Raw genomic sequence first — 288,358 nt, forward strand, 5'->3', positions numbered from 1 at the left:
ACCAGTCTTTGGACTGAAAACCGCAGCAACAACAACAGTAGAAATGCTAAACATGCGCTTCTTAGAGAAACGAAGAACGGTCTCTGGATAATGTTGCATCTACACCATTATCTCTACTCTGAGAAGGTCATGGCAAAGGGTATTCTCCATTGTACCAGATATTAACACTTTTTCAATTCCATTCACTTACGTGCACCCTGTAACTAGTCTAATCATGTCTTCGCGATTCCCACTGGGTTGATACGTAGGGGTTTGTGGTATATACCTATATTCGTCGCTTAAAGTTGGCTCTAAGAACATTCTAAGCAGACTTTCGCGGATAGTCAAAGTTATTACCAATATTCTCGTATCAAAAACATACACAGTTAATAAACATTGCATTACATAACATTTCATCAATCTTCTCCACTTGTGAAAGTCCATCGTTCTCACTGATGATATAAAAACAGCAAACGAACCACCACAGCTGCGTTATCAATGAAATTTATTTCGAAAGTCTAGTTTTGGCTCAACACTTACATCATCTTCAGGTCCACTATAAACCATAAGAGTACTTTCATCCCCTTGCCCATTTGTCATAGCACCCATATAAATTAGTCATCGTGGACAGCATACATGAGGAGTGTATACTCTGCAACTTGTTGCCACAACTAACATACGCTTCTAATCTATGTTATCTACGACAACTAGTATTATATGGATTCTACGATACATGGGCCAACGAATGAAAATCTCTTGTGGTTTATAGTGGACCACAAGCTGGTGTAAGGGTTGCGCTAGAACTAGTCATTTTTAATTAATTTTATTCACAATATCGCTGTGGTGGTTCGTTTTCTTTACTTCATCTTCTCCACAGTCGCACTTGACATTGTCTTCTCTACCCTGGCCCCATCTTGCCACATTAACACTGGATATGCTCAGTCCATTCAGGACTTCCACGTCAGCTATCCCTTCTCATAATCTAGTGGTAGGATTTCGGATACTCCTTTCCAACCAGAGGGAAGGGAGTCCTTAGCTTTTCACAACTGTAACTTGGCATTTTCATCTGTGGTTGTAACTACGTCTGATGTTTTGAGAAAGCTCTTCCTGAATTTCAGTATTTGCACGTAAATTTCATGTCTTTGTACAGTATAAGGTACCTCCTGCTCCATTTTCTTCCTTTCCTTGTTCGCAGCTGTTTCTCTTCGAACGTTAGATCAAGCTGTTCCTGCCAGTTGGTAAAGTCACACAGTTGGAATGGATTTTAAGCACCGTGTTACCAGTCTTCACGTATCGTCGAGGACTACATCCAGCTCTACTCTGTAGCAGAGTAACACAGCGCCATTGCAGAAGTTCCAGTTGTTTTAGCTTTTCTACCCACTGTGAACTAGCCAGTTTTCTGAGCAGATTGTTCTGGTGAAAACTTTGCAATGCTCTTTGTATGTAAGAGATCCGTCGAGTGTCATTCCTAGATATTTCAGAATATCACATTGTTTCCAGAATGAGATTTTCACTCTGCAGCGGAGTGTGCGCTGATATGAAACTTCCTGGCAGATTAAAACTGTGTGCCCGACTGAGACTCGAACTCGGGACCTTTGCCTTTCGCGGACAAGTGCTCTAAAGCTGCGAGGACCGGGCGTGAGTCGTGCTTCGGTAGCTCAGTTGGTAGAGCACTTGCCCGCGAAAGGCAAAGGTCCCGAGTTCGAGTCTCGGTCGGGCACACAGTTTTAATCTGCCAGGAAATTTCATATCAGCGCACACTCCGCTGCAGAGTGAAAATCTCATTCTGGAAACATCCCCCAGGCTGTGGCTAAGCCATGTCTCCGCAGTATCCTTTCTTTCAGGAGTGCTAGTTCTGCAAGGTTCGCAGGAGAGCTTCTGTAAAGTTTGGAAGGTAGGAGACGAGATACTGGCAGAAGTAAAGCTGTGAGGACCGGGCGTGAGTCGTGCTTCGGTAGCTCAGATGGTAGAGCACTTGCCCGCGAAAGGCAAAGGTCCCGAGTTCGAGTCTCGGTCGGGCACACAGTTTTAATCTGCCAGGAAGTTTCATATCACATTGTTCTTGTTCAACCCCCGACCAGGCAACCTTTAATTTACAGGATAGTGAGATATTGTACCACTATGACAAGAAAATGACGGAAACATGCCTCCCTCTGGCGACGAAGGCAGTGCTGTTTCACCGTGACAATACACAAGCGAATTCATCTGGCGGTAAAGCACAACTGTGTGAATGGCTTTATGATTTGCTGTCGCACTTTCGTAGTAACCTGACTCAAACAATTTCTTCTTTTCTGAAATGCAAAGAAATGGCAAACAGGTACAAAGTTCTGCTGAAATGAAAAGCTCGCCGTCGTGACAAAGGTGTATTTTATGAAATGTTGGCAAGTCCAATTTTTCAGAAGTAAAAGTAACTAAATTACGTGATTGGAAGTGGCAAGCGGCCACGATGCATACTATAGCAGTCAGAGAAAAAATAAGAAATACGTGGAATAAAAGGTTCACTATGCAGTCGATACGAAAGATGATAACTAGACACACTCACCCGCCAGGAGCCGCCCCAGTTTTGCAGGAACCTGCAGCAGAGAATCAGACACTGTGTGTTCTGGAGCTCCTTCAATCTGTAACTCAGAGATTCTGTGTCATTCAGTACTCAAAAACAGTTTACAATTATTAGATAAAATATAGGACTTCGTACCGTCAATGAATACCATGATACAGACGCCACAACAAAATGGCAAACTAGAAAGAACAGGGATTTGGAGCCGACTTAACAAGACAGCAAACGTGTAAGTTGACGAACCGAGCATCTATGCACAACGTCATTTTATTCATTGGATACAACTTAAGAAAATTTATTTTCAACTACATGGTATTCACTGGAGTGTTGTTAGAATGGGACTGGGACAAATCAGTGTTATGACCTCAACTACTATAGTAGATTCAGTATCGATGACAGTCGTTTATTTGGTGTGATATGTCTATCAACTGTCACTTTCGATTATTTTACGTGATAATACAGTAATACTTTTTTCTTCCAGACAGTGTGTTCTATGTGCACTAAAATCGTATCACACACACCGGTAGATTTGAAATTCCCCGAGAACTACAAATCGGATGAAAAATAGTTATAATTCCAGTTTGTTTGTCACTGAGGGGGTCATCCAATGATACCCCTCTCGACCCCCTACCCCACTCCACCTCAACCCTTGCGTGGGTGGCAAGGGGCAACTTTTAAATGTTCAATGGGAAAACCAGTTTTTTTATTGCAGATGACGATTTTACTGTAAAATCTACATATGTTTTCTCTGAAACATTTTCTTAGTTTCGCCAAAGATGGCACTGCAATCGGAGGAATAGAAATGGGTACGCAATCGTAATTTAGGACATGCTACTCAATGGCCGTTAAATATCCACTGGCACATGGGACCCTACCTCCACACTGCGAGGGTAGGAAAGGCCAGTATTTCTTAACTTCTGACTAAACCCCATCCACAACGTTGTTTTCCTCCGACACATCGAACAGTGGACTGCTCGACGCGCCACCATGGCCGTGTAGCGAACTACGACGCATCATAACAAGCAGTGCACCGCGCTCAGAGCTCACGTATTTTTCAGACGTAGTACAGATAGTGGCACTAACCATTGCAACACTTGAGCAGTGTTCATTGCCTGCACAGCTATCTATCATTTGGACAGACGTGCCAATGGACGATGAATGTTGCAACCACAGAAGGAAAAATTGAAATGATCCTGATCGATGAAGAATGTAGGAGTAATGCTGAGGCTGCTGTTGCCTTGTACACCGAGCGTTTTTCAGAGAAAGATCGTTCTCGTTGATTCATTTACAGTGCTGTGAATGACTTTAATGTCTGATGGCAGCGTACAGACCAGCAAAAGAAAACGAAGCAAACTTGTTACAGGAGAAGCTAATGAAATAGCTGTACTAATGGCAGTGCACCACAACCAACAGATTAAGTGCCCAGCGATTACACCGCAATTCCTATATATCCATACGTAGTATTGTGACAATACTGTATCGTCATAAGTACATTCGATATCACGTGTCACTCCACCTAGAACTTCATGGCGTGGATTTCCATAACTGGGTAGTGTTTTTTGAGTTGGCATGTCAACAAATACAAACGTCCCCAACGTTCTTCCCCGAGGTACTATTTTCCGATGAGTCTACATTCACAAATCATGGTAGCGTTAACCAGCGAAACATACTTTGCTGAAGTTTACATAAGCTCCACTGGTTACAGCAAGTTAACCATCAACGTCCTTGGTCGGTTAACGTATGATGAGGCACCATTGGGAACAAACTCATTGTTCCATATTTTATCGACGGCACGTTGGATGGACGCAAATATCGAACGTTTTTGGAGCAGGAACTGCTGGTATTACTACAGGACATTGCCCAGGAAGTTCAACAACGTCTGTGGTTTCACCAGGATGGTTGCACAGCGCATTACACAATTGAAGCACCGGAGGTGTATGACCGTGTTTATGCTCGTCGATGGATCGGCAGAGGTGGCCCTATTAAATGTCCCGCAAAGTCACCGGATTTGATGTCGCCGGATTTCTTTCTGAGGGGACATTTAAAAGATAACTTCAAAGTGCCAAAAGGCCGTGAGGACATGGCTGACCGCATGAGAATCACTTGTGCCGACATTCCCGCAGATATGCTTCTGTCCTGTGTATGCTGTGTATGGTAATTTGAAAAGCAGATCACTAAGTTTATTGAAGCTCACGGTACGACGTTTGAATACTTACTCTAATTTATAAAGTGGAGTAGTGTTTGTCTCGAGCCACAGCCACGCTGACGCGTTGAGTAGCCCTTGTTCGATACGTCAGAGGAATACAATGTTGCGAATGGGATTTCCAATTAGAAGTTATGAAATACTGGCCTGTTCTACCCTAGCAGCATGGAGGTCGGAACCCACGTTGGACAGTCATGGGCCACTGAGTAGCATATCATAAAATCGATTATGTACCCATTTCTATTCCTAAGATTACAGCGCCGTCTCTGGCGAAACGAAGAAAATGCTTCAGAGAAAACGTATGTGGATTTTGCAGTAGAATCGTCATCGATCCCACTGAAGATTTAAAAGTTACCCCCACCACCCATGCACGGGGAGGGGTGGGTGGTTGTGGTCGAGTGTGCTATCCTTGGATGGCCCCTCCGAGAAAAACAAATTGGGGCTGTAACTTTTTTTTTTTTGAGTCGATGTATAGTTTTCGAGATACTGCATCTCCTCAGTTAAAATGAACACCCTATATACAGGGTGGTCCACTTGAACGTTTCAGCACAAATATCACTTGAGCAATGTATACGGAAAAACGACTTTGGCAGGGCCTCACGAAAATAAACACTGTGAGACATTCTAAAGTATAAGCAAATATTATTTTCAACACAAACTTACGTTTTTTGAATGGACACTCCATGTTATTTCTTATTCAATAGAAAATAACATAAAGAATGGCGTTGGTTGCAAACATTGCGTTAACTATAGGCTGAGAAATTACAAAGTGAAGTTGATGCTCAAAATAAGCGAAATACGACGCTGTTGCACATCCCGAGATGAATTCATGAAACCCATGTTGCTCGTAACTGTGATGTAATTGATGTACTTCGATGCAACAGACGCTATACTTATTGCCATTTACACTCTCATTTAGTGACTGGAAAGAATACAGGTGTCCAGTCACACAACTATGGGCAACTATCATTTACTCCCTGGTTAAATCACCAGTCAACCATTATATATATATATATATATATATATATATATATATATATATATGGTGTTACAAAAGGGTACGGCCAAACTTTCAGGAATCATTCCTCACACACAAATAAAGGAAGGGTGTTATATGGACATGTGTCCGGAAACGCTTAATTTCCATGTTAGAGCTCATTTTAGTTTCGTCAGTATGTACTCCAACGTGATCAAACTGTAAATTTCACAATCAACATGTGTGGGCTGACAAGAATCCGCACGCAATTGTGCAATGACGTCATTAACACAGATTTTCTGTGAACGTTTGCGCAGGAATTGTTGTTGATGTCTTGATTGGGCCCCATGTTCTTCCACCTGCGCTCAATGGAGCACGTTATAATGATTTCATATGGGATACTCTACCTGTGCTGCTAGAACATGTGCCTTTACAAGTACGACACAACATGTGGTTCATGCATGATGGAGCTCCTGCACATTTCAGTCGAAGTGTTCGTACGCTTCTCAACAATAGATTCGGTGACCGATGGATTGGTAGAGGCTGACCAATTCCATGGCCTCCACGATCTCCTTACCTCAACCCTCTTGACTTTCATTTATGGGGGCATTTGAAAGCTCTTGTCTACGCAACCCCGGTACCAAATGTAGAGACTCTTCGTGCTCGTATTGTGGACGGCTGTGATACAATACGTCATTCTCCAGGGCTGCATCAGCGCATGACGGATTCCATGCGACGGAGGGTGGATGCATGTATCCTCGCTAACGGAGGACATTTTGAACATTTCCTGTAACAAAGTGTTTGAAGTCACGCTGGTACGTTCTGTTGCTGTGTGTTTCCATTCCATGATTAATGCGATTTGAAGAGAAGTATTAAAATGAGCTCTAACATGGAAAGTAAGCGTATCCGGACACGTGTTCACATAACATATTTTCTTTCTTTGTGTGGGAGGAATGTTTCCTGAAAGTTTGGCCATACCTTTTTGTAACACCCTGTATACAGGGTGAGTCACCTAACATTACCGCTGGATATATTTCGTAAACCACATCAAATACTGACGAATCGATTCCACAGAGCGAACGTGAGGAGAGGGGCTAGTGTAATTGGTTAATACAAACCATACAAAAATGCACGGAAGTATGTTTTTTAACACAACCCCGTTAGTTTTGTTAGCACATCTGAACATATAAGCAAATACGTAATCAGTGCCATTTGTTGCATTGTAAAATGTTAATTACATCCGGAGATATTGTAATCTAAAGTTGACGCTTGAGTACCATCCCTCCGCTGTTCGATCGTGTGTATCGGAGAGCACCGAATTACGTAGGGATCCAAAGGGAACGGTGATGGACCTTAGGTACAGAAGAGACTGGAACAGCACATTACGTCCACATGCTAACATCTTATTATTGGTCTTTTTCACTGACGCATATGTACATTACCATAAGGGGTGAGGTACACGTTCGACGGGCGTTTCATAGGACGTGGAGGACGCATAAATTGGCCAGCTCGTTCTCCTGATCTTACACCTCTGGACTTCTTTCTGTGGGGTACGTTAAAGGAGATTGTGTACCGTGATGTGCCTACAACCCCAGAGGATATGAAACAACGTATTGTGGCAGCCTGCGGCGACATTACACCAGATGTACTGCGGCGTGTACGACATTCATTACGTCAGAGATTGCAATTGTGTGCAGCAAATGATGGCCACCACATTGAACATCTATTGGCCTGACATGTCGGGACACACTCTATTCCACTCCGTAATTGAAAACGGAAACCACGTGTGTACGTGTACCTCACCCCTCATGGAAATGTACATGTGCGTCAGTGAAAAAGACCAGTAAAAAGGTGTTAGCATGTGGACGTAATGTGCTGTTCCAATCTCTTCTGTATCTAAGGTCCATCAACGTTCCCTTTGGATCCCTACGTAATTCGGTGCTCTCCGATACACACAGCGGAGGAGTGGTACTCAAGCGTCAACTTTAGGTTACAATATCTCCGGATGTAATTAACATTTTACAATGCAACAAATGGCACTGATTACGTATTTGTTTATATGTTCAGATCTGCTAACAAAACTAACGGGGTTCCATTTAAAAAACGTAGGTTTGTGTTAAAAAACATACTTCCGTGCATTTTTGTATGGTTTGTATTAACCAATTACACTAGCCCCTCTCCTCACGTTCGCTCTGTCAGTATTTGTTGTGGTTTACGAAATATATCCAGCGGTAACGTTAGGTGACTCACCCAGTATACCGGGTGATCAAAAAGTCAGTATAAATTTGAAAACTGAATAAATCACGGATAGTGTAGATGTAGAGGTACAAATTGACACACATGGTTGGAATGACATGGCGTTTTATTAGAACAAAAAAATACAAACGTTCAAAAAATATCCAACAGATGGTGCTTCATCTGATCAGAATAGCAATAATTAGCATAACAAAGTAAGACAAAGCAAATATGATGTTCTTTACAGAAATGCTCAATATGTCCACCATCATTCCTCATCAACAGCTGTAGTCGAAGAATAATGTTGTGAACAGCACTGTAAAGCATGTCCGGAGTTATGGTGAGGCATTGGCGTCGGATGTTGTCTTTCAGCATCCCTAGAGATGTCGGTCGATCACGATACACTTGCGACTTCAGGTAACCACAAAGCCGATAATCGCACGGACTGAGGTCTGGGGACCTGGGTGGCCAAGCATGACAAAAGTGGCGGCTGGGCACACGATCATCACCAAACGACACGCGCAAGAGATCTTTCACGCGTCTAGCAATATGGGATGTTTTTTTTTTTGTTCTAATAAAACCCCATGCCATTCCAAGCATGTGTGTCAATTTTTACCTCTCTATTTACATTATTCCATGGTTTATTAAGTTTTCAAATTTATACTGAGTTTTGATCACCTGATATATATATATATATATATATATATATATATATATATATATATATATATATATATATATATTTGTATGTGTGTGTGTGTTTGTGCCTTTGGGATCTTGTCCCAAACACCTGGATCGGTTTCAACCAAATCTAGCACAGAAACAGCAGGCCTCACTAGTGTCAGCAATGTAGGGTGTATAACCTCCAAGGTCCAATAGGAGCAGAAATACGGGCAATGACATGTTTTTCCAGTTACTATCATTTAGGCTCCCCTTCATGACTCGCATGTTGTGCAGGAACAGTATAGAACTGATGAATCAACCTGCTTTGCTGGGCAGCCTACGTGTCAGGGGCAAGAAACCGTTTACAGGCCCCTTACATGTGGGCTTCCCTGCATGAAAGGTGTATTGTGTTGGAGTAGTATTGGCGTTCTTTATCGCTGTGATTTGTGTGGCAGTCTGTACATCAGGGGCAACTAAATGATTTTCATATCCCTGATGTGTAGCCTGCCCTGTATGACAGGTGTACTGTGGGAGTAGTGTCGGACTGCTTTATTCAACAGTATTGCACGGGTATTGTTAGCTCTCTTGTTTTCTGCTTTCTGAATAAGTCTACGTAGCTGTGGCGTGCAATACTGCGGGAATTTCCGTATATTATGCTACGGAAGGGATCAGGGCACTTTTGTTAAACTGCAAGAAAATTGACTACAGTTAATTTTTACGGTACAGACTTTTGCTGTAAGGTCACGGACTAAGAATATCTGAGGAATTGTGTGCATGAGAAAAAGTAGTGCTCAGTATTAAATTCTAGTACAAGCAGAATAACTGATAATAGGATCCGTGGACTATATGAAGGGACGGTAAATTGAATATAAGGATGGGACTGGACACTTAGCTTTGTGAAATTAAAAGCATAAGCAGTTTGAATTACTGTATCAAATTATAGTAATAGACCACAGTCCTTGCTATAATATCTTTGAGTGAGGAACTATAAAAATCACGGACATTTTAGCTGCCGTAATTGCTGAGAGTAATTGTAGAATCAACCCTACTTTTCCATCTATACAAAACGTGATCATTCACGGCCATTTAATTATTATTGTACGTTTTTAATGAAAAATTAAAATGATTTCCCTAACATCCTGTATATTGGTGAATAATAACTAACATTCAAAGATGTTACGAACTATATTGTCTTCGGTAACGCAGCAACAAATGAAGGGTGATTGACTGATCCAAAAGTTTACATTAATTATTACGAAAACCCGAAATTTAGTCGCCATTATAGTGAAGATGCTTGTGGCTGCTCCATCTGATGTATAGATCTAACTAAAAGCCGAGCATATACAGTAGATAATACCATTATATCTTCCATCAGAGAAGTCGACGACAGCTGGTCGACAGAGGGCGGCTAGAATGTACAGAGAGAGAGGGAAGGAGGAGGAGATGGACAATGAGAGGGGAGGAAACAGACAGAGGGAGGGCGAGAGAGAGGGGACATGAGGAGATGGAGAGCGAGAGAGAGGAGAAGGTGGACAGAGAAAAGGGGAGGAGGTGATGGAGGAAGAAAGGGGGAGAAGAGGGGAGGAAGAAATGAAGAGATGGAGGAGGAGATGAACTGAGAGATGGGGAAGAGGTAATGGACAGAGAGGGAGAAGGAGGAGATGGAGAAAGAGAAAGGGAGGAGGAGATGGACAAGACAGGGGGAGAAGGTTATTAGGACATATATCTGATTTGCATACATATTAGAAATATGGGTATACTGTTTTCATTCTCTTCAATTTCAACAGACTGAGCCACAATAATGCAAGGCTGTGAACGGCTAGTCAGAAACAAAATGTGTTCACACAGAAACATCATGTTGTAATGTAACACACGAGGGTTCCACAAGAATGGCATGCAGCTTAATAGGATACTTAAGGACCACTTAGAAGATTTGTTAACTGAGGAAATACATCGGTTTACAATGACACATGGAAAAATTCCTGTAGTAATTGTCGGACATACACTTTTAAGTTATGTTGAACTGCGGAAATAATTTATTTTCTTTTGGTTCATAACGTTTTCAACAAAATATATAAAGACTAGCCCCTTGATATAACGTTTATATCCATTTATACATGCACAGCATCATTTTACAGCCTTTTTTTCTTAATGACTAATGTATCCAGTTTTTGTTAGACCAGTTTGTTTGAATGGAATTGTGATGGACTTTATTACTTAATACCGATATGAGTAATTTACTGTAAGATTTTGAATAGAGTGACACATTCTAGAATGAATAGCAGCTCTGAAAAATAAGTTTCTAAGTGAATTAACTCTGCATTCGGAAAAGGTATTTCAACTGACAACACTTCCTATCATTCGACAAAACACATCATGAAATATTTAAATGAGGTAATATAGCCAATTGGAATATTACATAATCTGTCTATGGCTGGTGGCACACATTACTGCAAAAGCGCAAGAGTTTCATATGCTATATGAAAATAAATTACCATTTAATCACATAATCATTACTAAATATTTCTGAAATGTATTCGAAAATAATTACAACATGAATGATAGCTTGTACATTTTAAAAGTGTGCATTTTATGTGCATGGTGTTTATAATTAATGTTCCAGTTTCAAAACGCTGTAGAAAGAGAACTACTGCTCAGAATGATGTAAGGTTTGAACAGCATATTAGTAACGCAGGAGGGAACGCCACGGAACAAAAAATATAAGTACTATAGTTTGAGTTGACAATTCTACCATCTGTATTGTTCAATGCGCATGACTGCACAAGTTTGGCAGTCAACAGTTGCAGCACTGTTAGTTAAGCAAGCCAACCTGCTACGACAAGGTCATACCACATCTATTGGGAAAAATCGGTTTTTAATTGTCCTCAGGGCAAAAACCGCATAAAAATCAAAATGACATCGGTTTTTTATTGCGCTGGGGACAAAGACAACATAATAAACAAGACGACATCGGTTTTTTATTGTCTTGCAGCCGAAAACCTCATAGAAAGCAAAATGCCGTCAGTCTCTAATCGTTGTGAGACTGCCGCAAGACATGTTCAATATGCTGTCCACCGTTTCCTGCCACAAGCTGAAATCGTGAAGCAGTATGTTCCACAGCGGATTGGTGTCTTGGGGGTCACGTTCAGAATGCGTTGCACAGTTTGTGCCTTCGATTCAACTATGATCGTAATTGGAACACTGAACACATCTTTCAGATTACCTCACAGTTAGAAGTCATACGGAATAAGATCATGTGAACTGGATGGTAGGGCTTTTGGGGGAATGACGGCTGATGATTCTAGCATTTCCGAAATGCCTCCGCAGAAGCCGCTTCACTGGCTGTGAATCTGTGAGGAGGAGCGTTATCATGCATACAAATAATCCTACTCACACATCCATGCCGTTGCAACTTTGGAATGACGTTGATGTGCGAAAGACTCTCATTGTGTTTACCAGTCGTGGTACAGGCGATAGGACCCGCAGGACTCACCTCCTCGAAAAAATTCGGCTCTACGATAAATTATGCCGTCAGCTCACACCACAGGGTCATCTTCGTAGAATGAAGTGGTACTATATGATGTGCGAGCAGATTGTCCATTGCTCGTATTTTGCAATTCTGCATGCTGACATGTTCTTGTAGATGGAAATAAGTTTCGTCTGTCCACAGAAGGTTTTTAGCCATTCATTTTCTACTTCTGTACTAGTAAGAAATTGCAGAAGCTACGTTTGACTTGCTGGCAGATCAGCAGGAAGCAACTCCTGGACATGGGTGATTTGCTGTGGATGGCAATGCGGGATGTTTCTTAGGATTTTATACACTGTTCACACAAGTATGTCCAACCTTTGGGAAATTCTCCATGCAGTGCATGTTTGTACATTACCGCTCGACTCTCCTGTAACACTGTGGTCACATCTTCGACAGATGTCAGATCAGATGCTCTCCTCCCTCTGCCACATTGCACTTCAAAAGAACCTGTCTTTTCTACTTGTATAACAGCTTTCCCCAGACCATTAACAGGCATCGGACCAATGCCTTTTTTCATATTCTTGAATGTCCAGAACTTCCGCAGGGCTAATGGCGCATAGTCACCGTTCTTGTAAAAGAGCTATACCAGCGGCGCGACCCTTCATGGTGACGATCATGTCAGGCGTCTTAGATGCAAACAGGAACAGTCATGTGCCACGCTTTGGTCGTATGTATATTCCTAAGAATAAAATGCCAACTACTGGTCAAATTTTCGTAAATTTTTTTTTTTTTTTTTTGTTCCATGACGTTTCCCCCATGCGTCAATAATATACTGTTCAAATGTGACGTCATTCTGAGCAATGGCTCTATTTATACAGCGTTTCGAAACTGGAACTTAAGTTACAGACACCTTGTCCTGTCATAGGATTTCAAATCTCTACTCCAGAAATGGACAATGAACCGAAATTACATTTGGCATGTAAGCCCACTAGACAAAAAATTAGTCACCCTCGGGAGACATCATGCTAACATCACATCTAGCCTTGAGAATAGCTTCGGGTTGGCGAGAAAGAGAATCTACAAGTTTCTTCAGGTATGCCATACACAGCTGAAGCCACTCATCGATGAATAAATCCTGCAGAGGTGCGAAACTGCATTGGTGTTAATTGCTACATTACATCTGCTGTTCCACACAGTCCCATTCCAAGACTGGCCAACAACCATCCTTCAGTGGTAACACCAGTTCCCATCAGATTTGTGAAGTTAAGCACTGTCGAGGTTAGCTGGCACTTGTATGGGTGACTGTCTGGGTCTGCCAAGAGCTGTTGGCAAGTAGGATGCTTCAGGGCTTATGAGCCCAATTAAGTAGCTACTTGACTGAGAAGTAGCGGCTCCGGTCACAAATGGGAGAACGAGGTGCAGACCACACGACCCTCCAAATCCGCATCCAGATATATCTATTAGCCGAGGATTACATGGTGGTTGGTCAGTATCATTGGGCCTTCCGAGGCCTGTTTGGATGGTGTTTAGTTAAGTTTATGATTAAGATCGGGTGATCTAGTGGGCTAGTCGAGGTACGATGTGGTGCCTCAGTGTTCATCGAACCAGGGATGTATATTTAAATTTTCTCGTTTGAGAGCAGAACAGCCTAGATCGTATAAAATATTTCTTTATTTAAGACAACCGGTTTCGTCAAACTTTGCTGTTATCTTCAGGTCCTAAAGATATTTTTGTTGTAATATGTGTTCATTTTAAGTTGAACCTCACGCCATGTTTTGCCCACTTGACAATATCGTGTGAGGTTCAATGTAAAATGAACACATTTACGATACAAAGATTTTTAAGACCTGAAGATGATAGCAAAGTCTATCGAAACCGGTTGTCTTAAATAAAGAAATATTTTGTGCAATCTAGGCTGTTGAATGTTTTTTTTAGTAAGGGAGGTATGTGTGCAGCCCTGTGACTGAGGCTGTTGTCATAGTCGAGGAGAGGAGCCTTCCATCATTTGAAAACAGGCGAGACTGCGACTGGTCGGAGCGCACTGCACGCTTCCAGTAAGCTATTGTTGAGTTTCTGTGTACATCTAAGAGAAAAAAATGGTTCAGATGGCTCTGAGCACTATGGGACTTAACATCTGAGGTCATCAGTCCCCTAGAACTTAGAACTACTTAAACCTACCTAACCTAAAGACATCACACACATCCATGCCCGAGGCAGGATTCGCACTTACGACCGTAGCGGTCGCGCGGTTCCAGACTGAAGCACCTAGAACCGCTCGGCCACGCCGGCCGGCGGTACATCTAAGACGCACAGCTTTAAGAGTCAATATGGGCAATGACCTTTCTCGAGATACCCGACTCAAAACGTCCATTGTACGTTAGTCCTTTCGCGATGGTCGACTGGATACTGGTTGAGATGCCTTGTAATAACTAATAGCAGCAATACCTGTCAGTTTTGAAACCGATTACCATTGACGAGGCCTGACACTCGTCTCCAGTCCGTGTTGGCTAGTCACTTTTTACGAACACTACTATTATGTATTGTTATTCAACTACAGTGGTACACATTCCTCGTAGACACGTTGGACAGTCCCTATTGATACATCAACAAATCAGGAAATTTCATTCACAGTGTCATAATGGCCACTTGCAAAGATGGTTGCATCTTTCTGCCACGTCACCACACGGATCGGTTTTACTTCTCTAATTCTACAGAATCGACTGGCACATACAGACCATTTCTTTGCTATGGCTCATTTCAGAGGCAGAGGACCACATGACGTCCTGGTACCAGTTCTATACCGTCTACAGCGCTCCAAAGCGAAGAGTGGTCTCTCTCAAGACGATGACTAATTTTTTACCGGTGTGTTGACAGGCCCTATACTGAAATGCATTTTAATAGACTGGTTTTATGGCCACCCTGTATGGTTAATAAGTAGAGTGAATTTAGTAGTTGCTATTAAACACGAAAACGTTTTTCTCTGTCTCATACATGCGTGTATATATGCCGGTGGAGTACTTACAGTTCGGACCACAGGCGCAGATGAGGTCCTTGTCCAGACGACAGATGGTGGAGTCATGAGTCTGGTAGTCGCTTGCACAGCGATGGCCCATGCACCATAGGCGTACCATCACTCGCAAAGTTCCTGAGAAAACAGACAGAGTACATCATTGGGTCATCTCTTGTGTTTATTGCTACCACTGATGAAGACACTAGGTGGTTATAATGAAGCTGCAGCTACTCACAGAGGTCCAGTGCGGGCTGCAATTATTGTACAGCATCGCAATATGGCAGATGTTCTAATGTGGTAATGTGGGACCGATTTAAGCTGAAAAAAAAATTGGTTCTAATTTTGGCCAGTTTGTGCAAATCTGGCGGTGTGAACGCAAGGAAGACGTTTAAAAATGTTTCCATATGTAACGGATTATGAAAGTGACTTGGGCAGAATGGGTCAAACAAGTGAGAAAGGCATCAAGTTGATTTTATTATTAACTGCCGTTTACACATTTTGTTCAATATGAGCATCAGAGAAATCGGCAGTATGCTGAACAGCGCAGGATTCACACCTAGTGGCGAAAGATGGAACTACTTTTTTCAGTGTAAATCGGTTCAGCATTAATGCATTAGCATATCTGACAAGTTTCTCTGCTTCACGGTAATTACAGCCCACACTGGATCTTTGTGAGTAGCTGCACTTTAATTGTAACCCCACGGTATTTGAGACTATTCCTAATACATCAGACAACAAGGTATAAGGGACAGTCAAATGAAAAGAGACAGATGGAAAAAACTAAGTAAACTGGAATGAGATTTTCAATCTGCAGCGAAGTGTGCACTGATATGAAACTTCCTGGCAGATTACAACTGTGTGCCGGGTGCCGGACCGAGACTCGAACTCGGGACCTTTGCCTTTCGCGGGCAAGTGCTCTACCAACTGAGCTACCCAAGCACGACTCACGCCCACTCCTCACGGCTTTACTTCTGCCAGTACCTCGTCTCCTACCTTCCAAACTTTACAGAAGCTCTCCTGCGAACCTTGCAGAACTAGCACTCCTGAAAGAAAGGATATTGCGGAGACATGGCTTAGCCACAGCGTTGGGGATGTTTCCAGAATGAGATTTTCACTCTGCAGCGGCGTGTGCGCTGATATGAAACATCCTGGCAGATTAAAACGGTGTGCCGGACCGAGACTCGAACTCGGGACGTGAGTCGTGCTTGGGTAGCTCAGTTGGTAGAACACTTGCCCGCGAAAGGCAAAGGTCCCGAGTTCGAGTCTCGGTCTTGCACACAGTTTTAATCTGCTAGGAAGTTCCACTAAGTAAACTGTTAATTATTTCAAAAGTAATCGTCGTAACTGTTCATACATTTATGAGACGAGACAGGTAATGCCTTTATGGAAAAATGTGGGCAGACGCACATGTTGTCAAGGTTGTTTAGACTATACAGAAGAAGTTGCTCTTGGGAGCCCCTACAAATCCTACATAGAGTCCCGATCTCTCTCCACTCGATCTCCATAGTTTCGCAGCCTCAAAGAAAGACGTTAGTGGCCATTAGTTGCTTCAGACGAAGATGTGCTTGCCTGGGTACAATCATGGTTCTGTAAACATTTTTCCATGAATGCATTGGCCGTCTTGTCTCACAGTGTCATAAATGTATTAACAGTTACGGTGATTGCTTTTGAAATAATAAACAGTTTGCATTCTTTCCATCTGTCTCGCTTTCATTTGACTGACCTATACGACCAAAATTTTCGTGGACTTAAGTAAAAAGAAATACTTTCCTGAAATTTATACTATCAATGGTAGTCCAATGCACTGACTGCACAGTCCAGTACATTTTGTAGACATCGTGACAGGTTTTTATTCCGTAAAGTTGAGTTTCCACATGTGCTAAAAGCTTACACATGCACACGAGAGTGTCTGCAAACATTTTGCTGAGTGGTTATCTGATCTTTCCGTTGCTTATTGGTAGAAAAACTTCATGATTATAAATGATCTCTAAATAATTAATTTACTTTGTTAACTGGTTTTTGAGTTAAAGGCCCTCAGCAAATTTTAAGCAACGGTCAACGTCAAAGAGGGGTACAAATCAGATGAATAACATTGAAAAATATGTTTCACGTTGAGAAAGTACGTGACTTCTTTTTCAAAGTTGTTCACTAGTAATATACCATCTTTGCCAACGATAGTCAGTTAAAGTCAGCTGATGACCTTGTAAGTCGAAAATAGATTAACCGAAATAAATTAATACCGTAGAGCATCGATAATTATGTGCCTTTTGTAATATATTTATCAAAGACAGGCAGGATTCACAACTGCCATTTTTATACACACATCAAAAAACGTTTTGCACAACCCACTTCCGAGAATTCCTGAAGACAAACGTTGATATCACAGACACTGTACCTTTGACTGTTCAGAGATGTCACTAAAGCCGCCCAAAGATGTAAACAACCATGCATGAGCAGACGGAGGGGGTCCGACAGCCGATCACTTCCAGTCCTTCCACCAGCAAGGAGGTACACAGCTCGTGTTGCCTGTAGTTCAACCATGCTAGACGGTCAATACCGCGGTTCGATCGCGTCTGCATTGTTACTTTGTGCCAGGAAGGGCTCTCAACAAGGGAAGTGTCCAGGCGTCTCGGAGTGAACCAAAGCGATGTTAGTCCGGCATGGAGGAGATACACAGAGGCAGGAACTGTCTACTGCAGTGGCTGACCGCTACCTACGGATTACTGCTCGGAGGAACCCTGACAGCAACGCCACCATGTTGAATAATGGTTTTCGTGCAACCACAGGACGTCGTGTTACGACTCAAACTGTACGCAATAGTCTGCATGATGTGCAACGTCACTCCCGACGTCCATGGCGAGGTCCTTCTTTGCAACCACGACACCATACAGCGCGGTACAGATGGGCCCAACAACATGCCGAATGGACCGCTCAGGATTGGCAACATGTTCTCTTCACCGTTGACTGTCGCATATGCCTTCAACTAGACAATCGTTGGAGACATGCTTGGAAGCAACCCGGTCAGGCTGAACGCCTTCGACACACTGCCCAGCGAGTGCAGCAAAGTGGACGGTCTATGCTGTTTTGGGGCGGAATTATATGGTGGTCATGGAAGGAACCGTAACGGCTGTACAATGCATGAATGCCATCCTCCGACTGATAGTGCAACCACATCGGCAGCATATTGGCGAGGCATGCGTCTCCATGGACGACAATTCGCGCCCCCTCGTGCACATCTTGTGAATGACTTCGTACAGGATAACGAAATCACTCGACTAGAGTAGCCAGCATGTTCTCCAGACATGAACCATATCGAGCATGTCAAGGTACATTGAAAAGGGCTGGTTATGGATGACGTGACCCACCAACCACTCTGAGGGATCTACGCTGAATCGCCATTGAGGAGTGGGAAAATATGGACCAACTGTGCCTTGATGTGGATGGTATGCCACGACGAATACAGGCATGCATCAATGCAAGAGGACGTGCAACTTGTTATTAGAGGTACCGGTGTGTACAGCAATTTGGACCATCACGTCTGAAGGCCTCGCTGAATGGTGGTATGACGTGTGGTTTTCATGAGCAATAAAAATGACGGAAATGATGTTTATGTTGGTCTCTATTCCAATTTTCTGTACAGGTTCCCGAACTCTCGGAACTGAGGTGATGCATAACTTTTTTAATGTGTGTATAACAAAATCGTGAACGAAGAACTTTATTAGACAGGAAGAACATTAAAGTCATTGTGCCTCAAACGCTTCATAGTTATCCGCTCAACAATTTTTATTCACAATTCTTTTCTCTCTCTTTCAGCACAGATAACAGTATTTTCATCTTTTTGACTAACAGATTTGTAAAGGGTTTTTTTCTTTTTTAAATTACCGCTACCAGTCACAACTTTGTCAACTATTGCATTACTTATTTGTTCAAATGTGTGTGAAATCTTATGGGACTTAACTGCTAAGATCATCAGTCCCTAAGCTTACACACTACTTAACCTAAATTATCCTAAGGACAAACACACACACCCTTGCCCGAGGGAGGACTCGAACCTCCGCCGGGATCAGCCTCACAGTCCATGACTGGAGCGCCTGAGACTGCTCGGCTAATCCTGCGCCGCATTACTTATTTATTTAGCAACATATTTCGAGGGTTAAACCTCATCTTCAGGCTAAATGTCATTACAAAATCAACTTCACAATAAGGTCATACTGATATTACATAGTCTTTTCGTAAATGCTGTGGTCATCTTTGTTCTTCTGGCGTGGCAAAAGTGGACCACAGCGTTTACAAAAAGACTATGTAATACCAGTGTGACCTTATTGTAAAGTTGTTTTTGAAATGCCATTTAGCTGAAGATGAGGTTTAACCCTCAAAATATGTCGCTAAATAAATAAGTAATACAATAGTTGACAAAGTTTGTGACTGGTAGCGGTAATTTAAAAAAACCTTTACATATTTCTTGAGACAGTCACGGTCGAAAAATGGTCAAAATGGCTAATAGATTTGTGTCTGTAGAAGAAAGCACCTGCAGTCTTGGATGGCCTTCTTCTTCAAAAACTTATAAAGTCATTTTGTGACGTAAAATTGAACATAGTCTTACAAGGAGAGGTTCCTTGGGGTGGGATTGCTTTTTGAAACTGTGTACACAATTGCGCAGGTTAAGATCCCAGGTATCACACCCTGCAACCATTTACCCTGGTAGGCCTTCGTTTGCAGATAATCAACGAAAAAAATGTAATTTTGCGTGATGCTCTAGAGCTTTAAAAACGATATCAGTAAGGAGGCTGGTAATGTAGTATAGTGGTTAAGGTGCATTCCCCCGTTCCAGAATGTTGTGGGCTCGAATCTTTGCAGATGCTTATTTTTTAGTTTCTAGCCCTTATCGAAATGATTTTGATTCTTACTTTTATTCAGTTAACTGGTTTAAATGCAGTTTTTTAATCCTAATCCTTAGACACGTTATTTCAGTCGTCATTTTAACTTTGTGATTTGCTGTAGTTTTTTTCTTCCTTTCACTCTTGTTTCATCCAGAAATTTGTTCGTGTGATTTTGATTTTTATTACATATTTTCTCTGGTTTAATTCCTCTCGTTTTATCAGCTTATATTTTGGCCATGTTATTGTGTTCATTATTTTTATTCCTCATTTTGTTTGAATTTCTCTTTACTGATAATACCTTCTTTTATTTAAATCTTCTCCTGCGTTGTTTTGTCAGTAGTGCAACAAGAATTTATGTTTTAAATGTTTGTTTGACAATTTCCATCCAAAAAAATGTGCATAACGAAAATTCATTTTTGACAGTACTGCACAACCAGTAGATGTTGATTAGTTTGTCTTTTGTTTTTAACCAGAAGAGTGGAATTTTCAAAACTTCAGATATTATGATAGACAAATAAAAAGAATTAAATTCATGTGCACATAGGTTCTAAACGGAAAAGAATGAAAGGAAGTCTTAAAAAATTACATTTACACCAGTTAATTAAAGAGAAATAACAATAAAATTATTCTGATAAAGATTAAAATATAAAAAGCTTCGAAGCAATGGAGTAGTTTCGAATCCATGACCGTCTGCATGTGTTGTATACACCTTAACCGTTATGCTAGACCACTAGTTTCTTTCCTGCTACTAATTTTGAAGCTCTAGTGCATCATCTGAAAGTACAATTCTTTTTTCATCAATTACTTGCAAACAAGGACCCATTAGGGTGAATGATTCCATGGTGGGATACCTGTGTCCCTCACCTACATCACCATATAGATGGTTTCAAAAAATCGATACCACTCCTGGAGTTCTCTCCTCGGTAGCAAGCTTTCAGAGGTTTTCTCTCCTATGGATATAGTGTAATGTACTGTTATAATAAATTTGTTTAGAAGTGAAAGGGGCTGTCTTTTGGGAATCAGAAACAGATGTTGGGCAGATATATTGCAGCCACGTTACTTTGGGTTGAGTGTCGAAGTTGCCCCTTTCTGAAGCTCGAGAAGCACTGTATGAAGAAGTGACATACAAAATATTGGGGACTCTATCTATGCAGCACGCTGCAAAAGAGTGACATCCACCACGGCTAGAAAACAGCACCAGAACCGTAAAGAAATGGTTGAACAGCCACAATATTCCCCACTGCACATGGTAAAGTTAAATCTACGGCTTAGTAGCAACACAGACACTCAGTTCTAAACATGGCTTAGAGTTCTGCAAGGTGTTTGCCCAAATTTCAGGAGGGGCAAGTGCTCCCTCTTCCACCCTCTCCTCACACGCCCACAACCCCGTGCAGACGTCTATGCATGCATTTCCCTCAGACGATATGTTAGTTTTTCCATATTCCAAAGCCAAAATCTTTACTAATATAGGTTCGAACATGATGTCAGCTGAAGTTTTGTGATATGAATTCTGTGCTAGCTTCTAGCTAGCTCTTAGATTAGATTAGAAACATTCAGAAGCTTGATAGAAGAGGAAACATACCCACAAATGTTGGATACCAAGCGGATTTCTCGTAGAAATCACTTACAGCTATTGAATACTTGAAGAAAATAATCATGTACAGATGAGTAATTTACAAATTGATTTTGAATGTTGTAAGAGGCTTTGCACATGTATGAAGATGTTTGTTCAATTCAATCAAACCTTAAATCTCGAAGGGATGGTATAGTTATCACCTGTCTCATCATTTCATCTCAACATTGAGTTCATTCTCTGCAAGTCTTTACAAAGCTTTTGAAAAGACCGGTAGACACTGATAATTAAAGCTACATTAATACCTATCAGTGATAAAATGAAACTGTTGAAGACTATAACAAGATCAACTTCACAATTATGTACATTTTTCCACTTTATAAAGTACACTGATGGAAAAAAGAACACCAAGAAGGAATTGTGAGAGATAAACGAAAGTTATTATCAGTGTTTCTACACGTGAAAATTGACGTTTACTCAAATTTCTCGCCAGTCGCATAAGAGTGGCGTTAGGAATGAAACCATCATGATGCAAGTCAGGTTTTGCTTTAAACACACACTGTGACGTTTGTGAGGCTTAGTTACCTTTCATATTGGACGTAGTGGGTTGATGTTAGTCAACAATGCCTATACGATGACGAAAAGGTTATTATCAACAGCTCACCAAGTCTGAACATGGTCGTGTAATATGGCCACGAGAAGCAAGATGTTCCTTCTGCGATATTGCAGAAACACTTTGCAGGAATGTAGCCACAGTACATGATCTATGGCAGTGGTGGTCGTGGCAAGGTACGGTTGCAAGAAGACCGAGCTCTAGACCGCTATGAGGCACTATTTTCCAACAGGATAACGCTCACCCACATAACGCTATTGTATCCAACATGCTCTACAAAGTGTCAACATGTTGTCTTGGCCTGCTCGATCAGCGCATCTGTCTCCAGTCGAGCATGTCTGGTACATCACTGGGCGACAACTCCATCATCATGCACGATCAGCATTAATCGTGCCTGTGCTGACTGATCAAGTGCAACAGACCTGGCATTGCATCCCATAGACTGACATACATCACCTGTATGGCACGATACATGCACATTTCCATGCTTTCGTACAACATTCTGGCAGTTACGCTGGTTATTAATGCACTAGTGTTTCACATTTGCAATGGCTTATCTCACACTTAAGATTAACCAGTGACCTTACAATGTTAAACATTTAAATATGTTACCTAGACAAATGTTTTTCTGAAATTTCATTGCTCTACATTTTTTTTATTTCTTGGTGTTCGGATTTCTTCCGCCAGTGTATACAGGATGATCCATTGATAGTGACCGGGCCAAATATCTCACGAAATAAGCGTCAAACGAAAAAACTACAAAGAACGAAACTCGTCTAGCTTGAAGGGGGAAACCAGATGGCGCTATGGTTAGCCGCTAGATGGCGCTGCCATAGGTCAAACGGATATCAAATGCGTTTTTTTAAAATAGGAACCCCCATTTTTTGTTATATATTTGTGTAGTACGTAAATAAATATGAATGTTTTAGTTGGACCAATTTTTTCGCTTTGTGATAGATGGCACTGTAATAGTCACAAACATATGGCTCACAATTTTAGACGAACAGTTGGTAACAACACATATAATTAAGGCGAAATTGGCCAATGATCCATTCACTATTACGGGAATCGGTGGAACGCCGCGAGTCGTGAGGATACTGGGCAGGGGCACTGCGTCAGTAGTGTGCGGACAAGTTTAGAATTTGGGTATGACTGAAGGTGTGCTGAGGTAGTCCGTGCAATTCCAATGATCACTATGTCCGGATGGCTCAGTAGTCACAGAAGTGCCTAAAAAGCAGGAGGCCTGGGTTCTAATCCGATTCTGACACAAATTTTCAACTTTCCATGTTGATGTAAATCAATGCCCACTACAAGCTAAATGTCGTAATTCCTTTCTTTCTGGTTTGATAAAAAGACAAGCTGTGATTCGTATGATCTCTACTCTTGGAACCCATGTTGATTTTTATAGAGGCAAACTTTTCGGTCTCCAAAAACGCTAAAATTCTACTTCAGATTGATGTCAACAATTCAATGTCCATTCACGTTAAGTTGACCGCCTGTCGAAATCCTGAATAACCAACTTTTGCAGTGCAGAACACTGCAAGATGTACAGGAAGAGAGTCGATGACTTCCCGGAAGACAGCGACAGGTCCGTGGAACCATGCCGACTCCAGTGCTGCAGGCAGCTGAGCTAAGATTCTCGGATGAGGATCAATGGCGTGAAAGTCCAGTCGAGGTGCTCCCACAAATTCTCGGCTGATGTGAGATTCAATCTAGGGAGATTGGTCACCAGAGGAGTACCATAAACCCATCCTAGTACTCTTCTGCTGGAAGCTCTGTGACTCGTTACTTTGTCCTGATGGTAGATGCCATTGTGCCGAGGAAACACAAATTGCATATAGGGTGAACATGTTCCCCAAAGATAGATGCATACTTCCATTGATCCATTGTGCCCTCTGCAATGATGAGATCACCCCCAGAGAATACCACGAAAACATTCTCCTGACAATAACCCTCCCTCCTCTGGTCTGGACTCTTTGCTTTCAGACGTTTCACGCCCTACACGCAAACAGCCATCTGCCCGATGAGTCATAAAACGTGATTCACCTGAAAAGCCATGGCAAATTCCAGACTTCATAGCTGACGAACAGCATTAGCATGGGTGCATCAACTAGGCGCCTGCTGCAGAAGCCCATAAGCCTCATAAGCAGCAATGTTTGCTGGACGGTCGTTGAGAAGACACTTCTGGTAGTCCCTTGATTCATCTGGGCAGTTAGCTGCTCAAAATTTGCATGACTATTCGCCGCTAAATGTATCCGCAGCCACCATTTACCGTTCACCCCTGTTATCTGTGGCCCATGGTGCACCACAGTTGCCACAGTATTGGTAATGTATTGCGCCACTTTTCCGTGCAAAATGTACCGGATTATCAAAAAGTCAGTATAAATTTGACAACTTAATAAACCATGGAATAATGTAGATAGAGAGGTAAAAATTGACACACATGCTTGGAATGACATGGGGTATTATTAGAACAAAAACAAAAACAAAAAAAAAAGTATTGCTAGACGCGTGAAAGATCTCTTGCGCGCGTCGTTGGTGATGATCGTGTGCTCAGCCACCACTTTCGTCATGCTTGGCCTCCCAGGTCCCCAGACCTCAGTCCGTGCGATTATTGGCTTTGGGGTTACCTGAAGTCGCAAGTGTATCGTGATCGGCCGACATCTCTAGGGATGCGAAAAGACAACATCCGACGCCAATGCCTCACCATAACTCCGGACATGCTTTACAGTGCTGTTCACAACATTATTCCTCGACTACAGTTATTTTTGAGGAATGATGGTGGACATATTGAGCATTTCCTGTAAAGAACATCATATTTGCTTTGTCTTACTTTGTTATGCTAATTATTGCTATTCTGATCAGATGAAGCGCCATCTGTCGGACATTTTTTGAACTTTTGTATTTTTTTGCTTCTAATAAAACCCAATGTCATTCCAAGCATGTGTGTCAATTTCTACCTCTCTATCTACATTATTCCGTGATATATTCAGTTTTCTAATTTATACTGACTTTTTGATCACCCGATACTTTAAACGAACAGTTTACAAACTTAGCCGGTTCTGAAATGCGTCCACACTTGGCCTGAAAACCAATGATCATGCCCTTTTGAACGTCAGACAAATCGCTCCGTTTCCGCGTTACAACAACGACTGCACTGTTCTCCGCGTCCCCGCGATACGCTTTGTATACACTCCATTGCTACTGCTGCACCTGTCATCTGCGGGCCCCTTATTTCGCATCGACGTCGAATATAGGCGGTGATCACATCAATTTGAGTGGACCGTGTACAAGCCTATAGTTGTGTACATCTGTCCGACGACCGTTCTCGAAAACTGGAATAACCTGTGACTTTTTCCCCAGTCGTTAAGTATCCTTCATTGCTCCAACGACCTACGATAAATTGCTGCTAAAAGGGGAGCAGGTTCCTTCTCCTTAGAATGTCACAGGGTTCCGGTCTGATCCAGATAATTTTCCACTGATGAGAGTTTTAAATTTCTATTTAATGATCACTTAAGTACATGGCGTCTCGCCGTTCGTAGAATTATTGAACGCAAGGACAGTATTACAATCTTTCACGGTGAAAGAATCTCGGGAGATGGAACTTAGTCTTTCGGCATTTTCTCCGTCATCTTCTGTTTCGATACCAGAAGCCTCACTGAGTTACATCGATTCGCTTCCTGACTCCCCCTGAGATCGAAACTTCGTAGGATCTTTTGCCAGATTAGTTGGCAAACTTTCGAATTCATGAACCCATATCCCATTGTTCTCCTTGAGCTAATTTTGACTTCGTTCAGTATGCGTTTGTCAATTAGACATGGATTTAGCTCATACCTGGGATGAAGCTCTCTTTGCTTTCGCTGCTTTGCTGCATAATGCACCTTTACATGTCTTGCTTCTTTGGGCTATCAGATTTTGCGTTATCTCCGTATTCTCCTGAAACGGCATCCACTGATTTCCGTTTCTTTCCTCAGATGAAGACAACATTGCGTGGCAAGCATTTCCAAAATGACAAAAGAGGTGATTTTTCGATGCAGAACGTTTTTTAAACATCCAAAGTCCAAATTTCTAGAGCCAAGGTCTCCGTCAAGTCAGCCATCGTTGGAAAGAGAATGTCCCACGGAAGGATGAATATGGAGGAAAAGACGAACACCATACCAAGTTTCCCCATCGCAGCCTGCTTTTTTTGAGAGCTAATTAAAATTTAATGACTAGCCCTCGTACAATGTAACTGGACGAGGACTGTATTGTACGTCATGAGCATCGCCTCGTGAGGTGGTGGTAGTGGGGGTATTTTTCTCTCACAATGCTTTTTGGAAACCAGTTTCAATTTTTTAAGCCTTAGTTGACAAAAAATGACACCATTGAACGAATATATCCAAGCTCAGCTAATTAGACAAACTAAACGCTCTTGTGCAGCTAGAATTAATGCCATGCAGCATTTACCAAGATGTCAGTAACTCAAATCCACTTAGATTATTCACTAAAAAGACTAATGTCCAAGTTTTAATCAAATGAGCTGGTACAACTACGAACGATGAAAGAGAGAGTTAGAATCTGTTTGGTTTGTTTGTAGGGGAATGGGGGCAGTAGGCTGTTAACAATCGAACGCCACGTGGCACTTAAAGTCCATGTGTGGTATAATAATATCGTTACAGTCAGTACTTGTGTCAGGAGAAATGCTATGAGGAGATATCAAGGCAGTTCATTAATACTGTCTTTTTCTAAATAGTAAAGGAATGATGGTAAGTAAACATTTATTACAAAATGTATTCCAACTTACTCAATTTTACCACTAAAATGTAGTAGAACACCTGGCACATAGAATTTATCAACAGTTTTTTAAAACTCATCGAAGTATAGCATATGTCCCATTACGTCCTATACATGTTATTTGCTAACGCTGAAGCATTAGCAAGACTTATGCTTGTATGTCTAGCTTCAAGCTGCGAAGCAGAATACACTTTTACTGCTCTACAGCGACTGAAGAACTACCTGCATTCAATAATAACACTGCAGAGACTTGGTTACATTGCAGTTTGCAGTGTGCACAATTTGCTGTTGGATCTAATAGACTTAAGAAATGTTGCTAGAATATTTATATCCAATTTTGACAACAAGAGAAATCTATTTCGATCAATATAGGATGAACCCTTTAAGATTATTTTATCATATGCTCGTGCTACCGTGTTTAATTACCGTTTCTGACTTTTTAACTACTTGCATTCTTATTCCTAGCTTTCATAGTTTTCTGTTTGTGTTTTTAAATGTATCTGTAATGTATGGAAAATAAACTAAGTAAAGTGCAGTATGTAATTAGTTATTTATTTATATTTCCAATAAAAATGAAGCAGAATTTAGTTTGGAAAACTTTTCTGTTTGATATAGTTTCCATTGCTGTTTATGTCGCAATACGTAATAATCACATATACACTGTTGAAAAATTTAAATGTTAATATTATATAGATTTTTTATCAGTAATCGAAAATATATTTTAATCCAGGCTTAAAGTGGCACGCTTTAGGAGTTTTAAATGTCACTGAAAAATACGATCTGAGGCATCCAGAATGCTCCAAAAAATGGTTTTAGATCCTAATTTTTCAACTTTTTGCTAGGGGATCTATCGTTTAGAGCCTCTTGTGATCTATACCTGATGTACTAGGTCGTACCCACCAATAATTTTGCTAGTGGCGCCCATGTTGTATGTGAAAGTTTCGTGCAGAATTTTTGCAGTAATAACACCGTCAACTTTTGTGACAATAGCCTTATGTTTTTCAGAGTCCTTTCCGGTTTTTTAGTTTCTTCTGCAATTTATGGAAACTAGTGATTCATAATAGTCACATGCTGAAGTGAACAGTAATCATTATTTTGGTAGAACTTACCTAAAGACTGTCCGTCAGGGCTCTCAAGAGGGAAGACACCACAGAGGAATGTCGGGTGAGGGGACGCCCCCCGTGTGGCGGATGCCTGCACAGCGTCGACCATCTGCTGGGGCAGTGGCAGGTTGCACGAGGCTACCTCTCTGTCGTGGCGAAGAACCGACGCCACCAGAGGAAAACATCGCACGGCGTGCTCCATCTGCTTTGGGTTTCCTTCGAATATTAAGTATTTCCCTATAAACCAAAAAAGACAGTGATGTTTATTGTTCTGGATAGTGTCTCGCCATATACTCAGCCAGCATACAAATCAACATAACTATTTCCTACCTCACACAGATCCATTTGTTGCATTATTCTAATACATATTCCAGGTGTAAACACAATGACCTATCTGGAAGAAAAGGCAGCCCCATAGCAAAAAATAAGCATAGCTTGTGAGGATATCAACAATGTGAAACCCAACTAATACCTAGAATCATGTGCAGGGTCTTTAAAAACATGTGTCAGAAATTTTATGGATTTATTCTAGACATTAAAACATTACAAAATGGTCATGTGACATTTGTCCAAAATCCTTCATTAGAAACGTATGGAATGATTTATTATTCATGAGACAAAAATGATGCATTTGATAAACACATTAACATGTATCAAATGATTTATTATTCATGACACAAAAATAATACATTACCAAAAACAGTTTACATTTACAAAAATTACTCGAAGTGACCACCTCCAGCTTTTATGCATCCCTTGTGCCTGCATTTCATACACTTTTGTATGTTGTGGAAAACTCCTGGTGTGTTCCATACTTCGCGCACTCCATTTTGGATACACTCATTCAGAACATCGACACTGACTACGGGAATTGAATACACCAACTATTTTTAGTGTCCCAAAAGGAAAAAAATCCATTGATTCAAGTCTGACGACAGGACAGGCCATGCAATGGGTTCCCCTCGAACAATCCACCTTTTCAGAAAATGGTTCGAAATAACGGTGAACTATGCATGTAAAGTGAAGCAAGGAGTATCATCGTACACAAACCACATTCGTTGGAAGACGTCTAGAGGTATATCGTCAAGTAAATTAAGCAAATCTTTTCTGATAAACTGTAGATACCTTTGTCCAGTAGCATGTTGCGTACGTAAGTAGCGGCCAATGAAATGATCACGAATGATTCCCCCCATCACTTCGGGGCTGAAACTATGTTGATGTTTGTTTCGTTGCACTTGGTGATGATTACCATACACTGCGAGGTGAGTGATATGATAATTAAAGACACCAGTAATGAAAAGCCAGGCGTATCAATGAATAAGCTACACGCTAATAACTGCAGAAACATAGTGCACTGTCCTAACATCCGTTGAAAGAAAGTTATTCTTGGCCTAAAGTCTACTTTATTTAATCCTTACACCCAATGAAGGTGGTACGTTCACACAAAATTTTCATGCAGAACGTTCTATATCGCCATGAGATTAACATATTCCCTTCCAGAAACTCTCCTTGCGTTCATTTGACGGAGTTTCATGCACAGTACACAGAACCCATTCTTTGAGCTCAGGATTTCGTACATCGTGTGGTCTCCTATCATCCGTAACTTTCCTTTCAAATGAGCCTGTCTCTCACTAGCGTTAGTAGAGTCATACAAACCTTCTTGCCTGCCAAAGTAGTGTTCAGCGTAAGGCAGAAGTGCTGCGTTCACATTCCCATCTACTAGGCAGTGCATGTAGTGTGTATCGGCCATTTTAGATACTGAATACATCGTTGTGATGTAGTTGTGATGTAAGTTACGCTATAACACAATAAGCGACAATCAGAAAACAAAGTTAATTCTATAAACAAGTACAAACAAGAAGGTGAGTAAATCTGCACATTTGAGATAGAGTACACGACCAGGAGGCATTACAGGTAATTAGTTTATCTCTCTGCTGAAGGATTTTGGGACCCATGTTCATAGGAACTTTTTATAGCATTTTGACGTCAATAACAAATCCCTAAAATTTCAGACAAGTGTTTCTATACACCCTGTGTGGCAGTGGTTGAGTGAATTCGGAAGCACAGACCCCTGAAGAGCATTTGAGTTTCTACTTCATCGACAATTTCTAAAAATTGTCCCTAGACAATATCTGCCAAGTTGACTTACTGACAAAGATAACACAGTATATTATCTTGAATACTGAATCATCCACAGATACAGTAGTAACTTCAGGGAACTGTAATAGGGCGACTGCTGTATATGATGGAAAGAAAAAGGATAGGGTTTAATGTCTCGATGCAACAGAATCATCAAAGTCAGACTGCAACCTTGTGTAATACTACTATCCTGAATGAAATCAGCCATGTGTAGTTCAGGTAACCACCGCCATTCATTTCCCTTAAGCGATTTAGGGGAGCCACATAAACATCAGCTGCTGGATGCTGTTCAGTTATAGGTACCACAAGAAGGGTCACTTCACAAGCGCTGTTAGGGGGCCTGCACATATTCAATATTTACTGGCGACATTAGTTTGCAGTATCTTCAATATACTGAAGCAATCCTCGCAACATCAATAACATTGTCAACTATCTGAGAAACCCGGCATTGTCCAGGTATTTATCTATAGTTGTATCCAAGACATCATACGCATGGAATTGATTTTTCAATTATAAAGCTTCTTTGTATACAATGTTTCAAGTAGTTTGATTGGGGACATGAAGCTTGTTTGCTTCACTATCATGGGAGAGGGTCACATATACCCTGCCATGCGAAAAGGAATGGACAGTAAGATACACAGCGTCCAGCCTTGTATTTTGTTATTGGTTACTGTATAACATAAGCTCACCGGGAATTGTAAATGTTTAAAGCGAAATGGTAAATTGTTAGGAGTAAGCTGGATTGCAGACGTAAAAACTTACTCGCCTGCACCACTTCTCTTCAAAATGTCCTCTTCTATGATGTTACATTGGAGAGACGTAACTTTAAATCTCTGATGAGTGAAGGATTCTGAAGAGCGAGGTAACGCATGATACGGTCAATGAGAGTTACGCCGTGCCTCACTTTCGGAAGGTGTTTCCAAAGAATGAGTTAAAGCCGATGTTCTCCAGCTGGAGCAAGTCTCACCTCACGATCTTCATTGGACTCTTGAGACGGCATAATCCTCAATCTTTTAACCATTCTGGTGTATTCAGAACGACTCGACCACTTACTAGGCACTTTTATTACTAAATAAAACGAAATACAAATGTAATGAGGACTTACCCAAATCACAAAGCAAACTTAATAAATTCGTTTTTCCTAGAAAAGAATATAAATTAAACTTATCGAAAGAAGCAATGTTTTTAAGTGTTTGGTACACAAAACAAAATCAGTAAATCCGTTTATCCAGCTTAAGTAAATTTTCTGTTAGATTGTACTTAGCGAAAATACATCTATCACTGAGCTAAAAAAATCTAACAGTGCCATGTGTTGTTGGTTCTTTGGTGTACTACGAAACTAACAGCGCCATCTATTGGTTCTTTTGCACTATGCTGTGATGATTGAATATCCGAACTGTTATCTGGAGCAGAGAACTTTAGATAAAACTTTAAGTAACGATTCTTTTTTCCTGTGTTCTGATTTTTATGAAATAAACCCTGTACATTGCCCCTAGGAACTCCTCATGAAAATTCGTCTAATGGGTTTGGAGGTTAGCATGGTTAAACAGATGGACATGGCTGTTTTCCTGTTTCGCTATTATAGTGTAGAAATGTGAGCTGACAACGCAATTTTACTTGGTTAACGTGTAGAACACACAAAGTATGCGCCACAAATATTTTAGCTTTGGCTAATAAACAACAGCAGGTGAGACAAATATTTCAGCTACAGTTGGTAAACAGTACAACATAAAGAAAAAAAGAAAATAATCCCAAGAATACATGTCGTATGTTAATTTACTGACTAAAATCTTAACCATGAAACAAAAGATGTCATAACCTATTTTCGTATGAGTTCTGCATCTTTCACAAATTATTGTAGTGATCCGGCCTATTCACAACAGGTATGCATCAGGATGAATGAGAGCAATATTGCAGTAGAGGGCTAATTTATGTTGGGGTGCACAGTGAAACAGTGGTAACATTAACAAGTGTTTATTTCCAGCAGCAGTGTACAGCACAACTTTCGTCCTCATGGTCGCCCAGACACATCCCAGTGCAGCCAGTTGAGGACTGTGCTGATGACCCAATCGCGCTCATGACAAGTGTTGCCCTGGGTCGTGGATGGTTATTTCCACGGTGGGGTGTGGCCTGTCAGCCAATGAAGTAGTGGGTGTGCCCACCTGGGCCTCCAGTTTTGGCAGGCTATGTGCCCTCCTGCTTATTCGTAGTCCCCATGTCATGTGCTTGGGTGCTATAGCCAATGTTACATGTTCGATGCTGAGCAGCATGGCCCTTGTCGCCCACCAGGGCCTGACCAGCATGGTGGCTGATGATGTCTAGCGGTTAGGAGGCAGTGAGGGCAATGCCTCCCCCAGCTGCACTGTAGGCAGCTTGCAGTCTGACAGACGAAGTGCTCAAAGGGCAGAGGCTGGTCCCACACCAGACCCTCACATTGGTGAGGTTTCCATACGTCCAGCAGCTGGTACACCACAGGTGTGGCCTCAGGCCAGAACTTCACAAGGTCCATCTTTGTGACGTCAGCAACTCAGGCCAACCTTGTGGCACACAAAGTCATCCAACGATCTCACAAGATTTTATATGCAAAATGCGTGCTAATGTAATGCTCAGAAATACTCATATTACCCTTACATATTTCACGTAGCCATCTATTTATTTCAGTGTGAGTTTTAAGCTTATTAGCATGTGGAATACAAGTCACTGATATAGTGTGTCTGAGATAGTATGCCATTCCAAGAAGATTTCCATACTGAAGTGTATGTTATTATATATATGTGACGTAAGTAAAAGTTGAAATCATCTGCATTTAAAGTTCTGAATTTACAGTAGCGAGGTAGCAGTAAAATAAACCTTGAACGAACATCATAGTAGTTGCTTGCAAGAGCTGTTTGTCTTTGGGTGCAGATCCAGTTACAAAACGGAAACAGAAAGAACAACAATATTTTCCTTCCCATGAGATGTATGGCTTAGACACATTCCAACAGACTTTTCCAAAGTGAAACAACCAGGTGTTTGCATAAAACATTTCGATGAGTCGTATGTAATTCGAGTGGACAAAAATATGGTCAAAGGAGAATTAAAAGTTTTTCCAAGAGTAATCCCTAAACTAACAGATAATGCTGTGCTCACAATATTTCCAAACACACCATCGCACTGTTCGAAATCTGTGGCTAAAGTCAAATGCCCTGCAGCTATAGAAAGAGACAAAATGCAAAAACCTATTTGGGAAAGTACTGAAATGCATAAGCGCTATCTTCGGCATGATTCATTGGAAAGTCAGGGTGTCATAACTTAACTTGTAGAAAACGGAAACATCAACAGCAATATATGGTCTGTAATGAAGGAAGTTGATAAAATGCCTATTTATCTCGTAGTACTTGCCAGTGGAGTTCCTTATGTCACTTCCTTCATAACAACAAATTCTCATTTGAGCTGCAGTGTAAATATAAACGCTGGCACCAATAAACTTGTTGTCAAGGCCTTTTCAGATTATCCAAGGATACTTAACCCTGTAAACACTTTAGAAACTGTTGTGTTACAAATGGAGAAAAAGGAAATAGTTCCAAATATAAAAAATAATTCAGAACGTGCAATCCAGTGTCTGCAAAGAACATCCAGTTACGAAGAAAATAAATATTTAAAATTTTGTGTAGAACAACTTAACCTGTCACAAATGCCAAAAAACAACAGGCATTATGGAAACAAAACCATGATACTTGCTTGCTGTTTATATGTTCATTCAGTTTCGGCTTATAATGCTCCCCACAGAAATTTGATGCTATTTTTCTTCCACGCCTACATACCCTTCAGAAGCTTTTTTGCAATTATCAGCTAGTCAATTCGCCATTAGAAAGACGTCAGTACCTGAAAAACAGTTAATTATATAAAGATACATGAACTGTTAGTCTCTGTTAATGTATGAGATTTATGTTCAACCTCAGATTTCCGTTAAGTGTGGTGAAATGAATGGAAGCAGTGTTTCTGATGCTGAGACATGTGACAAGACAGCTCAAGTACTTACGGTTTCCTCTCTTTTGTCCAAATATGTTTATGTTGTAGCTATAGTACCAGTTGCCAATATGACAGGAGAACAGTTAAAGTCTTTAACAGCAAACGTATTGACCACAGTAGAAAGTACAGTCTTGAAAGTTGTCAGCCTTTTGGCAGATAATAATAATGTGAACAGAGACGCTTATGAATTCTTCAGTAAAAAAAAAAAATCTTGCAACCTAGCATTATATATCGCTGGATACTTCTAGGAAGCTGTTTTACATGTTTGACACTATGCACATACTGAAATCCATCAGAATTAACTGGAAACAAAAAGAAATGTGAACAAGACACTGCATTTCCCGGATATGACTAACCATTCTGTCATGTTGTCAGCACAGTATGGCATATGGAACTTTTACATGAGAAAGAAAAACCTCATTGGTCAGATATGGCCACATACTTTCAACCAATGGTTCATATCCTTCATCTACACAAAAGCAAAATGTTAAAATAGCGCTGAGGCTATTCAATGATAATAATGTAGCAGCACTGAAACATACAATGAAAGAGCTCCCTAACATTTCTCAAGAGATAAATGAGACTGCTATCTTCCTTCAAATCATCATAAACTGGCGGAAAATTTGTAATGTTAGAAGTAAATTTGGAGTCCAAAGGTTCAATGATCCATACAGAGGAGCTATAAGAATCATCTCTATAAATCAGTTGAAGTTTTTAAATGCTATGCTTCACTGGCTTAAAATTTGGAGATAGTCTGTCTCATCAAATGTTGCTTTAACTGCACAAACATTTTAATCTTTAATTTTGATTACAGAATCCTTCCTGGAAGAAATTCTCTACTTACTTGACAATTATCAGATGGATTATATTCTGCTAGCCAAATTTCAGTCTGATAATTTAAAGAGTCAGTTTGGATTCTATTGGCATCTGAATGGTGCCAATTATTACATCAGCTTTGTTCAGGTTTTAGAAAATGAGAGGAAACTTAGATTTAAGAATAATGTACTGTTTGCTGCCAAAAATGGAAATGTACATCTGAAAATCTTAATTCCTGCTCATAAATGTAAACATGAGAATGTTGATTTACATATGTTTTCAGATCTGATGAATTTAAGCTTTACACTATTTTATTTTATTTATATTTTTATTTTATTTGATATGCATATTCCATGGATCTGTACATGCGAGTAATTCATTTGGATGTGGAACATGTCAATACAATTATATAAATACAATTAATACTACAGAATAATAATAACATATCCAATAATATAAATAGTAGTAAGTATCAATTTTTCTTATTTACTAATTAACATTTATCTAGTATTGTAATTCAGTGTCTAACATTAACATACTGTAGTATTGTATCTTTCATCTAATAACAGGATATATCTTTTCCTTCAAGAAGTGTCTTAAAAGTGTATATGGGAACTTTTAATTATTTCTGGAAAGGAATTCATATAAGGAGTACTGTGGATGGTCAAGCAGATATTTCTTTAATGTACATCTGAACAGCATTTCATTTTCTCATGTACAATTTACACAATTAGGCAGTCCATTAAAAGTCTTAATAGCAACATACTTTACTCCTTTCTGTACAAGTGACAAATTTTTTAATTCAAAATGGAGATCATCTTTACCTCCAGTCAGTATGAAACAAATTGTTCATACAACAATTATAACAAATAATTGTTGTATGAACAATTTGTTTCATACTGACTATAGTTTTTATTGACAAAACTCATCAGAGAGTATATCTACTGATTTGTTGTTGTCAGTATTCCTAACTATGAGAGGAATTTTCTACATGAGTTTCATAGATAAACCCCTCACATAATTCTGACCGCTCTCTTCTGAGCTGTTAGGATTTTTTTGAGACTGGTGAATTACCCCCAGACGATTATGCCATAACTCACTGACGAGTGAAAGAACCCAAAATAAGCTGATTTTAAAATGGTGATGTCCTCAAGATGAGCGATGATTCTTAAAGCAAAAGTTGCTGATGACAGCCTTTTTAGAGTCAGGGACACATGGTGTTCCCAGTTCAGCCTACTGTCAATACGAACCCTCAGGAATTTAGTGGAGTGCACCTGTTTTAGTACCTGGATGTCATGTGCAATGATAAAGTTTTTTGGATTTTTATTTTTTGTATGGAACTGAATAAAATTAGTTTTTTTTAATATTAATTGTAAACCAAGCTGTAAATTCTCTATGTCATTAACATCAGTTTCTAGATCAGTAGCGAATGTATATCTAACACATTTGTGATCATCAGCAAACATTATGAATTTTCATTTTTTACCAATGGACAGGGGTACATCATTAAAATATATTAAAAATAGCAAGGGCCCAAGGCAGATCCCTGGGGAACCCCGTGCTGTATTTTGCCCCATTCAGAAGCCACTGCATTAACACTATGCCGTCTAGTGACACCACAGTCGTGTTGTGCGGGAAATAACGATCAACAGCCGGTGACACCACAGTGGTGTCGTGTGCATAGTATCGCTCAGTGGCCGGCAACACCACAGTGGTGTCTTGTGCATAGTATTGCACAGTGGCCGGCGACAGCACCTTAGTATCTTTTGCCTTCTGTTGGTGTTTTGTTTAGATAACAATAATATGTCCAAGAGGAATTTTGCAAACACTACAGTTGCCACCTGAATCAGATGAATCAGACTAAGAAGCCAGTGCATAGTGGTCAGACTTTGATTTACTGAGGACCAATAATAAATTTGAAGGATCACTGGGTCCAAACATATTTCCCAAAGACACACAGAGTGTCGAGGATATCATAGAATTATATATTGGGAACGATCTATTTGAATATATTAGCAACGAAACCAACAAGTACTACAGTCAAAATTGCAATAGAAGGAAACTGGATAAAAAAATGCCAAATTTGTCACGTAATGGGACCCGAACTTAGAAAATGGTTTGGGCTAGCTATCTTTACAGGAATTGTAAAAAAAAAAAGCAAGGATCGATGATTTTTGGTCAACGAATTCGATGATAGACACACCAACATTTCGCAAAACGATGTCCCATAACCGATTCAGACAAATATTATCACTTTTATATTTTTCTGACAATAACAGTAAACCGAATAATGCCGACCGGATTTTCAAACTGCTATTCGTAATTGATTATTTCTCCAAAACGTTTAAAGAAACTTTTCATCTAAATCCAAACATCTCAATAGATGAAGGAATGATACCATGGCATGGACAGCTAAAATTTAAAGTCTACAATCCAATAAAAATTACGAAATATGGCATACTCATTTGGATGCTGCGTGATTCGAGTACAGGATACGTTTCCTCTTACAAGATATAGTCCGGCCCTGGACAGGCTTTAGCAGAATCAGTGATGGAACTATTGACACCTTCTTATGGAAAGTGGCATCACCTCTACGTGGATAATTATTATAGCAGTGTAGAACTTGCAGAGAAGTTATTGTAAAAGAACATTTGAGTTTGTGGAACAATACTGCGAAATAGAGGATTCTGGAAAAATTAAAGGGCGCAAAAGTCAATGTGTTAGAAGTGTGTCATCAACAGAAAGGTGAAGTACTCACACAGGTATGGAGAGCTTCAGAAACTAAAACGATACAAATGATCTCTACAATACATAATGTCACTTTGACTGAACCGAGTGAGGTGGCGCAGTGGTTAGCACACTGGACTCGCATTCGGGAGGACGACGGTTCAATCCCGTCTCCGGCCATCCTGATTTAGGTTTTCCGTGATTTCCCTTAATCGCTTCAGGCAAATGCCGGTATGGTTCCTTTGAAAGGGCATGGCCGATTTCCTTCCCAATCCTTCCCTAACCCGAGCTTGCGCTCCGTCTCTAATGACCTCGTTGTCGACGGGACGTTAAACACTAACAACCAACCAACGAACACTTTGACTGACACTTAAAGAGAATGTAGAAAAACCAGTTACACTATAAAAATGCCTGAAAGTGTATTAGACTACAACAAATACATAAAAGGAGTGGATCGGGCAGACCAATATTTGTGTTATTAGCCTATATACAGAAAAACTTTATGACGCTCAAGAAAGGTTTGCATGTACCTCTTTAATTGCACATTATTTAATGTATTCCATACACGTCAATATTTCAATACAGAACATAAGAGTCTCCGATTTCATGATTTTCTGTTGAAAGTGTCTGGTTCATGGATAAAATACCATGTACCTGCTTCTGAGCAAAGCTTGGAGATTGCCACTACATCACATACTTCTCATCCTGATCTGGTTGACAGACATTCCAGTCTCATATAGCAACACCAACTAATACTTATTTCTGAAACGAATAACCGAAAATGAAGGAACTACCGTGTATGTTCCAAAAACAAAAAAGGAGAACAACAAACTTAATGTGCAAGTCTTGCGGAGTTGCGTTACATCTTGGCGACTGTTTTGCTGCATATCATATCAAAGAGAAGTACTAAGTACCAAAGACAATGCAAATAAACAAATATATGAAACAAACAAATTTTGTATTTATTTACGTATGTACATCTTCGAAATTTCATGAAAATAGGGGAACAGGATTGCGAACTTATGAGAACTAACGATGAGATTAGTAAAACTTAACAATGTGTAATGTGCTGATAATGTCAAGAATGGCCAGCGACAAGCCAAGTAATCCGAATCAGTGCTGTCGGCACCAGGCGAATAAATTTGCACAAGATGTGCAGATGGCAAAATGTTAAGAGATCCATTGTTGCAGCCATGTAGGACCACCTTTTGTTTCCTCTCTTTGAGATATGATTTTAACCAATTACCTATAGGCTCTTAGATTCCATAATGATACACCTTCACCAAGAGTGTCTTGTGCTTTTACACAATCAAAAGCTTGGAAAGGTCACAGAAGGCACCAACTGGTGACTTCTTACTGTTAATAGACTCCAAGGTATCATTTGTGAGTGAGTATATGGCTCGCTTTGTCAGAACCCCTTTTAGCAAACCAATCTTTCTGTTGTTAATAATATCGTTATCTAAGTGGGGCACAATCCTGTTTTACAATGCTTTTTGAAGAAGCTCTGAAAATGTTGATAACACAAAGACAGGACGATAATTCACTACATCTGTAGCATCGCCTGACTTGTGAAGAGGTCTCACAATGACAAAGAGTTGTATTGCAAATGTGAGCAAATACTACATGTACTTCATTACTGCAGGCTTTTAACAGTTTGTTAGAGATGTTATCTATACCTCAAGATCTTTTATTTTTTAGTGAGTGAACTATTTTTTTGATTTGATTAACGGTTATGGGTGATACATTTATATCATTAGAAATTTCAGGGAGGTTCAGTTTCAGATTATCTGCAGCTTCACTTAGGCACCATTGCAACCTATTCGAGAAGTGACAGTTAAAAAATGGTTGTTAAATGTGTCTACTATCTGTTTAGAATCAACTATTTTTGAAACATTGATTTTTAGGACAGCAGTTCTTACATTGTCAGATGGTCATTTTCCTGTTTCCCTCTTTATTATATTCCAAATCGTTCTGATTTTATTATTTAAACAGCTAATTTCAGAAGTTATGCACATACTCTTTGATTTAGTAATTACTTTTGTTAAAAATTTACAGTATGACCTATAATAGTTAAACTGGAAAGGATCACTAGATTTTCTGGATATTGTATACAGTTTTTTGTTCTCTGGCTAATATTTTTATGCCCTTGTTGAGCCATGGTTTTTTGCCTGTTGCCTGACTTGTAGTCTGTAGATCTTTTTTGGGAAGACACTTTCAAATTATATGACTTAACCTTTGATACTTCAGATGTTTTAACTTACATTAGAGGTTATGAAAACTTTACAGAAGTGTACATGTGATACATGCATTGCATGGATGCAATTAGATGAAGACAATGAAATGTACTCTTCTTATGATTTTGTAAAAGGGCTGAACAGTCTTTACTGTACGCTGGTATGGCACATGGTGTCTTTATTACTGGAGAAGTACCTGCAGCAGTTCTTAGCACGTGGAAATCACCTGACAGTTGCACACGATCTTAGTTTCAGAAGACTAATTAACTCTGCAGTCATTGATGCTAATTGTAAATGTTTGCTGTATAACACTCTGTCATGTACATTAGAATATATATCTGTTATGTACAGACAAAATTCTCCTAAATAATTTTGAGAAAATGTGCAATGACAAAAACACAGATATTAAAGGCAAATCAAGAAAAGTGAAGAAATTTAAGTATGTATCCTGACAGGCATATATAAAATTGTTTACTTTATGCTTGTACCTAATTGCCATACTGTGTTTTGAGAATAAATTGATACTGTATGCATATCCAATCCACAAAGTGTCTACTTTAAGTTACACTCCTGGAAATTGAAATAAGAATACCGTGAATTCATTGTCCCAGGAAGGGGAAACTTTATTGACACATTCCTGGGGTCAGATACATCACATGATCACACTGACAGAACCACAGGCACATAGACACAGGCAACAGAGCATGCACAATGTCGGCACTAGTACAGTGTATATCCACCTTTCGCAGCAATGCAGGCTGCTATTCTCCCACGGAGACGATCGTAGAGATGCTGGATGTAGTCCTGTGGAACGGCTTGCCATGCCATTTCCACCTGTCGCCTCAGTTGGACCAGCGTTCGTGCTGGACGTGCAGACCGCGTGAGACGACGCTTCATCCAATCCCAAACATGCTCAATGGGGGACAGATCCGGAGATCTTGCTGGCCAGGGTAGTTGACATACACCTTCTAGAGCACGTTGGGTGGCACGGGATACATGCGGACGTGCATTGTCCTGTTGGAACAGCAAGTTCCCTTGCCGGTCTAGGAATGGTAGAACGATGGGTTCGATGACGGTTTGGATGTACCGTGCACTATTCAGTGTCCCCTCGACGATCACCAGTGGTGTATGGCCAGTGTAGGAGATCGCTCCCCACACCATGATGCCGGGTGGTGGCCCTGTGTGCCTCGGTCGTATGCAGTCCTGATTGTGGCGCTCACCTGCACGGCGCCAAACACTCATACGACCATCATTTGCACCAAGGCAGAAGCGACTCTCATCGCTGAAGACGACACGTCTCCATTCGTCCCTCCATTCACGCCTGTCGCGACACCACTGGAGGCGGGCTGCACGATGTTGGGCCGTGAGCGGAAGACGGCCTAACGGTGTGCGGGACCGTAGCCCAGCTTCATGGAGACGGTTGCGAATGGTCCTCGCCGATACCCCAGGAGCAACAGTGTCCCTAATTTGCTGGGAAGTGGCGGTGCGGTCCCCTACGGCACTGCGTAGGATCCTACGGTCTTGGCGTGCATCCGTGCATCGCTGCGGTCCGGTCCCAGGTCGACGGGCACGTGCACCTTTCGCCGACCACTGGCGACAACATCGATGTACTGTGGAGACCTCACGCCCCACGTGTTGAGCAATTCGGCGGTACGTCCACCCGGCCTCCCGCATGCCCACTATACGCCCTCGCTCAAAGTCCGTCAACTGCACATACGGTTCACGTCCACGCTGTTGCGGCATGCTACCAGTGTTAAAGACTGCGATGGAGCTCCGTATGCCACGGCAAACTGGCTGACACTGACGGCGGCGGTGCACAAATTCTGCGCAGCTAGCCCCATTCGACGGCCAACACCGCGGTTCCTGGTGTGTCCGCTGTGCCGTGCGTGTGATCATTGCTTGTACAGCCCTCTTGCAGTGTCCGGAGCAAGTATGGTGGGTCTGACACACCGGTGTCAATGTGTTCTTTTTTCCATTTCCAGGAGTGTATGTGTTTTTAGAGTGCTTTTCTTACTCCCCCCCCCCCCTTCTTCATACAAGGAATGCTAAACACTGTATACTGTCCAATATTGAAGAATACATTCAGTGTGAGTTGAGCATTATGCTATATTGTCTAAAACACTCAGATAATTAGTTTAGTGTTGTATAGTTAAAAATTGTAGTGTCCTCATCGCCACTGTAGAATCCTTGCTGCCACTGTAGTGTCCTCTACCATAGGAAGAAAGGGAGGTGATGTTATTATGGTTAGCTGGTATCCTCTTTCTGCAACACAAATGCACACATGGGTTAACACAATTCTTCATTTACATGAACAGATAGCTGATGCTTAACTTCAATGGAGTCCACGTGTTGTGGTACAAGCTGATCTGTAATAGTTCTCTTGCAGACAACATCGGTACTCTTGCTATTACACTATTGTGGTCGCTATGTACTGTCTTAGCCTGTGATGTTAACTGACAGACGCCAAACTGGAGTGTGATTTAGTGCATCAGTGACTGCGTTAGTGATTGAGGCCCTCCAGTCAGCGACGGTGGTCTAAATACTTGCTGTCGAGAGGGCATTGGCAGCGTGTTGCTTATCAGTCTGTATCTGGCCTCTCTCATGACAGTGCACTTTATCGAGTGCCTACTATTGATCTTCACACTACATCTTGGCCAACCTGTGTGCTGGCGACAGCTTACACCAGCACAAAAATAAATCTCTTTCCTTAGAGGCATCACTTCTGTAGGCCACTGGGTTATATTAGTTAGCACATGCAACATGTTTTGGCTCTCTGTTCATTATTTACTAAAGGATTTTGTTAGATGCAGAAGATTAATAGTAACCATACTGACAATTTTTCCCTCTGTGCAACACTATCTATATTCCTATGGGTTACGTATCAGCAGGTTGCTTCTTAATCAAGGTGAGTGTGTATAGGTGATATGATCCTGAAGTGAATTATAATTTGTAACTTTATTATATTGTGTTTTGCAAAACTGTAGCTAATAGTCTACTATGTTATGCAAAAAGGGTTACAGTACTGTCAGAGGTTCACACAGCCAGTAACAGGATAGGTGTAAACCACAGAAGATATTTTATACCCAGGTCTGAATTTCGAAAAACTACTGAATTATGCAGATGTCTGGTTGCTTATATCTGTTCCTTAGTGATAAGAAAGATGAAGATTCACATAACAAATTATGTATAATTCTTGTTAATGAGATGTAAATAACAACTGTGACACTTTAAGAGGCTGAGCTGTTAAGTTACAAAAAACTCCTCTTCTATCAGAGCATTGATCATTCATTCCACTTGGTAGTTATTGTTGATCACGGATTATTTTGTGGTCTGTTTTGTCATTAATGTGTTGACCCAACAGTTCGGCCTTTCCTGGTCCCGTAAAGGCCAGCAGATGACATACGCGCCGCAGTATGTGTTTCTCGTCGGCGTCGCAGCTACTACACCATGTCCACAGGACTCACGCCGTTATCGGTGCTGTGTTCTCGCTTCCTTGAATGTAGTTCGTGGCCTATGGCGTATTCCGGTACGAAGTTGTACCTTTTGTAATATTGTAGGTTGTTCACAGTATTATCCGAGTGAAAGACGTCATACTGTGCTGTTGGTAAGTGCAGTAACGTTAGGTGTAGAACTGAGGACGTTCTTTACCATGTGTTTCCGCAAGACTTAGAACTCCAACGTGAATGGTTGTCTTGTTGTAAACAAGAGGGGAAAATCAATATAAATTTGCAAGGACATATTCTGAAAATTTTCGTCTACAAGATTACAAACTGGACATGTAAAACAAATTGTTGGGGTTACCAACAAGAAAGTTTCTGAAATCAGATGTAATTCCTTTCCAGGAAATACCAAACTGTCATGGAAATAAACCTCCCACTGTATATTCTGACAACACCAAAGACAACATGTCACAAAGAGGATGTTGTAGCAACATCAGAGCAGTACAGAAGAGGCTTTCAAAACATTGGGTGTTCTATCCCCCAAGAATACAAAACTGGGCAAATCAATTTATTCAAAAATTGCTTCTGATCCGATTGTTATAAGCAAAGAACAAGAAATTAAGAACCTGAAGAAAGAACTGGTTATTGTGAAGAGCTGAAATGCTTTACTCGAGCGAAAAATTGCATCTATGAAGAAGGTTAAGAAACTGGATGTACCTCTCAAAACATATATTTCTGCTAGTAAGAATACAGGAGGAGTAAGTAAGGAGATTAAAGCTATAATGTCTCAGTGTCTGGTCCAAGGAAAAATTCGGTGTCTAGTGAAGAGAAAGAAGTGTAAAGTGAAATTCCGAGGACACTGAAAATATCCTTGCTTTGAGAGGTTTGTCTTCAAAAGGATATGCTTATCTAAGAAGAAAGAACTATCCTTTGCCATGTTGATCGACGCTCCAAACAAGGACAAAACAGTTTAAGTGTCAACCAGTCACTTTAAAGGAACTGCTAATTTTAAATAAGGCTAGCTCATCAGTGTTTACACAATTTGAGGTCATGGCTTTTCTAAGGTTTGATGAAATGAACATTGACAATCGTGTCTGCTACGATTCATCTAACGATACCGTACATGGATCATAAAAGAATGTCCAAATAGCAATTGTTTTCAGTTTTTAGAATGGAAGCGGTCGATATATTACGAAACTGAAGTTTCAATGACAACCAAATTATTGCCAACAATCACTGCAGAACTTGAAGTGGTTGACATTTGTGTTGTAGCTATTACATGTGATATGAGAACGAAAAATTCAAAAGTGTCGAAACAACTTGGTATAGGCATCCACAACTAAGACATACTTTCGAACCTTGTCGATAATACAAGGAAAATTTATTTTTTACGATGTACCACATTTGCTAACATTATTAAGAAATCACTTTGTTGACGATGGAATCACCCTGCCTGTCGGTACTATATTTACGAAAACTGTCATAGAGAATCTTTTGCAGTATCAGAAAAGTGATCCTTTGATCACCAATTACGTGTGGGAAGATTACATGCATATGAGTGGACGTTAGAATGACTGCACAGCTATTTTGACGATGTACTGCCCAAGCTCTGAGATATGTCCAACATAAAGAACGCGAAAGAAGCTTCATCAATTTCATAAACGATATTTTCGATGTGTTGAACTCGAGGTTTACCCTTAGAGCACCTCTTAGAAGTGGTTATAGTTCAACCACAAAAGTCAAGGAAATTCCATGAACAGGTTTTTGGAAATTTCCTCAGATATGCAAGTAGCTAAAAGAAACAGCGTCCTCCCTTTTTAAATAGGAAATGGATTGAAAAATATTTTCTAGAATTCGTAGTCTTGTTGCAGCTTATAATTATCTCATTCCTTCGATGTTATAAGCTGTGAGTATGAATGCTAAATTTCTAAACCAATTTTTTATTCTTAAAATGTCAATATTGCAATTTTTTGTTTTGAAGAAAAACTTGTAGGTTTGTGACATTATTTGTTAACAAGTGTACCGAAGGCCATAATGGTATTCCAGTGGGAATATAATAAAATAAATTTAATTTACTGGTAAGTGCAGCATCCAGCACCGTGTGGAGGAATTCGCACTCGGTAATAAGTTGTAATAGAAACCTTATATGTCAAGAACAAAACAATTATATCAAATCATCATTATTTTTTCCGTTACAATTTATAATATTATTAGAGTTACACATTTAAATTCAGAAAAGGCCTTCCAAAGGTAACTGTGGAAATGCGGTAACACATGCTGCAATAACACATGCTTGGTATTAACTAATACTGTTAATTAAATATTGCTGTAGCCATTACTATTGAACAATGTATTATTTGAGTGTCTTTGCAATGAGAAAGCTTCTACTCACCTTCAACAAGAAAAACATTATAGTGATCAAATTATAGTTACATTAATCAACTTTCACATGATATAACTTAGACCTCCCAAACAATATTGGTAGATTATTGGTATGTCAACACATTTTTTGAAATACAGTCTATGATGCTTTTCACTCATCTTCCTCTGATAGACCAGTGGTTCTTCCAGTAGCTGTTGTGGGGTTTAATTTGAAAGGTATGACATTCTCTTGGAACAGTAAATTTATCTGTTCTTCTTGGGTATACAAATTAATGAGCTGGCACAAAAGAACACGCAAATAAACAGTTTACTTTTCCTCCTTTTTATCTACTGATAACACACAAACCATCCACCATTTGTTAATCTGAGCACAAGAAGCAATTTTTTAAATCTGTTCAGAAGGCACACTATATGCATGTGGGCCCAGACATATTTTATGAACATCAAAATTCTTAAAATCAGAAGCAACCTTTTCTTTAATTTCTTCTGTGCTCATAGGAATGAGTGCATGGTATGTCTAAGCCCTTGTGCTATGGCTGCATAACATTTGTTTGCCAAGCTCCTTTTTTCTGCCAATTACTTGCCACATAGAAAAAAGTTATTGCTGGGATATATGCTGCACCACACTTAAACAATTTGAGGGGAATTAATGTTGGATCAAATTGTGCTTTCCCATCTGATTAATATGAGTGCTAGGAAAAGCCACATGATCTGCCATATTAGGTGTATTTGTTCATCCACAACCAGTTTCATTCATATGAATCTCAACAAGCAACAAAGTGCCATAAATATGCTTCTATCTTGATGTAAAACATTTAATTGCCCAATAATAAAACACTGAAAAATGCTTGTTGGAATCTGGCAAGTACAACATTACACTTCGCTGAATGCGCTCATACCAAGCAAAGTCAGTGAAGTGGAACTTGCTGTATTATGTTGTTCAACGTCTTATTGGACAGTTAAACATTTCAAATCATGAAACGAGTATGTCTCTGCCACTTTGTAACCTCTGATCAATGAAGTGTGTGTGCAAGATGATTCTCATTCTCATTCTAGATCTTTGGTAATTCTATTTCAATAATTCATCTTTACTGAAGTAAATTACCGTATCAAAGGAAATGAATATTTTTGTTTTATTATATACTGATAATACATACCTTGTATAGTTTTATAAACATAAACTTCAACTAAATTAAATGTAGTATTTAAAGAAAAATATATAATATCCCTTACATTGTTAATGTTAATTGCTTTACAGTATGATTTACAACGTTTTGAAAATAATTAAATTGATTTCAAAATATTCAGTCTGGAATTCAATATGAAATTCGACACACACATTAACAAATAGTGTATAGATGTCATGTTTTTTCAATACAAAAACTTCCAATTTTAAATTTTAAGGAATTAGAAAACATTTGTTTGGGTAATGTTAACATGTTTATTAATGTGGTCAAATAATAAAAGATTTAAAACATATAGGAAAATGAATAAAATGGTACAAATTTCAGATCTATAAGTCAAATGGTTTTTGAGGTTTCGTCATTTTAGCGTTTCAAAACATCACCAATACTACACCATTTTGGCATCTTTAAAAATTAATAACTCCAAAACGAAATCTCAAAAAAATTGTATTGGTTTTACCTTACTTTGAAAGGTAGCATAAAATTACATAAAATTGCAAGATTTTAAATTATCTAGATTCAAATGTATTTTTCTATGATCCTATTACTTCTGAAAGGGGGATATAATGGTAAATGTAAACATTTATTTAAAAAATCATTACAGCAATATTTATTAATGTACAAATTTAAATTTTGCATTTCTAAAGCAAAAGAGCTGTGTTTAACGGAAAGAATATAATAAAACATTCAGGATTAATATTTTGCCAGAAATCTCAATTTTTAATTTTGTTTGTGTCTTTTGTTATAAAAAGCCATAACTCAAATTCTAATCTGACAATTTTATTGTAGTGGCCTGAGAAGGTTATAAGGCCACTGTACTACAGTTACTAATTTATGGTACAAACTGTATCATTAATGGAGTTTTTAATTTTGCACATCCAAAACTAACTTTTTTCTACATACAATCATCTAAAAATCTGAATGTAACTGCAGGATCTCGTATTTTTTAGTTCCAGGAAGACAGCAACATGTTGCGAACGGTTCCTGAAGATTTCATAGCAGTAGCGCATATACTTTTTGAGAAAAGGCTTCCAATAACGTTAAAATGTCAAACAGAGAAAATGAGGTTCAAAGACTTTTTCTCATATTTCTACATGTAATAAGCTTATCTCAATTTTAAAATCCTTCAGACTGATAATTCTCATCCTCCAGGTTTCTCTTCTCTCCTCTTCGAATCTGCCTGGCTTGTATTTGCAGGTAAGACACTGATCTGTTAACTTTATTGACCCTGTTCTCGCCGATGGTGTAAAATGTTTTTGCCGTAAACACACCAGGATCTATACCAACTCTCTTCAGTACTTCAATTCTGCCTTTATTTCCGTTATTGTAACATGAAAGTGCATCATAGACACCTACTAAGTCCACAGAATGTCCTTTTTGACCATCTAATCCAAATTAAATTATTGAAGCTTTCATTTGCATTTTGTCTATTTCCATGAAGACACTTCCTCAATAAATCAGGGTTTGCAAGAAACCTGAATGTCAGCTTAATTGCACTCATAACAGATTCTGGTAATGAGTGTTCACGTGAATACTTCTAACTTTTGTGGCTGAACTTACACCAATCGTCTTTCAGACACAGGTTGTTCATCGGTGTTTTGTCAGTGGATAGTTTGTGTAAAAAAATGCCCACACAACACGCCTCATTGCCTCTAAATTATGTGTGATTTTCCTGATAGCGCTCCCATAAAATAACTGAAGAGAATCAGTTTCTTTCAAAGTAAGCCTGCCTTTTCCTCCTAGTGGTTTTCCATCCTCAAGTACTTCACCTTTCTTCTCTTTCAGCAAGTGACAAAGCATACCACCAAGCCTCTTCTGAATGTGGCCAACACATCCCAGCTTTTCTATTGCTGTATAGTACATATTTTTATCTGTTCCAGCTTTGAATGAGGAGGAGTCCCCATCACCAAGGTATTTAATATTTCTTACACCATACTGGTCCTCGGATATGGAAAACATCCTCACAACTGCAGCCCCCACTTGAGCCACTATAATTTTTAGAGGATTCTACTGCATGCTTTTCTTGCCACAGTTTCTCACTGTCTTCATTGTTGGACATTTTCCTTGTTGCAGACCAGTGGCAGTATTTAGACATAATTTCTACATTTAAAACTTTACATGAGTAAATACAAATAACAGATGCAACTCCATACAGAGATGTATGACCCCTTTTCATCCAGGTCCCATCTACAGACACACATAGGTTTGCCACATTGTAGGAGATTCACTGTCATGAATATCTATCCCAGGATCTATTACTTTTTGGTTCATTTCCACCAATTCCTCCACTCCTTTCTTCATAGAAACTTTGGCAGTATCACATACAACATCAGACATTTATTTATTAATTTTTTTAAACCTTGCACAAGGTGGACGCATGTTCAGAAAACCACACAATAAATTACCTCCTTCCCTACCCTGTTCAAGGCATCTCAGAGCATATGCTAACCTAAAATTGCCTTCATAGGTACGAGCATCCAGTGTCCGTTTTCTTGTTTTTTTTTTTTTTTAGGAGGAAAATGAAAATTCATAGCCATGCGAATTACAAATTAATTCAAAATCACAAGCTATTCCCACTCTTCTTTCCTCAACAACATTCATGCATTCCATATTTTTACAGCTAACACATGCACATGAAAACTTTGTAGCCTAGCAGAGAAGCTCTAAATCAATAAATCTGAATCCAGTGGAATCCATATCAGTATCATTCATGCACATGTACAATTCTCCTGTCCCAAGTTTCGATGTTCAAGCTGAGAGTTCATGTCCATCATTTCCAGGTGCTTCCTCTTTTGTTGGTACACCGATTTCCATCAATACTCCGTTTCCTAAACACAGTTTTCCACAACATACATACATACATAAATCTTGACTTCCACGTAAAAGTTTGCGAATTCAACCTTCCACCTATTAATATGTGTTGGTATTGTCAAAACGTAAATAAACCACATGCAAGAAAGTTTTCAGGTGAAGATATAAATGTCAGCCAGCGATATAGATGTCAGCCAAAGATATCGAAAGAAAATAGCCCTCAGGCTGACAAAAATTCTGCTGAAGCAAGCAGTTTCCCAAATATCAGAAAAGGTGGGAGTGGCCACCAGCGCAGAGTTAATCAGTTTAACAATTTAAAGGCATTTCCAAAGCTGCTATCGCGATAAAATTCACACAGAACATGAATTAAACTGTGTATATCCAGAAAATAATGTTTTTGAAAAATCATTTTTTTTGGACCAAAATCCATTACATCCCCCCATAAGGGGTATTGCACAGAAATCAACAAGAAATTAAACAAGTCTGTCAACTGCTAGCTGGCAGGTGGGAGTAAGAGAATTAGAAGACACATTATCTGCATGCAGTTATAATAATGTCCTATGAATCCATATATGTGCACTAGAGGGCAATAACATATGCATGTGCAGGAAGGGATACTCAGTGGGTGTTTTCTGCTTGTAATTGTTTATGGTTAATGTTATTGTTGACATGTGGCCAAAATCTAACTTCAGCTTTTAGATTTGAGATTTTGCGTGCTTTACAGCGACTACATTTTCATAAATGCAGTAATTAAATAAAATAGTTTTTTTGCCAGCAGTCTTTCTTTTGTGCAAGCTATTTGTACTCACTGCTTTGTATTCTGGAAATAGAATGAATCAAACAACTGTTATACATCAATCCAAGAATATAATGAGGAAAGGTGTTTATTTTTCTTTGTGAACTGCTGTATCATAAGAACATGCGATGGTAGTCTTTTGTTTACAAGTAAATACACATGAATTGTAACTTAACAATTGTGTTTTTTCGATTTGTATTTGCTTTATTTAAGCATACCAGGAAGGAGAAACTGCCTATAGTCAGTGACAGAGCCTGATCGAAAAATGAATAAACAAATAGTTTAATTCTTGCTTCTGACTAGGTGAAACAGCCTCCTACATTACTGTATCACACTAGCGAATTCCTTCCTGTACCGTTAACAGGAACTTGCCAAAACAAACAATGTCCATTCTCAAGAGGTTCCGAAATGCCTGTGGATCTTCGGAACTCAGTTCCTTCATTAATAGAGAATATATGCGACTGCCTTCATCTCTTCTTTCTAGCCAGGACTGAGACCAAAAACACCTGGTTTTCGTTGTGGTTGTTTTTCTATCCTCATTGTAAAGGTTACAGACGCTGCAAGGGCAATAGCACGTAAAATAACTCGTTCTCCAGGTGCAAAAAGCTGTATAAGCGTAAATTTAGATTAACATACGTTTGTGCAACCAAGTCCCATAAAATGAAGAGTTGAGTGAAGAATTCAGAAGAGTAATAACATATTTCCATGAAAGCTACACATAAACCACAGTTACTTAACAAATAGGAGTCTTGTGCTCTTGGTAGACTTTAATGCAATTGAATGACAGTACAAGAAACTAGACGTTCTCCTTGAGTTTTGCGCATTGTTGTTGTCTAGTGTACAGTAGCGGATTCACACCATGAATATCCTGCGAGTATTGTGTAATTGGGTGACATGAACCAGTGTGCAGTTCCAAAGATTTACGCTTGTGGCGCAGAGGTGCACACAGCGAGCTCATGTGAGCTCACTGGATGTACTGCACAGAGCAGAAATATCTCTGGAGTGAGTACTGCATTCTGTGCAAGTTGTCAACATTAAACAGTGAATGTCATGTGATGTCGGGACGAAGCTGTTTGATTGTGCTTGCATCTGAGTTCGAAACATCTAATATTTCACCATTTGTTTATTAATAACAGCAATGGAGAATTACTGTACTTGCTGCAGGTACGAAGGGAAATATGTGAAAGGAGAAGAAGGTGATGTTTGAATACTGTGGCATATCGATACCTTACTGTGCTGCTTTGGTTGCATTTCGAATAAATATTTTAAATATATTATTATGTGTGACAAATATGTGTGATTATTGAGAAAAGTCTTTGGTTATCTGCAGCAGTCATTTCTTGGTATTTGTACATATAAATGGAAAGAACTCAAGCTCAAAAAATGACCTTTTCTTTTGACAGTGGTGAATCTAAAAAAAAGAAAGACTGGTGAAAATTAGGCTTTTTCCTTTTTATACGTTTGTGGTAACTCACATCTCCGAAATTTATAGTGAATTTATTTGTTTTGAACTGTAATACACCTCTCATAGGGGTACTATGAAACATGAAGAAAAAGTTTTGTGTTTCATTCCAAATCGAAACGCTCATGACTTATTCCACTCACTGTCAGTTGGATAGGACGTTTGTGTGTGTCTGTCTGTGTGTGTGTGTGTGTGTGTGTGTGTGTGTGAGAGAGAGAGAGAGAGAGAGAGAGAGAGAGAACTAAAGGTAAACAGGAAGTTAAATATACTCTATTCTAATAGCAATGTGAAATAAAGCATGTGAAAACCAGAAAATATTTCATTCTGTACTCAGTTAAATTTCAGCATTTATCTGAGATACATTTTCTGCACTGGGCTGGTACAGAACACTTCGTTTATTTATTTTTATCACAACATTGTCATCCTCACCTCTCAGTTGTATACTCTGCTTTGCAGGTAAGTCAATATGAAATCAACAGACTGAATTTCAACCATAATAATGGGGAACTAAAGTCAGATACATATACACCACACACACACACACATACACACACACACACACACACACATACCGTAATCAATGTGTAAATTCAGTTGCACTTTTGGAATTATCTTCAAGTTATTGTCTTCACCATTTGATTAGCATCATCAAATGTTAGTACATAAGATGCCACCAGATTCGATCATGTGAGTAAATGTCCACCTCCCTTCGTGCTGTTACATGGTCTACAGCTCAACAGATGAGACTAAGGAGCTAAAATAAATGTTATGGAGAAAAAAGGAATTGTGAGTTCAAGTAATCTTCAGTTTGTAGTGGGTGGAGTACTGAGAGTAAAGTGAAATGTGTCGTATGTATTTTTAATATTTGGGATATATTTGCTTTTAAAGTACACTGAACCAGCGATCGGATTTTTTCCTCAGTTATACTTAGTTCTACAGGAAAGAAGAAAATAAATTTACGAAAACTGGAGAAGACATGACGAAGAAGCAGGTGGTATAATCGGCAATGTGTGGAAAATTCACTAGTTTTTTGACATTTTCAAAGGCACTGGCTTGCTAGTAAGCCGTTTTGCAATGCTATCACAGCAAAAATTTATCACAGCAGACTCGGTAATACGATGTAAAGACATTAGTGGCTTTCCCAAAAATAAAAATTAAAAATGCGTGCATCTGGACTGTGATACTTGTCATAAACATGCGAAAATGCCTCTTCACTCTTATCTTTAACGATAAAGAGTCCAGTTTATTTCAGGTACCAAATGTAGATTGTTACGATATTTACGAAGTATCCACACCAAATCTGCAGCACCTACCAAGAGAATCTGTTTGTGCTGACAATGTAATGACATTCTAAACGTACAAGGCGCTTTACAGACAAACCTATGCCATTCCGACATCATGTGACCAGGGTGACTATGTTGACAACACAAAATCTGTTCTGCACATCTGAATACTCATTCCAGAGCTACTTCTGCTCTATGGTGTACACCTCAGGCAAGTCTACTGAAGAATGGGATACAAGTTGTTGGCTTTGACCAATGACGTCAGAATTTGCCAGAGATCATTTATTACACAGATGTAACAGTTGAGAGGAGAGTTCAGAAACAAAGGAATACACGAGAGAACTTAGTATTTCGAACTTAGTGTTAAGGATATTGCTTGTTTGTGTCCTAGTACTTGTGTGGAAAATAAAGAGAAAAAAACTGGTAGAAGTAGCTACTGCTACCTCAAGTCAGATATATATGAGTAGTATCTCGAACCTCAGTCGAGCTGTATAGGTTAACTGTAGTACAGGATACAAATTTAACGTATGTCGAGTTCTTCGTTTTCGTTAGCTTTAGTGTGCTGTTGTTCAATTGAACTATATAGGGTGGTCCATTGATAGTGACCAGACCAAATATCTCACGAAATAAGCATCAAACGAAAAATCTACAAAGAACGAAACTCGTCTAGCTTGAAGGGAGAAACCAGATGGCGCTATGGTTTGCCATCTAGATGGCGCTGCCTTAGGTCAAACGGATATCAACTGCGTTTTTTTTAAATAGGACCCCATGTTTATTACATATTCGTGTAGTACGTAAAGAAATATGAATGTTTTAGTTGGACTACTTTTATCGCTTTGTGATAGATGGCGGTCTAATAGTCACAAATGTATAAGAACGTGGTATCACGTAACATTCCGCCAGTGCGGACGATATTTGCTTCGTGATACATTACCGTGTTAAAATGGACCGTTTACCAATTGCGGAAAAGGTCGATATCGTGTAGATGTATGGCTATTGTGATCAAAATTCCCAATGGGCGTGTGCTATGTATGCTACTCGGCATCCTGGACGACATCATCCAAGTGTCCGGACCGTTCGCCGGATAGTTACGTTATTTAAGGAAACAGGAAGTGTTCAGCCCACACGTGAAATGTCAACCACGACCTGCAACAAATGATAATGCCTAAGTAGGTGTTTTAGCTGCTGTCGCGGCTAATCAGCACATCGGTAGCAGACAAATTGCCTGAGAATCGGGAATCTCAAAAACGTCGGTGTTGAGAATGCTACATCAACATCGATTGCACCCGTACCATATTTCTATGCACCAGGAATTGCATGGCGACGACTTTGGACGTCGTGTACAGGTCTGCCACTGGGCACAAGAGAAATTACGTGACGATGACAGATTTTTTGCACACGTTCTATTTAGCGACGAAGCGTCATTCACCAACAGCGGTAACGTAAACCGGCATAATATGCACTATTGGGCAACGGAAAATCCACGATGGCTGCGACAAGTGGAACATCAGCGACCTTGGTGGGTTAATGTATGGTGCAGCATTATGGGAGGAAGGATAATTGGCCCCTATTTTATCGATGGCAATCTAAATGGTGCAATGCATGCTGATTTCCTACATAATGTTCTACCGATGTTACTACAAGATGTTTCACTTTATGACACAATGGCGATGTACTTTCAACGTGATGGATGTCTGGCACATAGCTTGCATGTGTTTGAAGCGGTATTGAATAGCATATTTCATGACAGGAGGATTTGTCGTCGAAGTACCATACCATTTCCAGCATGTTCACCGGATCTGACGTCCCCGGATTTCTTTCTGTGGGGAAAGTTGAAGGATATTTACAATCGTGATCCACCAACAACAACTGTCAACATGCGTCAGTGCATTGTCAATGTAAGTGCGAACATTACGGAAGGCGAATTATTCGCTGCTGAGAGGAATGTCGTTACACGTATTGCCAAATGGTTCAAATGGTTCAAATGGCTCTGAGCACTATGGGACTTAACTTCTAAGGTCATCAGTCCCCTAGAACTTAGAACTACTTAAACCTAACTAACCTAAGGACATCACACACATCCATGCCTGAGGCAGGATTCGAACATGCGACCGTAGCGGCCGCGCGGTTCCAGACTGTAGCGCCTTTAACTGCTTGGCCACCACGGCCGGCTATATTGCCAAATGCATTGAGGTTGACGGACATCATTTTGAGCATTTATTGCATTAATGTGGTATTTACAGGTAATCACGCTGTAACAGCATGCGTTCTCAGAAATGATAAGTTCACAAAGGTACTTGTATCACATTGGAACCACCGATATAAAATGTTCAAACGTACAACCGTTCTGTATTTTAATTTAAAAACCTACCTGTTACCAACTGTTCATCTAAAATTGTGAGCCATATGTTTGTGACTATTACAGCGACTATCATAAAGCGAAAAAAGTGGTCCAACTAAAACATTCATATTTCTTTACATACTACATGAATATGTAATAAAAATGGGGGTTCCTATTTAAAAAAAAACGCAGCTGATATTCGTTTGACCTATGGCAGCGCCATCTAGCGGGCCAACCATAGCGCCATCTGGTTTTCCCCTTGAAGCTAGACAAGTTTTGTTCTTTGTAGTTTTTTCGCTTGACGCTTATTTCATGAGATATTTGGTCTGGTCATGATGAATGGACAACCTTGTATAGGTGGACTGAAGCACTGGATACAAATTTCACATGTGTTGTTTCAGTCGGCTCTGCTACCACTAATAGTCCTACATGAAGGCACAAAAAGGCGACACACATAAAATTTGTATCCCTTACTTCAGTATGAGGTACAATTTTTTTTTGCCTTGGATGAAAGTTATAGTCTTGCTAGCGATGACAAGCAAATGAACAGCAGTGAAATTTGTATCCCATTCTTCAGCTGAGAGCTGATACATATATATATATATATATATTCTACGGAAGATGAAAGATAACGCTATACATAACATTTGTATCCTGCTCTTCAGTTGACCTATATAGCTAAATCACATCAATATTACTTATATCGCTCTTTTCGTCTAGGTAGTACCAGTGTCCCGTACTTCAGTTGATCTTTACACGTCAACTGAAGTACGGGATACAAATTTTACCTGTGTCTGTCTTTTCGCCTTTGGTTGTGGTAGTATAGACTCGATAAAATCGTACTGATACTAGAGCTGGGAAAGGGAAGAAGAACAACAGCTGCAAAACTTGTACAACATACTGTAGTTGACGAAAACATACGTAACAGTGTAATACAATAACGAAATACGTCAAAATAGACAAATGCAGTAAAACAAAAAATAAAAAACTGAACTTACCACATTGCACCTCCTGTGCAATAAAATCGAAGTTCGCCCAGAAAGACATAAACAAAAATCACACACTCACACACACACACACACACACACACACACACACATCCCACTCTCCCCACCACCCCATCCTAATCTGAAATTAACTAACAAATTTTGGATGCTATATTTGCTCAACACATTTAAGAAAACACTTAAACGGGAAATACATGTTGGGTACACTACCCCTCCATGAATATTCATCTAAGTGACTCTGTAGTGTCGAAATCCGTAGTTTCCCCCTCCCTACAACAGATTTTATAGCTGAGCAATAACCTTCTAAGCTATTTGTACAAGCCCAGGGGACAAACAGCTGAATTCAATTCAATATTGTGATTAACAACAAGATACTGATAACCCCTATTCCCAAAATCCCTATATGAAAAAAATATCTAAAATTACTATGGAATCCTCTGCAACATGATCTTCAATTAACGTGTCCAAAACTTCCTTCGTTCGATTGGGGACTACTTTAAAAACTACATCATCACATTCTTGACCTGAAGTTACGGACTCCAGAGGTTCCCCCCCCCCCCCCCCCTTGTACTTCCTTTTGCCAAAATGCAACTCGTCGATTTCGACTATAATACCCCTCGTCCTGTCCTCAATGGCCCCATATACTTTTTGTATTCCCCACAAACATCCCTACATAAAGACTACCAATCTACGACTGTACCCTCACTCACACGACAATCATGCACATACAGCCACACAGGATACCTGAGACACCAACACTATGTAATTTTTATGATATCCCTCAAGGCGACCTTAGATTTCTCGAACCACGTTCCTCATCTAATGGACTGCCACAACCGATCTTTGCTGCAGCGCCATACGAATTAGTTGAGAGTACTGCGAGCAGACACACTTGTCAGGAGCATATGTTCGCCACACTCACGACATCGAACATAATCGACAACAAGACCACATTTTGTAAAAATCGAATCGTGGCCAACATGTCTACACCCATAGGCTTCTTTAAATCATACAGATTCATTGGAATACCTACAAACAAAATCTACAAACGAAAATGAAAAACTAAAAATTCTCCTAAAATAAATAATTATTAGTCCAAATTATCTCAAACTCACTAAGAATGAAATGAAATACCAAATGAATAGCAGACAACCAATTATTTAAATCAATGTACACGAAAAAAAATTTATGCGGTATCTAACACTCTCTTTTAAAACCACATTTAATTTTATGCTCCTATTTAAAACTTTTGCAATATACAACAGTGGATCCTGCCAAATGTTACATTTAATATAAATATTAGTGATTCCCACTCCAAAATTCCGGTAGAACGTAATACCAAAAACGTTTCAAATACACTTCAGGATTTGAAAGAAAACCTATGCTGAATTATTTCCTTCAACCCACACAGAAAACGAAACGACTAAATATCAATTTTGAGGATACTGTAAACAGAACACATCGAAAACATACTTCTCTACTGGAGTGAAAATTTAATACAGAAAAATCAGTAATTGCATACTAAGTAGAAGTATGAAAAAATATCAATAGCATTTGTCTCACTGACATAGGAAAAAGTAAATTGTAATGCCTGTTTTTGATTTATGAATTTGTATGAAATGAAGTCAGCTTTTTAAATACTGGTAAACAGACTTGCATGAATTTGTAAAACAGAAACAAAGTACAGAGTAGTGTAGTGCGTCATTCAGTAAATGAAGAATGAATGATCTGTTACAAAATATTTCAGGATAACACAAGATGATGTAACACTGAAAACCGGCAGTTGTTTAGTCATAAATGTAAGCACCATATAGTTAATCAGCATGTCTTATAGCAAAAGATAGACGAACAAATATATTGTACTTGCCATGTATACATTTTGGCAAACACTTCCGCTTTATGAAACTAGAATATGGAATCTCTAGGTATGGAAGGTTGGACAGCTGGAAGCGCACGCTTAGTTCGTCATCATTCGAACAGGAACAATAACTTTTTCGACTAGAAACTTTGAGTTTTTCTACCAACAGCTCCAACAAGTATAGCTGCAAGGCTGATTGGTCACCTTGCGCCATGACTCTAACAGATATGCCTGTAAACAAGAAGTTACTTATTAACCAATAAAGGAGAAGCGTGAAATATAAAGTACAAAGTAGCAGAGACACAAAAACTGTTTGAATCATTTACCTTCTAAAATAGAAACTGGTAAATTTATATCATGGTAATTGTAGTTGTAATTTCTGCGACAATAAGCAATGAAATGATCTAAACAAATAGGTTACAGTAGAATCTTTGGAACAAAGTTTTTCTCTCATAAATTATAATCACCGATTTTATCTTCAATATTTTATAAGCATATTCAAGTCAAAAATGGTAATTTCGAAACCTTAAAAAAGAAAACACTTTGTTTTTCCTGGTGAATACAGGAAGCTGTCAGGAGTAGATAATTCATAAATGAATCATATTACACGAATACACATTTCTGCGTTTGATGCCTAGTGAGTTTAAACTTTCTGCAAAATTACGGAAACCAGTATGAACACACACTTGTCTCGAGTGATGTATTTAACAGCATACTCATATTGCCTTCCAAATTTGCGGTTTAGGAATTGTCTTCGTTGCATTCATACAGCTACATATGCTAAACGACTCTGTTTATAAAATTCAAGTGCTTCTGAGAATTTCGTGCATGACATTATATGGTGAACTTTACTTGGCTGCCACATATCATCTATGCTACTCACTACTCGTCTCAAGTGATTTTAGTGGTCATGTGTTTTATTAAAATTTCGAAAGGAAATGGCTTTTCATATTGAACTATTTACTCGACCAGTATCCAATTGCAACTTATTAATCTTAGTAGTTCTAGTAACTGATAAACTAATGGAAGCAATATGCCATTTTGTTACAGTAATTTTACGTTGTCTGTTGTGGTTTAATATAAGAAAATTGTAAATCATTACGGTCACATATGGGGCTTCGGTGAGTCTATTAACTGTTTGCCTGCGGCTCCCAAAACCGGATTTCGTAACTATTTCCCATTACCGTGACTGGATTGTCATGTTAGCACATCAAAATCACTTCTGGAGTCTTGCGGCCGCAATCGATTTTCGCGCCCATGTAAACGAAACTGGTGTTGAAACATGCTTGGGCTGTCAGTTTTCATCTTTTTATCACAAATTTTCGGTTAATATGGACAACGTAGATTTCTGTAGAGTGAGGATAAGCAGAAATATTACACTAAACCTGTATACACCCCGTGTTATTGAATGGGAAGTAGCGGTTTTGATGACTAAATCAGTAACTGTAACAGCTGTTTACTACGCGCCATACTTGAGCAGGCTAGCAAATCCGCTTCGGACCTTAACATGTAAACACGACAGCGGAAAACGATATCCGAAATTCGATTTTCGTCTTTCAGAAGATGTATGCATGTAAACATAGTATATGTACATCATCTCTGTTTCACTATGTAACAACGTGACAAGTGAAATAACTTTACGGGAAGTTCTCTGCCAAAACAAGCCAAGTTTGAAATGCATGTTTAGGTTAAAATATTGGAAATTATTGTTCAAGGTATTGATTACATAGATTGTAAATTATTATGAAGCAACAAACTTCCGTGTACTTGATTGGTCGCGAACGTCCTGTTTCCCCATTTGATTACAAAAAAACAATTCACTGTACCTATGCACATTGTTGTGTACTGTTGTGTTTTCGATAGAAGTGGTAACACCAGAAGTTAATTGTTCATATGAAGTGCTTCGATTTTGAAGACTTGTGTTACTCGTTCCAATAGTCAGCAAAATTACCTTGAAACAAAATTTTTTGCCCGTATTAGCCAGTGCTTTCGCGTAATGCATGTAAGATGCTTTCGTCGTTTGCTCATGTCAGTAGGATTGTTTCGTACCAGTTTTACAGTTAGTTAATGGTTCAACTCAGTGTGTGTTGTTTCGGTGTTTTTGAAATATTTCATATGCTGTAGTTTGCCGATTTGGGCAACTCTTTACATATCTTGCTGTGAAGGTGTTCAAGCATATTTGCAGAAAAGCCCCGCCGATTGTATTGACAACACACAGATAAGTGTGACCGTATTGTTAAGCACCATTTTCGATGCAGTTTTCTGATTTAATCCTGCCTCTGATATAATTTGGCTTGATATTTCATGGAGCAACTGAATGTGCTATCATATCAGCATTTCACAGCTAGTATCAATTCTTAATAGACACGACTGTAGAAGCTTATTTCTGAACTATCATGACTTGTTTCAATTGGATGTAATGGCCATTATGCACAATTGGACGTGTTGTATGTGACTATTTCGGACGTGAGTTTCATTATTTGAATGAAAAGTATATGTCAGCATAGAACTTACATTTAATAACATCCATATTGAATTTAATATTATGCCTGTGACTCCAACAAACCAAATCACAAATAAAATGCACTACATATATGGTGTGTCTTGATAGTTCTGGTGAACAGGCTTGTTACAGTGCTGAAGTGTCTGTAAGGTTTAATTTAAGGCATTTCTGCAAACTTGATTGTCTGTACCAGGATAACAGAAGTGACATTCTGCAACAAATGGGAGATGTTTTGCAGAGTTGCCTTGAAATTAGCAGTGTCATATGATTGTCCACCTGGAGTAGATGGAGTTCAGTTCTCAGTATGCAGTATGGTATGAATAGCAATAGTATGGACTATACACAACGTGTTTCATATGCTGTACAGCCTTCAAACATTGTGAAATTTTCCATCAGTAATGGGCGTCAATAACTTAACAATGTAGATGTGAAGGGATAGTAATAGATGATGCTGTGTTTTGTTGGTAATACCACAGAATAAATTAACTTAATCTGTAAATTTTTTGAAGTAGTTGTTTCTTTTTTTCATGAAAGAAAATTATTTCAGGGCACATGTAAACCACCATGACTTCAATTATAAAGGTACATGCTATTTCTGGAGCAATGGATGAATCACCTCCATGTTACATGCTCCAGGTTGATGATTTTAGGATACTGTTGGATTGTGGATGGGACGAGAAATTTGACCCAGAGTTCATGAAAGAACTGAAGAGGTAATATTATTCCACATATCATTTACATTCATTTTTAATTCATACAATGTTTGAATGTGTGCATATGTGCTGTGGTATTTTTCCGCCTTAACAAAGACTTTCTACAGCTACAACTGTATGTATTTGGTCAAATGAGAATTTTGTAAGTCATATCCTCTACAGGGTGGCTACATTTCCTGACTCTTCTACCAGTGAATCTGAGTCTGTAATCTGCCATAGGCCTACCTTTGATTTCTTTTTATATGCTCCTTTCATTTTAAATTGCTCTGTACGTATACTCATTGGGTTCTAGCATAGCTACTTTTTGTATACAACAGAATCTGCTGCGGGGAAAGCCTCACTGTGTGTGTGTGTGTGTGTGTGTGTGTGTGAGAGAGAGAGAGAGAGAGAGAGAGAGAGAGAGAGAGAGAGGGGGGGGGGGGGGGGAGTGTGTGGTAAAGGGGGTGCGAAGTTCCAGTCATACAACTGGTCTGATATTCTGTATACTCATATTTATTTGTTCAATAAATGGCAATAAGGAACTGCATCAAATGCCTTCCAGAAGTCACAGAATGTGGTTTCGACCTGGGTGCTTTCTTTGTCTCATGGATGGACAGAGCGAGATGGGTTTCACAGGCCCATTGTTTTCAGAGCCCATGTTAATTTATACAGGGCAGATTTTCAGTCTTCAGAAATATAAAAATACGTGAGTCTGAAGCAAAATATGTCATAAGTATATAATAAATATAAAGAAAGCTATAAGTACGTCTCCAGTTTATGGTGACTGAATTTTTCAGTGACAAAATGTATATACATCATATATGAAAAGTAACCAGTCTTCACACCAGCTTACCTATGCACTACTTTGGCACATGTCAATGGTTAAACATGCAGCTGCTGATGTGCCAAAATTAGGCGAACATAAGCTAGTGCGAAGACTGGGTATTTGTCACATATGATAGACATACATTTTGTCATTGAAAAATTCAGCCACTATATAGAATAGTAGGACCTGATAATGACGTATCTTGTTGCCTAAACCAGTAGCTGATAAAATAAATCAGAGATGAACATTTTTTTTTTTTTTTTTTCTATTTGTTGTTATTGTGGTCTTCAGTCCTGAGACTGGTTTGATGCAGCTCTCCATGCTACTCTATCCTGTGCAAGCTTCTTCATCTCCCAGTACCTACTGCAACCTACATCCTTCTGAATCTGTTTAGTGTATTCATCTCTTGGTCTCCCTCTACGATTTTGACCCTCCACGCTGCCCTCCAATGCTAAATTGGTGATTCCTTGATGCCTCAGAACATGTCCTACCAACCGATCCCTTCTTCTAGGTAAGTTGTGCCACAAACTCCTCTTCTCCCCAATTCTATTCAAAACCTCCTCATTAGTTGTGTGATCTACCCATCTAATCTTCAGCATTCTTCTGTAGCACCACATTTCCAAAGCTTCTATTCTCTTCTTGTCCAAAGTAGTTATCGTCCATGTTTCATTTCCATATGTGGCTACGCTCCATACAAATACTTTCAGAAACGACTTGCTGACACTTAAATCAATGCTCGATGTTAACAAATTTCTCTTCTTCAGAAACGCTTTCCTTGCCATTGCCAGTCTACATTTTATATCCTCTCTACTTCGACCATCATCAGTTAGTTTGCTCCCCAAATAGCAAAACTCCTTTACTACTTTAAGTGTCTCATTTCCTAATCTAATTCCCTCAGCGTCGCCCGACTTAATTCGACTACATTCCATTATCCTCATTTTGCTTTTGTTGATGTTCATCTTATACCCTCCTGTCATGACACTGTCCATTCCGTTCAACTGCTCTTCCAAGTCCTTTGCTGTCTCCGACAGAATTACAATGTCATTGGCGAAACTCAAAGTTTTTATTTCTTCTCCATGGATTTTAATACCTACTCCAGATTTGTCTTTTGTTTCTTTCACTGCTTGCTCAATATACAGATTGAATAACATCGGGGAGAGGCTACAACCCTGTCTCACTCCCTTCCCAACCATTGCTTCCCTTTCGTGCCCCTCGACTCTTATAACTGCCATCTGGTTTCTGTACAAATTGTAAATAGCCTTTCGCTCCCTGTATTTTACCCCTACCACCTTCAGAATTTGAAAGAGAGTATTCCAGTCAACATTGTCAAAAGCTTTCTCTAAGTCTACAAATGCTAGAAACGTAGGTTTGCCTTTCCTTAATCTAGCTTCTAAGATAAATTGTAAGGTCAGTATTGCCACACGTGTTCCAATATTTCTACGGAATCCAAACTGATCTTCCCCGAGGTCAGCTTCTACCAGTTTTTCCATTCGTCTGTAGAGAATACGCGTTAGTATTTTGCATCCGTGACTTACTAAACAGATTGTTCGGTAATTTTCACATCTGTCAGCACCTGCTTTCTTTGGGATCGGAATTATTTTATTCTTCTTGAAGTCTGAGGGTATTTCGCCTGTCTCATACATCTTGCTCACCAGAGGGTAGAGTTTTGTCAGGACTCGCTCTCCCAAGGCCGTCAGTTGTTTTAATGGAATGTTGTCTACTCCCGGGGCCTTGTTTCGACTCAGGTCTTTCAGTGCTCTGTCGAACTCTTCGCACAGTATCGTATATCCCATTTCATCTTCATCTACATCTTCTTCCATTTACATAATATTGTCCTCAAGTACATTTTCTATTTATTGTGTATTTATCAGCTGCTGGCCCGCCATCTGTCATACTAAGAATGGATGCACCTAAGTTGTTCCGAAATATGTTAAAAGTACCTACGTAGACGGTGTACTGTGGCTTTTCCGGTGTGTGTTGCAGTTGGTAGCTGATTGCGCAGTGAAAGATGGAAAGTTAATGAATCATGAGTCACTGCTTATGCAAGGTGGCAGAACCAATGAGAAAATAGTGTTTTTGATAAACGTTATCAGGATGTCGAATGTATGAAATTATGTGGGGTTATAATGAAATAAATGATGCAGAATGCTGCCATATGAAACAGAATAGTCCGTATTCTGTATTCTTAGATTCCTGTGGGTTGGGTTGATTTAGTGGAAGAGACCAAACAGTGAGGTCATCCCTCTCATCGGATTAAGGTAGGAAGTTGGCCGTGCCCTTTCAAAGAACCATCCTGACATTTGTCTGAAGGAATTTAGGGAAATTGCGGAAAACCTAAATCTGGATGGCCGGATGCGGGATTGAACCGTTGTCCTCCCGAATGCGAGTGCAGTGTGCTAACCATTGCACCACCTCACTCAGTGGATTCCTGTCTAACTACTTCCTTGCAAACGGGATATTCTGAAAATACCTCACCAAATTTGTGAAACAATGATTTGACTATCCTACAGATCAGCCCATTGCCTCAACCAATTTTCTGCCACATTTGTTGGCTATACCAACTCACAACTATCCTAATATTTCAACCTAACATAGACCTCAGGCTACACTCCAGATCAGCCCTTTTCAATGACCAGTTTTCTGACACTGATTTCCGTTGGCTTTGCCTACTCTTAACAAAGCTGTAAAATTTCAGCCTACCGTAGACCTCAGGCTATGCTACACATCAGTCCATCACCACACCAACTTTTCTTCTAGTCATATTTGATGATTTGGCCAACTGGCAGGCAAACTATAACATTGGAATATGAAACAATATCCCAAAAAAATCCTTTCTTATTCAGAGGAACATATACTGATCATCCAGAACAATATGACCACTAACCGACTATCAGTATAAACCTGTCCACGCAATAGCAGCATTGCCTGGCGAGGAATTACTGCTACTCAGACACTACATGGTAGTATTAGTGGGCGTGCTGACTGTGTGTAGACTGAGGAAGGCAGGTAATCTATCTGAGTTTGACCAAGGACAGATTGTGATGGACCCAGAGGCTTGGCACGAGCATTTCTGAAACTGCATGACTTGTGAGGCGTATGAGGAGTGCTATGGTGAGTGTCTTCGGCGTGTGACAAAACCAAGATGAAACCACATACAGGTGTCATGGGATTGGGTGGCTGCCCCTCATTACAGGTTTTGGACGTCATAGGCTGGGCGGACTGGTAAAACAGGACAGGCAGTGAACTGTGGTGGAGCTAACATCAGATATTAACCTTTTCAGACCCTCTGGCTACAATTGTATACATTACAGTTTGCTGTGTATTAGCTGCAACAGAAATATTTTTCTTCAATGGAAACCTCATGTACACATTTGTGAATGTTCAATCTTTATAAAAATATCAACAAGTGAACATAACGGTACACAGCAGCTTGTGGTCGCCAGAAAACACAGAAGTGGTTGGTTAGTTATATTCCACTGCATGACTGAATATTATTATTTTTATTTTGCGCAGTAATTATTGAATGATCGGTTTATTTACTACAACAGTGAGTATCCTTATTTATTACAACAGTGAGTATTTCAAAATTAATTATTTTAGTCCATAAAAAGAAGTCAAGTGTTCAAGTTACATTTTGGTAACAGGTGCATATTAGCATATAAATCTTGCATCTAAAATCACTAAAAAATCACCTAAGAGCATTAGAGCATAAGGAAAAATGTTCCTTCCTCCAGAAAAAAATCAGGTCTGAAAGGGTTAATGTTGGGCAGAGTACAAGTGCGTGTGAACAAAGTGCACCGAAAACTCCTATTGATGGGTGTCTGCAGCCGACGACCCATGCCATGTTCCAATGTTTTTTAACATTATGACAAGGGCAACTACAACTGAAATGTGCATGTGACCATTGGCACTGGATGTTGGCACAGTGGCAGAGTGTTGCATGATCTGATGAATCTTGATACCTTCTTCATCATGCTGATGGGATGACGTGATACTGTTGTCTTCCAAGGGAGCAGCTCCTTGATACTTGTACTGCAAGACGGAGATCAGCCGGCAGCGACCCCATTGTACTCTGGTGGAGCATTCATGTGGGCATCCATGGGTCCAGTGGTGCTCACGCAAGACACCATGATGGCCAAGGAGTATCCTACACTGGTTGCAGACCACGCACACTGTGATGTAGAAATGGAGTGGTGGTGCTGGGGTTTACAGGCAGACATAATGACATTCCTATGAACAAAGTTTTATGCTTTTATTATATGCAAATATTTAAACAGTAAACTCAACAAGTGAATCCGCAGTTAGCCTTGTAAGAGAATCAATAAAACAATTTTATCATACAGTGTTTTTTTTTTTTTTTTTTTTTTTTTTTTTTTTTTTTTTTTTAATACAACTTTTAAGATCAATGAGAAGGGAACATTTGAATTAAAGCTTTCATTTCCCTTTTATCGTTACGAAACAACTAATATTAAGCCAGCAGCTAATGAACCAGCATGCCATAAATGTACTTGGAATCAATGAAAACAAGTTTTAGATTATGTACTTGGTTCACCTTCCTGCATTTGGAATAACCTGTTTTAAAAGGACCAACAGATAACCTTTACATAAAAAACAAATCTAATCAACTAACATGGCAGACAGATATTGCACAGATCTCACCAGCAGTTAACAAGAAAGGTTTAAATTTACCCACTGTGTTCACCGTCTTGCATTTCAGAATAAATGATATTAAAATGACCACAGGTAATCCTTACACAATAAACAAGTTCGTTACTACTTTGAATACTTATTCATTTACAGCCCTCCTTCCAAAATGTGAACGACATATTTTTCAACAATAATCAAATGAATAACAGGACACGGAGTACTTAACATAATGTAATGAATATGGTTGTTGTCAAGACAAGCTCTTGCATCCCAAAATCACGTGGACTCAATACAATAACCACTGTTCGCACCAGTAACGTACTTCAGTACAACCAAGTCACTCAGTTGTGTGAGCAATAAATGCACTTTTACAGGCTGTAACAGCCACACAAATACACATAGGCTAAAAGTTGCAAATGGCCATCTCGACCAATATCACCTATTTTTTTTATGTGGCTGTTTAACATTGCTCAGGATCCACAGTTTGGCAAATGGTGGTATGCAGCAGTTCCAGTGAGCCCCTGCACAAAATTCTTCATGCCCACTAGATCCAACAACGGCTTGGAACCTCTGGTTGACCAACAGCGTGGCTCAACCAGTCTAACAGATCATGAAGGCAAAGACTGCAGCCACTCTTCATTTGCCGACTCTTGTCACAGTGAGAAGTTTTTTGTCCAACTATGGAAGGTTCTGCCTGCACACTGCCAGCAGCATGGATGAGAGCGATCCCAGGGCACCCTCTCAGTCATTGCAGCCGCCAGAAGCAATACTCAGCGGGAATTCAAAGTGGCGGCCGCTGGCGTCGGAATCAAACCGTCACATACGCCCCTTCATGACAATGATGTTTCCCGATGACAGTGGAATTTTTCAGCAAAATAATGCTCCATGTTACAAGGCCGGGAGTGTGATGGAATGATTCGAGGAACACAGTGGCAAGTTCCAGTTGATGTGCTGGCCTCCCAACTGTCCACAACTGAACCAAATCCAGCACATCTGGAATGTGATTGAATGTGGTGTCAGAGCTCATGCCACCTTCCACCCCCCTCCTCAGAATTTACAGGAACTCCCTCCAGTGACTTAACAAGACCTGATTGGCCTCATTGCGTCCATGCCACAACACATCGCCGCTGTTATTTGTGCCGAAAGTGGACGTACTGACTATTAGGTAGGTGATTGTGATGTTCTGGCTGATCATTGTACATTACAAGAAATAAGTGCAAAAACCAGAAACCAACCTTACAAGCCGTGAAGGTCAGATCAGTAATCGTCAATCTCGTGCTCTCCATGTCGAAAACAAAAGTAATCAGTTTGTACCTTCTGCTACAACTAGTCATTAAATTCTGCGATTCTCAATGGCTACAGTGTACTATCACCTGATTGGCTATGAACAATGAGAACAAATTTCCAACAGCAGTATGCAGTGGAACAGCTGCAGAACACTGTACGTGATCTTTAACCTAAAATGCTGCAACAGACAAATGTCAGAGATATGGGCCTATAACTTTCGGCTTCTGTCTGACTACCCTTCTTGAAAACTGGTATGATGTGTGTGTTTTTCCAATATTTAGATATGCCTCACTCCTCCAGCAACCTCCAATACACTGCTGCTGGAAGAGGAATGAGTTCTTTTGCATACTCTATATGTAATTGTATTGGTATCCTGTCATGTCCAGCAAGTTTTCCTCTGTTGAGTGGTTTCAGTAGCATTTTCTATTCCATGGTCACTTACACTATGTGATCAAAAGTATTCGGATACCCCCATAAACATAGGTTTTTCATATTAGATGCATTGTGCTGCCACCTACCACCAGGTACTACATATCAGCAGCCTCAGTAGTCACTGGACATTGTTAGAGAGCAGAACAGGGCACTCCACGGATCTCACGGACTTCGAACGTGGTCAGGTGATTGGGTGTCACTTGTATCATACATCTGTACACGAGATTTCCACACGGCTAAACATCCCTAGGTCTACTGTTTCCGATGTGATAGTGAATTGGAATGTGAAGGGACACATACAGTACAAAAGCGTACAGGCTGACCTCATCTGTTGACTGACAGAGACTGCCGACAGTTGAAGAGGGTCGTAATATGTAATAGGCAGATGTCTATCCAAACCATCACACAAGAATTCCAAACTGCGTCAGGGTCCACTAAAAGTACTATGACAGACGGGAGGTGAGAAAACTTGGATTCCATGGACGAATGGCTACTCATAAGCCACACAGCATACCGGTAAATGCCAAACGACACCTCGCTTGATGTAAGGAGCATAAACATTGGATGGTTGAACAATGGAAAAAAGTTGTGTGGAGTGAAAAATCATGGTACACAATGTGGTGATCCAATGGAAGGGTGTGGGTATGGCAAATGCCCAGTGAACGTCATCTGCCAGCGTGTGTAGTGCCAACAGTAAAATTCGGAGGCAGTGGTATTACGGTGTGGTCATGTTTTTCATGGAGGGGGCTTGCACTCCTTGTTGTTTTGCATGGCACTATCACAGTACAGACCTACATTGATGTTTCAAGCACCTTCTTGCTCCCCGCTGTTGAAGAGCAATTCGGGGATGGTGATTGCATCTTTCAACACGATCAAGCACCTGTTCATAATGCACGGCCTGTGGTGGAGTGGTTACATGACAATAACATCCCTATAATGGACTGGCCTGCACAGAGTCCTGACCTTAATCCTATAGAACACCTTTGGGATGTTTTGGTATGCCGACTTCATGCCAGGCCTCACCGACCGACATTGATACCTCTCCTCAGTGCAGCACTATGTGAAGAATGGGCTGCCGTTCCTCAAGAAACCTTCCAGCACCTGACTGAGTGTATGCCTGTGAGAATGGAAGCTATCATCGAGGCTAAGGATGAGCCAACACTATATTGAAATCCAGCACTACTGATGAGGGGCACCACAGACTTGTAAGTCAATTTCAGCCAGGTGTCCGGATACTTTTGATCATATAGTGTAGATGCAATACCTGTCCCATACATCCATGCATTACCACCTAGTCAAGTCTGGTCAGAAGCATCACATATCAGGTGCTGGATATTCTTGTCAAGCCCTGAAATGAGGAATGTCTTACCCACTAAAACTCGCACCCCGCTCACAGTGGTACCCCACTACCCGTCAAATCTATACAATATCCTCGTCCATCCCTATTCCTAACCAGTCAAAAAACTTTAATTTTTCAGTCAGTATTCATTTTGAGGGCTATGCTCCTTCATCAATTGGTAGTTTTGCTCTGTAGTTCTAAAAGTATTTACGTGGTGCAAATTGCTTACAATCCTTCATCTGGGCCCAGACTGAGCTGTCTTGGTCTATTAGTGCATCATTGCTCTCTATTAATTTTGGTTCCTGCATATATAATGTGCAACAAAAAAGAATGATTATGTTTGCTAATTGCTTATGTATTTTCATTATAAATTCTGTTTTTGCAATTGTATTTGCACTTACTATTATTACTCTTTTATTAAAAGATAACAGTAATAAAAATGAGATGTAAGTAATTGAACCTTTTCCGTCTGTGTTCTTTTTAGTTATTGGTGTCTTCAACAGACAAGTGTGATTAAGAAAATTCAATGACAGTTTACATTTTATTGTATTTTTCTGCAGGTATGTTCACCAGATAGATGCAGTGCTGCTCTCATATCCAGATCCACTACATTTAGGAGCACTGCCATACCTTGTTGGCAAATGTGGCCTCAATTGTCCAATTTATGCTACAATTCCAGTCTACAAAATGGGACAGATGTTTATGTATGATTTGTATCAGGTAATTACTTTTTTTCAGCACCTCTTGTAGTTGTGTTTTGTAGAATGACACCCCATCTTATGACACAATGTGACGTAACCTCTTTCATATCAATCTGGCACAACCTGAAAAAAATGACATCTACATCTACATCTACATCCATACTCCGCAAGCCACCTGACGGTGTGTGGCGGAGGGGACAGCTGGATTGATTAAACTGAATTGAGCAGCATACCTTATGAACCAGCAGTGAACTGATTATTAAGCAAGAAAGTCACTAATCACTTAGCCCAACACATGAAGCATGTAATTTACACAAACCCTGTGGAGAAGAAGATAATGGGGGGGAGTGAGAAATGGCTGGAGAGGGAGAAATTGCTAAGTGTTGTACAGAATTCACACTCTGTTGTAAAGCAATTAGTAGTAGTATAAATTGTACCATTTTTTGTGAGAAAAGTGTGTAGATGTAGTTCTCTAGTGTTAGTGCATTGTTAACCGAGATTTAGCAGTGTTTGTCATATGATATGATTTGAGCTGGTTGAATACACATAGAAAGAGCATTAAATTTCGCTTACAGTTTCCACTATGTATTGTGACATTACATACCACTCCAAAGGAGTGTGTGTACCATTACATATTCTTACTGATGACTGTTACTTGTGAATGAAAACCATAAAATAAGTTATTGTGGTAGAGGAGAGCACTAATATTCTCTGGATCTGCTATTTTATATGCTTATGGAAAATGGTGAATGATACGTAGCTGCAAGATGGGATTGTGATAACAATATCTTCACAAGAGAAAGTACCTTTGCGAACATAGCTATAGAAGTTTAGAATATCACTGACCTACTTTGGAGAACTGTCAAGTCCTCAGAGAATATGTAATTTTGATGATAGTTGTGACATTTATTCAGACCATTGAAATGTTACATTCGGATTTGTTCATTCTATGTAGAGACTTTATGTTGGATGTTGATGTTGATAGAAGATTGATGTCCAGTTAATTGTATATATGTTTCTGGACAATATCAACAGTATTATGGTCACATTGGTCCTCTCTCTCTCTCTCTCTCTCTCTCTCTCTCTCTCTCTTTCTCTCTCTCTCTGTGTGTGTGTGTGTGTGTGTGTGTGTGTGTGTGTGTTTTTTTTTTTTTTTTGTACTTCAGAAGGTCTCCTGACTGAAAGCTAAACTGTATAGCAGTCTTTTCATTGTGCCTGTTTGTGACTCAATGTCTCCTCTATATGGTGATTGATCGTTTATTTTCATTGTGTTATGCGCAATACACTGAGGAAGTCATGGGATACCTCCTAATATTGTGTCGGATCTCCTTTTGCCTGACGTAGTCCAGCAACTTGATGTGGCAATGGACTCAACAAGTCATTGGAAGTCCCCTGCACACAAATTGAACCATGCTGCCTCTGTAGCTGTTATTATTATAAAAGTGTTGCCAGTGCAGGATTTTGTGCACAAATAACCTCTCAATTATGTCCCATAAATATGCAGTGAGATTCGTGTTGAGCAACCTGGGTGCCCAAATCATTCACTTGAATTATTGAGAATGTTCTTAAAACCAATTGTGGGCAATTGTGGCCCTTTGTAATGGCAACCTGGGTGCCAAATCATTCACTTGAATTATTGAGAATGTTCTTAAAACCAATTGTGGGCAATTGTGGCCCTTTGTAATGGCGTCATCCATAAAAATTCCATCTTTGTTTGGAACATGAAGTTCATAAAGAGCTGCAAATGGCATCCAAGTAGCCGAACAGAACTATATCCAGTCAGTGATCAGTTCCGTGTAATGTAAACAAAGCCCACATCAATATGGAGTCACCAGCTTGCACAGTGCGATCCAGAGTTTCGTGAGGTCTGCATCATACTTGAACCCTACCATCAGCTCTTACCAACTGAAATCGGGCTCATCAAACTAAGCCACGGTTTACCAAAGGCACTAGTATCGATCATATACTGCCATAGCCTGTTAACGCCAGATTTCACTGGACAGTCCTAACAGATACGTTTGCCCATCGGACATTGATTTCTGGGGTATGTCTCGCAGTCTTGCTTGTCTGTTAACACTGACAGCTTGGCACAAATGCCTCTGTTCTTGGTCATTAAGTGATGGTCGTCGGCCACTGCATTGCCCATTGTAAGAGGTAATGTCTGAAATTTGGTATTCTCGGCACACTCTTGACACTGTTGATCTCAGAATATTCAATTCCCTAATGTTTTCTGAAATGGAATGTCCCATGCGTCTAGCTCTGTCTACCATTCCACATTCAGAGTCTGTTAAATCCCGTTGGCAGCCATAATTACGTCGGAAAACTTTTCACATTAATCATCTAAGAACAAGTAACAGCTTCACGACCGCACTGCCTTTTATTCCTTGTGTCTGTGTTACTGCTGCCCACTGTACATGTGCGTATTACTATCCTGTGACTTTCCTCACTTGGTGTGTATGAGCTACAAATACTAGTGCTCTTCGTATATAATTAAGAACAGTTAAGAAGAATTGTTTTTCTGATGATAAATTAATAGCCATGGTGTAACAACTTATGAAGAAGGTTTTTAAGACTGCATGATGGGAAATTAATGGACTGTAGTATTAATGGGTGGTGACTGAACACAATGAGTGTATGACAATTCCATAATAGTTGACACTGCTAGAGGCAGTTGCTCAATGGCTTCACTACATCACCAAGTTACAATATCACAGTGCACCCTGCTTGGTGCACAGCCAGACTGAGTAAGATTGGCTGTACTTATTTAAGAACAATTTTTAATGAAACATTGTATGTTGAGTGAGAACTGGGTTGCTTTTTAATGGAATTTTTTATGAAAGTATTGATGACTTGAGATTTGGGGAAGTGTTATTCAAGTATTATTATGCACTTTTGTCAAACTTAATATTTCAGGAAAGTGTACAGATTAAGATATAGTAGAAATACCATATTCCACTTTAACAACATTGGAGGAAAGTGGGTAATTAAATTAATTGAACGAAAGGTTCAGGAAAAAACTGAGCCACCTGTTGATACAGCTCTTTCGCCAGTTGTTTGTGAACATTCTATTTGGGACAAACTGTTTAAGTTTAGTACACAACTGCTCCTTAGCTGGTGGGAGAAATATACAAATAAATTTTGTGGACAGTTTCAAACTAAATGGAATGATCTTTGTTGTCCGATTTATCTGAAATTTGGGATTTTGTTGTAATATTATACAGTCATAATTAACATTAGCTTTAAGGGAGAAAATTACTGATGAGGGAGAAAAACAAGATTCAGTTGTAAATTTATTTGATAAACAAAGAGAAATTTAAATGCCGCTATAGAATAAAAAAGGAGAAATGAAAAGAAAATTCAAATGCAAGGTATAAGACCACAGACCTATATTAAGTAAAATAAAAAAGATGGTCAATATAGGGATCCATAGAAGGGTATTGGAACATACTTTTCAATGCCATTGGCACAATGTGTTTTTAGATGACATGCCAAGAGGTATTTCACCTAGAGACTGAGAGTAAACTCTGATTTAGCTTTAAGATGACCTACATAAAACCGAGTAATCATATAATAGGAAGTGAAGTTAGAGAGAGGGAGAGAAGAGAAGAGAGAGAGAGTAGGCTGTATGGTTTTCAAACAGGATGCTGTACTGTAGTATATGTAGTAAGGTAGGAAATAGGATAAGGTTACTACAAAAGGTACAGCCCCATGCTTGAGGGGCAGCCAGCAGCAAGTGTTGTCGACAGCCTGGAAGTGACTAGCTGGGCTCGGCATGGTCCAGATCCAACCCGGAACTGCAGACATGGAATGCTACACACTGGTGGTGCACACTGAATGGCCCACAAGGGTGGCCCCAGTTCAGCACCCAAAAGCATAAGGCTAGATGACACTAGCAGGCGTGTGACTGCATTTAGTAGCTGATTGCGGAGTCCAGAGGCTGCCAAGTGATGCAGAAGGTGTATCAGTGCTGAGGCCAGAGTTGAAGTCAGGGTTAAGGTTGAAGCACAGCATGGTGCCAGCAGTAGTCACGTCAGCAGCCAGTCTGACATCAAGGCAGGACAAGCTCAATGTTCGGCAATGAGGCAACGTTAAGTGATCTTTTGCTGAGATGGAGACACGGATATACTTTTCTGGTTGGGGTGTTTGTGATGAAATGCACTATTTCTTGTCATGTATGCCTCAAAAGTACTGCATCACATGTTGGTGCTGAACAACATGGCCTGTTGCAGGACAACTTGCTGAGTGCAGGATGCTGAAGTAGCTGTATTGGAGGACCTGCCATTGAAATTTATTAACTGGTAGCCCACTTGCCAGAGCCACTTGAGCCAATGCCGCAATAACTCCACCCTCTTTCGAAAGATACGGTCATCCTAATTCTTGTCTGCTGCTGAATTTGTGAACTTATTATAATTATATGATTCTATGATTCTATTTCACTTTCATTTCTACTTTTCCACACCTTTTATGTACAGTTTGTCCTATATTGTTTTTATTCACAGTCATTACTCATCATGTAGAGCGTTTGTCTTTAATATGCCCTCTCGGCAGTTGTACCAACTTTCTCGTAAGGATAGAAGTGTGTGGACCTAGAAGGAATTAAGAAACTATATACCCACTTTTTTTTTCATGTGCTGTCCTCCTTTACTTTTATACGTAATGTTAACAAAATACCACTTCCCTTTTTTAACCTAGTTATCCCATCCTTCATACGTTGCAAAATGATCAACATGTTGCACTGGCTACATAACATCAGCGATTCTGTACCAGACTAAATTAAACATGCCAAGTTTCCACTATATAATTACATAGCCCCCGTAAATAGGCATCTCACCTAGAATTTTCTTTAACATATTGCATACTGTCATATTTCAGCAGCAGTAAAATATCTCCTTTATGCTTCTATGTAACCTCTTGCATGAATGCAATACCTTCTACAATTTGATACTCAGCATTCATAAATACATTCAAAAACAGTAAACTGCACATCGCTGTAAAAACATTTTTATGAATGTATATAATAGAGGGAAACATTCCACGTGGGAAAAATATATTTAAAAAGAAAGATGCCTTTACAAATGTCTGCTTGTGTCTTGTATGTATGGATTGATATGTGTGTGTGTGCGCGAGTGTATACCTGTCCTTTTTTCCCCCTAAGGTAAGTCTTTCCGCTCCCGGGATTGGAATGACTCCTTACCCTCTCCCCTAAAACCCATATCCTTTTGTCTTTCCTTCTCCTTCCCTCTTTCCTGAAGAGGCAACCGTTGGTTGCGAAAGCTAGATTTTGTGTGTATGTTTGTGTTTGTTTGTGTGTCTATCGACCTGCCAGCGCTTTTGTTTGGTAAGTCTCATCATCTTTCTTTTTAAATATATTTTTATGAATGTAGGTATATAGGCATGGTAACTGACAGACTTGAGGAGGTTTGAGTGACATAAACAACAGAAAGACTGTCAAACAAAGCTTTCAACCAAAGAGGCCTGCATCAGAACAGACAAACACACACACACACACACACACACACACACACACACACACACACACACACACATATATGTGCTCGCACATGCACACAGGCGCATGCACAACTTACACTCACATGACCACAGTCTCTGGCTGCCATGACCATACTGCGAGTAGCAGCGCATGATGGGAGAAACAAATTAAGTGGTTGGGGTGAGGAGGAGGCTGAAGCAGGGAGCGTAAGGCATAGCAGGGTAGGGGCGAGGGATGGTAAACTGTTACTTGTGTGAGCATACAGTGATGAAGTGGGGAGAGGGTAGGGCAGCCAGCTGCTGTAGGGAGGTTAAACAGAGGACAGGCTGGGGAGGGGGGTGGGGGAGAGTCAAAAAGGAGAGAAGTGAAAAGACTATGGGTGCATTAGTGAATAGAGGGCTGTGTAGTGCTGTAATGGGAACAGAGAAGGGGATAGGTAGGTAAAGGACAGTGACAAAGGAGATTGAGGCCAGGAGGGTTACAGCAACATAGGATATACTGTAGGGCAAGTTCTCACCTGTACAATTCAGAAGGGAGGGATCCAGATGGCGCAGGCTGTGAAGCAGTCATTGAAATGAATGTCATGTTGGACAACGTGCTCAGCAACTGAGTGGTTCAGCTGTTACTTGGCCACAGTTTGTTGTTGGACCTCCACATAGACAGCTAGCTTGTTGATTGTCGTGCCCACGTAGGATGCAGCACTGTGGTTGCAGCTTAGCTTGTAGATCACATCACTGGTTTCACAGGGATAGATTATGCTTGTGAATGGACTGGAGTAGGTGGCACTGGAGGATGTATGGGGCGGGTCTTACATCTAGGTCTGTTTCAAGGATATGAGCAGGGTGTATACGACCCGGGACAACTGGGAGATCCGGGAAAAACCCGGGAATTTTTTCATCTGGGAGAAAACTGGGAAAAACCCAGGAATTTTTCATTGTTTTAGTTTTTGGCTACATTTTTGTAACTTTGACTAGTAAGAACCAATACTCTAACAAAGAATATTACTGTATCTCGCTACTGCAGAATAATACTGCAGCAATAAAACACGAACGAGAGAAAAAACGAAAATAAAACTTAAGTTGCAAAGGAAATGCGCCGTATACAGGAAAAAACACAGTGCTCATACAAGCGTCTGCCAACAGCGAAATGTGTCGAGGCTTTAGGAAGACTATGCAATGTTTTATAACAATAAATTGCCTCCAATGAGCGTGACGTCACAACTGTTTACATTAGATTCGTTTGAGCGGTTGCGGCCGAGTTTATGCGCACGTGCAGTTGAGTCACGTATGAGTAGTACCTTCTCCCGCTTCTGGCTACAGAAGTGTGGCAGCTGTATAAGCAATAGCAGCAAGCAGTCGGATGCTATCCGGAAAAATGTTACTGGTGCACCTAAGCTGACAGATTCATGTATGCGCAACAGGTCCGAAACTAGGGAGCAGGGGCAAACCGGGGTAACTATCTGTCCCGGGCAGCAGTTTCGGGGGGAGGGGCACCAAATTCATATTATTGAGGAAAAAGACCTTGTTTCACAAAGTGCCTAGCATCCAGCGCACATTGGTCTATTGATTACTCATATGATTTTGAACGCATCCCTGTTGGTTTTTGAACTTTTTTGATCAAATTCTAAATTGATTTCTGAAGTAATCGTAAATTGATTTGTGAATGTGTGCATAGTGTACGTGATGCCTGTCTCTGCCAGCGGAATCCCCGTCGCATCTAGAAAAATACTTTCCTGCAGACAAAAGGGGACGGGCCTATACGAGCTGAGCGAATAAAGCCGAAAGGGTGAATGACAATTGCTGTTTATGTCGTTGACTGTGTTTGCAAATAATCTGTGTTTTTATAATTACTAGCGAATTCCATAGATTCAGGCTACCAGAGTGGAAATAAAAGACTAACAGGAATAACAGGCAACTAAGATCACGTGTTGCCTTCTCCGTGTTTCCAAGAAAATGAAATTTTGAAAGAAAATTTTTGGCCAGACCGGTACACTACAGTCCCCGGCTAGCAGCCGCTGAAGATCTATTCTGGGAGTAGTGCGGAAAACGCGTTGTACGAGCACTTAATAATGCCTAACTGGAGAACAAATGCGGGGTAACTAAACCGGTGATTGTGGCAGGGTTAGTGAAGTTAACCAGAGAATAAATTTTGACACTGGCAGAAATAGTTACAGAATTAGTGATGACAAGATTGTTTGTTAGAACGAGGAAGGAGAAGAAACGGAGACTGTCACAAATTACGGAAGTATATGACGATTCCAAATTTATATAAAAATTACATACTACTACTTTTTTATCTCATGCTTCAGAAGCTAGAGTGTATGAATGAAATGTGAAATTTGATGTGTTGGCAGAAGAGCCAACACCGTGTAGCTAGAGGAGGCCGAAATGCACGCGTTTAAGCTCACGCAGCCTGGCGTGAGGTCTGGAAAATGACAAGGAATTATAGTAGCCAAAAATAGTACATAGCTTCTGGAATACTTAACTTTTAATCCATAATTGGTGTACATCTCTGATGGTACAGGCATCACAATATACATAGCAAAGGATAAATGGCGCCTTGCTAGGTCGTAGCAAATGACGTAGCTGAAGGCTATGCTAACTATCGTCTCGGCAAATGAGAGCGTATTTGTCAGTGTAGCTTCGCTAGCAAGTCAGCTGTACAACTGGGGCGAGTGCTAGGATGTCTCTCTAGACCTGCCGTGTGCCGGCGCTCGGCCTGCAATCACTGACAGTGGTGACACGCGGTCCGACGTATACTACCGGACCGCGGCCGATTTAAAGGCTACCACCTAGCAAGTGTAGTGTCTGGCGGTGACACCACAAAATTATTTCCTCACATAAAACTTTTTGCTTGTAGTAGGCCTAATGGGCTTTTGATATTGGTACTTTGTGAATTATATTCTGTAGTGTTATAAAAATGACCATTTGTGCCAAAACAGTCTCGTTTATTTGCTGTGTGGAACAACTGCTGCAATATTAGGCAGGCCTACTTCGTTTTATCGAGTAGACAGTTACAAAATACACGTAATCAGATCGAGAAACCACACCAGTCTTGTATTAACAGCTTTTCTAGTATTAGACAACGACATTTCGTTTTTTCACGTAGCAAAACGTTGACGAAATTTGATGGTGTAATAGATTCTTTCCCAGAAAGGAAAGTACACCATATAAAGCTGTGGCAAGATTAGAGAGAAAATAGAGCTTGGACTTAAGGATTGAAGAAATGTGTACTGTCTTGCTTGTCTCTTGTCTTTACTCGTTTTATGTATGCTATATACAATTTTATGTCACACAGAACAGTAAGTTATTAGCTAATAGGCAGTAAAGACTGCAAATTTTCTGAAGAGTTCTTGTTCTTCCGGTTACAAATAATCCCATCCACTATTAATTGCGAGATTTTTTTAAGCGGGGCAGGATGTCAAACCGGCCAACTGGGAGCAGGAGAGGCACCACAGGACATTCTTATTTCCACTGGCTCGAATACAGTTTGATGGCACCCATTACAAATATTACACGTTTGAAGTCCACGGAGCGAAATACAGAGAAGTGCGATGGAAGAATGCTGTGTGAAGAGGCGTGGCACTGCACTTCAGCACACTTAAGACCAAATAACATGTTTTACGTTGCCTCGATCATATATGTTTTATATGTATCAGACACTTCAGAAAGACGTGCACTACAATATGAAGATATTTTCGAAAAGTCGATTTTTTAAATTTTTGGCGTCCTACCTCAAATTCTCGAGGGATGGGGAGCGGCACTATCTAATATTGACCCGGTTTGGAAATATCGTAGATCCGGACCTGATGCTCAGAGCAGTCTAAGTTGTAGTGGGGAGGTGGTAGCCTCCATGTGACCCGTGTTTACGTTAAGTGATTTTGCTGTTTCCTCTTTGTTTATTGCTCTCACGTCAAATGAAAACAAAACGGATTTCTATGGTCAGAAGCTATCAAGTGAATTAAAATACATACTCATAATTACGGAAGGCTAAAATAAGTTATTAGTTTCAGATTTTATTTTGTTTCTACCTTTCTAACAATCAAGCGTTAATCACCTTGCAGAACAATGAACTTATCTTTGTCAGTTTGCTAAAGAAGTTTGACTTTTATTAATCTTTTCTGCGAGGCAGTGAATTTATTTGAAACGAAGTGTTTAATTCCACACTATTGCCTAGTTTCAACTGTTCGCTACATTTCAAGTTCACGTTTTCATCATCTAGCACGTATGGCATTATGCCATAATAAAGAACCAAACATGAGATAATGCGGTACTGATACATCTGAATCTGGACATACGAATGTGCACTTTAAGCCGAATTATACATTTTAGTAGGGTTCACAAAATTCCCATGCTCTTGGAGTATCCTCTAACGTCTTGTTTCTTTTATGACATAGTGTAAGACCTTTTAATGTTTTACACGTACGAACGTACGGGCTTCCTGCATCATCGTAGCTGCACAAGCACGCCGATGCCTGTCATCTGGCGCAACTACTGAAACAAATCTATTTCTAACAGGTCACGGGAAAATATTCCGAATGGTTGTTTGAAAAGTGTTACTTTCAAGTAAAGTAAATTTCCTTTTACACAAGATGAACTCTGTGCGCGAATGTCCGATGAATTTCTTAAATCACAGAGCGTTTGACTCTCATTCAAACTTCAAATCTTTGAGAACGACCATTTAGAATATTTTCGAGCCCAGAAGGTCAAACATTTGTGTCGTTAAAAAATTTACTGGCACATTTCTGTGATGTATCTTAAAGTGTAACATGCGCAAAAAAGATCAACGTTACGTGTGAAAGCGTACCTTCTCTTGCAGCTTATTAATCTTAGAGGACAATATTATAGGGCATGTGAAAGCTTTTCTTTTCTTTTAGCAGCACTATGTGTATAAATTTAAACCATTACCTTTCCCTATTTATGTGTTCACGCTTCTGAACACTGATGTTGCTATAGGCTGACTACATCACGTGTCCTATGGCCTGAATATCCTCTGTCTTCGGCTGGCGAGATCGCTTGATATGAGCTACGACCGGCTTACAAAAGCGCATCGCAATCTCAATCCTTCGGAAAGTAACATGCGGTGTTTGGTGGAATTCGAATGTATACTTTCGTAATACGAAATATGCAGTGTACATGTTGCTGCACATCAGACATCTTTCCAAAACGTGTTTTTTCCCTCTAAGTTTAGTTTTCTAAAGTGCCGGGAAATTCTACACTGGTCTACACTGGTGTATGAAACCACAACCATTGAAAGGATTGATAAGTTTTGCAGTTCCGAGGAAAAGTATACTGTTACTTAACACGGAAAAAGTATATTTTCATCCGGGAGAAAGTGTGTTTTTAACCGGGAAATCCGTGAAAAATCCGGGAATTTTTTTTCCTCGTCCACATATACACCCTGTATGAGTCATGAGGCAAGGGATTGGGAGCAGGGGTTGTGTAGGGATATATCCCACAAGCAGCACTGTACCATTACCCACCTCTTCCCTTCTCACTGGTGCTGTGCATAAAAAATAAAGGAAATCGGTTACCACATATGGTTAACAGTGAAACACAGCAAAGATGACAGTATAGTCTACTGCTGAAGTAACATTTTTCGGATGGCTAATACCACAGATGGTGGACAGCCACAGTGCAGGAGGGAGAGATAGGAAGGACTGTTTCTCGACCCCCACCTCATCCCTCACAGGCTTTCTTCTCAGCTGTCTGCTGTACATAAGGAAGACTTTTTCAGTGTAATGTTTGATTGAATTAGTTGTTGACTGAAATCACATGACACATCTCTAATATAAAGATATTTCAGGTAATATGACAGAAAAATTGCTTTTTGACAAAACAGATTGTGGATGAGTACAAACTATTTGTTCCCTCACTAGCACTGTTGTTTGAGGTGGAAAAGAATCTAATTTCATTGCACATAAACCTTTATATCTGTGGATTTCAAGTTTGCTATGGAAGACATTTGTTAACGTGTCAGAATAGAAAACAGCTGCCTAAGTTTCAATTTTACTCCGAAACCAATATGAATTCTCCTTCCATATCACTGTACCACACAAACACATCTACCATTTTTACTTTATTCCTACTCTTTAGTTACCTGTATTCACATATTTAGTTCAATGTTTATATGTTACATATTGAGGGAACAGGGTGCAAGCAACTGAAGACTGTGGCACATGTTGGAACAAATCGTACCTGTTGTCTGGGCTGTGAGGTCATACTTGAATCATTCCAATAACTGGCAGAGAAGGTTGAGAAGACCAGCCTTATGCACGAAGTTTCAACAAAGCTCATAATTTGTAGCATTTTCCCCAGATCTGATCATGGCTCCTTGGTTCTGAGTTGAGTAGAAGGACTGAACTAGAGACTTCAGAAGTACTCTAATAATCATGTCATTATCAGACAAATATTATGCTGCTGGCCCTAAAGAAGCAAAACTGTTGACGATATCGTTTCATGAAATAAAGGGGAACATTCTGTGTTTTATTCACTTAAAAGTCAAATTGGTGAAGATAATTGAAGGCATCAAATACAGTGAGCATTGTCTTTGAAGTAATGTCATTCCTACATGAGCCTACATAAAAGTGACTGCAAGATTTTGTACCTCAAATGAAGACCTATACAGCAAGATCGTGGATAAGACAAGAAATACAGGACAAATTACATAAAAAAGAAATAGCTAATCAAGAACTCTATGTAGCACATCTAAAGTTAAGTAACAGTGTAACACCTTTAACGTTTGATTATATTGCACAGTTTGTGGGTAGATATATATGGAACACAAGCAGACATATTTGATGTACCCATAACTAGAAACTCACAAAACTTTTACTCATCCAGCATCACATATGACAACCTGCACATGAATAGGAATCTGATTTTCAGTTTTACTCACGTTTATAAAATTTCACAAATATAGAATTTACAGGTAATGAAACAAATCTGCTTACGAAAGGTCTGAAATACAACATAGCCCCAACACTAGAGAAAAATTCTGTAAAGCATTTGATAGCCACTGCTAAAGTTGCAATAGGTGTAGCTAATCTCTCATGCAGAAAACAAAATGATATTACGGTTAATATAATAAACATTTTAGACAGTGAATTAAGCAAACAGAATGCATATAAATACCAGCCAAAGACAGAACAGAAAATTGTGTATAATATAAACAATAAACAGCAATTAAATGATGCTACAACATTAAAAGCTGATAAAGGGAATAGTGTGTTTATACTCAACAAAACTATGTTGATAAGGTCATGTCATTTTTTGAATCTAACAATATTACAGAATTGCCAAGCTACCCCACCAACAGGTTTGCAACTAAAATAAACAAAGCCATTAAAAACGGTAATACCATTCTCACAGAACATACACAATAATGAATCCAACTACAACAAAATTATGAGTGCAACCAAAGACACACAAACTGACGGTTCCGATTTGGACTGTATTTGCATGGACTGTATTTGCATAAATAGCCCATCATATTTGATAAGCAAAAAACTAAACACACTAATAACAAAAGTTTATACCTTCAACAAAAAGTACACAATCAAATATTCGCGTACTCTGGCAAGAGATATAAAATACATACAAATCACACCTAATGGTAAATTTATTTCACTTAGTGTCACTAATCTATACACCAATGTGCCACTACAGAAAAAAATCCAAATAATAAAATACAACCTGTTACAATATAGGAAAATATCCATGACTGGAACACTTGAAATTACAAATGTTTTAGAAATAGCATTAGCACAAAATTATTTTGAATTTAACAACAAAATTTATACCCAAGCAGATGGAGTAGCCTTGGGTAATAGTGTAGCAGGTACATTAGCTGATGATCTCCTAAATTCTTTAGAAGACAAATTCTTTAACTCAGATTGGCCTACTCTCAACCAAATTCTATAATATTTTAGGTATGTAGATGATAGCCTCATATCGGTAGATGGCAGCCAAACAGATATTGAAAATAGCCACCAAGAACTCAACCAACTGCACCCTGAAATTATATTCGCTGTGGAAACTGAGAAAGACTATACCATTAACTGTCTAGACCACGCAATTGGCAAAAATAATATTTGCCACACATATGATATCTATAGAAAGAATGCCACTTCTGAAAATATTATAAATCCCAATTCTTGTCATCCAATGGCTCATAAACTAGCATTTTTCCATTCAATGACTAATAAATTAAATAACCTCCCATTTAAATAACCAGAAACTCAATAAGAAGTTAACACACTTTGATATATAGCTTATACAAATGATTTTGACCCCAACATAATCACAAAATTATATTAAAAATGTAAAACACCAAAGCAGAACACAAAACATAACGGTATATGCCTAACTCGAGAAACATCACCGACACAGAAAATAAGATACGTACCAGCAGTCTACGTTGGTAGAATCATCAACAAATTAATGCACTTTTTAAAGCCACATATATTCAACTTGCCTTTCGAACCAATAACAACCTGTCAATAAAATTACATTCCACCACCACTAGAACATCGAAATATGTTAACCCAGGCACATATAAAACCACATATGGCAGCTGTAATAGCTTTTACATTAGCCAAACAGGAAGAAATTTTAATGTGAGGCACAAAGAACACATTAGAGAGAACGGTCATAATCAGTCGAGCTTGTTTCTTCACTTGAAAAATCAAAATCACCCTTCTGATACATGGTGTATATGACCCGGGACAACTGGGAAAAACCTGGGGAGTTTTTCAGCCAGGAAAAACCTGGGAATTTTTCGGAATTCCGGGAATTTTTCATTGTTTTAGCCTTCAATTAAATTTTTGTAATTTTGACTCGTAATAATTGATTCTCTAGCAAAGAATGTTACTGTATCCTGCTACTGGAGAATGATACTGCAGCAATAAAATAAAAACAATGAGGGAAAATAATAAAACTTTATTGGCAACGGAAATGCACCATTTACAACAACAAAACACCATGCACGCACAAGCGTCTGCAAATAGCAAAAATATGTCAAAGGCCTTAGGGCGAAGACTATGTAATACTTTGTAACAATAAACTGTTTTCTATGAGCGTGACGTCACAACTGTTTACATTTGGTTCGTTTGATCAGTTGCCACATTTGGTGCAGGAAATACGAAACTGCCAAGACACCTGACTGAAAGTTTCTTACTTTCTGCGATGATTGCCGCTCTCCACCTCATTTGTGTTTGTATGGCAATATTTATACAGTGGACATTCAGGATGATCTCAAAGAACAAACTGTTTCAGTGTTTCGAAACACTACATAGTACTGTTTCAAAACAGATACATGTTTCAGACTGCCCACCTCTACGATCTTACGCGTACCACATCGTATATTCGCTTCTACTAGAGCTTATGATTGTCATTCACTAATTTAATTAAGGCATACAATTGCCTTCCAAAAATAAGTGACGAGATAAACTGTTTTCTATGAGCGTGACGTCACAACTGTTTACATTTGGTTCGTTTGATCAGTTGCCAGTGGGCTCATGCGCATGCGCGGTTGTCTCGCGTATGAACAGTACCTTCTCCTACTTCCTGCTACTTGAAGTGTGGCTGTTAGCTGTATCGGCAGTAGCAGAAAGCAGCCAGATGCAAATAAGAAAAATTTTTCTCGTGTCCCCTATTGCCAGATTCACGCATGCACAGAGTTCTCTGAGTTGTAGTGGGGAGGGGGTTAGTCTCCACCTGACCCCTGTTTGTGTTAAGTGATTTCGCTATTTCCTCTTCGCTTACATCTCCCACGTCAAATGAGAACAAAACGGATTTCTGCGGCCGGGAGCTATCAAGTGAATTATAATACATTCACATAATTACGGAGGGCAAAAATATATTACTAGTTTCAATTTTCTGATTTTATTTTATTCCCAAATTATTAGCAGTCAAGCATTAATCACCTTGCAGAGCAATGAAGCTATTTTTATCAGTCTGACAAAGAAATTTCGCTTTATTAATCTTTCCGCTGAAGCAATCAATTTATTTGAAATGAAGTGTTTCGTTCCACAGTATTGGCCAGTTCCAGCTGTTCGCTGAATTTCAAGTGCACGTTTTCATCTTCTGCCATAATTAAGAACCAAATATGAGATAGTACAGTACTGGTACTCCAAGAAAATTTACATCCCAAAAACCACACTGAAAAGCTTAATATCAGATGGGACCTACTTCATTGTGAATCTGGAAAAAATCAATGTGCACTTCAAGCCAAATTATGGATTTTAGTGTGGTTTACGTAATTCCGATGCTTTTGGAGTATCCTCTGATGTCCTGTTTCTTTTATGGCGTAATGTAAGCTGTCTTAGTGCTTTATAAATACAAACATGCGGACTTCCTACACCTCTGCAGCTGCGCACGCACAATAATGCCCGTTTTCTGGAGCTCTCTGTCAACTGTTAAATCAAATCTATTTCTAACAGTCTCGGGATTGTACTGCGAATGGTGGTTCGAAAAGCGTTACTTTCAAAGTAAATTTCTTTTTACGCAATATGAATTATGTGTGAGAAAGTGGATGAATTTCTTGAATCACAGAGCGTTTAAAACTGAACACCTTTAGGATCAGTCACTTACAAGAATTTCGAGCCCAGAAGACCAGACATTTATGTCAGTATTTTAAATTTACTGGCACATGTGTGATGTATCTTACACACAATATAGATCAATATTACATGTGAAAGCTTAGCTTCTCTCGTAGCTTATTAATCATTGAGACCAATATTATATGTGAAAGCTTAACTTTTCTTGTAGCTGTACTATGTATATTAATGTAATCCATTAAGTTTTCCTCTTTGTGTGTTCACGCTATGTAACAGTGATCTCGCTATTGGCTGACTGCATCACGTGTCCTATGCTCTGAATATCTGCTGTCGTCGGCTTGCAAGTTCACGTGGCATGAGATATGATTGGCTTACAAAAGGACATTGTAATCTCGATTTCAACGCTCCGGAAACTAACGTGTTATGTTTGGTGCAATTCGAATTTATACTTTCATAATACGAAAATATGCAGCGTATATGTTGCTGCACATCAAAGGTATTTCCAAAACTTCTCTCCCTTTTTTTTTTCATCAAAAGTCTCTCCAAAACTTCTCTCCTCCGTTTCTTCTTTCCGGGAAGTTCTATGCTAGTGTATAAAACGTTAACCATTTAAAGCAGTGATAAGTATTACAGTTCCAAAGGAAAATTCTGCAGATAACCTAATGTCACTTAGCACAGATAAAGTGTATTTTCGCCCGGGAAAAAGTATATTTTTTAAACGGGATATCCGGGAAAATCCGGGAATTTTTTTTTTTCCTTGTTCACGTATACACCCTGTGATACTATCGAAAATGCACTACAGATTCTGCACAGAATACCAAAAGGTTTTGCAATGAACTTTCTTGAGGAATTACACATTTATATGTAAACGAGAAAACACCCACAAAAATATTAAATGGACATACAGAATTTAGACACAAGTACTACCTTAAAAACTTATCAAAGTTTTAGGACACGGAAATGGATAAATTGGAAGTAACATATGCAACAACTAAAGATAATCATAACAAATTTTAGTTCATGAAATAATACCGCTGTTCATCTGCACAATCTCTGTAAACATATAGTGTCGTAAGAGTGGAATTGTGAAACTGCTGTTACTTCATAATTAATGTTTTATTTTCAACATCTTGACATTATTTACGATCTTATTACAGCAGTGACAGTTACAAAACAATCCACTAATGATACAATATTGATGTCACATCACTCTACTTTAACGAGAATGAAATTGGTATCCATACCTGTTCCCATCAAAATTGTAATTGCTGGTACTTGAAAATAGTGACAAAGCTGAAACAGTCTGTTGTAAATAAAGATTAATTCACGTTTATTGATGATAACCTTCATGATCTGGATTCAGGGCCAAGACACGCTATCTTCATTCTTTCACAACCTCAACACCTCTCCCATCTGCTTCATGTAGTTCTCCTCAACCCAGCATGCCACCTTTGTAGATATTGACCTCCAACTCTCTGATGGCTCCATTCATACCTCTGTTGTCCGCCGCTCGTGGTCTCGCAGTAGCGTTCTCGCTTCCCGAGCACGGGGTCCCGGGTTCGATTCCCGGCGGGGTCAGGGATTTTCACCTGCCTCGAGATGACTGGGTGTTTGTGTTGTCCTCATCATTTCATCATCATCCAGGAAAGTGGCGAAATTGGACTGAGCAAAGGTTGGGAAATTGTACGGGCGCTGATAACCACGCAGTTGAGCGCCCCACAAACCAAACATCATCATCATCATCATCATCATACCTCTGTCCACATTAAACCCACCAACCACAAACAGTCTGTGCATTTTGACAGCTACCCTCTCTTTCACACCAAAAGATCCTTCCCATATAGCCTGGCCATCCGGGGATGGCATATCTGCAGTGACAAAAGCTCCTGTGCTCAGTATACTGAGGGCCTCACCAAGGCCTTCACAGACAGGCACTAGCCCCTCACACTCCCAATCCTTCCACCACCCCCAAGAATCAGCCACAAAGGAGTGTCCCCTTCATCACCCAGTACCGCTCCAGATTGGAACAACTGAACCACATCCTTCGCCAGGGCTTTGATTACTTAACATCATGCCCTGCAATGAGGGACATCCTACCTGAAATAACCCCCCGCCCCTTAAAGTGGTGTTCCATTGCCCACGCAAATTCCACAACACCCTAGTCCATTCCTATGCTACTCCCTATCCCAACCCCTTGCCACAAGGATCATATCCCTGTGGAAGACCCACATGCAAAAACTGCCCAATCCATCCACTCAGCACTTTCTATTGCAGCCCTGTCACAGGTTTATGCTACATCATCAGGGGCTGGGCCCCCTGTGAAAGCAGCCATATCATTTACCAGCTCTGCTGCAATCATTGCCCAGCTTTTTATATTGGTATGACTACCAATGAACTGTGCAGCAGGGTGAATAGTCACAGCTAGACTGTGGCCAAAAGCAAATTTAGACAACCCTGTGGCACAACAAACAGCTGAGCATAACATACTTGATTTCAATGGCTGCTTCATTACCCGAGCCATCTAGATCCTTCCCCCCACCACCGGCTTTTCTGAACTGCACAGATGGGAGTTATCCTTGTAACACATTCTCCTCTTCCGGCCTTAACCTGCGGTAACATACTGTCCCCACACCCTCCACCCAACAGTTTCCACCTCCTCTATCCTATCATCTCTCCCCCATTCTAATCTCTCATCTCCCACTTCGCTTATTTGCAGCCCTCTGCCAATGCATCCACCCGTCTTTCCCCGCTCCTCTCCTCTCCCCTCCCCCCTCCCCTCCTCCGCAACATCCCTGCAACACTACCTCTTGATGCTGCGCCTTTTGACAGTCTAGTCCCTGCTGTACACTCCACCACACAATGTTCTTTTCGCTTCCCACCCTTACACTACTACCCCTTCCCACTCCTTCCAGATTGCTGCTTGCGTCCCATGTGATGTTGCGTTCCGGCCCAAGATGCTGGAGTTGGCAATCATCTGTGCATGAGGTGTGCTTGCTTGTGTGTGTGTGTGTGTGTGTGTGTGTGTGTGTGTGTGTGTGTGTGTGTGTGTGTGAATGGCTCTATCTATTACTGATGAAAGCTGTGGCAGAAAGCTTAATGTGAGTCTCTGTTAATTGTGCCTGTTTGCGACTTGACGTGTCTTCTTTACAGTTAGTAATGATACATTACTTGACTTACTTAGAGATAAATGTTTTGTGTAAGAAGTATATTCTTCAGTTAAAAGGCCTGTTTTGAAAACCGGAAGCTGTGTTCGTGGAATATGTGTAGGGGCTTTTATCCCTTGTATAATGTGACAAATAAAAAAAAAAGTATGTAATATTGTCAAGTTTAATTCATTCCTTGTGTTTTCAGTCTCGGCACAACATGGAGGACTTCGAATTGTTTACACTGGATGATGTTGATGCTGCATTTGACAAGATAGTTCAACTGAAATACAATCAAAGTGTAGCAATGAAAGGTATGATAATCTTTAAATACAATCAGAGTGTAGCAATAAACTGTATAATTTTTTAAATTGAAAAACCAGAACCTATGTAGATCATAATTCCAAAAATGTAGTCAGTTTTCAACTTCATGTATTGTAACACTGTGTGAACATTATTACAGATCACATTAATATATGAACAAAATTGTGCTAAATTCTTTGACCTTTTGGCAATAAAACTTAATAAGTTCAAAAAATACTAGATAATGGCAAAAACGCGGTGCATATCATATTGCAGATTTATACCTAACATGTCTGATTTACAATGGTCTGCCTAAACTTTATTTTACCTCAAAGTGAGCAAAAATTTGTCCGAAGTTTTAGTCATCTTGATTGGAACATAAACGAAATGTAAGTTGACCTTTAGAGGTCTCAAACTTTGTTTAGTATCTGCAGAACTCATGATAAAGCCACTACCCAACACAGTCGGCATGGTTGCTTCACAGGCCAATTGTGACTTGGTAACCACCGGGGAAGTGAACCCCATGAGTGGAACGAACTCGCTGTGAAACTTGAACTACGGGAAGCGGAGCATCCAAACCCATGTAGATACCCGCATGACAATAAACTCGGCACACAGTGGGTGGGCCAGCTAATGACTGAGCACATGCCAGTTCTCAGCACTAAGTGCAAGGCTAGCTCTACAGCAGTTTATCTCTGCAGGAGCACTGCCTTATTCCCCTTACTGCTACTTGCAAGTATAATTTCTGTCATCAGGTCTGCCCATATGATGTGACACGTTCGTCCTCTGTCCTCCATGACAGGTTTCTGGACTATCCCACTGTTCTACCCATGCCAGCTCATCTGCCTCCATCCTGACGTTTGCTGGTGGGGATACTAAATCCCTCCCCTGTAAAAGCCAAGTAGACCTGAAAATGGCCAGGCTTCGGCCATGACCTCCGGTGCAGAACTGGAGAGAGCATCAGAGAACTCGGTAGTGGACTGACCACTGAAGTAGGCAACAGCGACACTGCCAGCTCAGCCAGAAGGGTGGAAGGACATAGAGGCTGTGGAGTCCACCTCTTACAATCAGGATGAGGCTGCCTCCATCAACGAAAGGGAATAGGAGGCAGAAGGGGAAGGAGGCAGGTTGAAATCCAAGGGCTCCACCATGAAAGTGGAGGGGGGGGGGGGGGGGGGAGTCGCAGAGGGCCTGCAGGCAGCGGAAAGACGGGAAGGGTGTAGCAACTATGCGACACACTACTGCAAGTGGGAGCCCGCTCTAGGAATAACAGCATGATCAACAATGCTGCTCATTGACTGGAAGGCCACAACAACAATGCTCCAACATCGCATGGGTGCAACTGATGGGCATAGTGAGTAAGTTGCTCTCCACCGACGCTCATCTTGAACAACTGCCAACCTTTGTGGCCCACCACAACACCCGGAAGCTGCCCCAGCTGCCAGCTGAAGGACTGGTCCCAGACTGGATCCCCAGGAGGGAATCACAGCAGGCAATGGTGGTGCGAGGCATGTGACTCTGGATGCTGTAAATCCTGGAGACCTCACTACTGGCACCCATACGAACGTTTTGCTGGACTGCACTCATCGACCAGCATCACCCAGAACGTAGCCAGAAAACTCAACAATCATCATCGAGGGAAGGGGTGAACATGGACTCCCTCAGCTTGGTTTTGAATGAATACACAGTGTGCTTCGCTTATGAGTTAGAAGCCAAGTGGAATGGGGCAGTAGTCAGGTGCTGAATACCATTGCAGAAGCAAAACTCCTACGACACAAATTGCCTACTGTTATCAGACATGAGGGTCCTAGGAGATTCCTTAATGGCAAAAATAACTGGTAACAGATAAACGATGTTAGTGGCGACAGCTTGGCTGTGTTCAGGAAATTTGGCAATGTATTGACCACCAACAACGACATGCTGCCCAAAAATGGACCCGCAAAATTGATGTGCATGCTTTTCTAAGGGTGCTTGGGATCAGCCGAGGAGAGAAATGGCACGGCAGTGTGACCAAGTTCTGTGCACATGGCACGCAAGCCCACACCAAATGTTTGGTGTCACAATTGATCACCAGCCAGTAAATGTGACATTGCACCAACACCTCCATCCAAGTCATACCCCAGCGCAGCGTATGCAGCAAATAGAGAAGAAGAGGTGCAGTGCTGGTTGGGAAACCACTCAACAGCATTATTCCTCTGTGGCAAGCATGAGGATTGCCAAGACAACATTGAGTTGAGCACACAAGAGAAAAAAATGTATGCTGTGCTGGATCTGCACCCTAAGAGTCATGTTTTGGCCAACCCATCTGGACCACTGAAATCATTTTCCGGAAAATGGGTCAGCAGCTGTGGTGGTCGCAACCTATCATGCCGTCAATGGAAACCAATGTCATACTGGTGTAAAGTTAAGTCAGTCAGGGAGCATAGAACAAATGCTTCCTGAGAGACTGGAAAGCCGGTGGACATTCAGCAAACCAGACAAATTTAATGCCTATTTTGTGAAGCTGGTTAAGAGGCTGGTAGACATGTGCAACTTGGGGAGTGAACTGAGCATAACACGAAATCTTACCCAAACAAGACTGGAGCTCTTTCAGGTTCTTGGGTGCTGGTGGGTTGACAATGGCTTGATGTGCTACCTGACAATTATCAGAAACAATGTCTCAATCCGCTGCTGCAATCTCATGCGATTCCGCAATTTGGGAAATGTTGGATAAAAGTTGAACCAGGTCAATGCCCTAGTCTGAACCTCGAGATCAGGAGCTAACTGGACAATCACACTCCGAATTAGCAACTGTGGGTGAGAGGTAGCACATTTTGGACAATCAAAATGACACTTGTGTGAGAGGCCTTGCAAATCGGTGATCCAGGCCACAAATCGGTGATCCAGGCCACATACAACTACCCAGGCCGCTTGTGGTGCTGTTAAACTGCAACCTTGCCACCACCATATGAGCAACTGACAAAGCTTGTCAAAAGGAAGCATGTTGGTCTCTTTGGAAGGCTTCAAATTTTGGACAACTTCATATAAACCCGCACTCCTGGACAACAACAAGGTGGCCTCATGAACTGGATCAGCAGTGCCTTACCTGGCAATACAGCAAGAACCAACCCAGATAATTCTCCTACCACTCCATAGATTCATTGAAACTGGAAAAATGTGTCAGGGGCAGTGGGGGCAGAGAAGAAAACTGCCCCACAGGCAGATGGCCCTTGCTGGCTTATCGGTGTCTGCATCTGCTCCTTTTGCTGTTATTGTCGTTCTTGCAGCCGCTGCAGTTCCTTCTGTAGGCACAACTGTTCCTGCTAGCATTTCAGAAACACTGGGTCCATGGTAGACTATGGCAAAAAACACTATGGTAAAAAAGGAGAGAGATGTCACAAACGTAAGGACATCCTTCATCACCACTTAAGTATCTGCAGAAGGCAACGCTGTTAGTTCTGGTACTGCACAGGCTGACTGGATCAATAACCACTGGGAACCAGAACCCCATGAGTGGAACGAACTCATGCGAATTGAACTACAGGAAGCGGAGCATCTGAACCCACATAGATGTGCTCTTGACAGTACACTCGGCACCTAGATGGTGCGGGTGGCTAATGACTGAGCACATGACAGCTATTGGCATGAAGTGCAATGTTAGTTCTATGGTGTTTTAACTCTGCAGGAGCACTGGCCTGCTCGCAAGTAAACACTTCCATTCTTGGGTCTGCCCATATGAGGTGACGTGTGCACCCTCCTTGGCAGGTTTCTTAACTACTTCATTGTTCTACCTATCCCACCTCATCTTCCTCCATCATGACTTTCACTGGTGGGGATATTAAAAGTTTGCTGTTCTTTAAAAAAAAAATTCCAATGCTTTTCCTAAATTCATTGATGAGTTGAGCATATGCTAATAAAATCTAGTTTTCATAGTTAACAGCAAAACATTGGTTACTAATTAAGATAATAGTGGACTAAAATTTTAAGACTGGCATTAGTTAAGTTATATTGTATGGTGGTCATTTTTATAGTCTTTCTACAAATGTGGATTTGATTTAAATGAATTTTTATTCTCATGCTACAACTTATCTGACTGCACATAATTTTTATCTCTGGGAACTTACAATGTTTAGTGGACTCGTGTGGGCCAACAAAATAGTTCTTCCAAAGATTATGCAAACTTAGTGTTCAGTGTACCTGTAGTGCCAAAAAATAGTTCTTCCAAAAATATTGATATATTTTTCAGTGTCCTGTTATTGTATGTGTCAATTTTTATTTTATAGATTCCAATACTCCCAGTTCAGTTGCTTTCATTGTGCATAAATAGAGATTAAAGAATGTTTTACTTTTGATGAATTTCCAGTAAAATCAGTCAAAACAGTTTTCATTTTAATTCTTTTTTTATTGTGATTTCAGTAGCATACTGTGGGCGCACTCTCCGACTTGTGAATTACTTTAAAGTCAAGACACATTCTAAATTGTGTCTATAAATTTCTGTTTCAGATATATTGGTTTTTCAGTTTTTGCTTTTTTATATGTATGTGTTTGAAAGCACATACAAACAATGACATAAGATGATTTCTTTTACCACTCTGCTGACAGTAGCGATCTCTGTGTAATCTGTAAGATGCTAGGAAGAAAATGTTTCAAAAAGAACTTAAACAGCTTTAGCACACAAGCATTTTGGATGAGAGTAACTTTTTTCAGGCTTAAAATCATAAAAGTAATTGCCGTAGCCATCTCTTGTGGCACATTACTGTCAACTTACTTTACACTTGCATGTCATTTATGAGTATGTCTTCCAGAACTGTGATGCATATTATGAAGAGTTTTGTACATTATGAGCTTTTGTGACAGACAGATAATTGATTTCTGATCTCTGCCTTTTGAGAGCACTGGCCAGGTGAAGTTCTGCCCATCAAAGGCACAGATCTGAATAAGAGTCTTTGTTTGAAATGTAGCTTTAATGTATCATAGAAATTAATTTCTGAGCACTGCAGTATAATTCATTCCTATATGCACTGTAATGAAAATGTGGATATAAAGTTGATGTTCTACATACGAGGTGGAATCCAAAATTTTTGGGACTGGTGCTGCCATCTGGAAAGTAGTTGTACCAGATCTTTGTACCGCTAGGCGGTGAGAGCTGAATATCTGATGAGTCAGTGTGTGGAGTGGCATTCAGCTGGAAGGACGTGTTGTGTGTCCACAGTGATTTCCATAATACTCTGTGTTTGGTGTGTGGCGATTTTACGATGGATCCGCGAACAGAACAGCTTGTGTGTATCAAATTCTGTGCAAATCTTGGGAAAAGTGCTTCGGAGACCCTTGCAAAGATTCAACAAGTGTCTTGGGGACAGAGCATGAGCCGTATGCATGTGTTTGAGTGGCATGCTCAGTTCCAGGCCAGCCGTACAGACGTCGAAGATGATGCTCACACTGGAAGACCCGTTAGCTGCACAACGTCAGACATTGTTGCCAAACTTCAACATTGGTTTGTGCAGATTGACATCGAACCATTCAAAACCTTGCGGGTGAAGTGGGTATTGATTATGGTACATGTTAATAAATGTTGACTGGTGAATTGGGCATGCATTGTGTTGCCGCAAAATTTGGAGGGGTGATTGCCTGAGCTGTTACCTTCCCAAATTGCCAATTAGTCCCTCTGTGAGGTGTGAACAATCAGCTAAGGCACTAAGGTGGATGAGCTCTCCCCCCCCCCCCCCCCCCTCTCTCTGAGTGGAGGGACCTCAATTGGAAGGAGTGTGCCATTGGAGATGCTGGCAATCGTGGGGGATTTTTTCACAATGAGTCAAACATCTTCTCAGTCTGTGTCTACTAAACGTAAACAGAAGGAGACTAACGATTCAATGACTCTCCCAGCTGCACATTGGTTCCTCGTGGTTTTGCGTACTGAAGATGGTCAATTTGTTGCTACAATTAACCTGTTTATAATTCAGGAAGGTGTTGATGCAGTTGCTGGCCCTGTGAAATCCTGCTCTCGCTTATGCAATGGCACTTTGTTTTTGGAGACTACTTGTGATTTTCAAGCACAACAATTGCTTACAGATTCGCTCCTCTGCGACTGTCCTGTTCGTGTTGAGGCCCATCGAACGCTGAATTCTTCGTATGGTGTTATTTAAACTCGGCTGCCTGGTCGTCTGACTGAGGCATAAATACAAACTTACCTATCTGATCAGGGCATCATTGCAATCCATCGCGTGATTAAAAAGGTAGATGCATCTTTATTGCCCACAAGCACTCTTTTTATCACATTTGATAGTCATGCTTCCATCAAAGACCAAAGCAGACTATAAGTTCTCACAGTCCGACCGGACATTCTAACCCGATGTGCCACTACCAGAGTCATTGTTACAACCACTCTCGAATGTCCTGTTGACACCTGGACAAATGTGTAACCTGTGGTAGGCCTGCTCACGAGGGCAATTGTCCACCTCCTCCTCCCCGCTGTATCAGTTGCAATGGTGACTGTGTATCTCGATGAGTGGGCTGTCCAGGAGATCCAGGTGAAGGAACAAGTGTCTTACCCCATCTCTTTCAAATTGTTGTAATTTTGTCTGGTAAGAAACAATAACAAAGGATATTACTGTATCCTGCTACTGCAGAATAATATTGCAGCAATAAAACATGGACGGGAGGAAAAAAGAAAAGAAAACTTAAGTTGGAAAGGAAATGCGCCATATACACCAATAAAACAAAGTGCTCATACAAGCGTCTGCCAACAGCAAAATGTGTCAAAGGATTTAGGAAGATTGTGCAATGCTTCATAACAACAAATTGCCTCTGATGAGCATGACGTCACAACTGTTTGCATTAGATTCGTTTGAGCAGTTGTGCGTGGGCTCATGCTCATGCGCAGTTGAGTTATGCATGTGTAGTACCTCCTCCCATTTCTGGCTACAGAAGTGTGGCTGTTATCTGTACAAGCAGTAGCAGCAAGCAGCAAGGTGATACCCCGAAAAATTTTGCTGGCGTGCACAAGCTGCCAGATTCAATGGGGGCAAACTGGGGTATCTGCCCCAGGCGGCAAGAATTCATATTCTTGAGGAAAAAAAACGTTTCACAAAGTGCCTATTATCCAGCGCACGTTGGTCTATTGATTATTCATATGATTTTGAAACCTATGCCTGTTGGTTTCTGAACATTCGTAAGTTTATTTCTGAATGAATCATAAGTTGATTTTTGAATGTATGCGTACTGTATGTCATGTCTCTGCCAGGGGAATCCCCATTGCATCTAGAAATAAACTTTCCTGCAGACAGAAGGGGACGGGGCTAACAAGTTGAGCAGAATAAAGCCGAACAGGTGAATGTCGATCGCTGTTTGTTTATGTGGTTGACTGGGTTTGCGAATGATCAGCATTGTTATAATTACTAGCGAAATCCCTAGATTCAGATTACCAGAGTGGAAATAAACTACTAACAGGAATAACAGGTAAGAAATATTATGTATTATCTTCTCGGTGTATCCAAGATATTGGAATTTTGATAGAAACATTTTGGCCAGACTGTTACACTAGTAACGACCAGTTGTACAGATCTTGGTAGCAGCCGCCTAAGTTGTGTTCTGGGGATAGCGCGGAAAACACGTTGTGCGAACATGTAATAACGCCTAACTATAGAATAAATGCAAATAACTAAGCCTTTGATTGTGGTAGGGTTAGTGAAATTAACTGGAGAATAAGTTTTGACACTGGCAGTAATAGTTACAGAATTAGTGATGACAAGATTGTTTGTTAGAACGATGAAGGAGAAGAAACAGGGACATCACACAAATTATGGAAGAATATTACGATTCCAGATTTATATAAAAATTTTGTACTACTACTTTTCGATTTCAGGTCCCTTACGGTTTTCAGGGGAACTTTATACAATTCTTCTGCAGCGTAGTGGCAACTTGGGGTAGCGATGGTAGTGATCGTATGCGCTTCTCTCCAAAGTGTAAGAATTGTGAATCATACTGTTACTTTTCGATCTCATTATTGAGAAGCTGGAATGTATGAATGAAATGTGAAACTATTTCCGAACATAAAGCTTTTTGCTTGTCGTAGGCCTAATAGGCATTTGATATTGGTACTACGTGAATTATATTCTGTCATGTTAAAAAAGAAAGTGACCGTTTGTGCTAAAACTGTGCAATCTAAAATATAAAACAGTCGGTTTATTTAGTATGTGTTACAATTGCTGCAATATTAGACAGGCCTATTTCGTTTCATCCAGCAGACAGCGACAAAATACACATAATCAGATCGAGAAACCACACCAGTCTTGGGTACTGTTTGTATTAACAGCTTTTTCAGTATTAGACAATGACAATTCGTTTTTTCAAGTAGCAAAACGTTTGATGAAGCTTAGTGAGGTAATAGATCCTTTCGCAGAAAGGAAAGGACACCATGTAAAGCTGTAGCAAGGTTAGAGAGAAAAAAGTGCTAGCACTTAAGGACAGAAGAAATATGTACTGTCTTGCTTGTCACTTGTCTTTATTGATTTCATGTATCATGTATTTAATTTTATGTTACACAAAAAAAGCAAGTTATTAGCTAATATGCAATAAAATTTTCTGAAAAGTTTTTGTTCTCCGGGTTACAAATAATCCCATACAATATTAATTGCGAGGCTGTTTTTTTTTTTTTTTTTTAAGTAGGGCTACATATCAAACTGGCTGGCTGGGAGCAGGAGAAACAGCACAGGACATTTTAATTTTCACTGTCCTGAATGTTGTTTGATGGCATCCATTACAAAATATTATACGTTTGAATTCCACAGAAGGAAATACAATGACATGCGATAGAAGAATGCTGTGTGAAGAGGTGGCACTGCAGTTTGGTGCACTTAAGACCAAATAACGTGTCTTACATTTCATCGTACACGTTTTATATATCAGACTCTTCAGAAAAATGTGCGCTACAAACATTTTTGAGAAGTTCATTATTTAGTTTATTATTTATTTATGTTTTTGCGTCCTACCTCAAACTCTCGAGGATTTCTCTCTTTTTTTGGGGGGGGGGGGGGGGGGGGGGCACCACCACTATCTAATATTGCTGCAGTTCGGAAATATCATTGATCCGGTGCTGATGCACAGAGCAGTCTTAATTGTAGTGGGGAGGTGGATATTCTCCACGTGACCCGAGTTTACGTTTAGTGATCTTGCTGTCTCCTCTTCATTTATTGCTCTCAAGTTAAATGAAAACAAAACAGATTTCTGTGGCTGGGAGCTATCAAGTGAATTAAAATACATTCACATAATTATGGAAGGGTAAAATATGTTATTAGTTTCAGATTTTATTTCCACATTTCTGACAGTCAAGCATTAATCGCCTTGCAGAACAATGAAGTTATTTTTGTCGGTTTGCTAAAGAAATTTGGCTTTTATTAATCTTTCCCCCTGAGGCAGTCAATTTATTTGAAACGAAGTGTTTAAGTCGACGCTACTGGCTAGTTTCAACTGTTTGCTGCATTTCAAAAGTGCATCTTTTCGTCTTCTAGCAGGTATGGCATTATGCCACAATAAAGAACCAAACATGAGATAATACAGTACTGGTACTCCAAGAACATTTGCATCTGAATCTGGACATATGAATGTGCACTGAAAGCCAAACTATTAATTTTAGTATGGTTCATGAAATTCCGATGCTCTTGGAGTATCCTCTGATGTCTTGTTTCTTTTGTGACATAATGTAAGATCTTTTAATGTTTTACACGTACAAGCATACAGCTTCCTGCGTCACCATAGCTGCGCAAGTGTGGTGACGCCTGTTACCTTGTGCTCTCTGGCAACTGCTGAAATGAACGTATTTCTAACAGGAAAATATTGCGAATGGTTGTTTGAAAATCATTACTTTCAAAGTAAATCTCCTTTTATGCTAGCTGAACTATGTGTGAGAATGTACAAAGAGTTCTTAAATCACAGAGTGTTTGCCTCTCATTTAAAAATTAACTCTTTGAGGACGACCATTTAGAAAAATTTCAAGCCCAGATCAGACATTTATGTTGTTGTTAAAAATTTTACTCTCACATTTGTGTGATGTATCTTAAAGTGTAACATGCGATGTTTCATAATATGAAAATACGAAAATATGCAGCGTATATGTTGCTGCACATCAAAGATCTCCCCCCCCCCCCCTTCCCCCCCCCCCCCCCTCCCTGAATTTGGTTTACTAAAGGGCAGGAAATTCTACACCGGTGTATAAATCATAACCATTCAGAGGACTGATAAGTTGTTCTGTTCTGAGGAAAAGTATACTGTCACTTAAGATGGAAAAAAGTGTATTTTCACCCGGGAGAAAATGTATTTTTAACTGGGAAATACCCCCCCCCCCCCCCCCCCCCCCGAGCGTATACACCCCGTAGTCAGAAATCCTGTGTTTTACCATCTGGCACTTACAGTACCAGTCTTGCTACATCTCGCTCCACGAAGGACACTGCTGCACAGACATGAGACTTCAAGTTCAGCACCACATTTGTGAAATCACCCAATGTCACTGTAGCATCCCCATCTCCTTCATCTGTACCACAAGCCACCAAATTTGCACCTCACAGGGTGAAATCACCTGCTACACAACCTGCAGGCCAGAAAGCACAGAAGAAATACTCCTGCGAATACTTTTTACGTCCCTCCAGCCAACAAACACCTGAATCATCATCTGCCAACTGCAAAGGCTATATAAAACAAGCAAAGACAAACGGTCTTCTGTGCAGACTCGAAAATCCTCTTCAGTGTTGTTGCCATGTGACGCCCTCACGCAGCCAACCTTGTTTCTCTGGTGCACACCAGCAACTGTTTCTCTGTCCTGAACTCTGCAGACTGACAGAGGGAAAATGCCAACGCCTCTGTAGACCTCATGGAGCAGGATCCTCCAGCCTCCGTGCCCAGTAGCAGAGAGTCTTCAAAAGCTGACACTCAGCAGCTGCCGAGGTAACACATCTTCATTTTTTCCCCTCTTCCCCTTTCCTCATCATAACTCTCCTCCAGTGGAACATTTGCAGCCTCAGATCCACAAGAAGGAATTACAGCTGCTCTTGTAATTGCAGCGTCCACTTGTTCTCTGCCTCCAGGATACAAAATTGCATCCTCACAACTGCTCAAACCTTTTGCATTTCTTTCTGGTCCGTTTTGACCGCCTCTCCCCAAGGACAGCATTCCATCTCATGGGGCAGTCGTGCTCCGGGATGATGTTCATTGTCAGACTGTCTCCCTGGCCACCTGACTGCAGAATGTTGCAGTCAGCATTTTCCTTCCTCACGTCACCTTTTCCCTTTGTACTTTTTACGTCCCTCCATCTTTCAGTGTCATCAGGACAGACTTCATCCAGCTTGTTGGGCAACTCACCCAACTCTTTTTGCTTCTCGGTGACTTTAATGCACACAGTGGAGCACCTGTCTTACTTTCAGACTCCATGCACACCTCTTCCCGAACAGTTCCACTCCCTCTTCTGTGTTGTGGGCCAACCTCCGACGACTCTCTGGGCCCGAGGTCCATTCCCTAATTTGCAACCTGATTGTAGCAGATGATGTCATAGTGGACCCTATTTCTATGTCCACCTGCTATCACTCTGCCTTCCTCCATTGGAAATGAGTGGAAGAGGCTCTGGGCAATAGCCTTCTCTTCTCTGAATCGTGAATGCTACAATGCCACTTTTACTATGAGGGAAGTAGATACTGCTCTCACTTTCCCCTGATCCTCTGCCCCAGAACCAGACGGTGTTCACATTCAGAAGTTGCAGCACCTTTCTCTTGTGAGCAAGCACTTTCTCTTTCATAAATATGATCGCATCTGGACAGAGGGCGTGTTTCGCAGACGCTGGTATACCCATACCCATACCCATAGCTCGGTAAGAACAAACAAATTCCTTCTAGCTACTGACCCATTTCTCTCACCAGCTGTGTTTGCAAGGTGATGGAACAAATGATTCATACCCAGATGGTATGGTAACTCTAGTCTCGCAGTTTACTAACCACTGCACAATGAGGATTTCGAGCGCATCATTGTGCAAATAGCCATCTCAGTGCTTTGTCAACCCATGTCATGAATGGTTTTCTGCGGAAATACCGGACCGTGACTGTATTTTTTCATTTGGAGAAAGCGTACAACAGCTGCTGAAGGACTGGTGTCCTCTGTACTCCATACACTTGGGGCTTCCGAGACTGCCTGCCCCATTTCCTTCAGTAATTTTTAAGAGAGAAGTGTTTTCAAGGTATGTGTGAGTTCTTCCTTGTTGGACACCTTTATCCAGGAAAATGGTGTGCCTCAAGGTTCCGTCCTGAGTGTCATCCTCTTTGCTATTGCCATGAACCCTATTATGGCCTGTCTCCTGCCGGTCATCTCTGGCTCCCTCTTTGTTGATGACTTTTCCATTTATTGCAGTTCTCCATGGACTTGTTTCCTGGAACGGCATCTTCAGCATTGTCTCAATCATCTTTACTCATGGAGCATCGACAATGGCTTTTGCTTTTCCATTGACAAAACTATTTGTATGAATTTTATGGCAGCGTAATGGATTTCTTCCACCGTCTTGACATCTTGAGCCTCTTGTTCTTCTATTCATTGAAACTAAGAAATTCCTGGGGCTCAAGCTCGATAGGAAACTTTTTGGTCCTCCCATGTGTCGTACCTGGCTGCCCACTGTATCCGGTCCCTCAATGTCCTACATGTACTCAGTGATAACTTCCTGGGGAGCAGATCAGATTACCCTCCTCAATTTGTACCAATCTTTTGTCTGTTCGAAACTAGACTATGAGTGTTTCGTTTATGCATCTGTACGTCCCTCCATCTTACACCGTTGCAGTAAGATCCACCATCATGGCCCTGTTACCGTAGCCCAGCCTGTCTGCAGAAGCTGCCGAACTGCAGCTGTCATACCAACATGATGTTCTCCTCAGCAGATACGCCTGCCATTCATCTGCCATGCCTGGCCATCCATCCTATGCCTCCTTCTTCAATGACTTTTTTGACTGCTGGTATGGTGCTTGTCCCTCTTCTCTGCTACCTCCTGGAGTTCGCTTTTGGTTATTGCTCTGGCTGCTTAACTTCATGCTACCTGTCACTTTCCCGATGGGTGTGACCCCTTCACTACCTTGGCTTCGTACGGCGGCCCGTGTTCATCTTGGATTTAATTCACTTCTTAAGGACAGCACTCCAGACTCGCTCTAGTGCTGTAAGTTTATCAACATTCACATGAAACTTCGTGATAGTACCTTTGTGTACACTGATGGATCTAGGACTGAACATAATGTCAGGTGTGCCTTCGTTATTGGCACCAACGATTTTCGGTATCAGCTTCTGGAACACTGCTCAGTATTTATAGTGGAGCTCTTTGCCCTGTATCAGGCCATACAGTACATCCGGTGACAGGCTTTCCAATTGTGTCAATTGCTCAAACTCTCTCGGTGCTCTTCAGAGCCTGTGTCTGCTCTACACTATCCTTCCCTTAGTGCAACGGGCCCAGGGAAGCTTTCACCTGCTCACTCTTGATGAAGCCACTGTGTTGTTTATGTGGGTCCTTAGTCACGTCAATCTGACAGGAATCGAGGTTGCTGCCAAGGCTGCAGTGCTCGAATCTCGGCCTGCTAGGTCCTCCATTCCCTCCGATGATCTCTGTGTTGCTGTCTGTCAGCATGTGGTGTCACCTTGGCATCACCACTGGTCTTCCCTTCATGGGAACAAGCTCTGGGGAATTAAACCTCTCTCAGCAGCATGGCCAACCCCCTTTCGGCCCTCTTATTGTGTTGGACGCAGTCTTTTTAGCGATCGCCATTTGTTAACTCATAATCCACCACCACTTTCTGCTCATTGTCCTCAACCTCTGATGATCGCAACTTCCTGATGGAATGCCCTTTTTCTAACCACTTACATGATGTAAGTTTTACGTTTGCCATCTGAGTTATTGGCTGCTTAGCGAACATCGTGCAGGCTATCGACCACATTTTACTTTTTGTCTGTCATAGCAATACAGCGAAGGACATTTAATCTTCATTTCAGAACCTCTGTTGTCCCTATGGTGTATTTTATGGACCTTTCTTCAAGTCCCTGTTTTAGCTGTCTTTCCTTCTGTCGATTGGGCTTAACGTGTATTCCCTTTTAACTCCTTTTTTGTCTTTCTATTCTACAGTTCTGACATGGGTGCATATGATTGATCTTAGTAGTTTTTGCACCTTAAAACAAAACAAATAACACAAAATCAGCAATAGTGAGGGTGACTTAGATTTGTTGAGAGGGTTCTGGGAAAGAGAGATGGATCTGTAAAGACAAATTCTAGATTATGCTCGTGCTTTTCAGAACTACCAAAGAGACTTGTCAATACACCTCAAGTGAGCTGACACACATCCTGCTGTCAGCTTGTGCAAAAGTATAATGAAGATTATATGATGCTGGCTTTCATAGTATATATTTGCATCATTGGTGCATTAGTTTTATGGGCATTGGGTTACAGTCCAAGCCATGATCCTACACCTAGCGTTTTATCCTCTACTGAAGAAGACATCCTCAGAGGCTGTAAAATGGTAGTTAAATGAAATTGCCAAATGGTTTATTGATAAGTATATAACAGTTAAATTGTGACAACATCCAACTACTGCCAAAGATAACTGAGTTTTGCTGAAAAGTGTTATGGTGCTTGTACAACACAGTTAGTGCTAGTGTTTCCTTTATTTAACACAAAGACACGCAGTTTGTGTAATTTCAGTCCTCCTCCTTTTCTATTAAAAGATTTTTTTCTTTTTATTTTAAAGTTCTATGGCCCCGCTGCTGCACATCTTAGCATTTTACTGATGGAACTTAATAAACATTTATTATTGGAGGGGAAAAGTGGTGGTTCTATGGTGCCACTGCACAATTTACTGCTGCCGATGTATCCATGTTGCCCCAGTAACAATAAGTATAGTGTTTTTGAAGTCAGGGTTTGATGCTTCCTTTAGTAGTTCGTGTGTACACTTGACTGCATTTCCAAGCCAATTTGTATGCACCTACTATGGTAAACAGAGGTTGTGGGGCCCTTTACAGTATTCGGTTATTCACACTATTTTTCTTTTTGAATATAATAGAAGGAAACATTCCACGTGGGAAAAAATATATCTAAAAACAAAGATGATGTGACTTACCAAACGAAAGCGCTGGCACGTCGATAGACACACAAACAAACACAAACATACACACAAAATTCTAGCTTTCACAACCAACGGTTGCCTCATCAGGAAAGAGGGAAGGAGAGGGAAAGACGAAAGGATTTGGGTTTTAAGGGAGAGGGTAAGGAGTCATTCCAATCCCGGGTGCGGAAAGACTTACCTTAGGGGGAAAAAAGGACGGGTGTACACTCGCGCACACACACACATATCCATCCACACATATACAGACACAAGCAGACATATACAGAGGCAAAGAGTTTTGGCAGAGTTTTTCTTTTTGGATATATAGACAAGCACACATCGTGCACTGGGAGCAGGAGACAACCAAATTCAGTTTTCCAATATTACAGTTTTATCAGGGTTGAATTGTTACTGTGCTAGGATATTTCCATACTGTATGCATATAGACAATATAAATTCAGAAACAACGTAAAGTAGGATGATTGCAATGGAATATTTGTGGACCTTAGTGCTAAATAAAGCAACCATTGCCAACTCTTCTGCTTCATAAGGTCCTAGCATGTGTGGACACATCTCCACATTTTCGGCAATGGTCTGATGACGTCACAAGCCCCTTAGCATGTGTTTGCACAACTCCACAATCTTTGGCAATGGTCTGATGACACCACAATTCAAAACGTTTATTGACTATGCCTTGAGACGTCTCTTGGTATATGGAATGAAACATTAGGCACAGAAATATACCCCAGGCCACATACTATTATTGTTCATAAAACCGATATCACAAAGGGCATAATGGAGATGCTCGGGGACATACATGAGAACTTTGTTAGGAAGATGGTTTTCTAAGGAAAACCAGGTGAAAAAAATCTGAGAATCAGTATCTGCGTAAAACTATGCGATAATTCTGTTGTCTGCATTGTATATGCATTGTATATTGTGTGTAGAGACTGAAAAATAAGATATGAGGGATTAGAGTGCCTATTGTGGCATATCATCATCATCATCATCATCATCGTATTTGTCATCATCAGGAGCAGTTTCTAGTGACTGGTCAGATCTGTTTTGCTCGTAAGCCTCTCCATTTTCCTCTATCGTTCCACTAATGCTTTGAAGCCACCCTGTTAGAGTTCATTCTTATCCCTAATTACTCTCCTCTATTCCTTTTATTGATTGGCCTCCCTCTTTGGCACCTGTCTTTGAGCTTCAATTGTACATCGTCCTTGATGTTCTCTAACATCTAATTCTCGTTACATTTCATTAGCATTGAAGCCTTGCTAATTTTATCCACACCTATACGATCCCCTTGATTCTTCTTTCCTTACTCTATCCATTGTTGGTATTCTGAGTCCATGTGTGTGAAATTTTATTTCGCCTGCCATATCTTGCTTGAAACTGTTGTCTTCACTGTCAAGGTTTCAGAAGCAAAGATCAGGACAGAGACATTGTAGGATTGATATATTATTCCATTTGTCTTCCATGGAACATTTTTATTTCTCACCAAGCTCCTTACACCTCTCAGAAATGCTACTGCTTTCATTCCTCTCTTATTGAATTCTTCATTATTTCTTTCTGATCATTTCCTCTTTGCTTCCTATTTGAAGATGTCAAGATATGTTAAAGAGTTCCTCTACCACCATGCTAGGTAAATGAACAGCCATTTTTTCTCTTGCGAATGGAATAGGACAGAGTTTCTAATGTTAGTAAAAATATTAAAAATACCCCTTCTCTATTCATTGAACAGTGGCTTGTGGTGTGTGTGTGTGTGTGTGTGTGTGTGTGTGTGTGTGTGTGTGTGTGTGTGCGCGCGCGCGCGCAACAGGGAAAATTTACACTCTGTATCTGATGATATTGGAACTGGATCATTTGCAACTTGGACAACATCCACTTTTTACATGGTCTAACCTAAAGATTGATAAGAGACATTCTTGAATAAAATAAATGCTTCTTCCAGTGCCAAAATTAGTTGACTTAACTGCTTGGTTCAGTCCCTAAAGAGTGTTCAATAAGTAATGCAACACTTTTTTTCCTGAAAGCAGGTTGGTTTTATACCTGATTCCAATACACCATATTATTCCCCACCCTATAAAGGATTGCACAATACACTTGCATTGATGGTTGTACTGTGAGGGAGGACATCAGGCAGAATAACTCCTTCAGAATCCCAGAAGACCGCCGCCATGACTTTACGAACTGAAGGTGTCACTTTGAACTTTTTATTCGAAGGATAGGTGGTGTGGCACCATTTCATAGATTGCTGTTTAGTTTCCATTTCAAAGTGATGAACCCATGTTTAATCACCTGTGACAATGTTCGACAAAAAATTGTCACAAACAGCCTCATAACACTTGGACAATTCTGCACTGATGGTCCTTCATTGCTCTTTATGATCTTCTGCAGGTGGTGAGGGAGCCAGCAGGCACACGCCTTTGAGTACCCCAGCTGGTGGATAATTGTGTCAGCGAGACCAGCAAAGATGTTGACTTGAGGGAGATCTGACAGTTTTTGCAACTTTGTTGCAATGGTGACAGACGCCTCGCCCAACAACTCTCTGTGTTTTTGTTCACTATCAAGTCTCTGTAGAAATTCTACAAGCGGCTGTGAACATCTGCGATTCTCTAGTTTTCCACCAAAAGAAACTCAATTATAGCTGTCTGCTTGGAACACACCTTCATTACAGGTGCCATTTTGAAGGCTATTTACAGTGCCACCACTTACCAGAACTTCTTGAAAGTGTAGGGGCTGAAACAGGAATATTCCATGATGTCCAAAAGCAAATTCCACATTTTTGAAACTAAAATTGGCTGAGAAAAAAATGTGTTTGCATTACTTACTGAATGCCCCTCACACTTTCTTTTAAAATTTCTAGTTTTTTTTAATTGTTATTAGTCTATCTGAATATAATTAAAATTAATTTGATCTATAAACATACTGTTATTTCATTTGGTGTGGATAACTGGTCTGTTTTAGGAAAGGGCTATGGCCTGACTATTACACCATTACCTGCAGGCCATATGATTGGTGGTGCTATATGGAAGATTGTAAAAGTAGGTGAGGAAGATATGGTGTATGCTGTAGATTTCAATCACAAAAAAGAACGTCACCTTAATGGCTGTGAGTTGGAGCGTCTCCAGCGACCATCCCTTCTCATCACGGATGCATTTAATGCTACGTATCAACAGGCAAGGCGACGTACACGCGATGAAAAACTAATGAGTATGTATTGCATTATCAGGTATTAGTTACAAATTATAATCATAGTATGTTAATATGTGTCATCTGTAGTTAACCAGTTAACTCCATTTTGCCAGTGATTTTATTTATTTATTCAGTATTCATTCATTCACAGTTCAGAAATTCTAGTAACAATATTTGAATGCAACATTTCAGAGATGAGCACAACATTCTACAAGTAAATTGTAACTCTTAATTTGCCACTCACACGACTCATGCACTGTGAATTCTAGTTAGGGTAGCAAAAGATTGATTTTTCCAGGTATTTGATTTGGACAGTATCTTATAAATAAATAAACTAGATTCCTTCAGATTTGTAGAAGCCATAAGAGATGAAATGTGATCCAGCAACCTTTGAATTTTGACAACTTTTTGAGTGGAAAATGATAAAGTTGCCTCTTGAAGATTTGTCATCAAGTATATGTGCACAGAATGAAATTATTCTTAAAATATGATTTGTTTTGGGGTTTGATTATGCCTTCTAACTTCAAAACATTTCATCAACTAAGTTCTTTTTTAGGTGTGATAGTAGCAAGTTTACTATGCATGTACTCAAATGTTTTGGTATTTCTTTCTATTTTTGTTAGGTTCTAGATCATGAAACACAGAACAATATGCAGAGGATCAGTAATTTTCTGGTGCTTGACATCAAACATATTCCACAAGTCACAGTATTCTATTATTTAGTGCCAGGCAGTGCTTCAGGTTTCGCATGCATGATCCCATGCTCTTAAAATTGGATATGTTGTCACTTTCTTGTCTTTCAGTCTTTACACTGAAGAAGCAATAAAGGAAGCCAATGTGAAATTTGGAGAAGAAGTAAAAACTTAAGAACTTTTGAAGGTTGAAGACTGGAATAGTGGAAACCACCAAAAGCTGATGTAATATATGTTGAAATAAAATGTCTTGTAGCTAGGGCCTCCTGTTGGGTAGAGCAGTCGCCTGATGTTTGAGTTGACACCACTTCGGCGACTTGCATGTCGATGAGGATGAGATGATAATGATGAAGACAACACAACACCCAGTCCCTGAGCAGAGAAAATCTACGACCCAGCCAAGAATCGAACCCGAGCCCCTTAGTGTAACATTCCATCATGCTGACCACTCAGCTATTGAGGCTATTCATAGACAACCAGTTTTGATCAAGTGAGCATCTTCAGGTCACAGATGAGCATTACATCAGATGAAAGGAAGGTTCAGTGGCATCAAGACATGATTGTTATAAACTGCAGCATGTGCTGCTTATACCTTTTTTCATCTCTCACTAAGTGCACCAACTGATGGCCCACTGCGATGTTCAGCATACATTATGACTAAATAATATCATAGTTTGTGATAAGATTTTGGCCAGAGGGTTCGGAGAACACTGCAGTGGACCTTCAACTAGTGGATTTAATGAAAATGTATAAGGTAATGGATATTTGTATAAGTGATTGGTGCTTCATGTGATAATATTTATGTATTTGACACCAAGGAACTCTCGTTTTAGGTGATGTAATATTTACCTGTGACTTGAATTTAGTCTTCTGACCAAAACTAGTTTTCATGAATAAATACTCATCACAACATTGTTTATTGGTTTCTGTGATGTTATTCTTTAGATGCCTTGCAGCACAGGAAATACTTTAAAATTTTCTGATACATTGTTGCTCTGGGAGACGCTAAGAACTTGGAAAAGTAATTGAATAAAGGGATGAGTTAAATCAAATCATTTGATGCTCAGGAAATTAGATTAGGAAATACACTAAAAATAGGAGATGAGTTTTGCCATTTTAGCAGCAAAATAACTGTCATTGGCAGAATTAGAGAAGATATAAACTGTAGACTGGCAACAGCAAAAAAGGCATTTCTGAAAAGTAAAAATATTTTAACATCAGATTTAAAGTTAATTATTCAGAAGTTCTTTTTGTGGAAGTATATGCCTGGAATGTTGCTTTGTATGGAAGTGAAAAATTGATGACAAACAGTAAAGACAAGAAGAGAGAAGAAGCTTGTGAAATATGTTAACTGCAGAAGAGTGCTGAAGATTAGATGGGTACATTGGATAATTACTTAATATGTTCTTATTTTATGGCCAATATTGTCCCACTTAAGTCAATAGTATGAATTAGGTTATTCCATTGTTTGTTGGCCAATACTTTTTAAGTCTTTCAGATTGTGCCCTTCTCTCCTCATCCAAAATCACCTTTCCCGTTCTCTGTTTGTTAATTTTTGTTGGTAGTGTGATATGTTTATGCTGAAGTACTTTGAGTGCATCTGTCGTGCCTTTCAAATCCTCCTTCATAATTCATCATATCCTCATTGATCTCTGCAATCCATCTAATGCCACTTCTACTATTCCATAACTTCTCAATTATTCACCTGCTTATTCTATTTTGTGTTGTCATTATCAAATGTCGTGGGAAAGAGATCCGTTTCTTTTTCATTGTACTTGTCACTGGTTCTATTTCTTTATAAACTTTTTTATTTGTAGCTATTCTCCAAACCCCATTTTTGTGGTATTTTTTACTTATACATGTTCTGATTATCCTTCTTGGTAGTTTGAGTAATCTATCTATTGCTACAGTGTTCGTTGTTCTAAGTATAGTTTCACTAACATCTGTTATTTGTGGCTGTGTTACTGTTTTGTAATGTTTCAGTTTTGTGGCTGTTAGGAGGCATTTTTTGCTATACGTGTTCTTTGGAAAATTATGTGTCTTAATCAGTTTGTTTCTTCTACTCTCCCATGGCGTTTTTTCATTCAGGTTGTGTGTTATTATTTTTCCCAAGTATTTAAACATTTCAACAATTTTTGTGTCATATTCTCCAATTCTAATTTTGTTTGCAATGGCAGTTCCATTGGCATTATTTCTGTTTTTTCAAAAGATATTTTAAGGCCAATACTCTGGGCTGTTTCCTGCAATGATTGTATTTGTTGTTTGTTGTCTCGAATGTTTTTGTGAGGAGAGAGAGGACATCAGCAAGTCCTAAACAGTTCAACTTTGTCATCTTTTTGTGTTCCAACCTTAATGCTCTTTTAATTGCCCTTGTACCATTCCCTCATTATGTATTCAAACATATAATTAAAAAGAATGGGTGACAGGCCGTCTCCCTGCCTTAAACCAGATTTTACCAAGAATGATTCAGAAAGTTCCCCTCTCAACTTAATTTTAGAATTTGTATTTGTTAAAGTAAGTTCTATCAGTTTAATTAATTTTAGGTGGTTTCCAGAATATCTCAAAATTTTTAACAGTGGGGGTCTGTGTATAGTATCATATGCTTTCTTAAAATCTGTAAATGTAATTGAGAGAGGTTTGTTTTGTTTGCAGTAATAAACTGTGATTAATTTCAGAGTAATTATTTGTTTGGCACAGCTTCTTCAAGGTCTGAAGCCTCCTTGGTATTCCCCCAGTTCTTTATCCAGTTGTTCTTTGAACCTATTGTGTAAAATCTTGGAACAAAATCTTGTAGGTACAGTCCAAGAGCAAGATTCCTCTGTAGTTGTCTGGATGTGTTTTGTGTCCTTTCTTATAAAGTGGGTTAATTATAGCTGTGAACCATTCTTGTGGGAATTTTTCTGTTGCTCAATTTTTTTTGTAAAATAATATCTAAAGATGTCTGAGTTGTTTTACTAGTATGCTTCCTCATTTCTGCAAACACTTGATTTTCTTAACATGCTTCGTAATTTTGCATTTCTTTAAGTGCAATTTCTATGTCTTGTACTGTAGGTGGGTTTATATTTTGTGGTTTGGTTTTTACGGGGGTGCTTGTGTCTATTGTTAAAAGCTTTTCAGGTTCATAACAGTTAAAGAGCTTGTTGAATGTCTCTGCAATGATTTCTGCGTTTTCCTTGTTATTATGGGCTATTTTTCCATCTTTATTTCTCAGTGTGGGAGGGTTGTAATTGTTTATCAAAGGCATTCAAATAATCTCTGGAATTGTTTTTGTAGTAGTTTTTTTTTGGTGGATCTCGGTAGATCCTTTAGATATTGCCGCTTTGTTTTTCTGATAATTTGAGAGAATTTTTTCTGATGTTTTTGATGTTAGCTGCATTTTCTTCTGTTTTGTGAGATTGAAATTTTGTCCAAGCTTAATGCCTTTCATCTTGAATTTCATCACATTCCATAGGCGATCGTGGATGTTTTTTAACATTGATTTACTGGGCAGGTTCTTCTGCATTTTCTTTTAAAATGGGTATTTGTTCCTCAAGATTGTCTGTTACTATTTTATTTTGGGTCATATTTTCTTTTGTCTCCAATTGTTCTCTGTATTTTTTTTTCTTAATGGGGTGATATTGATTTTGATTTTCACCAAATAATGATTTAAACCTGTGTCTGTTCCTCTCAGTACTTTAACATTTCGTTTTTTTTTTTATGAACGAATTTGTCCATGCAGATATCTTCGGCAAATTTCAACGAGTCTTTGTCCATTTATGTTACTTTGTGTATATGGAGCCCATTTTCCAGTTGTCTCTCTCTACTTCTTTTCCTTTCCCAGCTGGCTGTTAAAATACCCTGTTGAGACCTTTACACTGTTTTTATTGACTTGATTTATTGTCTGATCCAAACTCCCAGAATTTTCCGACTTCTACCATAGTTCTTGTTAGAAATTTTTTCTCATTGATATGGGTATGGTCATTTATGATAGTATAGACCTTGTTTGTGGTTTTCAGAGTTAAAGTTGTGATTCATGGAGAAATAACTTTAAAATTAGTTACTGAATATATCGTTTTCAAATTTACTGTAAATCCTGTTCCAGGTTGTGGTCACTGTTTCATAACTCTTTGTCCTGGTTTTCCATTGGAAATTCCATAACCATGCAATACAAATGAATCTTTTGTTTTATTTCTCATTTCTTGGAGTCTTGCTATTATGATGTTTTGCCTCTCCAATTCATTTGTGAAGTTTTTGTGCTTTCCAGGTTTCAGTAAAGATTTTATGTTGTGTGTTGCAATGTAGTTAACATATTTGTGTTTTATCATGGCATTATGTACTTGATGAGAGTTGGGTGATTTCAAATGCTATGATACAATTGAGTCTTCTAGTTGGCTACTCACTGAATCTGATGTAGCCTTCCCCTTCCCTACTGGATTGGACTGTGAAAATTTTTCTCTAAAAGACCTTTCCATATTTGACTGTCAGAGGCTATCAATCTCATGTGTAGCAAGCTCCATGTTACAACTATGATTGTTAGCCACAGAGGACATTAATCATCCATCACTAACAGACGCTGGAACAATCGTGCCCTTGGTACTAGTTTTGGCCCACTCCAGATATTTTATTTCCCCGTTACCCACTATATCTGGTGAGTATCCTCCCTATCTGTCACCTGGGGAGGTGCTCGGTAGGAGACTAGCAACTACCCTGAGTACTTTGGATGTACTGAATCAAATTGGTGAGAACAGGAAATTGTGACGCAACTTAACTAAAAGAAGGATATGTCAATGAATTGTTAGTTCGGTTAGTGTGGGATAAAAATTGTAGTGTGAGACTCAACATTTGACTACAGTATGTAGGTTCAGTTGGAGAAAGGTAGCAGTAATTATGCAGAGTTGATGAGACTTGCACAGTATAGGTTAGTGTAGACAGCTGTATCAAGCCAGGTTTTGCATTCAACAACAACAAAAACAACAAATCTCTTTGTTGAGTTAACATTGACGTTGAACTACCTCTCTTTTAAAAAATTGTTGTAGTTAATAAATCATCCAAATGACAAAATGCATGTAGTGTTTGATCTGAAGCATTAGATTGTCATCCCACTCATAAGGATTTAGTGAGAAGAAAATATCTTCTGTGTTGGTTGCTTTGTGCAGGATGATAGAAATGTGATAGTCCTCTTTATTACATATAGTTGAAACATTTTTGTGTAAATGGTGTGTCTTTCTGGCAGTCAAGTGTATTTTTTCCTCCTCTCACAGATATGGTGAAAGTAATAAATTGCCTGGAAAGTTACAGATCAAGTTTTAAGAAGTTGTAGTCGAGCTTACTGAAAGCTGTTGCATTACATATGATTAAGTCATTGCTTCTGCTTATCTAGAAGATTTCAAAAACACACAATTGAAAATCTGTGACTTTAATGTAACTGGAATGAAATTGTTTCAAATAGTTAACTGACTCTTGATTGAGACACAAATATAAGGAAAATTTGGATTTGTTTGCACTATTTTCTGTGACTCTCTGATCCCCCCCCCCCCGTCATGTGATCAATAGCTTTACTTTCAGAAGTGGTACCATTTAGTCTTTCATTGTTTCCTCTTAAAGTGTAATGTAATGGCTTCATTGTTGTAGATACTGTTATAAAAGGTTTGATATGACAAAAATTTTGTCTTTTTACTCATTCCTTTTAGTACTGTGATGAGAAGGTGAGAAAGTTGTAAGCTAGGTACAACAATATGGAACGTAAATAATATAGAACACAAGACCATTGAAAAAATAATAAATTATATTATCTCCCTTTTTCTGTTAAGCAAAGGGACATTTTGTGATAGACATTGAACATTTTTGCAAATTTTCTTCCACCTGTGCTAAGAGATTTACTGTAAATTAACGAAACTAATGATGTTGTGTTGCAGCAAATATATTGCAGACATTAAGAAGTAATGGTAATGTCTTGATTGCTGTGGACACTGCTGGAAGAGTTCTGGAATTGGCACACATGTTGGACCAGCTTTGGCGTAATAAAGACTCAGGTCTTATAGCGTATTCATTAGCATTGCTCAACAATGTCAGCTACAATGTTGTAGAGTTTGCAAAATCACAGGTAATATTTTTAACAATACTATCAACCCGAACAACTATATATTAACATTTCATTCATGTTGTTATCAATGAAATGTGTTATTTTATTACATTACATATTACTATTTTCTTTCTTAAAAAGATTTAAAAATACCTTAAAGATTGTGCAGCAGGATTACTTTTGGGCAAAACTGTCTATACATCTCTGATCAATATATTGTTTTAATTATGGTCAGAGTAAGAGAGAACTTCCGAGTTTCGTTTAACTTTTTATTTATATAGTTCCAACATTTTGTTGGGGAAGGACCAGGAACTTAGATTTGATAATTCTTTGTTCAAGTTCCTGTCAAAGTTGTGTGTAATTTGTGCTGGTGACTAGTTTCAAACTCAGCTGTTCATTTGCAAACCAGACCTACAGAATATTGATGCATTGAAAAACATTCATAACATAATATAATGTGCACCATTTGTAATATTGTAGTTGGCTATTTTTTTTTTTTTTTTTTTTTTTTTATTTTTAACATGTTGTTGTTGTTGTGGTCTTCAGTCCTGAGACTGGTTTGATGCAGCTCTCCATGCTACTCTATCCTGTGCAAGCTTCTTCATCTCCCAGTACCTACTGCAACCTACATCCTTCTGAATCTGCTTAGTGTATTCATCTCTTGGTCTCCCCCTACGATTTTTACCCTCCACGCTGCCCTCCAATACTAAACTGGTGATACCTTGATGCCTCAGAACATGTCCTACCAACTGATCCCTTCTTCTGGTCAAGTTGTGCAACAAACTTCTCTTCTCCCCAATCCTATTCAATACTTCCTCATTAGTTATGTGATCTACCCATCTAATCTTCAGCATTCTTCTGTAGCACCACATTTCGAAAGCTTCTATTCTCTTCTTGTCTAAACTATTTATCGTCAATGTTTCACTTCCATACATGGCTACACTCCATACAAATACTTTCAGAAACGACTTCCTAACACTTAAATCTATACTCGATGTTAACAAATTTCTCTTCTTCAGAAACGCTTTCCTTGCCATTGCCAGTCTACATTTTATATCCTCTCTACTTCGACCATCATCAGTTATTTTGCTCCCCAAATAGCGAAACTCCTTTACTACTTTAAGTGTCTCATTTCCTAATCTAATACCCTCAACATCACCCAACTTAATTCGACTACATTCCATTATCCTTGTTTTGCTTTTGTTGATGTTCATCTTATATCCTCCCTTCAAGACACCATCCATTCCGTTCAACTGCTCTTCCAAGTCCTTTGCTGTCTCTGACAGAATTACAATGTCATCGCGAACCTCAAAGTTTTTATTTCTTCTCCATGGATTTTAATACCTACTCCAAATTTTTCTTTTGTTTCCTTTACTGCTTGCTCAATATACAGATTGAATAACATCGGGGAGAGGCTACAATCCTGTCTTACTCCCTTCCCAACCACTGCTTCCCTTTCATGTCCCTCGACTCTTATAACTGCCATCTGGTTTCTGTACAAATTGTAAATAGCCTTTCGCTCCCTGCATTTTACCCCTGCCACCTTTAGAATTTGAAAGAGAGTATTCCAGTCAACATTGTCAAAAGCTTTCTCTAAGTCTACAAATGCTAGAAATGTAGGTTTGCCTTTCCTTAATCTTTCTTCTAAGATAAGTCGTAAGGTCAGTATTGCCTCACGTGTTCCAGTATTTCTACGGATCCAAACTGATCTTCCCCAAGGTCGGCTTCTACTAGTTTTCCTGCACTAAAAGTGCTTATCAAAGCAAAATTACTCTGACATACTTTGGGTAATGTTCACTTGACACATAGTCATACAGCAGATATGGAATGATTTTATTACATGCATGATACAGTCAGCAGATGAAATTGCACTGAATGCCTTACAACAAACAAGTTTACAGGTTAAGGATAGTGTTGAAATTGTAGCAATTCTAGATTCACTTCTGGAGGAGGTTGAGCAGATACTACAACATGCACAAAATATTAGATCACATTACTGAAACTTGAACAAGGTAGAGTACCCAGTGTGGAAATAATCCAGGTTCACAGAAATGCCAGTAGGTCAGTGTTATTGTTGCTGACAGTAAAACTTATCAGTGGTTCAATTGAAAATGATAGTCATAACTCAGTGTACTAATTACCAATAACTTTGATAGACAGTCTCTGACTTCTAATAAAACTTGCACTGCTGAATCTGAAATTAGAAGATGCTGTCATTGTTAGCAATAATTAATGAGTCGGCGGAGCGTTGCTGCACTCTGGCCTAAGCAAGCATCCAGCAGCAGTGGCGTATGTAATCTCTTGAGCATGTGTTTACTCCGATATATCCCATTTGTTGCTGTGTCAGGCAGTGACTGTCCTCACTTGTGGTTTTGTCATGAGGTATAAATTTTGCCATGGGTCCACGTTCTTCAGATGATGCCACACTGATACATGGCAGATGATTTTAATATCACAACACATGAATATTGAATTGTAAGGTCTCTTAAAGTTGAGTGGTCAGCTAGTGGGCTTAATAATATGTTGTTGCAACTTGTAGAGCGGCAGATTCTCCGCAGAATCGTCGAGGAAAGAAATATATGGAAAACACTAACAAGAAGAAGGGACAGATGATAGGATATTTGTTTTGAGTACATAAGCTGCAATTGCTACTCTGAGATGAAAAGGTTGACACAGGAGAAGAATTTGTGGCAGGCCACATCAAACCAGTCAGACGACTAATGACCAAAAAATAAATAAATGAATTTCCGTAGTTCACAGTGTAGTATAATATTCTCAACAATCATAGTTGCTATGGTGGCAGATGATTTGAATTTTTTATTTTCATAGTAAGATTTGAAATCCAGTTTCACTTTTCCATTAAGTTGTATACTTATCATATAGTAGTCTAACAGTGGGTAAATTTCATATTATTTTATGGTTCATTTGTTGTACTCAAACTGTCACAGATGACTTTATTCACGAAATGTATAGTGAGGATATTCTATTTAAGCTTATTAAATATACATCTTCAGTGTTTAATTTTCTTTGACACAAAGCAGTTATTTTTTGGTGAGCCATTTAGGCCAGATTGATATTGAAGTAACTGTTGTTGATTTTCCAAGTGCCCAGTCCTACTATCCATCCATGTAAACGATGTTGGCTGCAGGCTTATTATCTAATACTTACAGTGCTTTTATCACTGCAGTTGATAGCACATTTAAAGAAATATCTGCGTACCATATTGTTGCCCCAAAGAAGAAAGAGGACAGTGGTCTGTGGTTTTTGAAATAATAAAGAATATCATCTAAAAGCTATTTGACACCACTTCATTGTCACTCCAAAAAATGCTGACCTCTCAATAAATAGGTTTTTTCCCCCCTAGATAAATCAAGTGCCTCTGTTTCCTTCTGTTTGGTGGCTCACAGTTGAGAGTGTCTAAAAACTTTCTGGCACATTAAAACAAAAATTATGTAAAATTTTCCAGAAGTTAATAGATATTTCCACCTTCTAATTAATCATGATACTTTGAAATAGTTCTTTGTCACCAGAATCTTTTATTTTGAAGCTCATTTTCACATGTAAACATTTCACAGAAAATAAATGTTATTTTCATTTTCCTGCCATCTGCAAAACATATGTTTGGGTTGAAAAGGCAAGAATAACATTTTGTGTTCTGCAGAACAGAGTTGTAGAAACCAGTTCATAATTAGCATTGAAGTCTTTTGCAAAGGAGTCCTTAAATAAAAGTTGTCATTTAACTTGCCACATCAGAATCGAATAAAATCTGAAGCTTTTAATGATGGCCCCATCATTGTCACCAGGAGCGAATTCTGATTGCTGTGAAACACAAGGTTCTCACTTTTGTGTGGAGAAGAGAACATCTGATTGACAAGCTCACATTATGTTGTTGGCATGGAAATACCGATTTTGAAGTGATGCCCTCAGATTATATTTGTGTTATGCAGCATCACTTGCAATGCCACCACCCATATTAACAGATATACTAGGTAAAGTATTCATTTTTTATCTTTCTTTATCAAGCACACATTTACATAAATTGCTAATTGTGTAACTGGTGTTTTTTAAAGATGTCACACACCCAATTTTAGCAGTTTCAATAATCGAGACTCCCAGCAGTTTTAAGAATGAGCCACTACCTTCATCTGTTCAAACATAGTCTTGTGTTTATTCATTCCACTATGCTCTGTCACCACTGATTTTTTTCTAAGTTTGTGTATATGAGGTGGCGTGGATATTCAGTGTAATAATTAACAGTAGTCTGTGCAGACCACCCCAAGTAACTGTTACCACACTCACATGGGATATTATAAATCCCAGGGACATGTCGCTATTATATGTCACTTGGAATATCAGATTTGCGGTTGTGATTTTCTGATGTAAGTTGTTGTAATGATTAGCAATATTGTGTGAGCCAAGATGGAGGCAACCTAATAGTGAGGTGCCATTATGCTGTTATGTATGTGTAAATCACTAATGTCCAACTTTCCCTCCAGTGATCATGGTTTTGTGAACTGAAACCTCTAGAAGAATACAGTTGTGTTGGTACAGCTGGCAGTTTACAACCCATTATTTCAACTACTTGACAGATGTAGGGTTTTACTTCAAGAAAATTGTAAAATACCATGGTCCATGAGAGCATACATGTACGACATTTTGCTAATTTCATTGTACTTACTACAGTAAAACCCCATTCTAACAAATCTCTGGGCACAGAACTAATTTTTCCTTAAATAAATATTTCCATTCAGTAAGGATTTAGCTCCAGTATGTTAATGAAGTCCGCAGCACGCAGTCTCACGGTAGCATTCTTGTTTCTCGAGCGCAGGGTCCCGGGTTGATTCCCGGTGGGGTCAGGGATTTTCACCTGCCTTGAGATGTCTGGGTGGTGTTGTGTCGCCTTCATCATCATCATTCATCCCCATTACAGTCGGAGGAAGGCAACAGCAAACCACCTCCATTAGGACCTTGCCTAGTATGGCGGTGTGTATCTCCTGCATCGTTCCCCTATGCTCTGTCAAGAAGCATGGGATTTCATCATCATGTTAATGAAATGACCCAAAAAACTGGGGATTTTTGGTGCTTATTTTTTCATTTTTTTCATTAGGCCATACTTAATCACAAACGCACATGGCTTGAACCTAGATAATCCTGAAATATATATTAATGCCACACATTAATTCAGTAAGCATTTATTTTAAGATCACAACTAAAATCATCAATTGGTGTCTCAATTTAAAGGCAACATACAGAAGAAAAAAGAAATTGTTTACATTCAAATGTTAATTCATTCAACTAGTGACATAGATAAGTGCGATTATTCAAAAAGGAACAACCCATAAACATTATCCTTTATTTCGTGAGAAAAGTAATTGAGATATGTAGTTTGCTTTTTCCTGGTCAGCATAACATGCTGATCAAGAACTGTTGCTTTGGCTGGTCGATATTGGCGAGAACCAACTCATCTACACTGGGTGAGGAAAAATAGTTTAACAGCTGCAACAAATCATTGTGCAGATGAATCACCCTCCTCCTCCTCCTCCTCCTCCTCCTCATCATCATCATCATCATCATCATCATCATCATCATCACAAACCTTTGTCCAGCTCTGCTTGATTCTTTACAAAAACATCACACAATCACTTACAGCTACCTAGTGTGCAGAAGTCTGAGTGTTGTTATAACAACAGTCTTGAAATCTCAAACTTGCTGCAATATGTGATATGTGTAATAGCATGAAGGGTAATAATAATAATAATAATAATAATAATTTTAATTTTCGTCTTCTTCTTCTTTTTCTTCTTCTTCTTCTTCTTCTACAGCAGCTGATACTGACCCACAGCCAATAAGGTTCAACACAGCCTGCAACGAACATTTGCATAGGTTTCTAAATATTCGTTCTCGTTATGCCCTTTCTGTAAAAAAATGAAACTGGCCTCTGCACAAGAGCCAGTCTGTATTCAGCTTTCACAGGGTGAATTATGTCCAAGTCTCAAGGCTGCAGGAGACTTATCTGAAAAAGAAATGATGAAACATTCTTGTTAGCTTTGGTTATGTGAGGCATCTGTTAGTAATGAGAATAATCTTTCTTTCTGCTGCACCCATCTCGGCTAATGATGTTGTAGGTACACAGTAATGTTTTTATGTTTGTAAACCCAAATTAGTTTAAAATTTTCCACTAATTAATGGCAGCAACTTACCACTGCCGTCATATTTGACACACAGCAGGGCAGTCATTCTTTCTGTGCTTTAATTTGCCCCCATGACATTTTCCCCACTGAACTGAATAGCCCTATGTTTTTGGGGAAATTAAATTATGTTAGCTCCCAGTTCCATCAACATTGATGTTTTACATTACGCGACATGGCAAAATATTTTATCTTCCAATGTTCAGTACTGTCTCCACTTAAATTTTGGTAAGAGAGTGAGAAGTTATCCTGCCAGTCATTTTATGTGCTAAAATATACAGTCCCGAGCTTTGAGGTGATTTTTTGAATCTTCTTTCATAATAAATTTCCACCCTGGGAGTGTTTGTGCTTCACAAGTCATAAAGCCATTTTATTAGTAAAATAATTGTTTCTAAATCCTTAAAGGGCCTACACACCTTCAGTCTAGCTTCATAGCTTATCACGTATAATGTCGTGTGTGATCGCTAATCTAACAAATACTGCATAATTCAGACAGGCTGTCTGCCTGTGCAAGAAACTTGTCTTAAGCAATGATGCACAGTGAAATTCCCTCTTCAAAGTCTTGTCATTGCATGTCACCTGAACCTGTTGCTGTCATTACCTCCATGTAGAAGGAAAAAGATGTGATTTTGCATTTATTGAAAGATTTGGGAATTGCACTAAACATTGTGATATTCACATTTCATATTCCAACTGTGTGAAAGAAAGCTACTATCTATTATTTTCAATACAAATACTAAAACTTTCTGGAACCTGGTGTGACTCGGGATGATGTAAAAAATGTAAAGAACTTTCAGTCTGCTTTTCTGAAAGAATTAAAGAACCAATATATCTGCAACGACACAACAAAAAGTGCAGCTCCTTTGCTGTTCCTCATAATCACTTTATTGACATGAACTTTCCACGGAATGGCGGAATTGAGAGAAATGGCAGAAAATGGGATGTAAACTACACAACTTGAATTCAACTAACGGTACAGATTTTGATTTTATTGGATAGCTGTGCAGTTACAAAGAAGTTGTGTGGGCACCTCTAAATGATGAAGCATAAATGTTATTCATTTTTAATGTAAAAGGGTCATGAGCTTCAGCTTTCAGGAATGCCTGGTTATCTTTATATATATATCGCACATACATTTGTTTTCTACGTCAAAGAGTTTGATATTCCAGTTGTCTTCATCCTCAAGAGTAATTTTTAGGCTTCTGCTGAATCTTAAGCTTTCTTATTTTGATAGCTATAAATACACAAATCTTGCAGTGTACAATTCAGTACTCTTTGCATGCTAAGACCTAATAGCAATGTTTTCTGTAATGCCAGATGACATGACATATATGTGGAAAATGGCTGTCATTCAAAATTATCGACCAAAGATTATTGCAAACATATTTGCAATAACAATCAATTTTAAATTATTGACGTTTTCTCTAGCAGCGGTCTGAAGCAACTTTTTCAAAAATGTTAAGTGTTGTCACATAAATAAGTTTCAGTTTGCAAGCTTTAATATTTATTCCTTAAATGAGGGCTTTCTTTTAAGCCAGGTCCACTATAGTTAAATTTCAATGACATTGAACTTATGGCAATTTCACAGGAATTGACAGAAAAGCGTGAATTCCTTAAAATAGAATTCATTAATACAGGGTTTTACTTTAGCACATACAAAGACTTGCGACTTTCTTCAACATTTCCGTTATTCTACATCCTTCATTTGTTGCTGTTTCGGTTTGATCACCACTAATTTGTTTCTATTTTTGGCTTTTTTGGCAAAAATATTTTTACAAGTTTTCTGAAGTATCTTTAAATAGAAGTATTTATGACAATTTCAATAAAATGTTTTCTTCATGGACTGGACACTTTAGTTTGTATATTATTCTCATATCAAAGAGGTAAGTAGTATCATATTTTATATCATAATCAAGTTAGAATGAGTAGCTTGTAGTTTGTTTGCAAAGAATACGTCTCAGCAACTCTCTGATAAGTGTTACCTAGATATCACATGCGTTGTAGCACTTGTGGTCATTACAGTGTACTAACCCAACCATTGAAACAAGTGGACCAAACAATATTTTTCTCATTCCGTAACTGTGACATTAATTCAGTGTCATATTTTAATGATTTTGAGAAGCTAGGGAATTGTTTGTTTATGTCCATGTTTCACGTAATAATAAAGATTTTGAGCCATTTTACTTTATAGATCTCCACTGTGGGGATTGCACTTTGTGTTTGATGTATTGGTGTGTAAACTACTGCACAAAGATTGTGTTGCCGCACGGGGTAGCTGGGCGGTCGGAGGCGTCTTGTCACGGTCTGCACGGCACCCCCCGTCGAATGTTTAAGTCCTCCCTCGGGCGTGTGTGTGTGTGTGTGTGTGTGTGTGTGTGTGTGTGTGTGTGTGTGTGCGTGCGCTGTCCTTAGTGTAAGTTAGTTTAAGTTGTTTTAAGTAGTGTGTAAGCTTAGGGACTGATGACCTCAGCAATTTGGTCCCATAAGATCTTACCACAAATTTCCAAAAAAATTTCAAAGATTGTGTTGAAATAATATTACTGCTCATTTTCAGTGGTATTTTTTAAATTACTTGTAATCTTATGTTGTTGGCTTTCAGATTGAGTGGATGAGTGACAAATTAATGCGAACCTTTGAAGGAGCAAGGAATAATCCTTTTCAGTTTAAGCATCTACAGTTATGTCACAGCATAGCTGAACTCAGTCGAGTACCAAGTCCAAAGGTAAGGAAGTATCAGTTAACTTCGTATAACAAACTTTTCTCTGTTACCATATTTGACCGAGTAATTCTTTTGTTAAACATTTGTTTTATTTTCTTGATCAAAACCTCATAAAACATTTAAATGTACAGTTAAACCCCCTTTGTACAATTTAGTGGACTCACTCAAAGAAGTGTAAAATGCAGGAAAGTAAAAAAATATGGGAAACAAGCAAAAATGAATAAATTATTCTTGCTGTCAATCTCTTTATATTGTTCAAAATATGAAATTAAAACAATTTAAATTTTACGTATTTAAAGTAAACTGAAATAATAACTGTTTTTGTTTCTTTCTCACAGCAATTAGCTCTACTCGTTCGTGAAACCCCGTTACAAAGATATCCTAATGTGAGACTTATTATTGATAATCATTATTAAAGTATGGTCAATAAAATTTGTGACACAATATTGGTTAAAATATTTAAGTTGGCAGCCTTCCTAAACAGAGAACGATAAGCACGAATCTATAGTTTGTTGCGAACAAGGAGGTCGCTTGATTCAGGGGCGGCCGGGGTGAGAAAGAGGGCAGAAACTCTTGTCATGTTATGGAGCAACTTGAGGAGGAATGTTCATGTCTGACGTCAGGTCCTACCAACCTAAGACAGTGTTCCTAGTACTGATTAACATATATCACGCAGAGGTAACAATAATTCCTGAAAGACCATTACAAAAACACCTGTATTCAAAAGCTGTGTTTATTTGTACAAATGACTGTGGAATTGCATTAAAGCTGTTGCAAAGCAACGCAATGAGTGGAGGGAAGGTTGCTACTAGAGTCACTGTCAGATTGTGATTATCATTAAGGCAGTGACTCATCATACTTTCTCACCCTTCCAAACACTGCAAATCTATAATACAGACAGCCGTGACCCAACGTGCTGACAAAGTCTTGCTTACTGCTCTAACACTGCATCACATGATCAATAACTTTGTGTGTAGTCTGCATTTTCTGCTTTGTTCCAGTGCTGACTTTGAGCAGGAGTATGATGCACTTTTTGCAGAAATCTATATGAAAATCAGTCTTCAAGGTCTTGGTGATGTCAAAGAAAACCTAAAATGAGGGAAATGTTTAAACACAGAATTGTTAACGATGAGAAAGCATTGTATTGAGAGAATAGGACTTCTGGTGGGATCGACAAAGAGCAACGTTAAATGCGGGAATGTAAGAACAGGGTTTTACTGTATGTGACAAGGCATCCTCTGATAAAAAGACTTTTGTTGACATTTGCTTCAACTATGCTACAATAAGATTGTATATCATGTAGAATCAGCTGTTTATTTTTGTTTAATACATGGATATGTATGCTATATAGTTTCAATTCTGTATACATTCTTGTATCATAAATATTAGTAGAAATAGTCTTTTAAATATTGCTTAATTAATTATGCCTATTTGTAGGTGCATCTGTGATGTGTTTATAAATTAAGAACAGGTCACATAATGTGGAAAGAGATTATCAGTGGCAGAAACCTTTTAATGTAACAGAAAAATGTGAATGAGTTGTGCATACAACGTATTTACCTTAATATGTAATATGACCCTCTCCTTTGTAAGAGTATCCATGAGAAATTTTTTTTAACATATTCTGAGTAATCAAAACTTCAAACTGTTTTACTGACATAAAGTATCTGCCAAAAAGTTAATGTTATACCAATTCCTAACGTATGCCATTTATTGATGGTCTTGCATTTTAATAATGCTAGAATAAATAAAACAAACAAAAAGAAATTGTTTACATTAATTTTCAGACTGTTTACTTTTCCATCTCTTTTGCTTACTAACCCTGTAGTGTCACTATTTTTAATCATGGTCATTATAATAGCACAGCTGTGAATTTTGTATCTTCATTGTCACAAATATTTGGCTGTTTCTTCCGACTATGTTGCTATGTATGAAGCTGTCGTTACGGTGGAACCTGAGAAACAGGAGGAAATACATAATTTTGTGTTTTAGGTTGATAGAAACTATACAGGTCACACAATTGATCCCCATAGTGTGTTGATATCAAGATTGACACTGACGTTGATAGCTGAAAAAACATGGAAAGCACATGTTGTGACTGCAAGTAATGTGGCCTAAAATTTGTACGAATGAACAGGAACCTTTTGAGTCTCACCAACATGAAAAAATATGTAATTTTAAAATTTTTCACATAATTAACCTTTACTATCATAGTAAGCAATGAGTACAAAAAGAATTTGCAAAGCGTAAATAATCAGCTGTTGTAAGGATTTGGTTCATTTGGAACCACTGGGACATACAGTTTTCAACCACCCATCATTTCATCTGTTATATTTGAAGACAAATTCATATTTTTCCAAGACAGACTCCCACACCCCAACTTCCATGAACTCATAATGTCTAAAAGAAATTGTAGTCTTATATAACAAGCAAAAATGGGCCTTAAACTTAATAAAATTTTGTGTCATGTGATCCAGTGGTTTCATTGCGATAATACTCATAAAAGTAGTAGTGCAAACTCAAATTTATGTTACAATAACTTGGATATACTTACTTATAAGAAAAACACGTCAGAATCTTCTACAATCATGTAGCACAATCTCCGCGCAGACTGTTGCTTTGAATGCTATAAGTGACTTCTACAATGACTACTTTTGCAGAATTACCCCAGTGCACCACTTTTAGTCTCTGTTTTGCAGTAGCATTGGTGGTTTCATGTGAAAAAGACATAGATACTTAAATATGGTGCTTTCAGGCAGAAACCATAGAGCTCAAAGGGCTAAACTGCAAGACACATACAAATAGTCAACATCAAGAAAGCGAAGTAGCAGTTGTATTCGAGAGTCAGCGAATGAGTCTTCAATAATGAGATACAAACTCCCAACCACCTGTCAGGTTGGGTGTTTATTTCCTGCCAAAGGCCAACAGGCAACCCCACCTATGTGACGCACTTATTACTCTTGAAGTGAAAGTACATGCTACACAGGTAATATGTTTGCCACTCTTGGAATTGGTCTCCACATAATTTAAGTGGCAGGATATTATACATAACAAATCAGAAAATAATTTAAGTTTTGAATTACCTACATCTTCTCCCTTGTCTTCCTTCCTCCATTCTCTCTCTCTCTCTCTCTCTCTCTCTCTCTCTCTCTCTCTCTCTCTATCCATCCCTTTATCCCTTTCCCTATCACTGATCGCTGTCTCCTTCCCGCCCCACTTCCTTCCTCTCTTATTTAGTCCCTCCCTTAGCTCTTTTCTAAAATGGAGGTTTTAATAGCAAGAATTATGATGGCTTTGGTTGGAGACAAAATGCATTACAAGAGGGCTCAAAAATAAAATGTTCCATATGGAAATCAAATGGAGAAGAAACTTGATTGTTTCTAAAATGTAGAGGACAGGCATGCAAACTAAACAGGGGTTTATATGATGTGAGATAAAGTAATGGCAAACATTAGGTGAGTGAGAACTAAAACTAGTAAGCTATTTCTGTTTTTTTTTTTTTAATCTACATCATATGTCAGTAAACTATTCATCATTTATCTACCAATTAATAGTTACTTTTCTCATTTTACTCTGAGAAACTACAAGGGGTGATCAAAAACTTTCCATTCAAAGTCCTTACAGTCCAGAATGGGTATGACAATCGGGCAAAATCACTGTAAACATATAGATATGTACCACTGTCTGCTCTTCGGTAGCCAAGAAAAGAGTGACAGCATAGTGGTCCTGTTTTTACGAACTTGGAAACATCGCCATATTTCGTGCTTTTGCATGTGCGCGTGCGCCCACACACACACACACACACACACACACACACACACACACACACACACAATTGGAAAGACACAGATGCCACATTAATTCTTTTTGTATATGTTAGTGCGTGTATACCTCTGTCAGAATCGCAATGCATTGCACGTGTGGTACAGCAGTGTCGTAAGATGGGAATTTTTTGATTGTCCACTTTTATATTTTTCTGTTAGTTGCATGGGAAGACTGTGTGGGAAGACTATCATTGTATGATGATACAAAGAAAACTATATAAAATCTGTCAAATCAGATGCATGTCTCATTATTATGGAATTATAGATTCTGTGGAATCTACCAAAATGGTAGACATTGTCTTTAATATATGATGGTTTTGTTATTTGCAGGTTGTTCTGGCCAGCTCTCCTGACATGGAATGTGGTTTCTCACGCGAACTTTTCTTGCAGTGGTGTTCTAATCCTCTTAACAGCATCATTTTGACCAATAGGTAAAATACCGTGCCTATTTTTAGAAATTTTTGTTAATTACATAGAAGTAGTGTTGGCCATAAGCAGATGAATAATTAAAGGAAAATGTTGAGCAACCAGGAAGTCGTAGCTTACCTTTTTCCTTTTAACTGCTTGAGCTGTCTGCATGGTTTTGTGTGGTTTTATAAATTGGCTTCAGGAAGATTATGAATTACCACTAAAATTGTAGCAAAAAACTAAATTCTAATTAGCATATATGGAACAAATCATTACATTCATTTTTCTATGGGGTATGTACTGGTAAAATTATCTTCAATTATTTAATTTATGACTAATAAATAGTGCTTTTATCTAAGCCTGTGCAATATACAGAGTGGCTTCTGGAGAATAAGAGGGGGCTCCAATATCAACAAGAATTTCTTTACAGCAGGTGGACAGCAGTAGTGACAGGTTTACCCAGTTGATGATAACTCCACTCTTATTGAAGCGACAGTAGAACATTGAATATCATTGAGCTCTTTTCTTGTTAGGAAATCTGCTACAGATACCGTGTTGTCCTTCAGCATTTATTGGGGAAGTTTGAGGCTACTTCATAACCATGACTGAAGTTAGCAAAACTTTGTTTGCTCTCAGTAAGAAAGTGATAGTCAGTCGTGAATTTGTTTTTCGTGGAGCCTCAGTTGTCAAGCATTACTGCCTTCAAATACGAAAATCAACAGTGAGACACTGAAGGAAAAAAGCCTACTTTGTAGTGCTCAAAGGGTTAGCTCTTCCAGCACGATAATTCTGTCGCATGGTATTGTTAGCCAATTTTTACCAAAAAAACAAAATAATGGTTTTGCACCAACAGTACATACAGTTTCTCCCCTCCCCTCTCAGTGCACGCCCCCTCCACTGCCCTCACTCTGTGTGTCTTGTTCCTGTTCCCTAGAATGAAAAAGGACCTAAGACAAGGAGGAGATGAAACGAAATTCACCAGATAAAATTACACAGTCAAAAGACATGATTTTTAAAAATAGAAATTCACATCAATAGGGGGTAACATTGCGACAAGTATGGACACTTATTAAATTTTCAGTCAGTACAGAATGTGTATGTGACAGATAAAAATATAAAAATCTTAGGACTGTCTGTGTTTCTAGCTGTAGGCCTTTGGATCTTTAGTGTGCTCTTAAATCACTGCAGAACTCTGCACAGATTTTATTTATCTGTATTTGCATTTATAAATTCATTCCCATAAATCAGTTTGTTTCCTAGAGCATTGCTGGTCTCCCTTGTTAAAACAGGTCGAATGGGCTCTATAACAAACCATGGTATGTTGTGTGGGCAGTCAGAACACCAAGTTTAAACATCGCACATGAGATCTTCACAAAACTCTACACAAGTCAGTGGAAACATAAAGAGATGACGGTTTATGTTAAAGTTGAGAATGTAATTAAAATATTGTTTACAATAGGAAGGAAACTCAGTATTTCCAAAATATGAGGATCACCTAGAAAGCAATGCACCACTTTTTTTCAACCAATAACAATGGTACTAATGTGAAACTTAAGATATGCATTACTTGAAGTTTGTGGAGTGTGTGTGCAAATTTTCTGTTTCCTCTGGTAGATAACATAGTAGCAGCAGTGTTTCAAAATGGTGTCTGTAAATGATGTATGTTACAAGCAGTGTGTCTTCAGTGAATTTCTCACTGTGTAGCAAGAAACTGTTAGCAACACTCACAAACATTTGTGTGCAGTTTATGGAGCATCTGCAGTTGACAGAAGTACAGTTAGTCACTTGGCAAGAGGATGAGGCAATTACAAGAAGGTGATTCGGTAGTGCTCCAAGATTAGCAGCTTTTGGTGAGGCCATCAACAACTGTTACACATGACAAGGTGCAGCTTGCTTATGTGCTCATTCACAAGAACTGATGCATAACGACTCTGCAAAGAAAGCATGGATGCTGTCATCCATGCCCGTGATTACTCAGAAGTATGTGCTTGGTGGATTCTGCACTGTCTTACTGTGGAACACAAATCTCTGAAATAAAACTTTTCTTTTGAGTTGCTGCAACATTTTGAAGCTGAAGGGGAAGCCTCCTTTTCCCAGATCGTGGCAGCTGATGGAACATGGGTTCACCATTTTCAGCCTTAAACAAATTGACACTTGATAGAACAGTGTCATACTCGTTCTCCACAGAAGAAAAAATTCCAAGTAACTGCTTCCACATTAAAGTCATGATAACTGTGTTTTGGGACTCTGAGGGTCTTATACTAATTGATGTAATGCCAAGAGGTAACACCATTAATTCTGAAGCATGTGTGAACACATTAACTAAACTTCCAGCTACTTCAGTGCCATAACAACCCATCTGATGGTTTGATTCAACATGTTAACGCTTGGTCTCACATAAGTTCGAGGACTTTGGAACACATCACTAAAGAGGACTGGACAGTGTTAACTTTTCCACCCAGAAATACCTCCCACATGCTTCCACTTATTTGGGCCGTTAAAGGATGCCATTTATGGAAGACATTTGGAGGAAGATGAAGAGGGGATTCGCACAGTGGGTGGCTTCAAGACCAAAACAGGAAATGGTACCAATAGGGCATACACACCCTCATGCCTCACTGGAGGAAGGCCATAGAATGGGAAGGAGATGAGGTTGAAAAATAGGGAGCATAGAAGAAACATCATATTTTAAGTTCAAATGTGTGTGAATTCCTAAGGGACCAAACTGCTTAGGTCATCGGTTCTTAGACTTACACACTACTTAAACTAATTTTAGCTAAGGAGAACACACACACCCAGGCCTGAGGGAGGACTCAAACCTCCGACTGGAGGGGCCTTTCAATCCGTGACATGGTGCCTCAGACCGCACGACTTGTGTGTACATTTCATTGTGTTCAATAAATAATTATTGAAGAGACAAAATGTGGTACATTACTTTCTGAGAAATCCTTGTATTAATTTAGAACCTTTGGTCACTCCATTGGAGGGTGAGTGATCTGGTGTAGATTTATCAGGGTTGTTGGTCTGACCATAACCGTGGGAGGATCAAATCCAACCACAGTCACACTGGAACAAGTTGATTTATTTCTCATGCACGGCAAGAAACGGTGCCCACTTACAGCTGAGGAGGAGGTGTCGAGCCGACGGTCCTTGGCGGCAGTGCATTGTCATATTCTCACATGCAACTCTTACAGCTCAGCACATCCGAGGAGCTGAGCACTCTTTTGAGATGATAATTCCCGGCCAGCAGCCAGAGCTGTAGCAATTTCTGGCAATGCAGGGTGTCACTGCTATGCTGCAAGTAGATTGTGCCTGTGACCTGTCACAGCAATGGCAGAGACAAAAAATGGTATCCATAGAGCAAACCTTATACCTCGACAAATGGCTCGTGGCATCTAACAATGGTTGACACTAAGTGGGTCAGTGGATAAATGAATCCTACTTCAATCCTCAGCCCATCAGAGCTGATGCTGGATCATGCTGGCGGTGATCCTGTGGGATGATGGATGTTGATGATTGCACTAGCAGACAGGTGGTAAAGTTATGATGCTTCCCCGTGGCACAGAGCGGTAACCTGCTTCACAGTGGTTGCTGACGCTAGGCTTCATCACCGGTTGGAAGGCCAGTACTTACTCCAGGGTCAGATGTGTTGACATGCAGATGCCTCAGGCGTAATGCTACAGGTCGTACTGGATTTCAGTAACACTACTGGTTGTTGTACAGGTGGTTGTAATGTTGTACTGAGGCTGGCTTCATGGTGAAATGCTGTGACAGCTCCTTTTTGCAGTCTTTTGTGGTTATGACAGAAGTGGCTTGTGGGTCCCAAATTCCATGCTGCTGTTGGATCTCTAACTGTGTGGATAGTGACTCTTTATTTCACACTGTCTGCACTGGAACACTTTCACATTTTAGTGAGACGTGACTTCCGTTTTTACACTGAGCACAACTTCACATTATAGTCCATACAGGCAGTCAATTCTCTTGAGCTTGTAAGTTTTGATGAATTGGATATTATATGTACACTGGTCAAACTATTAAACTTTTACAGAGTCTCCATTGGTTTTGTTAACCTACCACCCCAAGGCCATTGCAGTAGTTACCATAGCTTTGTTCAACATTATGGGAATTCTGCTCATACTTTATTGGGTACAGCAGCAGCTAAAACCCAAAACAGTGCAACTAATGCCCTCTGTTCACTTAATACAGAAGATCTTTATTTGTGCTGTTGCTGGCTGTCAGCTTGTACATATTGATATTCAGCCTTCTAATCCTGTCTACAAAATTATTGATTGTTTCCTCTTGCTTTTGCACAATGCTATTTAATTTGTACACCCACTTGGGATTGTAGTCAGGATTGGAAAGTGGTGTGGGCTTGTAATTAATGTATTATATTCATCTTTGAGAAAGGGAAACCTTATTGGTTTATTGATCATTGGGATTACATGTTGGGGATTGCCAGAAGTACAAACAATGGTACAACAGCATTGGATGACAAATCGTCCTTTTCTAGCATGAACTGGTTGACTGTTGCTTCAGTGGAAAGGCAAAGGACTATGAAGGTGACGTCTTTGTAAAATTTAAATAATAAAAATTACTCTTGTAATGAAATAGAAAGCAACCATTTGCATAAAAGAAATTTAATTTTTTTCTAGTAGTATTAACCACACAATCACAGCATTTTGCTGTAAGCCTCTTATTGTTTACACTCGCAAATAATCCAGTAGGTATATCCTTCTGAAGAAGGGCACCAAGTGCCTTAAACCAGAAAAAAAATTAAATTTCTTCTGTGCAACTGATTGCTAATTATTTCATTACATACAACTACAGTTTCTGAGGATGGATAAAATACTAAAAATTACTCATGTTCTGGGCCCTCTCCCTGAAAGAAATCACCATGGGTGAATTCAACAATCTCAACAGGGCCTTAAATCTAGGGATAACAATTTTTAAATTTCATTTAACAATTTAATATTTTTACATTTAACAATTTAATATTTTTACATTTAACAATTTAATATTTTTACATTTAACAATGTAATATTTTTACATTTAACAATTTAAATCTCGGAATGTGAGTACAGTTGTTACATCACCATACGGTGACTACAGCTGGCATCACAGGTCTATGACAGTGATAGTGTTACAAAGTTAGCCCAAGCTGGTTACAGACAGTTTTAAGGAGTACAAGTAGCTGAAACACTTGTATTACAAGGATTAGAACACAACATAAAAATAATTGATAAATTTTTTGAGATGGTATTTAAATATTAAAGGAGAAGTGGACATTTGACTTCTAGCGTTACTGGTGGAATTAACAGACTCAGTGTGATTTGTAATATAATAGGGGTCACATGATGTTGGAAGGCCTGCTCATCAGAATGGAGTTGTTTTAAGATGGTGTGGGCATGTAGTGTACAACATCCTTACAGCACCCAGGTAATCACCAGGGCAGCATTGTTCAGTTGCCAACTTGACATTAAGTCGGATTGAAATTGCAGAAGAGAATTTTGAAACACAACAGCTTGTTTTAAGTAATCAAGGATATGTAGCATATAAGTAAAATTTATTTTGAGCTTATTAACACCACCAGTTATTTCCTCTAAGCAACATTATAACTATTTATTTGACCAAAGAAAAGTTTCAAAACTGAAAATACATGAATGTGCAGAAGGAACCAAGTCAGCTACTTGATTAAATCTCTGTGACATCAACCAGGATGATGTACGAAATTAAATACCTATGACTAACAAAAGTATAAAATGACAACTACAAAACATGATGCTTCTCATTGCATTAATGCATCTTATAAAAAAATAATTAATCATTTATAATAAACATCTGAAAGGTTATTCTGTTGACTAAAAATCAGGTGACTGCAAAAACCAGGTAATTAAGTTCAGATAAACTGGATGGAAAGACTTAAACAACAATGTGTGAAAATAAAACAGTATCAGATGAGCATAGTAATAAGACCATTGTTTGAAACAGTAACAAAGTAAGCAATTCACAAACCAGATACAAAATAATAAAAATTTTAACTAAAAAGCTGTTCTAAGTGAGATTACACAGTTCATGACAGTAGAAAAATTAGTCATCATTAACCTTCGCACATCATCTTGGTGCAATCCACTGGAATTTGTCCTAGGTACATCATTAGTTAGAATATCTGTACGCATTCTACTACATAATTCGCATGTGAAAGAACAGTATATAGTCACACTTAGTATCAGAATAGCAATCAAGGTGGAAGTCACTTCAGGAACAGTTATGTTAAGTAAAATACCATTCTGGTAGAAAGGTGTAATTTGGGTGGTAGCTTGTTTTAGTGATTTGTTGCTACTCCTGTGACATCGATTGAACCAAGGACTTCAGCAAGTCAGTGTGTTAGTATCTGAAAGAACTGATACGACAGGATGTGTACTGACAGAGAAGTTAAATTCCAGGATGAACAACAGGAATTGTTCAATAGTGGCATTCAAAGTTGTGTGGGAATCAAACTCCAAGTCCTAAGATATCACAATGAATACTTTGAAAAGGAGTTCGCTGTTATGTAACATTAGTCAGTATGCATGTGGAATGAACTTGGAACATACAAGCGAAATCAGAATGACTTTTCTGGAAACTATAAATCTACTCTGTAGGAATCAGTATGGGTGACAGGCGTGCGGCTCTTCGCCGATTTAAATGCCGCCCAACAGCGGTCAATCTTACCGCCTTTCGTATCGCGAGAGCCAGGGCACGCCGTGTCATTAAAGAGAGCAAGAAAAGGTCATGGGAGGAGTTTCTGGACTCCATCAACCGTTCCACTTGTTCCACAAAGGTATGGGAAGCCATCCGGAGGATTTCCGGTAAACGCAGCCGTTTACCAGTAGCTGCAGTCCTGAACCAGGGATGCCTCCTAACGACACCCAGCGCCATAGCTCAGTCACTGGCAGAGCATTTTGCACAAAGTACTGCCACTGCAACCCAGGATCCAGCGTTTCGTCACTACCGTGCGACTGTCGAAAGAGCGAATTTGAACTTTCGGTCGAACGGTTCTGAGGCCTACAACTCCCCTTTCTCCATGTGGGAACTTGAGTCGGCTCTTACTGAGACTTCTGACACTGCACCAGGTTACGACCGCATCCGGTACTCCATGCTTAGACATCTGCCAGCGGCGTCAAAGGAAATCCTCCTTGAATGTTTTAATCTCATATGGCACACAGGAGTGTTCCCAACCTCGTGGAGGGAGGCAATCCTCATCCCTCTCCTCAAACCAGGAAAGGACCGCACATGTCCCAGTAGTTATCGTAGTATCGCCTTGACAAGCTGTGTCGGAAAGACCCTGGAACGGATGGTTAACCGTCGTCTGGTCTGGCTGCTAGAGACCAGACAGCTCCTTAGCCGCTTTCAGTGTGGATTCCGAAAATTTCGATCCACAGTCGACAACCTGACCCTCCTCGAGGCGGCTATTCAGCAGGCCTTCCTCCGTCAGCATCACTGTATCGGTATCTTCTTTGATATCAGTAAGGCATATGATACTACTTGGAGACACTGTATTCTTGCACAACTGCATCAATGGGGCTTTCGTGGCCGCCTCCCTATTTTCATTCGGTCTTTCCTGTCTCAGCGGTTTTTTCGGACCCGCGTTGGTAACACACTGTCTGATCGCTTTGAGCAAAAGAACGGTGTCCCCCAGGGCAGTGTTTTAAGCGTTACCCTCTTTGCCATAGCCATCAACAGTATAACGTCTACAGTGAGGAGTCCAGTACAGTGCTCCTTGTTTGTGGACGACTTTGCTGTTTTCTGTTCCTCCTCTAGTGTTGCATCTGCGAGCCGTCAATTGCAACTAACGGTGCGGCGGTTAGAGGAGTGGGCTGCAAAGACGGGTTTTAGGTTTTCTGCCGATAAGTGTGTTTGTGTTCATTTTAATCGTTCTCGTCGTCTTTTTACGTTGCCTGCCTTGCATATGGGGGATACTGTCCTACAGTTTGGAGACACAGTGCGGTTTCTGGGCCTAATTTTTGACTCCAGGTTGTCATGGTTGCCACACCTACGTGACTTGAAAGCCAGAACGCTGAAGGCACTGAACATCCTCAAGTGCCTCAGCCACAGGTCTTGGGGAGCGGACAGGGCGCGTCTCCTTCAGTTTTATCGAGCTTTCGTGCACTCACGGCTGGACTATGGCTGCACAGTATATGGGTCAGCGAGGCCGTCTTATTTGCGGATCCTTGACGCTGTTCACCATGCTGGGATTCGACTGGCTACGGGTTCTTATCGGACCAGTCCCGTACCCAGCCTCTGTGCCTCTGTGCGAACCGCCACTTACCATCCAGCGGCAGCTCCTGCTGGTGCGCCAAGCTTGTAAGTTTCTTGCAGCTCCCAGCTCGCCTGCTCACCATCTTGTTGCCCATCCACCTCTGGATCGCCTTTTTTCCCGCCGTCCCTGGGCTACGTTGCCGTTTGGGATCAGAGTGCACCGTGTGCTTGAGTCCCTCGGTGTGGAGTCTGTACAACCCCAAATCCTGGGTTTTAACCGCCTGCCACCCTCGTTACTGAAGAGGCCACGTGTGATTTTAGATTTATTGCAGTACAAGAGAGATTGCACTCCTGCCACCGTTTTTAATGCAGCATTTTCTGCTATTTTATCTGAGCACCACGACTATGTAGCTGTTTTTACGGATGGGTCGAAACAAGGGGATTCCGTGGGTTGCTCAGTTGTTTTTCCGGATTGTGTCCTCAAGGTCCGCCTGCCTCAGACTTTTACTGTCTTTGATGCAGAATTGTCTGCGATCTTGCGGGCACTGGAGCCGATGAGACTTTCTTCCTCTCTTAAATTTCTTGTCTGTTCCGATTCACTCAGTGCCCTTCAATCATTGCACCATTTGTATCCAGCGGATAAAGTAGTCCAGACCATCCAGGATGCCCTCCTCCGAATACAGCGACTGGGGAAGGTTGTAGCTTTCTGCTGGGTTCCGGGGCATGTCGGCATTGCTGGGAATGAAAGGGCAGATCTCGCAGCCAAGGAGGCGTGTCTTGATCCACACATATCTCAGTGTGCTATCCCGTTGCACGCACTCACCTCGCTGTTGAGCTCCCGAGTCATGTGTCGGTGGGAGGATGAGTGGCTGGAAGTGACTGACAGTAAGCTCCGTCTAGTCAAGCCCACAACGCGTGTGTAGTGTACTTCCTTTCAGCCCCATCGACGGGACGAGGTTCCCCTCACTCGGCTTCGAATAGGTCACAGCCCTATGACGCATGGCTTCCTGCTCCGGCGAGAAGACCCTCCATTGTGTGGTGCTTGCGGCGTCCAGGTCACTGTGAGCCACATTTTACTGGATTGTGTTTTATTTTCTGACCAGCGGGCCTCGGCTGATTTGCCAGCGGACCTGCCAACTCTTTTAGGCAACACTCGGACGAATGTGGTTAAAGTTTTAAAGTTCTGTGCCTTGTCAAATGTTTTTACAAAGATTTTAGGGAGAGGATTTTAATTTGCTCACTGTGTGACAAGCTCGCCCATCTTTTATGTAAGTGGCCAGCCAATGACACTTTCCTGTGTCATTCTTGTTGCTATGTTTTTCCTTCCCTTAGGTTTTACTTTCTTATGTAGTATTTTCCCTCTTTTCCTGCTTTCTTTGAATGTGTTTTTCAGTTTTATTAGGTCTCTCCACATTCGTTCCTTTTAATGTGTGTCAGGGCGCTGATGACCTCGATGTTGAGCGCCCATAAACCCCAACACACACACACACACACACACACACACACACACACACACACACACACACACACACACACACACTCAGTATGGGTTTCGAAAAAGACGATCGTGTGAAACCCAGCTCGCGCTATTCGTCCACGAGACTCAGAGGGCCATAGACATGGGTTCACAGGTAGATGCCGTGTTTCTTGACACAGTTCCCCACAGTCGTTTAATGAACAAAGTAGGAGCATATGGACTACCAGACCAATTGTGTGATTGGATTGAAGAGTTCCTAGATAACAGAACGCAGCATGTCATTCTCAATGGAGAGAAGTCTTCCGAAGTAAGAGTGATTTCAGGTGTGCCACAGGGGAGTGTCGTAGGACCATTGCTATTCACAATATACATAAATGACCTTGTGGATGACATTGGAAGTTCACTGGGGCTTTTTGCGGATGATGCTGTAGTATATCGAGAGTTTGTAACAATGGAAAATTGTACTGAAATGCAGGAGGATCTGCAGCGAATTGACGCATGGTGCAGGGAATGGCAATTGAATCTCAATGTAGACAAGTGTAATGTGCTACGAATACATAGAAAGAAAGATCCCATATCATTTAGCTACAATATAGCAGGTCAGCAACTGGAAGCAGTTAATTCCATAAATTATCTGGAATAAGCATTAGGAGTGATTTAAAATGGAATGATCATGTAAAGTTGATCATTGGTAAAGCAGATGCCAGACTGAGATTCATTGGAAGAATCCTAAGGAAATGCAATCTGAAAACAAAGGAAGTAGGTTACAGTACGCTTGTTCGCCCACTGCTTGAATACTGCTCAGCAGTGTGGGATCTGTACCAGATAGGGTTGATAGAAGAGATAGAGAAGATCCAACGGAGAGCAGCGCGCTTTGTTACAGGATCATTTAGTAATCGCGAAAGCATTACGGAGATGATAGATAAACTCCAGTGGAAGACTCTGCAGGAGAGACACTCAGTAGCTCGATATGGGCTTTTGTTGAAGTTTCTAGAACATACCTTCACCGAGGAGTCAGGCAGTATATTGCTCCCTCCTACGTATATCTTGCAAAGAGACCATGAGGATAAAATCAGAGAGATTAGAGCCCACACAGAGGCATACCGACAATCCTTCTTTCCACGAACGAGACTGGAACAGAAGGGAGAACCGATAGAGGTACTGAAGGTACCCTCCGCCACACACCGTCAGGTGGCATGCGGAGTATGGATGTAGATGTAGAATGGATATGAGACTGCGTATAACTAGCAGATTCTTACGTGGTAGAACAAAGGTTATGTTAATTCGACTAACAGGCGGGGACTTCTCATACCGAGCGAGGTAGTGCAGTGGCTAACACACTGGACTCGCATTTGGAAGCACGACAGTTCAATCCCGCGCATCCGGCTATCCTGATTTATGTTTTCTGTGATTTCCTTAAATCGTTCCAGGCAAATGCTGGAATGGTTCCTTCGAAAGGGCACGGCAGACTTCCTTCCGCATCCTTCCCGATGAGACTAATGATCTCACTGTCTAATCTCCTCCCCCAAAACAACCCAACCCCACCGAATGGTATTGGGTTGAACTTAACTTAGCAGCTGCTGAACAATAGGTGGTTAAGTCTGGTGGAGAATGGGATCTCATTTCTGCAGATTCCTTCACAACTATGTAGCATCCTCCACCATGGTACTGGTTTGTGATGTGCACCTTTGCCATGCAAAATTTTCAGATTTCGTTAACTTTGCCATACGAGGCAAAAGTGAAAAATACGCTGTGACAATGTCTCAATATAGCAAAATAATGCAAACATATGATAAAACCATTCAATAGTAGAGGCAGATAATAAAACAGAGGAATCAGTAAAAGAGCTAAATTAAGCCGAAAAAGGTATACCAGTTGATTTTTGGAAAACAGAATGCACTTTAAAATACTGCCACACAAAAAAAAATAGTAAAGTAGCACAGGAGCCTGCTGCTCATGTATAACTGAGGCACTGTCACGTTAGAACACAAGTTTAGCATGCAACAGAGAAAAGGTGTTGACTGTGTGACTAGTATTGTTTAATAAAACCCACATTTCCACAACAACAGACTGTTGCTCGTAGCAAGCAGCCAGTGGAGGAGAAGTTCTGTCCAGCTAGTGGTAATATCAAACTAACATGCTTAAAAACCTATAAGGCCCAGAGGCAACTTAACAACAATGACACACATGCAACACTTAAGCAAAATTAATCAGGGGCCTGATGTTCCAAAAATACACAACAGAAACATCGTAATTGGGGTGGAAGGTAAATTATCGCGAAGGAAAATCGTTGGTTGCTGTGTAACAGTTGTACCACACATTGGGTTTTGGTATGAATGGTTCTTTCAGAGTTCTGCTGGATCCATTACAGATGGGGTATATTGCTACATTTGCTAGTTGGTTAAGCAACCAAAGTGAACTATAATCTTCCAGTTTCAGAGCTGTAATTTGGAGTTGACAGCTGACACGATACACAATATCTGAAATGGCCCATTCCAGGGCTCATAAATTTCTTAGTTCTGCCCAGTTTCACAGCAGTTTGTTGTAAAACTACATAATCTCCTGCATGGTATAGCAGCATCCTAGCATACTTTCAACTATGGAGCTATTATCTCCATGTTATGGCTGCATTGTTCTGCTGAGCTCTCTTCCAAATGAACTCTATTCCAATGGCCAGATACTTCACTTCTGTGGAATTTATTCCAGGAGACAACTTCTCTATATCGAAAGGATATCACATTTTGTGACCATAAACCACCTCATAGGAACTCTACCCTGGTGTTTCATGTCCCTAGCATTGTATAATGAAATCACAAATGATGATAGATGATCCCCGACAATGTGAGTTGTTCACATAATAAGACAACACTTTAACTACCATTTTATGAATGCATTCAGCCCTGCCATTACTCTTAGGCTGAAATGGCATAGTTCTTTATTTATTTATTTCAATTAGCTTACCACAAGATTGGGTATAAAGCTCGTGTCTTGGTCTGTTATAGTGGCCTCTGGACTCCCAAATGATAGTACTAAATGACAGACGAATGCTGTTGCATCTGTTAGAGTGATCATATCTTCAATGGGTATCGTAATTAGATAGCGAGAGAAATGGACAGTGATTGATAAGAACTTATCACTTATTTTGGGCTGTTATGGAAAATGGTCCCAGGATATCGAAGGCTATGATCTCAAGAGGCCCAGCAGTCTCAGGTAAAGTCTGAAGGGTATATTTGGTCTTTATCCTTGCACTCTCTTAGCATACTGGAAAGAAATATGAATGTAATCTTCTACGTCTTTCTTTCCATGTGGCAGCCAATAATGACTTTCAATGTGCTCTTGCATAGTGCATTTCCCATTGTAACATGCCTGTGTTGTGTAGAGTCTTGTACCTTTGGAAGCAAGGAAGAGGATGTTGTTATAGGTGGCCAGTATTCTCTTTCTACAACATAAATGCACACGTTGATTAATACGGTTCTTTATTTACATGAAGCTGCTACTACTTAACTTGAATACAGTCCATGTGTTGTGGTACAAGCTCATCGGTAATAGTCCTCTTGCAGACAGTATTGGTAATTTTACTATTATAAACTAGAGGAAATCTAGACACTATGTACGGCCGTAGCAGTTGATGAACTATACCCGCTCTTCGATTGAACTGACAGAAGCCAAACTGGAGCGGATTTAGTGAGGCCCTCCAGTCAGTGGCGATGGCCTAAATATATGCTGTTGAGGCAGCATTGGCGACGTGTTGCTTGTATGTGTGTGTCTGGGTGCTCTCATGATAGACCCGCTTGATCCAGCACCTAATATCAATCTTTGCACTACATCTTTCACCAATTGGTGTGCTGGTGACAGCTTGTGCCAGCACATTCCCCCTCCCAAAATGCTCCACCATTGTTATATAAGGACGATGCGAATGACAGTGGTCAGGGGGGCATCTGTCTTGTGAGGCAACAGGAACATCCTCCAGAAAACTGCTGGTAGAGCACACGTCTGGGCCTGACGGCGTGTCCTAGGGTAATGACTGCGACAGCAATAATGGGTCCAAGTCCATGAGGTCAGCTAGTGGGGATGGCAGGGGCAAGGGCGAGTCGTGCATCCGCTCCTCCTGGTGTGTGCTGGTGGCACCATTGTCTGGCTGTGAAGGGCGTGCAGTCCTGTGAGAATGTGAATCTGTGGGAAGAAAAGCAGTAGAATCACGGGGCAAATGACACGCACGAATCTGATTCTGATGGTGGCACTGCAAATCATTGGGACCTGCAATTAAGTACATAAAAGATCCCTGCATACCTAGATCACACCCTTTCTTAGTGCCCACAGTTGCCTTAAACTGTGAAAAGAAAGAGATTGCGTGGCACAAAGTGATACTTCCAGACCATTGGTGGTGCCGGATGCTGTGGTGGGCATAGCAAGTGAAGCAGCACCTGATGGCAGGAACCATACAGAAATTCCACTGGTGATGGCCCATCTCATGGGTGGGAGCAATAGAAGGTGAGGAAGAGCTGCAGCACCCGTTCCTGCATGGTGATGGTGCAAAGCTTGGCCATCTGTTGTTTAAAAGTGCATATGAAGCATTCTCCTTCTCTGTTGAACTGGGGTGAAATGGAGCACTTTTTAGATGATGAATGCCACTTCATACACAAAACTGTTCAAAATCACATGAAGTGAGCTGTGGTCCATTGTCCGACCCAAGTACTTCTGGCAAACCTTCTATGCAAAATATGGAGGACAAAGCTTGAATGGTGCTGTGTGATGTGGGTGGAGCCATAGGCACCGGAAATGTGATCTTGATAAAAGAGTCTACAACTACAAGCCAATGAGTGTTCAGTCCTGCGAAGTCTATGTGCACTTGTTACCATGGTTATTGAGTTTTAGGCCAAGCTGAGAATGTCTTTGGCAGAGCGCCTTGGTTTTCTATGCACTGTGACGTCACCTGTTTAATACGGGCATCCAGGCCCTGCCAAGTACATTGCCTGTGTGTTAACTGTGAATAATTCCCCAATGTCCGTGGAGGGGCAATCGCAACACATCCTTTTGCAACACTTTGGGCATAAGCACATGTGATTGTTCACTGTCATTTTGAACTGGAATCACACCCTGTTGAACGGGAGGGTTATGGTGATGTGCAAAATATTGGTGTACAACTGAGTTCTCAGTACTGTTCAGTGAACAAGGCCAAGATGTGCTATTGTAATGCAACAAAATCTTGAGGTCTGGATCTACTTCCATAGCCTGTGCAGTTTTTGTGTAGTGCAAGGGAAAAGATTCCAGCTATTCAGAGTCCTGTGCCTCAATTTGGCAACAAGATGCGGCAGATGTATCATGGCCACGCTTTGCCGTAGGTTTGTACACAATTTCATACTGATACTGCGAAATCAACAAAGCCCAACATTGCAATTTTTGGGCAGTGCATGTAGGGACTGGCTTTGATGGATGAAACAAGCATTGCAATGGCTTGTGATCCGTCACTAAAAAGAACTTGCAACCATACAAATAGTGATGGAATTTGGTCTCACCATACACAATAGTGAGAGCATGTTTTTCTATTCAAGAATAATAGCACTGAGTTTGAGTGAGCAGCTTTGAGATGGGTCTGTCTTGTGCACCAATTCTGTGTGAAAGCACAGCAGTGATTCCATAGAAAGAAGCATCAACTTGCAAAACTAGTGGCTTAGCAGGGTCAAAATGCACTAAACATCTGTCACTAAGCGAAGCATTTTTGAATTTCTGAAATGCGTGATGACAGCCTTAGTCTGCACAAAAGGTACATTTTTGCAATGCAATGGAGCTGCAATCTGAGTGACATTTGGTATGAACCAAATGTATTATATTATCTTGCCTAGTACTGACTGCAGTTCTGACGAATTGTGAGGAACAAGCAGGTCACGGATTGCAAGCAAATGAAATTTGAGTGGGTGCACACTCTGACTGTTTATCACATGACCTAAATATCATAGTTCAGTTGGAAAAAAGTAACACTTTTCGAGAGGTCGCTTGAGTCCTGCTTCTGACAACACTTGAAAAAGAGTATGCAAATTGGCAATGTGTTCCTCTGCTGTGCAACCTGAGATGGTATTGTCAAGATAGTTTGGACAAAATGGCACTTTTGCAGTTAGCTGTTCCAAGTGACATTGAAAAATGGTGGGTACGCAAATACTTGAACAGTCCTAAGTGTGTATTTGCAACAAGCACTTTCTGTGAGTCTTCATCCAAAAGATTTTGCAAGTATGCATCACACAGATCTATCTAAGAAAAGACTGTGCAAAGCCTGTCCATGAGTTCCTCAGGGCGATAAGTGTCTGCTACTGTCTGTGGGTTGACAGTTGACTTGAAGTCAACACAAATGCGAATGTGACCAGAAGGCTTAGGCAACAAAATGAGAGGACTTGCCCATTGACTAGCTTGAATGCGAGCAATTACACCATTATCTTGCAATTCACTGGCCACTTTGTCTCTTAAACTAACTGGAATGGGGCAGGCGTGGGAAAACTTAGACGTGCATTGTCTTTCAATGCAACATACACAACAAAGTTATTAGCTTTTCCCACTCCCTCTGAAAATAGTTCAGGAGTAAAAGCAGTCATTGAAAGTACATTGTCGTGGATGCTGAGTCCAAACAAATCAAAGGCATCCAAACTGAATATGTTATCACTGTCTCTTGATTTCAACACAGTAAAATTCACTGTCCTAGTGTGAGATTTGTAAGTAGCAAGCAAACTACACTGTCCAAGCACTGGAATTTCATATCCGCTGTAAGCAGTGAGGTGTTCTAGATTGAGAAAAGCGTGGTGAGCCTAACTGTTCATATGTCGCACGATTAAGCAAAGTTACTGAGGCACCTGTACCTAACTGAAAGTTTACATGATGACCAGCAATTTGTAATGAAACAAATAGTTTGTTAGAATGTCATTGCACAGCACTAAGATGAGGAGGCGGCACAACCTTAATCTTACTTCTGTCAGAAACTGTTTCATGTTTTGAAAACACAGTGTTCACTACATGTGCACTGTGCACGAGGTGCCCCCCCCCCCCCCCCCCCCCGGGAAGTGGGCAAAATTCACGTTTTTGTGCTGTAGCAAACAAACTGCTTAGATAAGGCCTTTTCTTCCACACATGTAACGCGTTGTGTTACGTAATGGGCAATTCTGTCTTATGGCAAGCAAAACCTGTAGGGCAAGACTAAATTCAGAGGCCTGTTCACCTGTCTACATGGCTGTCCATATGGGTGTGTATGCGCTCCTTGTTGTGGCTGCTCGGGGCGGTCACAAGCAAGGGGCGACTTGGCCCAACGAATCGGGTCCTGGTCGCTGTGGCACCCAAATCACATTGCTCTAAGATTTGCAATACTTGGGGAAGTGATGGATCAGATTTCTTGAAGATCTGTTCCCATATTTACTGTCTGGGACATTGAAAGTTATTTCATCATGGATCATTAAATCTCTGTAAAAGTTGCTACAACTACCCTTAAATTTACACTTCTTAGACATGCCTGGTAATTCTTTGTACCACTGGCAGTATGTCTTTCTGGATTTTTCTGCAAGAAAAAGAACTAGTATCTAGCTGGACTTGCTGGTCATAGTACTGAGTTAATGCAGCAATTGCTTGGTCGTAGCTGAGTTCATCAGGAGATGTGGTTGGAAATAGTTTTTGTATTAACCTGAACACAGGGACCCCACAATCGAAAGGAAGTATTGTAACTTTTACAGTACCTTGAACACGATGAACTTAACAATATGCTTGGAAATGAGTGAGGTAGTGGAGCCATTCTTCTTCTGTGTCCTTGAATTGCCAGACCAGTGGTGTACTACTCAGCCGCACTTGTTGGGCTGGTTGATTAGTCGGTTGTGGTTGTGCGGCCGACACAGCATGTGTGGCCAGTAGTGTTGTACCATCGTCAGCAAGGTAGCAATTTATTTCTTCTGAAACTTAAAAGCTTATGTTAGATTCATAACATTGGCCATCTGTGGCACGGGGTAACGGTGAAGGTGGTGGGGAATTCATGGTTTCCCCAAATACATTATAGCAAAAAGCAAGCAAAGCCTCTGAAAAGAGAAATTTGATTAGTTCTGGGGCTCCCCTCCTGGAATATATGCAAGAACATAACAACAAAATAGCAGATATGAACATGATCAATCCTGCAAGCTAAAACACAAGAAAATCTTTGACCAAGTTGATTAACTTCGATCCACACTGAAATATCTTCATTGCCATTTACCATAGGAAGCAAGGGAGAGGATGTTTTTATAGGTGGCAGTATCCTCTTTCTGCAACACAAATGCACACATGGATTAATATGGTTTTTTACTTACGTGAAGCTGCTACTACTTAACTTGAATGGAGTCCATGTGTTGTGGTACAAGCTCATCTGTAATTGTCCTCTAGGAGACAGTATCGGTAATCTTGCTATTACAAATTTTAGTCTCAATCTGGTCACTATGCATGTTCACAACAGTTGAAGAACTATAACCCCCTCTGCTATTAAACTGACAGACGCCAAACTGGAGTGTGAGTTAGTGAGGCCCTCTGGTCAGTGGCGGCGGCAGCCGAATACATACTGTTGAGAGGGCATTGCACTGGGTTGCTTGTTTGTGTGTCTCTGGACTATCTCGTGATAGATGCGCTTGATCCAATGTCTAATATCGATCTTCGCCCTATATCTTTGCTGACCAGTGTGTTGGCGACAGCTTACGCCATCGCATATTGTATAGTGGCATAGTTGCTGTATGCATTTGCGAACAGCCTTTGGAAGTACTATCCATTCTCCAAGAGGCACTTTCTCACATAAAATGTCGTCCCTTCTTTTGAAACCAGCCAAGTAGCCTATTTCTTACGCTCAGCTTTGGATTCTTGTTCCTTTTTTAATTCCTCAATAAATTCCTCAATAAGCACATCGTCCACTTGCAGGATCTTAATATTTCTACTAAAGACATCTGATTTCTGGTTTAACTTGCCAGGCTTACGTTTGACTGCATAATCATATTCACTAAGTTTTAACTACCATCTAGCAAGTCTGCTGCTGGGATCTTTTATACTCCGTAACCCCCCCCCCCCAAGGGGGCTCGCCACTCTTTGGCGGGTTCATGCTTGGCTACCACAGAGACACGGCCTTTGCAGCATCTTTTCCTTTCTGTGCTGCAAATCTGTCCTCTTGCTGTTGTGTTTTCTCTTCCTTGGGGAACATGTATGGTGTGTCTGGGAATGTTCCGCATTGCCTGTAACTGACGTAAGAACAGTTTCAACACTGTTTTTCATTCTCTTTTCCTTTCTTCATTCACCTTCTATCCTTCCTGTGCTCCGGTGTTTGAGGTTTCTCGTTTTCTGCTTCCTCCCTGTGCGCTCCTGAAGGCTGGTCCATGTGTCTGATGTGTAACAAGTGACAGGGTAACGCATAATTCCCAGCCACGGGTCAACATGTAGGGTGTGCACATACCCCCTGGTACGGGCCAGGCCCAAGGAGGGGTGATTGCCTGAGCTGCTACCCTCCCAAGTTTCCAATTGATTCCTCTGTTTGTTCGGGAGGTGTGACCTGAGGTTTGAACAATCATGTGAGGCGGGTGCACCCCCTTGTGAAGATGTACTGTTTTCCTTTATTTCAGAAAAGCATTTTTCTCAGTTCCACACCATGCTTATTGTCAAAAGTTCAATCATATGGGGTATCAAGCGATTTTTTTTTTTGACTGGGTTGAGGACTTTTTGACAGGGAGGACGCAGCGTTTTATCTTGGATGAAGTCATCATCAGTTTTAGAAGTAACTTTGGTTGTGCCTCAGGGAAGTGTATGTGGGACCCTTGCTGTTCATGTTGTATATGAATGACCTTGTGGACAATGACCTCAGACTTTCACAGATGCAGATTATGTACAATGAAGTACTGTCTGAAAGAAGCTGCATAAATATTCAGTCAGATCTTGATAATATTTCAAAGTGGTGCAAAGATTAGCAACTCGCTTTAAATGTTTAAAAATGTAAAATTTTGCACTACACAAAATGAGGGAAAAAAACCAGAAATAGTTGTATCCTATGACTATCATACCAGAGTCACAGTTGGAGTCAGCCAGCTCATATTTGATTTGATTTGATTTGATTTTTTACTGGCCCAGTTTCATCATACAGCACAAATTGTACAATTGATATTGGACAGGTCAAAGATAAGTTACAATAATACATAGTATTAGCAAAATAGTAGGCAAATTAAAAATAGGTGCCTATTACAATTAATTTTGTTACGTATTGAGAAATTCTCTGACAGAATAGAAACACTGCTTTATTAGAAACGCCTTTAGTTTAGCTTTAAATATTGGATGAGTAGCATTTTTTATTTCTTCTGGTATCTTATTGTGTAGTATTACACCAATGTTAATTATGCACCTCTGATAGGTGGTTGTTCTGTGATATTTTTGATGTATATTTGATTTCCCCCTGGTACTATAGTTATGTACATTTTTGTTCTGTAGCATTTTCCTGTTTTCAGGAGGTAGTCCCTAGTGAACAAGATAGTTTCATAAATGAATAAACTTGGAACATTTATAACACCAAGCTCAGTAAAATGGGATTTACAGGACTCCCATCTTTTTAAGGCCACAAATTATTCTTAGAGCTCTTTTTTGCATTCTATAAACCTTTACACTTTGAGTTGAGTATGCCCAGAAAACGATCCCATATCGGACTAGTGAGTGGAACTGTGCATAGTATGCCTGCAGTACTGTTGTTTTGCTTGTTGTAGCCTTTAAAATTCTTAGGCCATAGCACACAGATGATAGTTTTCTAGACAAGTTATTTATATGTGTGTCCCACTTTAAGTCTTTCTGAATGCATAGACCCAAAAATTTTGTGACACTTAACATTTTCTAGGGGATCATTTTTTAATTGTGCTTGAATAGACATTTGATTAGTTGGAGGAATTAAATGAAAATCAACACACACAGTTTTTTCCGTATTTATATTGACCACTCAGAAAGTCTTTTCATAGAACTTTCTGCTATGGACTGCAAAATTTCTGGACGATCCAGTGAGCAATATGCTGGTGTCATTGGCAGAGAGGATAATTTTTGTGGGACTCATATATTCAACGAAGTCATCCATATAAATCAAGAAGAGTAGTGGACCCAAGATTGAGCCCTGTAGTACACCATATTTTATTGGTAATGCTCTAGAAAGAAAGGAGTTGTTTCTTGTTTTATTAATTTTGTTGAGTTTATACTGAAGTGATACTTTCCGACTGCAGTTTTTTAGGTGTGAACACAACCAGCTATGTGCTACACCTCTTACTCCTCGTCTTTCTAAATTTTCGAGCAGAATGTTATGGTCCAGGACATCAAAGGCTTTTGATATATCTAGAAAAATACCTGCAGCTAATTTATATTGATCAAGGGATTTTAAAATGCAGTCTAAGAATTCGAAAATTGCTGTCTGTGTAGATTTAGACTTTCTAAAACCATGTTATTGTACTGTAAGAGGTGCGTGTTTATTTATGAATATAGAAGAGTTTTTCTAGAATTTTTGAGAAGAAATTTAACTGTGACACGGGTTGGTGGTTTGATATTTTTTCAAAAGAACTTTCTTTAAGCTGTGGTGAAACTTTTGCTATTTTAAAAATATCTGAAAATACACCAGTTTTTAAAGAGAGGTTGAAAATTTTTGCCAAGGGGTTTACTATGTGGTGAGCACATGCTTTTAATGTGACGTCAGATACTTCATCAAGACCACTTGACATTTTATTGCTTAATGATTTAATTTTACCTATAATTTCATTGGGGTTTGTTTCATAAACATACAAGATCACTGACTTGCTGGAGAAACTCGGGACTGGTCCTTGACAGTGTACTTGAATGAGGTCTTCAGCTAGTGAAGTGAAGTATTCATTGAATTTTTCCACAACTAAATTTGGGTCTGTGACTTTTGAGCCTTCTAGTGTTAATGATATGTTCTTTTTCTTTGGCGCTGAACTACATTTTTTCTTTCTTTATAACTCTCCACGTGTATCTCATTTTGTTAGATGAGTTTCTTATGAAATTGTCACTCCACATAATTTTTGCCTCTTTGACTACTCTACCACAGATTCTTTTGTAGGCTTTTGAATAATCTGCATATTCTTGGGTTACTCTTAATTTCTTACAACAGTACTACAGAAATCTGTTTTACTGTTTTTACTAGTTTTGGAAATTCCACATTAAAATAGTGAAGAAAGATGCTCTGAAAACTCATGTACATGCTATCAACATTGTTCTGAGTGGCGATGCTTTCCCAATTTTCCTGTGCCAGTAAGAGATTAAAAATTCTAATGTTATCCTCAGAAAAGGTTCTTTTTTCAACTACTTTTTTGGAACTGCTACTACTTGTTGGCATTTCTCTACACAGCAGCTGTGCCTCATGGTCACTATAACCCATACTCAGTACTCTGCTTGTGAATCTCTAATTTGTTGCTGAGACGATTATTTGGTCAATAATGAAATTTGTGCATTCTGTTAATGTTGTTGGGCAGTGTATTGTGGAGATCATATTGAATGTGTTGGTCATATTTATCAAAGCATCTCCGGTGCTGCTGTCTTTTGAAAAATCAATTTTGAAACCCCCACAAAGCACTCTCTTCATATTTAGTGTACTGATCCTGTTCAGCAGAACCTCTGGTTTATTCATGAAGACTGGCAGGTTTCACTTGGTGCTCTATGTATGTTAATAACTATGAAATTAAACTCTGGCAGTTTAGTAATGGAAAGTTAAAAGTCTTTTTCAGTTGAGTCAATATAACTTTTACTAGCATCACAGAACTTCATTTGTTCTCTCATAAAGACATCAGAGCCACCATGTTTGGAAATCTCTATGCTAAAATGACTTGCTAATCTATATCCTGAGATTGAGGTTAATTTTACTTCGTCATTTCGTAGTCAATGTTCAGTATTGCAAATTATGTCTATATTTAATGCATACTGGAGCAGTGCTTCCAACATGGAAATTTTATTTATGAGTGACTGAACATTATGGTGTTGTACAGCAAAATCTGGGAATGATCACATAGACTCAGTCATGGGTAGAGCAGTTGGTAGATTTCAGTTTATTGGTAGAATACTGGATAGTGTAATCAGACTACAAAGGAAACTGCTTACAAATCACTCGTGCAACCCATTCAACGATATTGCTCAAGTGTGTGCGATCCATACCTAGTAGACTAATAAGGTATATTGCACACATGCAGAGAAGGGCTGCACAGATGGTCACAAGTTTATTTGATCCATGGGAGAGCGACATATTGTAGATGTATGTAAAGTATCCCAAGGAAGTCTATTAATGAAGTTTCAAGAACCAGCTTTAAATGATTACTCTAGAAATATACAAAACCCATTTTGGACTTGTATGAGTTGGCTGATTCCAACGGTGACTCATTGAGGACAAGATTAGAATAATTACAGCGCACTCAGAGGCATTCAGACAATCGTTCATCCTGTGATCCATGCATAAATGGCATGAGAAGAAGCCCTAATTGCTGGTAAAATGGGACTACCCACTGCCATGCACATCAAGATTGGTTGGCAGCATATAGATGTAAATGTAGACTTTTTTAATTTTCGCAACGTTATGATCTGTCCGTTCGTTCATTGACGTCTCTGTTCACTGTAATAAGTTTAGTGTCTGTGTTTTGCGACCACACCGCAAAACCATGCTATTGGTAGACGAAAGGACGTGCCTCTCCAATGGGAACTGAAAACATTTGATCGCAAGGTAATAGGTCAACTGATTCCTCCACAGGAAAACACGTCTGATATATTCTATACGACACTGGTGACAGCATGTGTATCACAGGAATATGTTGTTGACCCACCTAACTTGTACACTTGGCGAATGGGTAAAAAGATTCTTCTACCTTGTCCGATTTAGGTTTTCTTGTGGATGTTTCGATGTTTGTTTAGGTGTAGCATCCCCATACTATGGTGCAGTTGCCTCGCATCGGACGGACGGATGGACACATAATAATTGTCTCAAAATAAAAAATTAAACATTTCACTCGAGGGAAGACTTGAACCAAGGTTCTCTTGTTCCACAGCTGCTCACACTAACCACGGCGCTCCTGAGCTCACACTCTCCTAGGTGTTGCCTATCTTGCACATGGACTACTCAGTTTGTATATTTTGCTTATTTTTTTCATAGTTCCACACAACTTCTTCCTGTTTTCTTGATTGATCTGTGTTCAGTTTTTCAAGGCCTATCCACTGTGCCAATTTATAACTAAATCGGAGGGGGTGTGATTGGGAGATTCCCTTGTCAGCAACGTTTCTGGTAGCATTGGCCCAGGCAGTGTCTTCTCCTTAAAAGCGAAGCTCAGAACTCACAATTGTTGATGGACGAATGGTGTGGCAGCATTGCCCAGCTTAAGGATGGTGCTAGGTCATTGTACCCATGGCATGGCGTTGTGCGAATGTGATGGTTGAGGTCATGTGTCTGCAGTAGCAGCAGTGGTTCGGGGAAGAATGCGATGGACAGCTTGGAATGACTGCACTAAGCATTTGTTTGCTGTGTCACAGCACAGAGCCGGATAGCCAGCCACGATGGTTTCACGTATCTGCTCATGACATAGTAATTTATATGCATAATCTCAAAGCTGAAAACAGGTGAATTTGCTGTCTCGATTCTAATGCCAGTTTGTATACCACTTGGGAGTGTAGTCAGGATTGAAAATACTCTTTCGACCATGATCAGGTTATCCACAGAAGGCTAACACATCCTCCTCTGCTTTGCCAGAAAAGGAACTAACCAAAGTAATCCTACTTCTGTCAAGGAAGGGTTAGAGGCCCTCTAGGGGACTGTTTCCTTCTCTCCTCTGGTAACCTGTTTTGTTCTGTAAGTAATTCTAAATTGTCTATGTGCATTTGAGCTGCTTGTCTGAGTAAGTGCTGTATTGCCTCCTGGGCAGACACCTCAACCTCAATACTCACACCATTTATTTCAACATCAGCACCAGAAGCCAAAATGAAAACAACTACACATAGAATACCACCAGTGAAGGAGGGGAAGAGAGAAAAGAAATGACCATATAAGCCCATACAATGTTTATAATCAACTCTTGCACTCTTCTGCAGCATACTGCCCTTGAACTGCTGCTGCTGGACCTGCCATTGTTCTGATGTCGTCAATGCCAAATATCAAATGTAGACCCCCACCAGCATTTCTGATTCCAAATGTAAACATGTCAACGTTGCTGGATAGTGTCTACTCTATTGGAGGATGGGAGATTAGGAGTAGACTTGCAGGGTGGCTGTGCTATCCCCCTTAACTAACTGGATTCACTAGTGGGAAGCAGGAGCAAATACCTGTCCTCAGGTTGGAACTAGTTGATTTATTTCTCATGTAAAGCATACAGCAGTGCTTCATTGCCCACATCCAGCGGACAGGAGGGGGACAGGGGCCACACCCACAGTCCTCGGTGGCAGTGTGTTGTCATACCCTCACCAGCAGCCATCATGGCTCAGTGCAGCCTGCAAGTGAGCTAGCTGTGAGAGAAGCATTCCTAGCCGGCATTCAGAGCTTCACCAGTTGCTACCAATACAGATTGTCATGGTTACACCTTGAACAGTACGTGCTGAGGGCTTACCCGAGCAGTGGCTAGTGACAAAAGTAGAGACATCTGGGCAGTGAATGCCAGCCTTTGATGTTTGGCTGGTGGCAACTGGCGACACTTGATGCTAAGTGGATCATTGCCTTGAAGGATCTCAGGGACACTTGGCCTATTGGCGCTGGTGCAGGACCTGTAAGATGACGGCCGTTGGTGATTGCACCAGCAGAGGGTATTAAAGTGATGATGCTTCTCCAGGCCACACTGCAGTAACTTGCATCACAATGGTGACCGACTCGATGGCATTTGCTAGCAGAGTGACCAGTACTTTCATGCACCCTGGTCAATCTGTATTGACATGCAGGTGTCACATAGTTCCCCTGTCATAGTGCAGCAGGTGCTTCCTGGATTTCAGTAACATTGCTGGTTGTGAGCAAGGTGTCTGTACCAGTGTACTGAAATTGGCCTTGATGGCAAAATGCTGTGGCAGCTGCTTGCTGCAGTCAGTTTGCTTATGACTGCAATGGCTTGTGCCACACAGCAACATTACAAATAAATGTATCATACTGTAACATACTTGCAGCTTATTGTATGCATGCTAATGATAATGGAAAATAATTCCACTATAAAGACAACCAAAATTTAGCTTCACAACTTGGAAGATGTTAAAATATTAATGAATATCAGAGGAATGCACACTCAACATACTTTTAAGCCTTTCATGGGCACATTTTTCTGAGCTTATTATAGATGACAGTTTGTTGTTCAGTGACATGTTATGAACCACCTATCCCATACCATGCAAAAACAAAAAATTTAGGCATCCATTTTTTTGAAAATTTATGTGGGAAGATGGCTTCCCATGGACCGTGAAATGATACTATTAAATTTTCAGGAATTTTTTATTGTAAATATTGATGCTGCAAAACAAAATAAAAAATATACATCATTGCTAAATTATCCTGTACTCACAAAATATTAACGAAAATTCAGTTATTGGATGTTATGGAACAGTCTGAAACTTGGATCTACTCACAAACCAAGATTGCAATTTGAGCAGGAACACCAATGTTGTCTGTTTTCTTTGAAATGAGTACAGGTGGACGTCCATGTCATTTCCTTGATGAGAATCCTGACAGAAATTGTTTTGCCAACTGTAAACAGAATGTTAGCTGCTCTCCTGTGACTGCTGTGTGCATTATAAACACATTCACAATGGCAGCATCAACCAGAAAATAAAAAATTTAGCAATCGCCGTCCAACTTCATGTCGTTCTCACTTCTGGTTGAAGAGATCCACATTGCCCATTACACAGTTGCACAAACTTATTGACTTGGACAAGCAATGCTACACATGGAAACGTCTCTTCCTTTTCTGGAAACCAATGTTACATCCTTGGGAGATGTTGCTGTAGACAAAACTGTTACTGTCCTTGTGTCTTGCCACTTTATCACAACGATTGAATCTTTTATCTGTATCTTTAACTCGCCTTTGACTGACAGTACCTACAGAATGTATTCCATTATCCAGAAGTGTTTTCATTAGGGCGTACAAAGTGAAATAGTTGTCAACAATACCTTTACTGTTTTTCAAAGATGAACACATTTCAAGAGCAACCCTTTCACCAAGGGGAATATTGGCAATATTGTCCTCCCCTTTTCCACAATAGATCTGGAACTTCAGTAGATAGCCTGTCTTAGCATCAGCCAGGCACCAGACCTTGTACCCCCTTTTTATAGGCTTCATGGGCATATATTGTTTTATGCTTGATCTTCCCTTGAAAGGTATCATAGCTTCATCTACAGATAATCTGCCTCTAAGAAATTAGCATTTAGGGCTTCAGTCAGGGGCCTGACTTTATGTAGTTTATCATATCCATGAGCATCCTTCCCCACTGCTTTCGAATTATTGTTCAGGTGAAGGTTTTTTTTTTAAAAAAATTGAATCTTTTTAGAGTCAACACTTTTGACACTGATTCAACATGCAGAAGGGTTATTTGAACTCCAGTAATTTGATAAATGTGGCAATTTGTGGATGCCCATAATAATAAGCAACCCAATAAATTCTTTTATCTCAGAGGCTATCAAGTCCACCCATTTCTTTCTTCTTACAGGTGTTTCAAAGCTCAGTCGAAAATTGTGTCACTCTTGGGATGCATACAAGTTTATTTGTTTGACAATATTCTGAATGGTGTTTTCATTGAAGATCTCAAGAAAGTACTCATATGGACGATTCAGAGAATGCTTTCTTTGGCAATGCTAAGCTTTTTCTAACAGAGTCTATGTCTAAAAACTGAGGCAGTGTTTCATCCCAATCAGTTTCAGCACTTCTCATCACTATCACTCAAAACTGGAAATTTTTTTTTTTTTACTCTATGGGACAACCTGCTGAGACTGAACACACTCCATGGACTGGAACATTCTTTCCTGCTGAAGGCACTTGTTATAAATTAGCAGGAGATTGTGGGTGGATGCACAGTATATTACTTTCCTCATCAGTTGAAACATTGTCTGATTCAATGCCGGAAACTGACGCATTCTCAGGAAGTGAGAAGAGATATTCTAGCTTGTCTTCCTCTCTGGTAAAGTAATTCTGCAATGAGAAATACCTACGCTTAGTGAATACGCCTAATAGCACATCAGTAAACAGGCCTATTGTATACACTAAAAGTTTGAAATAGTGCCAGCTTTATGGCCAGCTTGGGCCATGGGAGAAAATATTTTACATATTTTTGGTGTTTTAGAATCGACGAGAAAATTTCTTTCATGCGGTAACATGAAGAAAATTGCATAAAATTTTGAATAAGTACCATGGACTTACAAATGCCATTGTATGCAGATATTCAAACAAAATCACGAAATTACATCAAAACTATGTCTACTTGCTACCAGATTGAGCACAACAGACATATAATACTTCATAAATTGTTGCCAGAGTGACTGCTGGCAGCAGTGGGAATTTTCACGTGTTTCTGATTCTAGTCTATAGGTGGCAGCACCAGCTAGATGCGGGAATGTCAAGTCCTTTGGCCCCTGGAGGACATTAAAGTATGTGGGAAGATGTTTTCCCATTGCTCTTCAAAGGGTTATCTTTGACTGCACTAAACAAATCTTTAGTAATTTCAGCAATGCACAGTTTGAATGTGCAGTTCTTATACACAAAAATAATTTCAAGTTTTGACTTCATAATAATTCCTAGTTCAGCTTAATCATCAAACACTGTTTATATATATCTGTTTAGACTTCACTTGAGATACATTTATGTTTTCTTTAACATTCATGTAGTAAATTGATAGGAGAGGGAAGGAAGCTGCTGATTACCTTGCTTCCAACCTTCTCTTGTTAACATTACCAACAACAACAACAACAACAAAACCTCCAAATTTTATTTCAGTCAACTCATTGATATGCATGAAGCTGTATTTCTTTCATAAGCCACACATTGTCCACGCTAATCTGCTGTTTCATAGTTTTAATTCATACAAAATGTATCAGCATGAATAGGTCATTATTTGAAACATTTTTGTTTCTTTAGGATAGATGTAGAAAGTCGAACTTATTTCAATGTACATCTTAATGTGCCTTTTGTTTTGTAGGACATCACCTGGAACACTAGCCCGACAATTAATTGAACTTGGTGGGAACCGCACAATGACTTTGGAAGTACGGCGTAGGGTGCGTCTTGAAGGTGCTGAACTTGAAGAACAGCAGAGGAAAGAAAGAGAAGCAAAGGAGGCCAGGGCAGAGAAAAGGTAAAACTTTGAACAGTTTAATATTCAAGTTCATTCGTCATCAATAATCCAAATTAAAATAAGAGAAAGGCAACCACACATCTCTACCCGATTGATGTGTGGTGCCTAGAAACATGCAACAGAAAACAGTATTCATGCAAGCTTTTGAGCCCTTACCCTTTCTTTAACAGAAGTAAACATATTCACGCACACAACCACACAGGCATCACTTAGACACACACTGCTGTAGCTATGGTTTTTACTAGAGGAAGAGCAAGAACTCAAAGACTAGTCATTAACATTCATCAAAGCTTTACTGTAGTGCTGAATTCACTCCAACTGTGCAAAGTATACATTCATCTCAACAGGGACTTCCGTATTTAATGCAGCAGGTGCATTTTTCAGCTTTTGGTGTAGGAAAATGTCAGTGAAGGTAAATCTGATCAGTACAGTATATAGTCAGTAACTGTGCCAATACAACTCACAAAGTTTCATTATTTCAGCCGAAGAACTGTGAGCAGGTGCGAAGTCATGGCATAGAAGCTCTTTCTTCTAAAAGCAGATATTTTATATTGACAGTATCACAATGCTGTGAGTGTTCCATATTATAGTTTCTGTAATATTTTTGGAATGGTCAGTTTTGTGGAGCATTTTCAACAGCTTCCTTTCATCGTTCATTCCCTATCGAATACTAACACCACTAAATTTCATCGGCTTAATGAATCACCAGATTTAAACATTTTTAATCACATGCTAAGGGACTCTTTCATAAAGCAAAGTTTTCAACTTTGATCCATTATTTGTGGAAGTAATTGAAAGAAAAATTGGTCACTTTGCACATTGGTACTTGAGGTTGGCCGTGTACACCTATGTTTGCTCTTATCTTTAATAAATTATTTAAGTATCTGCACTTCTGGTGTAGCTATGAGTTTTGTTTAATTTGAGCTCAATATTTTTTTATCTAAAATGTTTTGTAGAAGTAATTGATTAACCAACAACTTTTCCTTTCAAAATAATTGTTAATTTTGTTGCATTTTCCCCCTCCCTCCCTCCTAAATTATCTTGATGCCTCTGTTAGCTAAATCTCTACAATTTTCAGTTGAATATCTAGGTATAAAGAGTGTAACTTGGCAGATTATTTTTTAAGCCCTCAAGGGCTCAGCATTCATTTTCTGGGTAGGGGCTTGGTGACCACGACGTTTCTGAGCTGGGGAGTGGTAAGCGCCGCCAGTCCTCTGTCGCAGTAAGCTCTGGGCATGCTTCAGTGACCATGTGTGGTGCGATGGTTAAATGTTGTGAGTCAAAGGGAACAGGGATCTTGGTTTGATCATAGGGATTGCGTTGATGATAAAAACCCCTAGTACAAAATCCGTCAGTCTCAAAGTGTGCTGCATGGCTGTTGAGGTGAAACAGTCATTAACGGGAAACCTTTGGGGATATTACCTCATTTCAGTTGTATAAGACTTACCTAGGCACATGGGGCTCTGTCTAGATGGACTTCAGTTTCCCTAGCTGTTCATGGTACCGAGATGGATCCTTCAAAATTTTTCATTCCTCCTCCCAACAAAAAGAATGACCCTCTGTGATGTACCAACACCCATTCTAACAAGAGGGGTCGTGTAGCCAGTTCTCCCAACTCAGAACTGTTTCAGAATTCTAGTTTGCATTGTAACAGAAGATATGCTGCTAATCAGACTGTATTTTTATTAGTTAAGGGAAGGGGAAGCTTTGAATAAGTCTTATCCTTTTCACATTCAAAAGGGTTTAGAGGCATTGCACGTACGTTAAAATCTATTAAGCAGTTGCAAAATGGCTCACTGTTCGTGGAAACCTCAAGTTCCCAACAAGTGATAAATGTGCAGAAGGCCAAAAAAATTGGGAATATGCCATTGAGACTGAGCTCTTTACCACATTAAACTACTGTAATGGTGCTGTGACATGCAGAGACATGGTGGACATCCCAAAAGGAGACAAAATTGAATGGCCACAGGAAGGCATTGTAGACATGCAGAATATTATGGAAAGGGTTGTAAGGCAATTAGATCTGATTCGTTCATCCTCACTTTTGATAGCACTAAACTCCCACAACATATTAAGGCGAGTTATTTCCCCCTACCCCTCCCCACAATGAACCATGGACCTTGCCACTGGTCGTAAGGCTTGTGTGCCTCAATAATACAAATAACCATACTGTAGGTGCAACCAGAACGGAGGGGTATATGTTGAGAGGCCAGACAAATGTGTGGTTGCTGAAGAGGGGCAGCAGTCTTTCCAGTAGATGCAGGGCAACAGTCTTTTCAGTAGTTGCGGGGCAACAGTCTGAGTGATTCATTGATCTGGCCTTATAACATTAACCAATACAGTCTTGCTGTGCTGGTACTGTGAACGGCTGAAAGCAAGGGGACACTACAGCCATAATTTTTCCTGAGGGCATGCAGCTTTACTGTATGGTTAAATGATGATGGCGTCCTTGTGGGTAAAACATTCCAGAGGTAAAATAATCCCCCATTCAGATCTCCGGGTGGGGACTACTCAGGAGGACATCGTTATCAGGAGAAAGAAAACTGACAGATCTCTTAATCGGGTAGGTAGGTTAGAAAATTTAAAAAGGGAAATGGATAGTTTAAAGTGAGATATAGTGGGAATTAGTGAAGTTCGGTGGCAGGAGGAACAAGACTTCTGGTCAGGTGAATACAGGGTTATAAATGCAAAATCAAATAGTGGTAATGCCGGAGTAGGTTTAGTAATGAATTAAAAAAAAAATAGGAGCACGGGTAAGCTACTACAAGCAGCGTAGTGAACGCATTATTGTAGCCAAGATAGATACGAAGCCCACGCCTACCACAGTAGTACAAGTTTATACGCCAACTAGCTCCGCAGACGACGAACAGATTGAAGAAATGTATGATGAGATAAAAGAAGTTATTCAGATAGCGAAGGGAGATGAAAATTTAATAGTCGTGGGAGACTGGAATTCAATAGTAGGAAAAGGAAGAAAAGGAAAAGTTGCGGGCAAATATGAAATGGGGATATGGAATGAAAGAGGAAGCCGCTTGATAGAATTTTGCACAGAGCATAACTTAATCATAGCTAACACTTGGTTTAAAAATCATGAAAGAAGTTTGTATACGTGGAAGAGGCCTGGAGACACTGGAAGGTTTCAGATAGATTATATAATGGTAAGACAGAGATTTAGGAACCAGCTTTTAAATTGTAAGACATTTCCAGGATCAGATGTGGACTCTGACCACAATCTGTTGGTTACAAACTGTAGATTAAAACAAGAAACTGCGAAAAGGTGGGAATTTAAGGAGATGGTATCTGAAAGAACCAAAGGTTGTGGAGAGTTTCAGAGAGAGAGCATTAGGGAACGATTGGCAAGAATGGGGGAAAGAAATACAGTAGAAGAAGAATGGGTAGCTTTGAAAGATGAAATTGTATAGGCAGCAGAGGATCAAATAGGTAAAAAGACGAGGGCTAGTAATAATCCTTGGGTAACAGAAGAGACATTGAACTTATTTGATGAAGGCAGAAAATATAAAAATGCAGTAAATGAAGTAGGCAAAAAGGAATGCGAATGTCTCAAAACTGAGATCGACAGGAAGTGCAAAATGGCTAAGCAGGGATGGCTAGAGGAGAAATGTAAGGATGTAGAGGCTTGTCTCAGTAGGGGTAAGATAGATCCTGCCTACAGGAAAATTAAAGAGACCTTTGGAGAAAAGAGAACCACCTGTATGAATATCAAGACCTCAGATGGAGAAGCAAAGAAGGCAAAGCAGAAAAGTGGAAGGAGTATATATAGAGTCTGTACAAGGGCAATGTACTTGAGGATGATATTATGGAAATGGAAGAGAACCTAGATGAAGATGAAATCGGAGATATGATACTGCTTAAAGAATTTGACAGAGCACTGGAAGACCTAAGTCGAAACAAGGCCTTGGGAGTAGACAACATTCCATTAGAGATACTGATAGCCTTGGGAAAGCCAGCCCTGACAAAACTCTACCATCTGGTGAGCAAGATGTATGAGACAGGCGAAATACCCTCAGAATTCAAGAAGAATATAATAAGTCTGATCCCAAAGAAAGCAGGTTTTGACAGGTGTGAAAATTACCAAACTATCTGTTTAATAAGTCACAGCTGTAACACACTAACACAAATTCATTACAGATGAATGAAAAAACTGGTAGAATCCGACCTTGGGGAGGATCAGTTTGGATTCCGTAGAGATGTTGGAACATATGAGGCAATACAGACCCTACGACGTATCTTAGAAGATAGTTTAAGGAAAGGCAAGCCTATGTTTCTAGCATTTGTAGACTTAGAGAAGGCTTTTGACAGTGTTGATTGGAATAATCTCTTTCATATTCTTAAGGTGACTAGGATCAGATATAGGGAACGAAATGCTTTTTACAATTTGTACAGAAACCAGATGGCAGTTATAAGAATCGAGGGACATGAAAGGGAAGCAGTGGTTGGGAAGGGAGTGAGACAGGGTTGTAGACTCTCCCCGATGCTATTCAATCTGTATATTGAGCAAGCAGTGAAGGAAACAAAAGAAAAGTTCGGAGTAGGTATTAAAATCCATGGAGAAGAAATAAAAACTTTGAGGTTCACCGATGACATTGTAATTCTGTCAGAGACAGCAAAGGACTTGGAAGAGCAGTTGAATGGAATGCACAGTGTCTTGAAAGGAGGGTATAAGATGAACATCAACAAAAGCAAAACAAAGATAATGGAATGTAGTCGAATTAAGTCGGGTGATGCTGAGTGAATTAGATTAGGAAATGAGACACTTAAAGTAGTAAAGGAGTTTTGCTATTTGGGGAGCAAAATAACTGATGATGGTCGAAGTAGAGAGAATATAAAATGTAGACTGGCAATGGCAACGAAAGTGTTTTTGAAGAAGAGAAATTTGTTAACATCGAATATAGATTTAAATGTGAGGAAGTCTTTTCTGAAAGTATTTGTATGGAGTGTAGCCATGTATGGAAGTGAAACATGGACGTTAAATAGTTTGGACAATAAGAGAATAGAAGCTTCCAAAATGTGGTGCTACAGAAGAATGCTAAAGGTTAGATGGGTAGATCACATAACTAATGACGAGGTACTGAATAGAATTGGGGAGAAGAGGAGTTTGTGGCACATCTAGACTAGAAGAAGGTATTGGTTGGTAGGACATGTTCTGAGGCATCAAGGAATCACCAATTTAATATTGGAGGGCAGCATGGAGGATAAAAATCATAGAGGGAGACCAAGAGAAGGATACACTAAACAGATTCAGAAGGATGTAAGTTGCAAAAAGAAGCTTGCACAGGATAGAGTAGCATGGAGGGCTGCATCAAACCAGTCTCAGGACAGAAGACCACAACATCATCATCTTCGTTTAACTGTGCGGCCCTATGTCCCTGACCCAATGCGCTGTTTTAAATGCTATCACATTGGGCACACCACTCTTGATTGTAAGGGAGAATCCACATGTGACAAATGTGGTAAGGCTACCCATGTTCATCTCCTCCAAACTGTGCAAATTGCTGTGTGACTTACACCCTGTCTAGAGTAGGTGCTGCTGGGCCTTCCTTGAAGAATGAGAGATACCAGAGATGGAAACAAAACAAATCCACTGTGGTGAGGCCAAAAAGGTTTGTAAGGCCATGCAGCCTCCCACGTTCACTACGTTCTGTGCTTCAGTTGTTAAACAGCCAAGACAGAAAACTGATGCTGCTACACAAACAGACGTTGCTACTGTTAGCACTAGTACCTGTGTTTGTCAGTGTACTTGGGCTGCTGCAGTTACTGCAAAGCCCACACTTTCTCCCAGAATATAATTCATGGCCTTGGTAGCCGATGTTGTGGACCTCCCTGCTTCTCCAAAGGTTCAGCATGGTCTACTGCCCAGCACTGCCACTGCCACAGTTGTGGCTCCGAAGCCTAACCAGTGCAAAGACAGAAAAGGTGAGGCATCCATCACCAAAGGGTTCAAGAAGCAAACAGTCCAATGATGTCGACATCATCTTCTCTGGTGTCTCCCATGATTCTTCTGTAGAGCTAATGGACCTTGATGTTGGACTGAACCTCCACTCATTGCGAGCTCCTCTACCTGGCTGAAAGACAGGATAAAAGTGCAACCCCTGTTATAGATGGCTCCCATATTACAGTGGAACATTAATGGGTTTGAATCCACCCTGTGCTTGTTTTTGCAGAAAACACATTTTAAAGCCTGTGATGCCCTCGTACTATGGGGCTATACGCTGGGGAAAGGAGCTGCTGTGTTTGTCGATAACATGCACCACTCCTCTGCTCTCCCTGTGGCTACTGACCTGCAAGCAGTTGCAGTTGAAATTCATGTGCGTTGGAGGATCACTGTTTTCTGAATTTAATCACCTCTGAAAGATACAATAGACTCTGAGGCTCTCACTGATCTTATGAAAGAACTCCCCCAATCATTTCTTCTACTGGAAGACATTGATGCCCATCATGTCTTCTGGGCTTAACATCTACTTGCCCTCAGGGTTGCACTTTGCAGAGCCTCATGACAACTCATGAGCTGTACATCCCCAACACAGGTACTCTCACTCAATTCTGCGCTGTTAATGGGTCGTTCTCAGCCTGTCTTTCTTTTCTCCAGCCCTTGCAGACCCTGTTCAGTGGGAAGTCATTGACAGTCTTTATTACAGTAACCACTTCCTACTCTGCATTCATCTACTGGATGGAGCATTACCGGCACAGAAGCCACCAAAATGGATGGTCAACAGGGCTAACTGGATGTTGATCAGCCTGCTAGCTGTGTTTGAATTCTGCGACTGCATCCAGGAATGGGTGGAGCGCATCACACAAGTGATCCATTATGTCATTGACTTATCGATCACAAAGTCCTCAAGACATCTTAGGAGGCAACCTGTTCCTTGGTGGACTGGTGAGTGGTGCTCAGCAATCCAGGACAGGTATGCAGCCTCTTGATGGTTTAAATACCATAGTACTGCCCAAAAGCAGACGACCTCACAGCCTTTGGCTTGTGAGAATCAAGGCTCGACGCATCATTAAGAAGAGCAGGAAAAGGTCATGGCAAGTATTCCTGGACTGCATCAACTGCTCCACTTCTTCTACAAATGTATGGGAGGCTACCAGGAGGATTTCCGGTAAACACAATCATTTACCAATAGCAGCAGTGCTGAAATGGATGTCTCCAAACAATGCCTGGAGGCATGGTTCAGACAATGGCAGAGCATTTTGCAGCGACCACTACAGATGCCAGCAAGAATCTGATGTTTTGCTGCTACCATGCGGCTGCAGAGAGGGATGACTTGGTCTTCAGATAATACAACTCTGTGTTTTACAGTTGCCTTTCCTTCATATGGGTGCTGGAATCAGCACTGTCTGAGAATTTTCATGCAGCACTCAGTCATGACCAAATCCAGCACTGCATGCTTTGACATTTGCCAACAGCGTCAAACGGAATTGTCCTCAAATTTTTTTCAATTTTATATGGCAGATAGGCAACTTTCCCAACTCGTGGAGAGAGGCAATTCTGATACCTCTTCTCAAACCAGGAAAGGACCGCACATGTCTCAGTAGTTACTGGAGTGTCACCTTAACAAGCTGTGTAGGAAAGACCCTAGAGCAAATGTTTAACTGTCGCCTGTTCTGGTTGTTAAAAGAGACTGGCATTGCCTTAGCCGATCTCAGTGTCGACTCCAGAGATTTCGGTCCGCTGTCGACAACCTGACCCTACTAGAGGTAGCATTTAGGAGGTTTCCCTATGTAAACATCACTGTCTCGACACATTCTTCGATATCAGTAATGTGTATGACACTACTTGGAGGCTCAATATTCTCGTACAGCTCCATCAGTGGGGCTTTTGTGGCCATCTCTCCATTTTCATATGGTCCTTCTGGTCCAAGCACTTTTTAGCTGAAGCTGATGACGTGCTGTCTGGATCGTTTTGTGCAGGAGAATGGTATTTCTCAGGGCAGTGTTTTAAGTGTTACTCTCGTCGTCATAGCCATAAACAGTAAGCTGCGTCTGCTCTGGTTTTATAGAGCTTTTGCGCTCATGGCTAGACTATGGATGCACAGTTTACGGGTCAAGAAGGCCTTCTTACCTGAAGATTATTGACGCTATGCACTCTGAGGGGGTTAGAATAGTCACAGGTGCTTACAGGACTAGCCCCATACACAGTCTCTGTGCTGAGGCTGGGGAACCACCACTCACCATTCAGCGGCAGCTCACCGCGTTGCATCAGGCTTGTAAGTTCCTCGCAGCTCCGACTTCACTCACATTCCATACTGTTGCTCGTCCACCTTTCAAATGCCTTTTCTCTAATTGTCCACAAGAGACAGTGCCGTGTGGGATCCGTGTGCAGCATGTGCTGGAGTCACAGGGTCTGGAGCACACACAACCCCAAATCCAGGGTTTTAACTGCCTGCCACCATGGTTCTGCAGAGGCCCAGAGTAATTTTTGATTTGGTACAGTACAGGAGAGATACAGTCTTGCACATGTTTTTAATACCTTATGTTATGACAATTTAACTGAGCACTGCAACTGTACAGTTGTCTTCATGGATGGGTCGAAACGGAGGGAATCTATTGGTTGCTCCATTGTTTTCCCTGTTCGTGTCTTCAAGGTATGACTGCCTCGAGACATTGCGGTCTTCGATGTCGAATTATATGTAGTCTTGCAGTCATTGGAGCAGATAAGATATGATTTAAGTGCTAAATTCCTTGTCTGCTCTACCATGCTTGTATCTAGAAGATAAAGTAAATCTTCAGGAAACCCTGCTCCACCTATATCGGCTGGGGAAGGAGGTGTCTTTCTGCTGGTTACCAGGTCACGTGGGTATTGCAGGAAACAAAACGGCGGACGTAGCAGCCAAGGTAGGCATGTCGCGATCCTCAGTTATTTCAGTGTGCCATTCCCCTCCATGTTATCGTCTCGTTGTGGGGGTGCTTGTGTGTTGGTGGGAGGATAAGTGGCTGGAAGTGACAGATAACAAGTCGTGTCTAATAAAGCCCTCTGACTGGTCATGACATATCTCCTTTCAGCCATGAAGGTGGGATGAGGTCCTTCACAAAAGCAACAGTCCTCTGATGTGTGGCTTCTTAATTCAGCACGACAACCCTCCAGTGTGTGGTGCTTGTGGTGTATAGATGTGTGTGCGCCACATTTTACTAGACGGTGTTTTTCAGACCAGAGGGCAGCAGCAGATTTGCCCTTTATTTTAAGTGACATTCAAATGAATGTGGTGAGTCTTTTAAGATTTTGCGATTTGTCCAATTTGTTTCCAAAGATTTTAGGGAGATGTCCGTAATGTTTCATACCGTGACTGGCTCATCCATGTTTTACGTAAGTGGTTAGCTAGTCACATATCCCTGTGTCATTGTTTTGCCTCCTGTCATATTCCTTCTGTTTTGTTGTAGTATCTCTTACTATTTCTCCTTTTTATTACAGCATGTGATATGGGGTGCTTGTGTGGATCACTGCATGTGAATGAGTGAGTGTGCCAAAGTTTTTAGCCTTTCTAACCGTATTCATTTCTTTTAATATTTGTAAGGACACTGATAACTTTGCCATTGAGTGTCCATACACCCCAAAAACAACAATACATTTTTTGAGAAACTTCTGCAGAAACCAACACCCACATACAGACAGTCTGTTGAAAATACAACAGTTGCTGTTTGCACAACCCCAGTGATAATATTAGTATTGTCCCTATGGTGTTGCACATAAAATTCAAATGCTTTCTTAAAAATAACCACTGTTTTAGCATCGTGCTGTGCACGTAAAACTATTCTACTGTGGTATATAAAGGCGTCTAATTTGTTGTGTGCAGTGAGCACAACCCTTGCAACTCAGGTTTTTACTGTTTCACTGGTTACTTGTTATGCCAGCTTAGTCAGTGTCTCTCTTTTGTAATAAAGTTATTAATTGCTGTCACTGACTCAGTGCAATGTTCTCTAAAACCATTAATTTTTATTCTCTCTCTCTCTCTCTCCCCCCCTTCCTTCCTTGCATCCATCCATCCATCCATCCATCCTTCCATCCTCCCTCCCCTCACTGTGTGTGTGTGTGTGTGTGTGTGTGTGTGTGTGTGTGTGTGTGTGTGTGTAAAAACGAAGAAAGGAAATCTGAGAAAATATTCTATTTGGCTGTTTTCAGTCGAGCTGTAATTTTGATAACTTATTTCTTGGGATCACATACTTTAACTTAAGACTGTAGTTTAGGGACCTTCAACACAACTAATGACTTGAACTATGCAAGCTATTCGTGTAGCAACTAAGAGAATTAAGTATGAGAAATCAGTACTTTCTGTGATAGTTTCTCAGATACACATTAATTTTGGCCTAAACTTGAGATAACAGGACTTTAGCAGAAGCTAAATTAAAAGGAGTTATCTCAGTTTAGAATTCCATACTGCTTCCTTTTCAAGAGAATAAAGAATTCTTTTAGAATTTGTAATTCAATAACGTACAAGTCATTTTACTGATCATTTCCGTTAATTTATAATACATTCTAAATGCTCCCACTCTAAGGTTTCGCTGCTTATAAATCCCAAACAAAAATAAAATATCTACATTCTCACTAATTATGCAAAAATTTGTAATGCATGTACGTGCCAAACAATTGAGATTCTGATAACCATATTGGCTCAAAGCACAGAAACAAATTTTTGAGAAAAATAGATATTTATGAAGATTAAATTTATAATGAAGATCAAATTTATGAACAAACTACCAGTCTCATATGCTTTTTAACCAAGTTTCAACATCCTGTACTTGCTATGGAAAAATAATGTACCCACTTTGTTATGAAATATTGATTAATATTTAAGGTTATATTTATTATCAGTGTAAATCACAAATTTCCATACATGTGCTAGTGACAGTAGTGTTTTTTTGACTGTTGTAAAGTTTGTAATTAATGTGAAACTAGAATCAGAATATGAACAATAGATATTAACTGCACAATTATGATCTATTCCAACACTTCATGGTCCTCATTATTATCATTTTCATGAAGCACATTTTGTGGCTTGAGGATCAGATAAAATTTCCGATATGCGTCTGATTATGAAGTATTACTACTATTTACGCAATGAAGACCCTAAATTATGTTGTCAACCATAGATAAGAATTGAGCGGCACAAAGCAACAAAATTATTTTGTGCTTTGGGCCCATATAATGTATATCGGAGAAACCCATGAAACATCTTTTCATTGTGGAATTACAGATACAGATAAAGCTGGTTCACTGTAAGAGGGTAGGAGCATGCATACACAATACAATCTCAAAATTGATGGTGGTGTGCTGTAAGCCCCTTACAGATCTCAGCACCTCAGCCAGTCATTTTCTTGGCCTTGTGTCATTCAGACCAGAATCAGAGAAAAAAGTGGAAGTGCTATATTCACAATCTTTGTACATTACCAGAGCAAGCCTAAACATCTGCATCAAATCAGCTTTAAGCAGGAACTGAGGCAATCTAATTACATTTTTTAGACCCTTTCATTCACCAATAAGTAGATGCTGGTATTAATGAATTGTGCCTGAGCTGCAACATGAGTATTCTTTGGCCTCAGAATCATTGTTTTCTAGCAACAGAGGTACATTTCCAATGTATTTGTTAATCTAGGCATTGGCTGTTGCTTTCTCCTCACTCGGCAATCCTGTTTGGTTTGTGCACAATGTATCTGTGAAAAAATTAAACAGAAATAAGAAAGAACATAAGAATGATTATTGATTGATGCTGCACAAACACTACATCATACTTGCCACTGTGCATATCATGTCTTACTTGGGCTCAAACACCCACTCGCATGTTGCTGCAAAAAACCTGTCTCAAGGAACATGTCACTCAAACCATATCAAGTGGAAAATATTGTTATTTCATTAGAAACAAATTCTTAAATCCTATCATTCTGAGATTGGAACAATTCCTACATAAGTGATTTTTAAGATTTGAATGCTTTCTACACTTGAACCATTTTAATATTTCCGTCTTTGGTTCTGCATAACGAATACATGCATTGAACATTTTCATTTTTGATTCAGAAGACTAATTAGGATTGAATATGGTCAAGGTGTCAGAATTGGAGATAGATAGCATAAATGATTTTTCAGTTCTTGTGACACCACTTTAGAGATGTGATCAATAACCAATGAAGGCTGTAGAGCATGCCCTGCAACAAGATACTGTATGTTGCCATTACACCACACCACCCTCCCCCTACAGCTCTTGTTGTATCCTGTTTAATTTTTCAGCTTTTTGTGAAGCCACTAATTTATCTGTCCAAAGACCTGCCTCTTCCCATTTCTCCCTCCTTGTGTCCTTCCCTACCCATCCTTCCCTACCCCTTCCCCACCTCCATCAGCTCAGACAACTGGTTTCAGTAATCAAATCGAGTATCAGTACTAAGTCTTGCCATGACCACGGGAATGTGCATTTGGGTGTCTGCGTAGTTGTGTGTTTGAATGTGTGTACTGTTGTTGAAAAATGAGCTAATGTGAATGTGAATTATTGTACTTCATGCATTGATATGATGTAGGTGAGTAGTTGCCTTTCCCTTATTTTACGTATTACTCCTTCGAGGAATTTCTAATATTAAAAAACACACACACACACAGCCACTGTCATTTGCAGGCATTAAGGCCCGACTGTAACTGTATCTGAGGTGAGCAGCGGTCTTTACTAGGGTGGTTGGTGGAGTTAATAAAGAGATGGGGGAGGAGGGAATAGCAGTGCATGAGTGGGGTAACATGGTAGTGCTGACTGTATTAGCTTGCAGGGACAAGTTGGGGATGGGACAGTGGACTGTTAGATGCAGTATCTGGAGACTGTGCTTGCAGGGCAGGAAGGGGGTGGGGGTGTTGGGAGCTTTGCTGGGGAAAGGACTGTGCAGGTGTGCTGCTGAGATAGACGACGTGTAGGGCTGAAGTGGAAGCAGGGAAAGAGATAGGCAGGTGGATGACAGGGAGTAGCAAAGGTTGAGGTCGAGGGGGATATGAGAATGAAGAATGTGTTGCGGGGAGAGTTTCCACCTACATCATTCAGAAAAACTTATGTCATTGGGAAGACCCTCCACATGGCACAAGTTTATGAAGCAGTTGTTGAAAACAAACACACTGTGTTTGGTGGCATCCACAGAAATTGGGTGATCCATCTGTATGGTGGCAGCAGTTCTTGCAGACAGATTGCTTGTTAGTGGGCATGATCACATAGAATGCTGCATAGTGATTGCAGCTAAGTTGCTAGATAACATGACTGCTTTCACAGGTATCCCAGCCCTTGATGTGATAGGAGATGCCTGTGACGAAACTGGAGTGAGTAGGTGGTTGTGGGAGAGTATATGGGACAGGTGTTGTATCTAAGTCTGTTGCAGAGATATTAGCTACAGGACAAGGATTTGGGAGTGGCAGTGGAATGGGGATATACAAGAGTACTGCACAGGTTAGATGGACAGTGGAATACCCCTGTGAGATAGTTGAGGATGATATTTCTCATTGCTGGTCACTACGAGAGGTAGTTGGAACCCTGGAAGAAAACATGATTTGGTTTCTCCAGTACCAGATGGTACTGGGTCACAAGGATGGGGTGGGGGTTGCTCCTTTGTTGCCTGACAATGGCTACATGAAGTAAGTGACTGGGGAGACAAGGCACTGGAGACATGTTTCTGGGACAACTTGAGGAGGGTAATTTTGGTTTGTGAAGGCTTCAGTGTGACCCTTAGCGTATTTGGAGAGAGATCGTTCATCACTACTGATGCAACAACTGTGGGTGGCTAGGCCATATGGACCAGTGTGGAGCAGAAGGCATTTTCAAAGTGGAGATAATATTGGTGGTTGGAAGGTTTGATGGGGACAGAGGTACTGAAGTGGAGGTTGACGTCAGTGGATTTCTAGGGGGGGGGGGGGGGGGGGAGTTATTTGGTCTGAGGAAGACCAAGTGAAGCGATGGGGGAGAAGGTTTATACGTTGTCCTCATCCTTGGATCCAGACCATGAAGATGTCATCAGTGAATCACAACCAGGTGGGAGTTTTGGGATTCTGGATGGTTAGAAAGGATCCTCTACATAGCCCTTAAGCAGGTTGGTGCAGGGTGATGCTATGTGGGTGCCTGTTGTTGTACCATGAATTTATTTGTAAGTGATGTCTTCAGAGCAGAAGTAATTAGAGTGAGAATGTACAATAGTTGGTCATGGTGACCAGGAAGGAGATTGTAAGTTTGGAGTCAGTTGACCATTGGGAAAGGTAGAGTTCAGTAGCTGCAAGGCCGTGGGCATTGAGGATTATTGTGTGTATTGAGTAGCGGTCAATTGTGACGAACAGAGTGCTGGGTAACAAAGGAACAGGAATTTTAAAGAGTCAGTGGAGGAAATGGTTGGTGTCTGAAATAAACTTGCATTCATTATTGATTGTGATTTGGATACATTACTTTAAGTAAATTATAAATTAGTAACTCATCCTAATAAAGAAAGAAAGAAAAAGAAAGGTAAACTACAATAATCAAAATTTGATGTAAAAAAATATATTGGCTGCCTTTTGTATGTTGCTAAAATTTAATCATGTGGTCAGTAATATGACATGTAAATTTATTACATTCACAGTGAAGATGTTGACATGAGTAGTGAATCTGAGGATGAAATGGACATGACTGCAGTTGGAAGAGGCCGGCATGACTTACTTGTCAAGCAAGAAACGAAAGTACAGACAGGGTTTTTCAAGAGCAGCAAGAAGCAGCACCCCATGTTTCCCTTCTTTGAGGAAAAAGTTAAATTTGATGAATATGGTGAGATTATTAGGTAGGCAGAAGTAGAAATTATTTATTTCTGTATTTTTCTACAGTTTCTGTGTATATGCTTCCTGTGAGTAACTTTTTGAAAGAATTACAATTAACAGTACAGAAAAGACATTGTTTTCATTGCTTGAAAATGCGTGAAGCTGATAATTTGGTGAAAGTAACTTCCCTTTTAAGGATTTGATATTAAAATTTCACAAACTGTAAGACAAAATTATTGGCATAATTGAACACCATGGATTTGAGTGTTGACTAGTGTAAATCAGAGTTTAATAATGTTTAGTTGCCGTTTCTGACAGTGCTACTTTATGATCATTGTGCAAGTTAACATATTCCTTATGAGTAGCTGTATCATTAATAAGCTGCTTTTTTCGGCATTAATAACAGCTTGGTGTTCTGTGAGTTTGATTGTTTGCATTTATTCTCATCCAGTTCCTTTTTCAAAAACAAATATTTCTCATGATACAGTCATAGAAACTTTCAGGGAATAGTAACTTGTGAAACTTCATATACTAGTGCGTGACATGTGTGAGTCAAAGCAATGGAATTTTCAGATTTTAAATGATCTATAAATTTTTGTGTCTTAAAACGCCACTATACCCTATCATTAAAAAGGGAAAGAACACTCCTTTTGTATCTGTCACACTTGCTGGAAGTTGTCATATCCAAAAGATTACCTAACTTAACATTATACGAGGTGTGATTGGAAAGTTTTAAGAATGGGTTTGTAATTGTACAATGGCGGTACTTACATGCTACTGTGATGCATCTCCTTCAAAATAGTGTCCTTCTGACTGAAAACTCCGACTCCAATGGTGTTTCCACTTTTGGAAACATTCCTGGAAATTTTTTTCCTGAAGCGTGTTAAGGATGCTCTGTGTATTTGCCTGGATGTCTTCAGTCAAGTCAAATCACTTCCCTTTCAGTGAAAATTTCAGTTTAGGAAACAGGTAGAAGTCCGCAGGGGCCAAATCAGGGGAATGTGGCAGTTGTGGAAGTACAGGAATTTTTAATTTGGTCAAAAATTCAACGATGGAGAAGGCATGATGAGCTGGACCATTGTCACAATGTAGCACCCAACTACTGTCTTTTCACCATGCAGGCCTCTTCTTCCGCACCTTTTCACACAAACGCTCAAGGACACATTTGTAGTATTCCTGGTTAATCGTCTGTCCTCCAGGGGTAAATTTGTGATGCACAATCTGGGTAGAATAAAAAAAATCACCAACATTGTCTTCACCTTTGACTAACTTCGCTGTACTTTTTTCGGTCGTGGTGAACCTGTAGTCTTCCACTGGGAAGACTGTGCTTTGGTTTCAGGATCATATCCATATACCCACAATTCGTCACCTGTAATTACCATATTTAACAAATCTAGGTCATTTTTAGTCCGATTAATCAGATCTAGACACACTTCAAGTCTCTGGTCACTTGACAACACTTTTGGAATGAATTTTGCAGACACTCGATGCATGTTCAGATCTTCAGTTAAAAGTGACTGAAGTGCATAGAAACTTAAATAAAGTTCATCAGCCGTCTCGCTAATTATAAGCCTACGATCAGAGCACACTAAGTCACGAACTTTCACAACATTTTCATTCATTTTTGAGATGGAAGGACGGTCGGGCTGTGGTTCATCTTCAAATGATTCACGGCCATTTTTAAAAGTGTTGAACCAGACAAAAACATTTGACTGACTCATACAATTACCTCCCAAAGCTGTTGTTAAGAGTTTATAAGGCTCAGATCTCAGAAACTGATTTCTCGGTTTTTTCACACGAACTTGTTGCTCCATTTTTATGTCCATTTTCACGCAGACAGAATCTGGCAATAAGCCCTAACAGACCCGCACTCAACCAGCTGCCACAACAAACTGAATAAAGGAAATGCAGTTTCCTGTCGGAGGGTGTTCAAGGACAAGGCAATGACTCACTCCCCGCCCTCTGTGTACGTGCCCACCAAACCAGTAAGCAGTAGTGGATCCATTCTTAAAACTTTCCAACCACACCTCGTATACAAATAAGAACCATATTGTTAGTCCCGTTGTGGGAACTTGCCAGTGTCTTTTTTGTCATTAGGTGCTTTCCTTATAAGAGTTTACAATAAACATCCGTGTATCATGTGTCCTAAAATGTAATTTAAAATGTGATAACATAACAGTAAAATATGCCAGATTGTGCCAAAAAACAAGTAGCCTTAGAATAGGAGTATGAACCAAGCCAGAATGTGAGAGATGAATTAAAGCTAAAATTAGGGAGCAGTAGAGTATGAAACAAGCCAGAAGAGGAGAGATGAACTATGGTTAAAATCAGTTAAGTTCCACAGGAATATGTTACTACTGTTACTGGTTGCACATTTAATTGAATAAATTGGCTTTTTTATGTCTGGGTGTTTCCTTTTTGCTTTGAAGTCTTAAAAAAAGTATTATACACAACCACATCAGTTCTAATTTGGAGCTTGGTGTGGCATCTATCAAATGAGTTAATTAAGTAATCAGCTTTAATATATGTCATAAATATTTCACGGTTTATCTTGGATGTTGTGTAGTAGAGTATATTACAACTGTTGTGTAAGTGAAAAGGTGATGCCATGAAAACAGTTTCCCAGAAGGTAATAAGAAACATTTTGCTATCATATTAGTATGTTTTTTCTTTATACATCTTTCAGTACTGGTTAAAAAATGTAAAGGACATTTAAACATGATTAAAAGTGTTTGTATTATTAATAGTTCGTTCTACTTCATGGGCATTTGCAAGTCAGTCATTGCTTTACGTAGAAATATTGACCAATATTTGTTTCTTTGTTTCTGCAAGTGCACTGAAAGTGGCAGTAGAAAGAAATTCTGTTATCAGTAGATTCTGCAGATTCTGTACTAGATTTGCAGCTGGGTTAGCCCCTCTTCTAACCTTTACATGTTGTAGTTCCCTCGAACAAAAAACCATCCCCAGTAGTGGGAAGAAAGCACAGGTCACACCTGTTTACAAGAAGGATAGTGGAAATGATCCCAAAACTTCCATGACTTCCATTTGTTGTAGAAACTTAGAACAAACACTGGGCTCAAACATAATGAGATATCTTGAACAAAATGGTCTCTATGCCAATCTGCATGGATTCCAAAAGCATCAGTCATGTAAAACCCAACTCGCACTTTCTTCACATGACATACAGAAAGCTTTGGATCAAGGAAGTCAAGTTGATTCCCTTAAAGCATTTGACTCAGTACTGTATCTGTGCTTATGGCCAAAAGTGTGGACATATGGAGCATCAAGTGAAATTTATGACTGGATTGAGGTTTTTTTCATAGGAAGGATGCAGTATGTTATCTTGAATGGAGAGTCAATAACAGATGTAGAAGTAACTTCAGGTGTGCCCCAGGGAAGTGTGTTGGGACCCTTGCTGCTCATATTGTATATTAATGACCTTGTGCACAATATTAATTGTAACCTGAGCCTTTTTGCAGATGATGGACTTATCCATAGTAAAGTACTGTCTGAAAGAAGCTGCCCAAATATTCAGTCAGATTTTGGTAAGGTTTCAAAGTGGTACAAAGATTGGCAACTTGCTTTGAATGTTCAGAAATGTAAAATTATGCACTTAACAAAATGTAAAAATGTAGTATCCTAGACTATAATACCATTAGCCACAGTTGGAGTTGGCCAACTCCTGCAAATACCTGGTTGTAATACTGTTTAGGGATATGAAATGGAAAATCACATATGCTCTGTCGAGGGTAAAGTAGATACTAGACATCAGTTTATTGGTAGAATACTGGGAAAATGTAATCCGTCTACACAATAAATCTCTTACAAATCACTCATGCTTCACATTCAAGAATATTGCTCAAGTGTGTGGGACCCATACCAAATGGGTGATATTGAACATATAACATATTTACCTGAATATAAAATGACCTGCCTTTTTTTTAAAGGCTTCTTGAAAAAAATTATCATTTCCTCAAATTCTTAGGTCTTTTCCAGACCCTCTCCCCCGAGTCCATCTCACTCCTCATTCATATCACTCCCCACACTTCTACCTGATTCCTAAAGTCCATGAACCCAACCACGTAGGATATCCCATTGTGGCCAGTTACTGTGCTCCCACTGAGAGAATCTCTGCTCTCATAGACCAACATGTTCAACGGATTACCCACAACCTACCCTCCTACATTGAAGACCCTACCATTTACTCCACCGACTCTACATAATTCCTGTTCCTTTTCCACATGGTGCCCTGCTCATCACTGTTTAAGCCACCACCCTTTACACTAACATCCCTAATACCTGTGACCTTGCTGCTGTTGACCACTACCTATCCCAACATCCGATGGATTCCAAACGTACAACCTTCTTCCCAGTCACCATGACGAACTTTATTCTGACCCACAAGTGCTTGTTCTTTGAAATCATAACCTACAAACAAATCCAGGATGTGGCAGTGGACACCCACATGGCACCATCCTATGCCAACCTATTCATTGGTTGCCTAGAGGAATCCTTTCTAACCACCCAGAATCCCAAACCAGCCACCTGGTACAGTGTCGCTAATGATGTCTTCGTGATCTGGATTGAGGGTGAGGACATCCTATCCACATTCCTCCACACCTTCTCCACAGTTCGTCTCATCTGGTCCTCCTCAACCCAACACCCCTCAATGTTGACCTCCACCTCAGTGACAACTACATCCACATCAAAACTACCAACCAACAGCAATATATCCACTTTGACAGCTGCCGCCCATTGCACACCAAGACATACACTTCTTTACAGCCTAGCCACCCGTGATCATCGCATCTGTAATGACAAGAGTGCTTGTAGAAATATACCAAGGATCTCACCAGTGCCTTCGCAGACCAAAATTACCCTCCCTACCTTGTATAGAAGCAGATCTCCCACACCTTATATCTCCCCCCCCCTCCCCCCCCCCCCCCCCCCACACACACACACACACACACACACACACACACACACACATTTCAAAGTCCCGTTGTTCGGCCACAGGAGCATTTCCCTCATGTCTCAGTACCACCCAGGTCTGGAGTAGCCAAATCACATTATCCGCCAGGATATCAACTACCTCTTGTAGTGCCATGAAATGTTGAGTGTCCTACCCAGTATCCTGTGCACTCTTCCCACAGTGATATTCCACCATCCACCGAAACTACATAACATCCTCGTCCATCACTACACAACACCTGCTCTCGACCCTCATGGCTCGTGGCTCATATCCCTAATGTACCTACATGTGAGACCTGTTCCTCCCATCACTATGTACTCCAGTTCGGTCACAAGCATGACAAACTGTGGCCAAGAAACAGCTGAGCCACCCAATTGCTGAGCATGGTACCCAACACAACATTCTTCATTTTAAGGGCATCTTCACAGTCTTTGCCATCTGGATCCTTCCTACCAGCACCATCTTTTCTGAATTGCGCAGATGGGGACACTCCATGCAGTATATCCTGTTTTTCCATAACTCTCCTGGTCTCAACCTTCATTAGTCATTGATGTACACCCACCTGACCCCTTCCCTTTTCCCACTCCAGCACTACACAGCCCTCTTTTCCACCAACACACTCATAGTCCTTTTACTTCGTGTCTTTTCCGCTGCCTCCCACCCCCACCTCACTCTGCCCTCTTTCTAGTCTGCTGACTGCATGTAGCTGCCCTACCCTCTCTCCACCTCATCTCTGTATGCTCCCACAAACGGAACTTTACTGTCCCTCACCCCTACCCTGCTATCCTTCCCTGCCCCAGCCTCCTTTCCCCCATCTCCCAGATAGCTTTTCCGATCATACACTGCTGCTTGCAGTTTGGCCTCGGCAACCTGAGACTGGTCATGTGTGAAGAGTTGCATTCGCATGAGTATGTTGTCTTATTCTGATTAAGGCCCTTTTGGCCGAAAGCTTACTTCAGGGTGTATACGCCCTGGGACAACTGAGAAATCTGGAAAAGACCCAGGAATTTTTTAGAATTCCAGGAATTTTTCATTGTTTTTGTTTTCAGTCAAATTTTTGTAATTTTTACTGCAGAATAATGGTGCAGCAGTAAAACATAAACGAGTATAAAACATCAAAATATAACTTCATTTGTGAAGAAAATGCTCCATTTACAACAACAAAAGACAGTGCACACACGAATGTCTGCAGACAGCAAAATGTGTCAAGGGCTTTAGGACGAAGACTTTGCAATACTTCATAACAACAAACTGCTTTCTTGACGTGATGTCACAGCTGTTTAATTTCTAGCATGAATGGTATTTTTAGGGGCTTTTCTTTCAAAATAAATTTCCTTTTATGCAAGATGAATCGTATTACATGTGAGAATGTGTGATGAATTTCTTAAGTCACAAAGCATTAGGCTTTCATTCTAAACTTAACACTTTGAGGAGCAGCCAGTTAGCAAAATTTTTCAGCCCAGAAGACCAGACATTTATGTTGTTATTTAAAATTTTATTGGCTCATTTGTATTTGATATGTCTTAAAGGGAAACACACACAATAAAAAGATCGATATTATATGTGAAATCTCAGCTTTTCTTGTAGCTATTCTCTATGTATATTAATTTAAATTGTTAATTTTTTCTATTTGTGTGTTTGTGTTACTTAACAGTGAGGTTACTATTGCCTGACCACATCACATGTCGTATGTTCTGAATGGGTTCGTTTGAGCAGTTTCCAGAAAGCGCCAGACAATAGGCTGTACTGCGCATGCGCAGCTACGATGACGTAGGCAGCCCGTGCTTGGTACTTACTCTGTTCATATGCTTTTCGTCGCATTTCTGGTGGAATTTCGTGCGTCATGGGGCATCACGTGACCATGTGCAGCCCTGCGGCATATTGTTGAGAGGACATACTGAGTTGTACTTAGAGTAATTGTTTTATCACATCCCACACAGATAAAGGATGTAAATAAGGAGGCAGTTCTTGGCAAAATATCATTTCAAAATTAGACTCCACAGCTCGAAGTAGCATAAAATTTTGCTAAGGGGTGACTTTGACAGATTTTTCTTCTTTTAATTTGTCCTCTGCAATATTGTTATGTAGAATTTCCAACAGGTTTACACCTACACAGCACTGCAAAAAGCTAGTAGGATGGAATACAAATTTCTTGAAAAAATAAAAAATAAATAAATAAAAATAAAAGAAAATGAGGCAGTTTCTTGTGTAGCTTACACCGGAATAAAGGACAATAAATTTCATGACTATTTCAAAATGTGAAAAAATTAACATGGTTGTCTGTGAGGCAAAGAAACTGTACAACTGACAGTTTATATTCTACTCTAGGAATAAATATGAAGCCATGTGGGGAGTTAAAACGATAAAACACGATATGTTGCCAGTCTAAAATTCAGCATAGAATGGCATTCTATAAATTTAAGACGTAAACACAAATTAAGAAATAACTTCAGGCCTAGAGGAAGTACTAGGCAAGTGCCTTGTGATCGAAAAAACACTGTTTCACAGAAGGCAGATTTGTAAAATTCCGCTACAGCTGTCATATTTGAAACAAAATATTTAGTTTAAAACTACTGACCAAATTTGCCTACTTAGTTAGCTTCAAGTCATTGGTTACATATGTTCATACATATATAGCATTAAGAGATCTTACAGTGTCATAAAAGGAACAGGACATCAGAGACTACTCCAGCAGCATCGGAATTTCATAAACTATACTAAAATGCTTCATTCCACTCTAATTGCACATTTCTGTGTGCAGATGCACTCTGAAGTACCTGATATTCAGCTTTTTCATGTGATTTTCATGATACCAACTTTCTTGGAGGTGCAGTACTGTATTCTTGTGTTTGGTTCTTTATTATAGTATAACGTCATTCGTCCCAGAAAATGAAAATTTCCACTTTAAATTGAACGAGGTTGGAAGTAGCCAATAGTGCGGAATGAAGCATTTCGTTTCAAATAAACTAACTGCCTCAGCGGAAAAAAATTAATGGAAGCAAATTTCTCTTCAAAACAGACAGAAATAGCTTCATTAAGACATTGATGGTTGATTGCTAATAATGTGGAAATAATATAAAATCAGAAAATTGAAACTACTAACTTATTTTGGTCTTTGATGATTGTGAGAATGTATATTAATTCACTTGATGGCTCCTGGCCACAGAAATCTGTTTTGATTTCATTCGACGTGAGAGCTGTAAATGAAGACAGGAACCATATACATGGGTCACGTGGGGAAGGACCGCCCCCACTATAACTTAGCTTGCTCTGCGCATGCGCGAATCTGGCAGCTTGGGCACGCCAGAAAAATTCTTCCGGGTAGCTTCTGGCTACTTGCTGCTACTGCTCATACAGCAAACAGCCACGCTTCAAGTAGCCAGAAGCGGGAGGAAGGCACTGCTCATACACGAATTCAGCTCTGCGCATGCACATGCACACGAGCCCGCTGGCAACTTCTCATACAAACCTAATATCAGCTGTCATTGGCTGGCGAGATCATGTGACATGAGCTGTGAGTGGCTGACAAAAATGGATCACTATCTTGATATCACTGCTTCAGAAAATAATGCCCAGTGTTTGGTGGAATTCGTGCTTTCATAATACCAAAAATGCAGTGTACATGTTGCTGCGCATCATAGATCTTCCTAAAACACTTTTTTTTTTTTTTTTTTTTTTTTTTTTTTTTTTTTTTTTTTTTTTTTTTGTGGGGGTGGGGGGCTTCATTTCCTAAAGTGTTGGGACGCTCTGCACCACTATATAAAACATTTACCATTCGAAGGATTGATAAGTTTTAATGTTCTGAGGGAAAGTATACTGTCACCTAACATGGAAAAAGTGTATTTTTAACCAAGAAATTCGGAGAAGATTCCCAAATTTTTTTTTCTTTGTCCTCATATACACCCTGTTACTTGTTTGAAAGTCTTTTTGATGTGCCTATCTGCATCTCAACATCTCCACTTATGGTGAGTAGCAATCTATCCTTTTCATAATTGTCATTATTCCATCCAGCATTTTCCATTCTAAATTTATGCCTTTTGATAACACTATGAGAAATAAAGTAAAGAAGAATTAAATGGTTTACATTTATTTTAGAACCATTTTGTTTTTTACCTTTTGTGCTTACTAACTTCTAGTCTGCAGTATCACTATTTTTAATCATTGTTGTCATCGTCATCAGCATTATGCTAATAGCACAACTGTGAAATTTTATCTTTGTTAGCTGTTTCTTTTGAATATGTCGCTGTTTCTGATGTTCTTGTTTTTGTGGGACCTGAGAACACAGCTGTTTCTTCCAAATACCAATGGGATTTTGCTTCTGCACTGACGTGAGAATGTTAAAATGTCCCTTGCTTCCAAATATATTGCCTGCCTGCCGCTTTCTCGTTGGCTGTGTAGAACCAGTTGGACCTCCCCTTTCATTCCCATCATACATCATGGCGACCGTCGACAACATCGGAACAAGAAACACGTTAGTACACAGGGTGTATACGACCCTGGACATCCGGAAGTTCCGGGAAAAACCCGGGAATTTTTTCGTCCGGGAGAAAACCGGGAAAAACCCGGGAATTTTTTTAGAATTCCGGGAATTTTTTGTTGTTTTAGTTACCAGTTAAATTTTTGTGATTTTGACTGGTAAGAACCAATACTCTAACGAAGGATATTACTGTATCCCGCTTCTGCAGAATAATGCTGCATTACTGTATCCCGCTTCTGCAGAATAATGCTGCGCAAAAAAAACATGGACGACAGAAAAAAACGAAAATAAAACTTATGTCGCAAAGGAAATGCACCATATACAACAACAAAACAGTGCTCATACAAGCGTCTGCCAACCAAAGTGTGTCAAAGGCTTTAGGAAAAATACGCAGTGCTTCCTAACAACAAATTGCTTCCGATGAGCGTGACATAACAGCTGTTTACATTTGATTCATTTGAGCAGTTGCGGGCGGGCTCTTGCGCATGCGCAGTTGAGTCGCCAATGGGTAGTATCTTCTCCCGCTTCTGGCTACAGATGTGTGGCTGGGTGCCACTATCCAAATTGCTCCGGTTCGGAAATATCGTAGATCCAGGGCTGATGCACAGAGCAATCTGAGTTGTAGTGGGGAGGTGGATAGTCTTCACGTGACCTGTGTTTACGTTTAGTGATTTTGCTGGTTCCTCTTCGTTTATTGCTCTCACATTAAATGAAAACAAAACGGATTTCTGTGGCCGGGAGTTAACCAAATGAATTAATATGTTGTTGTTGTTGTTGTGGTCTTCAGTCCTGAGACTGGTTTGATTCAGCTCTCCATGCTACTCTATTCTGTGCAAGCTTCTTCATCTCCCAGTACCTACTGCAACCTACATCCTTCTGTATCTGCTTAGTGTATTCATCTCTTGGTCTCCCTCTATGATTTTTACCCTCCACGCTGCCCTCCAATGCTAAATTTGTGATCCCTTGATGCCTCAGAACATGTCCTACCAACAGATCCCTTCTTCTAGTCAAGTTGTGCCACAAACTTCTCCCCAATCCTATTCAATACCTCCTCATTAGTTATGTGATCTACCCACCTACTCTTCACCATTCTTCTGTAGCACCACGTTTCGAAAGCTTCCATTCTCTTCTTGTCCAAACTATTTATCGTCCCTTACGTTCGCATAATTACGGAAGGCTAAAATATGTTGTTAGTTTCAGGTTTTATTTCCACCTTTCTGACAGTCAAGCATTAATCGCCTTGCAGAACAATGAAGTTATTTTTGTCTGTTTGCTAAAGAGATTTGGCTTTTACTAATATTTTGCGCTGAGGCAGTCAATTTATTTGAAACGAAGTGTTTAAGTTCGCACTGTTGGCTAGTTTCAACTGTTCGCTGCATTTCAAGTGCACGTTTTCCATCTTCTGGCTCGTATGGCATTATGCCATAATAAAGAACCAAACATGAGATAATACAGTACTGGTACTCAAGAAAATTTACATCCGAATCTGGACATACAATTGGGCATTTTAAGCCGAATTATGCATTTTAGTATATATTTCACGAAATTCTGACGCTTCTGCAGTATCCTTTGATGTCTTGTTTCTTTTATGACATAATGCAAGATCTTTTAATATTTTACACATACGAACATGCGGGCTTCCTGCGTCATCGTAGCTGCGCAGGCGCAGTGACGCCTGTTATCTGGCGCTCTCTGGCAACTGCTGAAACGAACCAATTTCTTACAGATCACGAGAAAACTTTGCGAATGGTTGTTTGAAAAGTGTTACTTTCAAAGTAAATTTCCTTTTACGTAAGATCAACTATGTGCGAGAATGTACGATGAATTTCTTAAATCACGGAGCGTTTGACTCTCATTTAAAAATCAACTCTTTGAGGACGATCATCTAGAAGAATTTCGAGCCCAGATCAGGCATTTACGTCGTTATTAAAATTTTTACTGGCACATTTGTGTGATGTATCTTAAAGTGTAACAAGCGCAAAATGATCAGCATTAAATGTGGAAGCTTAGCTTCTCTTGCAGCTTAATAATCTTTGAGCCCAATATTATTTGTGAAAGCTTTGTTTTTCTTCTAGCAAAACTATGTATATTAATTTAAACCATTAGCTTTTCTTTTTGTGTGTTCGCGCTACTTAAGGGTGATCTTGCTATTGGTTGACTACACTACGTGTCCTGTGCTGTCAATCAGCTGCCGAGATCACGTGACATGAGCTATGACTGGCTTACAAAAGCGCGTCGCAATCTCGATTTCATTGCTTCGAAAAGTAACATGCAGTGTTTGGTGGAATTCGAATTTATACCTCCGTAGAACGAAGAAATGCAGCGTACATGTTGCTGCACAGCAAAGATATTTCCACAACGTGTTTTTTCCCCCCCTGGGTTTCGTTTTCTAAAGTGCCGGCAAATTCTACGTCGGTGTAGAAAACCATAAACATTCTAAGGACTGATAAGTTTTACAGTGCCGAGGAAATGTATACTGTCATTTAACACGGAAAAAGTGTATTTTAATCCGGGAGAAAATCTATTTTAATCCGGGAGAGAGTGTATTTTCAACCGGGAAATACGGGAATTTTTTTTCCTTGTCTACGTATACACCCTGGTACACCACTGGCACCTATCTAGACTTTTACCATCACCTGCAAAAATGAATACTGTTGTTGAGTATGAGTCCAATTTTAAAGTCAGTTTAATTCCAACTACAAGTGGATTCAGGCAAACAGCAGTTTAAATGTGGTAGATGATCATAAAAAATGAAAGTACATGGTATAGATTCCCATGGTTGGCAACACAACAAAATTTGCTACTTGCTTACCAGTCCATGCCATGTCACCATCTCAGCCAAGCTTGTGTCACTGTTCCCCTTCCAACTCTACTGTAGCGTTGAGCTTGAGCAGCTGCAGTAACTGAAAGATTGCAATTGCAGTTCAGTCATATTGCTGAACTTTCACGTGTACCGCAATTTAGTGACATCTGTGTATACTATCTCCATGATGGGTGTTTCTGCTGAAATCTGTTCTCGCGATAACAGTTAGTCAGTTTAATATGATTTATTTCCTTTTTTAGACATTTCATTCTGGATTAATTTTCCTTCTTGTTTCAGCTGAATGGCACCCTCATGTTCAAAAGACAATAAACTTGTAATGTTTTTATCCGGTATTCTGATATGTGAACAGCAACCAAATTTCTCATTTGCAATGCACTTAGTAAATCATTGCAGTCTCTCATTATCAAATAAAATATTGGTCTGGGTTCTGAATCGACTAATGTTTTTTGAAGGACACATCTCTGGTTTTGACTGTTACCTTTACTTACAAAGTGTTTTTAATACTTGAATACAATATCCATACATGTACAAGAATGTTTATTGTAAATCTGTTCAAATACAACAAAAGATTTTTATTTTTTTTTACCAAATACAACAGAAGTTTGTAAGGTGATAGAATCTAATGCTATTTCTCCTTGTTTTTCACGAAACCAACAAATTTGAATCGTACCAATAGACTAGTTCATAGTTTCTCAAGTACCTTTGAGCTAGTGCCACACAAGTCAGTGTCACGTGAGTCTTCGAGCAATGTCAGTGCTACATCAAGCACTTCGGTGTATCAGGAAATATATAGCTTGTTGGAACATGAGTATCACTGGCCAAGCCCTGGCCTTATGAATTCTTCAAAATAAATCTGCACATGACTATACAAGTGTTAGCCCAGCCCGACCATGCTTAACTTTGGTGATCTGATAGGAACTAGTGTTACCACTGTGGCAAGGCTGTTGGCCATGTCCTCTGCTAAACAACATAAAATTGTTGACCTTAGTAGCAAGCAGCAAAAGTCTAATCTGTCAATATAAGATGACCCTGTATGATGAATTTGGGAAAAAATCTCATCTTATAATAGGGTAAATACAGTACATAGGGCAACACGAATGGTCACAGATTTGTTCGACCCATTGGAGAGTGTCACAGAGATGCTGAGGAAACTGAACTGCCAGACTCTTGAAGATAAGACATAAACTATCTACTTCAACATCTTCACCAATACTGTACAAACCACTGTGAAGTGCGTAGCAGAGAGTACATCCCATTGTACCAGTTATTAGGGTTTCTTTCCGTTCCACTCCCGTGCATGCTGTAATTATTGTAATCTTGACCACACAATCCCTATGCAAGTGATAAGTAGGGGGCTGTAGAACATTCCAAGAGTCATCATTTAAAGCCGGTTCTTGAAATTTTGTTAGTAGACCCTTTCAGGATAGTTTATATCTATCTTCAACAGTTTGCCAGTTCACTCTCTTCAGCATGTCTTTGATAGTCTCTCACAGGTTAAACAAACCAGTGACCATTTGTGCTGCCCTTCTGTGCATGCATTCAACATCCCATATTAGTCATACTTGGTACAGGTCCCACACAGTTGAGCAATATTCTTAAATGGATTGGACAAATGATTTGTAAGCCTTTGTAGACTGATTGCACATCCACAGTATTCTACTGATAAACAGAAGTCTACCACATACTTTACCCACGACTGAGTCTATGTGATCATTCAATTTCATGTCCCTACAAAGTGTTATACCCAGGTATTTGTAAGAGTTGGCTGATGCCAACTGTGACTAACTGATATTATAGTCATAGAATGCAATGGTGGTTTTTTTTTCCATTTGGTGAAGTGCACAGTTTTACATTTCTGAACACTTACTGGAAGTCACCAGTCTTTGCACCACTTTGAAATCTTATCCAAGATATGACTGAATATTTATGCAGCTTCTTTCATACAGTACTTCGTTATGGATACCTGCATCATCTGCAAAAAGTCTGAGGTTACTATTAATATTGTCTGCTAGGTTATTAATACACAATATAAACAGCAAGGGTCCCAACACGCTTCCCTGGGACACACCTGAAGTTACTTCTACATCTGACAATGACTCTCCATCCATAACATGCTGCATCATCCCTACCAAAAAGACCTCAATCCAGTCACAAATTTCGCTTGATACCCTATATGATCATACTTTTGGCAATACAAATAGGTGTGGTGCTGAGTCAAACACTTTCTGGACATCAAGAAATACTACATCTTCCTGACAGCCTTGATCCAAAGCTTTCAGTATGATGTGTGAGAAAAGTGTGAGTTGTGTTTCACATGGTCGATGTTTCCAGAATTCATGTTGGTTGGCATGGCAGAGGTCATTTGGTTCAAGATACCTCATGATGCTTGACCTCAGAGTGTGCAACAGATGGATGTCAAGGATACTGGGTTGTAGTTTTGTGGATCGTTTCTACTACCCACCTTGCAGACAGGCGTGACCTGTACTTTTTTCCAATTATTGGGCATGGTTTTTTGTTAGAGAGATCTATGATAGATTGCAATTAGAAGAGGAGCTAACTAGGCTGCAGTTCAGCATGGAATCTGATAGGGATTCCATTGGGCCCTGTAGCTTTGTTCAGTTTTAACGATTTTAGCTGTTCCTTGACACCACTGACATTAATACTGATTTCACTGATATTTTCAAGGATACAAGGATTAAATTGGGGCCATTATCCCATGTTTTTGTGTGTATATGGACATTTGAAAACAGAGTTAAGGATTTCAGCTTTTGCTTTGTTATACTCAATTTTAGTTCCTGTCTCATTCAGTAGGGACTGGATACTAGCTTTGGTGCCACTAACAGCCTTTACATATGACCAGAATTTGAGTCTTGTGGAAGATCATTTGACAATATTCTGCTACGGTAGCCATTGATGGCTTCATACATTGCTCTTTTGACAACCAAATGTGTTTAATTCAACATCTCTCTATCTGTATTCAACATCTCTCTATCTGTAACCGTGTGCTTTGTTTAGCATCTATTATGCAGTAGTCTCTGTTTCTTTAGAAGTTTCTTTACAGTGACTGTGTACCATGGAGGGACCCTCCTATTATGAACTATTCTACTGGGTACATATTTATCCAGTGCATAATCAACTATTCTTTTAGCCTTGAACCTCAGATCTTGTGCATGCAACTGCCCTGTGCTGAAAATTTCAAGTTCCTGTAATTTTTCCAGTCCTGACAAAGCTTACTTACAAAGTCTCAAGAACTGGCTTTAACTGATGATTGTAGGAATGTACTACAACCCTCTACCTATTACTAACATAGGGATTATGAGAATGAGATTAAATTAATTACAGCACACACACAGGCATTTAAACAATCATTCTTCCTGTACTCAATACATTAATGGGATGAGAAGAATTCCTAACAACTGGCACAGTGCGAAATACCTTCTGCCATACATTTCACAGTGGTTCGCAGATATAGGTGTAGAGGCAGTAAAAGATCCCGGCCTCACCCATTCCACACCCCTACGCTTTCACATTTCCTTTTTCGTCTGAAGATGTAACTGAAATTTTTTATGTTTGTATCTAAATACAAATGCTGGTGTCTCAGTTGTACTCATCTTGTTTGGATGACGATTAAAAAGTCACTCTTTTTGTGCCTCATATTTTCTTCATTCTTCCATACAAATGTTACTAGACATTCAACTATCTTCTCTTGACAGTACAAATATAAATAAAACACTTCAGTATTCTGTTCTACCTTGAGTCACACATTAGCTGTAATAATAATAATAATAATAATAATAAGCATTGAGAGGCAAAAAATGATCACCACAGTCCTGACCACCATCTTACTACTGCTCTGTTTAAATCCAGATAGTTAACTGGGCTATTAATACAGCATTAAAGACTCCTACAGGTGAATACCATGCCAGTTTGAAGAATATTATACTCTTCTGTTGTACAGTAAAGGAATCTATCTTAAATATTATGTCTCCATCCTACTAACTTTGAATTATATTTCAGTGATAGTATATTATATTTCTTTAGTTTTTTAGAAATCAGATTAGTAATTTTAGAATCCTACCATATAATTTTAGAAACACTGATCCATTATATTCTTGCTGCACACAGTTTTGAATGATAGGTAATACATATCTAAATTTGGTTTATTATAGATCAGAGGACTACAAGATGGTTGACTCTAATCCTGAAGCAGAAGATAACAAGGAGAATGTTGAAATTAAGGAAGAAGAAGTAACAGGTGGGTTGGCTCTGAACAAAGAAGTGATGTCTGTCATGTTGTGACACCCAAGGACATTTTAGGCAAAATGAGTCTTGTTTTCTAATTTTTGTATTGTGTATCCAGAATGGATTGCAGAAAGAATTCACCTATGCTTCTACCACTTCCATGATGACGTAGTAGTTTCTGCTGAGATTGCAGAGGATTTGAAGCACCAAAATCACTGATGAAAACACAGCATTACACTTGCTATTCATCCACTTCTGACTTACTCTGTTTGCAAGCAGGAGGAATATGATGTTTACTATAGAGTTTTCCTATGCACATATATCCGTCATCATTTCAGGAAATGCCCAAAAATGTGACAGTTGCTATTTTACAGTCTGTTTTGATTTGTCACTGTGCACACCATTCTATCAAATCATATGCTTTCGCTCCACCATTAGTGATTCTCCAGTCTTATTATAACGATTAGAAACTTTCAACGCCTTCTTTCTCTCATTGTTTGTCAGACTCTGCAAAAGGTATGCATTTGTTTGAAAAATTGTACACTCTAGTAACATTAACACACATTAATTAGCCACCACCAATTTTTCATTCTTAAATGTCTTCTGTCCTTTTCGAATGTAGTATGTGCTTTAAGGTGCTCTTTATGTGTGCTACATAGTATGGAAGTAAGAGAATTTTATTTATTGTTTAGTTCCAGTCTTTTGTACCGACCCTTTTGCCTTCAGAAATTATCTTTGTTTTAGTGGACATCACTGAAGTGCCTACGAAGTGTGTGTCATCTGTACGCCAAGTGCGTGTTGTAGCACAAGTCCAGTTCATCGATTTTGAGGGTCGCTCAGATGGTGAAAGTTTGCAAAAAATCTTAGGCCAATTGAAACCACGTCGATTAATCCTTGTGCGAGGAAACACAGAAGGAGTACAGATGCTACAAAATGCATGTAGACACTGGGGAGCAGCTCGTGTATTTGCACCTCAACGTGGAGAAATTGTTGATGCCACAACAGAGACACACATATATCAGGTTAGTTATAACTTTATAAAGTAGAATTTAAATACCAGTTATAGTTATCCTGCACTTTGATGGCAGTGAAAATGTACAGTAGCACTGTAGAACTACTGGTGAAGTCCACCTGCATCACATGATTGGACGGTATTTCTTCCCAGTTCGTTGTCAGAAGTAAAGGATATACAACACTTTCATTCTGCAGATTTCTGCATGCCATGGTGTGTTTTTTGTTGATACTCTTCCATGTGCCGGATATCAGATAATGCCTCAAAGTAAGCTATCGGCTTAACTATATCAGTTTTTTGTATAACCCAGATAGTTGGTGTGTTTCTTTGTTTTGATTTGTGAGTAGTTTTTGTTTGCTGCTTACTAGGCAGATTCTCATACCACTGAGCCATCTGGACATCGATCATTGCACTGCGTGGACTACCCTAACATACCTCCCATCTGACTCAAATTCTCAGCTTATCAAAACACTACATATATAGTGTCCCTTGCCCGTTATCCATTATGCTCATCACTCGTGGCATTTCGCTGATTCCCATAAGAGTTTGAGCCTCATGTGCATATGCACTGAAGAGGTCATTTACTGCCCTCCTGGAAAGTTCTCACGCTCAAAGTATTTACAGGACTGAGAGCTAGCTGAAACCCGAAGTGGAAAGTTCTGAGATATTCAATGAGTCATGGAATGTATATCAGAAAGATGGATGAGAAGCCGTAGGATGCGTGTGTTCATTGCAGTTGACAAAAATATTATCTGTATTAAGGTCGAAACTGAGTGTGTCAATGAAATTACGTGGTTGCATATAGCAGATCTATGTGAAACCAAGTTAATTGTTGGATTTTTACTGGCCACCTGATTCTGCTGTGTCGGTTTTAGTCATTCAGAGAAAGTCTATAGTCAGTAGCAGGTAAATACTCAGCTCATGCTATACTAGTTGGAGGTGATGTCTATAATTTTTCCCCAGTCACTAAAATTTTCTACCTATTTGACTTTGTTTAAATTATCCAACACAACCTTTTGCGTTCTGTTTGGTAAGTATGATTCAAAACAGCCATGTGTAGAACCACCAGTTCCATAACAATTAAGTCTTCCTAAGAGAGTACAATGGGAAATGGAAATGCCGTGTGGCTAGGGCCTCCTGTCGGGTAGACCTGTCGCCTGGTGCAAGTGTTTTGAGTTGACACCACTTCAGTGACTTGTGTGTTGATGGGGATGAGATGATGATGATGATGATGATGATAGAGACAACACAACGCCCAGTCCCTGAGCGGATAAAATCTCCGACCCAGCCGGGCCCGTTGGCTTGACAGTCCCTATCGAGGTGGACAGAGAGTATCATGATCTACACACTCAAACACCTTGGAAAGATTAAAAAAGATACTATCTTTTGATGCATTCTTATTTAAGGCTTGTACTATTTGATGAGTGAATGTATAAATAGCATTCCCAGTTTGAGCAACCCTGGAATCCAAGCTGTGATATGCCAAGTAAATTCTTTCCACTTAAGTGTCGGACTACTTTTGACATTACTTTTTTGAATATTTTGGAAAAAGTTGTCAATAAGGAAACTGGACGATAATCATTCAAGTCTGTCTTCTCACCTTTTTTGGGAAATGGTTTAATAATTGCATAGTTGAACCTGTCTGGAAAAATTCCCTATGCCAGTGATGCATTGCGTATATCACTAAGGACGTTACTTATTAAGTTGGAACAACTTCTCAGAATTCTATTTGAAATTCCATCAACCCCACAAGAGTTTTTGTATTTTAGAATTTTAATGATTTTATTAATTTCAGTGATGGGTGTTAGTGCTACCTCTAGCTGCTTAAAGTAAAATAAATTGTGAGTGGTATCAGTGATATTTGTAACTAAAGCTCTGCAAAAGTCTGGGACATTGGCTGGAGGGGAGGGGGAGGGCAGCAATTTAAAGACAAACAATTGTACTCAAAAAGAAGAATGTCATATAGTTCATAGAGATCATACTTGGTATGTCATTAGCAAACCTCAAACATTTTATTTCTTGTGCCTGATCTTTAATTAATTCTCCAAAATTCTCCTAGGTTTTCTTTAGTGCATGTTTTAATGTACAGATTGAATAGCAGTGGGGTCAGGCAGCAACATCATGTCACTCCTTGCTTCCTGTTCATATTCGTCTACAGATAACCTTAGTCTGGCTTCTGCTGGAGTCACAAATTTTTAGATATCCTTTGTTCCCACAATTTTATCCAGTGTGTGTGTGTGTGTGTGTGTGTGTGTGTGTGTGTGTGTGTGTGTGTGTTTTCTGTAGCTTAGAAGGTTGTTGTTCGTAGTAGGCCACATATAGCTATCTCTTGATAATTCATCTGGCATGTTCAAAATGCAACTGAGAGGCTGAAAATTCGGAAGCTTCACAGGAAGGATGACACTACATGTGAGGCAATGTGTACATCAGATCCATAAAAGAATCTCTGTCTCCCCCCTCTCTTAATTTTAAAGTGTTTCTCTGTGTATGTATTCACATTCCCCCCTCCCCATTACATTATGCTTTTTATTTTTGCTTATCATATGGCTAGGAGTTGTTCACTCTTAGTTGTTTTCTCGCACTGTATTGTCATTTTCATCTCTTGTTTCTGAAAACTTTGGTGTTGGGAATCTTTGTACATCATGCAGTAAACCAATCAGCAAGTTTAACTATCTGTGAGTATATGTATGTAGGAAAAGGGAGAGAAGGAAACGTAGTAGGTGAATATGGATTGGGGCTAAGAAATGAAAGAGGAAGCCGCCTGGTAGAATTTTGCACAGAGCACAACACTTGGTTTAAGCATCATGATGGAAGGTTGTATACATGGAAGAACCCTGGAGATACTAAAAGGTATCAGATAGATTATATAATGGTAAGACAGAGACTTAGGAAGCAGGTTTTAAATTGTAAGACATTTCCAGGGGCAGATGTGGACTCTGTCCACGATCTATTGGTTATGACCTGTAGATTAAAACTGAAGAAACTGCAAAAAGGTGGGAATTTAAGGAGATGGGACCTGGATAAACTGAAAGAACCAGAGGTTGTACAGAGTTTCAGGAAGAGCATAAGGGAACAATTGACAGGAATGGGGGAAAGAAATACAGTAGAAGAAGAATGGGTAGCTTTGAGGGATGAAGTAGTGAAGGCAGCAGAGGATCAAGTAGGTAAAAAGACGAGGGCTAGTAGAAATCCTTGGGTAACAGAAGAAATATTGAATTTAATTGATGAAAGGAGAAAATATAAAAATGCAGTAAATGAAACAGGCAAAAAGGAATACAAACGTCTCAAAAATGAGATCGACAGGAAGTGCAAAATGGCTAAGCAGGGATGGCTAGAGGACAAATGTAAGGATGTAGAGGCTTATCTCACTAGGGGTAAGATAGATACTGTCTACAAGAAAATTAAAGAGACCTTTGGAGAAAAGAGAACCACTTGTATGCACATCAAGAGCTCAGATGGAAACCCAGTTCTAAGCAAAGAAGGGAAAGCAGAAAGGTGGAAGGAGTATATAGAGGGTCTATACAAGAGCGATGTACCTGAGGACAATATTATGGAAATGGAAGAGGATGTAGATGAAGATGAAATGTGAGATACGATACTGCGTGAAGAGTGTGACAGAGCACTGAAAGACCTAAGTCGAAACAAGGCCCCCGGAGTAGACAACATTCCATTGGAACTACTGACGGCCTTGGGAGAGCCAGTCCTGACAAAACTCTACCATCTGGTGAGCAAGATGTATGAAACAGGCGAAATACCCTCAGACTTCAAGAAGAATATAATAATTCCAATCCCAAAGAAAGCAGGTGTTGACAGATGTGAAAATTACCGAACAATCAGTTTAATAAGCCACAGCTGCAAAATACTAACACGAATTCTTTACAGACGAATGGAAAAACTAGTAGAAGCCGACCTCGGGGAAGATCAGTTTGGATTCCGTAGAAATACTGGAACACGTGAGGCAATACTGACCTTACGACTTATCTTAGAAGAAAGATTAAGGAAAGTCAAACCTACGTTTTTAGCATTTGTAGACTTAGAGAAAGCTTTTGACAATGTTGACTGGAATACTCTCTTTCAAATTCTAAAGGTGGCAGGGGTAAAATACAGGGAGCGAAAGGCTATTTACAATTTGTACAGAAACCAGATGGCAGTTATAAAAGTCTAGGGACATGAAAGGGAAGTAGTGGTTGGGAAGGGAGTAAGACAGGGTTGTAGCCTCTCCCCGATGTTATTCAATCTGTATATTGAGCAAGCAGTAAAGGAAACAAAAGAAAAATTTGGAGTAGGTATTAAAATCCATGGAGAAGAAATAAACACTTTGAGGTTCGCCGATGACATTGTAATTCTGTCAGAGACAGCAAAGGACTTGGAAGAGCAGTTGAACGGAATGGATGGTGTCTTGAAGGGAGGATATAAGATGAACATCAACAAAAGCAAAACGAGGATAATGGACTGTAGTCGAATTAAGTCGGGTGATGTTGAGGGTATTAGATTAGGAAATGAGACACTTACAGTAGTAAAGGAGTTTTGCTATTTGGGGAGCAAAATAACTGATGATGGTCGAAGTAGAGAGGATATAAAATGTAGACTGGCAATGGCAAGGAAAGCGTTTCTGAAGAAGAGAAATTTGTTAACATCGAGTATAGATTTAAGTGTCAGCAAGTCATTTCTGAAAGTATTTGTATGGAGTGTAGCCATGTATGGAAGTGAAACATGGACGGTAAATAGTTTGGACAAGAAGAGAATAGAATCTTTCGAAATGTGGTGCTACAGAAGAATGCTGAAGATTAGATGGTAGATCACATAACTAATGAGGAAGTATTGAATAGGATTGGGGAGAAGAGAAGTTTGTGGCACAACTTGACCAGAAGAAGGGATCAGTTGGTAGGACATGTTCTGAGGCATCAAGGGATCACCAGTTTAGTATTGGAGGGCAGCGTGGAGGTAAAAATCGTAGGGGGAGACCAAGAGATGAATATACTAAGCAGATTCAGAAGGATGTAGGTTGCAGTAGGTACTGGGAGATGAAGAAGCTTGCACAGGATAGAGTAGCATGGAGAGCTGCATCAAACCAGTCTCGGGACTGAAGACCACAACAACAACAACATGTATCATTATTCAGTGTAGCATTTGTAAAGTAAATATAATTTGTTTTGTGGTCTTTTGTGTATCTGTAAATAATCAGTGTTTGTTAGTGAGCCCTATTAATATTGTGCCTTGCAGATTCACAAGAATAATTTTTAATTAGAACCGTAGATCCTGATATGGCTTCTACTGTTTCCCTCATCTTTGTACACTCATTCTTTCTGTTTGTATGCAGGTGATATATATGAAAGTGCTGTTTAGCATTGAATAGTTTTTCTCTGCAGTGAAGAATGCTAGTACATACACACACTGTGTAAGTTTTCTAATAGGTCATAACCTCCCTATTAGCTGTCAGTTACAGTCTTGCAAATAAAACTGTATAATTTTGCAATTTATTGGTAACAAATGTTACTACTATAACTCCAGAAAGTAGAAATACAACTATTCATATACTGGGTGTCTGGGGAAAAGATTCAAATATTTATGTACGATGTAGTATGCAATGAGGAAAGAAAGAAAATTCTGATAAACATTGGTCTTAAACCTAGGAGTTATGATCTATTATCTTTACTGCCACCAATCACCATTCTCTGTGCTGCTCTTCGCAACATATGCTCGATGTGACCACCGTCCATTGTAATGCAGCTTTCCACTCCACATCTCGTGGAATCATACATTCATTGCTGGTATGACATCACAGGCACTGAAAACATGTTCTTGTAGTGTGTCCATATCATTTATGGGCACTGCATACACCAAGGTCTTTACATGTCTCCAAAGCAAATACTCCACAGGGTTAAAGTCAGGAGAACAGGAAGACTTCTGTTAGGTGTTACCTCACTTAAAGTTGAAAATGGACTGGGGCACTATTATGCATGCACCACATTTGCAGTCATTCATGTAACTGCACATTCTCCAGCAACACAGTACCTAGCATCATTCAGTGTATTGTGTAGAACATAGGTACCGAACAGTCTGTCCTGTTGTGCCTGCCATAACATTGATGGTTAATGTCTGCTGGTGTCATTTCTCTTCAAGTGCATGTGGGTTGGCGTTGGCTCTTATGTGCTTATTATGGTAAGTTGCAATACCAACTCTCATGAAGCCCACCTTGTCAGTAAACAACAGCTTTGCTGTGAACTGCAGATCGTGAGCATATGTTTGGAGAAACCACTGGCAGAATGTAATCTGGTGGGCTGATCGTATGGCAGCAGAGCTTGGACTCATTGCATGTCATAGAAATAGAGCAACTGTTCAAGGAGAACTGTCCCGACAACAGACATATCACACCTTTTGCTGCAGCTATTCTTCGGACACTCATTCCAGAGTTGTCTTCCACATAATCGAATACCCATTGCTTCATATCAGGTACTAGGTCTGCCACAATCCTGTGCTTATGGTGCAAAGGATCCTGTTTCCAAAAAGTTGCTGGAAGCGTACTAAACGTCTTTACAGATTGTATACATTGTTGTAGATATTTGCCAGTATGCAGGTTACATGCCCGTAGGCTGCTTCTGTCTGCTTGTCTGTACCAGCAGACTGTGCCATATCCTGTGTTTAACAGTAGCCATCTATTAGGAGTTGTACGTCCAGTGACATACATGGAAACAAATTACCGTAATTTACCCGGTCGCACACTTTGACTTGGCCCTTCTGTGATTGGTGTAAGTCATCTGACTTTGCACTACTGTGGAATGTTCAAGCTCATTGCCACCCTTGGCTAAATAACAGTATTGTGCACCATAACAATAACTAACCATTGTGAATAATGTATTGATCCATGTTTCGGTTTTGTGCATAGTGATTTTAGTATTATTTACAGATGTGACTGAAGAAGTTGTAGATAATCCTCCTACCAACTCGTCATCAGCTGTTGTGTCACTTCTGTTACGCATTAATCTATTGCACGTTCCTTTCTTTCATAAGGACGTGGGTCTTTTCTGAGCAGCCAGTCTGCTACAAGCTGATCACAAGCTTCTGCTCCCAGCATCCTCCTGTCAGGGGCCAAGTAAAAGTGTGAGATCAGTACTGCTGTGTCAGAACAGACAATGCACCATATGAATACTGTGGGTACACCAGCTGAAAATAACGTACCTGACTGATACACTATGTACTGTAGTATGCTGTGGAATACCATATGCATCCTTGTATTGGGTGCATGCTTGATACCAATGCAAATACTTTGTGTTGCATAAACTTGTAGTATGTTCTGTTGCCTCATTTGTCTCATGCCAAAGTGTTCAGTGTGCAAGATATGTTCCTCATACACATGCAGGCCATAACTCTGAAGATATGAGGTTTTAAGACCAATGTTTATGGGAATGTTTTTCTTCCCCCTCAACTTTTCTAGTTGTTTCAGATTTTGTAAAGGAAAGTGTATGAAATAAGTGCATTAAATGTGACACTATGCTACAGATCAATCTATTTCACATTCAGTGGCTTCGTCAACTTGCAACCAAATTGTCACCTTCAAATTAATCTAGACATAAGGCTATGATACATATCAACCTGTCTCTATAGCCAAGATTTCAGGGGAAAGTACCATACCACACATTAGCCTTTTAAGCGCACATTTTATGAAACATAATAAGGCATTTTATTTGTTGTACAGTCCTTGTTTTGAATTGTCTTACATAAATGCAACACATGAACAAATTCGTGCAGTAGTTACCTTTTTTTCCAGAAAAATCCAAAATTGTGAATTATTGTAATTTGTTTAGGTGAATTTTTTTCTATGTGGTTTTCTGCTTTATAAACACATGGGAAAGCTTTGTCATCAACATCTGCAGCAGAAGTATATTTTTTTATTGTTTTCATTGCTGCATTTACAACTGCACTAGAGGGAACCTCTCTGTCATCGTCACTATCACAGTCACTTTCTGCACTCTCTCTGCATTTTCAAGTGTTTGAAAGTCAGTCACATCCTCAACATACACACTTTCAACAGTGATATCATCATCATCAGTGTGTACAAAATCTTGCGCTGGATGCTCCAACTGCTGCTTTTCCCATGATGAAGCATGTAGTTTTTCAGCGTTGTCATTAATACTCAGGTCCAGTGTGTCAGATCCATTTCCTTAGTCTGCTTCAGTGAATCCAGCTTTTCGGAAGCATTTGAAGATGGTGTACTCATTGACTTCTGTCTATGCCTTGACAACACTGTGCAAATCATCTAAATTTGACACTTTAAAATGAGGCTGGGTCTTCCCCAACTTCTGTTGAATTTAATGACTTCTGCTCAATGACTTTCCTGTAATAAGTTTTGAAGGCATACCGTATTTACTCGAATCTAAGCTGCACTCAACTCTAAGCCGCACCTGAGATATGAAGCTCGAAATCAAGGAAAACAATTTTCCAGAGTCTAAGCCGCACCTGAAATTAGAGACTCGAAATTCAAGGGAAGAGAAAAGTTTTAGGCTGCACCTCCGAATCGAAACAAAGTTTGTCCATCGTAGTATGAAACACAATTTAGGTCGAATGAATGATGATACAGCTACAGTTGTTTGGTTCGAGTCGTAAGCGTAGTAGTTAGCTTTGCCAGGTAGCCATTGCTATGCGTCAGGCGCTCCGTCTGTATTTATATGGGTACCCTTCCTTTTTCGCGTGCTTCGTCTGGTTTGAATTGATTGCTTATTTTTCTTTGATCTGATAAGTGCCGTTCCCTTTGTTATAGGTGTTTACGTCACTCTAAGCTGAAAATGCATTACTGTACTGTGTCATGCATTGTATGTCGCATTCTGATAATGAGTGTTTACGACCTGTCGCCGCTCGCGGCATGGCTTGCTCTTGTGCACGCTACTGCCACTTTTTTAAAAAAAAGGAATCGTCTTATTGGCGAAACAATGGCAAGAGACTGCTATTTGCTGTTACTTACAATACTGCTTTTTTTGATAATGATCAACAAGAACCAAATAATAGACTGCATATGGTAGAAGATGTTCTGAAGGAAGAGTTTAGTGGAAATTTTTCTCCATTTGAAAATCTTTGCAGACGCCTCTTTAGTACATTAAATTCTGCACAGAACTTAGTCATCTTAGATTTAAAAATCTAGTCAAATGCCTTTATTAGGCAGACAGGATTTAAATGAGATAGCAGCAAACATGAAAGAATACATGGCAAAATGTTTATATTCGTATTATTCTTATGGTAAAGAGAATACTGTATGTGATTCACAATTCATAATAGTTCCTATTAGCAACCATCTCTTCTCACAGGTAGGAAAAAAATTCAGAAATCAGAATGTAGAGTTGGCCATGTTGACAAACATCCCAAACACTCTTGCCAGTCAGATTTTCGTAGTACATTGAAATGCTGCTGCATTCGAAGATGAACAAAACGGAATTTGTACTTACTTCGTTGGATAATGTATGAAAATGCAGTGGTCGAAACTAGTGGCGGAGAAAAAAAGCTCGTCTTCCAACTTTTTTCAAAATTTTATTTACTGACGCAGAGGTTTTGGCGCCAGTACTTATCTTTGTGCCTGCAAAGCATGCCCGCGTAGCGCTACATATATTCGACGGCAGAAGTTAGTTGTGGCGGCACCTACCAACATTTTTAGAACTTCCACTTACTTTGCACTCGATTCTAGGGCGCAGGCGGTTTTTTGGATTACAAAAACCGGAAAAAAAGTGCGGCTTAGATTCGAGTAAATACGGTAGATAATACCAAAATCCAAGGGCTGCAATTAGCAATTAGCTTGTGTGATTTAGTGGCAGAAACTCTCATTGCACTTTTTCTTTTGCAGGGCAGCAATTCACTAACAAGAATTTCTGGTTGTGAGTTTCCGTTCTTGCATCAGGGCAACACAGTTGCACCTTCAATAATTCTGACGTCATCCATGCTTCATTGTTGGCACTGTAGCTTGTTGACAATGTTTTTATATTTTTAAAACGAAGGTTTAGCTTTTTCGAACCTTCAGTGTTTGTGCTTAGCAGTACTGCCATGAGAACTTACTGTATTTGCTTCCATGGCAGTTTTTGACTTTGAAGGCAAATGTTTTGTTTGAAAGGATGGTGAAAAGGAGACCTGAGATGCAGAGAAGTCTGTAATACCAAGCCCATTGACCACTTTTCAGCACCTTTTTGTGCAACATCTCACTGTTCACTGGAATGTTCAAAGCATGTGCAGTGTGAAACCAGTTCTTCGTAATTTCTTCTAATCCTGTGGGTGTTTTTAATTATTTATTTGGGAATTTGGCTCACTGTTACTTGCACTTTCCAAGATAGAGTATTTGCTTTTCACGATGGCATCAATCATACACACAGGCACTCTTAAACTCTGTACTAATGCAACACATGCTCCACAATCAACTTCAACTCTTTTGAGACTTTTTACCCTCCCTTTCATCAAAAGGGCTTTCCTATCTCTTTTGGTAACACTTGTTCTTCCATTTAAAAACTTTCACAGAAAACACTCAGTTTGGGGGGGGGGGGGGCGACAGAAAAAACTAACAATACACCTCAGTCACTTCACAAGGCAACAATCACGCAACACTGTACAGACAGTAAACCCATGGCACATCAGGTGATGAGAGTAGCTGTGTCGATTGAAATTGACTCACTTCAGTTGTAGCAACAGTTTGTCAGCAATGCCAATGTTGTCAACTTTAGCAAGCAGCTGACACTATGTTCAGTGCATATACAAACAATAAACAAAACTACAGTATATTATCAAATTAAAGTGGATGTCATCTGCATATGATCCTGATCACAAGGCAAAGTTAATAGTGAAACAATATGGTTACAATAATGTAAGGATACTACTTATTGCGTACCACAATGTATTGCGGGATAAAATTGGTAGTGACAAGAAACAAATGAATGTTCCTCTGAAGTCATACCTTCTTCTGACTTCTGATAAATCGGTTATTCCCATCAGCCACGATACCAAGTAGAGGTTGCCAGTAGCAGGAGACAAATCACAAATTGTTCCCACTTTCACAGATTCAGATCGGCTGAGTAGAGCGCCCAGGTGCCAAGAAAGAGAACCGCTTAATGTTTGTAAACACAACTTGAAGACCAACACAATGCCAGTGTCAGTTACATCTGTGCTTTTTTCCCACAAACATTGTTTCATAAAGCATAAAGTCATGGGAAAATTATAAATATGTTAATGTAAAAAGAGAGCAACATAGTGAACATAGGAAATTTGACAGGAGTGATAAAAAACGTTGTAAACAGCAGAAAAACATTAATTCTGGGAATGTAGGAGTGGGGTCCTACTGTATTGCAAAGAACTTCTCATGACAATATATTAACGTAAACTATTGAAATTATGAGTGAGCCTGTTGATGAAGTTCTTAGAATATATGGCAGTTACAGTTATCCAGACAGTGAAGATAACATTTAGAATTACAGGATGGAAGAAATTATTTAAAATGAGCATATTAGAAAACAGTGAGAAATAAAGAACATTTCTGTATTTAATAGTAGCCGTTCATAATACCACTAACTACTGTATCACAGGAGTAATATTTCCTTTATTTTGTCAGATTCTTATATTTTTAAATATTATTTAGTGCCCATCCTAGGCAACTCAATTTTGCTGCTTATTTAATCAAGCAGGCCTCTCACTTGGCCTCATAAGGCTGAGGGGACTTCGCTACAGACTTTCTGGCATTATAAAATTTGATGTGGCCAATAGGAATCAGACTCAGACTAGTGATGCTACCCACTAAACAATGAATACAGTCAGTCCTTAAGTTCGGTCTCCTGATTTATTTAGAAGAAAGATAACTGTCAATGTTCTCCATAATCTTCGGACACATTCTATTTTCTGTGGTATTCTAATAAGAATTTAGAATGGAAGATTTAGCTACCAAAACATGAGATAATGGTTATTTACATCCTCTTTTTTTTTCCAGAAGACAGTTTCTCTTTGACCCCTTTTTTTATTTATTTAAAAAGTTGAGATTTTTTAAAGTCATGCCCATATAAAACTGAACTGAAGATCATCTTAACATTTCTGTAATTGGTGCAAATAATGTTTTTTGTGAAACACAACTCATTCATAACTCCATTCAAAAAAATTTTCACGCCACGCTTATTTGTCATTGTTAGTGTCCGCCCCCCTCCACCCAATGATCTCACTTGCATCACTATAAAATTTACCCTCATGCTCTGAAATTCTTAGTAACTCTGACAGACATATTTACAAAGTAGAAAAAAATTATTTCATAGCTTTTGAAACTGTTACTTCAATCCTGAAGGAGGAAAGGGGACAGGTTTCGGAAGAGAGAGTCACATCTCTGACTCCACATAGAGAGGGAGCCAGTTGGGATACAGTGATCTGACCCTTCTTTCCAAACGTATACCTTTTTCTTCTGGGAGAAAGGAACTAACATTTCCAAAAGTAAGTCTTCAGGCAGTACTAGGAAATTTGACTTTTGGAGGTAACCACTGGCCAGCTATTCTGTCTATGTTTTAACAATCTTTCAAATTAATTTTCCATTTGATACACTCTCTGTAAAATTTGTTTGATAAGTAATTAACTCTTTCACCCTGTGTTTGTAAGGTTCGGCTGACAGATGCTCTTGTTTCATCACTTCAACTGAAACGTGGAAAAGATGCAGAGCTAGCATGGATAGATGCTCACATAACTACAAGAGAAGCTTCAAAGGATGTAAAACCTGTAGATGCAGATACAGAGAAAGGTATGCTCAAGGCTACTTAATTGCAGTCACAGAAGCTTTCATCTAACCACTCTGATATGTACTTTATCCACTTTATAATATTTGATGTGTGCTGCTTTCCTATTTTTTTAGAAACTGTAATTGGTAACTATGTATTATTTTTCTGTCTTTTAGACGAAAAGGACGATGACCAGATATATACTCTGGAACCGTTGCCTCTCAATCAGGTAAGATACTCAGCTGTTATCAGTTTAGGTTAAAATAGATATAAGTGCTAAACACAAACGTAACAGATGAAATCTACAAATTACATTAAGATATGTGCTGAAATTGCGTATTTCAAGATGAAAAAAAAAAAATCGAGGACCTACAACCACTCATACCTCATATGAGTATCACCCCTCTGTAATTGAGGCCCCTAGTACCCTCTAGAACACTGAGGTTAGACTCGGGGGTAGCCACCCTTGCAGTGGATACCTTCTTACTGTAGGCACCTCTAGTGCTGGGCAGGAGCGTTTGCATGCCTCATAGATGCTAAGGGCTATATCGGCGTTAGTGTAGCTACAGGCATTTGAGAAGGTCTCCCCTTACTGTATTCACAAGGCGTTGAAGGGTGTTGCTGGTCCTGAAAAAGTGTTAAACGACTTTGTAGTGGAACCGTTCTATTTGAAACTGTCACATCAAACCAAGTATCTAAGCTTCTGTGATGCAAGGCTGTAGGTGACTACCCTATTGTAGCTGAGCTGAATAATACTCTTAACTTATGAAAAGGTGTGGTTATCTGCTTCGATGTAATGGAGATGGACTGTGAAGAGTTCTGTGAAGAAAGGAAAAATATGGGTGGTATGGTAGTGCAGAACTATATGAGGAGACTCAGAGGCACAGTGGAGAAAACAACAACATTTATTCTAATACTCAACACTCTAGAATTATCTGAGCATATTCTTGCAGACTACATCTGTCTTAATGTGTAACCTTATGTTCCCAACCCAGTGTGATCTGTCAAATATCAAAGATTTGGAGGTGGCTCAGCTCTCAGGCAACTCTTGTACACTTCCTCCAAAATGTATAAACTGCTCAAAGGATCACCCAGTATGGAGCAGCAAGGAAAGGAAAATTCAGGAGTTGGAAGTTGTGGAACGCATACCCTATTGTGAAGCTAAAATAGCTTTCCAAGCTGTGCAACCTTTGGCATTTGCTATTTCTGTTGCATTGGCCTTTAAGAAGCCAGTCTGTCAAGTGTGATGGCTCCACGTAAACTCAGACAGACTGCAGATTCAAATATGAGTAAATGCTCACATCAGTGCACCAGCGGGGAGGGTGGGGGTGCTAGCTATGCTTGGACACAAAATTATTTGGAAGTTGTCAACAACAGAATTGGAACCTCAGCCACATTCCATCGCACCTATTAGAGCATGCGAAGCCAGCATCCTCGCTAACCATGCAAGCTGCTCGTCCTACAAGTAAGAACAAACTTCACACAAAAATTAATTCATAATCGAAGAAAGGGCAGCAAAACTGTTGTATTGGAAGGCACTCTCCCATTCTGATGGTGATTTTATGGTGGAGAACACTGATGTCAACATTGAGGAACTGGAGAGCTGAGCACCATGTCATGTTCCCCCTGACCTTTCTGGTAAATCACCACCACCAAGGGAGCACGACAAAGACAACCGCCACTAATCAATGGCTCCGACTGGGACTAACGTGTTTCTGTGGAACTTAAATGGATACTGATCACATTAAAAGAATTGCAGCTCCTGAGCCAGGAAAAACTGTTCTGCGTCTGATTACAAGAAACTCATTCTAAAGTCACTGATACACCCAGATTGAGGGGCTATCACCCCTACAGAATGGATGATGTTACTGGAGACAGGGCTAAGGGGGGAGTGGCTGTTTCTGCCGATGACAGATGCCACACTTGTTTGCCCATGTTATGACAACCATACTAGTATTTGCAGTGGATGTTTCACATCAGTTAAAATCACTTCGTGTTCTTTATACCTTCCATCTTATAATGTGTCAGATGCAGGCCCTGACAGAACTTTTTAGGACATTGCCTTGCCCCTTGCTCATTGTGAGTGACTTCATTGCTCACAATGTGCAGTGGGGGTTAGCTGCCATTTGCTCCAGTGGTCGAATTATTGATCTTCGTGCCCGTTGAGAGACTATCTGTCCTTTGAATTCTGGTCAAAAAAGACTCTTTTCTACAGCTGCACGGTCATCTTCAGCCAATTGATCTTTGTTTTTGCTCCCCAGTCATTGCAGATTTAGTTCAGTCTGAAATGATCACAGATTTGCATTCTGATGACCACTTTCCAGTGTAGGTTTTTCTTCTGACTCACAGTTGTCGATAGGGAACCACAAAAATGGATGGTTCAAAGGGCAAATTGGTTGTGATACAGTCAGCAGGCCATCTTCGAACAGCAGGATTGTGCACAGGAGACTGTGGATCATACCACCTGTGTGATCCAACAAGCCGACACATTGGTAGCTTGTCCTATTTTAATATTGGACAGTCTGCGTCTTCCAACAAGCTGACACACTGGTAGCTTGTCCTATTTTAATATTGGACAGTCTGCATCTTCCAACAAGCTGACACACTGGTAGCTTGTCCTATTTTAATACTGGACAATCTGCGTCTTGTACTGATGACCATACTCTTTGTTTTTGTTGTGTTTATTTGCATCCCATATTCCACACAAGCTTCATTCAGAACTTCCAGCATGTTATTCCCTGGCCACTCACTTTCTGCCACTAATACCATGTCATCAGCAAATCTTATGCACACTTTTCTCTTTCCACCAATACATATTCCTCTCTTCCCATGTAAGCCTTTCGCAATAATCTCTTCAAGGCATATGTTAAACAACAGTGGGGAAAGGCAACAACCTTGTCTAACATCTCGTCCAATGCTGCTTCCTTCTGACATTTCATTTCCAATTATTATCCTTAATTTCTGGTGTAAATATAGATTCTGTATCAGTCGTCTCTCTTTTCAATCTACTCCTTTCCTCTTGAAAGTACCTATCAGCTTGTTCCACTGAACTCTGTCAAAAGCTTAATCTAAATCTATAAAACAGCAAAGATTTCTATACCTTTTTCCATGAGTCTTTCTCCTGTAGTTCTTGACAGGCCAGTAGGATCTCTTGTTCCTTTTCCTCTTCTAAATCCGAACTGCTTCTCTGCAATCCCTCTTTCCAGCTTGCCATATAGCCTTCTGTTCAACACTCTCAGCAACACTATAGCTGCATGAGAAATTAGACCGATGGTCCTATGCTCTTCACATTTTGCAGTGCTTCCTTTTTTCTCTATTGGTATCATAACTGTTGCAAGGAAGTCCTCAGGCCATTCCCCTTTGTCATATATCTCATTACAGAGGTAGTGTATTTTTTTTCTTGCCTTGTTTCCCAGACTCTTCAACAGTTCTGCTGGCAAATCATTAATTCCACATGCATTCATCTCCTTCAGTGCCTTTTCTACTTCCGCTTCCACGATGGTGAATCCCTTTCCATCTTCAGGCACATATTGCTCCTCTTCAACCTTAATTTCGCTTTGTATTTTATCCCCCTTATACAGTTATTCAGTATATTCTTGCCATCTGTTCAAAACCTCTTCTGCTAGAGTACCATCCACTCTTTCTATTTCTGTGTTATTCCTCTTTCTTTTACATTCGAAAACTATCTCACTAGCTAGTCTCTACATCATTTCATACTTACCCTCTTTCTCCATATTCTCTATTTCACCACATTTCTGTTTCATCCATTTTCCCTTGCTTCTTCAGATTTTCTTCTTAATTCATTATTCAGTTTCCTGTATCTCTTTTTGCCTTCTTCAGTTTCTACATTTTTCCACTTTCTCCACTCTTCTATCTTTTTCAACATGTTTTTTGTTATCCATTCTTTCCTGGTACTTTGAGGTACTCTGTAATTCCTAGTGCTTCTCTGGCAGAGTGCATGAGTCCTTCCCTCATTTTTATCCATTGTTCATTAACACTTTCAACAACACTACCTCTTTCCCATTTCTCCATAAATCTGTTTTCCAAATCTGATGCCTTTCCTACCTCTTTGAGTCTTTCTTTGTTGGTCTTTCTTTTGCTTTAACTCCTCAGACTTTTTGCAACTTCACTTGTATTTCTCCCACTACTAGGTTGTGGTCTGAATTTATATCTGCTCCTGGATAAGCTTTGGCATTCTTCAAACAGTTTTTAAACCTTTTTTGTATCAGGATGTAGTCCAACTTGTATCTTTCCCTATTCAAATTTGACACCCATGTTGTGTAATGTCTCCTTTTGTGGTGTCCAAATAATGTGTTACCCAAAGTTAATGAATTTTATTTACAGAAACTAATTAGTCGTTCACCCCTCTCATTTCTTATTCCTAATCCAAATTTTTCTACTTTATCTTCATCTCTTTCTTCATCCCCCACTGCATTCCAGTCACCCCATGATGATAATGCAGGCATTTCTATTTTCTTTCTCGATGAGTTCTAGTATTTTCTCATACTATTCTTCCACTTCCTCGTCTCTATGTTGGCTGGTTGGCATATATACCTGTATTAACACCAGATCTTTTGACCTACTTTTCAGTGGTATCTTCATCAGTCTTCCATCAATAGATAGTACCATCATTACTTTATTTTTCAGCTTTTTCTCTATCAGTATTCCTACACCGTTTAACTACGTAATAAGGAGGTCTACATTTTCCAGTCTCCATGTAGGAATTGGAATCTGCTCTGCCTGCAGCCAGAGACATCGCTTCAAGATTGGAGCTTCAGTTCAAAATAGAACGCAAAAGTGACAAAAAGCAAAGGTTAATAGAGATTCGCGCATCTATGAAAAGATCTGTGCGCAAAGCATCCAACAACTACCACCGTCACACCTAAGCAAAATATCTGGCAGACAACTCAAGAAAATTTCAGTCGTGTGTAAAATTGCTTAGCAGGTTTAAGGCTTCCATTCAGTCCCTTGTCAACCAGTCTGGTGTGGCAGTTGAAGATAGCAAAATGAAAGCTGAAGTTTTAAATTTCACATCCAAGAAATTGTTCACACTTGAGAATCCTGTATGGACAAGATAATAAAAAGCATACCTAGTGTAGAGAAACAATTGGAAGATTTGAAAGCAGATAAATCACCAGGTCCGGATGGAATCCTAGTTTGATTTTACAAAGAGTACTCTGCAGCATTGGCCCCTTATTTAACTTGCATTTATCATGCATTCTTGCCCAGCAGGGAATCCCAAGCAACTGGAAAAAAGCGCAGGTGACTCTAGTATATAAGAAGGGTAAAAAAACGGACCCGCAAAATTACAGACCAATATCCCTAACTTCAGTTTGCTGCAGAATCGTTGAAAATATTCTCAGTTCGAATATAATAAACTTTCTTGAGACTGAGAAGCGTATGCACATTAATCAGCTGGTTTTAGAAAGCATCTCTCATGTGAAACTCGGCTTGCCCTTCTCTCACGTTATACTGACAATTATGGATGAAGAGCAACAGGCAGATTCCATATTTCTAGATTTCCTGAAAGCATTTGACACGGCACCCCATTGCAGGCTGTAAACGAAGGTACAAGCATATGGAATAAGTTCACAGATACGCGAGTGTCTTGAAGACTTCTTAAGTAATAGAACATAGTATGTTGTCCTCAATAGCGAGTGTTCATCTGAGACAAGAGTATTATCAGGAGTACCCCAAGGAAGCGTGATAGGACCACTGTTGTTCTCTGTATACATAAATGACTTGGCAGACAGGGTGGGCATCAATCTGCGGTTGTTTGCTGATGATGCCGTGGTGTATGGTAAGGTGTCAAAGTTAAGTGACTGTAGGAAGATACAATACAACATAGACAACATTTCAAATTGGTATGATGAATGGCAGCTAGCCCTAAATGTGGAAAAACGTAAGTTGATGTGGATGAGTAGGATGATCAAACCTGTAATGTTCGGATATAGTATTACTAGTGTCCTGCTTGACACAGTCAAGTCGTTTAAATATCTGGACATTACTTACAAAGCAAAAAAAGGTGGAATGAGCACGTGAGAATTGTGGTATGGAATGTGAATGGCCAACTTTGGTTTATTGGGAGAATTTTAGGAAAGAGTGGTTCACCTGTAAAGGAGATCGCGTATAGGATGCCGGGGCGGCCTATTCCAAGTGTTTGGGGTCCCTACCAGGTTGGATTGAAGGAAGACATTGAAGCAATTCAGAGACGGGCTGCTAGATTTTTTATTGGTAGGTTCTAACAACATGTAAGTGCTACAGAGATGCTTCAGGAACCCAAATGGGAGACCCTGGAGGGAAGGCTACATTCTTTTCAAGAAACACTAATGAGAAACTTTAGAGAACTGGAATTTGAAGCTGACCGCCAAACAGTAGTACTGCCTCCAACATACATTGCACATAAGGACCATGAAGATAAAATACTAGAAATTAGGGCTCATATGAGGGCATGCAGACAGTCATTTTTCCCTTGCTCTGTTTGCGAGTGGAACAGGAAATGAAATGACAAGCAGTGGTACAGGGCACACACTGCCATGCACCGTGCGGTGGCTTGTGGAGTATTTATGTAGATGTAGATGTAGATCAGATTCATTATGCCATGTTCCATCATGTGTGCCCTGGAGCCTAAAGCAAGCTCCGATCTTCTTTCAATCAGACATGATTTGACGGACAGTACCCCATGACTTGGAAGGATGCAATGTTAGTTCCATTAGGAAAACCAGGCAAGAGAGCATATCGACCATAATAGTTGCAAGAGTGTGGTCCTTACCAGTTGTATAGGTAAGACATTGTAGCATACGGTCTACTGCTACCTCATGTGGCTCCTTGACTTCCGAAGTCACTCGTATTGCTCCCAGTTCTGTTCAAGGTGCTACCATTCAGCCCTTTATGACCATGATAAACATCCTTTCAGTGCTAAGTGTTTCACTTCATTAACGAACCTGCTTTCAGATTTGGACCTTTCAGATTTGGGCGTGACTGTAATTATGACATGACACTGTTTGCTGTAGGTGCTAGGTACTTCAAGATGTCTACTTCATCTAGGCAGCATGGAAGTCATCACTTACACGGACAGGAATGCAATATAAGTCGTATGTCGTTCCTAAGGTCCGTATATTCAGAAGACTAACGGTGGATTGCAAGTTAGGTGCACATAAGGCATCCAGCAGTGTTTTCCACAGATGCTGCAAGGAGCCAGCAACTTAATTAAAAGGATTCAATCCAGTCACCAAATACAGCAGATGGGATGACATGATGTTTTCAGCAAATGTGTACTTTTACTGGAATGGCACAACCCAACAGTGAGTTGAGAACAACTAAGAGGAACTCAATAGCTGGAAAAATTCCAGACCGAACTGAAGTAAACATTTGGCAACATTCAGTAGCAAAACCACTTAATGGAAGAACAATTGAAGACCAGGGCCTAGTGTTAGGGGAAGTGACAAGATTTTAAATACAAAATGTTTCGGCTCTATACCACATTGTGAATCAGACAGAAGCCAACAGACTCTGACACTTGATGAAAGGAAACAATTGAAAGTCCAATACAAAATAACAATAATGATATGAAAAGGATAGATTGCTTCTCACCACATTGAGTCGCAGACAGGCATAATGAAAATGACTGACAAATATTTCAACTTCAGAGAATGATGAGAGTTAATCAAAACCCTGGCAGAGAATATGATTCAGTTTCTCCAGTCCTGGATGGTACTGAGTCACAAGAGGATTGCTCCTTTGTGGTCAGGGAAGTGGGTACCGTATTTACTCGAATCTAAGCCACACTTTTTTCCAGTTTTTGTAATCCAAAAAACTGCCTGCGGCTTAGAATCGAGTGCAAAGTAAGCGGAAGTTCTGAAAAATGTTGGTAGGTGCCGTCGAATATATGTAGCACTACACAGGCATGCTTTGCAGGCACAAAGATACATACTGGCGCCAAAACCTCTGCGTCAGTAAATAAAAAAAGGTGGAAGACGGGCTTTTCTCTCCGCCCCGAGTTTCGACCACTTCATTTTCATACATTATCCAACGAAGTAAATACGAATTCCGTATAGTTCATCTTCGAAAGTAGCAGCATTTCAATGTACTACGAAAATCTGACTGGCGAGACTGTTTGGGATGTGTGTCAATATGGCCAACTCTATGTTCTGAATTTTTTCCTACCTGTGAGAAGAGATGGTTGCTAATAGGAACTTTTATGAATTGAATTGTGAATCACATGCAGTATTCTCTTCACCATAAGAATAATACGAATATAAACATTTTGTCATGTATTCTTTCGTGTTTGCTGCTATCTCATTTAAATCCTGTCTGCCCAATAAACTACGAAACTAGAGTGAGACAACAGCAAACGTGGAAGAATATACATATCATGTCATGTTTATATTCATATTATTCTTATGCCTAATAGTGATACAGTCAGAAATGAAGCATGGCAATTGACTAGATTTTTAAATCTAAGATGACTCTTAATTTCTGTGCAGAATGTAATGTACTAAAGAGGCGCCTGCAAAGATTTTCAAACGGAGAAAAATTTTCGCTAAACTCCCGTTCAGAACATCTTCTATCATACGCAGTCTATTATTTGGTTCTTGTTGATCATTATCAAAGAAAGCAGCAGTGTAAGTAACAACAAATAGCAGTCTCTTGCCATTGTTTCGCTAATGAGAAGATTCCTCTTTTTTTTTTTTTTTTTTTTTTTAAAGGCGGCGGTAGCGCTCACAAAAGCAAGCCATGCCGTAAGCGGCGACAAGTCATAAACACTCATTATCAGAATGCGACAAACAATGCATGACACAGTACAGTAATGCATTTTCAGCTTAGAGTGATGTAAACACCTATAACAAAGAGAACGGCATTTATCAGATCAAAGAAAAATAAGCAATCAATTCAAACCAGACGAAGCACGTGAAAAAGGAAGGGTACCCGTATAAATACGGACGGAGCGCCTGACGCATAGCAATGGCTACCTGGTAAAGCTTAACTGCTAAGCTTACAACTCGAACCAAACTACTGTAGCTGTATCGTCATTCATTCGACCTAAATTGTGTCTCATATTACAATGGACCAACTTTGTTTTGATTTGGAGGTACGAGCTAAAACTTTTCTCTACCCTTGAATTTCGAGTCTCAAATTTCAGGTGTGGCTTAGATTCGGGAAATTTTTTTTTTCCTTGATTTTTCAGGTGTGGCTTAGATTCAAGTGCAGCTTAGATTCGAGTAAATATGGTATGCAAGAGGTGGTAGGCGACTGAAGAGGCAAGACATGGGAGATAAGTTTGTGGACAAGGTTGGGAGGGTAATTTCAGTCTGTGAAGACCTCAGTGAGACCCTAGGCATATTTGGAGAGGGATTGCTCATCATACAGATGTGATGACTTCAGGTGGCTAGGCTGTACGGAAGGGACTTCTTACTGTGGCTGTCGAAGTGGAGGTATTTTTGGTTGTTGGTAGGTTTGGTGTGGACAGAGGTACTGATGTGAGGTGGATGTCAACATCAAGGAATTTGGCTAGTTGGGTTGATGAGGACCAGGTGAAGTGAATGGGCAGAATGGCAGCTAGCCCTAAATGTGGAAAAACGTAAGTTGATGTGGATGAGTAGGATGATCAAACCTGTAATGTTCGGATATAGTATTACTAGTGTCCTGCTTGACACAGTCAAGTCGTTTAAATATCTGGACATTACTTACAAAGCAAAAAAAGGTGGAATGAGCACGTGAGAATTGTGGTATGGAATGTGAATGGCCAACTTTGGTTTATTGGGAGAATTTTAGGAAAGAGTGGTTCACCTGTAAAGGAGATCGCGTATAGGATGCCGGGGCGGCCTATTCCAAGTGTTTGGGGTCCCTACCAGGTTGGATTGAAGGAAGACATTGAAGCAATTCAGAGACGGGCTGCTAGATTTTTTATTGGTAGGTTCTAACAACATGTAAGTGCTACAGAGATGCTTCAGGAACCCAAATGGGAGACCCTGGAGGGAAGGCTACATTCTTTTCAAGAAACACTAATGAGAAACTTTAGAGAACTGGAATTTGAAGCTGACCGCCAAACAGTAGTACTGCCTCCAACATACATTGCACATAAGGACCATGAAGATAAAATACTAGAAATTAGGGCTCATATGAGGGCATGCAGACAGTCATTTTTCCCTTGCTCTGTTTGCGAGTGGAACAGGAAATGAAATGACAAGCAGTGGTACAGGGCACACACTGCCATGCACCGTGCGGTGGCTTGTGGAGTATTTATGTAGATGTAGATGTAGATCAGATTCATTATGCCATGTTCCATCATGTGTGCCCTGGAGCCTAAAGCAAGCTCCGATCTTCTTTCAATCAGACATGATTTGACGGACAGTACCCCATGACTTGGAAGGATGCAATGTTAGTTCCATTAGGAAAACCAGGCAAGAGAGCATATCGACCATAATAGTTGCAAGAGTGTGGTCCTTACCAGTTGTATAGGTAAGACATTGTAGCATACGGTCTACTGCTACCTCATGTGGCTCCTTGACTTCCGAAGTCACTCGTATTGCTCCCAGTTCTGTTCAAGGTGCTACCATTCAGCCCTTTATGACCATGATAAACATCCTTTCAGTGCTAAGTGTTTCACTTCATTAACGAACCTGCTTTCAGATTTGGACCTTTCAGATTTGGGCGTGACTGTAATTATGACATGACACTGTTTGCTGTAGGTGCTAGGTACTTCAAGATGTCTACTTCATCTAGGCAGCATGGAAGTCATCACTTACACGGACAGGAATGCAATATAAGTCGTATGTCGTTCCTAAGGTCCGTATATTCAGAAGACTAACGGTGGATTGCAAGTTAGGTGCACATAAGGCATCCAGCAGTGTTTTCCACAGATGCTGCAAGGAGCCAGCAACTTAATTAAAAGGATTCAATCCAGTCACCAAATACAGCAGATGGGATGACATGATGTTTTCAGCAAATGTGTACTTTTACTGGAATGGCACAACCCAACAGTGAGTTGAGAACAACTAAGAGGAACTCAATAGCTGGAAAAATTCCAGACCGAACTGAAGTAAACATTTGGCAACATTCAGTAGCAAAACCACTTAATGGAAGAACAATTGAAGACCAGGGCCTAGTGTTAGGGGAAGTGACAAGATTTTAAATACAAAATGTTTCGGCTCTATACCACATTGTGAATCAGACAGAAGCCAACAGACTCTGACACTTGATGAAAGGAAACAATTGAAAGTCCAATACAAAATAACAATAATGATATGAAAAGGATAGATTGCTTCTCACCACATTGAGTCGCAGACAGGCATAATGAAAATGACTGACAAATATTTCAACTTCAGAGAATGATGAGAGTTAATCAAAACCCTGGCAGAGAATATGATTCAGTTTCTCCAGTCCTGGATGGTACTGAGTCACAAGAGGATTGCTCCTTTGTGGTCAGGGAAGTGGGTACCGTATTTACTCGAATCTAAGCCACACTTTTTTCCAGTTTTTGTAATCCAAAAAACTGCCTGCGGCTTAGAATCGAGTGCAAAGTAAGCGGAAGTTCTGAAAAATGTTGGTAGGTGCCGTCGAATATATGTAGCACTACACAGGCATGCTTTGCAGGCACAAAGATACATACTGGCGCCAAAACCTCTGCGTCAGTAAATAAAAAAAGGTGGAAGACGGGCTTTTCTCTCCGCCCCGAGTTTCGACCACTTCATTTTCATACATTATCCAACGAAGTAAATACGAATTCCGTATAGTTCATCTTCGAAAGTAGCAGCATTTCAATGTACTACGAAAATCTGACTGGCGAGACTGTTTGGGATGTGTGTCAATATGGCCAACTCTATGTTCTGAATTTTTTCCTACCTGTGAGAAGAGATGGTTGCTAATAGGAACTTTTATGAATTGAATTGTGAATCACATGCAGTATTCTCTTCACCATAAGAATAATACGAATATAAACATTTTGTCATGTATTCTTTCGTGTTTGCTGCTATCTCATTTAAATCCTGTCTGCCCAATAAACTACGAAACTAGAGTGAGACAACAGCAAACGTGGAAGAATATACATATCATGTCATGTTTATATTCATATTATTCTTATGCCTAATAGTGATACAGTCAGAAATGAAGCATGGCAATTGACTAGATTTTTAAATCTAAGATGACTCTTAATTTCTGTGCAGAATGTAATGTACTAAAGAGGCGCCTGCAAAGATTTTCAAACGGAGAAAAATTTTCGCTAAACTCCCGTTCAGAACATCTTCTATCATACGCAGTCTATTATTTGGTTCTTGTTGATCATTATCAAAGAAAGCAGCAGTGTAAGTAACAACAAATAGCAGTCTCTTGCCATTGTTTCGCTAATGAGAAGATTCCTCTTTTTTTTTTTTTTTTTTTTTAAAGGCGGCGGTAGCGCTCACAAAAGCAAGCCATGCCGTAAGCGGCGACAAGTCATAAACACTCATTATCAGAATGCGACAAACAATGCATGACACAGTACAGTAATGCATTTTCAGCTTAGAGTGATGTAAACACCTATAACAAAGAGAACGGCATTTATCAGATCAAAGAAAAATAAGCAATCAATTCAAACCAGACGAAGCACGTGAAAAAGGAAGGGTACCCGTATAAATACGGACGGAGCGCCTGACGCATAGCAATGGCTACCTGGTAAAGCTTAACTGCTAAGCTTACAACTCGAACCAAACTACTGTAGCTGTATCGTCATTCATTCGACCTAAATTGTGTCTCATATTACAATGGACCAACTTTGTTTTGATTTGGAGGTACGAGCTAAAACTTTTCTCTACCCTTGAATTTCGAGTCTCAAATTTCAGGTGTGGCTTAGATTCGGGAAATTTTTTTTTTCCTTGATTTTTCAGGTGTGGCTTAGATTCAAGTGCAGCTTAGATTCGAGTAAATATGGTATGCAAGAGGTGGTAGGCGACTGAAGAGGCAAGACATGGGAGATAAGTTTGTGGACAAGGTTGGGAGGGTAATTTCAGTCTGTGAAGACCTCAGTGAGACCCTAGGCATATTTGGAGAGGGATTGCTCATCATACAGATGTGATGACTTCAGGTGGCTAGGCTGTACGGAAGGGACTTCTTACTGTGGCTGTCGAAGTGGAGGTATTTTTGGTTGTTGGTAGGTTTGGTGTGGACAGAGGTACTGATGTGAGGTGGATGTCAACATCAAGGAATTTGGCTAGTTGGGTTGATGAGGACCAGGTGAAGTGAATGGGCAGAATGGCAGCTAGCCCTAAATGTGGAAAAACGTAAGTTGATGTGGATGAGTAGGATGATCAAACCTGTAATGTTCGGATATAGTATTACTAGTGTCCTGCTTGACACAGTCAAGTCGTTTAAATATCTGGACATTACTTACAAAGCAAAAAAAGGTGGAATGAGCACGTGAGAATTGTGGTATGGAATGTGAATGGCCAACTTTGGTTTATTGGGAGAATTTTAGGAAAGAGTGGTTCACCTGTAAAGGAGATCGCGTATAGGATGCCGGGGCGGCCTATTCCAAGTGTTTGGGGTCCCTACCAGGTTGGATTGAAGGAAGACATTGAAGCAATTCAGAGACGGGCTGCTAGATTTTTTATTGGTAGGTTCTAACAACATGTAAGTGCTACAGAGATGCTTCAGGAACCCAAATGGGAGACCCTGGAGGGAAGGCTACATTCTTTTCAAGAAACACTAATGAGAAACTTTAGAGAACTGGAATTTGAAGCTGACCGCCAAACAGTAGTACTGCCTCCAACATACATTGCACATAAGGACCATGAAGATAAAATACTAGAAATTAGGGCTCATATGAGGGCATGCAGACAGTCATTTTTCCCTTGCTCTGTTTGCGAGTGGAACAGGAAATGAAATGACAAGCAGTGGTACAGGGCACACACTGCCATGCACCGTGCGGTGGCTTGTGGAGTATTTATGTAGATGTAGATGTAGATCAGATTCATTATGCCATGTTCCATCATGTGTGCCCTGGAGCCTAAAGCAAGCTCCGATCTTCTTTCAATCAGACATGATTTGACGGACAGTACCCCATGACTTGGAAGGATGCAATGTTAGTTCCATTAGGAAAACCAGGCAAGAGAGCATATCGACCATAATAGTTGCAAGAGTGTGGTCCTTACCAGTTGTATAGGTAAGACATTGTAGCATACGGTCTACTGCTACCTCATGTGGCTCCTTGACTTCCGAAGTCACTCGTATTGCTCCCAGTTCTGTTCAAGGTGCTACCATTCAGCCCTTTATGACCATGATAAACATCCTTTCAGTGCTAAGTGTTTCACTTCATTAACGAACCTGCTTTCAGATTTGGACCTTTCAGATTTGGGCGTGACTGTAATTATGACATGACACTGTTTGCTGTAGGTGCTAGGTACTTCAAGATGTCTACTTCATCTAGGCAGCATGGAAGTCATCACTTACACGGACAGGAATGCAATATAAGTCGTATGTCGTTCCTAAGGTCCGTATATTCAGAAGACTAACGGTGGATTGCAAGTTAGGTGCACATAAGGCATCCAGCAGTGTTTTCCACAGATGCTGCAAGGAGCCAGCAACTTAATTAAAAGGATTCAATCCAGTCACCAAATACAGCAGATGGGATGACATGATGTTTTCAGCAAATGTGTACTTTTACTGGAATGGCACAACCCAACAGTGAGTTGAGAACAACTAAGAGGAACTCAATAGCTGGAAAAATTCCAGACCGAACTGAAGTAAACATTTGGCAACATTCAGTAGCAAAACCACTTAATGGAAGAACAATTGAAGACCAGGGCCTAGTGTTAGGGGAAGTGACAAGATTTTAAATACAAAATGTTTCGGCTCTATACCACATTGTGAATCAGACAGAAGCCAACAGACTCTGACACTTGATGAAAGGAAACAATTGAAAGTCCAATACAAAATAACAATAATGATATGAAAAGGATAGATTGCTTCTCACCACATTGAGTCGCAGACAGGCATAATGAAAATGACTGACAAATATTTCAACTTCAGAGAATGATGAGAGTTAATCAAAACCCTGGCAGAGAATATGATTCAGTTTCTCCAGTCCTGGATGGTACTGAGTCACAAGAGGATTGCTCCTTTGTGGTCAGGGAAGTGGGTACCGTATTTACTCGAATCTAAGCCACACTTTTTTCCAGTTTTTGTAATCCAAAAAACTGCCTGCGGCTTAGAATCGAGTGCAAAGTAAGCGGAAGTTCTGAAAAATGTTGGTAGGTGCCGTCGAATATATGTAGCACTACACAGGCATGCTTTGCAGGCACAAAGATACATACTGGCGCCAAAACCTCTGCGTCAGTAAATAAAAAAAGGTGGAAGACGGGCTTTTCTCTCCGCCCCGAGTTTCGACCACTTCATTTTCATACATTATCCAACGAAGTAAATACGAATTCCGTATAGTTCATCTTCGAAAGTAGCAGCATTTCAATGTACTACGAAAATCTGACTGGCGAGACTGTTTGGGATGTGTGTCAATATGGCCAACTCTATGTTCTGAATTTTTTCCTACCTGTGAGAAGAGATGGTTGCTAATAGGAACTTTTATGAATTGAATTGTGAATCACATGCAGTATTCTCTTCACCATAAGAATAATACGAATATAAACATTTTGTCATGTATTCTTTCGTGTTTGCTGCTATCTCATTTAAATCCTGTCTGCCCAATAAACTACGAAACTAGAGTGAGACAACAGCAAACGTGGAAGAATATACATATCATGTCATGTTTATATTCATATTATTCTTATGCCTAATAGTGATACAGTCAGAAATGAAGCATGGCAATTGACTAGATTTTTAAATCTAAGATGACTCTTAATTTCTGTGCAGAATGTAATGTACTAAAGAGGCGCCTGCAAAGATTTTCAAACGGAGAAAAATTTTCGCTAAACTCCCGTTCAGAACATCTTCTATCATACGCAGTCTATTATTTGGTTCTTGTTGATCATTATCAAAGAAAGCAGCAGTGTAAGTAACAACAAATAGCAGTCTCTTGCCATTGTTTCGCTAATGAGAAGATTCCTCTTTTTTTTTTTTTTTTTTTTTTAAGGGCGGCGGTAGCGCTCACAAAAGCAAGCCATGCCGTAAGCGGCGACAAGTCATAAACACTCATTATCAGAATGCGACAAACAATGCATGACACAGTACAGTAATGCATTTTCAGCTTAGAGTGATGTAAACACCTATAACAAAGAGAACGGCATTTATCAGATCAAAGAAAAATAAGCAATCAATTCAAACCAGACGAAGCACGTGAAAAAGGAAGGGTACCCGTATAAATACGGACGGAGCGCCTGACGCATAGCAATGGCTACCTGGTAAAGCTTAACTGCTAAGCTTACAACTCGAACCAAACTACTGTAGCTGTATCGTCATTCATTCGACCTAAATTGTGTCTCATATTACAATGGACCAACTTTGTTTTGATTTGGAGGTACGAGCTAAAACTTTTCTCTACCCTTGAATTTCGAGTCTCAAATTTCAGGTGTGGCTTAGATTCGGGAAATTTTTTTTTTCCTTGATTTTTCAGGTGTGGCTTAGATTCAAGTGCAGCTTAGATTCGAGTAAATATGGTATGCAAGAGGTGGTAGGCGACTGAAGAGGCAAGACATGGGAGATAAGTTTGTGGACAAGGTTGGGAGGGTAATTTCAGTCTGTGAAGACCTCAGTGAGACCCTAGGCATATTTGGAGAGGGATTGCTCATCATACAGATGTGATGACTTCAGGTGGCTAGGCTGTACGGAAGGGACTTCTTACTGTGGCTGTCGAAGTGGAGGTATTTTTGGTTGTTGGTAGGTTTGGTGTGGACAGAGGTACTGATGTGAGGTGGATGTCAACATCAAGGAATTTGGCTAGTTGGGTTGATGAGGACCAGGTGAAGTGAATGGGCAGAACATGAGGTTGTGCAGAAATGTGGGTAGCATGTTGTCACCCTCGGTCCAAATCACAAAGATGTCGTCAGAGAATCTCAACCAGGTATGGATTGGGATTATGGGTTGTTGGGAAAGGTTTCTCTAAATGACCCATGTATATGTTGCCATATGGTGTCCATTGCTGTACCACAAATTTGTTTGCATGTGATGCCATCAAAGGGGAAGTAAAATTGAGTGAGAATACAGTTGGTCATAGTGACCAGGAAGGAGGTTGTAGGTTGGGAGACACTCAGACCCCAGCACCCAAAGACAGTGGCCTTGCCTGTGTGAGTTGGGCTAATGTGAATGTGTGTGTGTGTGTGTGTGTGTGTGTGTGTGTGTGTGTGTGTGTGTTTCTATTTTGGAGGGATTTTTTGTACGAAAGCTTAAACATTTAGCAGTCTTTTTTTCTTTGCGCCTATGTATGACTCAGTGCCTCTTGTATGTGCTCAGTAGCAATCTATCCTTTTCATAGTGTTGTTACTTGATGATAGGAGTCACAGAAGACTGTATAATGCTCATCTGTCAAAGCATGTCATAATGACAGAGGAATTCACTGAGCAGTGCCAGCACATTGAGAAAATGCAACAGAAAGTGGGGCCTATGGCAATTGTAAAGCACAACCATGACTTCACCTCTCTCATATGCCATATAGTAAGAGAAGAGATACAGCAGTTTCTGGCAGCCAGAAACGGCAAACTGAGTACACAACAGATAGCAACCATGAATATTGATGCCGTACTTCAAAAAGCATTAGCGAATGTTGAAGAAGACGTGCATTGATGATTAGCACAAACCTCCACCACAAGTTGAATGCACCATGGAAAATGACTTAGCCAAATCTGACTTATGCTGCAGTTGTGAAACAATAACCATGCATAAAACCAAAGCAGGTACCCCCATCTCTTCTGCCAAGTATAACCCCCCACGAAAGAACAGATAATTGGAGACTGAAAGACAACACACATCATGTGTCCACTGTCAGTATCCTGGACACATATGTTATTGAAGAGAAAGAAGACAAATGTTTGACGACTGTTATGCCACAGCCGGCCGAAATGGCCGTGCGGTTAAAGGCGCTGCAGTCTGGAACCGCAAGACCGCTACGGTCGCAGGTTCGAATCCTGCCTCAGGCATGGATGTTTGTGATGTCCTTAGGTTAGTTAGGTTTAACTAGTTCTAAGTTCTAGGGGACTAATGACCTCAGCAGTTGAGTCCCATAGTGCTCAGAGCCATTTTTTTTTGTTATGCCACAAAGTGGCTGTACTCTGGAATAAGTCGCTCTCCCTCACGTGCTAGCTGTTCCTGTCGCTGTACAGAGGTACCAGCCAATCAGCTAACTGCTGAATTCAAGAAGACTAACCAAGGTGACTATCTATGGAGGTAAGGTTGGCACAGATAAAAACCTTCGTGGCCAACAGTTACTAAGATCTCAAGAAATCCTGTCCACGAACTAGTTGATTGAAGGGCTCCTTTTCCCGTAATGTCGCCAGGTAAAGAAGATGATATGAAAGCAGTTGTGGTGAAGGTCACAAACGGGAACAGTTGACAGGAATATGTGTTGCAAGAATAAGTATCACTGACAGAACACAGCCTTTCGAATTTGTCATTTTAACAGATTGTAATTACATCTACTTCTACATTGATACTCCGCAGTCCATCTTATGGTGCATGTGGAGGGTACCCTGTACCATTACTTGTCATTTACTTTCCCGTTCCACTCGCAAATAGAGCAAGGGAAAAAGACTGTCTGTATGCCTTCATATGAGCCCTAATTTCTCTTATCTCATTTTCCTGGTCCTTATGTGCAGTGTGTATTGGAGGGAACAGTATCGTTCTGCAGTCAGCTTCAGATGCCCATTCTCTAAATTTTCTAAGTAGCGTTTCTCAAAAACATCTTCACCTTACCTCTAGATATTCCCTTTTGACTTCCCGAAAATTTATGTAACACTTGCGTGCTATTCTTGGGTGGGACTTCTTTGCAGGCATCACAAGCAGTCGTAGACTGTGGTAGATCAAAGCTACAGACGGGCAAAGTTATTTCAACCAGCACACATAACAAGATTGCTCTGGGCAGTTGATTGCCGCTGAAGACGTATGATCCCACCGTAATCAGCAAGACAAGTCCCAGATGCTCAGTTAAAACAGTGACGATATTGTTGGATGCGGAAAGCTGCTTGGGTTCACATAAGAAATCTATGCACTAGTATCAATCATAAGCATAACAGGTGGTCAAGCAGAACTTTGGCTCACTAATTGTTACAAGCTGCTTTCATATCTGTAGGAAAGTGCTTGCCAATAGCTGAACCAATACAGGATGGACAGTTCAGTGCCATTGATGAAGAATCTTGCTTCACTGGCACTACAGACAATGCAGTGCGAGAAATTACTATCAAACTGCCAATAGAATCTGGTCTGTCCGAGGAACAGCGTCAGGAAACGTTAGCCGTTCTGTGCCAATTTTTGGATGCTTTCAAATCCAGAGTGAGGAAAGGACAGGTCAAGTGGTCCATGGGAAAACATTGTATCAACACTGGGGATCATTCACCAATTAGCCACTGCTCATATAAGATGTCGATAGCTGAATGAAGCATGAGTTGAGGGAAATGGAGATGATGCTGCTAGATGACATTATTGAACTTACAGACTTTTTTGAGCCTCTCCTGTGATCCTTGTGAAGGAGGAGGAGGAGGAGGATGATTGCATGTGGCATTAACTGCTAATCACTGAAATCACAAAAAAAGATGTTTACCCTAGATTGCTTGAAAGGAGCAGAGTATTTCCAAAGTACGGACTTGCAAACAGGCTACTAGCAACTCAAGGTTGAGAAGGCTGACTACGAAAAGTCTGCCTTCACAACACCCAACTGCATCTATAAGTTAAAAATGATGCCGGTTGGACTATGTGATGACCCTGGATGGACAATATGCTTTGATAGTTTAAATAATGACAAGTCTTTGCTATCTGAATGACAATGTCATTTTTCTAAAGACATTTGAAGAATTGGATAACATTGTCATTTTCTAAGCCTCCTGACGACTGTCTTGAAATGTGTTCAGAGAGCAGACCTCCATCTGTGCCTGAGAAAGTGCCTCTTTATAGCCCAAGAAATAAAAATCTTGGGGTATGTAGTTAATGGCGATTGAGTCCATCCCTATTCAGAGAAAGTAAGAGGAGTCTCAAATTTTCCGATTTCAAGGCAAATTTTTGATGTGACAAGTTTTCTCAGAATCTGCTCATACTCCCGGTGATTCATAAAGGAATGTACCAAGGCATGTTCCTTGTGAACTACTGAAAGGAGACACCAAATTTTCCTGGAAGAAAGTGTAAGAAAGTTCTTTCCATGTCCTTAAGGAGACGATAAAATTTTCTCCTTAGCATTGTATGACAAGAGTGCCAAGATGGAACTTTACAATCCAGCAGGTATGGGATAGGTGCAGTTCTAGCGCAAACTCGGGAAGGTGTTGAAAAGGTGATAGCTTGTGCTTCAAGAAGTACATGCAAAGTCTGAAATGAACTTCTTTGCAGCTGAGAAAGCTTGGGCCATCAACATTTTGATGGACAACCATTCTCTATGCTGACTAATTAGTCCAAAGCATCCATTGGATTGATTTATGAGATGAGATGGGCACTGGGCTTCAAAGGTATGTGTCATAATGGCAGATATGTCACGTATGTGCATTGATGTCAAACAGATTGATTTCATTGTAGTGCTGCCCGTCATGACATACTCATCCTATATAACCACAGTGAAGAAAAGCACTACAAGACTCACACTGGTTTTTCTGTTCTGCAGGCACGGTGCCGAAACAACAATAGATACACTGTTCCTATTTCAACCAGATGATACTCGGAATGACTACTTGAGACACTTAATCACCAGGGCCAAAATTGCAAGACAGCTGGCTCGCATATGATTCCTGGACACTTACAAGAAGGACCAAGAGCACTTTAATGCCAAACATCATCCATGAGATACAGCCCATGGGACTGGTATGGATTTTTATACTGTAAGGAAAGTGGTACTATTGGAAAAGTTTCTAAAAGGCTGCTTTAGGCCATGTAGTAACTTTTATGGCTAGTCTTACCTTACATACAAAGTTGAGGATCATGATCTTTCATCAAGAAGACAGATATGCAGAGACATTCATGTCCTCCATATGAAGCCCTACTACATTCCTGAGGTGCAAATTGATGATCGGGGCTTTTCGTTCAAGAGAACTGAACATCTGTTTGATGATAACTAAGCTCTGACCATAGGGCTACTTTTGATACACATCCTAATGTAGAGGATGTGACAATGTGACCCAAATGTAAGGATCCTTCGGTGTTGCCATACAGAGGACCACTGACAAGATATAGGTGCTGTAGTCGGCTCCAAGGAGTACTCCTGAAACAGCAGGTCACTGTTTCTTCAGGAGAGGAAGCAATGCCACGAATTGTGCTGCTTGCAATATGGCATAGTGATTAGTGTTGGTGATTGGCATGCTGTGGGCCACCAGTTCCAATCTCATCATATACATGTATTTGTTATGTAATACACTCCTGGAAATGGAAAAAAGAACACATTGACACCGGTGTGTCAGACCCACCATACTTGCTCCGGACACTGCGAGAGGGCTGTACAAGCAATGATCACACGCACGGCACAGCGGACACACCAGGAACTGCGGTGTTGGCCGTCGAATGGCACTAGCTGCGCAGCATTTGTGCACCGCCGCCGTCAGTGTCAACCAGTTTGCCGTGGCATACGGAGCTCCATCGCAGTCTTTAACACTGGTAGCATGCCGCAACAGCGTGGACGTGAACCGTATGTGCAGCTGACGGACTTTGAGCGAGGGCGTATAGTGGGCATGCGGGAGGCCGGGTGGACGTACCGCCGAATTGCTCAACACGTGGGGCGTGAGGTCTCCACAGTACATCGATGTTGTCGCCAGTGGTCGGCGGAAGGTCCACGTGCCCGTCGACCTGGGACCGGACCGCAGCGACGCACGGATGCACGCCAAGACTGTAGGATCCTATGCAGTGCCGTAGGGGACCGCACCGCCACTTCCCAGCAAATTAGGGACACTGTTGCTCCTGGGGTATCGGCGAGGACCATTCGCAACCGTCTCCATGAAGCTGGGCTACGGTCCTGCACACCGTTAGGCCGTCTTCCGCTCACGCCCCAACATCGTGCAGCCCGCCTCCAGTGGTGTCGCGACAGGCGTGAATGGAGGGATGAATGGAGACGCGTCGTCTTCAGCGATGAGAGTCGCTTCTGCCTTGGTGCCAATGATGGTCGTATGCGTGTTTGGCGCCGTGCAGGTGAGCGCCACAATCAGGACTGCATACGACCGAGGCACAGAGGGCCAACACCCGGCATCATGGTGTGGGGAGCAATCTCCTACACTGGCCGTACACCACTGGTGATCGTCGAGGGGACACTGAATAGTGCACGGTACATCCAAACCGTCATCGAACCCATCGTTCTACCATTCCTAGACCGGCAAGGGAACTTGCTGTTCCAACAGGACAATGCACGTCCGCATGTATCCCGTGCCACCCAACGTGCTCTAGAAGGTGTAAGTCAACTACCCTGGCCAGCTAGATCTCCGGATCTGTCCCCCATTGAGCATGTTTGGGACTGGATGAAGCGTCGTCTCACGCGGTCTGCACGTCCAGCACGAACGCTGGTCCAACTGAGGCGCCAGGTGGAAATGGCATGGCAAGCCGTTCCACAGGACTACATCCAGCATCTCTACGATCGTCTCCATGGGAGAATAGCAGCCTGCATTGCTGCGAAAGGTGGATATACACTGTACTAGTGCCGACATTGTGCATGCTCTGTTGCCTGTGTCTATGTGCCTGTGGTTCTGTCAGTGTGATCATGTGATGTATCTGACCCCAGGAATGTGTCTATAAAGTTTCCCCTTCCTGGGACAATGAATTCACGGTGTTCTTATTTCAATTTCCAGGAGTCTATTTATCATTTTCAGAAGATTCTCAAAATTTCGTATGATTTTAATGTTTGCAAATTTTGGAATATTTTATGTTTGTATAACCAGCTCTCGTCACTGGTGATAACCCGAGACAAGAAGGTTGGATCATCAGATGTGGTCTGATGAAGGTCCATGCACACTTCAACACGCTGTGCCTTCTGATCAGGAGTCAAGATCCTTGGCACAAATTTTGTGGTGACACGATGCATGCTCAATTCATCAGTCAACATTCGTTGACATGTCTCGTAACCAGTAACCACTTCATCTGCAGGGTCTTAAAAGGTTCGACGTCAATCTGCATGAATCAGTTGTTGAAGTTTGGCAACAATGTCTGGTGTTGCGCGGCTAACGGGCCTTCCAGTGTGAGCATCATCATCGACGTGTGAATGGCCGGCCCTGAACTGAGCATGCCACTCAAACACACATGTATGGCTCATGCTCTGTCCCCCAAACACTTGTATCATTGCAAGGGGCTCCGTAGCACTTTTCCTGAGATTTCACACAGAGTTTGATACACATGCACTGTTCTGTTCACGCATCCATTGTAAAATCGCCACACGCCAAACACAGAGTATTACGGAAATCACTGGACACGCAACACGTCCTCCCAGCTGAATGCCAGTCCGCACACTGACTCATCAGATATGCAGCTCTCGCCACCTAGCAGTGCAAAGATCTACTACTCCTACTTTCCAGATTGCAACACCAGTCCCGAAAATTTTGGATTTCACCTCGTACATTTAATTTATTCATTTCTTGCATGACTTTTGATGAATAATTCCACTTGTCATTAAATTACAGATCTCAGGTCACCAAACAGCATTCATCAATGAATTAAAGCTTTCTGATTTCAAGCAAGTGCTCACAAAGGCCAATATCAGCTCTGAAATATCTGGAGGTGTTCTCTGGTGCTGTAATGGAACAGTGGCTGTGCGAAGGGTAAATATTTTTAATTTGTTTTATGACGTTTAGTATATATTAAGATTTATTTGTATTTATTCAATCCCTTCGGCCTGAAGAAAGACAAATTCTTCAATTTATTGTTTGATATGAAAGTAACCGCTTTAAAAATTGTTAAGAAATAGTAGTGGAGCAGTTGATACAACACCAAAGTTTTTATTAGAATTTGAAAAGGCAATTAGAGCAATTCTAGTTGTTAAATGCTGGTATAGTTAGATAATCAATATTACGAAAAGGAAGAGAAGAAAAATAGTAGATGAATATGGACCGGGGGAAAGGAATTAAAGAGGAAGTTGCCTGGTAGAGTTCTGCACAGAGCATAATTGAATCATCGCTGACACTTGGTTTAAGAATCATAAAAGAAAGTTGTTTATGTGGAAGAGACACAGGAAGGTTTCTCATTGATTGCATAATGACAAGACAGAGATTTTGGAAGCAGATTTAAAATTGTAAGACAGGGTTGTAGCCTATCCTTGATGTTATTCAATCTGTACATTAATCAAGCAGTAAAGGAAACCAAAGAAAAACTTGGAATAGGAATTAAAGTTTAGGGAAAATAAATGAAAACTTTGAGGTTTGCTGAAGACATTGTAATCCTGTCAGACACAGCCAATGGCTTGGAAGAGCAGTTGAACAGAATTTACATTGTCTTGGAAGGAGGACAGAAGTAATACATCAACAAAAGCAAAACAAGGGTAATGGAATGTAGTCGAATTAAATCAAGTGATTCTAAGGGAGTTGTATTAGGAAACAAAACACTTAAAGTAGTAGATGAGAAGAAAAGCATTTCTGAAGAAGAGAAATTTATTAACATTGAATGTAGATTTAAGTGTTAGGAAGTCATTTCTGGAAGTATTTGTCTGGAGGGTAGCCATGTATGTGAGAAATGGATGGTAAACAGTTTAGGCAAGAAGAGAATAAAATCTTTTGAAATGTGGCACTACAGAAGAATTTTGAAGATTAGATGGTTATATTACGTAACTAATAAGGAAGTGCTCAACAGAATTTTGGAGACAAGAAATTTGTGGCACAGCTTGACCACAAAAGAAGGGATTGGTTGATACAACACATTCTGGGGCATCAAGGGATCATCGGTTTACTATTAGAGGGAAATGTAGTGGTGGGGGGGGGGGGGGTAAAAATTGTAGGAGGAGACCAAGAGATGAATGTAGTAAGCAGATGCAGAAGGATGTAGGTTGCAATATTTACTCGGGGATGAAAAGGCTCGCACAGCATGGAGAACTGCATCGAACCAGTCTTCAGACTAAAGACCACAACAGCAACAGTCAACACAAGACTATAACAAAGTCCTAGGATTGTTCTCTATTACTTAATGTTATTAGACTGAATGTCACCTGTGGGAAACACACACAAGTCTGGAATTGAGATATAATTATTCAGATGAAACAAAATATTTAAAATTGCATGATCCAGGGTATTAATGACAGTAGCCCAATGAAGTTTTAGAATTATTAAATCAGTGGCATGAAATATGTCAACAGTCTCCTCCAGGATCCCACAAAACAAGAATCAAAGAAGTGACTGCAACAATTTACTAGTTGACTATGATATATCTAATAAGACACTCAAGATTTGATACCAGGGAGACGTGTCCGTTTAACACACCCATTTTGGCCAAAATTTCAATGAGGATAGCGCTTCACTTTGAGTACGAGGGGGAAAACATATTTGTAAGATATATAATAACTTTCTATGTAACTAAAAGCCAAAAGTTTCCATTGCTCCAAACTAAATATATTTGCTGTGACTAGTGAACAACCTAACATGGCTCTGTGGGTTGTACAAATTTGACTAAAAGCAAAGAGCAAATCAAAAGTAATAGCTTTTCACCAAATAGAGATTGCATCTGATTGAAAAGTAACAAATTACGTAAAAAATAACTGGTGATTTAGAATGAAATTGGGTGGATTGGTAATGTGTTTTTGACTAGTAGCTTGTAATAAGTTGAAGAAATGTTGAAAACTCTTGTTAACGGTAAATGCTTTGCTTTGTTGGGGTTGCAGGGTTTTTATTTCATTGCACTGACTGTGTAATATTACTTATATTTAGTTTTACTCATCATTAACTTTCATTATGTTTCAGCATGACACTGGCAGAGTCACCTTAGAAGGCTGTTTATCAGAAGACTATTATAACGTCCGAGACTTACTCTATGAGCAGTATGCAATTGTCTGAAATCTGTTGGTATTGTTAAAGGAAGATTATCAAGATGTTGGTGAACTTGAAGATCATCACCTGTGGCACTGAGTGTTAATGATGCAATTGAAAAGGATTGTATTTTGTGGAGCACGTATTTGTCAGCAGCTTATTTTTAAAGTCTGCTTTGTACACTTTGCTGGAAATATTGGAGATGATCAGGAGATTCACCTGTATATGGACTTGTAAATATCAATAACATTGTCTACTGCTGAGCAGTGACATAAGCCATTTCTGCAAGGTTTATATTTGAGATCCCACAAGGGATACAATTTTGTATATATGACTTTCTTTCAATCAGAGTGAAATCACAATCTTCCCTTGTGTGATGCTGATTCCTTGAGGAATCGTTAATGCACAAGTGTTATTTTCTTGGATGCAGATCAGTCATGTGTTTGTCTTGTATTCAGCACAGTGTATAGTATAAACAACTGAAAATTGCGCAGAAAAAAAAATCCATCAAAAACTATGTTAATATTTGGTGAATTCCTTGTGCCTAAAAGTTATTGATCCCGCATTTCTCTGAAACTTGTGGTGACAGGTATAAATATCAGTTTCATGAAGTTGCTGATTGTCATTTCAGTTGCCTGGTCCAACAACAAGTTTGTTTACTCTTTAAAATGTTTTAATCCAACTTTAAGAATATGTTGTGAAAATGGCACAGTTTAAGCTACCTTGAATGTGGCAGATCTAGTACTATATGTTTTATTGCTGTTTAATGTGTTCATACTATAGCTTTATTCCTACTGATTTACTGTCTGATTTTTTTCCTGTTATTTCATGTGCATGTAATGGGATGCATATGTTGTTTGGATAAAAAATGGACTTAACACTGTTTATTTTGGTCCATACCAAGGATAAACCACGATGGAAATTGCAAGGTGGAAGAAGATAAGAAATAAAATTGGGTTGGCATTCAAACAGATGCTTTTGAAAATAAATAAACTGCAGCTGTTATTCCTAAGGCAACAAGTAATGTAATATATGTGATGAACTCAAGAACAGGAGGAGTATTATTTGTTGGATGAGAGAGAGAAAATTAATGCTGAGAAGTGGAAAATAAAACGATCAAAATATTCAGAATGGAAAGGAGTTGTAAGCTGTAAAAGACGAGGAGCTAAGCAAACAGATGTATAACCAAGGACAACCATAGGAAGAAGCTAAAGAAAGACACTCTTGTTACAGTTGTACTGTTACAATTTTACGATATTTGTTCAAAATAAATAAGTACGTCAGATGGACAGGCTTGAAGTGATCAGTAAAAAGGCTGAGATTAACTAGTGTCAAAGGATTCTTATAGACAGCAGTTAAAATTTGAAGAATTACGGGTTGCAGGACATTCTGCTGCTGAAACTGAGATCTTGGTACCATTTATGGTTACTCATTGCTTTTAGGTGTTAGAATAATTACTATAATCAGTCACTTTCATTTTTTAACTCTCTATTCATTTACAATAAATGGCAAGGATTGGACAGTAAAACTAGTTATGAACTGTAAATAAATGATACAAAAACAAAAAGTTACTGGTTATGGTCATTACAGTTATACATACAACAAGGAAATTGTTTTCACCAAAAGAATAACACTAGAACCATCAAAAAAAAGTCTCCAGTATCAAGCACAATGTGTGTGTGTGTGTGTGTGTTGGGAGGGGAGGGGGGGGGGGGAGAGGAATAGATACCAGGGAAACCTCATTTTGATGAATACACTGAATAAGAGCAAGTTGAGTATTATTTGCAGCAATTCTTCCCAATGAATTTCCGTTAACTTGTTTATCTCAGATTTTCATTCAGATTTCTATCCCTCACATGACAGTAGTTGTTTTATAAAAGACGGTTTCACCAAGCGTCTTTCGCATCATATCCAATTACAATAAGAATATCTCATTTCATTGATTCAACTTTCGTTAGATTTTCGTCTATATCCCTCTCTGAAAAAAGTTGCTGTGTTGGATTTATTTTGAAAATCCCGCGCGCCATCTTGAAGAAAATATAGTTCAACTTGGCGATATGCTACTAACAACCAGTAGCAGTATGGACTGCGCAACCGGATACGTTCGTTACGCCGCGTGAGACGAGTGCCTGACATAGGCAATACATTCCATAATTAATTTTATTGCAAATTCAAAAGACTATCAGCCGTAAAGTTACGGGCCTTCACGTGTATACGTGGTGCATAACCGATCGCAATAGACCCATCACTTCAGTTTTTATTTTTTTACAATTAATCTATGACACTTGTCTGTAATTTTACTAGACTTGCATTTATTTTATGTATTCACTTATGGCGAGTAGGTACACCAATCGACATTAGCAATTGTTTCAGCCTCAGTATCTTGTTTTAATTTTAGTAGCACAAAATAAATAAATACTAACTGTAATAACGTGTTTTTACTGATAACGTTGAATGATTGCACATTACAAAGGTAGAAAATGGACCCTCCTAGTGCGACTTCATATGTGCATTGTTTATATATATTTTTAAACATAGTCACATCCTCTAGAAGCATTTCCATGAAGCCTAAAATACATAAAGATTGAAAAAAAAGCCCTATCACCGTCAGAGGGTGGTACGGGACTACAAGTCCCACCGCCACACCTCTAAAGTGAATTGCAGTGACTCAGTCACTGCCCTGTGGAAATTTACTGCCTCGCCAACACAGTTAGACCGCAATAGACCGGTGATGCTGTATTGTAACATATCACCCCGGACTACAAGTGGAGGATATACACGGCCTGTGTAACCTTCAGTCAGTTGAATATTATAGAGCCAGTACTGTTTCGTAAAGAACAAGTCAGTTGAATAGTCAAGTGTAGTTCCAGTCTTTACTTTTTTAGTTTTTCTCCGTTCAGTTCGAATACCAATGTCATATAAATTCATGCTAATAAGAGCATATTTGTCATTTTTATGAAAAATGCACATCATCTTATTTCTAATGATATATCCAGTGCTTTTTTGCTAAAAAAAAAAGTTTGAGGGTACTCCGACATTGGATATAATGCAGCGAAAATTACTTATAACTGAAGCATGGGATACCACCCATCTGCTTTTAGCCATGACGCATCAACATAATGATGTAGCGGGACCGTACAGTCATCTATTGGTAGGTCGGCGTTTGAGCGTACGCATATCCGTTTAGCACTACCATCACCCACTATTAGCGGGCGAGGGCACTACTTGCTTGTCGTACTGGCTGCCAGTGATTCAGTTGTCGAGAATGGTTGCCGCAGCTTCGAAATGCTTGAAACAGTAAATTACATCGCTTTTCCCACCAATAACTGCACTGGTATCGTTTGTATTGCATTTGCAAACATGAAAAAATGAAATAAAAAATTTACGTCCATGAAATAAATCTTTGGTACTATTCCATGTTCTCAATATCGTAAAAAAATTATTTTGTTGACGAAAAAGTTTAGGGGTACGTGTCCCCCAGTGTTCCCCCAGAAAATCAGCACTGGATATATCACACACAAAAATGCAATTTTCATTGCAGATATAAATCCCTAATCACTGATCCTTTACATATAACGTCCTTTAAAAAAATTTTCAAATTAATTTTTCCCCATGTACCCTACACTTCATGGAGATGCCCTTGGAACATGAACCTTCGTTTAAACATTTACCACAACTGGGAATCGAAAACCACCCATGTGGCAGTTAGGCATCCTACCACAGACACGCAGCCCATCAAATCAGTCAATTTGCTTTACGGTATTAAACGACTTTGGGGAACTTTGAAGTAGATTTTGTACAGAATTTTTGAGAGTTGCATCGAATTACTTTAGGTGCGGTACCAGATATCTGATTCTGTACTTCACGTATAAAATATATAAAAATTTACAAAACTCCGATTATCATGTGGTCTTTTGTCAGGTTCTGATTACAGTAAAAAATTCTCTTTCAGTTCAAGATGTAAATTTTAGTGTGGTGTCAGCTAGTAAACAAATAGGCCCTAAGAAGAGGAAAATTGCAGAGGATTGAGAACTTTTGAATACAAGTGGACTGTAAACCCTCTTTTTTTTTTAAACCATAAGTCTGATATACAATGAATCTGTCTCGGTTCCAAAAGAATGTAACATCAAATGGCATTACGAGACTAAACATAAAGCTATGTTTGATAAGTACAAAAAACAATTTCGACAAGACCAGGTAAATGACTTAAAAACGAAACTTTTTGCTCAACAGCAGATATTTACAAGGGTAAATTCAGAGTCAACATGTTATGTGAAAGCAAGTTATGCAGTAGCTCTGATACTGACAAAGAAATCAAAACCATATTCAGTTGACGAAATGGTTCAGGAATGCTTAGGGACCGTCGTTGAAATTTTGTGAACAGAAATGAAAAAGAATTTCTCAATAAAGCCAGTCTCGTCAAGCTATTACTAGACGTATGGACAACAATCAAAGACAAATTGAAAATAATTTTAAAAATTGTGCATCTGAGTCCACATTTTATTATCTAGCTTTGGATGCACAGATATGGCGGACACTGCCCAAGTGGTGATTTATGTCAGGGGTGTTGAGTTCCATTTCAATAAAACAGAAGAATTAGTGGCAGTTTATCCACTTAAGCATAGATTTGTTGGAAGCAGTTAGTCGACGTTAAGTCGCTTTTCGATAAAACTAAACGGCTAATCGGGGCAATGGCTGGAAAACACGAAGGTTTAGTTCAGTTGATTTAAAATGAGGCCCGCAAAGCTGGCAATACGTCGATGTTAAACTTTCACTGCATGATCCACCAAGAGAGTTTATATAACAAGTCCCTCAAAATGGATTAATTCATGAAGGTAGTTGTCGAAACAGTGAATTTTATTAAGTGAAAGGATTTAATCACAGTCAGTTCCAAGAATTTCTGAAGTCTTTGATTCAGAACATGATAATATTTCATATTATGCAGAACTAAGATTTCTAAGCCGTGCGAAAATCTTGAAGAGTGTATATGATTTGAACCAAGAAATACAATCATTCTTCGAAAGCAAGTAAAAGATACTCCCAGAGTTCAAATATAAAAAATGGCTTTCAGACTTTGCGCTCTTGGTTGATGTAAATAACCACCTAAATGAGGTTGACGCTCAACGCCAAGGAAAAGGTCATCTTATTAATGTCATGCGTGATCTTATTTCCGCATTCCAAATGAAACTTGGGCCTTGGGAACTGCAGTTTACAAACAAAAAAACTTCACATATTTACCCACACTAAGAAAGCAATCAGATGTCACACAAGCAACAGTGATTAAAAACGCTTCTTTGTCGTCGTGACTTGAAATATACACACATCAAAAAGAGTTTCGCATCACCCCAGTTCCCAGAACTCTTGAAGATAAACATTGAGGGGACTGATGACCTCAGATGTTAAAGTCCCATAGTGCTTAGAGCATGGAGGTATAAACCTCCATGGCTTAGAGCCATTTGAATTTGATAAACGTTAACTGTGGATATTGTATCACAGACACAGTCCCTTTGGCTGTTCAGAGATGTTACTAAACCTCCCCAAAGATGTAAACAACCATGTGTGAACAGTGCCTATTACACGGCGGGGGTCCGACAGCCGATCAGTTCCAGTCATTCCACCAGGAAAGAGGTACAAGGCCCATGTTGTCTGTAGTTCAACCATGCCTACACAGTCAGTAGCGCGGTTCGATCCCGTCCGCATTGTTACTTCGTGCCAGGAAGGGCTGTCAACAAGGGAAGTGGCCAGGTGTCTTGGAGTGAACCAAAGCGATGTTGTTCGGACATGGAGGAGGTGCAGAGAGACAAGAACTGTCGATGACATGTCTCGTTCAGGCCGCCCAAGAGCTACTATTGCAGTTGATAACCGCTACCTACAGATTATGGCGCGGAGGAACCCTGACAGCAACGCCGCCATGTTGAATACTGCTTTTTGTGCAGCCACAGGACGTCGTGTTATGACTCAAACTGTGTGTAACGGGCTGGATAATGCGAAATTTCAGTCCCAATGTCCATGGCGAAGTCCATCTTTGCAACCACGACACCATACAGAATGGTACAGATGGGCCCAAAAACATGCCGAATGGACCGCTCAGGATTGGCATCACGTTCTCTTCACCGATGAGTATGGCATATGCCTTCAACCAGACAATCGTTGGAGACGTGTTTGGAGGCAACCTGGTCAGACTGAACGCCTTAGACAAACTGTCCAGCGAGTGCAATAAGGTGGAGGTTCCCTGCTGTTTTGGGATAGCATTATGTGGGGCCGACGTACGCTGCTAGTGGTCTTGGAAGGCGCCGTAATGGCTGTACGATACGTGAATGCCATCCTCCGACAGATAGTGCAACCATATCGGCAGCATATTGGCGAGGCATTCGTCTTCATGGATGACAATTCGCTCCCCCATCGTGCACATCTTGTGAGTGACTTCCTTTAGGATAATGACATCGCTCAACTAGAGTGGCCTGCATGGTCTCCAGACATGAACCCTATCGACCATGCCTGGGATAGATTGAAAAGGGCTGTTTATGGACGACGTGCCCCGCCAACCACTCTGAGCGATCTACGTCGAATCGCCGTTGAGGAGTGGGACAATCTGGACGAACAGTGCCTTGATGAACTTGTGGATAGTATGCCAAGATGAATACAGGCATGCATCAATGCTCGAGGACGAGCTACTAGGTGTGTACAGCAATCTGGACCACCACCTCTGAAGGTCTTGCTGTATGGTGCTACAATACGCAATGTGTGGTTTTCATGGGCAATAAAAAGGGCGGAAATGATGTTTATGTTGATCTCTGTTCCAATTTTCTGTACAGGTTCCGGAACAGAGGTAATGCAGAACTTTTTTTGATGTGTGCAAGTTCAAAAACAGATTTGAAGATTTTAAGAAACATAGTCTGCATTTTTCTCTATTTCCTACGCTGTTCTCCATAGCATAAGTTCACTATTGGACATTTGCAAATGAAATTCTGTGAAATGCACTGTCATTCACAGTTAAAAGAGAAATTTAATCAGGCTGGTTTGGAAGAGTTCCAGAAAACATATTTGGCCAGGAGAAATAGCGCGTGTTTTACAAATATGCTTTAAAATTATTTCATTATTTGAAATTCTTTAAAATGATTTCATTATTTGAAATACGCGTGTGGGTAGCTTTTGAGTCAAATGAGTAACATCTAGTTACAAATGAGAACACAAATTACTGATGTTCACCTGGAAAACTCTTTGCATGTAGTAATAATTGATGTCAACAGTGACTCGCTTAGGTCAGTCAAACGAAACCAGACGTCCCACTAACATCGTATTTCATTACATTGTGTAATAAATGTTGTGTGCTGAGATTTGTTTTATTTTCTTTAAAAAAATAAATTAATATTTCTTCTTGTTTTCATTCACAAAACAAAAATTGGTAATGCGGCCCATGGGGAAATCCCCTCTCAAAAATTTGGCCTCCTTGCCGAGAAGGTTCGCCACCCCTGCTCTAAAGCTAATAAAGCATTCCTAATAGAGCTGAAAAGCAAGTTCAGAGTCAAGGGTAATCGAAAGGGTCCTGTGGTTTTAGACTTTAGGACATGTGGCTTTACAACTAAATTTCTGTCCGATTCTCCTTAATGCCTTTCCTCCATACTAGCCTCCTGTCTATAGTCAGAGAAATAATGAGAAAATTGTCGAACCAAGTGTTTGAAAAATCAAACTAACTTCAAAACAGATCCAAATGACAACACAAATCAGCTGCAACCTCAGAAAGCGGACATTGAGTACAGAACCAAAACAGCTCTGGGTCAATGTGACATATCGGAGAAAGATATCTTGGCGTTCCAGAATGACAGCCTAACATTTTTGAGGAGCACAGTATCAAAATTCTGGGTAAATCGCCCCTGGCATATTCTTTTATGATGGGGATTCCATATTTAGACCCAGAATTAGCAATTGACATCGAACATGAGAAGAGATAATTAGACATAGTATTGACATATCGCACTACCTTAAACCGTTTTGGTGGTCGTAAGGCTGGCACCATTGCCTATGAGTTCCAAAATCTAGTAGATGATATGTCAGTAAAGGAAATCCTGAGAGAATTTGATGGGGATCATGTTTTCATCAGTCAGAGTGGTCATGAAAATGTGAAGAGATTTATCAAGTTTGCTTGGAATCTCTTCCAAGGCAATGCCAGCCATGAAATAAATTTCCCTGACAATCCCATTCTCGTCAAAGATTTGACTGAAACCTATCACACAGCATTCGTCTTGTTCCCGATGCAGCTGGATCTGTAACTGTCATGAAGTAGTTAATACACAGCTTCTGGAATGCAGATGGTAGGTACCATGAAACAGTAGCAGAGGAAAGGGCAGCTGAGAACTTCTCAAAACAAATTGGGAGAGAGGCAAAAGGGAGTAGAGAGAAACTAAGAGTGTTATGAAGTATGAAAACAAAACTTGCGGGAAGTGCTGAGGAAGAGGTTTCTGAGATCGAAAAAAGTTGTTCTGTCACCAAAAACTACCAGCTTGTGACTTCACTTAATGTTCATCTGTATGTCCTTATAAGACTAGTCTATTACTGTCCCTTCCATTATCGTTTTGTTAAAATGGTTTTCAGATTTTATTCTTAGATCTCTTTGTAAAAAGTGTAATTTTTTACTGGAACAGATAGTGCTCTTCGTTTTTATGTCTGTGCGCTCGTAAAAGGTGATTGTTCCCAATGTAAATGTTTATTAATAACATTTTACTTTGTCTGCAATATAATCTCGTTCTGCACTGTCCAGTCACATTAATGTGACCATGTATCAAAAGCTTGAATATAGTCCCCAAGTATAGATGTTTTTCTTGTGTTGGTCCATTGCGCCTTCCAGAATGATGAGATCACTCAGTTAATGCCGCGAAAACATTTCCCAATCAGTAAGGCTCCCTCCTCTGGCCTGGACTCTTCCAGCAATTGTTGCAGGTCGTTTGCTTTGAGAAGTTTTGCGCCATTGGCGACCTATCTGATGAAGCATAAAAAGTGACACACATGAAAAGCCATTCAGCGCACATCCAGTTGCTGCACTGACATGCAAATTCCAGCCTTCATCACCGATGAACAGCAGTCAGCATGGCGCATGAACTAGGCGCATGCTGTAGAGGCCCACATGTAGGAACATTTGCTGAACAGCAGTTGTGGAGATAACATTGGTAGCGCCTTGGCTCATATGGGCAGTCTGTTGCTCAACAGTTGCACTATTATACGCCTGTACACCCCTGTGATCTATGGCCTATGGTGCAGCACTATTTCCACAACATCGGTTTGGATAGTGCCAGTTTGCCATGCATGGTATATCTTAACCAAGGTGGCACATAAGTTAGCTGTTTTGGAAATGCTCCATCATGGCCCGAAAGCCGACGATCATGCCGTTTTGGAAGTCACATAAATCACTGTTTCCACACTACGACAATGGCTGTACTGTTTCCTATGACCCCCAACACGCTTTTTATCACCAAGTGCTAGTGCTGACAAGGCCATCGGTGAGCAGTTATTGTACATTGACGGGAGACATTGGCGGTCACATTCATGTGACTGGACTGTGTTATTTTCCTGTAGTTTTTTGTTCAAATTACATTTTCCAATTTCTTCTGTTCTCAAATCCTTTCTTGGTTAACCCGTGTTCATTTTATGGTCTTTTTATTAGCTCAGGGTACAGTTATCAGTATGCTCCTATATAGTGACAAATTTGTAGGTTTTGTCATAAAATCGATCAAAATTAGTTAGGGTCTAAGTACAATATGACCCTGGAAGAACCAGAATTTGACCTGAAAAACAGGAATATATTAGATTCCTGCATTAAGTTCATATGGTTTTTCCACAAGTTTAATAAACACAACAAATACACACAACAGAGACTTCAGTTATCAGTAGTATATTCTTCTTCACTATTTACAACAGCCTGCCACCGCTAGCGTAGCTTTTCGATTCTGTGACAGTATAAATCTGGTGATTTTGAAGTAAAGAACTCATCGAGCCATGTTAGAAGCTCTTTTTCATCTGGAAATTAAGTTCCTTGAAGGTTGTTTGACAGAGTGGAAAAGGTGAAACTCTGAGGGTGCAAGTTCAGGTGAATAAGGTTGGTCTGGAATGACTTCCCAACCCAACTTCTGGACAGTGTCTTTGTCAATCAAGCAGAATGAGGGTAGGCGCTATCGTGGAGGACCAACACCTCATGCAGTCTTCCTAGTTGTTGTTCTTGGACTGCGTCTGCAAGACGTCTCTGTTGTTGACAATAAATGTCAGCACTGATGGTTACGCCTCGGGGAAGCAATTCATAACACACCACAGCGTCGCTGTACCGCCAGATTCACATTATCTTTTGTGGATGTGCGCAGGTCTTTGTGCAGGGAGTTGCTACTTTCTTTGGGCTCAACGATTCCTTTCTTTTCTTTGTGTTAGTATAAAGACACCACTTCTCACCATCAGTAACGGTACAGGATAGGACTCGTTGGTGGTGTTCACGAGCGAATTGGTGCCGAGCAAGCAGAGATGCACATATTGCCACCTGCTGAGTTTTGTAATTTTGACTTAGAGCATGTGGTGCCCATACACCCGATTTTTGAACCTTCCTCATCGCATGCAAATATCGCACGATGGTGGAATGATCACAGTTCATCTCATTTGCCAGTTCTCGAGTACACTGACGGAAATCATAGCGAATTAAAGGATTTAAACGATCTTGCACAAAAGCGTGTAATCAGAATAATAGCTGGAGTCCACCCAAGATTACTTTGCAGACATTTATTTAAGGAACTCGGAATATTTGCAGTACCTTCGCAATACCTATATTCACTTATGAAATTTGTTATTAATAACCCATCCCAATTCAAAAATAACAGTGAAGTGCATAGCTACAACACTAGCAGAAAGGATGATCTTCACTATTCAGGATTAAATCTCGCTTTGGTCATTTGCCAAAGAGCGTTTAAAGTCTGACAGAAAGCCAACCAACATTTAAAAGCAAATTAAAAGAATTTCTAAATGGCAACTCCTTTTACTCAATAGATGAATTTTTAGATATGAAGTAGTAACTGTAAAATAAAAAATTAATTATTATGTGTAAAGAAAACTTAGGTTTAAGTGACGCATTGCAGATCACTGCGAAATGTCGTGTTCATGATCTATGGAACTAGTATTAATGTATGTATGTATGTATATCTTCATCAAAATCCAAAGGCCTTCCTGAATGTGGAAAGTTACTAATGTCAAAATGACTTTCCTTAAAAGGAGAAACCATTTTCTTGCTGTGCTCTGTCCAATGGCGTTATCTCCATACATAGCGCAAATGTTTATGGTTGCCTCTGCTGCTGTCACCCCTCTATTGAACCCAAACAGAAGAATATGTCAGAAATGTTCCGATTTCTTTATTTGACATTTCGTTTTCTAGCATCCACAGCTCCACTGGCTATCTCCAAATGACGAAATGGCAATATATAACCTTAAATAACAACAATGAACTACAGAAAAATGACAATCGGCAACTAACCCATAGCAACCGGAATACTAACATGCAAAACAAAAACGTTACGAGCTTATGCATGAACCAAACAGAGCAGAAGCGTGTTGTGTTACGGAAACAACATAAATTTACCGAACATTTTCCCCTTATATGGTGCTGTAAGCGTCATATTGTAAACTGGTTCAGCCATGGCATGACTCACACATTAAACCAACTGTGGTGTGTAATGCAATTACCGCATAATTTTGGTATTCAACAGCTGTGACACTGATTCTTAGGTAAGCTCATCCACCAAGGCAAGGTCGTGCCACATCTGATGGGAAAAATCGGTCTTTGATAGCTTGAGGCCAAAAACAGCATAAAAAGCAAGAATGAAATCTGTTTTTAATATTGTGCTGAGGCCAAAAGCCGAATGCCGAAGAAATGCCGACAGGGAGAAATGCGGACAGCAGGATTTGCGCTCACTACCTTTTTTCAGCTAATGGCAATGTTCAATAATGGCGCACAGCTTGGAAGAGGCTATTTATTGTTTTTGCGGCACTCTGTATAAAAAATAGAGATAAAAGTGTTAAAATCTATACTGATTTCGATTTTGGTCAGCACATAACTAAGTACCGGTACTGCTACAGCATGATGCCCACATTCTTGAATCATTTGTGAAAATTTCGTGATATTGATGTGCATTTTACAGCCTCCAGATATTGCATAAGGACGATGTGCTGTTCAAAGTAGAAGCAGTTCCATAGCTGCAATGTGGAGTACCGCTATGGTTTAATTCGACATACTAAAACTTTCTTTTAATATTTAAAATGGAAAGCAACGTCACAAGGAATCATTTATTATCCACATTTCGTAGTGTTAAATATTATGATTATTGCACAGACTTATGTATGCTACCTAAGAATGTTACACTACAATACAATTCAAAAAATTCAATCTGAGGAAGGAGTTTTTGTTTTATTTGAAATGTGTATTACAAAGACTGCATATACTGTTATTTCAGGCATATTCTGCGGCCAAACAATGCATTCTCCTCGTTTATGTACTAGAAAACATCAACTGTTATTTGACCACATTGCCTTTTTCGTGTTAAACACTACCACTTTTATTGTAGCAATTTTGTAGTGGTATTGATTCTCTCAACTTGTGTAACATGGCAAATAAGAGCACAATTTCAGAAAACTGCCCATAAGGATTAAATATAAGTAAAGTTTAATACCAACAAACTGTACGCAACTATATAAAATTATTATAAACATCGAACAATATGAAAAATAAACTTTAAGAAATAATTAAAGGACAGATCACTTCTTGAATAGACAATATTTAAGGTAAACAGGAAACAATTTTTTAGTAAATATTGTATTAAATTTATTTTTAAATCTCTTTACTTACTCTGGGAATTTACTAGTATCAGTGACGAAGAATTCACTTTTTTTTACATAGGTTTCGCCATTGTTATGCTAGAACTGCATTAGGCCCACAATTTATATATTAATATAACTTCAACTTAATATTGATAATATTTCTTTAGTATAATTAATCATTTTAACCAGATAATCTGCGAGGGCTCAATGGCTTTCATAGATTTTTAACACATTACTTGTAAATAGATCTTAGTCCAGGCTTTCAAGCAGGATCTAGCATCACGTATCCCTTCATAATTTTTTAAAGATCTGTCATGTCATTCAGCTTCAAGTATGGCTTCTTCTCTTATTTCCATCAAAATTCATTTCATGCAGTTTCTGGGCTCAGTTTCCTTCTTCAAGCATTTCACTAAATACACTCCTGGAAATGGAAAAAAGAACACATTGACACCGGTGTGTCAGACCCACCATACTTGCTCCGGACACTGCGAGAGGGCTGTACAAGCAATGATCACACGCACGGCACAGCGGACACACCAGGAACCGCGGTGTTGGCCGTCGAATGGCGCTAGCTGCGCAGCATTTGTGCACCGCCGCCGTCAGTGTCAGCCAGTTTGCCGTGGCATACGGAGCTCCATCGCAGTCTTTAACACTGGTAGCATGCCGCGACAGCGTGGACGTGAACCGTATGTGCAGTTGACGGACTTTGAGCGAGGGCGTATAGTGGGCATGCGGGAGGCCGGGTGGACGTACCGCCGAATTGCTCAACACGTGGGGCGTGAGGTCTCCACAGTACATCGATGTTGTCGCCAGTGGTCGGCGGAAGGTGCACGTGCCCGTCGACCTGGGATCGGACCGCAGCGATGCACGGATGCACGCCAAGACCGTAGGATCCTACGCAGTGCCGTAGGGGACCGCACCGCCACTTCCCAGCAAATTAGGGACACTGTTGCTCCTGGGGTATCGGCGAGGACCATTCGCAACCGTCTCCATGAAGCTGGGCTACGGTCCCGCACACCGTTAGGCCGTCTTCCGCTCACGCCCCAACGCCGTGCAGCCTGCCTCCAGTGGTGTCGCGACAGGCGTGAATGGAGGGACGAATGGAGACGCGTCGTCTTCAGCGATGAGAGTCGCTTCTGCCTTGGTGCCAATGATGGTCGTATGCGTGTTTGGCGCCGTGCAGGTGAGCGCCACAATCAGGACTGCATACGACCGAGGCACACAGGGCCAACACCCGGCATCATGGTGTGGGGAGCGATCTCCTACACTGGCCGTACACCACTGGTGATCGTCGAGGGGACACTGAATAGTGCACGGTACATCCAAACCGTCATTGAACCCATCGTTCTACCATTCCTAGACCGGCAAGGGAACTTGCTGTTCCAACAGGACAATGCACGTCCGCATGTTTCCCGTGCCACCCAACGTGCTCTAGAAGGTGTAAGTCAACTACCCTGGCCAGCAAGATCTCCGGATCTGTCCCCCATTGAGCATGTTTGGGACTGGATGAAGCGTCGTCTCACGCGGTCTGCACGTCCAGCACGAACGCTGGTCCAACTGAGGCGCCAGGTGGAAATGGCATGGCAAGCCGTTCCACAGGACTACATCCAGCATCTCTACGATCGTCTCCATGGGAGAATAGCAGCCTACATTGCTGCGAAAGGTGGATATACACTGTACTAGTGCCGACATTGTGCATGCTGTGTTGCCTGTGTCTATGTGCCTGTGGTTCTGTCAGTGTGATCATGTGATGTATCTGACCCCAGGAATGTGTCAATAAAGTTTCCCCTTCCTGGGACAATGAATTCACAGTGTTCTTATTTCAATTTCCAGGAGTGTAGTTGGTTCTGGGGAGAGGGTTTCCAGTAATATTATTTATAATGTTGTGCCTCCCTTTAACAGCATTAGTTTGATGCCTTTCTCCATAGCAGACCCACATCGAAAACATCCTTATTCTGTAGCCAGGTATCCACAAAATACACAACAATTGAAAGAGTCTTTCGTTTCAGGAGCTTGTGCATGAGTCTCAACTCTGCCATTACTTACAGGGTGACAATTATTGAACTATACACATATATGTTAAGAGCAATGAGGTGTTCAGTAGAAGAGACATGCTTCACACTATCAAATATGAGCAAGTGCTCATAGCTCTTAAAGTATGTACTTTAGACTCTGTGTTTACTAGACTTTTTTTCTTGGTTTGTTCAATACTTCCTCCTCTCAAAATATGAGAAGCAAAGACTATGCAGTAGAAGAGATCTGTTCCATAGTTTCGAAAATGAACAAGTGTTCATATTCTTAAGGTACATTTTTTAGAGCCGATATTTACTGAATTTCTTTTTTCTATACAAGGAACCTTTCCGTTAGGTTTGTCAGTGTTTTTTTGGGACATAGTATTTATGTGGTGCTTCCCATACGGTCTAAAGCCACCAGGAGAACTGACCAAAAAGTGAAACTAGTACACATGATGCCATGACTACCTCCATTGCAGCAGAGTGGACGGAAAGTGCTAGCACAAGTACTACGCCTTTTTTAATCAATGATGTTACTGCAAAGATCGTACGGGGAGTGAAGCGTACATTTGAGAAAATGCAGTTGGCACAAATTGAACAAGACTTCCAGAAGACAAATATATGAAATTTCTATAGAACTTTTAAGGACAATCTCATCAAGAACAATCCTCCAAACCTACACTTCAAAGCTCCAAATGGGAAGCTAGCTCACAATGATAAAGTCAACTGCCAGATATTAGCGAATTAATTTACAGTTCTTCTGAATTGTGAACCCCCAAACTCCACATTTTCCTTTACCGACAATGTAGAAGTACACCCAAATTCATCACCACTCACGAAAGAGGAAACCAAGCTAATTATTTACTCGCTTAAAAACAGCAAAGCACCAGTGGAAGATTCTATAATTTCTGAGCTTTGCAAGTATGCAAGGGATAAGGCAGTAGATAAACTAACAGAAATTATCATCCAGATTTGGGAAACTGAAAGACTCCCACGTGGCTGGAATTCTGCTCTAATTCATCCTCTCCATAAGAAAAGTGACAGGACTGCTGTAAATAACTATCGTGGTATCTCTCTCATATCAACAACCTATAAGATTCTGTCGAAAGCTCTGCAAACTAGGGCTGAAGAATAGCTAGATCCACATCTGGGAGAGTATCAAGGAGGTTTCAGGAAGGGACGATCATGTGTCGAACAGATAATGAACCTCAAATCTATCCTTTTGTACCTGAAGCTCAGGAATAAAAATTTTGTTGTGACCTTCATGGATTTCAAAAAGGCATACGACACGATTGTTCGTAAAATCCTGATCAGAATTCTAGAAGAACTTGGCCTAGACAAGAAGACCAAAGCGATAAGCCAGCACACACTAACCAAAACAACCTCAAAAGTGAAATTTAGAGGAGAAACGTCAGAAGCTTGTGAAATAAAGACTGGAGTGAGGCAAGGAGATGGTGTCTCACCTCTACTCTTCAACTGTGCCCTCGAGAAGGTGATTCGCGAGTGGCTCAAAGAACTGAAAAGAAACAAAATCTTGAAATTGATTGTCTCGCTTTTGCAGATGATCTTGCAATTTCTTATGATTCCATGGAAACAGATGAGAGACAGATTAATGAGCTTAACGAACAAGCACAGAAGAATGACCTCCAAATTTCATTAGAGAAAACCGAGTTTATAACGAACATAAATTCACCACCAAGGGGGCTTGTAGTGGGTCAAGGCAAAATTAAGCGAGATGAAAAGTTTAAACATCTCAGAGAATGGATAACAGCAGCCACCTTATCAGAGAATGAAGCCCTCATATGACGCATGGACAAAATGGAAATGGCATTCAATTTAATTAAAACCATCTACAACAAAAGATCAGTATCGTCCAATGCAAAGTAAAGACATTACTGCAGTGATATCCATCCGGAGGTCGTGTACGCTTCTGAATGCCTAGTAATGAACAAAATAGGCCTAATCGAAAAACTGGAAGCCAAGGAATTGAAGATTTTGAGAAAGATCTTAGGTCCCATCAAAGAGAATGGGGAATACAGAAGACATCATAATCATGAACTGTATTCCCACATAGAGAAGATAACCGATGCCATCCGGAAAAGAAGGATTATGTTTTATAAACATATGACCCAATCGAGTACTGGAAGACTCACCAGTCTTATGATCACTTACTTTCAGGAGAAGGAAACAAAATGGGCCTGGTTCACAAAGGTGGAGAAAAACCCTAAAGAAGTGGGGATCACCCATGATGACATCTTGGAGCGTGTCCCACTCAAGGAGAAACCTATGACGTGGGAGGGTTTCCAAGAAAAGCCAAAACTACAAACAGGAAAGGCTTGGACCCAGGAGAGGAAGGAGCAACACCAAGAATGAATGCAGGAGCACTGGGTAAACATCATAACACGAAAAGCAAGACAGTTAAAATAACGTGGTCCAAAGATGGCCTATACGAAATGAATGAATGAATGAATAATCTCAGTTGCAGCTGTCCTGTGGATGACGGAGTCTATATCAGTCGACCTTCTGCGCACCTAGTCGATATGGAGCCGCAAGACTCCCTGAAGAGTCTCTGCCAATGCACACTGCAGTGCCAGCTTCCAGGTAAACACTGCAGAGACGATCTTCCACCTGCTAGCCTACTAGAGGCTTCGTCAATGTGGCCACGAAGCTGTTCGACTTCTGCATTCGTGATGGGAAGCCATTGTGGCTGCTCACCCAATTCTTGCAGCCGACAATGATGCTGCCGGCCTCTGTCTCCAAACAGGAGGTTGCAGGTCGAAATCTGTATGGCAGGGGGTACTTCAGTCTGGGCTGAAGGACAACTCTGCTAGACGCAAATCTTTGACTCAACAAGAGTGCTTCAGATACCAGATTGCAGTGCTGTCACACTGGCTACAACACCATGGAGCACCAACAGGCCTTGATATAATTGGTTGTAGTGTTCGGGTTTTTGGTGAAAGTAAAATCAGCAATGGAGCTCCGACTGACAATGTTCCCTAGCAGATCACTCACATGATGATCTTCTTTCCCAGGCGTCGGACTTTGTCTCTTCTGCAGATGTTTCATAGTCTAGTAAGAAGTAAGTTTACAAAAGGTACAGTAAGGAAGCCACAGACAACGAAAGTTGGGCTAATCTGGCAAAACATACAAGGTGTGATTCAGAAGTTTCAAGACTGATTCATTTCTGAGTAAGGGAGCGCGCACGGACTGGTTCCGTCGGGTGGGGTAAGTAGTGGGGGGACTCAGTGAACTAACTGACACTGCAGCAGTTGCCTCCAGAACGCTGGAGAGTGCGCATCGCTTGCAGCAAGAGTGCGTGTCATTGACCTCAGTCGAAAAGTGGGAGAGGCGAAAGTGGAGCGGCGCTTGGAGCAGTGTTATGCGATTAACTTTTGCGTGCAACTGAAAAAAACTGCCACGGAGACTCTCGGTATGGTTTAAGAGGCCTTTGAGGAAGAACCGTGCAACGGTTTTCATGTGACACAAACTTTTCAAAGATGCCGCGGGAATGTTGAAAACGACGACCGCTCTGGGAAGCTGAACGAATCAAAATGTGGAGAGAGTGCGGAAACTTTTAAATAGTGACCGTCGTCTTAATTGCCGATGAACTGGGACTCAGTCAAAGTATGGTGCGGATGATTGTGACAGAGAATTTGATGGTGCGAAAAGTGTGTGCCAAACTAGTGCCAAAAGTTTTGTCGGTGGATCAGACGAAACGGCGACGACTGTTTGCCAGGAAAAGCTCCAACGGTTGAATGTTGATCCGAACCTTCTCGAGAAAGAGGTTACTGATGATGAGACTTGGGACTACAAGTACGATCCTGAGTCGAAGCGTCAAAGCTCAGAATGGCACACTGTTTCCTTGCCAAAGCCCAAGAAAGCTCACGTAAGCAAGTCGTGTGTGAAATGCATGCTGATTGTTTTTTTTTATGGTAAAGGAGTGATTCACAAGGAGTTTGTTGCTCGTGGACAGACTGACATAGGTGACTTTTACGCTAGAGTGCTCCGCCGCTTGAGGAACCGAGTTCGCCGCGTCCGCCCGGCGATCGAGGGCGATTGGATTCTCCACCACGACTACGCGCCCGCTCACACGTCGCGCGCCACCGCCGAAGTTTTGGTCAAGTACAATGTGGCAACACTGCCGCAGCCACCCTACAGCCCCGATTTGGCTCCAAGTGACTTTTTCCTCTTCCCCTGAATCAAGACAGGCCTAAAAGGGAAGCGATTCGACTCCATTGATGCCATCCAGCAGGCTTCGAAGAGAGCCCTTGACAGCATGACGCCCGAGGCCTTCCAAAAGGGCTACAAACAGTGGAAGACGCGCTGGCAGCGCTGTGTTGATGGTGAAGGATCATATTTTGAAGAATTTTAGTCCGCTGTACTTAAATGTCCAGTAAATTTCTAGTTCTTGAAACTTTTGAATCACACCGTGTATATTCAGAAATGAACACGCAAGTTCCGAGATAGCCCTGTCACAAATATTCGTAAATTGTTACACACGGAATGTAGCCAATGGGCGAACATACATGTTGTAGGACAAGTTGCAAGTAGACAAGATCACTCACAAACCTGTCTTCAGTACGAAGACCAGTCCCCAGAGGGAGCACAGAAATGAAATAGCGGGTATCACTGTAGCCAGAGAAACTAATCATGAGTCATGCTAACAGCAACAGGGGTCGGCCGAAACAGTTTACTTCGCTACATACCGGTCTGCGGCTCATTCGATGATCTACGGTGCACCTCCGCGGTGCGCGAAAAGTTCCGCGTAGCCAACCTAACAGCGATGAGAAGTTGAGCCGCCAGTGCTATTCTGGCCGCCTGAAGTGATAGAGTTTCACCCGTTGTGTTACGTGCCCTGAACAGGCGAGAATTACCAGAAGGCAGGATAACTGTGTGTGCCTCCGCCAGCGCGTGGCTCCAACGATGACTTGAAATAATGGCCAAAACAGTAAGCTAGATTTCGCCATCTTGGGCGTTTTCTATATTAATTAAAGGCAGAATGCTAAAATTATCCTGACCCCTCTAACCGATGGTACTCTACCTAGACGTTACCCCAGTAGTGTCCGTGGACTTGGTAAAAGTAATTTAGCGGTATTAATTCAATTATCAAGTTTGATGAATTATTAATTCACCATTCGATTGGTCAGAGTAAGGTATCAGTTTACTCGGAATTTTATATGGAGCTCGAATCTGTGATCAGAATTAAAGCAATAATTTTATTTCTCTCTCTTCCTTTGTGGTGAGGACTGGTCTGGACAGAAGCTATGGCCTTGCCACGTGCTCGACGCAGTCAGAACTTGACAGGCCTTCACATGAGCTGTACACTACACAAGAGTACTGCCAGCTGGATGTGTTACTGCTACTGCAGATGGCGTCCCCACAGCACTAGCACGACTGAGGTGCCAGTCTCCTAATAAGACAGTTCTGTATCTCAGAACAATAAATATGTCAATGTGAAGAATGTTTTCTTGGTGCTCTCGAGGGAAATAGATCCTCATCGTCATGCCCTTCTCCGCACAATCCTGACGATTATAGGGTCTTGGGCTAGACCCTCCAACCCCATCTCCCCCCCCCCCCCCCCCCCCCACACACACATCGCTCATTCGCAAATAGTGGCACAGACCAGAAACACTAAATTTCACAGTAGAAGGAAGAGAAAATTGACTTTTTTTTTGCTGCAGTGTAGAGTTTTGGTATCCAACACTGTATTAGCTGTAAAAGCGTATGTGAAAGTGTAAAGCCTTTAAATGTCAGGACGTAGAACAGGTAGTGAGGACTGAGTAAATTTAACCACACTGACGCAACTCCATTTGAAGTTGGACATTTTTTCTTGCAGCACACTGCATCAAATTCCAGTTCTCTCTCAAAACAGTACATACAACAATGTGAATTAAGCTGAGACAATATTTTAAACCTGATGATAACTTGCACTGAGACAAATTCAGATTCAAAGCAGGGTTTCTAACAATTTGAGCGTGAGAAAAAATAAACACTTTCCAAAACTCTCATAAATTTAGCCAGATTAGAAAGAATTTTTATCTTACAATTAAATTCCAGCAGAAAATACTGCCACAACACATGCATCTACAAAAGCTGTTATCCTACAAATAAATCATGCTCTCTTAATTCTATCATAATATTCTTGTTAACGATGGGATATAAAATTAAGCAAGTTCTTTTACAGAATGCATTATTACAATAACTATTTACTAGTACATAGGAGTGCAAACCGCATTATTATAAAAAGAACACCTTATTCAACACAACAAAAAACACAATTATTAATTCTTTTTGCATTAAAAATAAATTAATTATACTGTATTATAAAGAACTTTCAGAAACTGGAACGTTGTTTAAAACAATCTCGTATGGGTGCAACAGAACAGTCTTCTCTTCATGTTGTGAATGTTACAAATTAAAGAAGAAAAGGTGAATAAATTTTCAGAATATGATTGGGTGCAATTAGGGGCAAACAGCCTTGTTTCTTCCGTTCACACAAAGGAAATGGTGTCGAACAGACTTTATGTAAAGTGAGACAGTCTCTTTTATTTCTAGTCGACTTCAGAAAAATCAGACTGTTCAGAAGAGCACTTAAAGCTGAATGAAGAAATTATGATTCTGAAAATCTCAAGAGTATTACCTTGATTATCTTTCAGAACGTTAGCACAACCCATTTCTCCACTGAGTCGTTTTAGATCTACAAATTCAGAATCACAGTAAATCGGTCACAGTAAATGGAAGCCCTTTTTCTTGGTGGTTCTAATTAGTGTCACTTACTGTTGCAGAATGTAAAACTGGGCCACTTTTCTTTCCTTTTTTAATCTGTTTTCTGTTACTGAATAAATGGCATCGCCTTCATTCTGTGTGTGCCCACAGATCAAGAATTTTAGAGTTATTCTGTTTATTTTTAATGTCTGTATAGTATGTACGAATAATGAAATAAGTTTTTCTTTTTTATTTTGACCAAGCAGTTATCACAGTAAAAAGGGAACTGCAAATTTTTATTGTTAGTAAGTGAAGAAAGTTCTAGCATATACAGGGTGAGTCACCTAACGTTACCGCTGGATATATTTCGTAAACCAAATCAAATACTGACGAATCGATTCCACAGACCGAAAGTGAAGAGAGGGGCTAGTGTAACTGGTTAACACAAACCATTTAAAAAATGCACGGAAGTATGTTTTTTAATACAAACATACGTTTTTTTTTAAATGGAACCCCGTTAGTTTTGTTAGCACATCTAAACATATAAACAAATACGTAATCAGTGCCGTTTGTTGCATTGTAAAATGTTAATTATATCCGGAGATATTGTAACCTAAAGTTGACGCTTGAGTACCACTCCTCCGCTGTTCGATCGTGTGTATCGGAGAGCACCGAATTACCGTAGGGATCCAAAGGGAACGGTGATGGACCTTAGGTACAGAAGAGACTGGAACAACACATTACGTCCACATGCTAACACATTTTTATTGGTCTTTTTCACTGACGCACATGTACATTACCATGAGGGGTGAGGTACACGTACACACGTGGTTTCCGTTTTCAATTACGGAGTGGAATAGAGTGTGCCCCGACATGTCAGGCCAATAGATGTTCAATGTGGTGGCCATCATTTGTTATACACAATTGCTATCTCTGGCGTAATGAATGTCGTACAAGCCGCAGTACATCTGGTGTAATGTCGCCGTAGGCTCCCACAATACGTTGTTTCATATCCTCTGGGGTTGTAGGCACATCACGGTACACATTCTCCTTTAACGTACCCCACAGAAAGAAGTCCAGAGGTATAAGATCAGGAGAACGGGCTGGCCAATTTGTGCGTCCTCCACGTCCTATGAAACGCCCGTCGAAAATCCTGTCAAGGGTCAGCCTAGTGTTAATTGCGGAATGTGCAGGTGCACCATCATGCTGATACCACATACGTCGACGCATTTCCAGTGGGACATTTTCGAGCAACGTTGGCAGATCATTCTGTAGAAACGCGATGCATGTTGCAGCTGTTTGGGCCCCTGAACGTCGGAGGTTTCAAGCGCCAACTTTAGGTTACAATATCTCCGGATGTAATTAACATTTTACAATGCAACAAACGGCACTGATTACGTATTTGTTTGTATGTTCAGATGTGCTAACAAAACTAACGTGATTCCATTTAAAAAAACGTAGGTTTGTGTTAAAAAACATACTTCCGTGCATTTTTGTATGGTTTGTATTAAACAATTACACTAGCCCGTCTCCTCACGTTCGGTCTGTGGAATCGGTTCGTCAGTATTTGATGTGGTTTACGAAATACATCCAGCGGTAACGTTAGGTGACTCACCCTGTATATATCCATAGACAAGTACTTATCTCATTTAAACCATGCTGACCCTCACATGCACTCCAAAATTAACGGTCGTCATCACTACCTAGCCGACAAACACTAAAGTTAAACGAGGGTTACCCAGAAAGAAATGCACCACAGTTTTTTCTTCAACAATTCTTTATTGAACATTATGAGAAATACACACAGGAAATAATAGTGTTGTATCTACGCACTCGATTTCTCCACGCAATATCCACCCCATTCTTTGGCCTTCCTCCAGTGCAAAACAAGGGCGTGTATGCCTTGTCGGTACCAATCCTTGTCCTGGTGGTGAAACCAGTGCTTCACTATGTGAATTCCTCATCGTCCTCAAAATGTGTTCTACGAATGGCATCCTTTAATGAACCAAACAAGTGGCATCCTTTAATGAACCAAACAAGTGTAAGTCCGAGGCGGCTAGGTCACGTGTATCAGGTGAGTCAGCCGTGGATGGTCTCCCCGACCGCTGCAAATCGTGGAGCTCCGCCGAACCACGTTCTGATGACCTCACCCTCCATGTCCAGTGACTAACTGTACTTCTGTCGACAGCAGATGCTCTATGGACTTTGCACAAGCGTTGTGAATATTCGCCATAGTTACTTTCTCTGCAGTGAGAAATTCAATGACTGCACATTGCTTGTAACGTACATCACCTGTAGGGGCCATTTTGAAACTGTCCTGCAGCTACGCTATCTGTCGGAAACGACGGAAACTTGGCGCGCTCACTCAGGAGGCTTCAAATAATACATACGTTAAGTTTTGCACTCGTAGCATCGTTTAAGGCTGAGAAAAAAAGTGGTACATTACTTTCTAGGCTACCCTCGTAACAATTACTCTAATTTGTAGTAAAAGAGAGACATTTCACCTGTAAGAAGCGGTATTACGGCCTGAAGATCAAAGCTGGAGATGATGTCATTGTTATTAATTTGAGTTCATCAAGATCTTTGGCTTAGTGAGTTGAAACCTTCTCTCTTTCATGTCCTTGGTATTTCGCTTACAGTTCTGCATCGTTTGGTGCACATTTTTTACATTTCACACAAACTACATAAGTCTTTTTTCGGTAAGAAGAATAAAATGTTGTTTTCATTATTAACAATTCTTGAATACATCATTAAGTTGGCAGCTGATTGACCCTTATTTTCCTGCAGTTTTACGAAGTCTCAACAGAGATCTGCCAAACTTTTATTCTCCAGAATAAAGTCACAATTGGTCGTAGCTCATGTATAATGGCTCTCCGCCCCCAGTGGTGAATCTATGTTTTGTCTTATGGAGTCTTTAATTAATGAATAGACTTGTCTGTGACCCCCATGTTTTCCCCTCTTCCACTGCCTGCGAAACCATTGACTTTTTTGGTGTGCATGGTCTGGATGGACCTGTCATTAATATCCAAACTGCTTGGAAAAAAACTGTTTGCAACCACGTACCTTGGAAACTTTATCAAATGGCTCTGAGCACTATGGGACTTAACAGCTATGGTCTTCAGTCCCCCAGAACTTAGAACTACTTAAACCTAACTAACCTAAGGACATCACACAACACCCAGTCATCACGAGGCAGAAAAAAAAATCTTTATCGCAAAGATAAAATGCATGGTGCACTTGAAGGTACTTATTTGTGGCGTTTACTCTATACATGGAAAGCACCGGCTCAGTGTTTCCAGCTATGAAGTTGTTTCTCCAAATCACCTAACCCTGATAAGTATCGAAAATCATTTTTAATTCTTCCTCAGTGAACTTAATACTGCACTGGAGCCTACACTTTGACGCACAAGTTGGGAATAATTTTCTTTCCGAAAACTGTTTTTTAGCCTTTGGGGAAGAGAGATATTCTTTGCCTGAGTTGTATTGGCGTTTTGAGGTTTCTTTAATCCAAGTAAATTTTTTTAGAAGTCTTTTTTTGCTGCTCTTCGTTGGGGACGAAAAGATTTTTGCCAATGTATTTTTCTTGATCACTCTGTTGAGAGGATGAAGGTAGTGAAGAAAAATTAGTCCCCACTATATCTGACGGCGTGGGTTGGACACAGACACTTACAATAAATCATTCTAAATGGGGCAAATGACGTGACAAAGAAATTTGAGGATTTCAAATGCGCCCTAGCTGATTCTCTTCAAAAGACAATCCACACAAAAGTAAAAGTAATTCTATATAAATACGATGTACAAAATTTGGACAACGGAATCTATGCTACACACAAATTCTCAGTGAGCACTGCGAAAAAATTACGAACATGTAATAGCATTGGACGTCAATACACACATACAAAGCACGGACTTCATTTACGAATGGGAGGCAAAGAAAAATTATGTAGACATGTGCAGCTAGCAGTAGAGACCAATCTGCAAATACTAGCTCTAACAAACATACAATGTAAGGACCTTTCAGCAAATATGGAAATGAAAACACAAGAAACGTGCACAGTAAAAACGGACTTCTCCAACTTTACAGTGATGGAAGTAAAACGAGGAGCCATAAGAAAGAACCATACAACACCGTTATCGCTCAAAGAAAACACAGCAAAACAAAAATATCAAAGACCAAACCAGAATGTGATACCAGCAACAGCACATAGCCCAAAATAGCAACTCAGTCAAGTTCTACATCTGAATATGTTCAAGATACAACAACAAGAAATGTGCAAGTACAGCCTGGATCAGCATCATTGAAAGTAGGGGTAGGGGTAAGATCTTCTACACGACAATTCAGGCCTTCAGCCTACAACCAGGATTTTCTGTGGGCAGGACAACAACAGGTCCCAGCTAGCAGCCCACCAAAATACAACAGGTGCAGAAAGTAAACTCCATAAACATACATTAGTGGAGAACTTGGTGAGAGGTGTTCCAAAACTATTTCTACTGTCTAAAGCACATAAAAAGCCATCTGTGGAAATGGAAAACAGATACTAGTGCCTCTTAAAATATTACACCATAATGTGCAGTCAGTGTTTAGTAAATGAAAGCAAGGGAGGTGGTACAGGTATCTATGTTAAAGAGAATGTAAACTACAAATGCCTCACAAAACACAATACTATGCTAATAGAAAAAGACTTTGAATTTTCTGTAATTGTATTGACAGACTCTTACTGAACGTGTAGAGATCTCCCATGGAAAATAAACATTATGCGATCATAAAACTTTATTAATATGTGGAGATTTTAATATCGACTTTTTTAAACCTGAAAAAAGCGAATATGAATTGATAAATATTAGCAATTCATTCCACTTATCCCCAGTTGTTGAAACCTCAACCAGAATAACTGAAAACTCAAAATCAGCTCTTGACCAGACCTTTATAAACCAAAATAGACAATTTTACTCAACTGAAATTATTAACACAGGTTACACTGACCATGAAGTCCAGATGCTAACACTGAATTTAAACTGCAAAAAGCAATGCCCTATAAAAGCTACAGTGCAAAGGCAGTTTAATGAAGGAAACATGAGGGTTTTTAATTATCTGCTAAGGGCTGAGAACTAGTCAGAGGTATATGAGAAAAATGATAAATGATGTTAATAGCATGTTTAATTCCTTTCATAAACATTTCTTCACTCTTTCGATATTGCATTTCTAGTAAAATCAAGGAGGACTGGAAACAAATGCACAAATTCATGGGTAACAAAAGGGATAAAAATCGCTAGCCAAAAAGTACTACCTGAAGTACTTCATGAAATATCATAAGCTGGATGATAAATTCAGATCATACTGTAAGTCTTATTGTACTGCCTACAAGAAAAGGAATTCAGCAATCAAAAAAATTATATAATGTAAATTAATATTTGTTGTTGTTGTTGTGGTCTTCAGTCCTGAGACTGGTTTGATGCAGCTCTCCATGCTACTCTATCCTGTGCAAGCTTCTTCATCTCCCAGTACCTACTGCAACCTACATCCTTCTGAATCTGCTTAGTGTATTGATCTCTTGGTCTCCCTCTACGATTTTTACCCTCCACGCTGCCCTCCAATGCTAAATTTGTGATCCCTCGATGCCTCAGAACATGTCCTACCAACCGATCCCTTCTTCTAGTCAAGTTGTGCCACAAACTTCTCTTCTCCCCAATCCTATTCAATACCTCCTCATTAGTTACGTGATCTACCCACCTTATCTTCAGCATTCTTCTGTAGCACCACATTTCGAAAGCTTCTATTCTCTTCTTGTCCAAACTAGTTATCGTCCATGTCTCACTTCCATACATGGCTACACTCCATACAAATACTTTCAGAAACGACTAACCATCTAAAATTAAATGTAAGGCATTTGGAAAGTTGTGAAAAATGAAACTGATAACAAGCACCATGCTATAAACAAAACTTTGAAACTGAATCTAAATTATGAATTTACATCAGGACCACAAAATATTGTAAATGCTTCTAATGATTATAGCAGCACAGTACCTGAAAACCTGATAAAAAAGACTGCCACAGAGCTAGTACTCAACACCTAACTCATGTGAAAACCATGAAAGCATCACTGTTTCTCCACCAAGCCTCAAACACTGAAGTGCTCACAGATATTAAAAGACTAAAAAGTAAATATTCCAGTGGCAGTGACAACATACACAATTTTATTGTAAAGAATTGTAGGGAATACATTTTAGAACCGTTAACTGCTATAATTAATGCATCATTTAGTAATGGACTTTTCTCTGATCTCCTAAAGGTTGCTAAAGTTACCTCACTCCACAAAAAGGAACCAGAAAATGATGTATCTAATGACAGGCCAGTAGCACAACTCAGCACATTTTCGAAAATATTTGAGAAATTTTTTTACACCAGATTAGAAAGCTTTGTTAACAGATTCCCTCTCATATTGGAGCACCAGCATGGATTTAGAAAAGCTAAAAAAAAAATCCACAGCAGTGTATGAATAACTCAACACAACCTTAAAATCACTAGATAAGAAAGAAATTACTACTGGTATTTTTTTAGATTTGTCTAAGATGTTGGCATTATTGACTGCACCATACTCCTTAGAAAGTTAGCTAATAAAGGAGTGAGAGGTACTGCAAACCAATGGTTAGAATTATATCTATCAAACAGGGTGCAAAAGTTGAAATTAAATTTGAAAAAAGAACACTAATGTTCATCAGTGTACAGTGCGCTCCTCTGAGGAAATGCCTGATAGATGTTGTGTACCACAAGGTACAATCCTTGGACCCATACTGTTTCTGTTATATATCGAGGAAATAAACACTCAGCTTGCTTCAGGGCATACTACACAATTTGCAGATGGCAGGAGTACTCTGGTAACAGGCACAGACAAATCTGATCATGATCAAAAGACTAAATCACCTACATCATCACTGAGTGAATGGTTCAATGAGAACAATCTCATCATAAATATTCAAAAAACAACCTACATAAGTTTCAGCCTCTCATTTCAAATACGAGAATCTCTGACTTGCTCCTAAACAACCACGAACTCTCCGGTGTGAGCTTGAAAAAATCTTAAATGGAACACAGATGTCAGTTATATCTCAAATAAGCTGTCAACTGTCTGTTACATTCTACAGGCACTCAGAAAATCAGTCATCAAATTAGTCCTTACACAAGTATATTATTCTTACTTTCACCCCATATGCAGTATGGGATCATATTCTGGGAGAACTCAACCTGCAACAGAGATCTCTTTGAAATGCATAAAAAGGCAATACATAAAATATGCCATCTGAGATATACTGAATCATGCAGCCAACATTTAAAGAAACTTGGAATTATGACACTACCATCTGTTTACATTTATAGTATTATATCATTTGTTAAACAGCTCATTAATATTAAATGAACACATTCATACCTATGAAGAAAGGCAACAGTCTGACTTACATGTGTTTCAGTCCAGAACAACTTGTCACCAAAAAAGTGTCCTACTTGTTGGGATGAGGATGCATGATAACCTACCAGCTGAAATAAAAAAAAAACGGAAATACTAAGAGTTTTCGGATGTTAATTAAAAATTCTTTTGGAGCAAAACTTAGACACAGTAAACGATTTTTTGAAAAGGTAATAAATTTTAGCAAATTTCTTAATAATTGATCACTTAGGCCTGATTATAGTGCATGTTTCCTTCAAGAATGAACAAGTGAAAGTAGAATGTGATGTCTATCACCTTCTTGTAATATTGAACAGACTTTCATGAAACAATTAAAATTGTAATAATATAATTGTAAAAATTACTCATAAAATACATGCTGACTTGTCCAATATCATTTGTACAAATTGTACAATATTATGATTATTAGAATCAATAAAATGCAATACAATATGATACAAGGCTTTATATGGTGATAGCGTAATAAACAGGTGAAGTGCCCAGTTTTTCATAAATTGTACAAAGCAAAGACCATTTAATCAGTTTGTAGTATTTTTGTCTTGCATTCACAAAGCCAATTTTTTTCAATGTCTTGATTAGTGCATTAACAGATTCTTAGCCTTGTCTGTGCCTTGGTTTTCCATGAACTAATTTACACTTGGACCAAAATGAAGCCAGCTCATTTATACAGAATTAACAAATTCTCCATGCATGCATGTCCAAAGGAACAGATAGTGGTGTCACTCTACAGCTGTGTGAATATTATGAAATTTATTTGGAGTTGCGAATTCTGACACTAACTGTGTTAGGTACAGAAATATTATCTATTGGTGACTACAAAAATTTGTGCCAAACCAGGAACTGAATCCGGATTTTCCTCTTATCCAAGCAGTCTCGTATATATATTTTTTCCCCTACCAACTTTCTTTCTTTTTTTAGCTTTTATTTATACATAATGTTAATAGCAAAAACCAAAGAGGAACACTAGAAAGAAGTGTTTATTGTGCAATGTACTTTATAAGGGAAGGAAGGGGAGAGGAGAAACAATCAAGGCTATACACTCAACTATAGTCAGGGCCCAAGGGCAGAGAGCGCAGGCATCATAACTGAGGCCTGGCCACTGTACCCACAGACCTCTCCACAGTCAGTGGGGAAGTGCATATTTATTTAAAACTAGTTTTGGTGATATGGGAGAAGGTGTTTAACAAGTAAGGTGCACTCACCTTTGTGACGTCCTCAGAAGGCAGGGACGAAATATGCAGATGCAGTGAGAAGAGCAGAAGGAGAAGTTATGGAGGCAGGGCATAAGTCCCATAATGCCCCAGCTGAGTGAGGGGGACATGAACAGTCCATGCCAGTAGTTCACAAACAGGGTCCAGCAATTGGGTTGTCACTCCAAGTCAGTGTGGACCTTCTGTAGCAGGGTGAGGTAGATGTCCTTGACTGTAGGAGGATGTTATAATAGATCATATTACTTTTTTTCTTTCTTCATCTTTTTCTTTTATACATGTAAAACCAAAGGTAAATTAACGAGTCACTTTGTGGAAGACATAATATTTTGATACAAAAAAGGGGAAGAGATACACTCTTCAATTGATTAATTTCTGTATCTTCACCTGTTTGTTTCTATAAGTGGTAGTGAGTGGACGTCTGACTAGCTCCATAATACCAGTGTTGTTTGAAAATGTGTATTCCAACCTTATATTAAAAGCTGTTATCAGAGTTATAAGGAAGGCTAAGTTCATTCATATATTTACATCAATCATATCTGTTTATCAATTTGCCCACTCCGAGAATTCTGCATGAGGAGGTTCGAAGTAGACAAGAGGAAGTTGCGCGATCAGCGGAGGGGCGATCCTGTATTTGCAGTTTCATAATCAGCATTACTCACAATGGAACTAATGTGAAGCAGTATGTAACTCAAAAATCTGAATATTGATCTTAAATGTATTGACATTGAAGGCCTGTTAATATTAGTACGAGTTAAAGTTCAACCAAGATATGTGTACCAATTTATAAATTACCTTCCAATTATTCTTTACAATCGATGTTTTAAAATAATCAAGCACCAGTTGTTAATCAGTTTCCATTATTTGCCCACCCTCCTGTATGCCACTATTCAACGTGTGGTCATGAGTGCAGGATGCACATAACTGTACACCACAATGAAGGTCGCAATTCGTGACAAGGAAGTATGAATGTGATCGACCAGCACTGGTGGAAAGATGGACGCTGGCATAAGCACATCCACCAAACTACATGTGATGGACGCTTCTGGTCCAGTCCAGAAAATTAGTGACTGTCATATGGGATATATTGTGGGTGAAAACAATGCCCAGGTACTTGATGGACTGCATCTGTGCGAAGGGTTCTAGTCCAGCATTAGAGAGGCTCTGTCGTATTGCCAACATTGCAGATTTATTCATGTTCATCAAGCTGCCTGCCACTGCAATGCATATCATGATTGCCTCAGTAGTCTGTCGTGTTTCTGCTCTCGAGCGAACCAAGAGGAACAGATCAGCTGCATATGCTCAACAAGAGAAGGTGTGCTGTCGTAGCATGACTACTGCGAGCATAGATCTGAGATTCCCAATGAGGGATTCCAGTGCGAAGGCAGGGTCAATAGCACACAGCCTTGTTGGATGGATCACCATCTCAGAACTGGACTCAAGTGACCATTGACTTGTACGTGGGAGCTAGAGTTGTCATAAATGCCATGTAAGACGTTAAGGAAGGGCAGTGGGAAGCCCATCTAAGTTGTCATAGAGAACAGGAAACCCTGATGTACTTTGTCATATGTGCTATCAAGGTCTCAGACGATCATGAGAAGCTTGACAGGTATTAATGTGAGGCGCCTGAGTTTTCTGTTGCAAGACACAGTTGAAGTCGCCTAAAAATATGCAGCATGTATGATGCACTATTAACAATTGGGCAATATCTTCAGAGTAAAATGTAGCTCTCTCCTGCTGGTGGGAGGGGAGTGGGGTGGGGAGGTAATCAGATGAGGCATAGATACTGATGAGAGACCCATCCATAGTGGTGAAGGCCATGCCTCATGCTGTTGGGAGAATAGTGAGATCTGTAATGGGGATTCCTTCACAAACATATGCAGCCAAACCTCTGCTGTCGGGGCACTGGCAGAGGTGTAAGGTATGTATCTGGCAACATGCAGCAAAGCAGCCAATTCTACTTCCTGTAGGAGTGTAATGTCAATGTCATGTGCCCAGATGATGTGTTGTAACAGAGATAATTTCGGGGCGAACTGACATGGTTGGTATTCATCATTGCAATCCTGTATGATTGGCAGTGCGGTAAAGGGAAGTTTGATATCATGTTTTAGGTAATCGAGGGTGAAGAAGGAAGTCATAGACAAATCCATTTAGCCTCTAAAGTTGCAGCTTAGGTATGTTTATGTCATGGCCGTTGGAGAAACCGCCACTGATCGAGGCTCAGGGTGATTTCGATGTTGTCACTCAGTGCGGAAGTGTGGCTTACTGGTGAACCATCTATTTTCTATAGTGGTATAGGATGCTCGACTGATGAAGAAGCGTCCAAAGGGATGGATGAGTCCTCTGGTTCGACTGTCCTTTAACTTGCTCTCAGGGCTGGTGGCGTTTACGATAGTCAGGGTTACATTGGTGTTTTCAACTTCAGTCGACTTATGGTCATCGTCCCTGGGAACTGCAAAGGAGGCAAGGCATCTCAATATGAGATCGTGCGACATCTTCATTTACAGTACTTGGGTGACCAATGGTCCTGTGACCTGTCTTCTGAGATGGAAGACAGGATTGAATCGCATAGTTCCCACACAAAGGCTGTCACTGATACTACTGTTGTTGTCACCGGTACTATTGTTGATGTTAACTCCATCAGGTCGTCTGAGGGATGATAGGCTTCCACAGGCAGCTGTGATGGTGGTGTTGACATGCCGTTTCTGGCTGTGGAAGTTGTACAACGGTTGTATTGGTGGTGTCTCATAACGGAGCCAATACAACATCCAGGCGATGGTGCAAAATTTCAAAGCAATGAGAGCCATCGCGTAGGAGACTGGAAGCGACGTCTATTGTGCTGCAGGCGTCACTTCAGAGGCTGGAGGTTGTGTAACGTGACGCTGATCGAACACGCCCTTCCTTGCCACATCCTGAGCATTATTATCGTCGTTTTGCCCGTCTGGGTTTGTAATAGTTACAAGGTGACAATTATTGAACTATGTGAAAAAAAACGTAAATTAGTTACAAACTACGGCGAGCACACACTTCATTCAACATGTAAACGTCACTTCAGATATTCGGGATTAGGGTATGACATGTTCGCTATGCCTGGCGTCATTGGCGATGATGTGGCGCAGATGAATAGTGAAATTCTGCATGACCTGCTGAAGTGTCGGACTATTGATGCTGTCGATGAACTCCTGTATGGCTGTTTTCTGCTCAGCTATGGTTTTGGTGTTATTGCTGTACACCTTGTCTCAAATATAGCCCCACAAAGAGGAGTAGCATGTTTCCAGATCCAGAGAATATGGCGGCCAATGGACGTCCATGCCACTGGCCTATGGGTACCCCAGATCGACAGTGCAGTTCCCAAAGTGCTCCTCCAGGACATCACTCTCCTGCTTCGATGGGGTCGAGCTCCGTCTTGCATGAACCACATCTTGTCGAAATCTGGGTCACTTTGGATAATGGGGATGAAATCATCTTCCGAAACCCTCACATACAGTTCGGTAGTCACCGTGCCATCAAGGAATGACACCGATTATTTCGTGACTGGACACTGCATTCCACACAGTCACCTGTTGAGCGTGAAGAGAATTTTCAATCGCGAAATCAGATTCTCACTCCCCCAAATGCGCCAATTTTGCTTATTGACGAAACCATCCAGATGATAGTGGGCTTCGTCACTAAAACAAACCATACTAATTCCCATCATACCCTGTGGCTAACCGTGATGTTTGAAAGTTCTAACGCAAACCGTTCAGAAGTTATGAAGATTTTAGTTCATATAGTTCAGTAATTGTCACCCTGTATATTACAATGTCTGTTCCTTCAGACATGCGCGCATTCCATCTTCATAGTCGATGGTGCCCATGATTAAATTCTCTATAAAGGTTCTTCGTTAAGTAAATTTCACGCACAGCGGTCTTTTATCGCCTTATTTTCCTAACTGAAACTAATTTTGTTGCCTTACTCCACGAGCTACAATTTTCCAGGATTTATGAGGGCTGTTTTATGGAGAGAGCTCGTCGGCTCTTGTGGCCGTTTTGTAGCAGGAGTTTTTCGCTCGCTTGCAGGACACCAGAGCATGTCGCCTGGCGCTGCCGTTTGTAGCTGGTATGGCGCGCATCCAGATGTCACGTGCTGCCGGTCGCTTCTGCCAGCCGTGTAGGACGTGGCCTAAATCAGTGGTCTCATGACGTCACAAACAGATTGTTGCATGGGTGCATACAAACTGTTCGGCTTGCTGAGCTTGTTTGACTCTGTAACTGCTTTCTGTGTCGTTGATGTCTCTGGTGATGTCTCACTGGAAGGCGAAACGTTAGACAGAGAATTATACCTTGGATCAAGGCCTGACGTCCATAAAACAAATATCAGCAATATCGCAAATACCGGCTGTGAAAGCCTACATTCTCCGCTTTCTTTCCAACATTCCTCTTCCTAGTGACACTTGTTAAACCCTCACCTTGCACATCTAACCAAGTACAAATGTCCACGCTATACTTATTGTTAGTAAATCTCTTGATTGTTGGACTTCCTATTCCTGCACCGTCTAAAACTGTAAGACTTCTGGCTGCCAATGCTTTAGCCTGGCGGCTAGCACTAATGATTTTTGTGACCAGATGAAACTACAATCGTCTGGTCACTACAGTTGAGTACTTTGAGTGTTCTGGGAGATGGCTCATTTTTAACTACAGCAAATGTAACATTATTTCACTTTATTACATGAATGAATAAAAAAATTTACTTAAGTTAACACAGTTCTTTGCCACAGGAAGTGATGAAAGCATCTCTTCAAGCATACAATCGCAAACAGTTCTTGATATTTGAAAAAAGTGTGATTTGGTAAATTATGTAATCAGTATTACAAAATAGTGATAATACTACTGAGAATAATTTAGGTTCGTCGCCGAAACATAATCAAATCCACTTGTTTTTACCCACAAACAAATTTTATTTTACTTTTTAAGGCGTAATTACCCCCAGGTTGGGAACCACTGTCCCGTGCTGAAGTTGGGAAAATGTTTTTCAGCTCTCACTTGATATGTGATAAACAATATCCTCCATTGCAACTGTTCGACTGACAGCCATCATGGCTTAACTCCCAACTGATTCCAGTACGGGGTTGCTACGAATTAAGTAAAAGTTCATCCATCACTGATGACGACTGTCTGTCGTACTTTACCATTGCCATTCTTACCACCCAGTTATATACTTCCCCCCCTAATCTAAATTTATTAGCATTGCAAAGTACAGGGTAGTCATTGTTTATGCGGGACTACGTTTAAACTGAAAGTTTCAGTATTTGGTGGCAGCACGATCTTCTTTTTAACCGCTGAGCCTTGCGAACAGTCGAAACGGGCCTACCAAACATTTTTTGGCTAAAAAGAAAATATCTACTAAAATTTCTGTATAGCATTGCAGGAGAAATTGACTTCTTGAAAATTAACAATGTGTCGTTCATTTGAGACTGTCATCTGAAGAATAGGAAAATTTTTGTACGGTATATCACCTCTCTGTAATGATAGTTGCAGTCTTGCGCTTAGTTGTGTGTTATTTACTTTGTGGAATTTTAGGACAAACACTCCTTATCATTCAATTATTTAAGAAAAGTGTTGAAAGGGGGTGATAGCGCTGATAACATTTATGCAAAGCTGGTTGCAGTGCAATGCTGTGAGGAATTCACACCAAGAACAAGATAACACCGTAGGAAAGCTGTTAATGTTAAATTTATTCTGCTTCAATTTTTCATATTTGAAAACTGTACTGAAAACGATATGCTGCAGATTATTGACATCTCCTTGTACGGTAGGTGTGTTTACCATATTCACTTTCGCTAACAATTCTAGTCGGCATTCTCCTTACTTCATTTGTCCTTTTACGCCAAACAGTCGGTGATCTATTACCACGCGGAAACTATGGCGCGGGAAAGTAATGAGCAACGACGGAATCTTTAACTATCATATCGCAAAATAAGTTCTTGGTACATCACACGCTTCCTTGCGGCAACTGGCGTACTAATTTACCGTAATCATGGAGAATGATAGACAAGAAACGAAATTCAGTTGCCTTGTAGCAAAAATGTCCTTGCCATTCACTATGACAATGTACTCGGTCTTTGTGGGATATATTTCTGCATTACAATTTGTGTTTGTATTTTCGGATCTATTCAGACATGTTTCCAATAAAATATTATCCACAAATGTAGCATCTTTTGTAACAATTGACAGAGATATTCCTCCAAAATGTTTGTATCATAACCTGCTTTTCGTATTCCATTACATTAAAATTACCAGGCAATAACACACCTCCCCCAACACCATTTGGCAAGAAAACAGAAATTGAAAATGTGAACAACTACAGTTTCCATACACAAAAAAGTCCTGGTTTTCAATATTTTCTAAATTATCGCTATTACCTTGGAGCACGGAAGTTGGGTTTTGCCAGAATGTCGCGTGGCGATCGTCTCCGGGAACAGCTGTTCCTTCTGGAATTTGTGCTACAGAAGCTCTGCATACCAGAATGCCTGCTGAAGAAACAGCCGCGACTGCGGCTGAAATTCGCCGATTTTTCATGCATCGAGCTACAGTCTGAAGGTAAAATGTGTAACAAAGACTTCAGTAAAGTAGTGATATACCCATTTTGGGTTAGCTTGTATGTGTTGAGATGGCTGCAGTTGTGTAGTTCGCGGAACAATGGCTTGAAACTCTCTGTTAAAATGTTATGTCGAAATATCTAAGGGAAAGTAAATCGGGGTACCGATCGTTAACTGCTAGAAGTCACTAAGGAGAAGAATGTGCGAATCATCTGGCTTAGTCACGACCATTTCCATCAGAAAGAAGTACTAGCGAGCATTGTGACTGTTATTTCCTAAGTAAAAGGACGTCAATTGTGCGCAGCTGTACAGAAAATTGTATTCTTTGCTTTGGTCCCGCGAATTACTACGTGTCTTTGTAAGCCAGACGCAAATGGGACTTGATCCGACTGCCTGCCAAATCCTTCAGTAATATGTGAACTTACGTAAAGTGGGTTTCTATTCGAAATGTCGACTATAAAGAAATACGTAATCAACTGTAAATCTCCCACTACAGTTTACTATCAGTTGGTGCGAGAAAAAGTTGCAACACTCATAGTAGCTCACTTGTATGTCTACATGTAGGCAATGTAGTTAGCAGGCTATTGCGGGCAAGTTGCGATAGAAAAAGAGATGGAGATTACCTCGAACTGCTGGAACTGCAGTCAGGTATCCTACGTCTAAATCGTAGAAAATACAATTACAGTTTAAGTGCCAAAGATGTAGTAAATGAATTTATAATTTTCTTCTTGTCACCAGAAGGAAAAGTACATTTTAATAAATCTGTTCTCATGTTATATCATTTGAACAGTAAGGCTTTTAAAATTGTTTTTCAAATGAGTAGTTTTCTGTGAGATTAATAACGGCACTCATTGAAAAAGTTGGATTTTGTTATAGATTTACGATCGTTAAGATAGGAAAAAGGTCATAAACAAAAATATATGTCTCATACTGCTAGCTATGGCAATTCCATGAACATGACATCCTCAATAAAGTCTCTACGTGCATCCGAAGGTGACGTTTGCTCTTAGGAAAAGTTTGCTCCTAGTTATTCCAAAAGAAATTACGTAAGTTTTCACATTTCATAGTCCGGAAAAAGTTATGCGCTCGGAAATTAGTTCAAACAATCATTTCACTAGTCATTACTTTTTTCCTTTATACAGTGTCATGCACTCAGCAGCTATAAACTATTGCAAATCATTTCGGTTACGTCTCCAAACAAACTTCTGCCCAGCGCTAATTTGTCATAAATCTACGGATTGAGAAACGTAGTTATTTACAAAACAGAATAGAAATTAACATCAGGAACAGCAAACAGCGACAATTTTGTTGGTATTTGCTGTCTGTCAAGACTTTTTCCCCACATTTCTATTCTCTGTGCGAACAAGACTAAGTGTGTAAGCGTCTGAGATCAAGTGATTCAACAAACAACTTGTGTATCCATCTTTTCCTACAACTGTTTACATAAAAAATTACATCTGATTGCGCATTAAACATCAAAAGTTTATTTTAAGTGTCCACGGGAATTTGTAAAGGAAGCGGAATAGAATTAATGTATGGAGGCTTGGCCACAAAATTTGACGTAAATGCTTCACACATCATATGTAGGGACTAAGATTTTACTTTTGATCTATCATGACAAGATGAAAAATGACGTTGCTGATAAAGCAACAATAATAGCTTCCGAGACAATATAAATCAGAAATTAGATTAGTCAAAAGTAGGGTAAGTGATAAATGCATTGGAACCTCCCATGATAAATATAAGGTACGGAATTAGGCAGAGATATAAACTGTGAAAAATTTGTGAACGACGGTAATATTATTCCGTATGTATTGAATCCCTTTTCGTTAATGCTGTAAAATCCAGTTCCTCAAACCCAAATAATCAGAAATCTGCATCCAGAGATGACTCTCAACACCTTTTAAGCTAATTAGTTTCTACAAAACTTTGAAAATACAATGTCAACATGAACCTAGAAAAAAGTAGGCCTGCACGACGTCATTAAATCAGTGACAAAAGTGAAAGCCGGTAGACGTTTATCACCTGTCAAATTTTGTGATTCAAATATGGTAGAGATAAATATCGCATACTCTTTGCACATTCATAAAACGGTTTTTATAGTGGTATTTTTTCAGAATATCTAAAAGTGACATCGGTCATTCCCCTGTACAATAAGGGTCACAAATTCAGTTCTAATAATAGTTGTCGTCCAGATTTTCTGTTTCCTATATTTTCCGAAATAAATGAATATTGCATACAACAGGAAATTTGTATGTGGTTGACATATAACGAATAATCTTCACTAAACATCAATATGGGTTTAGATCACAACTGGCAACAGTCAAAATTATTGACAATGTTATTTATTTAGTTCAAAGCTTTTCTTGAATCAAAATGATTTTAGCCGGTGACAATAACACGAAAATTGTTCTCATTTTATGTGGCGTCAGAACTCGTGCCCAGTTTAATTGGACGAAAGTTTTAAGGTGCTTTTAGTGGCTGGCCCGTCCTTTTGGTTCCGCGTTCAACGCGCTTTCTTACTGACTTCCACTGTTTCATTAATTCTTTCAACATATAACAACGATATGTTTAGATCTACAAGAAATTGTATGTGACATATCCTATTGCTGTGGCCTTTGCTTTTCGTTTTAACAAGAGTACTGACATTCAGCAGTACCACGATCTCGTGAAAGGGCGCCCAATAATTTTAAATCCATCCGTCCATCTATACTTGGTGTATACGGAGTTAATAAAGTGCCTCCTATTTTTATAAGGGATAATAGTGATAAAAACTAAAATCGTTTGAATTCACGTCTGAAAAAAATACTTGTTGATATGGGCTATTCTTAAAACATCCATCCACCTGTTGGCAGTAAAAGAAGTACTCAATATAGTTACCACTCATTCTGCACGTCCTTCAGCCCACCTACTCAGTCACAAACTCTTTCGATCACGCCTTTGTCACATGTTATTTTATTGCCACAAATAATCTGTTTTGATTTTACAGTCATCGTCAGACCTTATCACACTGCTGAACAGAGGACGATTAGTCGTTAACATCCTGATAGTGGCTGTAGGTTCAGGTTATCTTTGCAGATTAAATTACAATAGGATCAAGATTATGAATTCTACAATTCATTTAGATATCATGGTCATCAGTCCCCTTTAAGAGTTAAAGCAACCTCACTCCATCACCTACTTCGTCACAAAAATAATTGCCTATTCTGCATATACAAAAATTTGTAAATTATCATATTTTCAGCCTCCAACGGCCTACTCAACCCCTTATTTGCTTTTAAAAACTGAGAGCCGTTAAAATTATGGGTGGGTTTCACGTACATACATCTTGCTGTTATCAGTTTGAGAGTTGGTAATACTAACCACAGCCCCACAGTACATTTATTCATTGATGAAATTTGTTGTTGATAATCAACAGAAGTTTATGAGTGTAGAGATATTCACAAATATAGTGCCAGAAGCAAAACTGATGTGTTCTTATCTAACAAGTTTAATTTTGCCCAGGAATGAATGTAGTGAAATTCGTAACTATAACGCTCTTTTGATAATTTGCCCTTACAACCAACTTGTCCGACAGATAGCAGAAGTGATTTCAAATGTACGTTACGTTAGTTTTTCTTTGAGGAATTCCCTGTAACAACGACTTATCTGAAATCCAAATCAGTCAGTAACTCTTACATATTACATTATCTCGTCATATACTCTGAAACCACAATATCTGACAGAAATTAATCCCCTTACGTGGGTTTGAAATTAATAAGGAAAAAAAACTATTTAAAACGTTTGATGCTCCGCATCTGGACCTCAATACATTTCGTTAAGTCCGTGTTTCAGAGAATGTCTGAATTATGTATGGGTTTCACATACATGCATCTTGCGGTTATCAGTTAGAGAAATGTTAATATTTACCACAGCTTCATAGTATATGTCTTCATTGATGAAAGTTGCTTAGAATCAATTGAAGTCTGAGAGTATAGAGACACACACACAAAAGAGTACTAGAAACAACACTGATCGGTACTTGACTCTAACGAGTCTAATTTTGCCAAGGAGTGAATGTAGAGAAATTCTTAACTGTAATAATCTTTGATAATCTGAGCTTAGAAACAAATTGTCTGATGGGTAGCATAAACGTACGTTACGTTGTTTTTCCTTCTAGATCATAGAGAAGTTCTTGAACAGAAACAAGTAGTTAGCTACAATCTGGTAAATGCCCAGTGTAAATACACATATTTTAAATGTCTCTGCAATCTTTTGTTTCAGCGACACAAATCATATCATATTGTTTATCGTGAATGTGGTTTATGAAACACTGAACTAAATTACTAGGCTTACCGAAAATTATAGTGTTATACATTAGCGATCTCAACAGTGTTTTGCAACTGTAAATGTGTTTGGGGATTCTAGTCCGGGGTATCCCTCGGAATTGCGTCACGACGCAAATTTCGACTGCTCTTTGATACTTCGTGCACTTTGAAGATATGGAACTCGAAATTACAATAACTCGTACAGGATACGAATGAAAAAGACTCCTTTGTTTTCACTTTTGATATTTTTTGTTTTTGAAGACTTCTTTTAACTTTTGCATTCAATACAGTTACAAAACATCAGTATACACATTTCTCATTTTTATACACTGTGTGGCAGGAATATCAACTCGTTCTCTGAACTATCAATTCATGAGAGGGCATCATACACCTGACCTTGAGAAAAACGGCCTGGTTGTGAATCACCTCCAACGTATTGAATGTCTAACCTTGAGCCTTCTTTGTTGTTGTTGCAAACGAAAATCTCGATTAGGAACTGAAGTCGCTTAAAACGAATTGTTTAATCGGCTGCTATCATTAGCATATGGAGCATGAGAACGACCTTTTCAGCTGCTGAACCTGTGAGGATGGTAGCTTCAATGGCATATACTTATTTGCAGTTTCGTTTTTTTTCAATTTGTTGCTGGAGTCGGCTCATACAAGTACAGTACATTGCATCATTAATGCTATCCCCACAGTCGACTTGACTGAATGATTTTAAAGCGGAACATTACGTGATTATTATTATTAGGATTGTCCCTAGTTAGTCTAATTCGATATTTGCTCAATCGGTATGACTTAACAGGGATCTCTTTAAGTCTAATCTAAACTCTTATTGCAAGTTAGTCTCTTCAGTATGTACACAAGGTTCGATTACAGCATCATGTGATATGTGTGACAGATTTCCTCCATCCCATGGCTCATAAAGCTTCTCCCCGATGGTGCCATCGTTAATATCAAAATCAGACGTATAATACCTGAATATCAATTTACGATATGTGCTGTAATTTCTGCTTGTGGTCATTTCAGAAGCTATGTGTGGTAGGAAGGACACGTATACTGCCTGGAACATACTCCCTCGGATTTTTTAAAGAAAAGTGAAACCTTTCTTGTAGTATATACCAAGAAGCTGCACCAACTAAACAGTTACGTTAGTGTCCTCTTCGTCGGATTTTTTGCTAATCTGACCTGCTAAGGGTTTCAGACTCACGAGTAGTACTTAAAAATCAGTCGAACACGTGTTTTGTAAGCTACTTATGTCGTTGATGCATTATACTTCCTTAAGATATCTCTCAGCTGGGCATGTGCGCTTTGGTCTACGCTTTACTTTAAATCACTCGCAGGAACTTTTTTATCGTAGTTCTGTTTCCAAAAATTATGTAACAGAACAGTACAGTATTTCTTCCATTGTGAATGCACAGTACGTTACATTTATTTACATCTGTTCACTGCACCAACAGTTGATCCCTAGAGCTATTGCTCTCTTCAACTTACAGAAAACCACATGATCTGTGTCCAGCTTTTGCGTATTACGATAGTCAACATGTCTATGTTTTATAGGCACATCATTCTCTACACCATCAAAACACCTATGTAAGGACATTCAGCAGCATATATGTATTAAAGTGATACTTATATTGTGTCTGTACTTGGTAAAGTGATACATATTGCAAACTACAAAATCTATCTGCAACGTATTTTTTATATATGTAATTGCGATCCCACAAAGGAAGTATTGGCTGACAGTCGAAGTGTTCTGATTGTTCCTCAGAGAAGAACACCCCTACCTAATCCACACTTGCACGTCCTATAAAGCTCTCCCTTCAACGTTATGCTAATGTGAGCTATGCCTTGTACGGGCCGTTCGACCTCCTAACCAACAACCCCTCTCACACTAGCGTCACGCAAGTGGCCTACAATGCGAAGCCACTGCAGACAACAGCCAGAAGACGTGTCATGCCCGCCAGGCCGACATGCGGCAGCATGAGTACCACTACAAGTCGCTGACACAACGGACCTGCTCGCATCCACAGAGTCACATGGCCACAAATAGATGCAGCTATATCATGGCACAGCCACGGTTTTTAGGTCGGCGCCGACCTGCACCAGCCCAGTTGATTCCTTTGAGTCCTCTGGGCCAGGAGCCTAACACAGTAGTGGCCCATCAGAACTCTCACTAAGAAAATCACCAGCGTCTCCAGTGTCATGCTACCACCAGTCGCGCGACAACGTGGAGATGCCGGTGACTACCTCAGACATTGCCAGCATGGACTTGTGTCGATGAAATGATAACCAAAACTTGAGCATGAAGTGTTCTTGCAAAAACTTACGCCAAGAAGTAGCTTTTTGTTTGTGTGTTCTTTAATGAACTTGTTCTGCATTATCTACCTGGGCTGTATTGGTTCAAAAAAATGGTTCAAATGGCTCTGAGCACTATGGGACTTAACATCTATGGTCATCAGTCCCCTAGAACTTAGAACTACTTAAACCTAACTAACCTAAGGACATCACACAACACCCAGTCATCACGAGGCAGAGAAAATCCCTGACCCCGCCGGGAATCGAACCCGGGAACCCGGGCGTGGGAAGCGAGAACGCTACCGCACAACCACGAGCTGCGGACCAAATGGGCTGTATTCTCATTACACATCAACCAATGCGTGACATATCAGTTGGTGACAAGGTGTTTGCTTGCGACTACAGTTTTTAGTTTTTCACATCTGTGCTACAGTCCAGATAGACAGTGTTTTCTTTCATATCACTTTTACACCGAGAATGCACTGATATTAACCTTCCATTCCAGCATGTCTAACATATCAGGCGTTACTGCCTAGGTACTACTGCTGCTCCACAGTAGGCAGAAGGCCGTGCAAGTGATGGTTGAGGAAATGGCTGCCATCTGCATGACGCTTCTTCAACTCTCCAATCGCCTGTCTCACATCAGTTCCCTGCTAAAATGATTCTGGGCGGCACCTCCAGCATTCCAGCTATTCAACAAAAACATCAGGCCATGGGCATACTATACTGGTGTCCAAGTTAAAGCAACAAACCGCTATTTTCCCGTGTTGTGTCTAATTCACGGTATAATCATACAAAATATCAACAGATGTCCGTACAATCGTGTTCTGCATGGAAGATGGCATTCTGATCAACGGGCCGGCCGTGGTGGTCGTGCGGTTCTAGGCGCTCCAGTCCGGAGCCGCGCCGCTGCTACGGTCGCAGGTTCGAATCCTGCCTCGGGCATGGATGTGTGTGATGTCCTTAGGTTAGTTAGGTTTAATTAGTTCTAAGTTCTAGGGGACTGATGACCACAGCAGTTGAGTCCCATAGTGCTCAGAGTCGAGCCTTGATCAACGGACAACTAAGTCAACGATGGCGTCAGGGCATCTGTCAAACGGAGTCGTGTTTGCCAGGTAGTCCCATATCCACAATCGCTGTGTATACAGCCACAGACGATGCAGTATGGCACAAAGAAGATGCCTGCCAGACTCCGTGGTGTAGAGCTGTAAGAAGAATGGAAGCAGAACAGTCACAAACTGATGTGACCCGAAGGCTTAATGTGAATCTCTCTGTTGTTTCTGGGATGTAGTGACAATTTATAGAGACTGAAACAGTATCCCGAAGACTAGGGCAGAGCCGATCACGTGTGATACCAGAAAGAGGTGACCATTATTTAGCCATAAGGGCACGACGGTACTGCCTTAGTACTGCACTGCAACTGGTATCGGACCTCGCAGCGTCCACTGGACGTGTTGTAACGAGGGAAACGGTGTACAGAAGGCTTCAGCAGAGTAGCCTTTATTGTCGGAGATCTTCTGTGTGTGTGCCTCTGATACGTGTTATAGAAGGAACGTTTAGATCAGAGTCGTCAACATGCCACCTCGACGGACGAACAGTGGGCCAATGTTCTTTTCGCAGATGAGTCCAGATTTGGTCTGGACAGTGATTCTCGATGCATTCGAATCTGGGGGAGCGTGGAACTCGATTTCGGAATGCAAACAGCATTAAAAGAGACCAATATCGAGGAGGATCCTTAATGGTATGGGCAGTGTAGGGTCAAACGGCAAGGTTTAACTGCTGTTAGGTATCACGACGAGATTTTGGGACCTCATGTACGATTGTTGCGGAGTGGTGTGGGCCCAGACTTCGTACTGATGGACGATAGTGGTCGACTTCATAGAGCACAGGTGTCTGACGTTTTCTTGGAATCGGAAGATACTGCATGCATGGCGTGGCCTGCTCGCTCTCCCAACCTGAATCCCATAGAGCATGTGTGGGATGCACTAGGGATACTGGTTGCATCATGTTGGCATCCACCAACCACTCTGTAGGATTTGCGAGCAGCTCTGCAGGAAGAATTGGCGTTATTGCCTCAACATGAGACTGATGACATCACTCATAGCATGCCCTGTCGTTGTCAGGCCTGTGGTAACACCCCGAGCTGAACACATTAACAAGCTATCTGAATGTGTGTGAAAATCTGCTAAGTTGGAAAAAACGAAGAACATTTTTACGTACTGTTATGCATGTTGCATCTGTTTACGTTCTGTGTTCTTTGCATCGTTTCTACTTTAGTATCACCTGTTTACACTGTGTTGGTGCAAAATAAACGCAAACTTGAAAAATTTCTGTTTGTTGCTTTAATTTTTGACACCAATGTACATGGCCAGAATGGAGCAACATTTTCTGGCCCATGGTATCACAAGTGACACTCAGCATGATGTGTTCTTTTTGGCGTATGCAGGCCCTGAAATATACAACCAACTGCAGCTGCTGTACCTGGAGGTCAAGCCCCATGCCCTCCTGTACGAAAATTTGAAGTAATGCCCCTAGAACATTTTGTTTCTCAAGTGTACGTCGTGGCTGCCTATCACAAGTTTTTCAACTGCCTTAACCTCAGGGGCAATCTTACAGGGAAAGGGTATCCAGAGACTGTAGGTTCCAGTGTGAAAAACCTTAGTGTAAACAATTGTACGCAACATTCCCAGTCCAGGACATGATTGTCATCCACTTGCCAGACGTAGGACCCCAAAATGACCTCCTCAAGTTCAAGGATCAACGTTGGATACAATCCTCCCCATCATTACAGCCTTAGAACTGTCTCTTAGATCCTCGGCAGTGTTGCAGGATCCTCGTGTTTGCCACCCTCCCTACTCACCTGCCCTCACATCGACCCAATACATGTTCTTCAGTGATCATCGTTGATTGAGAGACTTATCGTCTCCTGGGCTCCCCTCGACCTCAGGCAGTTTCCAAACAACTCTAAAGTTAGAACGATGACACCATTGAACTCAAAGGCCAGTACCAGCCACTTGCCTTCGTGGCACGCATCCTTGTGGCTACGAATATTCTTAGTTTAGACGGTTTCACAGCCAATGGTCTAGTAGTACATGACTCCGCCAACAGTACCCATCGATCTATGGCCAGCTCGCATTTATGAGACTTGTGCAACAAATAACGAATTTGTTTTTTTAACGGCCATCTAGCAATGTCGTAGGGATTGAGGCTCGTGTCGTTGTACGTCTGTTGGCTACACACAACTGCTTTAAGGAGTGCAACTTCCATTTTGCACCCAGGGATAAGCGTCAGAAAGAGTTTCAACGCTTGCAAGATGAGAACATCTTGACGGCAGTCTCTAACAGTCAGTGAGCCATTCCATTAGTAGCCCTGAAAAAACTAAATGGGTTGCTCAAGATTTGCAGAGACTTCAAAGCCCTGATGAATGCCCAGTCCGTCATCAACGTCTACCCTGTCCCAAGAGCTGAAGACATCAAGGCGCTCCTTGCCAGTGCCAGATCCCTTCATCTCCTCTTAGACAAGGCGTCAAGAGCATTTCTGCGATCAACAATCCTTTCTTCTTGGCATATTGCAGTGATACTGAGAAAATCTGGGCGTCAAGAGCATTTCAGCGATCAACAATCCTTTCTTCTTGGCACATTGCAGTGATACTGAGAAAATCTGACGTCGGATATGCTCGGAGTAAACAACTCTCTAGACGACAACATCGACAAGATGATTATTGCTGGTTTAGGTAAAAATGCTCAAGAGTTAGCGACCAACCTAGACACCTTTTTTATTTCCAGTTGAACAAGGACAGACGCTGTTTTTTATAATACAGATCGAATATTTGGGACAAGTCCTAAGTGGCTCAGGGATATATCCCATGCTGCGATACATTCAAGTTGTCCAGAAACTTCCGGCCACTAAAGACACTAAACAGCTCCAATCTGTGTTGGGACAACTCAGTTACCGTAGGAGATTCGTCGCCCATGCTACAGCCATAGTAGAAAACCTCCATCAACTACTGTGGAAAAATGCAAGTGGAACTGGACTCTCATTTGTGACAACGCCTTCTGGAATCTAAAACACGCTTTCTTTCGTCTAACATGCCTTAGAGCCTATGACATATCCTAGTCACTGACTGGCAACTGACGCATGAAACTACCGCTTGTGTGCTGCCCTGTCTCATAATGTCAATGGGGTGGAATGCACTATAGATTTCATCTCCAAAACAGCACAGCTAAAGCCAGCTAGGTAAGAATGATATGCCTGTTGTTCTTACCCTCAAGAAATTCAAAAAATTGGTTCAAATGGCTCTGAGCACTATGGGACTTAACATATATGGTCATCAGTCCCCTAGAACTTAGAACTACTTAAACCTAACTAACCTAAGGACATCACACAACACCCAGCCATCACGAGGCAGAGAAAATCTCTGACCCCGCCGGGAATCGAACCCGGGAACCCGGGCGTGGGAAGCGAGAACGCTACCGCACGACCACGAGCTGCGGGCACTCAAGAAATTCCATGATTATGGTAATGGCAGACACTTTACATTCCTAAGTGGCCATTAGCCTCTCTTGCCATTGTCCAAGACTGTCTCGAATATTCCAACCAGAATGGTGCAGCATCTCCAGCGGTTGACATCGTTTTTTTCTGAGCACTCCTAAGACATCAAGTACCATACCACAGCTCAACAAGAAAATTCCAGTATCCATCTCCAGCTATTGCTGGGGCAAGGCTCAGAATCACATTCATCAACAGAGATCTGCTTTTTCATGAATACCAAAGGAGAAGAAGAAATGGCCACCTTAACCTTAGATACGAGTACAACAGTCACCGCTCCCAGATCCTCTGAGAACTTGCTCGTCTAGAAGTACTCCATCTAGTGAACTGTGTTTGGCCAGCAGGTCGCAAATAATTAAAGCACCCATCAGTACAATTTATCTGGTATTGGCGCAACGAATAATCCACTCTTTGAGTCACAAAGCAGCAAATCAAAAAGGATAAAGAACGGTACCGATCAAGGATTTAGTATCATCTCTACTCCCTTTTAATGTTTGCACCAGTGACATACCAGGTACTAGGTCACGTAAGTTTTGTTACGCCGATGATATGGCTATAACCACTCGAAACAAGTGGCTAGAATAAGGAGAAACGACTTTAACAGCCGATCTAGAAGTACCAAACCAGTGCTACAAAAAATGGAGACTGTGCACAAATCCAAATAAAACAGAGACTTGCGCCTTTCATTTAAATAACCGACTGGAAGACAGAACTGAACATAACCTTCTGCAAGGTGAAAGTCAAACACCGCAAATATCCGAAATATCTGGGCTAAGCTCTTACCTTCAAAAAATACGTTGAACTAACTAGCCAGGAATTGAAAACCCGAAATAATATCATCTGGAAATTAGTGGGCACCACATGGTGAGCAGATGCAATTACACTATGCACTGCGGCACAAGCACTGGTCTATTCGGTGGCGGAGTACTGTGCCCCTTTGTGGAATAGGAGTACCCAAGCAAAGAAAATTGATGTCCAGCTCACTGAAACAATGTGAATAATAACAGGAACGTTAAAGTCGACTCCACTAGCATGGCTTCGTGTCCTGTCAAATATTGTTCCACCAGAAGTCCGAAGACAGCAGACAACAATCCAGGAATGGCAAAAAATAGTTGTATATCAACCAGACACGCCATGACTGATACTTAAACACCAAGTACGAAATGAACATTGTGGAAATCGTTTGAAATCAAAAGCTCCAGTATGGAAAGACAGAATACTTGCTCAAGGAACTGTCCATGACAGCCGTAAATCCTAGAAAACTAAGTGGAATAACAGTGATGTTAACCGCCACAACACAGGAAACCCCAACCAACAACTCCCAGGAGTGCAACTTACCCGCAAAATATAGTGTCAATTAAACTGTGTAAGAGCTGGACAAGCAAAAACTGAGTCTATGATGCACAAATGGGGTACCACTGACAACCCAATATGTGACTGTGAAACTGCTGAACAAACATTGCTACTTATAGCACAAGATTACTCGTTGCTTAGGTACTCTGGAAAATGGAGAGGTTTTACTGAATGCTAGCCCAGCTGCTACTGAGCAACTGACTCGCTTGGATTTAACTTTATAGTGGATTACTACTGCTCTTCTGCTACAACTATGCTCTCATATGAACATTAAATGCACTAGTGTTTGTTGTATTCATATTAGCATTTGTACTGTATCCCCCTCCATGAGCCATAGACCTTGCCGTTAGTGGGGAGGCTTGCGTGCCTCAGCGATGCAGATAGCCGTACCGTAGGAGCAACCACAACGGAGGGGTATTTGTTGAGAGGCCAGACAAACGTATGGTTCCTGAAGAGGGGCAGCAGCCTTTTCAGTAGTTGCAGGGGCAACAGTCTGGATGACTGACTGATCTGGCCTTGTAACACTAACCAAAACGACCTTGCCGTGCTGGTACTGCGAACGGCTGAAATCAAGGGGAAACTACGGCCGTAATTTTTACCGAAGGCATGCAGCTTTACTGTATGGATAAATGATGATAGCGTCCTCTTGGGTAAAATATTCCGGAGGTAAAATAGTCCCCCATTCGGATCTCCGGGCGGGGACTACTCAGGAGGACGTCGTTATCAGGAGAAATAAAACTGGCGTTCTACGGATCGGAGCGTGGAATGTCAGATCCCTTAATCGGGCAGGTAGGTTAGAAAATTTAAAAACGGATATGGGTAGGTAAAAGTTAGATATAGTGGGAATTAGTGAAGTTCGGTGGCAGGAGGAACAAGACTTCTGGTCAGGTGAATACAGGGTTATAAATACAAAATCAAATAGGGGTAATGAAGGAGTAGGTTTAATAATGAATAGGAAAATAGGAATGCGGGCAAGCTACTACAAACAGCATAGTGAACGCATTATTGTGGCCAAGATAGATACGAAGCCCACACCTACCACAGTAGTACAAGTTTATATGCCAACTAGCTCTCCAGATGACGAAGAAATTGAAGAAATGTATGATGAGATAAAAGAATTATTCAGATAGTGAAGGGAGACGAAAATTCAATAGTCATGGGTGACTGGAATTCGTTAGTAGGAAAAGGAAGAGAAGGATACGTAGTAGGTGAATATGGGTTGGGGGTAAGAAATGAAAGAGGAAGCCGCCTGATAGAATTTTGCACAGAGCAGAACTTAATCACAGCTAACACTTCGTTCAAGAATCATAAATAAGGTTGTATACATGGATGAAGCCTGGAGATACTGACAGGTTTCAGATAGATTATATAATGGTAAGACAGAGATTTAGGAACCAGGTTTTAAATTGTAAGACATTTCCAGGGGCAGATGGGGACTCTGACCACAATCAATTGGTTATGAACTGTAGATTAAAACTGAAGAAACTGCAAAAAAGTGGGAATTTAAGTAGATGGGACCTGGATAGACTGACTAAACCAGAGGTTGTACAGAGTTTCAGGGAGAGCATAAGGGAACAATTGACAAGAATGGGGGAAAGAAATACAGTAGAAGAAGAATGGGTAGCTTTGAGGAATGAAGTAATGAAGGCAGCAGAGGATCAAGTAGGTAAAAAGACGAGGGCTAGTAGAAATCCTTGGGTGACAGAAGAAATATTGAATTTAATAGATGAAAGGAGAAAATACAAAAATGCATTAAATGAAGCAGGCAAGAAGGAATACAAAGTCTCAAAAATGATATCGACAGGAAGTGCAAAATGGCTAAGCAGGAAATGGCTAAAGGGCAAATGTAAGGATGTAGAGGCTTATCTCACTTGGGGTAAGATAGGTACTGCCTATAGGAAAATTAAAGAGACCTTTGGAGAAAAGAGAACCAGTTGTATGAATATCAAGAGATCAGATGGAAACCCAGTTCTAAGCAAAGAAGGGAAAGCAGAAAGGTGGAAGGAGTATATAGAGGGTCTATGCAAGGGCGATGTACTTGAGGGCAATGTTATAGAAATGGAAGAGGATGTAGATGGAGATGAAATGGGAGATATGATACTGCGTGAAGAGTTTGGTAGAGCACTGAAAGACCTGAGTCGAAAGAAGTCCCCGGGAGTAGACAACATTCCATTAGAACTATTGACAGCCTTGGGAGAGCCAGTCCTGACAAAACTCTACCATCTGGTGAGAAAAATGTATGAGATAGGCGATATTCCCTCAGTCTTCAAGAAGAATATAATAATTCCAATCCCAAAGAAAGCAGGCGTTGACAGATGTGAAAATTGCCGAACTATCGGTTTAATAAGTCACGGCTGCAAAATAACTAACGCAAATTCTTTACAGACAAATGGAAAAACTGGTAGAAGCCGACCTCGGGGAAGATCAGTTTGGATTCCGTAGAAATATGGGAACACGTGAGGCAATACTGACCCTACGACTTATTTTAGAAGCTAGATTAAGAAAAGGCAAACCTATATTTTTAGCATTTGTAGACTTAGAGAAAGCTTTTGACAATGTTGACTGGAATACTCTCTTTCAAATTCTGAAGGTGGCAGGGGTAAAATACAGGGAGCGAAAGGCTATTTACAATTTGTACAGAAACCAGATGGCAGTTATAAGAGTCGAGGGACATGAAAGGGGAGCAGTGGTTGGGAAGGGAGTGAGACAGGGTTGTAGCAGTTGAACGGAATGGACAGTGTTTTGAAAGGAGGATATAAGATGAACATCAACAAAAGCAAAACGAGGATAATGGAATGTAGTCGAGTTAAGTCGGGTGATGCTGAGGGAATTAGATTAGGAAATGAGACATTTAAAGTAGTAAAGGAGTTTTGCTATTTGGGGAGCAAAATAACTGATGATGGTCGAAGTAGAGAGGATATAAAATGCAGACTGGCAATGAGAAGGAAAGCGTTTCTGAAGAAGAGAAATTTGTTAACATTGAGTATATATTTAAGTGTCAGGAAGTCGTTTCTGAAAGAATTTGTATGGAGTGTAGCCATGTATGGAAGTGAAACATGGACGATAAATAGTTTAGACAAGAGAACTGAAGCTTTCGAAATGTGGTGCTACAGAAGAATACTGAAGATTAGATGGGTAGATCACATAACTAATGAGGAGGTACTGCATAGAATTGGGGAGAAGAGGAGTTTGTGGCACAACTTAACTAGAAGAAGGGATTGGTTGGTAGGACATGTTCTGAGGCATCAAGGGATCACCAATTTAGTACTGGAGGGCAGCGTGGAGGGTAAAAATCGTAGAGGGAGACCAAGAGATGAATACAATAAGCAGATTCAGAAGGATGTAGGTTGCAGTAGGTACTGGGAGATGAAGAAGCTTGCACAGGATAGAGTAGCATGGAGAGTTGCATCAAACCAGTCTCAGGCCGGAAGACCACAACAACAACAACAACAACAACTGTGTTGTATTCGAACATATTATACACATTTTTATATATGCCTTATCTATTTTAGTTATCTCAATGTTTGTACTTGGATTTGTAAAGCCGTATGATAAATAAATAAATCTACTCTTAAAGACATCCCATTACTACAGAAAAACAATGGTCACACTCGCCCTCAGGCGACACATATTCTCACTCTTCCATGAGAGGCACTGTGGGTTCTTTCCGACAAAGCAGCTGCAGGACTGATACTGAAATCGCCAATAATGGTTGCAGCATGCAACACCTGTCGGAATACACGGGCAGCACAAGCTTGTCAACATTTCCCCTTGCCAGATACATCACCTTAGTCACGCTTCTATTTAGATTTTGTGGGCCCTTTTCTGGGATATTTCTGGGTAATGGGTTTCCTTATCTGGCACGGACGTTCTCCGCTAAAACGATTCAGGCACTGCGTCGTACTTTTTCCATCAAGGGGTTGCAGGAAACATATTCACTGTTAACGGCACCAAGTTCACACTCTCTGAACTTTCCACTTACTGCTCCACCAATGGCATCGCCTTGGTGCATGTGGTGCTTTTCCATTTGGCGTGCAATGGGCTGGTAGAGAGATTTGTCCACACCTTCAAGTCGCACCTGCTAAACTGAACCAGTTCTGTGCTCTATACGAAGGGCTGACGTTTTTCCTAGTCCCCTCCTGCTCCACCTCACAAGATGGATCTAGTCCAGCCGAGAGAAACTGCATGGTTAGCCACACCATTCGCAACTCTCCTTCCCTTATCTGACCAGGTCGCACCCTCCCCCCCCTCCCTCCCACTTCTTGGAAGTCACCCTGCGACTAATACTCCGTATAGGATTAAGTCTGGGCGCTAGTCTTCTCCAAGGACCACCAACACTGGGTGCCAGCTGTAGTCACACATCTGTGGGTTGAGCTCTCAAGGTTTTTCAATTCTGTGGGCTATCGACAGGGAGGCATCGACCTCCTGGGATTTTGAGATGTGCCACACCCTCTCGAACATCCAATGGGGAGGGATACTTTGTATGGACCATTCGCCCTCTACGCCAGTAACACATCTCACACAAACGCCGTGCAAGTGACCTGCATGGTGAGGCCACAGGAGCCACGCCTGAAGATGACAAACCAATCGGCTGTCAGGCACCAGTGTGGGTGCCTCCAGTGGTCGCTGTGGACCTGCTTGCTTCCGTAGGATCAAGTGGCTGCAAACAGATCCAACTGTCTCATTGCACCATCAGATCAGCCTATTTAGATCGGCGATGTGCTGTGCCAGGCCAGTTCATTCCTGCGAGCCTTCTGGGCCAGGTGCTGACCACAATAATGCTACATCAGTCAGAGCTCTCACTAAAAAATAACTGGAATCTCTGACGCTGTGCCAGCACTAGCCGCAGCCGCGACGTGGAGCCACCTGTGACTACTTCAAGCGGAACCAGGAAGATACCTCTACACCGATCGTAACAAAACTAACATAAAATTTTTTTCGCATTATTATTGTTGTAATATTGAGTACTGGAGTAATTCTTTTGTAATGTATTTTGTCACTATTTTTTAAACATTTTCTTCTGAATGAATATGATTGATTATGTAATTTAAATGCAATACCTAAAACAGAATTATGTAATTACATGTAGCAAACACGCTGATCTAGTCAGGGCATTTTGCTGTGTGAACAGTCAACGTGTACAGTATATATGAAGCAGTGAACATTGTCGTTGGCTGCGCATGCGCAGAGGGCAGTTGACCCTGGCGCGAGCTCTTGTGCAATTGAGTCTGACAAATCGCTCAGGCGTAGTGATTGTTAGCGGCAAGCAGTGCAGCACAAACTGAAAGAACTGTATGTTATGGCCAGACATAATTACGGTGTTAAGTGGACACAGTGCAAAAGCATCAAAAGGAATTAATATGAAAGAAGAACACAGTGGGCCCGAAATTGTTTATTGCAAAACGATGCTAAGAAGAGCTTCCCATGCATTGTCGGCGATTATTACATTGTACAGCACCAGCAGCTACTGGTAATAAGATGAGAGAAACTTTAATGTTTAGAAATGTATCAAGGCTAGACAGCGCAGTAGTTTTGTTTTGTGAATATTTACCAACTTAACGTTAGTGCTGTGTTGCTTAAACCTGAACAATAACCAAATAGGGGCCTATCCTGTCATTATTAATTAAGAACGAGTGTCACTATTCATGATGAAAAGCTAAAATTGTTAAGCTAATTTAATTTCAATAATTTGTTTAAAAAGCGAAAGTTATCAAAACTTTAAAAAAATAATTGAGACTAATGGTTAAAGATAGTGGACTTTGCTGTTTAGCGAAATCTTCACGTAAAAAACCAGTATTGATATTCAATGATTATGAAAAAGTAATTTCAGTGAGTTTATAAAGATTATTATGGATCAGACTGTTTAATTTCTTTGTGTGCTCTCATTTCCAAAATACGTCACAGTGTTGTGCAAAAGTCAATTTGTAGTTATTTAATGAAAGTTACGTGCTAATAAGACATATTTTGCGTAACAGAAATTATTTAAGAACAGTTACAGTAGTAGAAATATTAACAGTGGGGTGCGCGAAGCTGTGTATTATGCAAACAGAATGTCAAACAATTAGCGGTCAATTGCATATGCTCACAATTTGCTTTACTGATTTCTAGATTTATTTCACGTTGCTAACTGTGCTTTCGAACCTGAGCTCAAGTCAGTATTATTGTGCCCGTTCCCGCCTGACTGTCTTGCGTTAATTATTACACAAATACTTTTCCAAATTGATTAACAACTATACAATATTGCTCGTTCACACAGTGAGCTGACGACTGTTTTCTATAAACATTGCAATCTAAACTAAAAAATATTTAACTTGATTAACTGAAATTTCAATAACTGCTTCGCACATTTGTCGAAATTCTTTCGATCGTTATTGCGTAGAAGTAGACGCGTAATAATGATTCGGTTATCATTCTTTTGGATTTAAATTGTTCTTCCAAACCGATGCTTTTTCCCAGACAACAGGGATAGGAACACATGTCATCAATTATTTAAATTAACCGGAAATGTAGGTCCGCTATACTGTGACTGTGGCGGACACTGGTATGGGCTGTTGCTATTACTCTCTGTTGTAACTTACTCCAAAGTGATCACGGACTTTAACTTCGTCGTTTACTGGGACCGTCTGCCCAATTGAGAACTTTTATCGATCAAGTGATAACCGAAACTTTACCACTAACCTTTCTTGTAAAAACTTACTGCAGAAATGAGAATTTTGTTCTACCTCTTCTTCTTCTGCCACTCCTCTTGCCCTATGTTGCCTTCTCCCATATATGCACAGTATGCTAAGACCTGTGCGATAACCGGATTTGTGGAAAGAGTAACAGTTCAGATTTTTTTAAATGTAAGACCTATGGAATAACATGATGTACAATGTTCAGTTCACCACGCATTCTCCAACACGTTTAAGCTATGATAGTCCTCCAAGTACTGTTATTTAAATACCTGGTGAGCCGGCCGGTGTGGCCGAGCGGTTCTAGGCGCTTCAGTCAGGAACCGCGCGACCGCTACGGTCGCAGGTTCGAATCCTGCCTCGGGCTTGGATGTGTGTGATGTCCTTAGGTTAGTTAGGTTTAAGTAGTTCTAAGTTCTAGGGGACTGATAACCTGAGATGTTAAGTCCCATAGTGCTCAGAGCCATTTGAACCATTTTTTTCTACAGTTTTAAAGCAACAAATGTTAATGCGAGAATAAAGGGAAAGATGGACTAATAGTTCCCCAGAGCAATGATCAAAATAGACATTGCTGCAACACCTCTAATAATACACCGTTTAGTATAACTGAGAGTTCTTTTTCCAGTAGCAATTTCTGTTCGTCTTTTATACTAACTATTTTCGCGATATACTCCAGTTTTAGGTCCCCCCACCATTTCCAGATTTCTTTTGTGTTTAAAAAAACACGTTAACTGCACTTAAAGGAGCAATTTCCTAAACAGGGAAAACATTGTGTCCATTTGACAGACTGGTTATCTTTACGAAGACTTGTGTAATGACACTGATTACGAGAACCAGTCATAATTCGGTAACACGTATGTTTATTAGATGGTACTCTGGAGAATAATGTCCTAAAACGATACATAGTGCAAACCAGTGTTTGAATCAGACTTCCTGATAGGGGAGGGGTATTTGTGTTATAACAGCAACAGTAGTAATACCATCAGTAGTAAAAATACTTGTCCATAGTGCAGCGTACACTGATGTACTAACCTCTCTTATCCGGCTATATATACAAAGCAGAAAGTGATTCAAGTGCGGAAAGCGGTTCGAGAGAAATTATGGTTGCTAAGGTTAGGGCATATGGATCGACAGCAGACACTAAGAAAGACCTTTAAGCCGGTTACTGAATCTCTCTGGCAGCTCTCAGCATAAAATAAAAACACACGATAACGATAGTGTTGCCATTGACGAATTCATTATTCGTCACGGCCCTGGTCAAATAGAACATTCGGCGTTAACAGGGGAAGACCGTACGCGTTGGGCATGCATTCTATAACTGTAACTGATGACACAATACAGATTGGTGATAGGCTGTTTGAGAGAACAGCTGGCTTAATGAATCTTATTTTCCTAAGACCTACGAAAAAACCTATAAATTATTCAGTTAATGATAGGGAAACGTACCGTGAAGTACTGCACTTGACTGATGTAGGCTACATAAGATTGCAAGAAACCTGAGCAACAAGAAATATAAAACCATTATACAACCAATACTTGATGGCGAAAACAACAACGACGACAGCAGCAGCAGCGGTGATGATACTGACATTGTGCGTAAGCAGTGAACAATCGAATCCCGTAGTATATATATTATGACGACTCCAACGAGCTAATGGATCGACTGCGGCTGCTCATGGCATCAGCTGCTGCAGTAAACAGCTCATTCGAATGAGGCTGTTTCAGTAACCTCCGAGCTTAGAGAGAGAGGTGTCATCGAATAAGTATGGAGACAGTAGTCCGAGAACTGCAAAAACCAGCACTCAAAACATACCCTCGTAGGCATGTTATGATTAAAGGTTTGGATGACTTATGGCAGGTTGTATATTGAGCAAGCAGTGAAGGAAACAAAAGAAAAATTCGGAGTAGGTATTAAAATCCATGGAGAAGAAATAAATACTTTGAGGTTCGCCGATGACATTGTAATTCTGTCAGAGACAGCAAAGGACTTGGAAGAGCAGTTGAACGGAATGGATAGTGTCTTGAAAGGAGGATATAAGACGAACATCAAAAAAAGCAAAACGAGGATAATGGAATGTAGTGGAATTAAGTCGGGTGATGCTGAGGGAATTAGATTAGGAAATGAGACACTTCAAGTAGTAAAGGAGTTTTGCTATTTGGGGAGCAAAATAACTGATGATGGTCGAAGTAGAGAGGATATAAAATGTAGACTGGCAATGGCAAGGAAAGCGTTTCTGAAGAAGAGAAATTTGTTAACTTCGAGTATAGATTTAAGTGTCAGGAACTTGTTTCTGAAAGTATTTGTATGGAGTGTAGCCATGTATGGAAGTGAAACATGGACGATAAATAGTTTGGAAAAGAAGAGAAAAGAAGCTTTCGAAATGTGGTGTTACAAAAGAATGCTGAAGATTAGATGGGTAGATCACATAACTAATGAGAAGGTATTGAACAGAATAGGGGAGGAGTTTGTGGCACAACTTGACAAGAAGAAGGGACCGGTTGGTAGGACATGTTCTGAGGCATCTAGGGATCACAAATTTAGCATTGGAGGACAGCGTCGAGGGTAAATATCGTAGAAGGAGGCCAAGAGATGAATACACTAAGCATATACAGAAGGATGTAGGTTGCAGTAAGTACTGGGAGATGAAGAAGCTTGCACAGTATAGAGTAGCATGGAGAGCTGCATCAAACCAGTCACAGGACTGAAGACCACAACAACAACAATGGCAGGTTGATCTTGTAAATATGAGGGAATATTCACATGAGAGTAATGGATTCAAAGATATTTTAATGGTTATTGATACATACTCCAAATATGCCTGGGCATTACCTGTTAAAACAAAAACGGGTAGAAATGTCTCGGATGTGTTTGAGCGTTTGCTACAAACAGGGACGAATCTATGCCCAAACAAGCTCCAAACCGAGCACGGTGGAGAGTTTTACAATAGCTATTTCAAGACGTGATGCAGCGGTACGGAATACATTCACTCACCTGAAGGCAAGTATCGTGGAGCGTCTGAACAGAACAATAAAAGATCGAATATGGATGCATTTTAACCTTCGCGGCACATAAAAATGGACAGATATCCTCCCAGAAATAATTGCTCACTATAATCGAACCAAACATAGCACAATAAAAATGATACCAATCGATGTTCTTGATATTGAACTCATGGATACGGTGTATTATCGCATTAAAATGCTGATCCACGCAGTCAGAAATTTAATGTAGGTGACTTGGTACGTATCTCAAAACACAAGACAGCATTTGAGAAATCATACCTACCGAACGGGTCAGCAGAGATATTTACAGTTTCTAAGACTCAAAGAACGAGTCCTAGAACTTATGTATTGAGGGATAATAAAGGCGAAGACATTGCAGGCTGCTTGTACACCAAGGAGTTGCAGAAAAGCTCGGAACCGGATGTGTTTCTCGTGCAGAGAGTCATAACAAGTCGGGGAAATAGAGCACTAGTAAAATGGCCTGGTTTTCCTGCAGCAAAAAACAGTTGGATTGATGCTAACGATTTGATATATAATGGGGGGCGCACAGTCCACAACCAACGCAGTAGCATAACATGCATGCTAGGAGACGCATTAGAGGAGGTGTCGGTGTTCTCGACAAACTGCCAGTGGAATTACACATTCCAGGATATAACTACTGTGGACCTGGAACAAAATACTTGCTGATAGAAGAGGAAATGTAACAAATTATTCCACTGTGTTCGA

At 40.2% G+C, this 288,358-nt stretch overlaps 1 protein-coding gene across 1 annotated transcript; it reads left to right on the plus strand.

The window, feature by feature from the left end:
- The first annotated feature begins 60,119 nt into the window (after window positions 1-60,119).
- On the plus strand, window positions 60,120-229,616 carry LOC126169898 (probable cleavage and polyadenylation specificity factor subunit 2). Its single transcript, XM_049920681.1, has 16 exons — window positions 60,120-60,240; window positions 61,576-61,741; window positions 70,812-70,971; window positions 90,353-90,458; window positions 108,498-108,743; window positions 115,312-115,499; window positions 124,266-124,388; window positions 128,540-128,640; window positions 157,470-157,625; window positions 172,203-172,397; window positions 188,817-188,902; window positions 189,634-189,911; window positions 202,499-202,637; window positions 202,791-202,843; window positions 226,320-226,457; window positions 228,582-229,616. Exons 2-16 carry the CDS (start codon window positions 61,593-61,595, stop codon window positions 228,672-228,674), a joined length of 2,211 nt encoding a protein of 736 aa, XP_049776638.1. The 5' UTR covers window positions 60,120-60,240; window positions 61,576-61,592; the 3' UTR covers window positions 228,675-229,616.
- Window positions 229,617-288,358: the final 58,742 nt, after the last annotated feature.

The sequence above is a fragment of the Schistocerca cancellata genome, chromosome 1, assembly GCF_023864275.1.
Source record: "Schistocerca cancellata isolate TAMUIC-IGC-003103 chromosome 1, iqSchCanc2.1, whole genome shotgun sequence".
Classification (NCBI taxonomy): Eukaryota; Metazoa; Arthropoda; class Insecta; order Orthoptera; family Acrididae; genus Schistocerca; species Schistocerca cancellata.

What these genes read in the sequence shown, in the direction of transcription:
- LOC126169898 (XM_049920681.1), top strand. Translation starts at nt 61,593, where the DNA reads ATGACTTCAATTATAAAGGTACATGCTATTTCTGGAGCAATGGATGAA. An exon ending in GAGGCCAGGGCAGAGAAAAG is followed by an intron (nt 157,626 to 172,202) that starts GTAAAACTTTGA and finishes TTACATTCACAG; the next exon opens with TGAAGATGTTGACATGAGTA. An exon ending in AACCGTTGCCTCTCAATCAG is followed by an intron (nt 202,844 to 226,319) that starts GTAAGATACTCA and finishes ATTAAATTACAG; the next exon opens with ATCTCAGGTCACCAAACAGC.